General features: G+C 37.0%; 2 protein-coding genes and 1 pseudogene across 5 annotated transcripts; 2 read left to right on the top strand and 1 right to left on the bottom strand.

Moving 5' to 3' along the window:
* The first annotated feature begins 26,196 nt into the window (after window positions 1-26,196).
* On the top strand, window positions 26,197-43,622 carry RIMOC1 (RAB7A interacting MON1-CCZ1 complex subunit 1). Its single transcript, XM_517785.8, has 6 exons — window positions 26,197-26,505; window positions 29,776-29,882; window positions 31,790-31,936; window positions 33,091-33,222; window positions 34,106-34,220; window positions 39,026-43,622. The coding sequence occupies exons 1-6, from the start codon at window positions 26,406-26,408 to the stop codon at window positions 39,307-39,309; spliced, it is 885 nt and encodes a 294-aa protein (XP_517785.2). The 5' UTR covers window positions 26,197-26,405; the 3' UTR covers window positions 39,310-43,622.
* A 3,320-nt stretch (window positions 43,623-46,942) lies between these two features.
* On the top strand, window positions 46,943-175,146 carry FBXO4 (F-box protein 4). Of its 4 annotated transcripts, none has more exons than XM_016953352.4 (7): window positions 46,943-47,506; window positions 49,023-49,258; window positions 51,702-51,922; window positions 55,946-56,021; window positions 56,133-56,308; window positions 61,526-61,701; window positions 63,265-63,643. In XM_016953352.4, the coding sequence occupies exons 1-7, from the start codon at window positions 47,318-47,320 to the stop codon at window positions 63,352-63,354; spliced, it is 1,164 nt and encodes a 387-aa protein (XP_016808841.1). In that variant the 5' UTR covers window positions 46,943-47,317; the 3' UTR covers window positions 63,355-63,643. The 4 variants fall into 4 exon arrangements, with proteins under 4 accessions (XP_016808841.1, XP_016808842.1, XP_016808843.1 ...); XM_016953353.3 differs by having other exon boundaries at window positions 47,104-47,506; window positions 63,271-63,643; XM_016953354.4 differs by lacking the exons at window positions 61,526-61,701; window positions 63,265-63,643 and adding an exon at window positions 174,669-175,146 and having other exon boundaries at window positions 47,104-47,506.
* On the bottom strand, window positions 101,463-102,688 carry LOC737258 (bifunctional methylenetetrahydrofolate dehydrogenase/cyclohydrolase, mitochondrial-like; annotated as a pseudogene).
* Window positions 175,147-269,768: the final 94,622 nt, after the last annotated feature.

Here is a 269,768-nt window from a genome sequence, read left to right as displayed (position 1 = left end):
TTAGTGTTCTTACCACAATAATATATATATTATTTGGTTGCCAACTTTTGCCTTCTCTAGTCTGAACCTGTGAACCCAGGGGAATGTTTCAGGATAATAGATGCTGTGTTTCACATCACATACTAATATTTCCTTTGGCTGCCAATTCAGAAAATGGAATAACAGGATAATCTTTCAATATGCACTTCTCTGTAGGCGAATGAGGGTGGTAGCCTTCAGTGAAATAAAGCCATTAAGTTGGAAAACCAAAGAATCAACGATATAGAAATCCCTCCTCACTTGTAAATCATTAATGAACATTAATCAGTTACTAGTGGCTTTGAGCTGTGACTTGAAACACCGCTACTCTCTAGCCAGATCTATATCTGTGGGTTTTCTATCTATCTCAGATTTACTCTACAGTCATTTGTTGATGTCTAGGAAAAACCTCCTGAGTGTTAAAATGATAAAACTGATTATTTCACTGGCTACTCCTAAAACATAATCAGTACAAAAGTATTGAACTGCTATTCACTGGAATGCAGCCAGGAAAGTACTGGGAGAAAAGTAAGTGCTATGGTCTGAATGTTTATGTTTCCCTTTCAAAATTCACATGTTAAAATCCTCACCCCTAAAGCAATGGTGTTAGGAAATGGGGCCTTTGAAAGGTGATTAGATCATGGGAGTGGAGTTCTCATGAATGGGATCAGTGCCTTTATCTGTGTCTTTATCACCAAATCTGCTGGTGCCTTGATCTTGGGCTCCCCAGCCTCCAGAATTGTGAGAAATAAAATTGCTGCTCTTCATAACAGCACACTGCTGAGTTTATGGTATTTTATTACAGTAACCAAAACAGACTAAGGTAACAAGGGTCACAGAATTTGTAATGAGCTTTTAATGACCAGATGTGGAAAAAAGGCAAAGCAAATTTTAACAGCACTCAGACTTCATTCCCCATTTTCAATAATAAACTTGGATGAAAAATTGGTTTTATATCAATATCTTATGACAATTATGAATCTTCACTATTTTTATTCTCTGCACGTTTTAGAGCAGTGATGTAAAAACTTTTGTTTGTGTCATCAATGTAAATGTATGTGGAAGTTGTATCCTACACGTACATATATATGTGTAAAGTATGTATATGTTTATTTTTTATAAATTAAATACATTTACTACAGTACATTTTAAACACAATTTTGAAAGATTAGTTAAAAACAAATATAAACAGACCTTGTTTTATTTTTTTCCAGTGTGCCCATGGGTTTTCCTGAGTACTTCCTACAGGGTATGCAGTCCACTCTGAAGATCACAGCCTAGGACCATAAGTATGCGGTGAATATCTTAAAGACAATAAAGCTCTATCCACAGAATTCTGAGGATGGAGCTGATGCTGGAAAATCAGTATTCTCTTAGGCAATGTTACATCGTCTCCTTATAACTATGCTACATGCTCTCAGTATTATTTATATCATCTTTCCTTCCCTTCCACCTAGCAGTCTCATTTCAAGAGATTTAACCTAAAAAGATACAAGAACAGGTGCACATATATATATGGACAAGGTTATGCATCACAGCAATTTTTAAAACAGCAACAAAAATAATAGCAATATGGTTAAATGTGTCAATCATGTATTGGTCTATAAAAGTATACTATATCATTAGTCTATAGACTAATTGGGCTACAGACTAACCATTAAATGCTTTCCTTCATGTGGCACTATACTAAGTGTTAGGAATTCAACTGTGAATAAGACAACAGACATGGTCCCAGGTCTCCAGGAGTTTATGTCTTATGAGGAGATGAAGACTGAACAAGGATACACGCATTCTTATGCAGGGTATTGTCAATGAGAAATACAGAGTGTTAACAATCTGTGTGACAGGCTGACCCAAGTTGAGGAGGGGTGGTCAAGGAAGACTTACTGTAGGAATCATCTTTAAATTAGAATCTTAAGAATCAGAAGAAATACTAGGTGAAGGGAGAGTGGGAAACATTGCAGTTATGACAATATATACAAATCATTGACATTGAAAAAAAGTATGGTGGGTATAAGAAATAAAATCCAGAATGAGTAATGGTGGACAGGGTACAGGTTTTGTAGGACTTTGTAAAGTATGTTAAGGATCTGTTGACAAAAGGAGTCAAACTCTAAAATATTTGAAGATAATAATTTTGAGCCAAATATGAGTGACCAATGGCCCATGACACAGTGCTCAGGAGATCCTGAGAACATGTGCCCAAGGAGGTCAGGTTACAGCTGGACTTTATACAGTTTAGGGAGACATTAGATATTAGTCAATACATAAAAGATGTACATAGGTTTGGTCCAGAAAGACCAAAAGTGGGGGTTTCCAGATCATCAGTAAATTCAAAGATCTGATTGGCACTTGGTTATTGTCTAAAAACTTTGAACCAATAGAAAGGAATGTCTGGGTCTTCAAGATTAGGGGCTGTGGAGACCAAGGTTTTATCATGCAGATAAAGTCTCCAGGTAGCAGGCCTCTGAGATAATAGATTGTAAATATTTCTTACCAGACTTAAAGAATCTGTTCTATGAGTAATTCCAAAAGGGTAGACGATATAATGATGCATGTCTGGCTCTCCCTTCACATCATGGCCTGAACTAGTTTTTTCAGGTTAACTTTGGAATGCCCTTGGCTGAGAGGAAGGATCCATTCAGATGATTGCATGGCTTAGAATTTTATTTTTGGTTTACATTCTCTCCCTTCTGGCCAATATTTGCCAGAGGCAACATCAGTGGCCACCAAACTTTTATTTTGTCCCATAGCATTGCCAGGGTGGCATGGCTGCCTGCCCCAGGTCCATCCTGCCCCTCAGTTGAACCCCAGTGGCCAAGAGATTTAGTGCCAAAAGACTTATAGCTAGATTAAATGTTCTAGACTAGACAGGAATGGACGTAGACAGGCATTTATTAACTCTTACATTTTTTTAAGTAATATAACAGCCAACAAACAAAAAGCCTAAAGCAAGGATACAAAATTGACTTACCTTTAACTTCTATGCATTGAACTATTGTAATCTCAGCTTTAGTTACAGACTTGTAGCAATTAGCATAAAAACATAGCATAATAAAACATAAGCATTGGTAAAACCTTTTAAGCTAAGGAATTTAGGGATTTTGTTATGTCACAATGCTTTTTGCAGTCTTTTAGTAATTTGTTCTAAGATGGCTAATAAAATTTTTTAAATAAATATATACATATATATATGCATGAATCACACAACTGGGAGTATTATACCCAGGAGACTTTGTCATGAGGTATCTTTATAGCCTTTCAGTAATAATTTTATTTTAATTCTATAGGAAGCAGTAAATTGTTTATAGTTGGGATGGATGAAAAGGTGCCACATAGTAGCTCAGAAAGCAAAGTTCCTTATTTTCCAGCTGTTTAGGCATTTGTGTACCCATCCTTGATTTGCAGGGTCTGAACAAATTCTATTCCTCAAAACCGGCCCTTAAAATCTCACATGCCCACCACTTTTGCAGTAGTTTCTGGACCTGGAGGGAGAGTGCTTGTATAGTTTTAGCAGCAGGAGATTTGTAGTGAAAAACAGATTGGGCCCAGTGGGATTCCAAATGAGGGTAATTCAAAGGCTTTGTCAAATCATCTCTGGTCTTCAGAATACCACAATTCTGGTTTTCTTGGAAGGAGTAAGGCTGTGAGAGATAAATAACATTAATAATTTGACAATTAAAAAGAGAATGTATGTGTCAGAACAGAAAAAGTGACCTATTCAATTAGGGTGCTAACAAAAAACATGGAGAAAAATTATAACCTGGTTCATCTTTAGAGGATTATTATAGCTAAAGAATAACTCATGATTTAATCTGCAATCAAAAGAAAAGTCAGGGCTACAATCTAGTAACAGGGGTTATAGTTTTCCTTTAAAATAATTTTTCTTTCCAGCCTTCCTTTTCTACTAAGGAAAAGTTATAGTAAGACCAATTTGTGTGTAAAATAAGTTTTAAGATTATTACACTTGGCCTGACTTTTCACATAAAGTGCAGGAGGAATTGATTGGTCATATAGGCTCTTTTCAAGTTGGCTTTGCTGGAACCTTACCTAAAAATACTTATTCTAGCCAAAACCTTGGTAAAATAACTAGTGTCTCCAATTGTCTTATTTTAAAAGAAAATACTCTTACTAAATTTATGCAAATAACTATTGTCATAAAATCATAAGCAGTTTTTAAATTTTGGAGAACTCATAGAGAGAAAGGTACATTTGTTCACAGAAACATACTTTACCCAATTGCTTTAAACTATAACTAACTCACTAAATACCACATGTTCTCACTTATAAGTGGGAGCTGAATAATGATAATATTAGTAACAATGAGCCATACGGGTCTAGAGCAACCTCAATTCTTGCCTTCTCAGAAGAAAGAATTCTACCGAGGAGGCATAAGGCAGAAGGAGAGATCAAGGCAAGTTTTAGAGCACGAATGAAAGTTGACTAAAAAGCTTTAGAGCAGGGACAAAAGAAAGTACACTTGGGAGAGGGCCAAGCCAGCAACATGAAGAACAGGTGCGTGGTTTGATCTTTTGACTTGGGGTTTTATATGATGGCATGCTTCCGGGGTCTTGCATCCCTTCTCCCCTGATTCTTCCCTTGGGGTGGGCTGTCTGCATGCTCAGTGGCCTGCCAAAACTTGGGAGGTGAGCATGCAGAGTGTATTTACCGGAATTGTTTGCATGTTCTCTTGAGGCATTATTCCCTTACCAGTGAAATGTCCCTAGAAATTCATATAGAATGTCATATACCAGTTAAGCTCCACAATTTTTGCCTCTTACTGTGCATGCTTGAGCTCACTAGCCCAACTACTGAGATCTTATCAGGAAGCTGCTGATGGCCAGTTTCAGGCGTTTTTATCTATTGGGAGACTGCCTTTCCCTGGCCCTGGCTGTGACCAATTACTATTGTTGAGACACAGTTTAATAACCTCCTGACCATCACCTGATAGTTGCCAGACAATCCTGGTGGTGGGGGGAGCTCGCCTAGCCTGCTCATGTCAGACTAGCTACTTACTATAACAAGAACACACGGACACATAGAGGGAAGCAACACACACTGGGGCCTATCAAAGGGTGGAGAGTGGGAGGAGGGAGATGATCAGGAAAAATAACTAATGGGTACTAGTCTGGGTGATGAAATAATCTGTATGACAAACCCCCGTGACACAAATTTCCCTATATAACAAACCTGCACATGTACCCCTGAACTTAAAATGAAAGTTAAAAAAAAAAAATTTACTCATGTCTGTAATCCCAGCACTTTGGGAGGCCGAGGCAGGCAGATCACTTGAGCTCAGGAGTTCAAGACCACCCTGGAAAACATGGCAAAACCCTTTCTTTACAAAAAAATATAAAAATTCGCCTGATGCAGTGGTGTGGGCCTGTAGTCCTGGCTACTTGGGAGGCTGAGGTGGGAGAATTGCTTGAGCCTGGGAGGCAGAGGTTGCAGTGAGCCAGGATTGTGCCACTGCACTCCAGCCTGAAGTGCCAGAACCTGTCTCAAAAAATTTATAAGTAAATAAAAATACATGACTCAGAAGGAAAAGATTTCCTTGATTCTTATTTAACCAGAGCTGCAGCCTTCCAAAGAAAAGATCTCTTTGGTCACCTGGGCACTGCCATTCACAAGCCAAGCAGCTTTACATGTCTTTAGTTTTATAGTACTAGATGGGGAAACATCCCCCAGTCAGATACAATACCCATTTTCATAAGATGTTTAGGCAAAGGAGTCACAACCAGTTTACATAAAGGCTGTTTAAACATCTCAAATTTCATAATTTCATAATCCTTTCAACCTTTACATTTTTATGTTCTGGTCCCAGGAAATTTTCTTCTCTACTGCCAGATCATTTTACTTTTTCTGGTGAAAAACATTTGGGCTCCTAGCAGGGAGTTGAGCCAAGGAACTCAGGCCCTTTTTTGCAGTCTATAGCTATCTTAATTTGCCTCAACATTGCCCCAGGCAATGTCAGCTTTCTCATTATAACCTTCGCCTTTTGATTTTTTTTAAATTTCTTCAATCCAGGGCAAATGCAGACAACTAGTTTGAGGTCCCATAAATGTTGGAGAACCAGCAGGGGTTCCCCATTGGTCCACCCAACCTTTGATTGTTATTAACCCCATCCATTTTTATTTTATTAATTTCATTTCTTAATAATCATCTAAATCTTTAGATGATTATTAAGTCAAAGGATTCATCCCTTCTGGGACGTCCCCTTCTGGGACTAGTCCTTTGACTCCCTTTCTCCTGTCTCCTTTTTTGTTTTGTTTTGTTAATTATCCTAATGTTTTATTAGCATCTGTAAGAATTTGATAAGGCTTCTCAAACAGTTGTTTGATTCAGTAGTAGTAATGTCACCCACGGTGCCCATGTAGAAGGGGCCCTCTTAACCCCAGCATTTATCATGACCTGGGTAATAGGCATATGAAGTGGGAGAATATCCCACTCATCATAAAGCCAGTCCCACACGGCTTGCATTTGAAGCATATAAGCTGCTTCATCTGGGGTGTTCCACTTGGCAATTTATAGGGATAGTTAGGAATTCCCCTTCTCAGGGTAAACAGAAATTAAGGTGGTGTTTATTCTGTCCAATAGGCTGGTCATTCTCTCAGGAATAATCTCCTGTGCACCTGGATCATATGTACTCATCAGCAATTGTTTAATAGTGAGCTGTGGGTAATGCATCAACCCAAACATGCTCTTTTATTCTGTTGCAGTTAAAACTAAAGATACTGTCCATAAAGTAGTATTTTTACAGTCCATTATAGTAAAGGTTTCTCAGGAAGCTGAGGATACCAATCTACAAAAATGCTCATCATCACTGGCCATCAGAGAAATGCAAATCAAAACCACTATGAGATATCATCTCACCCCAGTTAGAATGGCAATCATTAAAAAGTCAGGAAACAACAGGTGCTGGAGAGGATGTGGAGAAATAGGAACACTTTTACACTGTTGGTGGGACTGTAAACTAGTTCAACCATTGTGGAAGTCAGTGTGGCGATTCCTCAGGGATCTAGAACTAGAAATACCATTTGACCCAGCCATCCCATTACTGGGTATATACCCAAATGACTATAAATCATGCTGCTGTAAAGACACATGCACACGTATGTTTATTGCAGCATTATTCACAATAGCAAAGACTTGGAACCAACCCAAATGTCCAACAATGATAGACTGGATTAAGAAAATGTGGCACATATACACCATGGAATACTATGCAGCCATAAAAAATGATGAGTTCATATCCTTTGTAGGGACATGGATGAAATTGGAAACCATCATTCTCAGTAAACTATCGCAAGGACAAAAAACCAAACACCGCATATTCTCACTCATAGGTGGGAATTGAACAATGAGATCACATGGACACAGGAAGGGGAATATCATACTCTGGGGACTGTGGTGGGGAGGGGGGAGGGGGGAGGGATAGCATTGGGAGATATACCTAATGCTAGATGACGAGTTAGTGGGTGCAGCGCACCAGCATGGCACATGTATACATATGTAACTAACCTGCACAATGTGCACATGTACCCTAAAACTTAAAGTATAATAAAAAATAAAAATAAAATAAAATAATAAAAAATAAAAAAAATAAATAAATTAAAAAAAAAAAATGAAACAATTCCTTTGCATTATACACTGTGGTTTTAATAGTTACTTGGTTTTTGCCCTTTTCACACATTGATTATCTTTTTAGTAACTACAGGTCTCAGAGGTAACTTTTGTTACCCTGGCTTAATTTTTCCTTATGTGGGTAGCTTTGAGGCTGGTGGCCTGAGCTGAGACAGACTCTCATCTGAGCTTCCTCCAGCCTTAGGGCCCAACTCAGCACTCTCTTACTTTCATTTTAGCTATTACAGATAACAATAAATAAGAGATTGAATGTTTTGCTTTTTTTAAATTAGTTTTCATTTCCTTACGCATTCAGTAAACTAACTCCCTGGGAGTATGAGTATAATCCATCTCTAAATTCCACTGGGAACTTTTACTCTTTTGTAATTGAATGCAGCCCAGCTGCAGCTCCTTAAGATGTGTGACCATGTGGCTACCCAAGGGTCAGGGTTTCTTATTCCCCACCTTTCAATTTTTCTCTTTATCCATTTAGTTTTATTTATATAATTTTTTTCTTTATTTTAAAATGACAGCCTCTAAACAAGAAAAAATACATTTCTTTTAGCAAAAATCACATCCTTGTGTTTTTATGAACTTCATCAAAAACACTTTTAACTCATCTGCTATTTTAACTCTTAGTATAACTCAAATTCCCAGTGGAAAAAAATTGAGGTAACTTAATTTAACATGACTCTAAGATTTCAAACCACTGGAGAGAATTTTGAGATTAAATGTATCAAATTAATCTTTTCAAGTATAACTATAGTCATACAAACTAAAAGTCATCAGAGGTAGATTGCTTTTATTAGTCTGATAAGCATTTACTTTTCTTCAAGCCAGTTGATTAGGGCTCTCATAGAATTTGATAGTGAAGTATCACTTCCACATGACACATATAAACATGTAGACATAAGGCAGATCCTATGAGATTTTTCATTTTCCTGTTTTTAAAAATTCTTGCCCTTACTTTAGACTATTAATTTTTTTAAAAAATTAAAAACAAACATTGAAGAAGAGAATTACCACCACAGGCCTCCTCAAAAGGGAGCTGAAGCAGCAGTATACAGCAGAAGTTAAACTGAAATATCAATATGAAGAATTTCAAAAAGAAACAGATTATATAGTTTAAAACTTAAAAACTTCTTGTATTATGAGTAAGTCAATTTTAATAAAATATTGTTCTAACCAATCCTTTAGTTTTGTATTAGTGTATTTTTAATATCAAAGTTGAGTTTCTAGAAAGACTCAAAATTTCCCTTTATTATAGCCAACTTAATTATATAACTTTTTTAAATAAATTTTTTAACTAACCTATTAAAATGTACACAGACCATTTACAACATGTTTGGACTTTCCAGTTTATCCTAAAAACCCCTCTTTCTTTAACAACTAGTCATTTTATTTTAGGATAAAAATTTATCATACAAGATTCTTTCTCATAGACTTTTCTACCAAAAATACTTCTTTATATTTATAAGTTTCTTTACATCCATCTCCTAGTTCCTTCTACCTTGTTTTATATATAACCTTTAAATAGTTTTTGAATTAGATAAAAAGTATTTACCTTTTAATAAGAACACTGTTTTAGAAAAATATTTTTCTATAATTTTTAATTGAAAATTACCCAAACATTTAATGAATATTTATTATTTAAAATAACTTTAGATTCTAAATTTGTATGACAAGTTTGTTTGCAAGTATTTATTCCATTACATTTACCCAATTATTTATTTTTAATAGCTTACCTAGGTTATTCATGAAAACTGTGATAGTCATCATTTAGTGTTATTTCCCTGTTAACCATTTTTATAGCCTATGAATTTCAGGTGTTTACCTATGTGAGAAACTTAAGGTTAAATATATGGGTATTTTACCAATAACTTAGGATTTAGCTATTTTCATTAAACCAACAATATTAAAAGTCTCCTATATCAAAAAATACACAAGCAAAGATCATTCTGTTTTGAGCTGGGTTTATACTTTTTTAATTCATTTGGCAAGTTTTGACACCTTATAGTATCTGTCAGGGTACATATGAAACTGCTTAATCAATAAATGCAAACAAAAATGCTGACAATTCTTAAGACATCTCTAATATTACTTTACCAATAATTTTAAAGCCAGGTTATTTATTAAAGATTTTAGTTAAGTCACATGAACTTAAAAAACATTTGGGCTTATTATTCACTTAATTTATGACTACTCCTTAACTTTAAGCCAATTTGGTACCTTGTGGTAACAACACATAAAATACAGTATGTAAACATAAATACATACATAGGCACTCATAAAAAGATCATATAGCTTTTACTTCAGAACTCCAGCCATGAGATGCTAATACAAACTCATCAGTTTAAAAAAAAAAAAAAGTGATTGGATCCAAACAGTCGTTTTTATCTCAATAGAAGAGTAACAGCAGAAAAGAAAATAGAGAACTTAGGAACTCTATAGTTAGCTGAGGGTCAGCCTCTGGACTCCAGATTTTCCCTTGATGTAATTTGTCCATGAGTTTAAAGTGTGCACAACAGACCATGATATGCACAGAGCTAGAAAAACTGGCATGCCCTGGAGCCTTTCCATTTTACACAAACACTTGCAAGTAGAGGTGCCATAGAACCAATGAGGTGCCTGAAAGGGGGTCGTTCTCATTATCTTTCTTCATTCTTAGATTTTCTCTTTCCTACCTTTTTTTCCCTAAAAGAAGTATCTGAGTTGTGGCTTAGGGTTTAGTGTGGCGGATCAATGTGTGCTGATTGTGGGCAGGATTCCCGTGTTTCACCACTGAATCATTTTTGCCCTCTTACATATTTCAGTTTCTCTCTCTTGAGGTCTAGCACCTTTGAGATGGTCCAAAACACATAGTGATCAGGTCTTACATGTGTTTCCTAGATAAGGCTTTTTGAACTAAGTTTTTGGGGAGGTTCTCTGTAGGGCCACCATATGTCATGGGGGTCAATCCCCCAGATACTCCCATTCAGCCTGTGGTCACCCAGGGGTGCCTTTCCGCTGAGAGGAACAAAATGCTCCTTTTCTTCAGAGCTGAGGAGCTCAGTGTCTTATTTATCTGTGAAAATAACACTTCAGTTTCTCATGCCAATGCACAGACAGGTCAACTGAGTTTAATTTGGGGAGAAAAAACAATGGAGAAGACCCTTTAGAATGCACCTTCAAACTGGAAACCAAGTAGGGGTTCTCAAAAGGGGGTCATTCTCCTTATCTTTAGAAAAGGGCAATTAAGAAATCCCTTTAGAATGTACCTCTAAACTAGAAATTAGGATCTTACACAACAACTTCCTTGGGGAAAATAAAACCCAGCTCAGAATAAACCAAGGACCATCAACCAGAGAGAGGTCCAGGGCTCAGGAGGACGTACCTGTTCCACTGGAGAAGATTAAAGTCAGGACTTCGAATGAAATTTGCTTTCTTCTTTGCACATTTCTGAATGATTTTATTCTGTGTACAAATCATTTTACAGGGGCAAAATATATTTTCTATAAATGTTTACCTCTATTTAAATACTTTTAAAATGGCAGGAATATGTCTTTTTGTGCCTTTCTAATGCCCTCTGACCTCTTATCTAGTATTTAGGCTTACTTAAGCAGGCCAACTTTTCAGGTAAGAAAGTAGAATCAATTTGACAAAAAAAAAGTGCTTCTGAAGACGTTTGTGCTAAGACAGTAGTCTAATAGTTTAGGTCATGCTTAACTTTACATCCTCTAAACTAAAGTTTGGGAAGACAAACATTCTTTCTTGCCAGATCACTCATAAGTAAATGCGTGTACCCATCAAATCATTGAGGTATAAAGAAACAAGATACACTCCGTCTATTACCCTGCTGGATATTATCATCTAATCCAGAGGTCAAAAAGATTTTTCTGCAAAGGACCAGATAGCAAATATTTGTACTATTATGTGCCATACAGTCTCTGTCTCAAGTATTCAACTCTGCCTTTGTAGGACAAAAATAACCATAAATTATATGTTACAAATTATGCAAGGTTGTGTTCTTAGAAAATTTTATTTACAAAAACAGTTTGGCTGGACTTTGTCAGCAGGCCATAGTTTACCACACTTAAATTATAATCCATCAAAATAAACTTTTTTAGAATGTGGAATATTAAGGTTCAGTCTCTGCATAAAAATCAACAACCAGAGAAGAGACTTGTGCACAACAGTATGAGGATCTCATGGACCCACTCCCTAGGGAAATGGGTTAAAATTATTTTTTGAAAGAGTCAACTGTATAGAGTTTCTGAAAATGGCCTAAAAGACATGTGGCAAATAAGAAATGTTTATTCCAGAAAATCTGTAAAAATCTGGCAGAGCAAAACCAAACACTGACATTGGCATTTGCAGCCAGAGAAAGTGAGGCATTTATTTCAGGACTCCAAGCAAGGAGAATCAGGTAGGATGCTTAAGATCAGAACTCCTCAGTGGCCTACATGTAGGGGTTTTAAAGGCAAGGAGGCAGAGTTACAGGCAAAGCCATAACTCAATACATGGAGGCTATACATTGATTTGGTCTAAAGAGGTGGGGCATCTTGCAGCAAGGGGTCACACGTTATTGGGAGATTTAAAGATTCTCAGATTTGTGATTGGTTAAACAAGCGAAGGTTTGTCTAAAAACTTGAGGTCAGCAGAAAGGAATGTTATGCTCTGGACTTTGGGCATGACTGTCCAGGCTCTGCAAGAAGAAATTTAGAACAAAGAACAGTGCTCTAAGTTCAGTCTTCAGTTCTCACTTATCTGAAGTCTGTATGCCAACAGATAGCATTTTCCATTTTGTGGAGGTCTAGGTTTCTGAAAAACAATTCAGGAACATATGTTAAGGTGTTATCTTTGGTTTCTATAGGGAAGCAAACATTTTGTGACTCTAATTTCCTTCACTGTTGTTTTAAGCTACCTTCTTGTTTATCAAGTTGCTCATTTACTACTCAAGGCTAGCTAGGTCCTTGGAATTTTCCTTGAAGGAACTCAAGATTTTCCTTTATTACCATGCTTGTGGGGGTGTGGAAGGCCCCTAAAAAGGGTCTTTGCTCCATTTCAGGTTCATTGATGATAAAAGCTGTAAACCAAAAATAAAATTTTAAGTCCCACAACTAACTTAATGGACCTCCCTTTCAACTAAGGGGATTCCAAAGAAACATGAAAAACTATTAATAGTTGAGGCCAAGATGGCAAGAGAGGGAGTCAGACATGCTTCATTATACCCTCTCCCTTTTGGAGTTTAGACACAACTGAACAGCGTTAGCATTAAAAATAGAGATCCTAAGACTGACAGAGCAGACTCTTTGTAGCAATGTGTTACCAACTCAAACCTGATTGTGGTATAACATCATATGATAGATAAGAGGCCCTAAAAGAAATAAAAGTATTTTACTCCAAAATGTATTTCTTTTTTTGTTTTTTTCTTTTTCTTTTGCTCTGCCACCCAGGCTGGAGTGCAGTGGCACGATCTTGGCTCACTCTAACCTCTCCCTCCCAGGTTCAAGCAATTCTCATGCCTCAGCTTCCCAAGTAGCTGGAATTACAGGCCAAACCACCACGCCTGGCTAATTTTTGTATTTTTAGTAGAGATGGGGTTTCACCATGTTGGTCAGGCTGCTCTCAAACTCCTGACCTCAAGTGATCTGCCCACCTCAGCCTCCCAAAGTGCTGGGATTACAGGCATGCCACCACACCTAGCCCCAAAATACGTTTCTTTAACATATTTTGGAATAGTCCTGCAAGTCTGCCTCATGTGGGGAAAACATACATTCTATAGAAAATCCCCTTCCCTTTCCAGGTATTTTCCTGATCTACAAGTGATTTAACAAGGAGTCTGAAAACTTTTAAGGCCCAATTAGAGACATTTACCATCTATTCCCTCTGAAGCCCAGTACCCGGAAGCTTTATCTACATAACAGGAACCTCGGCTTCTATAACCTCCTTTATCTTAACCACAAGCATTTCTTTCTGCTGACTTCAACTCTATAGGCAAAGCTTAACTCTTTCAACCAATTGTCAGTCAAGAAACCTTCAAATCTACCTACCACCTGGAAGCCACCCCCATCCCTTGGAGATATCCTGCCTTTATGGGCTGAACCAATGTATTCTTTACATATATTAGTTTATGTCTTTGCCTGTAACTTCTGTCTCCCTAAAATGTATAAAATCAAACTGTAACTCAGTCACCTTGGGCACATGTTCTCAGGACCAGAGGTAGTGTTATGACTCAGAATAAACCTCATCAAATATTTTTCAGAGTTTGACCTTCTCTGTCAACAAAGCAAAAGGCAACTGGAAGGTGATTAGTAGTTTCATTGGAGATATAAGGTAAACTGTAGGTCTGCTAGTTTGTTGGAGAGAACCAGAGGAAGAGGCAGCTGTGGGGAGATCACAAGGGGTCAGAATAAATCTCAATAACTGACGACAGGAACTATTCCTTCAAAGGAGCCCTTGATTTGGTCTGTGGAGCTATTTATGCCCTCAAGGCATTGCTGAAAACAACAGAACTCTAACTAGAAGTTACTAGTGCTTGATAGTTAAGATGTGGTCAGGGAAAGACATAATCAAAAAGTGACCTAACCACAGCAACTGTCATCTAAAAGTGACTCTGAGAGTATCACAAAGGCTGGGCCCTGATGGGCATCAGAGGCTTCACACTGGGGCTTGGGGTTGTGGGGATGGATATAAATTCTGTTAAAACAATGCAGCTGGTCACTAAGCAAATAGCAATAACAAGTATGGGCAGGGGGTGAGAACAGCACTCAGAGTTGCTACAGTTTATTACCTAAAATGTTGAGTTTTCAACAAAAAAATTATGAGACATGCAAAGACACAGAAAATTATGACGCTTATAGCAGGAAAAAAAAATCAGGCAACAAAACTGCCTGTGAGAGTAACCACATGTGAGATTTCAATAGTAGCTATTATAAATATGTTCAAACAACTAAAGGAAATCATGATTTAAAAAGTAACATGAGATGACCATGTCACATCAAACAGAGGTTACAAATAAATAGAAACAGGCCAAGTGCGGTGGCCCATGACTATAATCTCCCAGCACTTGGAGAGGCCAAGGCAGGAGGATTGCTTGAGCCCAGTTGTTCAAAACCAGCCTGGAGGGCCCAACAAAGTGAGACTGTATCTCTACAAAAATTTTAAAAATTAGCCAGACATGGTGGCATGCATCTGTAGTCCCAGCTACTCAGGAGGCTGAGGCAGGAGGATCACTTGAGCCAGGGTGGTTGAGGCTGCAGTGTGCTATGATCTCACCACTGCTTTCTCGCCTGGGTGACAGAGCAAGACCTTGCCTCTAGGGAAAAAAAAATAGAAATAGAAATAATAAAAGAGAACCCAATGAAAATAATGGAATTTTCAATAAAGTATAATTTACATGAAAAATTCATATAGGGGCTCAACAGTAGATTTCAACTGACAGAAGAAAGAATTTACAAACTCAAGCATAGATCAATAGATTCTACAATCCAAAAAATAGAAAGAAAAATAAACCAGGAAGAATGAACAGAGCCTCAGAGAAATGTGAAAAACATAGGGCAATGACGTATGTATAGTGGAGGTACTAGAAAGAGAAGAGAGAGAAAAAGGAGCAAAAAATATTCAAAGAAACAAGGGCTGAAGCTGGGCGTGGTGGCTCACACCTGTAATCCAAGCACGCTGGGAGCCCAAGGTGGGCAGATCACTTGAGGCCAGGAGTTCAAGACCAGCCTGGCCAACCTGGTGAAACCCAATCTCTACTAAAAATACAAAAACTAATTGTGCATGGTGGCATGTGCCTGTAATTCCAGCTACTTGGGAGGCTGAGGCACGAGAGTCGCTTGAGCCTGGGAGGCTGAGATTGCAGTGAGCCAAGATCACACCCATTGTACTCCAGCCTGGAGGACAGAGTGAAAATGTCTCAAAAAAAAAAAAAAAGGAAAGGAAAGGAAATGAAGGGGAGGGGAAGGGAGGGGAAGGAAGAAGGGAAGGGAAGGGAGGTGAAAGAGAGAGAGAGAAAGAAAAGGAAAAGAAAAGAAAACAAAAGAAAGAAAAGGTTGAACACTGAAGAAATTTATTTATTGAAAGGCAATCTGGACAACCAGGAAGCTCAATAACTCTAAGCAGGAATAATGTAAAGAAATCCACACAAAGACACATTGTGATAAAAATAATGAAAGTCAAAGATCAAGAGACAATCTTCAAAATATCAAGAGAAAAATGACTTGTCACTTACAAGGGAAGCTTAATGATATTAAGAGCTTACTTGTCAGCAGAAATAGTGGAAAACATAAGATAGTGATATAACATATTCAAAGTATTCAAAAAACAAGGTCAATCACGAATCCTACACCCAACAAAGCTGTCTTTCAAAAATGAAAGCAAAATAAAGACAGACCTTCCCCAAGAAACAAAACTGAAAATGTTTACTGTTGTCAGACTTGCTATATAAGAAATAATAAAGGGAGTTCTTCAGGCTGGAACTAAATTACCCAGACAGTAATTGTCAGAAAATATTTGTAAAACATACCTCTCATAAGGTACTTGTATCTAGAATATATAAAGAACTATTATAAGTTGGTTATTAAAATATTAATAACCTAATTTAAAGTGGGCAAAAGATCTGAATGGACATTTTTCCGAAGAAGATATGTAAATGACCAATGAGCGCATACAAAGATATTCAACATAATTATTCATCAGGGAAATTCACATCAAAACCAATGAGATACCACTTCATGTGGACAAGAATGGCTTGTGAGAATGGCCACTAATCAAAAAGTGACATAATAACAAATGTTGGCAAGGATGTGGAGAAATTAGAACCTTCATATACTGCTGGTGGGGATGCAGAATGACGTAGCCACTTTGAAAAACAGTCTGTCAGTACCTCAAAAATTAAACATAGAGTTGCCATATGGCATGCAATTCAACTGGTATGTATATATCCAACAAAAGTGAAAACATGTGTCTTCACAAAAATGTGTATGGGAATGTTTCTAGCAGCATTATTCATAATAACTAAAGGTGAAAGCAACTCAAATGCCCATCAGCTGGTGACTAGATGAACAAAACATGGTATATCCAAACAATGGAATCTAATTCAGCCACAAAAAGAAATGCAGTACCAATATGAGGTACAAAATAGATGAACTTCAAAAACATTATACTAAATGAAAAAAGCCTGCCACAAATGGCCATTTATTATATGATTCCATTTACATGAAATGCAGCGCAAATACAGACCATTTCCTTTATTGTGGAAAGTTGTATTGGACAGAGCTGTTCTGCCTGATAGTAAGGGAAAAGGTGGTTATCTTTTAGGCTTAAATAGTTTCTAAAATTAAATCTTGTAAGAGCTGGCATCAAACCAGTACACATTAAATTCTTAGGCAAGAAGCTAGGATATAGATTTTTTGGTACAGATTAGAGACAGATCTGCATAACTGAAAAGTCAACTGAGGAGATGGGTATGTTAGTTTTCTATTGCTTCAGTGACATACTACCACACCTTTAATAGCTTAAAACAACACAGATTTATTATCTTATTAGTTCTATAGGTTGGAAGTCCAGCCTAGGGCTCATTGGGCTACAATTTAAATATTGGGCTTCTTTGAGAAAATACCAAATGACAGATGTTCCTAGTGCTGCCAGAGGGTCCCCCCACACCTGGATGTCCTGGAAAAAGAAGCCTTGGTTTCCACAGAGGTTTCTGCGGCAGCATTTGGTCCAAGTCTCAGAGCTTGTGAAGGAATTAAAGACAAGGGATGCCTTCCTATCACCAAGCTGTGCCACCTGGATCAAGTCCACAAAGGAGATCTTTCTGTTTTCCCTACCCATTCAGTAGTCTGAGATCATCTACTATTTCCTGGGAATATTCCTCAAAGACAAGGTTTTAAAGATTACACCCCTGCAAAAGCAGATTCATGCTGTCCAGCTGACCAGGAACAATGCATTTTTCACTATCTTGGACTATAAGCAACATATCATCTGTGTGTGAAGTGCTCCAAGGAAGTAGCCACTGCCATCAATGAGACCGTCATCCTCGAAAAGCTCTCTGTAAGTCCCATGCAGTGAAGCTACTGGAGGAACAAGACTGGCAAACTCCACATTGTCCCTTGAAAGGTAATAGGCAGCTGTAGCTCTGTGCTGGTACTCCTCACCCCTGCCACCAAAGAAGCTGCTAATAATGGCCGGTATCCTCAACTACTACATTTTAGCCACGGGATTGCACTACCACCCTGGGCAACTTCACCAAAGCCACCTTTGATGCCATCTACAAGACCTATAGTTATCTCACTCCAATCTCTGGAAAGCCTCTGTCTGCTTAACAAGAATTCACTGACCCACACCAGAGTGTCCATGCAGAGGATTCAGTCTCTGGCTGTGACCACCACACTAATGTCTTTATACAAGAAAAATAAGGTGATTTACTTAAGCCATTAAAAATTGCTGGTAGTGCTTTATTTTTTCTGGAGTATATAGGTTAAGATATCCAGATCCTAATACTGAAGACCCTTGAATGTTACTTTGTATGACGAAAGGAACTTTGCAAATGTTATTAAGTTAAGGATCTTGAGATGGGAATATTATCAATAATAATCAGAGACAGGAGACAGTGTAGACTGTACTTCTGTAGTGTTTGGATGTTGGGACTTACATAGAGAATAGAAAGGAGCCAGAGAGAAATTCAGGGACAAGAGATTGGAGAGATTTGAAGATTTTTAAGGTGGACTCACTCATTTAATATAAATGTTAATGAATTAACTCATTAGGATTTAATAATTTGACAAATATTTAAGTGTTCACTTAAGGCAAGTCAGTGGTATGTGCAAGAGATGCAACCATGCATGAGGTATTCACTCTGCCCTCAAGGAGTTTACTATCTGAGGAGAATGCACCAGAAGAAACTGACTAGGGACAAGTAAGAGAACTGTTAGGCAGCATTAATGATCCATCTCAATTTATAGTGGCAGCAATCTGTGTGCAAATGAGGCTGTTGTGCTGCAGAGTTCACCACCTGAATGGCAGGGCAAAGAAACATTGATTGAAGATTTGTTGGATTTTACGGGTTAAAAGGATATGGAACTGAGAGTGCTGAAAAGATAAGGAACTGAGGGTTTTGGCTTAAGTGATCAATCATGTGACTCAAGCTACAAAAAGAGGGAACAGAGGCCAGAAGGGAGTTAAAAAGATTGGGAGAAAATGTTGCCAAAAGGTTTTCTAGATGAAAGATCTCTTATGGTATGAGATCATGAGAGAAGATGCAGTCAGAGATTGGGCTTTAGAGTTTAAGATTTCTGAGATCCACAGCATGGCTTGCTGGCTACAAGGACATTGGACTGTCTTAGGATTATGGCAGGATTTAGGGTAAAGATAAATAATTTAACCCCAGATTCACTGGCTTTACTGGATATGAGCAAGGAATCCAGAAGTATAGTCAGGGAGGTTGACCTCATAGCAGATGAAGCATGGATTAATAGGTGTTCGCTGGACCAAATTTCCATCTAATTTTGAAAATATGGAGGCATCTTTTAATGTTGGAGCAAAAGTTACAGGAAGTAGAGTGAAAGGTGGGAGGAGGGTGGTTGTTGGAAAGAATCTTGGGAGAGGGAATTCAGGATAGTAAGGAGATGACGGCATGAAAGCAGGTTGGAGACTGTAAAGCTTCCATTGTATGAAGACTGTAGGGCTAAGAAATATGCTTAGAATTGACAGACTTCAAAGGATTTAACCTGGGCATAAGTTGTGTTTTTTGTTGCTGTTGTTGTTTTTGAGACAAGGTGTCACTCTGTGTGTAGGCTAAGGTGCAGTGGTACCATCTTAGCTCACTGCAGCCTCAAACTTCTGGGATCAAGCAATCCTACCACCTTAGCTTCCCAGGTAGCTAGGTCTACAGGCATGCGCCACCACACTGGCTAATTTTTTAATTTTCTATTTTGACAAATTCTTGCTATGTTGCCCAGGCTGGTCTAGAACTCTAGGGCTCAAGCAATTATCTCACCTCGTCCTGCCAAAATGCTGGGATTACAGGCAGGAGCCACCATGCCCATTCATAAATGTTTTAAGCCAGAGACAATTATATTATTAAAGCCAATAAAGTAAAAGGAGGAAACTTTCTAGTTTGAATACAAGAAAAAGTATTTAATTCAGGCAGTTCTCTGATATTGTATTATATGACCTCTTTATTTTTATCAATTAATTGAAGATACAAACTAAAATTTATAAATGTTGTGCATGGCCAAACTACATTAATGCTGTCTTTAAATCTCCAAAGTTAATATGATCAACATTGTGCAATGGAATGGAGAGAACTTTGACTTCAACAGATTAAGAATTTAGAAGGTAGGTGATGGATTTTTCTTGTTAATAGGCACAAAGCAGTGTTCTTGGGCTTTAACTTTGTGCTAAATTAATGGCCAATTCCTACTGATTTTACCTCTTAATAATATTTATTATATCATGTCCCTCTTGCCCTCCTATGCTGATACTATCCTTGTTTAGGCCATCATCCTCTCTCTCCCGGATTACTTTAAAAGCCTCCCCACTGGTCTCCCTCTCTTTAGACTTAAACCTACTAGTTCATCTTCCTTACCACCAGTGTATCTTTCAGACATCTAACTTTGTCATTATCCTACTGAAAGCCATTCCAGTCTCTCCACTGTCTACAGCTGAGAGTACAAACTCTTTATCATGGCATCACATCGGCTCTATAATGGGTCCCCTATCAACTTTTTCAATTTAATTTTTTTTCCTTGCTGCCAGTAGGTTCCCATCTAATCAAATGCAGTATATCCTAGTTTTTAAAACAGGAATCCTCCATTAAAAAAATTACTAGATATCCGTCTAAAGTATATGCCTGTTCTGTGCCTGACAAATTAGTTTCAGAGTAATTAATCTTAAATGGGTTGGTATTTAGACATGGTTATTCCACTATTGACAACTGGATTATTTTAGGAATTACATACAACTATATTGGAGCTACAACCTTTGAATTTGTGCATAAGAATTGCTATGGATGAAGTTTCAGATGCTCAGTATGGGACACATTTTTTAACAGCTTTATTGAGATATAATTCACATACCATATAACTCATTCATTTAAAGTATACATTTCAATGGTTTTAGGATATTCACATATATTGCAACAATCACCACAATTTTGTTTTATTTTTTATTATTTTTTAATTTTTCACATCCTCATGAGGCATCTGACATCACCACAAGGTTTCAGAATATCTTAACCCTCTCCTCAAAAAAACCCTGTGTCCTTTAGCTATCATCTTCGTATACCCCATCTACCTTAACTCTGGGCAAGCATTAATCTACTCTCTGTCTCTATGGAATTTGCATATCATGGGCATCTAATATAAATGGAATCATATGACATGGTCTCTTGTGTATGGCTTTTTCACATACCATAATGTATTTAATATTTAGATTCTAGCATGTGTCAGTACTTCATTTGTATAACAATAATATTTTATTGTATGGTTATATCACATTTTGCTTCTCAGTTCATTGACATTGAGGTTGTTTCCAACTTTTGGCTATTATGAATAATACTGCCATGAACATTTGTGTTAAAATTTTTGTGTGGCTATATATTTGAATATCTCTTCAGTATATAGCTAGGAATGGAATTGCTGCATGTCTGAGTCTGGGTTGCTATAACAAAATACAATAAACTGGGTGGTTTACAAAAAGCCCAGAAATTTGTTTCTCACAGTTTTGGAGGCTGGAAAGCCTAAGATCAAGGCATTGGCAGATTCCGTGTCTGGTTAGGGCCCTCTTATTAGACTTATTAGTCTTTTATCTGTGTCCTCACATAGTGGAGAGTTTGAGAGATCTCTCTGAGGCCTCTTTTATAATCCTATTCATGGGGGCTCCACCCTGGTGACCTAGTCACCTCCAAATGCCACGCTTCTTAACACTATCATCTTGGGGATTAGGATTTCAACATATGAATCTGCTTCAGGGCCAGTGGGGGCACATAAACATTCAACCCATTGCACTGGGTCATATGATTTCTCTATAATTAACGTTTTGAGGAACTTCCAGCTGTTTATCAAAGTGGCTGCACCATTTTACCCCACCAGCAGTGTATTAGAGTTCCAATTTCTCCACATTGTTGTCAACATGTTTTTTTACCTGAGTTTTTTATTATAGCCATCCTAGTGGATATGAAGTGGTATCTCATTGTGGTCTTGATTTCCATTTCCCTAACGCCTAATGATGTTAAACGTCGTTCCATGTGCAAATTGGCTATTTTATTTTTTTCTATGGAGAACTACTTATTCAAGTCCTCTGCATATTTTTAATTGGATTATTAATATTTCTACTATTTCATTGTAAGAATTCCTTGCATATTCTGGATCCTAGTCTCTTATCATGTATATGTTTTTCAAATATTTTCTCCTATTCTGCAAGTTGTCTTTTTACTTTCTCAATAGTGTCCTTTGAAGCACTGAAGTTCTTAATTTTTAGTAAGTTTAATTTATCTATGTTTTCTTTTGTTGCTGCTTTTTTTTCTTGGTGTCATATCTAGGAAACCATTTATGCTATTATTTCTTCAAATATTCTTTTGACTTAGCTGCCACTTTGATTTCAGATTTCTTACTGCCAGAGCTGTGAGCAAATAAATTTCTGTTGTTTTTAAGCAACATAGTTTGTGGTATTTTTTTTTCTTACAGCAGCCACAAGAAACTACCTCTGTTGGCCTCATCACCTTCTCTTTCTCATTTTTCCCCAAGGAAGAAATAGGTCATCTGATTGAGTGTGGCTCTAGGGAGTATCCCTTCATTCCCCTCCCCTAGCTGCCAGTGGCTGTCATCAATCTGTGGTATTCCTTGGTGCATCACTCTAATCATTGCCTCCATCTTATATCTGTGTCTTCTCTTCTGTCCCTTCTAAAGATATTTGCCATTGGATTTAGGACTCACCTAGATAATCCAGGATGATCTTATTTCAAGATAATTAAATTAGTTACATCTGCAAAGACCCTTTTCCTATATAAGGCCACATCCACAGGTTCTGGGGTTTAGGACACGGACATATCATTTTGGAGGCCACCATTCAACTACCGCAATTACTCTCATGGTGGTCTCTCCATATGGAAACATGGGGGAAGGGAGAAAAGTTCTACTTTAACTTATGCTCAGTGTAGCATTTGTAAAAAATAAAAGAAAATTAAAAAATTAAAAGTCATCTATATGTGCACCCATTGTATGAGTTTATTATTCATAATTGATATTCTCTCAAATTTTGGATTCATAAACCCAGATTAAAACAAGCTTGTCCGGCACCGTGGCTCACACCTGTAATCCCAACACTTTTGTAGGCTGAGGCAGGTGGAACTCTTGAGCTCAGGAGTTTGAGACCAGCCTGGGCAACGTGTCGAAACCCCATATCTACAAAAAAAAATACAAAAATTAGCCAGGCATTGTGGCATGCACCTGTAGTCCCAACAACTTAGGAGCTGAGTTGGGGGGATCACTTGAACCTGGGAGGCAGAGCCAAGATCACACCAGTGCACTCCATCTTGGGTGACAGAGTGAGACTCTGTCTCAACAAAAACAAAAACAAAAATAAAAACCAAAACTAAAGCTCTACTCTGTGTACTGTTATACTTATTTTTATTTAATAAGAAATTATGATAATCTTAATCTGTCAATATAGAGATAAAACATAATTTTTAATGCCTACAGCATATCCTGTTGCATAAATATACCAAAACTTATTGAATCAATCTCCTATGAAAGATATATGTGTTATTTCCAAATGTTCACAATTATGAACAAAATTGTGGTGAACCTCCTTGTTTTATTGAACTTTACACACTTCTCCAGTTGTTGTCTTAGGATAAAAAACTGGATCAGTTATTTTTAAAGGCTTTAATACACAATTCATCCTTCAGTAGTTTGTATAAAAGTATATTCCTAACAACAGTGTATGAGACTGAGTGCTTAAGATTTTGGGTATTACCCATCTTTTAAATTGAGTATATTCTAATTAGGATTTTTGCAAATATATTCATGATATTTGTTAGTTGTGTCTCCTTTTGTACCATTTTTGTCACAAAGCTTGGTGTTTACCATAGAGGCCTAAAAATTAGAATCACACTCATAGCTAGAGAGAAATACTTTATTAGGAGCCTGGTAAATATGAAAGAGTCTTAACGTCAGGACTCAATGCTCCTTGGTAGTTTAACCAGACAAGACTGGCTCAGCCTGATAGAGCCAGAAGAAATGTAGCAGAGTCTGGAGAGATTGAGCAAAGATGGCAAGGAAGAAGTTATGGGGGTAAGGGTGATTTTATTATGTTTCAATATTTTACAGTTTACTTAAACTTTGAACTAAATAAAATGCATTAACAAACATGAAGTTTCTACATTTGACCACGACATTAACTAGGGAAAGAGAACATAAAGGAAAACAAGAAAAGACTTCGAAGTATTGGAAACACACTCCACTAAAATGTTTTTATTTTTTATTTTTATTTATTTATTTTTTGTGACAGAGTCTCTCTCTGTAACCCAGACAGGAGTGCAGTGGTGCGATCTTGGTTCACTGAAACGGCCACCTCCTGGGTTCAAGCAATTCTCCTGCCTCAGCCTCCTGAGCAGCTGTCACCGCAGTCATGTGCCACCATGCCTGGCTAATTTTTTTGTATTTTTAGTAGGGAAGGGGTTTCACTATGTTGGCCAGGCTGGTTTTGAACCCCTGACCTCAGGTGATCTGCCTGCCTACATCTCCCAAAATGCTGGGATTACAGGCATGAGCCATTATACCTGGCCTAAAATGTTTTCAATAGCCACATTTATGGAGAGGGAACAGATAAGCTGTGGTTGTAATGAAAGAGCCTTTTGAATATTTGATTCTAAATGTTTATTTTAAAAAGGAACCCTTGATTCAAATGGCGATCCAAGATCACTTCGAAATAATGAGCAAGATCTCCCAGACCCAAATCTCATGGCTAGAAAATGGATGACCTGATTACACAGACCCTAAGATGTCTTTTATAAAAACCTGAGAAGAACAGTGGACCTGAGAGTAAAACACTTCTGCAGAGATAATTTGTAGATCTACAGTCAAAATATTTCAGCTGTGCCTTTGTCTGTTGCCCACATGTCCAGGTAATTCTTTTAAGTAGTTTAAGAATGGTAAATTACACATTTTCTAGGAGACTGAAAATTCCTAATCAAAGGTTAATTATTTTTTGAAAATTATTTTTTGCAAAGTTTAGTAAAATCTTCTGAAGGCTTCATTTAGTTCTACATCTTGTAGAAGATTCAGAAGGCATCAGGTGTAACCTTCTGCTCTTTTCTCTATCCATTGCTGGCTCCCTACTTTCATTTTGAATTTATCCCTATTTCCCTATTTTTCCCCCTTTGCGTACAGATACGATCATTCTCCACCCTACCTTCCAGCACTTGCCCCTCTTCAACTACCACCTTCTCCACCCCTTATTGAGAAAGCCTTCTCTCAACTTCTTGTTTATACTTAGATTCTTTTTTTCCTCACCTACAATTCCCAAACTATTGAATAATTGTCTACTCCCACAGACCACATCATATCTCCTTGCCATCTTGCTTGTTGACAAGAGTGCATATGTGCCAGGCACTGTATGAGGCACCAAGGACACAAAATACATGATTCCTGTCCTCTATATTTAGGGTGAATTGTCAGAAGAAACTGGTATTACAAAGGTCAGTTAGAGAGTCATTGTGGTCAATCACTTATAAATCACAATACACTTTTTCTCTATTTTTAGTATTTTTCTATTACATATAAAAAAACTACCTTCCATAAGAAACAATAGGATGGAGATTATTCAAGATATAGTGTGTCAAACTGAGAAATGAATACACAGAGTTAACAATTTGTTTGACCAGAGGCAAGAAAGCAGTCACAGAATGCAAAGTGAAGTTAGACTTGCTGACTGAGTGCTTTGAAACTCCCGGTTGGGAGGATGAACCTCATGCACAATTAGCGCCTTAAGGGAAGGTCTTGAGATGAAAGAAAAATGAAAATAGTTTTGTGGCCGCAGAATTTAGTACCACTGGACGCAAGATGTCTAAAGTACTTTAAATGTGAACTCCAAGGGCGGTCAGAGATAAATTCGACTGCTAAAAATCAGATTTAGAAAAGCAATATTCAACCATGTAGACTGGCAACTCCACTAGTGTTTGGAGCTCCCCATCCAGATGTACAACAAACTCTTGGAGACTTGGATGTGTTACACAGGGGGCCGGTCGGGTTTCCATTTCGGACCAGGAGATTATAATCACTTTATTTTAGCAACCTCCTTACTACAAGGCCAAAACTGACAGTCCTCTCTCCAGACCCTCGCGTCCGCCCTCCAGACTGTGGTTCCCGCGCTGGACAGGGAAGTGGGAGTGCGGACGACAATCCGCATCCTGCTAGCCAGACGTCACCAAGCTGTCTTCCAAGAGGCAGGCGGAGAGAGCTGACTTCCGATTGGGTCAGCCGAGGGGCACGGCTGGCTCTCTATTGGCTTACAGGAGGGGGCTAGAGAGAGGCGTGTCTCAACGTCACACCCGCCCCTAGTCTCCTTGCTGCTCAGGATTATGGGAGGGAAGGGAAGTCCAGGAGGGAAAAATGACCCGGAAAGACCTTTGCCGGCCTGGGCCAGCCCTCTTCCGGAGCTGATGTCTCCTCCCACCAACCAGGAGAGGTCCGCCCTAGGCCCCGCCCGTGCCGGGGGATCAGGTGATTGCGGGCCAACACGGTCACGTGACCGGGGCGCACCCGCCGATTGTGGCCATGGCGGCCGCAGTCTCTAGTGTGGTGAGACGAGTGGAAGAGCTCGGGGATCTGGCTCAGGCCCACATACAGCAACTTAGCGAAGCTGCCGGTGAAGATGGTGAGGGAGCGGAGGAGAGGGAGGCGGGCGGGGCAGACGGCGCTAAGGTACTGGCGCTCGATGGCTGTGAGGGCTAGAGGCTGAGGCCTGTGTTCCTTTGGGTCCCAGGCCGCAGGTGGTTACCCGAGGTCTGTCGCTTCTGATCCCCGCTGCGCCATCGATTGCCCACTTCCCAGAACTCACATTGCCAAGGCGTTGTCTTCGAAAACCGCATTATTCAGAACCCATGGAAAATCTGTCTAGATCCGTGCTGGTGTAAACTGTCTCGGTAGCGATTGGAAGAAGGGCAGAATCTAAATAAAATACAGAAGTTTAAATAAATGGCTAAGATGAATGATAACACTCAAATTAGTAATGGTGGTTTGCATCCTGTAAAGATAAAAAGGCATGGTATAACAGTTTCACTTTTTCATTGCTGCGTTGTAATTTGCGTTTTACGTTTTGGATTCAAAACAACATTCTATAGAAGACCTTTACATTGGTGTGTAGACTATTCTGCCCCATACATCATGCCAGTTCTCAAAAGGGCTCTGTTAAGTATTGGCATACTTGTTTTGGAAAGGTCTAAGCTGTTAGGAAAAACTGGGCTAGGGAATTGCCTCAACCTTCTGAATTTAAGTCCAATTCTTTTCATTACGTCTCAGCTACCTTTAGGTTCTACATTATTCCTTTTTGAGTTTGAGCAGTTACTACAGATAGTTTTTAAAATTCTGTGGACTGACTCATATCATCGGACTCATAGGAAAACAGTGGTGGAACATTTTCTTAAGCGATTGAATAGTTGGTGAATTTGTTATTAAATAGGGTCTATGATGAAATGCCTTAGTTTCAGTGAATATTTTTTGCCGGATTATCATTTATCAGGAGTGTTTTGTTTTGTTTTGTTTTTAGAGGCAGAGTATCATTCTGTCGCTCAGGCTGGAGCCCCTCTAGTAGTGGGACAACAGGCGCACACCATCACGCCCGGCTAACTTTGGCATATTTTGTAGAAACGGGGTTCACCATGTCGTCCAGGTTGGTCCTGAACTCCTGGGCTCAGGCATTCCATCCGCTTTGGCTTCCCAAAGTGCTGGGATTACAGGCGTGAGCCACTGTGCCAGGCCAGGAGTGTGTTCTTTAAAGACCTACAGACCACCCTGAAGCCGACTTATATTTTGGTCTGTGGATTCACATGAATAATTCTTGGGTAGTAGGAGCTATTAACTTGAAAGTGTATCTGTGTTACCTCTAATTCCAGATTCACTTGAACCAGTCCAAAGAGACCAAAGAATGTTTTTTATTCACTTATCACTGAACTAAAAAGCCATTCTCATTTCCCTTGGAAGAGTTCTTTAATCTGGAATGAATCAGAGCTGGAAATAAAAGTCATGTGCTATATATGGAATTCTTGTTTGAAGGCTTTATACTTCTGAAAATTTACTAAAATAAAATGACAGTGTTAGTGGTCCACATTATGAGCCGTTGATCTCCATGGAAATCAGTTCAATCTTAAAAATATTACAAGATTTATGAACTTTAATTAAAACAAGATTTCATGTACTTGAATTGAATTTGGCATTATTTTTCCACGCAACAAGAATAATATACATTCAAACTTTGTTATTTAATGTAATGAGTATATATTTATACTAGGATATAGGGGTTTGATGATTTCCATTGTCTTCTTCAGATTAGATGAGATACAGCCAGACATTATTTCATCTAAGAATGCGTTTTTAAATTTCTAGCCAATTTTTGTTAATTTATTTCTCATCATACAAGCACAATCTGTTTACTCTATGGAAGTACGTCATGAGGGAGTTTTTCCAGAGATTATATAAGAATCAGTTTCATCTTTTGCTTTGCCAGTCATTACTTTGACTAAATAGTTCTAGTCAAAATACTGCATTTTATGGGCTTTTCCAAAATGTGAGCTATGCCACCACCACACCCCTGCCACAGTAATTATGTCATCAATTTATGTGACATACTCTTTCAGCAATGGTTTAGTGAGTTCAATGCAAATCTTTACATTGAAAATAATCCTGCAAGTTAAACAAAATATCAACACACTCTCTAAAGAAGCACCTAAGGCGTGTCATATTCCATGTAATTTCAGTTTATAGTAGAATCTTTTTCTACATTGTGTGGATGTCACTTCTGGGCTAATGAGAGGTGGAAGGACAGTGCTAAGAAGTAGATTTCAACTCAAGTGAAAGTGGATCTTACAGCAGTCAAAATGCAATCTCAGGCTTTACCTGAGAAGACTTAAGGCAGCAGTCACATGATTGCCAACAGACATAACTTGATGGTGCTTTTGCTCCAACAATGAACAGCTTATCTGTGTAACTCCTGAGGCTGGATCAGGTAGGCCTACACCAAATGCTACACTATCTGTTCATTGGCCCGTGAAGAAGAAAGGGATATATTTTAGAATATCAGACTATGTTTCAGAAGGGAAGCACAGAGAGGTAAACTCAGAGAGTTTAGTGTCTTGATTATGGGTGTATCTAAATTTGACTTCATGAAGTGCTGCAGAAGGGTGGATAGTACCTTGAAGTGGACACATAAGAAAAGGTGAAATCACAGAAGCAACAAAGGGATTATGACATTAGAGAAAGGGAAAAAAAATCAGGAGATGGTGAAGGCGGAGGGAGGGTGAATTGTGATTAGAGGACTTATTAGAAGTATTTAGTTCCTTTTCTTCCAGGTTTTGAGGAAATGAGGTAATTTGTTTCTAAGTTTTTAAAGGAATTAAATACACAGATGTATTAGGTAATTTTAATTGTAGTAGATATAAACAATTATAAAATTGCTCATAATGTTGGCATTTTATAAGGAATTTGATTTGGTCAATCATGGTCTTTTGAATAACATTTGCAACTACATTTATGAAATCTTAAGTTTTCGGTGGAAGCCCTTTCTGTATATTTATGTATATTATTTGTATATTCCAGTAAGTTTTAAATTTGTTTAACTATTTTGAGTGCATTGTCATAAAAGAAGCATAATGAGAATACAGACTGCATTTAAGAAATGGCAAGAGTGACTCTAGAAAGTTTTCAGTATTTTGCTTTGTAGAAAAAATTTTCATGATAAATTTACTTAATTAGGATTAGGCATTATGAGATATTTCATGTTTTAGATAAGATATTATTACTATAATGCTGTTTCTCCATATGTCATAATATTATTTCATCTTGTCATTTCATCTTCATACATAATGTGTTTTTTGTTTAAATAACACTCTGACACTAGGTGAAGTAATCCTCATGTTTTTATTTCTTATAGATCACTTTTTAATTCGGGCCTCTGCAGCGTTAGAAAAATTGAAACTCCTGTGTGGAGAAGAGAAAGAATGTTCAAATCCATCAAATCTTCTAGAACTTTACACACAGGTACTGAAAGAGTGGTGGACTCTGGCATTTTATGAGGGCAGGTTGTTTATTTAGATGATTGACTCCAACTTTAGGTAAAATGAAATCAGTTTATTCCATATTTCAAGTGTTTAATTTTGTCCAAAAAACTATGAATAAAACACAAAAACTTAAAACTTTGAGGTAGTATGAAAAGAAGTAAGATTTATTAGATGTGTTAATAAGAAAAGTCAGGAAGAAAATCTTACAGATAACGGAATTGTTTTCCTTTAGAGATAATTGAACAGGACACTAGTGTGTGCAATGTCCAATCTCTTGAAAGTTTCAGAGGGAACAGGGGAGTATATAAGGGCCCTGACTTTTTTTTTCCCCTGAAATTTACCTTCCCTAGGATTCTCAATATTATTCTCCCTGCTAGTGTCATGCATATCTATGTGATTTTTCTGTTCACCCACTTTTTTTTTAACTTTCCTTTCCAAATCAGGCTGCTGTGTGGACAATACCTTTTTTTCTTGGTTTTCTGAAACACTGCTGAGGCATGCTAACATCAAGAAATGTAATTTTATTATAGTAGCTAACATTTATATAGCACTTTGTAGTTGATTGAGTGTTTTCATGTGCCCTTTTTGGATTGCTAAGGGATAATAAAACTGAAGTGGTTACAGAAAGTACAGTACACTTAATTAGGCTTCCAAAGTGCCCATTTATAGCATTTAAATGCTTGGTGCTGTTCTTCCTGTTAGGAAATTTCTAAAGATAGCTTCTGCCTTCAAACACCATGGCTGAGTAAGCCTAACAGCTACTCACAAACCACAGAGAACTGTTTTAAGTTTGGCAGGTATTTTGCTTGGCTTTCTTTCTGTTCAGAAGACTCTGTGCTTGTCTGTATGTGTTTTATGTCATCTCATTTTTTTCACATGAGAGTGTTCCAAACATTTTAACGTACTTACTGGAATAAGGCAAAAGACCTAGAGATACAGATTTCAATTTTAAGATCCTCTTAAACCCTATTTATGGTTCTGAATCAACAGATCACCTTTCATATGATGATGAAATCATATATGATGATCTCTCCTTACTGGCTTAGGCTTTCGGACGATAACATTTACTCCTCATGTTCACAGAAAGTAAAAGCACTAACTGGGTGCTAGGTAACGTTTCTAGTACCTTACATATGTTAATTAATTTTATACTCCAACAAGGAACTTTGAAAGGTATTTTAGTCCAATTTATCATTTAGCCAATTAAGAAACTGAGGCTCAAAAAAGGTACAATTGACTTGTCTTTGGTTAGTTAAGTGATTAGTGGTAGAAATGACACTAGAACCCAGTTTCCTTAGTCTTAGTTCAATAGATTAAAAAAGGAAAAAGGATTGGGGAGTTTTAATATGCTTTAACAGCATCTATAATAATTAGGAATACTGGGGGCTTAGTGTTTGAGTTACATATGTTGATGGTATGCTTCCTCTATTGGGTGGCAGGATACATACGCCCTTCATGCTGGCTCTGTATTTGGGAAAACAAATCCTTTGAAGGTTCAAAACTGGAAGTAGTGACCTTAACTTGATACAGCAGGCATTTGGAAAATTTTCAGGGGTTATATAAATAGTAGAATATAATAATTACCTTTTTCATAATTATATATGATTAAATTCTGTAAATTAAAACAAAGCTCTATTTTCTTTTTTGAGGGAAAGAAAGATTATCATTAATTCAGCACTTTAGTAAAATACCTATGAAGTTTTCTTTAAAATCTTTCTCAAATTATATTTACATCTAGACATTTTGCCTACTTCTCAAATTTACATACTGAGCTAGAAGATTTAAATGTGTAATAAAGCACTTATATGTGCAAGGTTAAACTGTAAGAATTGTTTTTTTTCAATTTTAAATCATTGATAGATACCTTTCTTTTTTTTTTTTTTTTAGGCTATTTTGGACATGACATATTTTGAGGAGAACAAGCTAGTAGATGAAGATTTTCCTGAAGACTCTTCTTCACAGAAAGTAAAAGAGCTGATTAGTTTTCTTTCAGAACCAGAAATTTTAGTAAAGGAAAATAATACGCATCCAAAAGTAAGTTTTACATTCCTGTTAATTATGATGGAATATTGCTGGTACTTGCTGTCCTTTTTGGAGTCTATATTTTTTTTCTTCTTGATTGTATCTTTGTTTCTTAAATTAAGATTGGAAGAGGGAGATAAAAGAGCTTAACACTTCAGACCAATGTTGCAACAAAAGTATCATATTTTACTAAATGTATTTCAGAATATTTGCATAATAGAATTGTAATAGCTGTGCCTAATCATTTTTTTTTAATATAGATATTCCCATTTGGACCCCCTTTACTTTTGCAGATGCTGTTTTCTTGAAGGTCACTATTAATCTAATTACCACGTCTGTTCTTACAGTCCTTATTCTCTCGAACATTTGCTCCCCTTCTTAATGTTGATCACCCCCTCCCTCTGAGACCCTGCATGCTTCTTTTCCACTTCTTCATCTCTGAAATGTCTTCTCTTGCTAGCAACTGTCCTGCCTTCCATTCTAGAAACACAGGTACTAGCCAGGGATGTCTCTTTCATCACCAATAGTCTCTATTCTGTCTTTGCTTGATAACCTGTTCACAGGCTTTGTACTGTCATCTCTATTTGGATAATCCTATGATTTGTATATCTAGTCCTGGATACTCTTTCAAGCAAATAATTTCTCATCTTTAACTGCCTGCTGACTGTTTACTTAGATATATTTTTTTTCTCTATTTATTTATCAGGGGAGGCTGTGGAAACATCTCCAAATTTCAATGACAAGCCACTTTAAAAATTTTGATTTATTAAAATTATTTTTGGGTGTAAATTTTCATTATTTTATTCCAGCGGTAGTAGAAATAGATATGATCTCACTTCAAGTAATGTATTTGTGAAAAGTTACCTTTTTAATGAGATGATGACTGCTTATATTGCAAACCTGTTAGGGGAATTTGCTAGTAAAAATATTTTTTAAATTATTTTGTAAAACTACTAGTAAATTGAAGTTATTTTAATTTTCATGTATTAATAGAATTGCATATTTATAATTGATTGAAAGTAAGGCCTCCCTGTGTAAGCAGCTAAACAAAGGGAACATTTTGTGACTTGAGAATGTTTTTAATTGATGAGTTTTTGAAATTTAACTTCAACTTTTATAGACATCCAGTTTCCGTTTTTAGCTATGTCTTTTTTTGTGTGTTTCAGCACTGCAATTTGCTTGGGGATGAGCTACTGGAATGTCTCTCTTGGAGACGAGGAGCCCTGCTGTATATGTATTGTCATTCTCTTACCAAAAGAAGAGAGTGGCTCTTAAGAAAATCCAGTTTGCTTAAAAAGGTAAGAAGACATTCCTTACACATTTTTCATTGTTGACATTTAGAGGTTTCAAAAAGCTGTCTTTGTTGTACTACTAAGAGTAGTGGATCAAAGGGTCTGAGTCTGTGTCTTTTATTTACTAGCTGGGTAATCATAAATAAATTGGGCTTGTTGTGAAGACTAAATCAGATAACATGTGAAAGCACTTTGTAATCTGCAAAGTTCTTTTTTTTAAGGATTTGTATTGTTTTAAATATAAGATAAACTATATTAATTTCTAAACTTTTAAAAAATTTTTGTCCTGAAAGAAACACTTGACTGTGAGCCTGTCAGCAGATCACTTCTAAGGAACTCACATGACCCTGCTTCTAGAAAATTGTGGCCCTCTGATTCACTTGACCATTATGACTGAATCATTAAATCCAAAATATGAGTCTTGGTATTGTATCACTAAGGATTCTAACTTGGGTTAAATGTACACACAATTTAGGTGGGCTTGAAATGGGAGGCCACACTTGCAGATATAAAAGTTTGATCATAATATTTCTAAATTATAAGCACATACATGTTTTTAATACATTGTTGTTGAGCACATCTTTATTATCTTTATTCTTTTCTTCCTCTGATAACATCTTTAACAAGTATATTACTGAAATGTGTTTCTGGTTAATGTGTTCTTTTTTTTTAGTACTCTTTTTTGCTACTAGAGCATTTCAAGGGGTATATTTATATTAGCAGAGTCTTGGGATGGTGGGTCTTTATACCATTGAAATAGAATAGCTGTAAGCTATGCCTATATATTAACCAATTTTCTCTTTAGTAAAGAATGGAAAATATTAGTATTTGAAGTTTATATATCTCTGCATATAATACTTTCAATTCTTTGGCTCTGACTTTTATTTAGTACCTTCTTGATGGAATCAGTTACTTGCTACAGATGCTAAATTATCGATGTCCTATCCAGTTAAATGAAGGAGTTTCTTTCCAAGACCTAGACACAGCTAAATTACTGAGTGCAGGTAATGTGATCTCTCATTAAATTTTCTAAGTGATTTAAAGCTTCTTAAGATTTTAGGAAGTTTGTTAGATTTCACTCTGATTTAAATAAATGACAAGGTAGATTATAGACAAAAAAGTAATAAGTAATAAAGGGTTTATATAAAATTCAAAGATAAAATCTTTTGATGTAATACAGAAAAATATTTCTAATCCCTTGTGTTTAGTAATTTTGGAAGTTATGTCTTGTGTTCCTTCTGCTCATTTTGCATCCTCACACAGCCCTGTAATTAGTTTGTTTTCACACTGCTATAAAGATACACCTGAGACTGGGTAATTTATAAACAAAAGAGGTTTAATTGACTCTCAGTTCCACATGGCTGGGAAGGTGTCAGGAAACTTACAATCATGGTGGAAGGGGAAGCAGGCATGTCTTAAATGGCAGCAGGTGAGACAGAGCATGTGTGAGTGCAAGAAAAACTATCATTTATAAAACCATCAGATCTCATGAGAATTCACTCACTATCACGAGAACAGAATGAGGGAAACCACCCACATGATCCCGTCACCTCCCACCAGCTTCCTCCCTCAACACCTGGGGATTATGATTCAAGATGAGATTTGGGTGGGGACACAGAGCCAAACATATCAAGCCTGTCAGCATATTATCAGTACTAGATTTGGCTACTTGTAACCGAATGGAAGTAACTTTTCAACAAGGTAGACATTTAGTGATCTTTCGCACAGTAAAGGTCCAGAGCTGGTACAGTGGCTCCATCTCATCATGTTCTTACCTTTTTCCTCCATTCTTCTTTAAAACAGACTTCCTCTTCATGGGGAGGCACTTTATATGGAACATAATATAAATGATATTTTCCAGACTGTGCAGCATGCATCTCTGTTTAGGACATTGCTTTTATTCTCAGTATCCCAAGATGTTCCTGGAGCTCCTTCAATCTCACCTGTGTTTCAGGCTACAGGAATGGCAAAAGGGAATTTCAGCCAAGTCTGTTCCTTTAGACCTTCATTCTCAGAAGTTTCTTACAACCTCCATTTCACTGGCCAGAATTTAATCAGATTACTTTACTTAGCTATAAGGAAACCTGGGAAGTATAGTCCTTAACCTGATACATTGCCATCCCAAATAAAATTAAGATTCTTTACTAAGAAGGGGGTATTGGGGAGAATGAATACTGGTTGGCAACTATAAATTTCTGCCACAAGCGTCTGTGTACTTGAAAATTCTAGGAACTGAATATAGAGCATCATCTGGGTTTTAGACTTGTGTGTGAGGAGAGAAGAACCACTTACTTTTACCATCTCCTTATAAATGGAAGAACTGAGATCCACGTAAATGCAAGTGAATTGTTCAAGGTCATATAGCTGCAAGTAACATTAGATCACATGTGTAAACCTTTTTATACTTCATCTGAAGTTTTGATGGGAAAAAAATGAAATGTGAAGAATAATTAGAGTACCTCTTTGGAAATATTCTAGTATATTAAATATGTTTTAATTCTTCCTGTTTCTTTGTTAGCCTCTCCTGGATTGTTCTATTTGAAAGCATTTCATAGAAAAAAAATAGTGATTTAAGTGACCTGATGGCCAAAAATTATTACTTTCTGCTCATTTAGAGAAATATTTTATTCTAAAACAACTTATTGTGAATACAAAAAGCTCCCTCAGTGGGCATGACATTTTGACAAACATAGGATATTTGATGTAATTATGGCAAGTATATACTAGTTATTAGTTATTTCAGATAACTAGGAACCAATTAGAGGCATTGAAAATGGCTTTTAAAAAATTTCTATTTATACACATGGACTGATTACATTGAATTCTTAATGTGGGACACTTTAAAAGAAAAAGGTGGGGGTAGGCACTACAGCTCATTTAGAACCAAAGGGAGTGGCACAAATCACCTGTTTTCCTAATTCTCCCATTTCCAGTTATAAAGTAAGACATTCTCATAACCTGGAGTTTTTTCTTCAGGAAGCACGTAATATTGGTGGCGTCTCTTTGTCGTACTTTGAATTTACTAGCTCCTAGTTTCAGTTGGTTCTTCAACAAGGGAATTAAAAGGGTCAGATAGGGTAGCATTTTCCAGGCAAAAAGACACAGTATAGGCACCATAGCAGTTTGCTACATACTGTCCTAAGTCCTCTTAGGGTGTCGGCCTTTTGTTCTCATCTAAAGAAGTTTGCGCTTGAACCTAGGAGGCGGAGGTTGCAGTGAACCAGGATCTCACCACTGCATTCCAGCCTGGGGGATAGAGCCAGACTCTGTCTCAAACAAAACAAAACAAAACAAAACAAACATAAGTTTGCCTCCTTTAGGAGGCCAAGGCAGGATGATCACTTGAGAAAACTGGCGCCAGGAGTTCAAGACATAGTGAGACATCATCTCTGCAAAAACTAAAAAAAAAAAAAAAATTAGCCAGGCATGGTGGCGCATGACTGTAGTTCCAGCTACGTGGCAGGCTGAGGTTGGAGGATCAGTTGAGCCCAGGAGTTTGAGGCTGCAGTGAGCCCTGATCGCACAGCTGCACTCTAGCCTGGGTAACAGAGTGAGACCCTGTCTGAGAAAAAAGAAAAAAAGGCTGCTTTGCCCAAATGTATCTATCTGAACATGATTAGATTAGAAGCCAGGAAACCTACTTTTCATAGGCTGAATTACTCCTAAGTCCTAATTTGAGAGGCTCAAATTATTTTTTGTTAGTCCATATAAAATACAATTCTGAGTAATTCTTAGCATTTAGGGAGAAAAGTTCTATATGAGACATCAAATTTTCTGTGGCTAGATCTTGGTGATAATTTACCTAATTTTAGATAAAACTCAAAACTGTGTATGGTTTTTGTTACTTTTTCTAAGGTAAGATAATCATATTGTTGTTTAGACATTATCTGTATATCATTAAATTTTATGCAGTAAGCCCTTGTATCTCACCTCTGAGTCTCATTCTTCTGTGAAATGGGGCCAGATAATTTTAATCTTTGGACATGGCCTTATCAGATAAAAGGGTTATAAAAATTGCATTGTCAGAATAAACCTGGAATCACATGGGGGTAAATAAAAAACTGTCCAACTTTTACACCCTTTGTTTATGCCCTTAATACCACTGAGGAGCCTCCCACCCCTATAAATCAGAGCTGGTATCACAAAAGGTTGTATGAGTGGGAGGAGGGTGATGAAGAGAGGTTGGGTTAATGGGTACAAACATACAGTTAGAAAGAAGGAATAAGTTCTGAAGGCAAAAGTTTGAGAACCACTATTTATCATATAGCCATTTGTATTAGTCCGTTTTCACGCTGCCAATAAAGACATACCCAAGACTGGGAAGAAAAAATAGGTTTAATGGACTCACAGTTCCACATTGCTGGGAGGCCTCATAATCATGGCAGAAGGCAGAAGGCACTTCTTACATGGCGGTGGCAAGAGAGAAGGAGAGAGAAGTGAAAGCGGAAACCCCTTATAAAACTATTAGATCTCTTGAGACTTATTCATTACCACAAGAACGGTATGGGGGAAACCGCCTCCGTGATTCAGTTATCTCCCACTGGGTCCCTCCCACAACACATGGGAATTATGAGGGTACAATTCAAGATGAGATTTGGATGGGGACACAGAGCCAAACCATATCACCATTCATTCAGCTATTCTGCTGAGCCTGTTGTTTCTCTTGCTACTCTTTATAAGCAGAAATTGAGGTGAAGTGAAGGTGAAAACTGTAGGAACAAATTTTGATACTTTAAAAAGCTTGCAATAGATTCAAACAGAAACTACCACTATTTTGAAAGTTGAATTTTTCATATCCAGTGCCATCATAGTCACTTTTGTTGAATCATATTAGGTGAACAACAGACATTGTGATGCTCATTTATTTGAAGTAATCTTTTCTAATCACAGAAGCACATTAGAATCCATCATTTATTTTTTCTTCAATGGCTTTAAGAAGTTACATTTTTATTTCTTATGTTCTTTAGGAAAATTCAGGAATTAAGTAGGGGATGCAAACTCCTTATTTTTCAGATTTAAAACCTGAGATTCAAAGAGCTTTGGTGACTTGCCCAAAGACACAAAGCCAGTAATTTATACCCAGATCTTTTTTATTCTAGGTTTATTTGTCTTTCTGCCAAATTAATATACTTTATGCACCATAAATGTTTAATTATATAATTGCCTACTGGAAAAACTACCCATAAGAAGAAAGAGTTCAACTTTTGATGAAAATTCTGCAGCATACTCTCTTTTTTTCTGGTAATACAAAGCATCTTGGAAATAACACCTTTAATAATTTAAAATTGTATGGACTCTCAGGCATGATTATGCATGATAATTTCTTAGACTTTTAGAGAATATAGGAGGTCTAGGATACTTGACTTTAGCTATATGAATGATCCTAGAGCATACCCCAAAATAAAGGGTGTGTCCATGGATGTAATTCAGGGAGTTTATAAGTACTCTGAAATTGACTGCAGAATTTGGGGTGTATATTCTGGGAGAAGTTCTATTCCTTAAATTAGATTCTCAAAGAAATTATAGAGTGGACCCCAAAAAGGTCAAAAACACCTAAATGGTTCTCTAAAAAAATTCTCTGGTACTCTGTTTTTCTTTTTGTAATGGGCCTCCTTTATCAGTAAAATCGATATTAAAAAATGCTAATTAAATGAAGATTGTATTAGTCATATTTGGCTTTTGTGTTACTGTTAAAGTGAGAATAGAAAATGCTTAATGACAAAAGGAACTTTAATTAGAGTTTAGTTAATAACTACGGTTTCTTTTTAAGCTTTTAATTCTAATCTGTCAACCTAAATTACTTTCCCAGGAATATTTAGTGACATTCATCTGCTGGCTATGATGTACAGTGGAGAAATGTGTTACTGGGGATCGAAGTATTGTGCTGATCAGCAACCAGAAAATCATGAAGTGGATACTAGTGTTTCTGGAGCAGGCTGCACTACATACAAGGAACCCTTGGATTTCCGAGAAGTAGGAGAAAAAATCTTGAAAAAGTATGTATCTGTGTGTGAAGGACCCCTGAAAGAACAAGAATGGAATACAACGAATGCAAAACAAATTTTAAACTTCTTTCATCATCGCTGTAACTAGTAAGTTCATCTAGTCCTTTTCAAATAGAAAAACAACAAAACCCATGAAATGGAAAAGAGAGTTCCAAAAAAGAAGACCTGTTGATACTGAATATGAGAACATTACACTGCATAAAGATATCCAGCTTGGGTACCCTACTAAAACAACATCACCATCTTTTTCATTATATATTAGTAAACCTATGAAGGGATGATTCTTTAATTTCTAAAGTGTTGTTCAAACTCACCTTAAAATACAGATGTTATGTCACTAATAATGAGTAGTAACCCAATTTAGCTTTACAAAGATTTTTTCTTTATTTTTTTTATTGTGGTATATGTAACACAAGTTTACCATTTTTATCATCTTTAGATTATTTTTTAATCTCACTACCTTGAAGTTTGCCATGCTTCAGAAATTAAAGTCAAGTTACTTCACTGCTTTGAATACATACTATGGATATAAATATAGGCAAAATGAAAAATTATGACTAATATTCAGATTCCATTTTCAATAAGGTAAATAATGAAAGATCTCACAAAGGAATCATTGTGTTTAATTATTTTGCCATGTATTACTAATTGTATTTAAAATTTCTACTTCCCTTAGGCATTTTATAAAAATTTAAAAATTATTTTTCTATTTTGTTTAAAAGAAAATGCATGGCTTTTCAAGTGAGTAATGAAGATAAAAACCAAGCTAGGTTAGTCTACCATTAGTTCATATGTTTTTGTAGCACATCTTTTCATAACATACTGAAATTTTAATGTTTTTTGCCTTTAATAATAGGGGTGAGTGTTAAAGGCCAGAGAGCCTAACTTGATATCTTGCTCATGGTCTTTCTGTCTACCTCAACTCCTGTTATCATCTTTGGATGATCTTTCTGATACCTTGCTGATACCTTGGACTTCTGCCCAGTGACTTTATTACATTCCAGCAGCTTACTCCCGTGGCCGCACTTTGAATGTCACCATCTTGAGTTTCTCTTTCTGGTAAAATTTCAGTAACTGATAACTTCCCTCTTTTCAGTTTTTTCACTTCCTTATTTTATTGACTTTTCTCTCCTTTATGTTCATTCCACATTCTTCAGTTCCTTCTTACCCCCTTTTCTTGACTGCTCCCCTTCCTCCTAAACTGTCAGCCCCTTTCAGGCTTTCTTCCCTATCCACCCTCAGCTTTGTGGGACACTATATGAACTAATCTCACCAGTTATTCTTCTTTCCCTGGTCTTTTAGTCTAGTCCTTCGGCAAGCCCTCAACCTCAGATTAATCCTATTTATTATCTACCTTTTCTGGGATGCTGAGTTCTTTGTGATGGGTAGTCCTTCAAAGTAGAATCACTACAAGTGTCTCACTTCAGCCTTAGAAAAGCCCTCAATGTAAACCTATGTTTGTTACTAGGGTGGCCTGTCTCCCATTTCCCGCTGTGGCTGAGCCAAACTTCATTACTTTCCTTAGGCCCTCTGCCCCTCCCCTAGCATATGGCTCTTTCTCCTATTGAACAGAAAATTGAGACTATGAAGAGGTCAACTTGTATTTACCAAATTTACTCATTTTCCCGTTTTAGAGGAAAAGAGGTTGCCTGCTTCCTATCAAAGGCGACTCTGTGCTACATGTTGGTTTCATCTTCGCTGTCTCCCTCATTTCCCCACGAAGTGTTGTCTCACTTTCTGCCTACCTTTTAGGTATTGATCTTCACTATATTTTTCTCTCTCTCTCTCTCTTTTTTTTTACTTTACATATTTTATACAATGTCATTCATAACTATGGCTTCTTTTACCACCTGTAATAACAGACTGAGTCTCAAACCTGTAACTTGTATCCTGACTTATCTCTTGCTTTCTAAACCTTGTTTCTAACTGTCTTATCAAATATCTTCATTAGACATCCCACAGTAATTTTAAACTCAGTGTTTCCAAACATCAAGTCCTCATCTGTTATATAAAATCCTTTCTGCTTTGTAAGTTTTCTCTTTTTGGGATTTTCCGCAGATCAGGGCAACACAGAATGGCTACCTTCCCAGCCATGTCTCTGCAGTCATCCTGTGTAATCATGTTCTATTCCAGTGTTGCTCAAACAGTTAAAATCCAGGCTGCTTTTGGTAAACATACAAATTCTGATATAGAGCCTCTGTGGCAAAGGGAATCTCTCAGTTCCTGTCCCAGCCCCCTTGTTTATCGTTACACAGCTAAGATTTTTATTTAACTTAGCATTTTAGCAAGTTTTCTTATGAAAATACCTTTGTGCTTTCTAAGTATAAAGATTTAAATTATTTTTAATAGGTTTTTAGAACCACAGACTATCCCTCTTTTTAGAGCATCCTGATCAATTGCAAGTACTTCCACTTCTTCCCTAAATGTGCTTTGTGTGTTTTCCACCTCAGTAGCCTTGCACACATCATTACTTCTACATCCTTCTTTGTGACCAAGTGAATACCTACCTACCTCTCTTAGGACTCAGCTTCAGTGATTCTGTTTTCATAGGCTTTTTAAAGCCCTTTTCAGTCAAATTAGATGCTCCTTTGTTCTGGTCATTTACTCTTCCCCTCCCATGTTGTCGCACTGATCACACTGCTTTGTAATTATTTTCTTTATTGTTGGTAAACTCCATATTTTAAAAATTTACCTGTATACACAGTGCTTAATGCATGGTAGGCCCTTAGTAATGTTTTTGAATTAATGAGGCATGATTCTAAATGCCAAACTTTGCACAAAAAGTTGTTGCTATTGGATTCCAAACTGCTATGCCCTCTATACCAGTGGCTGACAAGGCATATAGGGATATATGCCATCCTGAGAGGAGTAAAGTGTTTAGATTCTGAACCTGAGAAAAGAGAACTTTCTCTTAAGAAGTTGGAAACTTCATTTTACCTTCATGACCCTGGTAGACCACTTGGTCTCACTGGTTGGTACAATTATGAGGGTAGTACTGGGTGCTTTTTATACAACTTTCCATCCCCCACACAGTTGGAGAATAATTTGTAGACCATAGCAGTTAAAATGCTTTTTACTCTGGTGTATTATAGAATAATGAACACATTTTTATATATGTTAAAGCCTGCTAAATCATTCACTTAGAATGAAGTAACCTCAAGGTACCAAATACCCCACATAAGGAAAGTTCTACACTAAATTCACTCAACTATTGTATGCCTACCATATGCCAGATTTTATCCTAGACCCTGAGGATATAGCTTTTTAAAACCCCCTCCTGTTTCAGAGCTTATATTCTAGTGGAGGAAGTTAGACAAAGCATTTTAAGTAATAAATGTATAGAGAGTGTCAAGTGATGAGTACCATGAAGAAGAATAAATGAGGGTAAGGGGCTAGTGTGATAGGGAGAGGGGTGAGATGCCATCATATTTAGGGGTGGTTGGGAACTGACTACTGCTTTAGCATTTGTGTCTTCAAATTTCTCTCCTTTGGTTATATACCTTGCATATTCCGCACATTCATAAAGTTTCTTTCTTACAGAAGTTCTGATATTGAATTAAGGAATGGGTCACTACTTAAGACTTTATCATTTCAGCTACACATAAAAGGTTTCTCTCCCCTATGGATTTTGCTAATGGTTGAGTGATACCTAAAGGCCTTGTTGCATTTTTTACACTTGGGGTTTCTCTTCGGTTTGAATTCTCTCATGGTTATCAAAACTCTGTTAAAGGACTTTTCACAGTTGTTAAATGTGTATGGCTCTTTATGTTAACTAGGCTTTTAGACTTAGTTAAAGACCTGTGTGCTCTGCTGCATTTATAGGGTTTTGGGCTACTGAGAATAATTGATGCTGATTAAGGTGCAAATCATGACTAAAGACTTTTCTTTCTTCTTTTGCATATAGTAGAGTGAGGTGAGGGTCGTGGCTAAAACCCCACAATAACTTTACATTCCTAGCTTTACAGTCTTGCTGTGAATTCTCTGGTGTTCATTAAAGTGTGAGCTGTGTTAAAAGGCATTCTTAGATTCATTTTAACCACATTTTTAAAAACTCACAGTAGGTTAACATGATGGTTTCAGATTGCTTGCCTCTTTTCTCTTTCTACCTTACAGGGCTCCTTTTCTAGCTTAAATAAGGGTACTCCATCTGCCACAGAATCCAGGATTCTATAGTTTTTTAGTTTCACTTCCCTATGTTCTTTTTTTTTTTTAATTTTTAACAATGAGATGATACCATGTTACAGCGGTATTACATTAAGATACATTTAATATAGCCACAATTAAAGTATGTATTATGTATTTATGCTGGTGTTCTTTCATGTTATTTCTTCTAGTGAAAATTTCCAAGTAAACTGTTATTGAGCATATACATTTTTAAAAAAATAAAACCATACACCCCTACTTGTTGCTTGTTTTCTTTTATATTTGGCTGTTGCATCAGAATTAAAACTTTTATCTCAGTTTACTATTTTAACTTCTGAATGTTATTTCTTCTGGTCCTAATAACTTTTAAAGATGGGGTAATATAGTGGTTAGGATTCTGAGCTCTGGAGCCAGAAGGCCTGAGTTTAATCATAGCCCTGCCATTTATAATACTAACTGTGACTCTCTTTAAGTTATTTAATCTTCCTGTGCTGCCTTATCTTATTTTTAAGGCAGTAATAGTACCTACCTCAAGGATATTGAAGATAAATAAGTTAATATTCAGAGTGCTTTAGTTCAGTGTGTAGTATATAAGAGCACAAGAGAATTAGCTATTTCTAGACTGTTTCCCTTAATGTCTAGTTCTGTATATAGGCATACCTCATTTAGCATGCTGACTCATTAGCCAGACAATTGAATGACAAACTTGTTGGCCAGGAAAGCACTGCCTTTTCCTTAGTTCAAGTCATGCCGGTCTTTCTAGGTGGGAAGCAGATTTCAGAGAAGAAATCAGGACTTGGATAGGCATCTCAAATGTTTTTTGTGGATATGACTGGAAGAAAACATCCAATTAATTTTCAAAACATTTTCAGCCCTCCCTCAAAATATATATAAAACCCACTGTATTGAGATGTACTAGTCATCTAAATATGTTATACATATCCTATTTAAAACTGGATTTTTTAATCAGCCTGATCGCCTTGGCTTCTGATACCTTTTGGTCTAATTCTTAACTCACAAATCAGAAGCATTCAATGAAATACTGGTTATTTAAATTTAAATACTATACTTAAAAATAGATTATTCTAAATCCTTGTATAGCCACATGATTGAGTAGTATGTAGCTGTAAAAATCCATGAGGTATATTTCTGTATAACGCTACAGAGTGGTCTTATTAAGTAAAAACAAAATGGAGAAGGTATATATATATATGTGTGTGTGTGTGTGTGTGTGTGTACATATATATGTATCATATTTAAGAAAGGGAATATAAAAGTGCGTGTGTGTGTGTAGTTAAAAAAAAGAAACAATGGACCCATAACCAAAACTTTAAAAAATGGTTACTTATGGTGGAGGCAGGAGGAGAGGAACCAGATGGAAAGGACCAGGATGGAAGCTAGATTTCTCAGAATATATCTTGAATTTTCAACATTTGACTTTGGTACATACGTTATTCTAAAACGAAATTTAAGCAAAGTTAAGAAAAGCCCTACAAGTACAAAGCAAAATGAAACAGACGACCTGCATTGCATATCAAGTTGATGGCTTGAATACACAGGTATGTTTCAGTTATCTTTAAAGCATAGTAATTTGTATGTCCATTCTTAATGGGATATATCCAAGGGCAAAAAGAAATGTGAAGAAATCTTAAACTCTTCAGTAATTAAATTGTTAATCATAACTGTTAATATAATTAGAAATGAGGATTTTTAGTGTATGAGAAAAGATACATACAAAATCAAAGAGTAAAAAAAATCTGTAATCCTAAATTTGGGAAATAACACGAAGTTATGTTTTCTCTATATAAAAGACACTAGAAAGGCCTGGAAACCATGTTCAAATACCATTCCCGTCAAAATGAGCCAGGGTTTTCTGGAAATATAGCTAATTCTGGCTTGAGCAGGACAATCAAATGACTGACGGAAAATTTTTCTTTAATTCAGCTAATAAAAGGAATTATAGAACTAGAATACTAACATTTTATAACTTGTAAGCAAATAATATTCATTGATAAATGCTGTATCTTTGAGGTGAAAAACTTACAGGAAATTTGAATGGATCAGCCCAGTGAAACCACTGATCACTCCGAACATTAGAAAATGAGAATGACTTGTAGCTTTCAGTCTCAGTATATAATACCATTTACGAATGTGTTAAAGACACTATTGAGATGCCATCAATAGTGTGCAGGCCGGGTTCAGTGGGTCACACTTGTAATCCTAGCACTTTGGAAGGCCACAGCAGGAGGATCACTTGAGCCTGGGAGGTCGAGACCAGCCTGGAAAACATGGTGAAACTCCATCTCTACCAACAAAAGAAGAAGAAGAAGAATATAGAAAAAAGAAAGTCCAGAGTGGTCCAGAAAGACCAACCTGCTTTCTTTAACAAATATCAAGGGAAAATAAAGGAGGGGCAGCTATACAATGAAACTTAAGCTTTAAGAGTATCCGTAATGTGTGACCCTTGTTGGGCTATGATTCAAACAAATCAAATGTGAAAAATTATTTTCAAAGCAGATGGGGAAGTTAAACACTGACTCGGTATTTGGTGATTTTAATGAATTAAAATTGCTTAGGTACAGTGGTCTGTTTCTTAAAATCTGTTTTTTTTTAGGGACGGATACTGAGATATTTACAGATGATAGGTCTGGGATTTGTTTCAAAAGAATCCAGAATTGGGGGTGTAGTATTAGGTGAATATAGCAACAGCACAAGATTAACCAGGTGTTGGTAATGGAATCTTGGATACTGGGCACACAGGAGCATATTATTCACTCTCCGTTTATAAATGTTCGAAATTTTCCGTAATAAAAATAAAGTTTTTCTCATTCATTTAACAGATATCATTTTAATACTTTATACTTGAACTGGTTTTTTTTCTTGCTCTAGTTCCAGTTTTTTGCTCTCAAAGTAAATCGTGTCCTAGAAAGTGATGAGAAATGCCATATGGTTAATCCGTGGTCCTTGTCCAGATTGCCTCCCAAAAACGAGGCTGCAATTTTATTGGTTATTGGCCCCTACCAACAACATGCAAATAATAAAATGTAATGAAACTTAAACTTGTATGTTACAGAGCCTTGCAGAACCTTAGTTATCAGGCTTTCTTGGATTCTGTTGACATTTGATCCTCAGAGATTTACTTTTTGAATGTATACATACCCAGTTCTATGTAACAGATTCACTTGTAATACGTTCTCTTAAAGCACTTTTAAAGTAAGCCCAAAGTAGAATGGGCATCTGTTTTGAGAATTAAAAAACTCACTAGTGGGATTTCAACACCACCACATCTGGGTTCTTCTAGCCGTTTTTTGCCGCCCTTTTATGAGATACATAGGTTAAGCAAATTTTAAACGTACTTATATTTTTGCATAGTGGGTCCAGACTTCTCATTTTGGCAAAAGGTTCTTTGTAATTGGCCCGCGGACTGCCTCTCTAGTCTGTTTTTGCTGATACTCAAGAAAATAAATGGTAACTTGGTGATTGAGGAAACAACACACACAAAAAACACCCCATACGTAGTATGGTAGTGCTGAAAAGGAAGCATGTGGTTATTAAGCCCAAGACAGTGGCAGAGGGCTATCGAACAAGCGGAGTCGCCTAGGACCAGGCATAGTGGAAATGATCCCGGAGAGAACATCTTGAATGAAGCCAGGAAGTCAGCGGGCCAGTGATTGTACCGGGGCTCTGCGGTTGGCGTGGCTGAGGTTGAGGCCACAAGTTACTGAGGAAGTTAATTGTTGACAGGAGCTTCGTACTCGGCTCACAACCACGCACAGTGGGCTTCCTCCCAGTACCCCCCCCTTGCCCCTGGGCCTAACCCTGCCCTGGAGGCGGACTCGCGGGAGAGGCGGGAGGCGGAACGCCCGAGGGCGCCCTCGGCTGGCGCGGAGCTGCGCAGGAGGCTGACGCGCTAGCGTGGCTCTGAGACGCGTCACCCACGCTGCGGGCAAGCCATGGCGGGAAGCGAGCCGCGCCGCGGAACTAACTCGCCGCCGCCGCCCTTCAGCGACTGGGGCCGCCTGGAGGCGGCCATCCTCAGCGGCTGGAAGACCTTCTGGCAGTCAGTGAGCAAGGAGAGAGTGGCGCGTACGACCTCGCGGGAGGAGGTGGATGAGGCGGCCAGCACCCTGACGCGGCTGCCGGTGAGCGTCGGCCGCAGGCCGCGGAGGACAGTGGGGCCGGCCGGGGCCGGAGGGACCTCCCCTGGAGCCCCCCGGGGCCTGGGGAACTCTCGCGCCCCGGCCTGGGTCTGGCTCCGTCCATGCAGCCATTCCTGGCAGTGTAGTCACCGAGAAGCTACAGTTGATCAGAAGCGTCTTGGCGTGGACCCTGGTGCTCCGCAGGGGGCCGGAACATCTCAGGGAAGCACCTTCACGGGGCCCCTGGGGACCCTCCCTATCGCCCTCAGGTTTTCCACCCCCCAAAACAGGCACATATGACTAGGACACCCTGAATGTCCGGTTACGGAAATGAGACAGTTCCCAACTTGCTGATTAGCTTGGGAAAGCATTCCAGCGTCCGTGTTCCCAGCGTCTTTGATTCCGGATCATTGTACCAAAACACTTGGAGGGCCAAGGTTTTTACCCTCTCAAGAGGACATTGTGCCTGTGGCTGTTATTATATATTTGAAGAAACAAAACGGCCCCTCAGTTGAAAATAAATGACTTAAGTTACAAGTGCCTCAAGTTACATCAAGGCCACGAGAATGACACACATAATTTATTGTTAAACTTTGGGGTAGATAGGTAAATGAAGAGAACAAAAATTATTGAAAATTATTACAATTCTTTGTCTCATTTGGACTATTGACACCTCCCTCCAATGTGTATATCAACGTGAAAACTGCAGGTTTAGAATGCCTCCAAGTTTCTCCTCCTTGCAGAGGTTTTTCATAACATTTTAATAGATTCTGTAGAGGAACTAAGATGACAAATTTACGGCCGGGCGCGGTGGCTCACGCCTGTAATCCCAGCACTTTGGGAGACCCAGGTGGGCGGATCACGAGGTCAGGAGATCAAGACCATCCTGGCTAACACGGTGAAACCCCGTCTCTACTAAAAATATAAAAAATTAGCCGGGCTTGGTGGCAGGCGCCTGTAGTCCCAGCTACTTGGGAGGCTGAGGCAGGAGCATGGCGTTAACCTGGGAGACGGAGCTTGCAGTGAGCCGAGATCTTGCCACTGCACTCCAGCCTGGGCGACAGAGCGAGACTGTGTCTCAAAAAAGAAAAAGACAAATGTACACTCTTTGATTTGGTCTGATGATAAAATCAGATAAAGGTTGATATAGGTTTTATTTTGAAGGACAAATTATTTCCTTAACTAATTTATGTAACTAACTGGTATATCCAAATATCTCTGAGGAAAAATTAAAGGAACTGGTGATTTTGCTGGAAAAATAGCAAGACAGTGGTTGCTTTTTCAGGAATGTTTCAGTGTTTCAGAAATTAAATGTTTAACAACTACGAAACTAAAATGTTCAGTTATGATCCTTTGCTGATGGCAGGAAAATAATAGATTTAATTATTAATGGTAGATTTAATTATTAAAAATACTAGTCAGTTGACCTTTTGTTATTTATTTGTTGATTATGTGATTTATCACTCAAAAACTATTTTCTTCATTCCTTTTTCCTACCTGCTGCTTTCTTCTGTTTCAGATTGATGTGCAGCTATATATTTTGTCCTTTCTTTCACCTCATGATCTGTGTCAGTTGGGAAGTACAAATCATTATTGGAATGAAACTGTAAGAGATCCAATTCTGTGGAGATACTTTCTGTTGAGGGATCTTCCTTCTTGGTCTTCTGTTGACTGGAAGTCTCTTCCAGATCTAGAAATCTTAAAAAAGCCTATATCTGAGGTCACTGATGGTGCATTTTTTGATTACATGGCAGTGTAAGTATCTAGTTTTATGAATTAAAAAGAAGATATTAAATTTTCCTGTATTACTAGTCAATATCCAAGTTAGTCCTGACCCTGCTACTGATTTGTTGCGTGGATTTGGGGTCTAATTGTTCTCGTCAAAACTGGGAGTTAAATGACTTCCTTCATAGGACCCTTTCAGCTTTAATATTTTATTATTTCCCTGTGGTGCCTAACCAGTATTTGAATAATTATAAGTAGTATAGATGGCAAGAAGTAAAAGACTTCTTAAAAGTCTCATGATCTTTAGAACAATCGTCATTTTGTTAAATAAGTAAATACTTTTACGTATTCAGAAAAAGGATGATCAGAGACCCCTGTCGTTTGGCAGGGAAGAAGAAAACCATTCTAAAGGCTCTGAGAAATAAGATTATATTAGCACCCAAAAGCACTGACATTTTTTAATATCGCGTAGGTGAGATAATTAATGTTACTGAGCAACTGCAGTGTACTGGATTCTACGAGGGATGCTTTATGTATGTTTTACTCATTTAATCCTCATGCAACAAGGTGTTATCTTTGTATCCCAGATGTGGAATTAAGGTTCATGGAGGTTATGTGATTTGCCTAAAGTCATATAGCTTGTAAGGGACTATTCAGACTGGAACCCCATTATGCTACCTCAAAGATATATAATGACATTGGATCTGGATATAGCCTGTTTTTCTGAGAAACTCAAATTTAACGCATTATTTTAAAAATTTCAAAATATTCTTTAAAAATTGTTGTGCTTGACTCAGTAGCAAAATACAGAATTTTTTTTTCAAATTTTGAGTTATTCAGAGCCTTTCCTTATTCTAATACAGATGCCATTATGTCAAGTGTTGTGATACTATTGGATTCAAAGGTGTATTGTCTGTTATAGATAATCTCAGCAAGTGCTGCTGTATCTCACTTGCTAGGCAATACCTGTACAATAGCTAACCATTGCATCAAGTGTATATGAGGCTGTGGAATTAGATTTTGCCCAGGGAATAGTAATAATAGTAACTACCATTTATGGTCATATAAATTACTTATCATTTTTACAACCCTGAGTTATTTCTTTCTTTCTTTTCTTTTTTTTTTTTTTGAGACGGAGTCTCGCTCTGTCGCCCAGGCTGGAGTGCAGTGGAGCGATCTCGGCTCACTGCAAGCTCCGTCTCCTGGGTTCACGCCATTCTCCTGCCTTATCCTCCCGAGTAGCTGGGACTACAGGCGCCCGCCACCATGCCCGGCTAATTTTTTGTATTTTTAGTAGAGACAGGGTTTCACCGTGTTAGCCAGGATGGTCTTGATCTCCTGACCTCGTGATCCACCCACCTTGGCCTCCCAAAGTGCTGGGATTACAGGCGTGAGCCACTGCGCCCGGCCAACCCTGAGTTATTTCTGTTGCTCACATAATACAGATGAAGAAACTGAAATTCAGACTGTAAGTGGCTCATATAACTAAAAGTAGTGAGGCTTGGTCAGGTCTATCTAGCTTCAAAGTTGTTTTTTGTTTGTTTTTTCCCCTTCATGAGTTACAAGGTTTCTAATAAAAGGATTTTGTTAGGTTAGTGATTTTGTTAACCAGCTTGACTTATTTGAAGGACTTTAGGTTTTATTTTGATTTGGGCAACTTTTAATTTTTGATAAAATGCATAATTGGTACTTTAGAGATTTATAGCTATTGCAAGAAACGGAATTGTTTTACGTCATTCTTAGTTTGCTAGGTTTGCTGCAAGGATCATTTGAGCCTCCCTCATTTAACTCTTACTAAACTGTTATATTTGAGGCTATTAATAGAAGTACCCAAGACATTTGAAATTTGGTTATATTGGTAGTGTTAGCAATTTTTTTGGTTTGTTTGTTTTTTACCTGTAGGGATATTGTGCTAACTGTCTGTGTGTAGCTTATCTTTAGTGCTGAGTTTCTGAATCTTGGCACTATTGACATTTTGAGACAAAGAATTATTTGTTCTGGGGCCTGCCCTATGCATTGTAGGATTAATGTTTAACAGCATCCTTGGCCTCTGCTAACTCCTTCTCCCCTCCCCAGTTGTGACAATAAACATGTTGTTCAGACATTGCCAAATGTTCCAGGGGGGCAGGGATAAACCTCCTAGGGTTGAGAACCTTTATGTAGTAAAATTTCACCATTCAAATGTTCCATGAGAGAATCTAAATTAAAGATTAGAAAGTAAGTAACCACTTCATGGGGGAAGAGTTCCTTAGCTTCTGGGCCACTCCCACCCCCATGGCACCTTGTGCTTTTCCCTGTCAGAGCACTCCACATACATATTATAAAGGTGTCTGTCTATTGTCCTCCTGGAGGACTGGGAGTATATAATCATTGTATCCCTTGTGTCTAGCAAGTACTCAATAAATTATATATTTTTGAATGAATAACTGGCTGTTTTCTGTGTTAATGTTCTAATTGTGACAATTTTTTACAGCTATAGAATGTGCTGTCCATATACAAGAAGAGCTTCAAAATCCAGCCGTCCTATGTATGGAGCTGTCACTTCTTTTTTACACTCGCTGATCATTCAGAATGAACCACGATTTGCTATGTTTGGACCAGGTTTGGAAGAATTGAATACCTCTTTGGTGTTGAGCTTGATGTCTTCAGAGGAACTTTGCCCAACAGCTGGTTTGCCTCAGAGGCAGATTGATGGTAATTTTCATGTTAATCTACAGTTAATTCAAACACTTTGAGCTTGACATTCTTGTTAAAAAGAAAGAAATTCATTTTAAATTAATTATTTGCTATAATGAAGTATAGTACTTTGGTTGTTGGGAGCCCTACCAGGTTCCACTGAACTGACAGAATTAATTTACTTACTGTAAGAAAGCTTCCTCTTAATTCCTCAAATTTGTACAATCCAGCCTTTAAGATTATGTGAAAATAAATTATTTGTTGTCAAGATGTTGCATTTGTACAGTGGGATATCATATTTATCATGTTTGAAAAAGCAGAAAAAATTGAGCATCTGTGTGGAGAGTATTTTGATATGTATTGGAATTCAAAAGATTTAAATCATCACCTTCCCCTCTTTCTATTAAAAAATGCATAAATATTTGGCAAGGCAGGATAAATAGTAAATGTAAGTAATAATAAAATTTAGCCTTTGCTTTACTTATTTATTGAGAGCCAGCCCCTATAAGTGAGATGATAGGGATGCAGATTTAGAACAATGTCTCTGTCTGCCTTCAAGATAGGTGTAGGTGAGGACATAGACAAGTGTATACAGATAACTAGAATATGATGTATTTAGTTCCTGGGTAGAAAGGTAACGGTCAAAGAAGGCTCCATATTGATGATGTCTCATATGAGTCACTAGGGTGAATAGTTGTAGGCCATCACAAAAAGACAGTAAAGGTGTTCCAGGCAGCGAGAACTACATTTCTTTTTTTCTTTCTTTCTTTTTTTTTTTTTTTTTGAGATGGAGTCTTGCTCAGTTGCCCAGGCTGGAGTGCAGTGGCGCGATCTCGGCTCACTGCCAGCTCCACCTCCCGGGTTCACACCATTCTCCCAAGTAGCTGGGACTACAGGTGCCCACCACTATGCCTGGCTAATTTTTTTGGTATTTTTAGTAGAGACGGGGTTTCACTGTGTTAGCTAGGATGGTCTCGATCTCATGACCTCATGATCCGCCCACCTGGGTCTCCCAAAGTGCTGGGATTACAGGCGTGAGCCACCGCGCCCGGCGGAGAACTACATTTCTAAAAGCACAAAGCTCTGGATGTAGAGGACACATTTGAAGTATCACTGTGTATCTAGAAAGAGTGGAGCTATGTGAAAAGACACATATGTACCGTGCTTAAGCATTTGGGAGCTGCTGGAGGATTTTAAGTAGAGGATTGAGATGATCAAGGTTGCATGTTAGAAAGGTTACTCAGGCTCTTGAGTGAAGAATTGATTAGAAGGGGCTAAAGATATGGAGACCCATTAAGAAGCCACTGTAATGTTATGATTAAAATATGAAGAGGATCTGAACTCTAAGTCAACTGTTAGTGAAGATGAGAGAAGAGAATCAATAGTAAGGATATAAAATTGACAGAATAAATGTATTAGCAGTAATAAGGATGGCTCCAGGTTTCTGACTTGAGTTTTGTGTTGGATGATAGAGGATTCACTAGGGTAATAAATCACTGGAGAAGTAAGAAAAATTTGGAAGGGGCAGGTAACAGTAAGATCTGTATAGGGAGAATGGCAGCTATTCTTTGGAATATGTTGACTTTGATAACTCCATGGAAGATCCAAGTAGAGATACCTACTATAAGCAAATCTGCTAGAATGGAAGCTCCATGAAGGTAAGAGTCTTGTCCACTTTATTTTTAGCTATATCTATGGTGCCAGGCACATAACAGGCACTCTCTGTATATTTGGTGAATGAGTGAATGACTTTATGGATTACTGTATGCATCCAGCTCTCAAGAGCAAGATCTGGGCTAGAAAATCGAGATTTGGGAGTCATATGGAGTCCACATGGACTTGGAAGTTTTTGAGGATGGAGAGGAAGATTGGAGACAGGTGCTGAAATGTTCAGTTTATGTTTGGGGGAAGTGACTATTAAATGGAGATTCATAAGTAATAACGACAAAGAAGGAAAGAGTGCTACAGCTGAATGATGTGTTTCTCAAGTAGAAGGATTTTTTTCAGAGGGTTGGTGAGTAATTGTTTAGCTATGGCATTGGGAGTTAAGAGAACATGAATCCCACCTCTTTACCTTGAGTTTTGAGAAAATAAGCATCTTTGCTACTTGAGAGTTCACTGCAGGAGAAGCCTCACCTAGGGGTAGGCCAATTTCAAGTGTGGCTATTAGGTCAAAGGAACACCTCAAGAAGAGGTTGAGGAAATGGGGAAGTTTGATGGTTATAAAATGTCAATTCCATTTTCCAGAGAGCAGCTGAAGTGATTGTTTTAAAATTTCAATTTATGCCTCACACTCAGCAAGACGAGAGAATATGGGGTTACATAATTGGCAGAGAAGGGCAGAACAGCATGGCGACTATATTGGACTCAAGTTAGACGTGTTGAGAGGATAATCTCTGGGAGTGCAGCTGATGAAAACAAAGATCAGAAACATGGTAAAGTTTGATTCTGTGGTCTCTGTGAAACATGCACCAGACCTGGTGGCTGGAGGACTAGGATCACGTGGCCTGGCATGGTTGCAGTCCTAGTACTTAAGAGCCCTGTGTGTGTGTTGCCTAGAATGATGACATGAGATGGTATGGCATAGCTTATTTAAACAAATAAATTAGTTATAATGCAGGAATTAAGAGTATGAACGGCTGGAGTTGTCTCTAATGAGGTTAGTAGGGACCAGATATTATGGTTTTATTTCTTCATCTGAAGGGCAATGGCTTTGTAGAGAAGACACTTAATTAGATACCATTATTAAAAAATTCTTCCAACTGATGTCAGAGGAAAGGATAATAGGAGGCAAGAAGATATAGGAGACTGGTTAGAAGTGATTGCAGAGGCCCGGGTGAGTGATGATGACAATGTGAACTAAAGTGTGGTCATGGGGATACAGAGAACTGAACAGATCTAGAAGAACATTTATATAACAGGATGAAGTAGAGCCATGGAAGCCCAGAAGGGTCTTTTGAGGAGGCAAAAGGAGAACCAGCCACTTAGTGTTAACACAGTCCAAGGAGGGAAGAGGTTAAGAAAGAAGGACAAATAACAGTGGCTAATGATTCAGATACAAAGCAGTAAGAAGCTAATATTTAGCACTTGTGGTTTACTAGTCACCCTACTAGGAGTTTTACATGTATGATCTCACTTAATCTTCCCAGTAAACCTAAGAAGAATATATTAGTTCAACTTCTTTTTGGTGTCAAACTGAGGGATACAAATACATGGCTATAAGTGAGAAATTCAGAATTATAATCCAACTCTGACAAATTCTAAATTTCAGTATCTTCAGTACTTTCTCAATTTACTAATGTTCTCTTGGCAACTCCTCATTAATTTATTATTATTTTTTGAGACAAGGTCTCTGTTACCCAGGCTGGAGTACAGTGGCATGATCATGGCTCACTACAGCTTTGAACTCCCTGGCTCAAGTGATCCTCCTACCTCAGCCTCCCAAGTACCTGGGAAACAGGCATGGACCACCATGCCTGGCTAATTGTTTTGTATTTTTTGTAGAGATGAGGTTCTCACTATGTTGTCTAGGTTGGTCTTGAACTCTTAGCCTCAAGTGATTTTTCCACCTCAGCCTCCCAAATTGTTGGGATTACAGATGTGAGCCACTGTGCCTGCCCCCCCATCAATTTAAAAACAGCTTTTCAGAGGGGGAGAAAGACACTTAATTGAATGTATACATTGATTATTAGACTAATGAAAAACATAAAAATATGAAAATGAGTCTTACTCTTGAGGATACATAGTAGTAGCTGTGATTATGCAGCTGCTACTGATAAGATGATAAAGTTGATGATAGTGATGATGATATAAGGACTGTTGCAGTTTTTTTCTTTCTCTGTATTTTTGTTGTCATGTGAATGAAAGTTACATACGGTATCTTTTCTTCAACGTATACATTTTATTTTATTTCAACTCTATGTATAAGTTGTTATAGAATTTTTTTCTTTGCTCTTTTTGCTTTCACTGGGTAATTTTCAGTGTGATCTTTTGCTATTTTTATTAATGATTTGTTTTGGTAACTGTGATTTTCTTTCTTAGGTATTGGATCAGGAGTCAATTTTCAGTTGAACAACCAACATAAATTCAACATTCTAATCTTATATTCAACTACCAGGTAAGGCTACATACTTGGTGGCTTAACTGAAACATCAGAACTAAAACATTTCAGGTGAGTGGAGCCTGTTCAGTGTCTTTTTATATTCTGTCTTTACAATTTTTTTTCTAGAAAGGAAAGAGATAGAGCAAGGGAAGAGCATACAAGTGCAGTTAACAAGATGTTCAGTCGACACAAGGAAGGTGATGATCAACAAGGAAGCCGGTACAGTGTGATTCCACAGATTCAAAAAGTGTGTGAAGTTGTAGATGGGTTCATCTATGTTGCAAATGCTGAAGCTCATAAAAGTAAGTACTCATATGTACATTTTTAAGCACATTGTTCTTTTCAAAGCAAATGGAAAATACCCTTTTAGACTTTACTGTGGCTTCTTCAGAATATGATGGCTTATTTTATCAATGTGATTTTCTGACCCTTACTATTAATAGTGTGTTCTCACACTTTGGTGTGTATTAGGATCACCTGGGGAGCTTGTTAAACATGTTAACAAGCTGATTCCTACCCTGGTGGATTTTATTCCTAGATTTGGGTTGTGTGAATCAGATTTGGGCATCTGTTTTTTCCAAGCACCCAGGGAATTCTGATGCATTCCAAAGTTTGGTACTAGAGCTATACAATATTTTTTTGCTTTATGCTTCTGCATTTTTTTGATACTGACATTTTGTCTGCTTCTGGCTTTATTCAAATAATCTATGCAAATAACTATGAAAAATTTTACCTTTGTTTTATCCAAATAGTAGAGAGATGTGATGGTAGGGTGTTAAGTAGATTAGTTGAGAACACTATTCATATATTCTGAATAATTGCCATTCAGAATGCTATTTTTGTGTGAAATCAAAATATCATTGGGCCATGAGCTAGTATTATAATATCTTTCCCAAATCCTTTGTGAACAAGGTAGAATATAAATACATAATATTTTGTATATATATTATAGTTCTCTAATACACTGGTTTGAATTTCTATTCAATTTATTTTCCCTATGATCTGTTAGGCATGAAAGCAGTTGCAATTACTTTCTGTTATTACAGGGCTATCTATAAAAAGAAAACTTAGAAGCAAAATAAAAGATAAGTTCATGTAACAAATAGTTTTTTAGTTCCTACAGGCATGTTGCAGTTACAATTGGGAACTAAAACAGATATAGCCCCTACTTTTATCTAGTTTTCCAATCTGCTTCTATAAAACAGGCACACAAAAAATAAATTAAAAAAAATTACAAGACACAAAGAGACTATACTCACTTATCAGCTTTTTCCCACTGGCCTCTACTAGGTGCTCATGTAAAAGGTTAGTGGTAAGGCAGGAGACCTATGAGTGCCCTCCTTGGTGGTACAGGCATGCATGTGATGACCAGCTGGTGCTTGAAGACAGGTATATCCTCCTGCTTTCTATATCCTCTTCTCAATGAAGCCAAAGCTGTTTTCCACAGACAAAAGTTGACTGCTGCTGTCTCAAGGGAGATAGAAACAAAAGCTGTCTTAGGGGAGGAGCAGGAATTCCACTTGTACCAAGGATCTTGCACTGATACAAATTAAATGTTTGCTGACTCTGGAGGAGAGGCAGGAAATTTGCAGTGGAGACCTTTCTACCAATACAGGGCAGAATTCAGCAGTCATGCTGGAACACTGAGAAAGCCTGCAGCACTGAGGCTCTGGTGCACAGGGCCTACCTAAGGCCTGAGGCTGGGATGAGAAAACTGAGAAATCTCCATGTCCCTACCAATTAAGGAGCAACAGCAGACTACTGCAGGGATGGGGGAAGGGTGTGGAGAGGCTCTCCTTGCCTCTTCCCCATAACCCCCATGGCACAGTTAAAAAGATAGGCTGAAAGCTGAGAACAAGTAGAAACTCTGAGAAAGAAACTCTGGTACTCCAGTGCTGTTACTGAGAACAAGATAGGCAGCAGCATGCTGCTGGAAGAATTTAAAGTCTGTGTGTTACAAAGTTAACTATAGCAATAAAAGCCAAATCCGGCTCAACTACAGACTAGTTTGATTCAGCCTACTGCATTAATACCCTGACCGAAGTATGATGCCTGTTTTTAGGAGTAAATCCTTTTTACCTTAGTCTTTACTGCTCTTCTACATAAAACACCTAACATTAAATCTAAAAATTATGAGACACTCACAAAATCAAAGTGAAATGATACATTGTCATGAGATAAGGCAGTCAGTTGAACTGGACCAGAGATGGTCAGCATGTTGGTATTCTTAGAAAGGCGACAGAGCGAGACTCCGTCTCAAAAAAAAAAAAAAATAAAATAAATAAATAAATAAATAAATAAAAAGAAAGGGACATTAAAATAACTGATTAAGAGATCTAGGTCAGGTGCAGTGGCTCTGGGAGGCCAAGGCGGGCAGATTGCTTGAGCCCAGGAGTTTGAGACCAGCCTGGGCAACATGGCGAAATTTTGCCTCTACCAAGAATACAAAAAATTAGCCAGGCATGGTGGCACGTGCCTGTAGTCCCAACTACTTGGGAGGCTGAGGCGGGAGAATCGCTTGAGCCTGGGAGGCAGAGGTTACGTGAGCTGAAATCACACCACTGTACTCCAGCCTGGGTGACAGAGCCAGACCCTGTCCCCAACCCACAAAAAAATGAGAGATTGAGAGAGACCTAGTGGAAAAGGTGGACAATATGTGTGAACAGATAGATCTTTCAGCAGAGAAAAGGAAGCTGTTTTGAAAAAGTAAAACAAGCATGCTAGATATGAAAATATGACAACAGATGAATAGTTCCTTCAGTGGGCATATTAGCAAAGGAAAGAATCATTGAAAGTGAAGTTAAGTCATTCAGAATTATCCAAATTAAAACACAAAGAGAAAAAAAAGTAAGAGCAAGGAACAGAGTGAGAGTTGGGGGAATCTATCCAGTGATCTAACTCAGGGGTCAGGAAACTTTCTTAAAGGGACAAATAGTAAATATTGTAGGCTTATGAACCATACAGTTTTGTTTTTTTTTTTTTTTTTTTACAATCACTTAGCTCTGCTATTGCAGTGCAAAAGCAGCAGAGACAATACATAAATGAATGGACAGACTGTTTTCCAATAAAAATTTATTTAGAAAAATTGACCCACAGAATGTAGTAGGCTGACCCCTGATTTAACTTATCTGTAATTGGAGTCCCAAAACATGAAGGGAGAGAGAAAAGGGGAAAAGGAATTTTTGAACAGATAATGGCCAGAATTATCTCAAAATTATGGAAAGACAACAAATCACAGATTGAAGATGCTCAGAGAATGCCAAGCATAAATACAAAGAAAAATGCATCTAGGCACATCATAGTCAAACTGATAAAAATCAGAGATAAAGAGAACATCTTTAACGCAGCCAGAAAAAATGAAAACATACATATAGAAGGCCAAGATAATAGTGACGGCAAATTTCCTGTCAGAATTGCCGCGGGATAGAAACCAATGAAGAGAAATCTTTATAGTACTGCAAGGGGGAAAGAACATCCTATATCTAGCAAAAATATTTTTTTGAAAATAAAGGCAATGTTAAGACTTTTTCAGACAAACAAAAGTTCAATGTCTTAGTTCATTTCTGCCACTGTAACAGAATACCCCAGACCTGTATATCAGTCCATTTCTGTTTTTAGATTATGGAGACATCTGAATGGTACTGTGATTTTTTTCCCTCTGGCTTCACCTAAATTCCTATTCTCCCAAGACTACTTAGTCTAATTTTATTACAGATCAATACATGAATTTTTAAAGAACAGAAATTTATTTCTCACAGTTTTGGACACTAGGGAGTCCAAGATTAAGGCACCAGCATCTGGTGTCTGGTGAGTGCCTTCCTTGCTGATTTCTTACTTGGCAGAAGGCAGAAAGGGAAGCGGGAGACAAACATTGCATTCTCACATGACAGAAGAGGGAAAGACAGGGCTGCAAGCCGTTTTTAATGGCAATATTAATCTACTTATAAAAGTAAAGCCCTTATGACCTAAACAACTCCCAAAGACACCCCTTCCTGCAACACTGTTGCATTGGGGTTTAAATGTCCAACACATGAATTTTGAGAAACACATTTGAACATAGCACTGAGAAAATTGATTGTTAACAGATCTTCACTATAAGAAATCTTAAAGGAAGCTCTTTAGGCAGAAGACTATGATAACAGATGGAAATTTGCATCTACTGAAAAAGATGAAGACTCCTGGGATGGAAACAATGGAGCTATATATAAAAGGTTTTTTTCTAATTTTAATAAAAAAACTAATAGTGTATTATACATGTATGACATTTTAAAGAAAAATATGTGATAATAGAACACATCATGGAAGAGAGAACATTTAAGTATATTATACTGTAAGTTTCTTCTATATGTGAAATGGCATAATATTTAAAGGTAGACTTATAAATTAAAAATGTGTATTACATATACTTGAACAACTACTAAAAAATGTATAATGAAGTTGTAACTAAGCCAGTAGTGGATATAAAATGGAACCATTAAAAAACTCAGTCCAAAAGAAGGAAGGCAAAGAGAGAAGAAGGAACAAAGAACAGATGGACAAGTCAAAATCTGAGACGTATAGGATACATTTAAATGCACCTTGTTGATAAGTACATTAAATGTTTATTAATTTTCAATTTCTATTAACAAATTACCTCAAATTTAATAGTTTAAAACAACTGTTTTTTTAGCTCACAGTTCTCTATGTCAGAAGTCTGGAAATGGTAGTACTGAGTTCTCTGGATAGGGCCTCTTGGGCTGAAATTTGTGTATCATATGGTTGCATCCTTCTCTGGAGGCTCTGGGAAAGAATTTGCTTCCGAGATCATTCAAGTTATTAGCTGAATTCAGTTCCTTATTGTTGTAGGACTGACCTTCCTGTTTTCTTGCTAGCTGTCAGCTGGGGGCTGTTATCAGCTTCTAGAGGTCACCTATATTCCTTCCCATGTGACTCCCTCCATCTTCCAATCCAGCAATGGAGAATCTCCCCTGCATTGAATCTTTCAAAAAGAAGAGCCGCTTTTAAGGTCTCACCTGATTAGGTCAGGCTCAATGAAGATTACCTGTCTTTCTTAAAGTCAACTGTGTCTTAAAGCCTAATCATGGGAGTGATGCCCCATCTTATTTGTAGGTTCTTCAGACACTAAAGGGGAAAGGGATTATGCAAGGGTTTGGAACATTGAGGCTATCTTAAAATTCTGCCTACCACAAAATGCAGATGGTCCAAACACTCCAATAGAAGGTTGAGATTGTTGGTATTCATTAAAAAAGCTAAACTCTACTATATGCCTACATTTTGAAAGTAAGCCCTTTGAATGAAAGGGTAGTGACATCTACAGAATTTGTGAAAGGAACTACCTGTATCAAGCATTTTTGCTTTTAAACTGTGGAGACATCTGAAGAGTACTGTGATTTTTTTCCCTCAGTTTATGTTTGGATCCTGGTAAATTTTTGTTCCCTCGCTTTGTTAGTTTTTTATTTTATTATTTTCAAAACTATTAAAAGTAATGCAAATTAAGGGTTTTGACTTACATTCCTTAGGACATGAATGGCAAGATGAATTTTCTCATATTATGGCAATGACAGATCCAGCCTTTGGGTCTTCGGGAAGACCATTGTTGGTTTTATCTTGTATTTCTCAAGGGGATGTAAAAAGAATGCCCTGTTTTTATTTGGCTCATGAGCTGCATCTGAATCTTCTAAATCACCCATGGCTGGTAAGATCACTTATACTCTAGTGACAAAAATTTTATTTTGCACTCTATTTTCTATTTGATTTTATTTTTTAAATTCATCTTCTTTAATGAAATGGCATTCTAAAGTCAATTTTAATAGCTTAATCTATGGAAGCTATTTGATTGGTGATAATAAATGTTAGCTGATCAATTGTTTCTTACTTGCCTCTTCTCTCATACAGTGAGATAACAATTGGGGATTTTTTTTTTTTTTTTTTTTTTGTTGAGACAGGGTCTCACTTTGTTGCTCAGGCTGGAGTGCAGTGGCACGATCACAGCTTGCTGCAACCTCAACCTCTTGGGCTCAGGTGATCCCTCCACCTCAGCCTCCCAGGTACCTGGGACTACAGGTGTGTGCCAGCACACCCAGATAATTTTTTGTATTTTTTGTAGAGATGGGGTTTCTCCATGTTGCCCAGGCTGATCTTGAACTCCTAGGCTCAAACCATCTGCCTGCCTCGGCCTCCCAAAGTGCTGGGATTACAGGTGTGAGCCATCATCCTCAGCCAGGTTGTTTTTTTTAGATGCCACTATTATGTTTTTTATAACATCAATGTATTATGCTTTATGGACCATCAAAGTTATATGTTCCATCTTATAGTTTATTGCTTTCTAAAATATATTTTATTTATTTTTTTGTGACAGGGTCTCGCTCTCACCCAGGCTGTAGTGCAGTGGTGCAATTTTGGCTCACTCCAACCTCTGCCTCCTGGGTTCAAGTGATTCTCGTGCCTCAGCCTCCCAAGTAGCTGGGATTACAGGCATGTGCCACCACACCTGGCTAATTTTTGTATTTTTAGTAGAGACAGGGTTTCACCATGTTGGCCAAGCTGGTCCCGGATTCCTGGCTTCAAGTGATCCACCCGCCTTGGCTTCCCAAAGTGCTGGGATTACAGGCATGAGCCACCGTGCCCAGCCCTAAAATACATTTTAATTATGGCATTCTTTCTTCAAACAAAACCTGACATAATAACCCCTGAGTAAAACAGATAAAGAAAAATTAAAGTTGGAAACCTTTTGTGGAGAAAGTAAGAGAATTTTCTTTGTTCCCCTTCCATCTCTTCCCTGGAGCTCCAAAGACTCTTTGGAATGAAGTTTGAAAACCACTAATAAAGTTTCCCCTTCTGAATGGTGGCAATTTTAGCTTTACTATTAGGAGGAGTGGCAGTCTTCAAGACACATTTTTGCAACAGGATGTCACACATATGACTAACTGGGTCACTAAAAAATGTTTTAGTTTTCAAAGTGGATCCTTTGGAGGATTTTCCCCTCATACCTGGAAGCAAGTCATGGAAATGGTAGTTCTTTCCATTTCCAAAGCTGAATTCCAAGGCAAATAAACTTTATATTGATAATAGTTACAAGAGAGATGATCATATTTTTATCTAAGTGCCCTACAAAACAAAACTTGAGCAACTTATCCAAAGTTTGTTGGGATTTTTAAAAGTTCTGTTATCTTTTTAGTGTCTAGAAAAATGTCCCTCCTACTCATAAGATTTTGGACTTAGTTTCTTACTAACAACATTCTCTCTTATGTATTCCGAGGTCCAGGATACAGAGGCTGAAACTCTGACTGGTTTTTTGAATGGCATTGAGTGGATTCTTGAAGAAGTGGAATCTAAGCGTGCAAGATGATTCTCTTTTCAGATCTTGGGAACTGAAACCATTTGAAATTTATTACTAAGGTCGTGATGTGAATATTTGCTCAGTCAGCCCACCTTGTCCTGCCTTTTTGCAGATGGGCTTTCATTTGGACAGCTGTAACTGCTGTGTTTTTTATATTATTTTTACTCTTTACCATAAATCAATTACAAGAAAAGAGTTTCAGTCCTAGTATTTAGCCCCAAAATGAACCTTTAAACATTTTTTTGGTAATTTTTATATTTTCTGTCTTTTTAAAAATATTAAATTCTGGAAAAAACAAGTTTGTGCCTCTCATTCCCTGAGTTTCTATTCTTTTGTGTATAAAGATTGCCTTAGTGAGAAATAGCAAATTTGCTAAACTTTCCATTCAGTCTTTTCAAGGGTTCATCAGTGGTTATCAGAAAAGAAATTTTTATCTATTCTTAATAAATACACTGCTTAAAGACTGAAAAATGTACTGGAATTGCATTTAATATTATGGCCATACAATCCGTCTTTTATTATGAAACAGTACAAAGCAAGCTTATATCATATTTAATACTGCTTTAGTGAAAAATAACTTTTCCTGATAGTTCTTACTATTTTCAGATAACTTCGCAAGTTCATAAGATACTAAAGCCAAATTCTATTCTATACTCAGAGTGAAAACTTCCCAGAGACTTGTATGTATCATATTACTTCCTTCCACAAATGGCTTATACTCGGCAGAAGAAACACCCTAATATCTCACTGGAACTCAGCAATTTTAAGATTATAGTAAAAGCCATAAATATCTATATATAGTTTATATAAGTTCCATATTTAAATCTATTTCTGTTTTGGACTGAAAGTTTGTAACATATACATATAATTGTATTTAGTCTCTTTTAGGTCAGTGCTATTACTATTTTAACCTTTTTGTTGAGGGGGCAGAATTTTGCCTAATGGACTATTGGGTTTAGGAGACCTTCGAGAAAGACCTACGAACATATGGTTTCGCATTTGTCAGAATGTTTACTTAGATATTTGTAGTTTTACTATGGTGAGGCATTATTAATATTTCTAATAATAATCCAAAGTTATGATAGAAGAGTGGTTTAATTTATTAAGTACCAATGGAAGCAGAACAATGCTTTTATATCAGCTATCTTTTTTTAAAATGGCATTTTAGTTCTATAATTAAGATATTATATCTGATGAATGGAGAAAATGAAATAGTGTAGTATCAAATTCTAGGTCACTCACCAGATTTAAACTAGTACCTTATGCTCTTTTTTACTTATAGCACACTCCAGTATTTATAATCTAGATTTTTGTTAAAGCAAGATACATTTATGTTTCTAGTTTTAATTTAATTTTCCAGAGTCCCAATCAAATCTTTTTTTCCTCCTCTATACACTATGAAATTTGTCTCTCTTATATTAACTCATTTTTATATGATCTTTTCCTAGTCCTAATTATCTTTGGATAGGACTTGCTGCATGTCTTGGGGTTCTCCCCACTCTATTTGCAGCATGAGATATAATTTATTATATTTGATCCTTGATGATTTCGACAAGTACATGAGCCATTTGCATTTTAGATGTTTTTCTCCATATAATTATGGGTAACAAAAGAGATTTTTAAAATTACTAATTATGAGGATACTGTAAAATTTACAAAATCTTCAAATGTTGGAGCTAAGACTAAATGCTAGCCTTTATGACAGCTGTGTCAGGCAATGTGTATAATACTTTGTATACATAAACTTTAAATCTTAGAAAAACCTTATAAAGCCACTAGTATTATCCTCATTTTTTAGGTAAAGAAATTGAGACCCAGAGAAAAGAATTCTATTATAATTCAAGTCCATATCATGGTATAGGTAGCAAAGAAGACATTAGACTTGGAGTCCAAAAATCCTCTTATCCAAGTTAAAAAGAGCTACAAGCTATTTTGATGTTTAATTAAAAAATCAATTTCCTGGACTCTACTGTGGTTCACTAAATTCTCATCAGTGCTATATTAGCATTATCCAGGGATGAACAAACCAAAATTGTTGTGCATGCAACCTCTGGAGTTGAGAATGACCTAACGCAAATTTCCACTCTGCCAATTTTTATTGACATGGCCACAAGTAAGTCCCTTAAATTCTGAATCTCAGTTTTCTCATGTACAAAATGAGAACAATAATACCTACCTTGGACATAAGTTTTGCTTTATCAAAAACCGATGTAAGCATCTGCATAAGTACTTCTCTGTGGGAAGGCCTCAACTTCAGTACTAACGTTCTAAGAGTTTTTATGGGTTTTTCAATGTCACTCTCTGAAATGATTATCCTGACATAAAACAACTATTTTATAGGTATGTTTAGATGGTCATATAAAAAGTGTCAGTGTTTAATCATATAAACTCTATCGCCACTATTGAAAATTACTTGAAAATTGTGCCTCTATATAGTTTGTGAACTGCATGTGCATATTAATAACTGTTAATGGACTGAATTTTGTTTCCCCAAATTCATATATTGCAGTCCTAACTCCCAGTACACCTCACAATGTGACTGTATTTGGAGACAGGGCCTTCAAAGAGAGAATTAAGGTTAAATGAGGTCATATAGGTGGCCCTAATCCAACAGAAGAGGAAAAGACACAAGGGATGTTTATAGACAAACAAAAGACCACATGAGGACATAGTGAGAAGGTGGCCATCTGCAAGCCAAGGAGAAAAGCCTCAGGAGAAACCAAACCTGTTGACACTTTCATCTTAAACTTCTAGAGTCCAGAATTGTGAGAAAATAAATTTCTGTTGTTTAAGACACTCGGTCTATGGTATTTCATCATGGCAGCCCTAGCACACTAAAATGGTAACCCAATGCTATTTTGCACTAAAATGGTAACCGAATGCTATTTTGTAACGATCTCAGGCTGTCATTTTGTAGAAATCAAATGGAAGTTCTTATTTAACATATTGAAGCATCCAGTTCTACAATTGCAATTAAAATAAGCATATACTAAAAGAATATTTGTTTTACTTATACCTAGAGAAAGTACAATTCTCCATATTGTCAAAATAATTTTTCTAAATCATGACAGATGTGTAGTTCCTCTGTTGAGAAACGTTCAATGGTTCACTATTACCTCTAGGATAAGGCCTAAAATTTCTAGCCTGATAGCACTATAGAAGAGAGAAACTTTCTCAGCCCGTTTGTTATTTTTAGTGACACAGGAAAACCTAGTGTTTGTGAAATTATGATTCTTTGCCATCATGATGAATTACAATATCAAACATTACTCATAAATTATTCCTAAATAAGTCAGATAAAAAATGAGACTACATAAATGTTAGAAGTCTTTTCCTTTTACCAAATATTCCATATTTAGCAGTCATAGGAAATGTGAAAATAATAAAGTTCAATTTTTAGTGCATTCCCACTATATATATGCCAGGTCTTGTGCAGTTTCAGGATAACCAAAACAAATAACAGCAATTTAGAGCCATTAGCACAAATTGCTTCTTCAGCAATTTGCTCTTTTAGCTAAGGTTAAGATTGTACTCATGCAGTATTTTGCAATGGTACATAAGTTGATGAAATGTAGTCCACAACCAAGTAGATACTTCACTGGACAGGAAACGAAAGAAGCAAGGGTCTTAACTCCAATTAGCAAAGTTTCTATCTGAAACATTTAAAATGATAGCAGAAGTGATGAGAGTCTGGGGGAGATCTAAGCTTTCTAGGAAGGACTTGACAATTTGTGTCAAGAGCCTTAGAGCTATTAAATGTTCTAGCCTAATAATTTTATTTCTAAGATCTTATCTTCAGGAAACTGTCATTAACATGCACAAAGCTACAGCTAAAAAGATAGTCAATGAAGCACAATTTCTAATTTATGGTAGCAACATTTTTTTTAAAAAAGTGTAAGAGACCAATCTAATTAAGAAACTTTCAATACAACTATGTAAAGGAATACTATGTGAGCTTTATGAAAGTGATTGTTTATTCTATTTTGTTCCTTGCTTAGTATATATCATTAAGAACAGTGGTTGGAACATAGTAGATGCTTGGTAAATATTTTTATAATGAATAATGAATAAATGGCTAAATGTGGACATTAAAAATAATGCTTTTAATTACTTAAATACATAAAATATTCACAATCTATTTTTGTAGGGAGACCCCCTGAAACTATTGCTATGGAATAAAGATGAAATGCTCCTGATTATTGTAAATACAAAATTGCATGCAGGGTTGGGTAAAGACAATGCCAGGTTGGACTGCCAGAATGAGACAACAGCACGTGATGTGCTTCCCCCTGCAGAGAGCCTATGAATGGACGTGCAGTCAGGGAGGTTTCACATCACCAAGATTCCTATCCCAGAAAAGCCGACGTTCATAGCTCTGGGAATGGAATGTGACCCTTGTGGAGAGCCTATAAATGGATATGTGGGGGACGCCTGTCCATATGGATAAGATAGGGCTATATCTCATCTTGCCACGGCTCTTCTAGGCCTCTTTAGGGTTAAGGCATACTCCCTTCTGAGAATTTCTGGTCTAACCAGTTGTCTAGCTTCACAACCTATGGATTTTTTGTAACCAGCTTTTGCTGCAGCTGTTACCGCTGATTAATATCTTGCTAATCATAGGTTATGGAAAGACTGTGTTTCTGTTTTAAGGCTGTGTTAGAAATTACTGATGTACACACTATATTGTAAATTTTTATCCCTGTATACTGTGCTTCTGCATACAGATGTTATGTTACAGAATTACTTCATCCCCATGTGACCATCTCACCTCATAATCAAATGACCTTAAATCCCTCACTAACCTACCCTGCCCTCACTAAGCTTAATAATAAATGCTGGCATATCCAGTGCACTGTTGGCACCGTGGGACCAAAAGGTGGTGACACCCCTGGACCCAGCTTTCACTGTCTTGTGTGTGTCTATTATTTCCCGACCTGCCGATCTGCCTGGGAACAAAGAGAGAGCCCCGTTGCATTGCAGGCTGCTGGCCAGATCCCGCAATATATTTTTAAGTAAAAAGCAGATTATAGAATTGTGTTTATAATGTGGCCACTGTCATGTCTATTCACCTGTTATTGTGTTCTCCAGATAAAAGGGCATAAATCACAATTGAAAAATGCATTTGCCTGTTGAGAATCAACATATTAAAACTTTTGTAGCTGGTCGAATAATATGCATCAGCAGAAATCCTTCAAATATGTCAATAGAAAAAGTAGGGCACTCTGCTTGCTGAAAAGCACTTGCCTTGAGTAATTTTCCATTGCAGAAACGATCTATCTCAAGACTTTTCAAGACTCCTAGTCAATTAGAAACAAGTAAGCAAGCTTAAACAATTTTACATGCCAAGTGATACCTAAAAATACTCCCCTTGGATCAACTACCATTATGACAAATAACTTCACATAGTTTTTGACTAGCTTTCTTTTACCAAAAAAACAAAAACAAGAAGTCAAGCCTTCCCCCAAACATCCCCACCAAGAATTTCTATCCATAGCATTAAAATTCAAAAATATTTGTTTTGATCAGAAGGTTCAATAGAAGACCCCACACTGTCTCTTCTGCTTTCTTCATTTACTGTCAAACATTGAAATGCAATGGTACAAAAGCATATGGCTTCTTCAAGATTTCAAGTATAGCCACAATGCACCCATAATTTCAATCCCTAAATAAGTCAGAATCAAAAGTTAATAGACATCATTGCTCACAAGTTTCCAAATAAAGGACCATTTATATTCTGATTTCATCAGGAGACCTTGGATTCACTGTCTAAGCTAATACTATTGTATTGAATAAATAGGTGATACATAATATATTCCAACAGAACACAAAGAGCCCTAGAAAAAAATTGAAATCTTATTGTGTAAGACAGGGATATTTCCTCCTTAGAGACAATAACAAATGAGACTAGGGCAAATGAAAGTACCTGGAATATTTGAGGTACAAAGGAAATGAAAAAAGATCATGATGTATGTTCTTAACTACCTTCATCAATTAAGAGATAAAATCACCTACCTGTCAAAGATGAGAAGGCAGGATTGGGTTTAGGCTGACAGAGGAAGGATTAAAATGAGGCATAGAACAGCTGTTGTGAGAAATATACCAGTATCCAAAGGAGATGAATAGATTGTTAGGAATGAAGAACCATTTGAATTTGAATAGCAGGAAGCTGAGCAGGTTAGCATGGTTTAGAAATTTCTCAACTAATATTCAGGAGTCCAGAAGTGGAAGCCAAGAGTGTATTTTGTGGAAGTTAATCAGGCTTAAGCTTTCACAAGAGGAGCCCAGAGGATTGTCCAGAAGGGAAAGACTGGGGAGTAGTGGGAAAATATCATCAGCCTAGTATAGGCTAGAAGTACATTCAAGCATTAATGGGAGGAGGCAGGAAATTGGGAGAACATGGATAGTAACTAAGCTGCCACTTCTGTAAGATAAAATGAGAGAGGTAGTCATATGTAGGTTGTGGTCAAAGTGAAAAAGCTTATAGTTTAAGGTATTGGAGGATGAGAGTTTTGAGTGATGATAGTTTCTACAGTGTAACCATGGGAGGCTGACATCAATATGATCAGTGCTTTCTTTGAGGCTCAAGAAGTAGGGATCAGGTATCACAAGGGACCCTAACATAAGTGTTGACTCACCCAAGACGGTGATGGGGCAGAGAGAGGCGAGCTACTCAATTAAGTTAATGTTATTCAATAGAACTCTCTACAGCAATAAAAAAGTTCTGTAGCTGCAATGTCCGATCTGATTAGTCTCTAGCTATTAAGATTTTAAAAGTACTTAGTGCAACTGAGGAACTAAATTTTACATTTTATTTAATTTTAAATGACCTTATTGTTAGCCACATGTGGCTAGTGGCTACGATCTTTTTTTTTTTTTTTTTTTTTGAGATGGAGTCTCGCTCATCGCCCAGGCTGGAGTGCAGTGGCGCAAACTCAGCTCACTGCAAGCTCTGCCTCCCAGGTTCACACCATTCTTCTGCCTCAGCCTCCCAAGTAGCTGAGACTACAGGCGGCTGCCACCACGCCCGGCTAATTTTTTGTATTTTTAGTAGAGACGGGGTTTCACCCTGTTAGCCAGGATGGTGTTGAGCTCCTGACCTCGTGATCTGCCCATCTCGGCCTCCCAAAGTACCGGGATTACAGGCATGACCCACCGCGCCTGGCTGCTAGTGGCTACTATCTTAAACAGTGCAGCATCCAGGGAATGTAATATATTTTCTTTGTTTATCATAGTCTATCTTTTAATATTATACTACTTTACATATAACGAATGAACGTTACAGCAGTAGAATTTCCCCTCTCCTCCCTTTGGTGATACCATTGTCATACAGTTTAATTCTTCATGTATTATAAACACTATGATATATTATTTTGCTTTTATCAGTCAATAATCTTTAAAAGAAATTAAGATAGTCTTTCATATATACTCGTATTTTTGCCATTTTTAGCATTCTCTATTTTCTAAGTAGATACAATTTTTTTCTGCTATAATTTCCCTTCAGTGAGAAGAATGCTTCATTTGTATTCCTTTTAGTGCAGTTCTGCTGGTAACAAAATCTCGCTGTTTCTGTATGCCTCCAAAAAGCTTATCCACCACTATCAGGTCGGCTTCATCCTGGGGTTGCAAGGCTGGTTCAACATAGGCAAATCAATAAACGTAATCCATCACATAAACAGAACCAATGACAAAAACGACATGATTATCTCAATAGAGGCAGAAAAATCCTTTGACAAAATTCAACAACTCTTCATGCTAAAACCTCTCGATAAACTAGGTATTGATGGAACATATCTCAAAATAATAAGAGCTATTTATGACAAATGCACAGCCTATATCATACTGAATGGGCAAAAACTGGAAGCATTCCCTTTGCAAACTGGCACAAGACAAGGATGCCCTCTCTCACCACTCCTATTCAACATAGTAATGGAAGTTCTGGCCAGGGCAATCAGGCAAGAGAAAGAAATAAAGGGTATTCATTTAGAAAAGAGGAAGTCAAATTGTCTCTATTTGCAGATGACATGATTGTATGTATGAGTTAGAAAACTTCATCGTCTCAGCCCAAAATCTCCTTAAGCTGATAAGCAAATTCAGCAAAGTCTCAGGATACAAAATCAATGCGCAAAAATCACAAGCATTCTTATACACCAATAACAGACAAACAGAGAGCCAAATCATGAGTGAACTCCCATTCACAATTGCTTCAAAGAGAATAAAATACCTAGGAATCCAACTTACAAGGGATGTGAAGGACCTCTTCAAGGAGAACTACAAACCACGGCTCAAGGAAATAAGAGAGGACACAAACAAATGGAAAAATATTCCATGCTCATGGATAGGAAGAATCAATATCATGAAAATGGCCACACTACCCAAAGTAATTTATAGATTCAATGCTATCCCAATCAAGCTACCATCGACTTTCTTCACAGATTTGGAAAAAACTACTTTAAAGTTCATATGGAACCAAAAAAGAGCTCACATAGCTAAGACAATCCCAAGCAAAAAGAACAAACCTGGAAGCATCATGCTACCTGACTTCAAACTATACTACAAGGCTACAGTAACCAAAACAGCATGGTACTGGTACCAAAACAGATAAATAGACCAATGGAACAGAACAGAGCCCTCAGAAATAATGCCACATATCTACAACCATCTGATCTTTGACAAACCTGACAAAAACAAGCAATAGGGAAAGGATTCCCTATTTAATAAATGGTGTCGGGAAAACTGGCTAGCTGTAGGTAGAAAGCTGAAACTGGATCCCTTCCTTACACCTTATACAAAAATTAACTCAAGATGGATTAAAAACTTAAATGTAAGACCTAAAACCATAAAAACCCTAGAAGAAAACCTAGGCAATACCATTCAGGACATAGGCATGGGTAAAGACTTCATGACGAAAACACCAAAAGCAATGGCAACAAAAGCCAAAATAGACAAATGGGATCTAGTTAAACTAAAGAGCTTCTGCACAGGAAAAGAAACTATCATCAGAGCGAACAGGCCACCTACAGAATGGGACAAAAATTTTGCAATCTATTCATCTGACAAGGGCTAATACCCAGAATCTACAAAGACCTTAGACAAATTTATGAGAAAAAAACAAACAACCCCATCAAAAAGTGGGCAAAGGATAAGATCAGACACTTCTCAAAAGAAGACATTTATGCAGCCAACAAACATGAAAAAAAGCTCATCATCACTGGTCATTAGAGAAATGCAAATCAAAACCACAATGAGATACCATCTCACGCCAGTTAGAACAGCAATCATTACAGAGTCAGGAAACAACAGATTCTAGAGAGGATGTGGAGAAATAGGAATGCATTTACACTGTTGGTGGGAGTGTAAATTAGTTCAACCATTGTGGAAGACAGTGTGGTGATTTCTCAAGGATCTAGAACTAGAAATACTATTTGACCCAGCAATCCCATTACTGAGTATATACCCAAAGGATTATAAATCATTCTACTATAAAGACACATGCACACATATGTTTATTGCAGCACTGTTCACAATAGCAAATGCTTGGAACCAACCCAAATGCCCATCAATGATAGAATGGATAAAGAAAATGTGCCACATATACACCATGGAATACTCTGCAGCCATAAAAAAGGAAGAGTTCATGTCCTTTGCAGGGGCATGGATGAAGCTGGAAACCATCATTCTCAGCAAACTAACACAAGAACAGAAAACCAAACACCACATGCTCTCACTCATAAGTGGGAGTTGAGCAATGAGAACACATGGACACAGGGAGGTGAACATCACACACTGGGGCCTGTTGGGGGGTAGGGGGCTAAGGGAGGGATAGCATTAGGAGAAATACCTAATGTAGATGACTGGTTGACGGGTGCAGCAAATCACCATGGCAAGTGTATACCTATGTAAGAAACCTGCACGTTCTGCACTTGTACCCCAGAACTTAAAGTATAATGATAAAAATAAAAATGCTGTAAAAAAGGAGAAACTGATGATTTTTTTTTTCATCAACCCTATTTCCATCTTGCTTAAATGCATGTGGAAGAACGGCTTTAACACTATTCAGCGGTTCTTCCTACCCATTCAGTGGCCTGAGCAGTGGGAGGGCAAACCAGCCTTCGGTGGCAGGCTGAGTGCTCCAGTGTTCAGTAGGTAACTGCTGAATAGGCACAAAGCACACATGCAACCTGCACACCTTCAGGCCATTCTGAAACCTCACACTAAGTAGCAGTGAACTCAGGTGCTGAAGAAGTCTGTTCACCCTGAAATTCCTCCTTGGTCACAGCTTTTTCAGCAGCAACCTGCTGTTTCTTTTCAATCTTTTCAGGATGTTTGTAGAAGTAGAGATAAGTCATAATCTCCCATGGGTGTTCACAGGAGATGGCGCCAAGCACGTGCATAACTTCTTGGACACCATCCACCACATCAGGCCCACTGAGTGAGCTGCTGTTGCATGGGATGGCAATGTCCACATAGCATGGAGGAAAACCTGTGTGACCTAGAGCAATGGTAGACAGGTTAGCATAACATGCCTCTATGAGAGGCTTGTGGTCAGCCCTGGAATCAGTAACCACCAGCAATGTAACTCCTGTAAGGCTGCCTGGATCTGGTTAATGAAGTTTCCAGGAGGAAATGTTCATCAACAGGAGTAGCTCTAATGGCAGCAGTAAACTTCAGCACAGCCTGGTGGTCAGTATTCCTGGAGGATATGACACTGACATCAGCAGGGTTTCCAATCACAGCAATGACACGAGCTGCCAGCAGAAGCCTCTAGGTCCTCTTCAGATTTATGATGCAGATGCTATCACTTTTTCTTTTGTAGAGGTACTGTTCCATTTGGAAGTCAAGGATGGTGCCACCTGAGTGGGTTCAAACTACAAGAAATTTGAGGACATTTTCTGTCCTCCTTCATTTTCAGGACATCAAGGGCTCTGAACATTGTGAAAATTTCCCTTTAAGTTATGCCACAAATCTAGAAAAACTCCATATGGATCTCTCCACAGTGCAAAGCTGTGGGAAGGTTTTAAACTTTAAATTTAGTATATTTAATAAAGATAGGAGAATTCAGATGATATATTGATCTATTTCCTCTTGAGTAGGAATTTGTTGTTCGTGCCTTTCAAATAATGTGTCCATTTATAAAAATTGACTAATTTATATAATATATTGGCATGAAGTTGTTTGTAATACCCTTATTACCTTTTTAACAATAGTATAACCCAGTGATTAATATATTTACAATTCAGTAGTTAGTACCATTCAGTTTTTATATATGGGTAACCATCAACACAGTCAATTTGAGAACACTTACATCACCTCAAAAAGGAACTCTGTGCCTTTTAGCTGTAAATACCCTATCTTCCCATGTCCTGTCCACTCTCCTAGCCCGAGGCAACCACTAATATAGTTTCTGTCTCTATAGACTTACCCATTGTGGACATTTACTGTAAATGAAATCATAAAATATGTAATATTTTATCTGTGTTTTAGTTTAAGTATTTTCTGTTGGTCTCTCTTTGAGTTTACTATTCTTTTCTTCTTTGTCTAGTCTCCTATTATACCTGTCAATTTTAAACAATTTTAGGTGTATTTTTGAGTTCTAAAATTTTCATTTTGTTATTTTTAGTTTCCCTTTCTCTGCTAAAGTTTTTCCTCTCATTAATCATTCTATCTTTCAACTCTATTCTATCAGTTTTTTTCTTTTTTTGTGTAATTTGTGTGAATGCTTTCATTGATTATTTTTTCTTTTTCTTCTTATTATACTTTAAGTTTTAGGGTACATGTGCACAATGTGCCGGTTAGTTACATATGTATACATGTGCCATGCTGGTGTGCTGCACCCATTAACTCGTCACTTAGCATTAGGTATATCTCCTAATGCTATCCCTCCCCCCTCCCCCCACCCCACAACAGTCCCCAGAGTGTGATATTCCCCTTCCTGCATCCATGTGTTCTCATTGTTCAGTTCCCATCTATGAGTGAGAACATGTGGTGTTTGGTTTTTTGTCCTTGCGATAGTTTACTGAGAATGATGATTTCCAATTTCATCCATGTCCCTACAAAGGACATGAACTCATCATTTTTTATGGCTGCATAGTATTCCATGGTGTATATGTGCCACATTTTCTTAATCCAGTCTATCATTGTTGGACATTTGGGTTGGTTCCAAGTCTTTGCTATTGTGAATAGTGCCACAATAAACATATGTGTGCACCTGTCTTTATAGCAGCATGATTTATAGTCCTTTGGGTGTATACCCAGTAATGGGATGGCTGGGTCAAATGGTATTTCCAGTTCTAGATCCCTGAGGAATCGCCACACTGACTTCCACAATGGTTGAACTAGTTTACAGTCCCACCAACAGTGTAAAAGTGTTACTATTTCTCCACATCCTCTCCAGCACCTGTTGTTTCCTGACTTTTTAATGATTGCCATTCTAACTGGTGTGAGATGGTATCTCCTTGTGGTTTTGATTTGCATTTCTCTGATGGCCAGTGATGATGAGCATTTTTTCATGTGTCTTTTGGCTGCATAAATGTCTTCTTTTGAGAAGTGTCTGTTCATATCCTTTGCCCACTTTTTGATGGGGTTGTTTGTTTTTGTCTTGTAAATTTGTTTGAGTTCATTGTAGATTCTGGATATTAGCCCTTTGTCAGATGAGTAGGTTGTGAAAATTTTCTCCCATTTTGTAGGTTGCCTGTTCACTCTGATGGTAGTTTCTTTTGCTGTGCAGAAGCTCTTGAGTTTAATTAGATCCCATTTGTCAATTTTGTCTTTTGTTGCCATTGCTTTTGGTGTTTTAGACATGAAGTCCTTGCCCATGCCTATGTCCTGAATGGTAATGCCTAGGTTTTCTTCTAGGGTTTTTATGGTTTTAGGTCTAACGTTTAAGTCTTTAATCCACCTTGAATTAATTTTTGTATAAGGTGTAAGGAAGGGATCCAGTTTCAGCTTTCTACATATGGCTAGCCAGTGTTCCCAGCACCATTTATGAAATAGGGAATCCTTTCCCCATTTCTTGTTTTTGTCAGGTTTGTCAAAGATCGGATAGTTGTAGATATGCAGCATTATTTCTGAGGGCTCCGTTCAGTTCCATTGGTCTATATATCTGTTTTTGTACCAGTACCATGCTGTTTTGGTTACTGTAGCCTAGTAGTATAGTTTGAAGTCAGGTAGCGTGATGCCTCCAGCTTTGTTCTTTTGGCTTAGGATTGACTTGGCGATGCAGGCTATTTTTTGGTTCCATATGAACTTTAAAGTAGTTTGTTCCAATTCTGTGAAGAAAGTCATTGGTAGCTTGATGGGGATGGCATTGAATCTATAAATTACCTTGGGCAGTATGGCCATTTTCACGGGATTGATTCTTCCTACCCATGAGGATGGAATGTTCTTCCATTTGTTTGTATCCTCTTTTATTTCCTTGAGCAGTGGTTTGTAGTTCTCCTTGAAGAGGTCCTTCACGTCCCTTGTAAGTTGGATTCCTAAGTATTTTATTCTCTTTGAAGCAATTGTGAATGGGAGTTCACTCATGATTTGGCTCTCTGTTTGTCTGTTATTGGTGTATAAGAATGCTTGTGATTTTTGCACATTGATTTTGTATCCTGAGACTTTGCTGAAGTTGCTTATCAGCTTAAGGAGATTTTGGGCTGAGACAATGGGGTTTTCTAGATATAAAATCATGTCGTCTGCAAACAGGGACAATTTGACTTCCTCTTTTCCTAATTGAATACCCTTTATTTTCTTCTCCTGCCTAATTGCCCTGGCCAGAACTTCCATTACTATGTTGAATAGGAGTGGTGAGAGAGGGCATCCCTGTCTTGTGCCAGTTTGCAAAGGGAATGCTTCCAGTTTTTGCCCATCCAGTATGATATTGGCTGTGGGTTTGTCATAGATAGCTCTTATTATTTTGAGATATGTCCCATCAATACCTAATTTATTAAGAGTTTTTAACATGAAGGATTGTTGAATTTTGTCAAAGGCCTTTTCTGCGTCTATTGAGATAATCATGCGGTTTTTGTCTTTGGTTCTGTTTATATGCTGCATTACATTTATTGATTTGCATATATTGAACCAGCCTTGCATCCCAGGGATGAAGCCCACTTGATCATGATGGATAAGCTTTTTGATGTGCTGCTGGATTCGGTTTGCCAGTATTTTATTGAGGATTTTTGCCAACGAGAACAAAGACACAACATACCAGAATCTCTGGGATACATTCAAAGCAGTGTGTAGAGGGAAATTTATAGCACTAAATGCCCACAAGAGAAAGCAGGAAAGATACAAAATTGACACCCTAGCATCACAACTAAAAGAACTAGAAAAGCAAGAGCAAATACGTTCAAAAGCTAGCAGAAGGCAAGAAATAACTAAAATCAGAGCAGAACTGTAGGAGATAGAGACACAAAAAACCCTTCAAAAAATTAATGAGTCCAGGAGCTGGTTTTTTGAAAGGATCAACAAAATTGATTGACCACTAGCAAGACTAATAAAGAAAAAAAGAGAGAAGAATCAAATAGATGCAATGAAAAATGATAAAGGGGATATCACCACCGATCCCACAGAAATACAAACTACCATCAGAGAATACTACAAACACCTCTACGCAAATAAACTAGAAAATCTAGAAGAAGTGGATAAATTCCTTGACACATACACTCTCCCAAGACTAAACCAGGGAGAAGTTGAATCTCTGAATAGACCAATAACAAGATCTGAAATTGTGGCAATAATCAATAGCTTACTAATGAAAAAGAGTCCAGGACCAGATGGATTCACAGCCGAATTCTACCAGAGATACAAGGAGGAACTGGTACCATTCCTTCTGAAACTATTCCAATCAATAGAAGAGGAGGGAATCCTCCCTAACTCATTTTATGAGGCCAGCATCATCCTGATACCAAAGCTGGGCAGAGACACAACCAAAAAAGAAAATTTTAGACCAATATCCTTGATGATCATTGATTATTTTTTCAATTCATTTGGGGCTGTATTTTTCCTGTTTCTTTACATGTGCCCAATTGTTTAAATGATATATATGAAATTTTTAAAAAAGAATGATATATTCTGAACTAGAAAATACATGTTTTATAATATTCTCCTTTTTTTGTCAGTTGCGTAAGAGGCTGATTATTCAGATTCTACCATGCATCCAGCTCACTTGGAGCTGGACCACATCTTTATTTCTAGTTAAAATCAGACTATAGCTCTAATTTCCTTTTATGCTTATCCAAAATAAGCTGTGCTGCTACCAAGTAGTTGACCTTTTTGATCTTATTGGTTCAAAAGGCATTTGGTTGCTTATGTAGTCAGTTTCAGATCATATGCAATTCTAGCAGGGCCCTGAAACCCAAGCATAGAATGAAACAGATATTTTCCTGCTTTTCAGGTTTGTCCTTTCTGTTTCTTACCAGAATTCCTGTGTGGGAGAATTGTTGGGCTAAATTTTTTTTTCACTGGAGTTCTTCCATTTGTAATCCACTGCAGCAGCCATATTATCAATAAAAGCTTCAGTAGTACATTTTTTTAATTCTAGCAGAGTCTCCCTGCTTATTCCGAAGATGTGCTATTCCACCCATCAATACCCAGAACAGGCAATTTGTCCCAAGAAAGCAGTATAGGACTTTGATCACCAAGAAAAGTGTTTTTCTAGTTAGAATTTAGTTTTATTTAGATCTCTTTGCATCTACTGCTATTTGGTGGTTTAAAGTCTATCCTATGGTTTACCTACTACCCTTTGGTGGATTAAAGAAAAGTGTAAACTTCAGTTTATCCTGTGTTTTCTAGTTGCAGGAACAATCTTTTGTGACCTTCTACATTCTATCTGAAAGTAAACTCTTGGTGGCTTTTACACTGTTTCTTAAATACCTTATAATCTCCCAGATTTGCTGATGTATTAAAACACTTCCTAGCATTATGTCTGTACATGGTGGCTGTACTAAACTTATTTAATTATTGATCATAATTATATATTGTGAAAAATTATGTAGTGTCATATTCTCCATGATTACCATCATCGTTTCATTTTAATATATAGTATGATGACATTTTGCTGTTTTTATTTTTGTGATGGAGCTTCTTGACTTTTGGAATAAGCAAGTTTATATAACATATGAGATCTGATTCTTGCTACAGCCTCAACAAATTAAATTTCCTATATTTTAATTTTCACATCCTAGCAGGTATTTTTTTCTACGCATTTGTAAAAGAAGTTTGTAGCATATACTCTATTCATAGAGTATACAAATACAAATTGTAAGAATTATACAAATTTAACCCAACAATTCTCCCCTACAGGAATTCTGGTAAGAAGCAGAATGGACAAAACTGAAAATCAGGAAAACATCTCAGTTTTGTTCTATGCTTGGGTTTCAGGGCCCTGTTAGACTTTAAAACCAAAGTAGTTGGAGTTCAAATCTTAACTTTATCACTGGGTGATCTTAGGCAAGTTTCTTATTTTCCATGGGCCTAAGTTTCTTGAATTGTAAAATGAAGATAAACAGTAATTATACCTTATAGGGTTCTTAAGAGGTTTAAATAAATAAATATTTTAAAGTACTCAGGATAGTGGCTGATATAAAAAAAAAGTACTCTAAGCCTAGGCAACATAATGATACCCTGTCTCTGTAAAAAAATAAAAATTATCCAGGTGTAGTGGTATTTGCCTGTGGTCCCCGCTACTTGGGAGGCTGAGGTGGAAGGGTCTCTTGAGGCCAGGAGTTCAAGTTCATCCTGGGCAACATAGTGATACCCTGTCTCTGCCCACCCACCCCCAAACTAATTAATTAATTTAATTAAAATTTTTGAGAAATACTCTGAGTCTGTTCAATAAATGAGATGTTTTTGATCTTTAGAGCAATATCATTATCAAAATGAGTTTTTATTCTTAGTCTCATAAAAACCTCACAAGACAAGGATGCCCTCTCTCACCACTCCTATTCAACATAGTATTGGACGTCCTGGCCAGGGCAATCAGGCAATACAGAAGTAAAAGGTATTCAAATAGGAAGAGAGGAAGTCAAATTATCTTTGTTTGCAGATGGCATGATTGCATATCTAGAAAACCCCCTCATCTCAGCCCAAAAGCTTCTTAAGCTGATAGGCAACTTCAGCAAAGTCTCAGGATACAAAATCAATGTGCAAAAATTGCTAGCATTCTTATACACCGACAACAGGCAAGCAGAGAACCAAATCATGAGTGAGCTCCCATTCACAATTGCCACAAAAAGAATAAAATACCTAAGAATACACCTAACAAGGGAAGTGAAGGACCTCTTCAAGAAGAACTACAAACCACTACTGAGAGAAGTCAAAAAGGATACAAACAAATGGAGAAACATTCTATACTCATGGATAGGAAGAATCAATATCATGAAAATGGCCACACTACCCAAAGTAATTTATAGATTCAATGCTATTCTCATTAAACCACCATTGACATTCTTCACAGAATTAGAAAAAACTATTTTAAAATTCAGATGGAACCAAAACAAGAGCCCAAATACTAAGTCAATCCTAAGCAAAAAGAACAAAGCTGGAGGCATCATACTACCTGACTTCTAACTATACTACAGGGCTACAGTAACCAAAACAGCATGACTTCAAACTATACTACAAGGCTACAGTAACCAAAACAGCATTGGTACATGAACAGACACATAGACCAATGGAACAGAGTAGAGAACTCAGAAATATGACTGAATGCACACAGCCATCTGATCTTTGACAAACCTGACAAAAACAAGCATGGGGAAAGGATTCCCTAATTAATAAATGGTGCTGGAAAAACTGGCAAGCCATATGCAGGAAATTGAAACTGGACCCCTTCCTTATACCATATACCAAAATGAACTCACGATGGATTAAAGACTTAAATGTAAACCCCAAAACTATAAAAACCATAGAAGAAAATCTAGGCAATACCATTCAGGACATAGGCATGGGCAAAGATTTCATAATGAAGATGTCAGAAGCAATTGCAACAAAAATGAAAATTGTCAAATGGGATCGAATTAAACTAAAGAGCTTCTGCACAGCCAAAGAAACAATCATCAGAGTAAACAGACAACCTACAGAATGGGAGAAAATTTTTGCAATCTATCCATCTGACAGAGGTCTGATATCCAAAATCTATGAGGAACTTAAATAAATTTATGAGAAAAAAACAAGCAGCTCCATTAAAAAGTGAGCAAAAATATATGAACAGACACTTCTCAAAAGAAGACATGCAAGTGACCAACAAACATGAAAAAAATCTCAATATCACTGATCATTAGAGAAATGCAAATGAAAACCACAATGAGATACCATCTCATGCCAATCAGAATTGCTATTATTAAAAAGTCAAAAAGCAAAAGATACTGCCGAAGTTGTGGAGAAAAGGGAACACTTTTACACTGTTGGTGAGAGTGTAATGTTCAACCATTGCAGAAGACAGTGTAGCAATATCTCAAAGATCTAGAAACAGAAATAGCATTTGACCCAGCAAGTCCATTACTGGGTATATACCCAAAGGAATATAAATCATTCTGTTATCAAGATACATGCACGGGTTTGTTAGTGTAGCACTATTTACAATAGCAAAGTCATGGAATCAACCTACATTCTCTTTAATGATAGACTGGTTAAAGAAAATATGGTACATATCCACCATGGAATACTATGTAGCCATAAAAAGAATTAGATCATGTCCTTCATGGATGTAGTCGGAAGCCATTATCCTCAGCAAACTAAGGCAGGAACAGAAAACCAAACACCACATGTTCTCACTTATTATTTTTTTATTTTGAGATGGAGTCTTGCTCTGTTGCCAGGCTAGAGTGCAGTGGTACAATCTCGGCTCACTGCAACCTCTGCCTCCTGGGTTCAAGTGATTCCCCTGCCTCAGCCTCCTGAGTAGCTGGGACTACAGGCATACACCACCACGCCCGGCTATTTTTTGTATTTTAGTAGAGACGGGGTTTCACCATGTTGGCCAGGATGGTCTCGATCTCCTGACCTCGTGATCCGCCCGCCTCGGCCTCCCAAAGTGCTGGGATTACAGGCATGAGCCACCGTGCCCGGCCTTGTTCTCACTTTTAAGTGGGAGCTGATTGATGAAAACACATGGACACAGGTCAGGGGAACAACACACATTGGGCATCTGTTGGGGACGGGAGAGCATCAGAAAGAATAGCTAATGGATGCTGGGCTTGATACCTAGGTGATGGGATTATCTGTGCAGTAAACCACCATGGCACACATTCACCTATGTAGCAAACCTGCATATCCCACACATGTACCCCTGAACTTAAAATCAACGTTGAAAAAAAAAAAGAAAAAGAAAATCTCTAAGAGATATGAAGGTGGCGGTGCCAGGGAACTGGTGGTGGGAACTGCCTGACCAAACCAAGCAGCATGTAGGCCATGGTGGGACACCCGAGGGAGAATGCTACACAGATGAGGTTTATTAGAACCAGATCTTGTGGAACTACACTTCAAAGTGCTAGGAACCCACGAACTCTACACAGTATCACATGAATGCCCTCTGCAAGGGTGAGGGGCCTGGTCGGATGGAAGGATGGAGACAAGGCCAGAGGGGAGAGATTCCTCTCTGGGAAAAAGGAGAGAGCCCTGGGGGCTGTGGAATGAGGGTTGTGTGAAGCAGAAGATGCCTTCTCACACCCCACCTCCTTTCATAGACTTCAGGAGCAATGTCTTTGGAGAGGGCCTTGCCACACCACATCAGATATATTAAATATATTAAAATGCATCCACATCACTATGAAACATTTTCATTATAGAAATAAGAGGTTGAATAGCTTTTTCTAATTTTGCTTCTGAAATATAACTGTATTTTGCAGGAAAAAATAGAAAAACACGATGTATTTATTTAAGAAGGGATATAAAAATCTAACAGTAGGTAAGTCTGATAAAGTCATTCAGGGGGACTATCAGGGTTCTTACTGTTCACAAAGCTATAGTAAATTTTAATTAAAAATAGAAATTTGCCAGAATATTATTTAAGTTTTCTCCTTGCCATGAGTAGCTCTGTCAGTTTTACACAAAAGTACATTGTAGGTCATCTTCTAAACTCTATCCTCTTCATACTGCTTTTCTGTATCTTATTTAAGGACAATGCAAGAGTGAGAGATAAAATAAGTTGTCTATCTGACTAATTTATCAAGGGCAGTCCCATGATTTTGTTCTCTAAAATATTTTTAATAGAAAAAAAATTTTATGCCAATCCATTTGCCAATAGTTACATTGTTCCTATGCTATTTGTTTCTAGAAAATATATATTAATGATGGCAAAAGGTCAGGGCTTTTTATGTGTTTTGTCTTGTTTTGATGTAAGAGAATGTAAAAACACAAAGTCTTAGCTCATTTGTTAAATGATGCCATAATTAATGAAGACTATTCTTAAATTCTGAAAAATATGGTAGTGCTATCTTTAGACTTCCAGAAGGTGGTACTATTGCTACATACAAGAAGACAGAATGTATGACCTGAAAAACAGTTATTTTAACTTTTATATATATATTTTAATCAAATTTGACTTTCAGTAGCATTTTCTAAAGTGTATTCTAAAGTATAGGGACTTCCTTGAATACTAAATCAAAACATTAATCCTTAGTGACTTAAAGTTAAGACAGGTTACACAGGACTTCTTAGAACCTTTAATATCCTGATATAAAATATAAATCAAAGAAGATTTAGTGTGAGGCATTTCTCATAATTATTTTACCCTGAAATTCCCTTTTCACAGAATATATTTAAGGATTTGTTTTTAATGGAATGAACTTAGGGAAATCTTTTTAGAGGAATTCAAACCCAGTAGAATACGTCATGACAATCCACAGAAGGGGAGAATTTTTTTTGCAAATGATATCAGTAATAAGATAATTGTATCTAACTATATCAAGAACTACTATATACCAAAAATAAAACACAAATAATCCAATTAAAAATGGACAAATAATCTGAACAGACATTTCTTCAAAGAAGATATACAAATGGCCAGTAAGCACATAGAAAGATTCAACATCATAGTCATTAAACAAAGCAAATCAAAACCACAACAAGATACCATTTTACACCCACTGGAATGACTATAATAAACAGAAGATAATAACACATGTTAGCGAAGATGTGCTGCTGGAAGTGTAATTGACGCAGTCACTTTGAAGAACAATTTAGCAGTTCCTCAAAATGTTAAACATAGGGTTACCATATGACCCAGCAATTCCACTCCTAGCTATATACCTAAGAGAAATGAAAACATATATGCATATAAAAATTTGTATATGAATGTTCATAGCAGCATTATTCATAATAGCTAAAAAAGAAACAACCCAAATGTCCATCATCTGATAAATGTATAAATACAACTATTGTATATTTATTCACTGGAATATTATTTGGCAAGAAAAAAGACTACTGACATATGCTACAACATGGACGAGTCTTGAAAACATTATGCTAAGAAGCCAGTCACAAAGGACCACATACTGTTTAGTTTTACATAGGAAATGTCCAGTATAGGCAAGTTTATAGAAACAGGAAGTAGATCATTGGCTGCCTAGGGTGTGGATGGGTGGTAATAAGATATTCTATATATGTACATATATATATATATATATAATTATACTTTAAATTCTGGGATACATGTAGAGAACATGCAGGTTTGTTACATAGGTATACATGTGCCATGGTGTTTTGCTGAACCTATCAACCCATCATCTACATCAGATATTTCTTCTAATGCTATCCCTCCCCTACCTCCGACCCCCTTACAGGCCCCAGTGTGTCATGTTCCCCTCCCTGTGTCCATACGTTCTCATTGTTCAACTCCCATTGATAAGTGAGAACATGTGGTGTCTGGTTTTCTGTTCCTGTGTTAGTTTACTGAGAATGATGGTTTCCAGCTTCATCCATGTCCCTCAAAGGACATGACCTCATCCTTTTTTATGGCTGCATAGTATTCCATGGTATATATGTGCCTCATTTTCTTTATCCAGTCTATCATTAGTAAGCATTTGGGTTGGTTCCAAGTCTTTGCTATTGTGAATAGTGCCACAATAAACATACGTGTGCAAGTGTCTTTATAGTAGAATGACTCATATATTATTAAATTAGAAATCAATCTAATTATTTACTAAAAAAGGTGGAAAGTAGTCATTAGTAATAAGTTGATAGATTGTAACTGTGTAGACTAGTATTTTTCTTTGTTTTCTTGATCTTTGAATTAGAGTGAAGTATTAAGTACCTAATTGTTAGTGATATTTCTATTTCTTATTGTGCTTTCTGTAGCTTATGCTTTATAAAGATACTGTACTATTTGGTGAATATGTATTTAAAATTATCTTCCTCTTTCAAGTTGCAAGTTCCTTCCTTATGATTTCTACATAGCAATACTAATTGTGTCTTTTGAGACAACATAGAGTAAATCACATTTCTCTTCTATGTTCTAACAAAAGCTGATTCCAAGCCATATAATCTTTTCTTTGGAAGAATTATCCGTAAATCCTTTAACCATTACTCATATGATGAAGCTTTGGGTTGCATCTTTCTCCACGTGATCACTGTTTTTATCAAAGATGCTAACTCATCAGGTACATTGTTTTCCATAATGTATTTACCTGCATAATCTAAGGACATTATTGCCGTTGGAATAGGTTAACAATAGCAATTAAAAAGTTCACTCTTAGAACAATTACTTTTCTTTGTCTCAATATAATGGCTTACATAAAAACATAAGAAAAATTGAAGATGGAACAAAACATATTTTTATATTTTGCTTTCAACAAAGGATAATCATCTGTTGGCTTATCCACAAACAGTGAGTATTTTTTCCGACTGGAAAAACAGCTAATGTAGCTAAATGTTTCTAATCAAATGTAATAAATAATTGTAGAATAGCTTGAATGAATATGAGTACTTATAACTCTCTTAATTTGAAGTCTAGTGCTGCAAAATAAATGCTAATAGAGCAAAATAGTACTTCTTTGCTTGTCCTCATTTATGTGGCAATAACAGGGTTATGCCATTTTATGTAATGAAAGCAAACCCTAAGGTGGCTAAAAACCTTCAACACTGGGCACAATATACTAAGGGGGTTTAAGTGGGAAGATGATAGGAGAATGTGGGGAAATTGGGCAAGGCAATAGAAGTTGAGAAGATAAAGTGAATATAAGGTTGATAAGAATTTTTCTTCTAACTTTGGTGGTGGCTATTGGTATAAAACAAAAGTGGGACTTAATGAAGCTAAATGATGCATTTTTCCTTATGTGACTTTCCCCACCCTCACTTCCATATGATCTCATATTTTTATTGAAGAGCAAATAAACCAACCTGTAGCTTTGGGTACAGAAAGATATATAAACTTAAGCCCAGACAATAAAGTGAAAAGTTTAAAAGTCTATTAATTTACTAGTTTGAAGCCATGGGAACATTCAGTGACAAAAGTATATAAGTATCACTACTGCTTCCTTCACAAATGGGGTAATAATATAGAAACTCCTTTATATTTGTGCATAATTTTCTAGTTTACCCATTCCTCATATTATCTTATTAAATCTTCAGAGCAACTGTATACACAACATGTGACTTGTCCATAGACACACAAGTAGTGGCAGAGCCAGTGCTCAAACTCATGTATTCTATTGCCACTGGAACACAACACGTTAGAAAAATACAATTTAATACATCATTAGCTTCAATACTGAAATACTTCTAGACCTCAGACTTGTGGTTTTGTAGTAGCAAGGCAAGGCTAATTAAATATTTAAGTATGTGCAACACACACACTCTTACATATACGCCATTCACACATACACATATGTGTATATATATGCACATGTCCATACCTATGCACACACAAACTGAATAAGTATTTCTTAACTATGTTGCTCTTACTAAAATGTAAGCTTCGAGAGGGTAAGGGTGTTAGTTTTTTTATTCATTGCCGTATCTCCAACACCTGAAGGAATTACTGGTACATAATAGGTGGTCAAGAAACATTTTTGAAATAAAAGTACCAGTGAGGTGTTAATAATTATGGTTATTTTGCAAATGATGTTTATGTATATTTTCTGTATTATTTAAGAATAATCTTTCTTAGACAAAACTAAACAGAGAGAATAAGCACATAGTTAGACAGACAGGCATAGATAAAGCCAGTGGTACATATGTGTGCTGAACAAATATAGGAATGGATGAAAGAAGCAAGTAGGCACTCAACATTCATGAGGCATAAAATATTCAAGACAGTTATGATATTCTTAAATAGGTTATTCATTGTTGACATTCATTCTGACCCCATGTGTCTTTGGCTGAAGCTGTTTGGGAGGTTATTAGCAAGCTACTGGCTCATAATACTTGCTCCTACATGGAACACAGTCTGCATGTGTTGGCTCCAGGTATCTTCCATCTGCTTAGTCCTCTTTCTCACCTTCAACCCTAGTCTTTGTAACCACACTGTAAGCAGGAAGGGTTGATGTGTCAGAGAGTGAAATCAAGCGAGAGTAAGAGAACAAATGAACATTATGTAACACAGAACATGTATCATGGTACCCTTATCCTGCTTGAACTCTAGACTAGGTATATTAAACTCCCTCGTTTCTTTCCTCTTGTTTCTTGCAGTATTTTATTTTTTAATTGATTTAACGAACTGCAATTATCTTCTGTTCTAATGACCTCTGGGAGAGCCTACTTTGTATACGGAATACTTACAGACTACCATATATCAAGTTATTTCCTACCACTGTGATGATTTATTTTAAATAAGTTGGAGAATGATTAAGTTTAATTTTATAATAAAGTCACTTTATTTTACTGGCCTGTCAATTGGAATTATATCTGGCAAGCCTAGATAATGCAGATGCCTTGTCTTACATGTCACATTTCAGGTGTCAAAGCTGAAGAAAAGTTTAAAATCTCTGAATAAGTAAACTAGCATTCTGGATTCAAGGTTATTAAATTCTAATCTGAAACATTTACTGACAGACCAGTTGGCCCTTCAAAGTGTTGAGGTTAATTACAGAATATGGCTAAAAAGAAAATAAAGCATAGAATTTCAGAGTTGTAACATTCTATCAGGTTCTTCAATATAAAAGTCAAATATTTTTCAGTTCCTACAATTTTTTTTTCGAATACTACAGAGGAAGAAATGCCTAAATTTACCCAAATAGTCTTCTCATTTGAATAAAAAATATTTAAGGAAATATTTAAATCTTACGTTATTATTTTTACTTTGAAAGTAAATGGCAAACTTGAAATATTTTAAAGAGTAAAAACTTTATGAGATGCTACTATTAACATTTGTTGTTTAATGTAAGTGATAGAAACAATAACAATTCTATTAGGAATGTTATGCAATTCTCCTTTTTCTACTTCATTGTTATGCAATTTGAAATATGAATTTTCAATTAAGTTGCTTTGCCATCAGACCTGTATAACCATTCTCCTCAAAGCAGCACCCCTGACTGTAGCACTGAATCATATAATCATAATGCATCATCTACAGCTGGCCAATCCCTCCATTCTGAATTTATAGTAAAATAACTTACAGCTATTTGAACACCAGCTAGTGGTCTGGCTTCAAATTTGCAATCAGAAATGTTTGTAAATTACTCGTGTTGCATTTTGTTACATATTTTTTCAGTGTGCTTTTCAGGAAAACAGGATATTACTTTTTATTTAAATCTCTTCATAATTATTGATTGTGACGTATAGGTTTGGCTGAAGTGAAGGGGGTATATCAAAAAGGGAGATGTCAGAAATTAATTACAGTTGTTAACTAAGTTGCTAACATTTTCTGCTGAAAGATAAAACATAGACACTAACTTAATATGAAACTGATAGATAATGTGTGTGTCTGTTTCTTCACTTCTAGAGGAATTCTAGAGAAAGTAGGTAAAGCTACGGTACTTAGAAAAACTATAATTCAAAAATTTCCAAAATATTTGGCATCTAAAAGAGTTTTTAGTTGCTCTATGACACTCCCTCTCCAGAGTAGAAGGTGATCACAGGGAATGCAGGAATGTCTGGTCCTAAAGGAAAGTAGTGTCAGAGAAGAATTTTACAAAGGGCTAAAGAAAGTAGGTGAATGGATAAGTACATGTGTACAGTCAATGTTCTTTCACACATCTCTAAGCTTCTGCTTATAGTTTTGCCTATTCACAAAATTCATACCTTTTATTTATATTATATTCTAAATTCAATATATCATATAGAATCTGGAAAGATATTGGAACTGGCCTAAAGGGAAACATCAGGATTTCAATCATTATGTACAGGTTACATAGATTTAGTATATTTAAAAAAGAATGATACAAAGATTTCTGTTTCCAGTGAAGATGAAGGGTAAATTTGGAGGGAGCAGATTTACCTTACACATAAACAACAAAAAAATGAACAATATTTATGAAACGATTTTCAAGACTTCAAACATCAAGTAATAAAAGGTAGTGATTCCTTAAGAGATGTGAAACATGTGATGAGACCTATGAATACCCTAGAGTTTCTAGGTCATAGCAAAAGGAGATAAAACACAGACAAAGCCTGGCAGTCACTCTAAAGTTGAGAAGATAAAACTGGGGATCTGACGAGGCCACAGGAGTTAAAGTTCATAGGGCAGAGTAGACAGAGTATTACAAAAGAGAGTGCTGCCTAGCGAGTGAGCCAGTTCCAGAAATCTTCAGAGTCTCCCTTGCATTCTCAGCTGACTGCTGATCAGTGCATGAGTAGGAGAAAACTACCCAAGGATGAAGAAAGAACCACCAGAAAGAATGAAAGGAAATAATACCTGGGGCTTACACACGGCGCCAACCAGCATGGGAAATTTCATAATTCATGTTGAAAGTTCTCAGAAGTGGTTGGCCTCGGTAATAGAAAAATCAACTCTAGACTCAATACTGCTCTGCTTCTTCCTAGTGACACCTACAAGGAAGACCAGAATGGATTAAAGTTTTTCTAATTAACTTAGCATCCCAGATCAAAGTTTAAGAATATTTATAGGATTACAAAAATATTAAGATCTAACAAGATAAAATTCATAGTGTCATCCATTCAGTTAAAAATCACTGTCATACAAAGAAAGATTATAATCTATAAGCAGGAGAAAACCTATCAATAATAAAAACCAATCCAGATGTAATACAGAAGATATAATTATTAGACAAGGACTATAACTATACACCCTATGTTCAAGAAGCTGGAGTAAGGATTGGACACATTAAATAGAAACATAGAAGACAGCAAAAAGGCCCAAATTGGGCTTCTGGACATATAAATTACAATGCTTGAAATGAAAAACACACTGGATGTGATTAATGACAGATTAGAGGTTGTAGAAATAAATGATAGTTGAACTTGAAGATGCAACAAATATATTTTATATCCAAATGAAACACAGAGAGAAATTGACTGAAAACATTAAAGAGCATTAGTGAGTTTGAAATTTCTTATAATGCAGGTCTGCTGGAGATGAAGTAAATTCTTTCAGTTTTCATCTGCTTCCAAAATGCCTTTATTTTGACTTCATTTTTATAGATTTTTTTTTGGTTGGATATAGATTTACAGACTAACAGTTTTTCCCCCAGCAATTTAAAGATGATATTTCATTGTTCTGTTTCTTACAATTTTTTTTCTGATAAGAAGTCAGCTGTCATTATTTTTCCTTGTATGGAATATTTTTTTTTCTTTCTTCTTCTTCTTCTTTTTTTTTTTTTTAAAGATGGTATTTTGCTCTGTCACCCAGGCTGGAGTGCAGTGGCGAGATCTCAGCCCATTGCAACTTCCACCTCTCTGGTCCAAGTGATTCTCCTGCCTCAGCCTCCCAAGTAGCTGGGATTACAGGCACACACCACTGCAAATGGCTAATTTTTGTATTTTAGTAGAGACTGGGTTTCACCATGTTGGCCAGGCTGGTCTCGAACTCCTGACCTTAGGTGATCCACCTGCCTCAGCCTCCCAAAGTGCTGGGATTACAGGCTTAAGCCCCTGCGCCTGGCCTTTTTTTCTTTGATTTCAATATTTTCTAATGATTTCTATATTGTAGGGCTCTCACCATGATGGAGTGAGGTGTGGTTTTCTTTGTATTTACTATTACTAGATTTCATTCAACTTCTAAGATCTGTGGTTGATGTCTTTCATCAGTTTTGGAAAATTGCCATCCATTATTTCTTTCAATATTTATTCTGGTCTATTCTATCTTCTTGTTCTGGGACTCCAACTATACATATGATAACTTATTTGATAATCTATAACAGTTTGGATGTCCTTATTCTTTTCCTTTATAGTTTTTTCTCTTTGTGTTTTAGTCTGAATAATTTATGTTTTCTACAAATTCACTGATTCCTTCCTCTGATTATTAGCATGCTGAATAATTATAATTATTTAATTATGATTATATTATACTTATATAATACGATTTCTATAATTATATAATTATATTATATTATAATTATATTAACTATATTAATAACAATAATTATAATAATCCTTGCTCTGATTATTAGTACGCTGAATATTTAGCATAATGAATCCATCAACATAATTATGTATCTATTATTTCATCTTTCATTTCTAGGATCTTCATCTGGTTCTTTTTCATAGGTTTCAATTCTATGATAAAATTCCCTATGTGTACACCTTTTCCACGAGATCCTTTAATATATTTATCATATTTTAAAGTCTCTCTTTGATAATTTTAACACTTGGGCCATCTTTGGATTGAGATTTGTTGACTTTTTCCTCTCTTGACAATGTATCACATTTTCTTCTTTCTTCCATACCTCATATTTTATATTGGAAATTTGATATTGTATATAATAGAACAATACACTGAAGCAAATACATTTACACTCAGAAAAAGGCACATCATTTCTTTTTCAGACAACTAATGTGGAGATATGAGTTAATCTAGTCCATAATTTAGTTGGGTCTGGGCTTGTTTCTTTTTAAAATTTTATGTACTTTTAAATCGATGAGTAAAATTATATATGCTTATGGGGCACAATAAGATGTTTTAATATATATATGCATTGTAGAATGGCTAAATCAAGCTATTTAACATATACGTTATCTCACATACTTATTTTTTATGTTAAGAATTCTCAAATCTAGTCTGTTAACAAATTTTTTTTTTTTTTTTTTTTTTTTTTTTGAGACGGAGTCTCGCTCTGTCACCCAGGCTGGAGTGCAGTGGCGCAATCTCAGCTCACTGCAAGCTCCGCCTCCCGGGTTCACGCCATTCTCCTGCCTCAGCCTCCTGAGTAGCTGGGACTACAGGCGCCCGCCACCACACCTGGCTAATTTTTTTGTACTTTTAGTAGAGACAGGGTTTCACCGTGTTAGCCAGGATGGTCTCGATCTCCTGACCTCGTGATCGCCCACCTTGTCCTCCCAAAGTGCTGGGATTATAGGCGTGAGCCGCCCTGCCAGCCAGCAATTTTTAGGTATACAATAAGTTGTTATTAATTGTAGTAAACATGAGTACAATAGAGCTCTTGAATTCATTCCTCTTGTCTAACCGAAATTTTGTGTCCTATGACCAACATCTCCCCAATCTCACCATCCCCCTTCTTCTGGTAACCACCATTTAACTCTGTTTTTATAAATTTGGCTTTTTTACATTCCACATGTAAGTGAGATCATGCAGTATTTGTCTTTCTGCATTTGGCTTATTTCACTTAATATAATGTACTCCAGGTTCATCCATGTTATCACAAATAACAAGATTTCCTTCTTTTCAAAGAATGGAACAGTATTCCATTGTATATACACATAGAATTTTTTTAAATTCGTTTATCTGTTGATGGACTTAGGATGATTTCACATTTTGGCTGTTGTAAATAATGCTGCGACAAATAAGGGAGTGCAAATATCTCTTTGACATACTGATTTCATATCCTTTGGATACAGATCCAGTAGCAGGATTGCTGGATCATATGGTAGTTCTATTTTTATATTTTTAAGGAAATGCCATACCGGTTTTCATAATGACTGTACTAATTTACATTCCAACCAACAACATACAAAAGTTCTTTTCTCTGCATCCTCACCTACATTTGTTATCTTTTTTCTTCTTGATAGTAGCCATTCTAACAGATGTGAGGTGATCTCTCACTGTAGTTCTATTTGCATTTCTCTGATTAGTGGTGTTGAGCGTTTTTTATACACCCATTAGCCATCTGTATATCTTCTTTTGAGAAATGTCAGTTCAAGTTTTTTGCTCAGTTTCAAGTCAGGTTATTTGTTTTCTTACTATTGAATTGTTTGAGTTTCTTATATCTTTTGGGTATTAACTCCTTATGAGATCTATGGTGTTCAGATATTTTCTCCCATCCCATAGGTTGTCTCTTTACTCTGTTGACTTTTTTTCTTTGTTTTGTGAAAGTTTTTCACTTTGGTAGAATTCTATTTATCTTCTTGTTGCCTGTGCTTTTAGGGCCGTATTTTAAAAAGTCCTTGCCTAGATAAATGCCATGGAGCTTTCCCTCCATTTTTTTCTAGTAGTGTTATAGTTTTTGGTATTATATTTGTCTTTAATCCATTTTAGATCAATTTTTGCATGTGCTTTGAGATGATGGTCTATTTTCATTTTTCTGCATGTGAAAATTCAGTCTTTATTGAAGAAACTCTTCCCTATTGTGAGTTCTTGACATCTTTGCCAAAAATTGACAATAAATTTGCGGATTTATTCCTGGACTCTCTATTCTGCTTCATTGGTCAAGGTGTCTATTTTTATGCCAGTACCATGCTGTTTTAATTACTATAATTCTCTAGTAGATTTTGAAATAAGGTAGTGTGATGCCTCCTGCTTTGTTCTTTTTGCTCAATATTGCTTTGGCTATTCAGTCTTTTGTGGTTTCATATAAATTTTAGGATTTTTTTTTCTATTTCTATGAAAAATGTCATTGGAATTTGTATAGGGATTTTTTTGAATGTGTAGATCTCTTTGGGTAGAATGGGCATTTTAAAAACATTAATTCTTCCAATCCATTAACATGGGATATCTTTTTATTTATTTGTGCATTGTTCAATTTTCTTCATTAGCGTATTATAGTTTTCTGTGTACAGATCTTTCACCTTCTTAGGTGAATATATCCCTAAGTATTTTATTTATTTGGTGGCTATAATTAATGGAATTGTTTTCTTGATTTTTTTATTTACAGCTTTTTGTTAACGTATAGAAATACTACTGATTTCTGTATGTTGATTTTGTATTCTGCAACTTTATTGAATTTATTAGTTTTAACAGTTTTTTTTTGGCAGAGTCCTTAGGGTTTTCTATATATAATGTAATCTATGAACAGAAATAATTTAACTTTTTTCTTTCTGATTTGGATGCCTTTATTTTTCTTTTGTCTAGCTTGCTCTGTCTATAAATTCCAGTACTATATTGAACAGAAATGTCAATAATGAACATTCTTGTCTTACTTCTGATCTTAGAGGAAAAACTTTCAACTTTTCACCATTGAGTACGATATTAGCTGTGGGCTTCTCATATATGGTCTTTATTGTGTTGAGGTACATTTCTTCTATATATCTCATTTGTTGGGAGTTTTATGATGAAAGGATGTTGAATTTTGTTTGTGCCTTTTCTGCACTAATTGAGATGATTATATGGTTTTTGTCCTTTATTCTGTTAATGTATTATATCACATTTATTGTTTGATCATGGTGAATTATTCTGGTGTTGATGTTCTCTATTGCATTTTTCATTTCATTCATTGTGATATTCAGCTCCAGAATTTCTGTTTGTTTTTGTTTACAATTTTAATCTCTTTGATAAATTTTTTATTTTGGTCTTTTTTTAAATTTTATTGTATTATTTCTCTGTATTTTCTTGAAGTTTATGGAATTTCCTTAAAATAATAATTTTGAATTATTTATTAGGCAAATTTGAATATTTACATTTGGAGTTCATATATCTTCATTGGGGTAGTTACTGAAAAATTGTGTTCTTTTGATGGTGTTATGTCTCCTTGGTTGTTTTGTTTCTTCTTGCCTTCTATTGATGTCTGCAGATTTGGTGGAGTATTCTCCTCTTCCTTACTTTACATGCTAATTTTTCTGTGGAAAGATCTCTCCCTATAGGGAGGTCAGAGGCCGTTTCTGCGTGGGGTGCAGTGATTTGTCACCAATGGGGTCAAAGCTGTGTATTCACCTCAACATCCCTGTCTGCTGAGGTCAATGTTGATGAAGGTTACAGGCATCTTCAGTGGCCAATGGTGTGGATATCCATAGTGGCAGTGAAAGTCATTGCAGTGTTTGATGGTGATGGCTGCTAAGGTCCTCCCAATCTTTTTTTCTCTCACTGGGGAAGTTGTGGCTGAAGAGATTCCTCTTCACACTGGGTCTACTTTGCAGTCCCACTCAAGTTGGCAGTGGCACTGGTGTCTGATCATGGTGCTCATGGAGTAGTCACGAAGTTGAGGCCTAACGCATGAGCATGCCTGGAGGGACTATGGTTCTGGAATCCAGAATGATAATGGCACAGGTGTCTAGGGCTCAGGGACCCCTGCTCCCCTGTCAGTAACAGCATGTGACGTGCAGGTGCTTGTGCAGAAGCCACAGAGTTAAGCATGGGAGCACAGGCTTATGCAGAGTTAAAGTGGCTCTGAAGTCAAGGTAGAGACAAGATCTCTATGGTATCTAAGTCAGTACCTGGAATGAAACTATGTGCAGAAAGAGTTTGGCTCTGGGTCCCAGAGTGCTAACTAGTTCAATATGGCTTATGGGCAGGGCACTTGTATGGTTGGGAGAGGTGTCAGCTTCTTGGGTGGTGGAGAAGTGTGCAGACACATCTCCTTTTCTGGCGTTCCTGGACAAGAACAGCTGTTTGTTGCCTTGGTGGCAAAAGTAGCCAGTGTCCCCTATGGAGCGGACTGCTAGGAAACTCAATGGTTCCTGCCATGCAACTGATAGCAACAGCCTTTGTCTTTCTTCTTTGTTCCTTGCTCTCTCCTGGCATCTCAAGTATGCTAATTTCACCAGCAATCTTTTCTATGTGCATATTCCCAGTATTTTTGCTCCACTCTGTTGCCACAGACTCTTTAGTGGGCCTTTCAGACTTCTCTGGGATATTTTGGTTTGTGGCTAGCTGTCTGTATTTGTTTATTTGTAGGTGAATGAAGGCTGGTACCTCCTACTCTGCCATTTTGATTATGTTTTGATATATGCATATGAAAGTTTCTTTAGACTTATTTTACCACAGGCTGCAAATAATTTGGGAATGGGATCTGTGCCTTCGTTTTAGCTAGATTTGGGACCTGAGCATCTGAAGAATTTGTTTCCATTTTTTTGTTTTGCTTTCAGTCTTTCTCAGTCCCTGCTTGTCTGCATCTCAGAGGGATTCTTATTAGCTATCCTGCCTTAGCTTCCACCAAAATCAACCAATGCATCAGTGGGGTCCCTGAGTGCCTAGAGAATTTTGTTCAGGTTTTTGTGTTGCCTGAAGACTCCAGCAATCCCCCTACACTTGCATGTCAGAGGAGAGTTTATCTTAGCTTTCCTGCTCTTCTCTTAGCCACAGGTCATCACTGTCTTTTACTCAGTGTAAAGCCCAGAGGGTTTATCTTCGTTCTTATGCCTTGCCCTTAGATTTCATGAGGTCCTGCACACTGTGTGTCAGTGCGGCAAGTCTCTTCCAGTATTCCTGACCCTCTTCCACCAAAGGTAAGTGCCTCCTACCTTGTACTCGGTGTGAAGTTCAAACACTTGAAAGTTTCTCTTAGCATTCCTACCCCGGCCCAATATTTCTCATGAGTACTCTGTGAATGCCTCTGAAAAGTGTTGGCAAGTGGCATACTCTCTGTTCTGGGGACTCCAAATCATCATGCCATCCCACACTTGGTCAATAAAAATTCCTTAAACGTTCATCAGTTTTCTCATTTCCCATTTATCTGACAGCTTTCTCCCTTTTCCACGGATTCACCAAAAATGACAGAAACTGTTAGATTTCTTCACTCCAAAGAGAGGTGTGTAACTTTTTGGATTTTAAGTCATTAGGTTTTATCCCTCATTCTTAGCACTCTGATAAATTTTTTTCAAACCATGACTTTACGTATTATCTGGCTGGTTACTGTTGTTAGGTTGGGAATGACATTTTCTTGTGACTTTTTACATTCTAAGCAGAAGGTAATACCTGATAGTTTACATATAAATGATCATTTTTCTCTTTCAACATATATACACACACATATATAATATATATACTATATATACACACACTACACATAATATATATGCTATATATGTTGATTAAAAATGTTTTTGAAATTATTCTTTTAGAATATATTGGCGGTATTAATCTTTTTTTAAATATCTTCGGTGGTAGGAAATCTTTCACTAATTCCAAAATTACATCTGCTCTAAAATAAGAGTGACATTCAAAACCGTTTGTAAATAATGGTGGTGATTAATTATGTTTTTTGTACAGTTGACTCTTGAACAACGTGAGGGTTAGGGCTGATCCCCCACATTGTCAAACATCTTTCCGAAAACTTAGCTACTAATAACCTACTTTGACCAGAAGTCTTACTGATAATGTAAACAGTCAATTAACATATATTTTGTATATGTATTTTGTCTTGTATTCTTACAATTAAAAAACTAGAGAAAATAAAATGTTATCAAGAAAATCACAAGAAAGGGAAAATATATTTACTATCCATTAAGTGGAAGTGAATCATCATAAAATTCTTCATCTTCATTGTCTTCATATTGAGTAGGCCAAGGAGGAGCAGGAAGAGGAAGGGTTGGTCTTGATGTCTTGGGGTAGCAGAGATGGAATAAAATCCATGTATAAGTGGACCTGTGCAGTTTAAACCTACATGGTTCACAGGTCAACTGTAATGAAATAATTGGAATTTTTTTTTTAAAGGCTAGTCAACTGAAGCAGTGGGTGTGGAAAAAGAACAAATAAATCTGCAACTGGTTGTGATCGGTTAGTTATACACACCATTGCACTCAGACCAGTCAGGATGATTTTTTATGCTTCTTCTAGGTACCTTTTGAAGGCAATATTACACAAGCAATTCAAAATTGATTTTGAGTGATGGCAGCATCATTGAAATAAGGAAATTCCTCTGATGTTGACTCTTTAATTATGAGTAGTAAACAAAAGCAAATATCTAGAAAGATGTAATTTTCAAATATATTTTCATTGCTCATGTATCCAGCCTTGAACATTTGTTGTTAAAATTACTTTAAAATATTTCAGATTTTAGTCTTTCTTGTACTCTGAATAATCCAATGCCAATTGATAATATATGGTTTGCCATTTTATTGCTTTCTTTGTAAATGCAAAAAGAGATTGATTTTTTTTACTTTACTTGAAAGTATATCATAGGCATCTTCACCTTATTAACAACTTAGAGTGATTTCTCTTTTTTTCATACCACAGCAGACAGATGTGTTTTAATAAAAAAAAAACCTTTAATCAGAAAGTCTGATTAAATTCAATATTAACTCAAACTCTTAAAAATATTTTGGAAAAGTCAACAGGATACATCACAGAAAAGCAGGCAGCTGCTGAAAATTCTTTGGTGGAAAAGTAACTTGCATACTTATCCAAGCCACAAAATGATTTTCAAGCCAAGTGTTTTTTTTTTTTCAAAAATAGATTTTAAGATACATCAAAGATGATGAGCATTTTTTCATGTGTCTGTTGGCTGCATAAATGTCTTCTTTTGAGAAGTGTCTGTTCATATCCTTTGCCCACTTGTTGATGGGGTTGTTTTTTTTTTCTTGTAAATTTGTTGGAGTTCATTGTAGGTTCTGGATATTAGCCCTTTGTCAGATGAGTAGATTGCAAAAATTTTCTCCCATTCTGTAGGTTGCCTGTGCACTCTGATGGTAGTTTCTTTTGCTGTGCAGAAGCTCTTTAGTTTAACTAGATCCCATTTGTCAATTTTGGCTTTTGTTGCCATTGCTTTTGGTGTTTTAGACATGAAGTCCTTGCCCATGCCTATGTCCTGAATGGTATTGCCTAGGTTTTCTTCTAGGGTTTTTATGGTTTTAGGTCTAACATTTAAGTCTTTTATCCATCCTGAATTAATTTTTGTATAAGGTGTAAGGAAGGGATCCAGTTTCAGCTTTCTACATATGGCTAGCCAGTTTTCCCAGCACCATTTATGAAATAGGGAATCCTTTCCCCATTTCTTGTTTTTCTCAGGTTTGTCAAAGATCAGATGGTTGTAGACATGCAGCATTATTTCTGAGGGCTCTGTTCTGTTCCATTGATCTATATCTCTGTTTTGGTACCAGTACCATGCTGTTTTTGTTACTGTAGCCTTGCAGTATAGTTTGAAGTCAGGTAGCATGATGCCTCCAGCTTTGTTCTTTTGGCTTAGGATTTACTTGGCAATGTGGGCTCTTTTTTGGTTCCATATGAACTTTAAAGTATTTTTTTCCAGTTCTGTGAAGAAAGTCATTGGTAGCTTGATGGGGATGGCATTGAATCTATAAATTACCTCGGGCAGTATGGCCACTTTAACTATATTGATTCTTCCTACCCATGAGCACGGAATGTTCTTCCATTTGTTTGTATCTTCTTTTATTTCATGAAAAAATGCTCATCATCACTGGACATCAGAGAAATGCAAATCAAAACCACAATGAGATACCATCTCACACCAGTTAGACTGGCGATCATTAAAAAGTCAGTAAACAACAGATACTGGAGAGGATGTGGAGAAATAGGAATAATTTTACACTGTTGGTGGGACTGTAAACTAGTTCAACCATTGTGGAAGTCAGTGTGGCGATTCCTCAGGGATCTAGAATTAGAAATACCATTACTGGGTATACACCCAAAGGATTATAAATCGTGCTGCTATAAAGACACATGAACACGTATGTTTATTGTGGCACTATTCACAATAGCAAAGACTTGGAACCAACCCAAATGTCCAACCATGATAGACTGGACTAAGAAAATGTGGGACACACACCATGGAATACTATGCAGCCATTAAAAATGATGAGTTCGTGTCCTTTGTAGGGACATGGATGAAGCTGGAAACCATCACTCTCAGCAAACTATCACAAGGACAAAAAACCAAACACTGCATATTCTCGCTCATAGGTGGGAATTGAACAATGAGAACACATGGACACAGGAAGGGGAACATCACACACCAGGGCCTGTTGTGGGGTGGGGGCAGGGGGGAGGATAGCATTTGGAGATATACCTAATGTTAAATGATGAGTTACTGGGTGCAGCACACCAACATGGCACATATATACATATGTAACTAACCTGCACGTTGTGCACACGTACCCTAAAACTTAAAGTATAATAAAAAATAAAAATAATCCTACTTATAATTAAAAAAAGTTACACCAAAGAAACTATACAGATATTCCCTAACAATACAAAACTTTAACAATGAAGTTAAACTGTATAGCAAAAGCCAAGTATGACAATACACATGAATAATTTATAAAATAAGCCTTTAAATCCTAGAAAACTAAAGTGGGCAGATCTTACTAAGGGGTAACATACATAAAATGAGGACTAAAAGCAAGGAACAATCCTTAACACTTTCCCAATGACTGACTAAACCTCAAAAAGACAACTTAGGAAAATGATTAACATGTAGTTTTTATTTTTTTCCTAGCCGGTTCAGTTCTACTTAGACAGACCTGGTTACCAATCGATACGTATATAGATTATTTTTTTCTTTCTACTCAGTTACTACCATTTTTTTCTTTTTCATCTTTTCCCTAATTTTTCCTCTGGTTTGACGAGTTGAACTCAAAAGGTTTGGTACCTAAAATGATTATCAATGCTTATAGGAATAGCACTAGAGAAGTGCAATCCTAGAAAAGGCAAATTTTTAACAGAGGTGGCTTGACAAAGTTAAGCATTCATTCTCAATATGACAATGTCTCCCACGTTAGTCACAAGGTTAATGGCTGCTCTTGGGTAGATCCCTTGACCCTGCATGATACTGTAATGCTTCCTGGTGAGGTACTGCAGAGCTATGTCACACACACCCATGAAAGCTTTCAATAAATGCAAAGCATCGTTTTAAACCATTTCAGTGGAAAAAATAAAAAAAAATCACATTTCTCTCGGCTTGCTTTGTTTCTTGAGCTGGCTTGAAGTGCTTTTGGTGATATAGAAGACACAAGAGTTAGTTAGTGGCTACTCCAAGCTCTTTAGACTTCAGCACTTTCCGTTCTTCAAGCCTTAGCACTTTTTTTTGCAGCAATTATGGTATTCTTCATTAGCATTGCCACTGTCATAGGGCCAACACCTCCAGAAACTGGAGTGATATAACTGGCTTTTTGCCTAACTCCTTTAAAATCCACATTTCCAACCAACTTAGGTTTAGCAGTTACAGGATCTTGAACTGTATCTATTCCCACATCAATGCTATTGCTTCTTCCTTGGTCATATTTGCTGTGATCAGATTTGGAACACCTGCAACAGATATTACAATATCTGCAAGAATTGTATTTCCTCAACTGCTCTTTGGGGGTATATCAATGAGATATTATAACAGTGGCATCACCTCCGTGACGTTCATGCACCCCATCTGTGTGCAGTGACATTGCAATAGGCATTACAACATTTTTTGACCTTCCAGCCACAACCACATTCTTCCCTAGGGTTGGAATGCCAGTTTGCTTAATTATTTCCCACACACTGCATGGAGTAGCTGGTATACGGAATACTGGTCCAGATACATTCGCCCTACATTAATTACATGAAAGCCATCAACATCCTTATCTGGAAAAACAGAATTGCAGATCTTTCTCTCATCAATGTGCTCTGGAAGAGGCAGGTGGAGAAGGAGGCCATCTACATTACCATCATTATTCAATTTATTGATTAAATTCAACAATTCTTCCTCTGAAATTGAAGCTGGTTTCACAATTATCTCACTGTTGATTCCCACATCTGCAGCTGCCCTGGTTTTGTTGAGGATATGGCAGTGACTTGCAGGAGTTTTGCTGACCAGAGCCACGCTCAGGCATGGCCCTTTGTTGCCAGAGGCCACCTACTCCTCCACCTCCTGCCGCACTTCCTGCTTGATCCACTGGGCCAGTTTCCTGACAACAGCTTCATTTAGTTGGCAATGGGTTCTTCCCAAGAACCCCACTGCTTCATCCAAAGCTGACAGACCAAGAGTGAGTATCTGACTGCAAAGGCAACAATTTTTAGGTTGGCCAGCTGTTCAGTTGGTGCAAAAGCTTAGCTCATAAGAGCAGTGAGAGTTGTCGGAACCAGTAAGAGCTCGTCCGAGGGAGTTCAAAGGAACTGCCGCGAGGTGGAAAGGGCGAGGACAGAGGCGGCAGCTCTGAGCGGGCTGGATCAGCCGGCGGCCAACGCTGTCATGAGGGAAGTCGCAGCCATAGCCCGCGCCGGTGCCCGCGCTGGGCTGACAGTGATTTTAAATAAAGTTTTGTTGAAGGAAGATAGATACGTTTCATTTATGGAAATGAAGGTGGAATTTTTTACAAAAATTAAGTTCCGCAGAAAAGTAGTATTAATGGGATTAGCTGTGACACAGTCTCCCAGCAGGGGGCAACACGTTGGGAATCAGAAGTAGCTGGGCAAATGCTTTTCAACTTTTTTGCCTTTGTGTCCCAGCCTTGTTAAAGTTCTGAAAAACATTCATTTTAAACTAAATTTCAACTAGTTATGAAATGATTAAACACCTTTTTTAAAAATATTCTGTCTTGGTGCCTAAGTATTCGATTTTTTTTCTGTTACATACCGAAATTTAAGAATACGTAATAATAATACATTACTGCAAAGTTATTACCCTCTATGTAAATTTTTTTTTAATTGTTGAAAATGATTTCTTTTGAATTTCATTGACATCCTCATGTTTTGAAAATTGCAGGCTTTGTTGCACAAACCCTCAGTTCATGGTATTCTTACATTTTATGATTTTATGAATGCCCATTCTGTTCCCATGGAAACTTTCAGTTTTTATCTTCTAGATATTTTTAAAGCGTGTTATTTACATTGAAGGTTTTCTTATCTATAAAGTTCCAATCCAACAAATGTATTGTTTTTCTAAGTGCAAGATCTTCTGCAAATGGTTTTGTCCCTGTCTTATTTTGGGTAACCTTCTTTTTATACTCTACAGTTGTCATATATTTGTTGACATACGGTCAGATAGAGCAGCCAAGGGTTGGTGCCCCTTAGCAGCATCCTGCAATCCTATCTCCTTTATTAATACCTAAGCATACTTTTTCCACTCACTTTTTCCTTTTCTTACTCTGAAACATATACATTTCCAGAACAGTTCATGAAAATATATTGTAGTTTAATGAGTGCTTATAAAACAAACACTTGTGTAACCTAAGTCAAAAAGTAAAACTGGCAGCATTCCAAAACACATATCCAGTCTATTCATGCCGTTCTCCCTAATTACAGTTCTATCCCTCCACCCTGGAGGTATCCCTATGTCTTAATCAATTTTGTGCTGATAGAACATCTCAGACTAGATAATTTAAAACGAACAGGAATGTATTGGTTCATGTTTCTGGAGGTAATCCATACTATAATATTTGGCTATATCATTTTCTTTTTAATATACTCTCCCATTATATGAATATTTCATAATTCATGCATGCTACTATAAGTGAACATTGAGGATGTTGACAGTTTTTCATTACTGTAAACAATGCTGCTACAAATGCATGTGTGTGGATGTATTTAGGATAAATGGTGAGTTGCACACCTTAACATTTTCCTGGTGAAACACCTCTTGGATTTTAAAATCCAAACTTCAGAATGTAGGTGTCTTTGCAATATATTACTTGCTGATGTCTTACACACACACAAAAATGTGCATTCATGCCTCCAAAGCTCAACACTACATTTTAAACAAAACAATGTGTGTGTGTTGTGAAAAAAAGGTGGGGATAAGAGTGAAATCTTGAGTTCTATTTTAAATAGCATTAAGTGTAAATGCTGTGAAAGGTATAGCTGAGAATCAATAAAGGCCATAGTACTGTGGTTACTGTATACAAAGCAACCATTTAATGAACATTTAAATCTTTTTACATCCAAACATGATTGGTTGTTATATATAGGCATTTTACTGTGAATTAGTTCTGTTTTAGAAAATTGGTTGAAGTTTTGAGTTGATATATAAAACATTATCATTTTTCTCATTTAAAATATTGAGAATTTGGTTCTCAATTAGCACTTATAGATGCCTAATTTACAGCAGTAGATATCTGGTTTTAAGTGGAGTATCCTGAAATTGAAAAATGCTAAACCTAAAATGGAAATGCTGGGTCATAGATTGTATATATCTTTACCTTGGCTAGATAATGGCAGATTGTTTTCCAAAGAGGTGGTACAAATATTCCCATCAGGTGTGTATGAGAATTCCATTTATTATATCTTCACCTGTTAACCAATTTTCCTAATATTTGAGAAAAAGTTCTGTATAACAGAAGAAAACCAGTTATAAAATATGCAAGAAATTATAGAAAATGTAATTTTACAGGCCCAAATGATATTATTAGATTAAGGGGAAAATATTAATTGGTGTCAAAACCATTAAGTAAATGATTGATGATAAACTGGTCATTGGTTAATTGTTAAAAAAAACCCTAATAGATTAGTTTTTAATCACAAGGAAAAAAGCTTATCTGTATAGTGGATGGGAAAAACAAAATAACTTAGTGTAAGAATTTATCAGTCATAGTGCCACCAATGATGGTTAACCAGATATTATGTGACATTGGGTATGATGCTACATGAAGTATACACCATCACTTTAATTGTTATTGGCAAAAATAATTTAAATTTATTAAGCTTCTAACATAATATACAATACAGAATATAGACTATAGACAGGAAATATAGGATATGGGCTAACAAGTTCAATAATAGTACGGCAAAGCAACTAGACAAATTCAGGAATATTCTACAGAATGTAATTGGCTTGGGATTTTTAAAAAGTTAGTATTATGAAAAAGAGATTGTAATCAATTATAAGAAATTTAACAAATATAAAACCAAATGCAAGATTGGATCCTACATTTGATATTTGAATGGACAAATAAACTGTATGTAATATTTTTTGGGTCAACTGGGGGAATTTTGAACATAGTCTCAGCAGTAGATGAGATAAAATGTACTGAAAGAGAAAGTTACTAAAAAAACAAAATCAGATTGAGGAATGGTATGTACAATAAAATTTTATATTGATGTAAAACTAGAGGTGTGTGTGTGTGTGTGTGTGTGTGTGTGTGTGTGTATGTGTATAAAGACCTGGAAAGGTAAACATTAAGGTGATGAGCATTGGTGGACACTGATGGTAATTAAATTGATTCAATTAAATTCAAAAATTTCCTATAGTGCACATGTGCTGCTTCTGTAACTATACTTTTTAAAAGTACAAACAAGATAATAAAAAATTAACCAATTTAACAGATTACTTTTTGTCAACTGATTACTTTTTAATGGAGTGTATTTCCTGCTAAGAATTAAGATATAAAAGAAAAATATTTTTGGCCTAATAATAATTCTATGCATGACTAGCATTTCATATGCTAGATAATCTTCCTGGAAATAATGATTGCCTTGATTGTTATTATAAAGACCACTCCATAGGGTCATAAATCATCTAGTGTCCTCATCTTCTTTCCTGATTATGTGCATTTTAGTATGAATCTTAAAATAGGTAAAATGTTTCTTTCTCTATTCTAGCATTTTATAGTTTTGGTTCTATCATTTTCTTCTCTGTTACATTATGTTTAGTTTATTAAAGGAAGAAATAGATTGATTAAAATAAATTACAAAGAATTTATGTACAGATGGCTGTCAATAATTGTGAATAGGTTCTTTACACTCTTACTTATTTCATTTTATAAATATGTATTTTCAAAAACATGCACATCTTCTTTCTACTCTCTTTTCAAAGCCTGGATCACAATTTCTCAGTTCTATACCCCAAAGTGATAAGAGCCTTTTATGACAAACCCACAGCTAACATCATACTAAACAGGCAAAATCTGGAAGCATTTCCCTTGAGAACATATACAAGACAAGGATGCCCACTCTCATCACTTCTATTCAACATAGTATGGAAGTCCTAGCCAGAGCAATCAGTCAAGAGAAAGAAATGAAAGGCATCCAAATAGGAAGAGAGGAGGTAAAATTATTTCCCTTTACAGAAGATATATAATTCTATACCTAAAAAACCCTATCCCATAGTCTCTGCCCAAAGGCTCTTAGAACTGACAAATAACATCAGTAATGTTTCAGGGTACAAAAATCAATGTATAAAAATTAGTAGCATTGCTATACACCAGTAGTGTCCAAACTGAGAGCCAAATCAAGAACATAATGCCATTCACAGTAGCCACGAAATAGATAAAGTACCTAGGAATATAGCTAACAAGAGAGGTGAAAGATTTCCACAATGCAAATTAAGAAACACTGCTGAAAGAAACCAGAGATAATACAAACAAATGGAAAATCAATATTGTTAAAATGACCATACTGTCCAAAGCAATGTACAAGTTCAATGTTATTCTTATCAAACCACCCATGACATTTTTCACAGAATTAAAGAAAAAACTATTCTAAAATTCATATGGAACCAAAAAAATAAGCCTGAATAGCCAAAGCAATCCTAAGCAGAAAGAACAAAGCCAGAGGCATCACATTACCCAACTTCAAACTATACTACAAGACTACAGTAACCAAAACAGCATGGTACTGGTAAGAAAATAGACACATAAAACCAATGGAACGGGCTAGAAAACCCAGAAATAAAGCCACACACACACAACCATCTGATCCTCAACAAAACTGACAACAAGCAATGGGAAAAGGACTCCTTATTCAATAAATAGTGCTGGATAACTGGCTAGCCATAAATAGAAGATGAAACTGGACCCCTTTCTTTCACCATATACAAAAATCAACTCAAAATGCATTAAAGACTTAAATGTAAGACCCAAAACTATAAAAACCCCAAGAAGAAAACCTAGGAAATCTCATTCTGGTCATATGCCTTGGCAAAGATTTCATGATGAAGACTCCAAAAGCAGTTTCAACAAAACCAAAAGTTGACAAGTGGGACTTAATTAATCTAAAGAGTTACTGCACAGCAAAAGAAACTATCAGCAAAGTAAACAGACAACCTACAAAGTGGGAAAAAATATTTTTGAAATATACATCTTACAAAGATCTAATATCTCATATTTATTAGGAACTTAAACAATAAGCAAAAATCAAACCAAACTCTTTGAAAAATGGGCAAAGGACATGAACAGACACTTCTCAAAAGACAGCATACAAGCACCCAACACGCATATTTAAAATGTTCCTCCTTACTAATCATTACAGAAATGCAAATCAAAACCACAATGAGATATTATCTCACAACAATCAGAATGGCTATTATTAAAATAGGCTCATGCCTATAATCCCAATACTTTGGAATGGTGAGGCGAGAGGATTACTTGAGCCCAGGGGTTTGAGACCAGTCTGGGCAACATGGTGAGATCCTGTTTCTACAAAAAATAATAAAAAAAACTAGCCAGATATCATGGTGCATGTCTGAGGTCCCAGCTACTCAGGAGGCTGAGTGAGGAAGATTGCTTGAACCCATGAGGTTGAGGCTGCAGTGAGTTGTGTTCATGCCGCTGCACTCCAGCCTGGGTGAGACAGTGAGATGCTGTCAAAAAAAAAAAAAGAAAAGAAAAAGAAAAGAAAAAAGTAAAAATAACAGATGTTGTCAAGATTTCAGAGAAAAGAAAGAGAACCCTTATACACTGTTGGTGGGAATGTAAATTAGTTCAACCACTGTGGAAAGCAGTTTGGCAATTTCTCAAGGAACTTAAAACAGGACTATCATTTGATCCAGCAATCCCATTACTTTTTACACATTCAATCTTTTGTTGCTATTGTCATTCTTTTTACTTTTACATATGCTATTAATACATAATGGGTTGATAATGGGTTAAAGCTAATATTTTTGCTTTAAATAGCTGATTATCTTTTAGACCCATTAAAATTCTGCCTGAAAAATTTTCTTTAACATTTATGTAGTATATAAACCTGGTGGCAATGAATTCTCCTAGTTTTTGTTTGTTTTAGAAAGTCTTTATTTTTCTATTTGAAAGATATTATTGCTAGGGATAGAATTCTGGGTTGAGAATTTTTCTTTTTCAGCACTGTAAAGCTAGACTAGTGTCTTCTGGCTTGCATCATCCCTCTAATTGTTATCTTTCTTTCTCTGTATGTATGTATCCTCCTTTTTCTTTTGTTGTCTCAACACTTCTTCTTTGTCTTTTGCTTTCAGCAGTTTGAAGATGGTATCTTTGGTCTGGGGTGTGTACGTTTGTGTAATTATCTTTCCTGGTGTTCTCTGAGCTTCTTGAAACTGTGGTTTGGTGTCTGTCATCAATTTTGGAGAATTCTTGGCCTTTTTCCTTCAAGTATTTCTGTTGCCTTTTTCTCTACTTCTGTTTCTAGAATTTCAATTACATGTATGTTAGATGGTTTGATATTGTTCCACAGCTCTTGGATGCTCTCTTCTTGTTTTTTGTTTGTTTATTTGTTTGTTTGTTTTTTTGGGATGTTTTTTTCCCAAGTATGTTTTTCTCTTTGTGTTTCAGTCGAGTAATATCTGTCAATCTATTTTTAAGTTTACTAATTCTTTTGCTAGATTCTTGTAAGTCTACTAATGACTCAGTTGAAGGCATGCTTTGTCACTGTTATTGTGCTATTTGTTTCTAACATTTCCATTTGATTCATTCTTGTTGTTTCCATCCTTCTGCTGAAATTAGCTGCCTGATCCTGCATGTTGTTCACCTTCTCTCTTAGAACTTTAAAACATATTAATCAAATTTATTTTAAATTTCCTGTCATTTAGTTTCAACATCTGCATCATATCTGAATCTGGTTCTGGTGATTGCTTTTTTGCTTGGTAGTGTGTGTATGCATGTGTGTTTTATTTTCCTTACTTTTCGTATTCCTCATCATTTTTTGTTAAATACTAGTCATGTTACGTAGGAAAGAATGGTTTTTATTTCTGGAAGTGGGTGTATCCTTTTTTACTGTTAGGCCTTTAGTGTCAGGGATTGAGTTAATCTATTTAGGAGGCAGGCTGAGTTTGAAGTGTGTTTCTGCTATGGCCCCAGTGCCATTCTGCAGTAGCTGCAGTTCCTACCTTCAGGCCAGTGCCATAAAAGTTGATTCTTAGGACTCTTGCCAGGCTTTTTCATGAGTGCTGGTGGGGTCTATGGAGAAAAGGTGAGAACTTTACTTTCATCTGCAATCCCTAGCACTCTATGGTCTCTCACTAACCCACACTTAGCTTCTATTAATTTATTAACAATTCTAGCTGAATTATTCTTAATGACATCTGGCTGTGTCTGCCCCAGGGAAGCAAGTGCTTACATCTCATCTCTTCCTGCTAGAATTGTCTTTCTATAGAGTTAAGACTAATTAATTGATGTATGAGCTCAGCTCTCTGATTTAAGAATTTGCCCAGCATATGTTGTTAGAATGAGATCTCTCTAATCTACAGTAGAAGCCAGAATTTATTAGACTCCATTGTTGCTTTGTTATACTGAAGCAAGAGATCTAAAGTAAGTTTGCTCAATAGAAAGAATATTGTGTGTATTAATGAGAGACTGGTTAACTATATTAGAGTATATATGGTATATAGTTCTATTACTAATCTTATCTTACAGAGGAGAAAATAAGGCTCTGAAGGGCTAAAAATTGTACAGAACCATTCAATAGTAAGTGATAAGCTGGTACCTCACTATACTAAACTACTTTTCTTATTATTAGCTTTTAAAAACTTGTGGCAAAATATTCATAATATAAAATTTAACATCTTAACCATTGTTAAGTATATAGTTTAGTAGTGTTACCTACATTCACATTTTATAAACTTTTTTGATCTGGACACTACAATTAAACTTAGTGTGTTAGGCTGTTTTTGCATTGTTATAAAAAAATACCTGAATCTGGGTAATTTATAAAGAAAGGAGATTTAAATGGATCATGGTTCTGCAGGCTGTATGAGAAGCATGGTGCCAGCATCTGCTTGGCTTCTAGTGAGGCCTCAAGAAGCTTACAATCGTGGTGGAAGGAGACAAAGACACAGCATGTCACATGGTGAGAGTGGGAGCAAGAAAGAGTGAGGGGAGAGGTTCCATGCTCTTTGAAATAACCAGATCTCACATGAACTACCAGAATGAGAACTCACTCATCACCAAGGGGACAGTGCTAAGCCATTCATGAAGGATTTGTTTCTATGATCGAAACATCTCCCACCAGGCCCCACGTCCAACTTTGGGGATTACTTTTCAACTTGAGATTTGGAGGGGAAAAATGTCCAAACTATATCATTCATCCCCTGACCCACCAAATCTCATGTCCTGCTCACATTTCAAAATAGAATCATGCCTTTGCAATAGTTTCCCAAAGTCTTAACTTGTTCCAGACTTAACTTAAAAGTTCCAAAGTTCAAATCCAAAGTTTCATCTGAGACTCAAGGCCAAGTTCCTTCCACTGATGAACCTATAAAATCAAATACAAATCAAAGAAATCACTTTCTTCTAAGATAAGATGGTATTATAGGCATTGCGTAAACATTTCCATTCCAAAAGGGAGAAATTGGCAAAAAAGAAAGGGGTAATAGGCCCCATGCAAGTCTGGAACCCAGCAGGGCAGGTGTTAAATCTTAAAGCTCCAAAATAATCTGCTTTGATCCCATGTCCTGCATCCAGAGCACACTGGTGCAAGGGGTGGGTTCCCAAGGCCTTGGGCAGCTCTGCTTCTGTGGCTTTGCAGGGTGAAGCCCCTGTGGATGCTGTCATGAATTGGAGGTGTGTACCTGCAGGTTCTCCAGGCTCAGGATGCAAGCTGCCCATGACTAACATTCTGGAGTCTAAAGGGCAGTGGCCTCCTTTCCACAGCTCCAGTAGGCCATGTCTGTGTGGGGGCTCCAGCTCCACATTTCCTCTTCACACTGCCCTAGTAGAAATTCTCAGTGAGGGATACAGCCCTGTTAACAGGATTCACATCCTGTGAAATCTAGGAGAAAGCTGTCAAGCCTCCTTCATGCCTGCATTCTGTGTGCCTGCCACTTAACACTATATGGAAGCTAGTAAATCTTGTGGCTTGTGACCTTCAAAGCTGTGGCTCAAGCTGTACCTGGGTCCTGTTGAGCTAGAGCTGCTGGGATGTGGGGAGCAGTGTTCTGAGACTGAGCAGGGCAATGGGGCCCTGGATCTGGCCCCCCAAACCATTCTTTCCTCCTAGGCCTATAAACCTGTGATGTGAGGGGCTGCCTTGAAGACTTCTGCAATGCCTTTGAAGTCTTTTTCCCATTGGTCTTAGATATGAGCACTTGGCTCCCTTTTAGTCATACTAATATCTCTAGCAAGTGGTTCCTCCACAGCCTGCTTGTATTCCTCTCCTGAAAATGCTTTTTTTTCTCTGCCACATGGCTAGCTTGCAAATTTTCCAGAGTTTTACACTCTGCTTCCCTTTTAAATATAAGTTTCAACTTTAAGTCATTTATTTGTTCCCATATCTGATTGCAGGCTGTTAGAAGCAGCCAGACTAACTCTTGAACATTTTGCTGCTTAAAAATTTATTCTGCCAGTTACTCTGTCATCACTGTTAAGTTCAAACTGCCACAGATCCCTAGACTCTGGACACAAGGCAACCAAGATCTTTGCTAATGCATAACAAGTGTGACCTTTGCTCAAATTCCTAATAAATTTCTCTTTTCCATCTGAGACCTCCTTAGCCTGGCCTTCACTGTCCATATTTCTCAAAAAACTCCTGACCTCAGGTGATCTGCCTACCTCAGCCTCCCAAAGTGCTGGGATTACAGGCATGAACCACCACGCCTGGTCGCTGTCCATATTTCTATCAGAATTTTGGTTACAATGATTTAATCATTCTCTAAAATATTCCAAACTTTTCCTCATCTTCTTTTCTTCTTCAGTGCCCTCCAAACTCTTCCAACCTCTGCCCATTGCTCAGCTCCAAAGCTGCTTCCACATTTTCTGGTATCTTTATAGTAATGCCCCACTTCTGGCACTAAGTTTCTATATTAGTCCATTCTTGTGTCTCTATAAAGGAATAGTTAAAACTGGGTCATTTATAAAGAAAACAGGCTTAATTAGCACACAGTTCTGCAGTCTGAATGGGAAACATTGTGCCAACATCTGCTTGGCTTCTGGTGAGGGCCTCAGGAAGCTTACTATCATGGCCTAAGTTGATGGGAAGCCAGCATGTCACATGGTGAGAGTGGAAGCAAGATACAGATGGGGAGATGCCATGCTCTTTTAAACAACCACATCTCTTTTGAACTATAAGAGCAAGAGCTCACTCATCACCACTTTGTAAAGGGGATGGCGTAAAACCATTTATGAGGGATCTACCCCTGTGAAAAAAACATCTTGCACCAGGTCACACCTCCAACATTGGAGATTATATTTCAACATGAGGTTTGGAGGGAACAAACATTCAAACTCTATTACTTAGAAAATTATAAAAGTACTAAAAACACAATAACAAACACATTGTTTAAAAAAGTGTGAAATGAAGAAAATATAGAAAGAAGAAAACAGAAAAGCATTTATAATATCTAAACCCAGATAGAACCACTTTAAACATTTTGGTAAGTGGTTTTTTTAGGGTTCTTTCTAAATATTTAAGTTTGTATGTATTTCTTAAGTAGTATTCTGAAAATAACTTTTGAATGACACTTTGTTTAACCTACTAAACTTCAACTGATACTGTGTTAGATGGTGTTGGCTTTATTTAGTGGCCAAGATTTTCTCATATATAATCTGTAGACACCTAACTTTCCCCAATTTTTTCTTTCAAAATGAAATAAACATATATTTTTATTCATTAAAAAAACTTAAGCTCAAGTCTTTTACATTTATTTTTATTTGATTTAAATTTGTGGACTTTGACCAAGATTCCAAACTCCTGAGTTTACTTTTAATCTTCACTCCATCATACATCATGCTTCTATTCTTGGAACTTGGTGTTGAGGGCAAAGCCCTCTTGACACATTCCATGAGAGCCTTAATTCTATTGGGATAAAGGTATTGATCCTCTTAAGCAGGCATCAGCAATTTTTGTTTTTTTTGTAAAACGCTAGATGGTAAATTTTTTCAGCCTTGTAGACTGTGTAGTCTTTTTACAGGCAATGCATAAATGAGCATTAATGTTTTGCAATAAAGCTTTATTTCAAAAAGTTTAAGCAGTGCCTGGATTTTGCCTCTATGTCTTAGTTTGTGGCCCACTACTCTCAAGGTAAGATTGGTTAATTGGTGTGAATCTGCATAATACTGTTGCCATCCAGACAACCATAAGTCATAGAACTCTCTCAAGTTGTTGGATTAAAGTCTTCAGTTAGGATTGTGTTCTTCAGTACTCCAGAGGTCTTGTTGCCTCTCATTATTAAAAGGTGACAAGCTATCCACATTTCTTATGTCTCTGCCTTTATCACTTATTTCTACCCAGTGTTAATTATGTTGCTTGAAGTAGTACAGCTATAGTGCACAATCATATCTACCACTAATTATGTTATTAAAATTCTCAAAACTATACCCCCTCATTAACTGTGTGTTAGCAAATGTTTAACAATCACCTCTCAGGAAAAGACAAACAAACCTTAATTTGTGGTGTTTGATGATATCTGTGGTTCAACCACTCCCAACATGGCCAGTTTCAAACTACCAACATGACATCACTCAATGTGGAGGTAGGAAGGGATGAACACAATGGCTTTCCTGAGCCAGTGCAAGTTGGTGCCAGCATACCACTGTTAAGCTCAGCAAGTCCCCTGGCATGGCTAGAACGTGTCCTTGGTTTTTGGTTACTATTTATATTTCCAGAAACTACAACCTTAAATTCTGAGGCTTTCTATTATCCAGGAAGTCTGCAACAACAACATGCTTCACCCTTCTGCTAAAGTGTATCCTATCTTATTGCTAAAGACTTCAGGTACATTTAAAATGATCCTATGCCCTTCACAGACTTTCTTTCTGCTTTCAAAAATACCACCAGAGGCTTAATTATAACAATTTGTGATAAGCCTACATGAATCAATCTAAAGACAAAACAAAACAAAGAGATGCATCAATCTATTTTGCAGTTAAAACTTGTTTGTAATAGCCAGGAGGTCAGTCTGTCCTAACCTGGGGGCTTAGTGCAAACTTAATATAGGCATAGTCTTAAGAGTCTTAAGAGTTATTAATTCCAGTCTTTTTAGGGAACGAAGAGACTGAGCCACTCATGGTAACGTTAAAGTAAAAAGCTTTGGGGGGTATGTGTTAAATAAAAAAATTACAGAATCTATTCATCAAGACTTTTGACTGAGAACTAAAATACTAAGAGACAAGGAAGTTTCATAGAAAGTCTCCAGTATATATTCAGGATAACATTTGGAATAATGAATTTTAGTGAGCAAACGTATAGGTTAATACTTTCTTGTGTTATCATTTCTCCATATTCCAGGATGAAATGAATAAAAAAGGATAGAAAGAATCTTGAAGTTAATTAATTTCTCATTCCTTACTCCGTTTTCTTTAATCTCCATATAGCACACTATCACCAATTTATCAACATTCTTCTAAAGGAGGAAATTGGAACATAAAACACATCCTTATGATAAATAAAAGCATACAGGCAGGAGTTGTAAATTATTTAAACTTTCTTAGGGATTGTGATTCCAAAACATTCCTAAGTGAACTGTTATTGCTATTAATCACCTTTATAGCCAATAAATTACGTTTTATGTTTTTTTTGTGCCAAATGTATGCATCCCTTTCTCTGTGAATTAAAGAGCATTTACTTAGATTTATCCAATAGCATCTTAAATATATGAGAACCATTTTAGGTTACACTTTAGCTACCTGTGTATTTTTTTTTGTTTCTTTTAACCCAAGTATTTTTTTCTGAGATAAAAAGAATATATGCTCATTATTAAACAATTGGAAAATATAGACAAGATTTATAAATAAAACTGAACAATCAGCTGTAACCCTAACACTTGTAGAGAACTACTGCTAACATTCATAGTATGTCATTTAGACATTTTCTATACACATAAATATTATTAAAAATTGGAAATACGCTCTCTATACAGTTTCAAATACTAACATCCTCACTAGATATATATAAGAGCCTTTCCCTGTACTGTAAAATATTTCAATTCTGTAATTTTTATCTGCTGAGTCATAGTCTATCATATGGATATCATTACAATTCCTTAATCCTGTATATATAATTTAAAATCCAAATAGCTATGAAAAGTATCTTTGTAACTCATTTGGTGGCACCTGAGCTGGTTTGATTTAATTTGGTGGCAAGATTCAACTGAACTGATTTGTGGCTATTAATTAATTTATCCCAGTTAGAGTGAGATATTTCACAACCAAAATATTAACAAGATTGATTATGAAGTATTGCCTGAAACCTTCAGGGGTTCAGTATATGCATTCTAAAATTTTTTTTTTTAATGGTAAATTTAAAAAAAAACCTTCCAACAGTCCAAAATAGAAGATTATGGATTTTTTGTGTTTGGATTTTTTTCTTTTTATTGCTAATATTTCAAGGAACATTTATATGGAGAAATCTTTTGCACACTTTGTATTATTTCTATAACGTATACTCTACTGAATAAAAAGAAAATATGTGAACATTGTTAAGGCTATAGTTTTTCAATTATTTGCCAGAAATCTTTTCTACCAGCGGTGTTTGAAACTGCTCAGCCTATGACATCCTCTCTTGGTTTAATAATTAAAAAATTTATTTGGTAGGTGTCCTCTAATTTCTTTTTTTTGTTTTTTTGGGTTTTTTTTTTTTGCTTTTTTAATATATATATTTTTATTGTACTTTAAGTTCTAGGGTACATGTGCACAATGTGCAGGTTTGTTACTTATGTATACATGTGCCATGTTGGTGTGCTGCACCCATTAACTCGTCATTTAGCATTAGGCATATCTCCTAATGCTATCCCTCCCCCCTCCCCTCACCCCACAACAGTCCCTGGTGTGTGATGTTCCCCTTCCTGTGCCCAAGTGTTCTCATTGTTCAATTCCCACCTATGAGTGAGAACATGCGGTGTTTGGTTTTTTGTCCTTGCAATAATTTGCTGAGAATGATGGTTTCCAGCTTCATCTACGTCCCTACAAAGGACATGAACTCATCATTTTTTATGGCTGCATAGTATTCCATGGTGTATATATGCCACATTTTCTTAATCCAGTCTATCATTGTTGGACATTTGGGTTGGTTCCAAGTCTTTGCTATTGGGAATAGTGCTGCAATAAACATACGTGTTCATGTGTCTTTATAGCAGCATGATTTATAATCCTTTGGGTATATACCCAGTAATGGGATGGCTGGGTCAAATGGTATTTCTAGTTCTAGATCCCTGAGGAATCGCCACACTGTCTTCCACAATGGTTGAACTAGTTTACAGTCCCACCAACAGTGTAAAAGTATTCCTATTTCTCCACATCCTTTCCAGCACCTGTTGTTTCCTGACTTTTTAATGATAGCCATTCTAATTTCATTGCTGTTTTAATTTGCATATATTTGATGAATAATGAGCTTAAAATTTATTTATTTTTTGTTATATATCTGTATCACTTCTGTTGGTAGTCAGTCCTTTGCTCATTTTTCTATTGGGTTGCTAACATTGAAAAAAATTATTTATATAAATATTTATTTACAAAATCATATCTATCTGTATTGTTGATGCCAAATAGTCTAATTTGCCTACTAATTCTGTTTGTGATAATTGATGTAGTCGAATTTATTGATTTTGCAATTATGTATTTTTTTATTATTATTATACTTTAAATTCTGGAGTACCTGTGCAGTATGCACTGTTTTGTTACATAGGTATACACGTGCCATGGTGTTTTGCTGCACCCATCAACCCATTATCTACATTAGGTAATTCTCCTAACGCTATCCTTCCCCTAGTCCCCCACCCCCTCAACAAGCCCTGGTGTGTGATGTTCCCCTCTCTGTGTCCATCTGTTCTCATTGTTCAACTCCCATTTATGAGTGAGAACATGTGGTGTTTGGTTTTCTGTTCTTGTGTTAGTTTGCTGAGAATGATGGTTTCCAGCTTCATCCATTTCCCTGCAAAGGACGTGAACTCATCCTTTTTTATGGCTGCATAGTACTCCATGGTGTATATGTGCCTAATTTTCTTTCTCCAGTCTATCATTGATGGGCATTTGGGTTGGTTCCAAGTCTTTGCTATTGTGAATAGTACCACAATAAACATACGTGTGCATGTGTCTTTATAGTAAAATGATATATAATCCTGTATTTTATTTTTAAAGGAGTGATACCTATATTGTATAACATACTCTGTATCGTCTATATGATACAAATTAAATGAGTGTATAATTAATATCCTTTATATGCTAATTTTTGCCTACCAAATTTGCTAAAATATGAAGGAGGGGTTATTATGCACTTCTAATACTGTCAACTTTATTTCTGTCAACTTTAGCATTTTCTGTCAACTTTATCATTTCTGTCAACTTTAGCATTTTCTAATTTTCATATTTGCTATTGTGAGAGCATTATTCAGTAAACAAGTTTTGTGATAGTCATCATTTTATTATGAATTGAAATGTTTTTCAACATAAAATGATTTTCCTTATATAACTTAATTATTTACCTGAATTTTTTCTTGGTCTTTTCCTAAATGTCTTGGCCCATCACTTTTCTTTTAACTTATCTGTGCTATTTTGTTTAATTTTTTTTAGGCAAACTGATTTTGTGTTGAATTTAAGCCATTGCAATTGCTATGTCTGCTCATTATATTTCTCTTTGATTCTTTTGTTAATAATTATGTGATACTTCTCCTTTTCAGTTTTTAAAAATATGTCATATGTTGCTCCAGTATTTGTGATAGTAAATGACCTATTTGAAAATTTTACTAGTGTTATATTTAAATTATATATTTTTTAGTTTTTAATTGTCAGACTCAATACTTAAATATTATCATTTGAGTCCCCATGGTGTAAATCTCATTATTTGGCCACACTTTATTTCCCTTCTGTTTATCATACCTCTGCCTATCATCATTGCTAATATAATTTCATATGTTCTTCTCATAATACAGCCTATCAGGACAGAGATAGTGAATAAAACTATCTAGTATATAAAAAATAGTAAATCAAATAGTAAATAAATATAGTAACCCCCATTAGATAATATGAGGTTACTATTCATTTTAATTAGCAAATTTTATCCATGGCATTTGTAATAGTTTCTAACAATCAGCTTCCTGTCAATTTTAGTTTTTAGTGTTGCTATTATTTTATATTTTGTGTTTTTATAAGTATTTTACTTGGAAAATGAAAAAAGAGAACTTAGTCAATCTGATAATGTTAGCTAGATGCAAAGTAAAATCTTTCAAATTTACTTTATGCAGACTAAATAATTCACCTCCACTTCTTTAAATTAACTCTCTAGAGCTCAAAAAGTGATGTTAAATGTGGCAAGAGTTAGAGGGGTAGCTCAGCTAGGGTTGTAGTTATTTGTGGTAGTTGGTCATGTGTTATATTACAGGGACATAAGGGCTCACTCTCTGACATCTCACTTATACTCTTGGGCTTTGGATCATCTTTCTTTCTGAGGAGGTGTCAGGAAATTTTCCTTTATGTCAGAAACAATTAGCTCCATACTTTTCTTCCCTTGTTTTCTCTGCTCTACAGAGCAACAGATCTCATTCCTCATTTGGCCAGGAGTGTATGAAGATAAGCCCCGCAAATTTTTGTATTTTTGGCAGAGATGGGGTTTTACCATCTTGGCCAGGCTGTTCTCAAAATCCTGACCTCGAGTGATTCGCCCACCTCGGCCTCCCAAAGTGCTGGGGTTACAGGTGTGAGCCACCCTGCCCAGCCCAGCTTTCCTTCTATGCATGAAAACTCCAGGGTTGATGTGTTTCTGTCTCTGTTGACACCCTGAGCTGCATGGAGGGACTTTTTATTCTCAAATGTATTCGGTATTTTTCCTTCTTGCTGTCAGTACACAACTTCAGTCTGATTCTCTCCAAGTTGGGTTCTCTGCAATAGAGAGCTTCTATCTACCCTACTTCTCAATTTCTCATATTGTGATAGATCCAACCTTCATTATTTCTTGCCTAGATTGGACAACAAAATCCTCTTTACAAATATCCCTGCATTCAGTCTCACACACTTTTTTCCAAGCTCTTCTCCAAACATCCAGCCTTGTGATTTTTCTATCGTCAAATCAGAGTATACCATTATCCTACTAAATATTCTAAATGTTTCCCATTGCCTTCAAGGGGATGGTTTAGCCAAATGCATAATTCCCTTCACATTCTCATACTAAACCATCTCTTTATTAACTTATTCAACAGAGCCTAGAACATTATATTTGCTAAATGAATATTTTCAGGCAATATGAGTAAATATTTGTGGATTTGCTGATGGTAAATATTCTGTTCAGGTGCAACATTGAAAGAAATAGGATTACAAGGCACAGGTAAACAAAGCTAGTAATAGAAAAGCAGCAATGTCAGAAAGTAGTTTCCAATTTACTTCCTGGAATCTTTATAATTACTAAGGGATGGTTCCTATTTAAAATAAAGTTTAAAGAATGAAAAGAAAATTTTCAGGTTTGGTGAGGTAGTAGAAAGGAAGAATATAGGCTTAGTGTTAGAGTCTGTGCAGGAGAGAGGTGAAGTGTGCTTTTAAGGAAGTCAGCCTGCGTTATAATTTTGACTTTTTCACTTACTAACTTGGGAGAATTACCTAACTTCCTTGAGATTTGGTTTTCTTGGCTAAATGGTTATTACTAGAATCTACCTTATAAGCTGAAAACTAACCCAGCTCATTTAAGAGCTTAACATCATAAGCTTTCAGTAAAATATAAACTGTTAGCTTTTTGCTAACTTTGTAAAAGACAGTTGAATGACATAAGCCATTAGCTGTTCCTTAGTCTACAGGAAAAGTCGAACTGTTAAAATAAAAATAGAGAAAATAAGCCATTTTATACTCATTGATTTCAAATTTTCTATTTAAAATTTCCGACTCTTGTCTTTTTTCCCTTAGAGTGAAAGATTAGAAATTTGACTCATAAAATACACTTCAAACTCAGAATTCACTTGTGGTAGTAATAATCATTGAAACTGTAACTTAAAAAATAAATTTAGAAAGTATTGCATAAGGCTAGATAAGAGCAGTCCCCATCCTTGAGGTAGTTCAAAGATAATTTAAAGGCAGGTTCCACCTCCATTGTGATATAAAAGCCCTCATTTCACTTAAAATTTTTTTCTGGTCCTACTCTCTATTTTCCTTGCCTCTAGGCTCCACTGTTTGGCCCCATTCAAAGCAAGATTTACCATCTTTTTGACTGAGAGAGAGAGGAAAAAAAACAAATCCAAGCCCCACAACAACTATTGACTGTAAAATTGCTTTCACTTGGAGGCACAGGTGGAGCAGGTGGAGAAAAGATATAAAAACAAAGAAGGATTGAGTTATTTTCAGAGAATTTATTGGTTTAAGGACACATCTAGCCTACTATTCACTTTCTTCCGTTCTGAAACATAATTGAATTTCAATGAGCTTTAGGACAAAGAACAAAATGTGATGCTACCGTTTGTATTTATGTACTAAACACAGAGGGCACTTCAAAGGAGTGTTCCCTTTCTCCAAATCATTTGTTTGGGATGTTTATGTGAACTTTTGAACTTTGTTCTTTCACTCAAGTGCTAACCTGAGGCAAGATAGCACAAAGACCCCAAATTATGATATTATTACCTCTCAGAATGCATAACACCACAAAAATGCAAACATGTTCTAAATACAAGGAGAAGGTTTGTGAATTCTCAAAAAACTTCTGTTATTCCTTTTCTCATGCAAAAAAATAAGACAGGTTTTAGGTGGATAAAACAACAGAATTCTAGAATTTATATAAATTGTTGTGATTTGTTTTTATTTTCATTGTTGTTGCCTTAATGTGGAAATGTTACAGTCATCCTGCTGTTTATAGAGAACAAAATGTCCTCTAGTTTAAATCCATTTAGCTTTAATGCCTGAGTTCAGATTCATGCAAGTAAATGCTACATTCTGACTAACTAGAAAATGATGAAACAAATAACACACAGGAGTTTGTTTATGAATATGCTATTATCTAAGAATAAACAGTGTTTTTACAGAAAAATCAGACCTTTAAGATTGCAATCTTAATGAGAGGCAATTAGACTTGGTTTTCTTAGAGATTATAACATTATGTTCATTTAGAAAGCTTTATCTTAAGTAAAATGGAAATAATAAATATTAATTTCATTGTAATATAATGCAACCATCTCTCTTCTGAACTTGACTTCTCAGTTTCTGGCCCTTCACAAATTTCTTTAACCACCAATGTTGAACTGACCTCCCCTAACCTGGGAAGTTAAATAATTTTTCAAAGGATATGATCAAATCTCTGTTCCTGCATGCCTACATATATCTATTTTCAGTTGGGGTGTTCTCAAATTTCTAAGTTTAGTTTAGGCACTGAAATACCTTAGAAATGAAAAACCATAGAGAAGGGTAATTGTAATAAGCTCCTTGTGAGGAATATTACTGTAGAGAAATGATCTTAACATTTTCCTGAAATTTACACAAGCCTGCGTGGCATCTCATTACAATGCCTTTTTGCAGCATGAATGTATTGAAAACTAGGGTATATGCTAAGAATATTCAAGTTTCAAATTAACTAATGAAACATTTGCTTGTGTGCATTTTTCCATCTTCCTGTAATTGAAAGTAATGGCAAAATTCACAATTACTTTTTTACCAACCTGATAATAAGCTCATCAAAGGCATTCTTCATTTCTATTACAGTATTTTTAATCTTCAGCATTTCATTTTGGTTCTTTCTTAGGATTTCCATCTCTCTCCATACATTACTTGTCTGTTCTTGTATGCTGTCCACTTTATCCACTAGAGCTTTACCATATTAATCATAGTGGTTTTAAATTCCTGGTTTGATAATGCCAATGGCCCTGCCATATCTGATTCTGGCTTTGATGCTTACTCTGGCTCTTCAACTTGTGTTTTTTGCTTCTAGTATGTCTTGTAATTTTTTCTTGACAGTGAGAAAAGATGTAATAGGTAAAATGAACTGTAACACACGGCTTTTAGTAATATGGTGGTAACGTGGGGGGATAGAAAATGTTGTATAGACCTATGTTTAGGTCTTAGTCTTTAGTGAGCCAGTATCTCTGGATTGTGAACTTCACATGTCCTTCTCATTCCCCAACCACCTTGTGTGGCACAGGATAGCTAAAGTGGGCTAGAGTTGGGTATTTTCCTTTCCCTAGGTCAGTTAGATTGTGGGAAATAGCAGGTTAGGCTCTGGTTAAATAGTTTCTACTGAGGCCATATCTTTTTAGGAAGAAGGGAATGCTCTTCATCTTTCTTGAAGGGTATACTTAAAAATGATTCATTTTTCCTTTCCCCTGCTCAAAGTATGAGGATGTTTTTCTATGATATTCACTGTGAGAACATGGTAGAGCTCCAGGAAGTAGAACTCACAAAAGTGTTGGGGCCTTGATGACTGGGACCCATGGATGTTTTAAATTCTCAGGCTTGTCTGCATTGAGACTCCAGCAATTATTCATCAACTACAGTTTAGGTTTTCCTACCCTGGCACTGGGTTTCATGGAGGTTGCGGCTCCTGAGTTTCTGGTTTGATGAGCTCTGTGATTCTCTTTATTCACCTGTCAGTCTTTCCAGTTGGGGTGTAGCAGTTTGCTCTATGATCTCACTTCTCTTAGGATCTAATAAGAGTTGTTGACATTTTGGTTTATTCAGCTTTTACCTGTGTTCAGGACAGAGTGATGACTTTCAAGCTTCTTACACTGCTTCACCAAAACTCAGAAATAATTTTGATTTTAAAATATATTTATCCAAAAGACCAAAAAAGATATAGAAGATCTGAAAACAAAATTATCAAGCTGACTTAACAAAGCTGTGGAAAGCACTTAACCACAAATGACAGAATTCACTTTCCTTCTAAGGCACATAAATGCTTAGCAAAATTTAGATCATAATGTAAGCTGAACAAATTTCAAATAATTGAAGTCATTTGGGGCATGGTTTCTGATCACAGTTGAATAAGTTCAATATTTAAGAAAAAAACGGCCACAATGATGTTAATATTGAACACAATACCAGTGAACCTGATATATCCCTTTTACCCTAAAGAATTTCCAGTTTGCCTTAGCAGGGTAGCTTGTAAATTAATTAGATATTATCATTGATATACTTAATAAGAAATGCTTATGAAAAAGTAGATTCAAATGTCAGCAGTCAAGGGGTGACTAATTTCTGTGTAAGTAAACATATATGTATAATTAATGTAATTAAGTTTACAGTGGCATTTTAAAGCCAAAATAACTATTAATTCAGAACTTAGCATAGAACTTGGCAATCTAAATTATTTTATGATAAAAATAATAAATATATTCCTTTACGATCTTAGCAAGTTACTGTAGAGAAAGATGAGAAAAAGCATTCAGTTGCAAAAGTTATTACTGTAATTTAGGTAATTTACTTTAAAGCTCCCTTTGTATACATTAAAATATATTTGCCTTGGAATATTATTGCAGATCCAGTTAAACAGTTTGAAGATCAGAGTGTGCACCCAATTAAAAGATCAGCAGTAGTCAGTTGCTCTATATGCTTACTGCTATTTCTTTATTATATTTATCGAATTGCTCCAGTCAAAGATGTCTACCCTGTAATGATTTGCTAATTCAAGAAGTATCATCCCAAAATAGCTCCCCATTGCTTCCCCTATCATCTGCTCCTTATTCATCCTAGTTCAAACATTCCACCTTAGATTCAGACCAAAGATTACTAATAAAATGCTTATAATTATGAAGCATATTATTGGCTACATGACTGCTGGGTCTATTTAGCAGTTTAAGATTTTGCATAAATTTCACCAAAACTAGGGCAGGGGAAATACGGCAGGGACCGAATATATGCCTGGTGGATGCACATTGATTTTAGAGGGACCTAGTGGATTCTGACAGTTATCTATGAAGTAGGATTTAGACCTGGGGTGCATCTTGAGTCCTTCCTTTAATTCGTACAATAATACCATCATCATAAAGCTACATTCATAATTTTAATATATTACTAAATAATTTACATCTCACACAGATAAGTTTCCAATTTCAATGAATCTCTTTTGATCTTTTGACTCATTCAATGATTGCATTTTTGAGATCCTATGTATCCCATGCACTAAAACTGAATGTTAAAATTTTGGAATACTGCCTGGTTTAGAATCCCAAGGAAATTTAGACACATGCAATTCATTAATTCACTCAAAAAATAGTTCAGTGTGGTGGGCAATCTATCAGACATTCAGCCTATATAGAATAAAGGATTCATAGTCATTGCTTTATGGAATTTACAGTCTATTGTGTATTCATGTGGATGGGGAGACACATTCATCAAAGTTCAAACAATGTAATAGAACAACAGTGATGACTGCTATGAAAATATATTGGTAGTGGGAATTTCAGAAAAGACTTCTCTGAGAAAATAATGTTTGAGCTAAGATCTAAAAAGTAGGAGTTAACCAGGGAACTTTCTCAATGTCTGACTAATGCTCCAGGAATAATACCAATTCCCTAAAACTCTTAAAATTACAAATTTTAGTTATTATCATTTTGGACAGCATTGTAGATAGTTTTCTATTTTTTATCTAAGTTGGGAAATAACATTAATAGCATTTTTATTAGACCATGGAAAGAGAAGCAGAGGGGAAAAGTAAAGCAAAAATAAAAAAATGTATTAATGGCCACTATTTATTTTCTTGGCTTTGGACTTACTAATTTTAATATTAGGCCAGGCAACTTCTTTGACATTTTATGGAAGAAGTTCTTGCTCCTCACTACCAAAGAATATGCATTTTCTGCCCCCACCGCTGAATAAAACTCCTTCCCTTTTGTAGTCTACATTTATATTGCCTTTTCTCATCTTCATTGTCATGAACTTTATTCCACCACATCTTAAGGACAAAAGCCAAAGTCTAGATGAATTAAATATGATGGGTTGCTTAGAATGTCAGGGTCTGCCTCATCACCATCCTGGGTGAGTCAACATTCACATTAACGTCCCTTTCTATATCTCACTCTTATATCCATATCCCCAGCCTCTACTAACCTGCTGACCATTTTATCAAAATAAGCCTCCCGTGATGATACCCTGGGGCTTAGCATCACTAAAACTCTTCTTCAGAATTTTAAACCATAACCTTTGTAATGTCAACCACAAACTATTTACTGTCCACCAACTTTCTTATTCCTACCAAAGTGGCAGTTTATTATCCAATTATGTTCTCCCAATTTCCTGGCTGTCTTCTGTTAAATCTTGAATCTACTCCTAACCTAAAACTAGGCTGATGATATCGTCCTCAGAAATTCCTGCTCTTTTCTCTGCTTAATCCTGTGAGGTCTTTTTGTGAAAGCATAAGCCTGATTAACTTACCCCACATACATTCCTGGGTTTCCTTTCTGGGCTCCTAAACATTGGTTGAGAAATAACCAAGCCATGCTGATTTGTCTCTTCAGAGTCCTGCTATCAAACTCAAATGGGTCTTCAATGCTACTCAATAATTCTGGTGTAAATTTCTGTTGGATTCTGGTATATTTCCACTATTGTAAAATTTTTTGCTCTCTCCTAAAATCCTTAACTGTAACTCCAGCTCTGCCTTTTAACTCACAGAAGGTGATTTTATCTCCTAATCTGTAGAGGCATTTAAGAACTTACATGCTTGATCTTCCTCAATTTTTTGTATCTTAAGTATTTATATACCTTCCGGCCGGGCACAGTGGCTCACGCCTGTAATGCCAGCACTTTGGGAGGCCGAGGAGGGCGGATCACCCCAGGTCGGGATTTCGAGACCAGACTGACCAACATGGAGAAACCCCGTCTCTACTAAAAATACAAAATTAGCCAGGCGTGGTGGGGCATGCCTGTAATCCCAGCTACTCGGGAGGCTGAGGCAGGAGAATCGCTTGAACCCGGGAGGCAGAGGTTGCGGTGAGCCGAGATGGCACCATTGCACTCCAGCCTCAGCAACAGGAGCAAAAATCGGTCTCATAAAAAAAAAAAAAATACATATACCTTCATCTTCTATTTCCTCTTAGGAAGAAACATCTGTCCTCCTATATAATAAATAACACACTGGTTTATTTAGATTTTCTCTAGCTCTTTATATACTATTGGAATATAGTACACATTACTAGTTGGTTTATTAAAACTAATAATGGTGTAAGCAGTCAATCCAAATGCTACATATGAAATTAAGTATAAAGTCTTTGTTTATTTGAGGTACATGAACATGATGGTTTACAAACATTTAGTGGATCAGAGGACTTTGGTGCTAAAATCAAGGGTCTGGTGTGGCTTATAAAAATATGTTTTTTCTATTGGGAATCTTCATGGACCCATACAATTTTTTACCCTTACCTTCCATTGCTAAAAGGAAAAATGGAGAAGCACAGAAGAAGAAGAGTGGGGTCCCTTATCCAAACCTATAATCCCAGAGCTAACATTTCTGAGTTCTATTGTGGAAGGCAAATGGTAGACTGCTTGGGGACAGCAGTGGTCTCTAGGAAACTATTTTCTTGATAAGACAGTCAATCAAAAAGTTTACACGAAGAAATTAATTACAATGGCCGGTTATTTCACTGGGGAGATATTTTTAGATTTGAATTGTTATGTAAAAGTGTTTTGGAATTTTTCTTTTTTTAAAATTTGCTTGCAATTGATTGGAAATCTTGAAGAGCCTTCATCAAATAAGTGATTTCTAGAATAAAAACAAATTTTGAGTTAAAATATTTTCAGCAAGTATGCTGCCTTATTCTTTCTACTGCCAGATTTGAAGACTTCTAGTTATAGCATTCTATTAGCTTCTAAATGTTTTGTATGCTGATTTTTAAGAACTAAATGCATTCTTCAACTGTAAGTCATGCTCTTTTAAGTGGAGAATGATAAAATTGAGAAGAGAAAATTGTGATCACATTATAAACACACTATTTTTTAATTTGCTTTTAAATGTAAAAACATATTGTAAACCCTTTTTAATAGACTGAAGTATTACTTAGTAGCATTAGTTTTCGTGACCACAGTACCTTCTATCCTTCATAAATTCATTTAACAAATATTTGTTGAGCATCTGCTATTTATCAGGTGACAAGGATAAAGCAATGAACAAAATATACAAAACTCTTCTTCATGAAGCTTGATAATATTTTCTTACAGAGCTGTGTTGCAACTTTTAATTCCCTTTTTATATTTCTGCATGAAGTACTTAAAATTTTTCCCAGATTTATTGATATATATTTGACAAATAAGAGTTACATGTATTTAAAGTGTAGAAGATAGTGTTTTGATATACAAAAACTTTGTGGAATGATTACTGAAATCAAGCTATTAAGCATATGCATCATCTCACGTAGTTACAATTTTTTTTGTGGTAAGAAAACTTATGATCAACTTTCTTAGCAAATTTCAACTATATAATTCAGTGTTAATTATAGTTACCTTGCTTACATCAGATCTTCAGGACTATTCATCCCATATAACTGAAACTTTTTACCCATATTAGTCAGGGTTCTCAAGAGAGACAGAACTAATAGGAGATATATATATATATATATATATATATATATATATATATATATCGTTTTATGTATGTGTATATGCATATAAAGGGATGTTTATTAAGTATTAATTCACATGATCACAAGGTTCCACAATAGGCCATGTGCAAGCTGAGGAGCAAGGAGAGCCAGTTCGAGTTCCAAAACTGAGGAACTTGGAGTCTGATGTTCAAGGGCAAGAAGCATCTAGCATGGGAGAAAGGTGTAGGCTAGGAGGCTAAGCCAGTCTAGTGTTTTTGCATTTCTCTGGCTGCTTTATATTTGCTGGCAGCTGATAAGATGGTGCCCACACAGATTAAGGGTGGGTCTGACTTCCCCAGCCCATTGACTCAAATGTTAATGTCCTTTGGCAACATCCTCACAGACATACCCAGGATCAGTATTTTGTATCCTTCAATCCAATCAAGTTGACGCTCAGAATTAACCATCACAAGTCCACTCCTAGACAACTTGAACCCATACGCATCTCCTGAGTTCATACATAGTCTTCAAGTAAGGACAATAATAAGGTCATAATTATGCCTAACATAATACAACTATCCTTCGTACAACCAGAAATGCACCAATCCCCAAACAAAATGCTATTACAAAAAGTTAACAATACTTAAATGCTAATAGGAACTCAAAAAGTCTTATGTCACATGATAAAGAAGAAAATGAAATAAAATGAAGATATTTCCTTAGTACAAGTGTATACATGCACAAACATGTTTTTAACAAAAGAAGGAGGAAATACTCATGACAATTACAGTCCTTGTGTTCTGCAGTTGGTACATGGTGGTAGCTTGTATTGATGACTACCTTCTTCTACTACCCATTCTGTATTCCCTTTGCCTTCAGCAAGCACCTCAGCAGGTCGTGGTTTTTTTCCTGATGGAGTGACCCCAACTTTCATTCCTGAAGGGTCTGGGCCATTTCTAGCCCTGCCGGATTGGACTGTTGTAGTTTCCCTTTGACCTTAATCATAGGGCATGGTAATACTAAGAGACATTATAACACCCTTACCTGTGTTGTGGAGTAGTAGACTGATTTCATCTGGATAGTCCAGATCAATCACCCCAGCCAACACTGTAACTCCCTTCTTATCCTGTTGACTTAAAGGTGGGAGGAGCCCAAAATGTCCAGGTGGCAATCTTAACTTCCAGTTCAGAATCATTGTTGTGTTTCCTGGTGGCAGCATTCCTCCCTCTGGAACTAAGACCTCTAGGCCGTGAGAATGTAATGTCGTGGGAACAGGAAGCAAAAATTTTGCACCATCACTAGGGGTGATGGTGAGTGTTGTCACTTCCACTTCCAACCCTTGATTCCTGGGCCCATGAATCCTGGCCATGGAAGAAACACTACCATATACTGGGTGCTGATTCAGAGCATACATGGCCTCCTGGAGAACTTTTCCCAAGCCCTGCAAAGTACTATCACCTAGTCGGCGTTGTAATTGTAACTTCAAAAGGGAATTTCACCATTCTATTAGTCTAGCTGCTTCAGGATGATGGGGAACATGGTAAGACCAGTGAATTCCATGAGCATAAGCCCACTGCCACACTTCTTTAGCTGTAAAGTGAGTGCCTTAGTCAGAGGCAATGCTGTGTGGAATACTGTGACAGTGAATAAGGCATTCCGTGAGTCCATTGGTGGTAGTCTTGGCAGAAGCACTGCATGCAGGATAGGCAAACCCATCCCTGGAGTAAGTGTTCATTCCAATGAGGATAAACCTCTGCCCTTTCTATGATGGAAGAGGTCCAATATAATCAAGCTGCCACTAGGTAGTTGGCTGATCACCCTGAGAAGTGGTGCAATATCAAGGACTAAGTGTTCTTCTCTGCTGCTGGCAAATCGGGCACTCAGCAGTGGCCATAGCCAGGTCAGCCTTGGTGAGTGGAAATCCTTGTTGCTGAGCCCATGCGCAACCTCTATCCCTGTCACCATGGCCACTTTGTTCATGGGCCCATTGGGTGATGACAGGGATGTCTGGGGAAAGAGGCTGAGTGGTGTCCACAGAACTAGTCATCCCATCCACTTGATTATTAAAATCCTCCTCTGCTGAGGTCACCCATTGATGAGTACTCACATGGGATACAAATATCTTCACAGTTTTTGACCACTCAGAGAGGTCTATCTACATACCTCTTCCCCAAATTTCTTTGTCACCAATTTTCCAATCATGCTTCTTCCAATTCCCTCACCATCCAGCCAAACCATTCTCTACAGCCCATGAATCAGCATATAATCGCATATTTGCCCATTTCTCTTTCTATGCAAAGTGCACAACCAGTTGCACTGCTTGAAGCTCTGCCCACAGGGAAGATTTCCCTTCACTACTGTCCTTCAGGGATGTCCTAGAAAGGTGCTGTAGTGCTGCAGCTGTTCACTTTTGGGTGGTGCCTGCATATCATGCAGAACCATCTGTGAACCAGGCCCTAGTCTTCTCTTCCCCTGTCAGCTGATCACAGGGAACTCCCCATGAGGCCATCAGTGCAGGCTGGGGGAGAGAAGGCAGGGTGGCAGGAGTGGAGACCATGGGCATTTGAGCCACTTCCTCATGTAACTTACTTGTGCCTTCAGGACCTGCTCGAGCCTGATCACATATATACCACTTCCATTTGATGATGGAATGCTGCTGTGCACGACCCACTTTATGGCTAGATGGGTCAGAAAGCACCCAGTTCATGACAGGCAGTTCAGGTCACATGGTGACTTGATGATCCATAGTCAAACATTCAGTTTCCACCAAAGCCCAGTAACAGGCCAAGAGCTGTCATTCAAAAGGAGAGTAGTTATCTGCAAAAGATGGCAGGGCCTTGCTTCAAAATCCTAGAGGCCTCCACTATGATTCACCTATGGGGTCCTGCAAAGGCTCCAAACAGCATCTCTATTTGCCACTGAGACCTCAAGCACCATTGGATCTGCTGGGTCAGATGGCCCAAGTGCCAGAGCAGCTTGCACAGCAGCCTGGACCTATTGCAGAGCCTTCTCCTGTTTTGGACCCCACTCAAAACTGGCAGCCTTTTGGGTCACTTGATAAATGCGACAGAATAACACACACCACATGAGGAATGTGTTGCCTCCAAAATCCAAATAGACCCACTAGGCATTGTGCATCTTTCTTGGTTTTCTCTTGGTTGTAGGGGAGGCCACATGCAGCAACTTATCCTTCACCCTAGAAAGAATACCTCAGCAGGCCCCACACCACTGGACCCCTAGATATTTTACTGAGGTAGAAGGCCCCTGAATTTTAGTCAGATTTATTTCCCATCCTCTGGCAAACAAATGTCTCAGCAATAAGTCCAGTGTGTTTGCTACTTCTTGCTCACTGGATCCAATCAGCATAACGTCATCAATGTAATGGACCAGTGTGACATCTTGTGGAAACGAAAAGTGATCAAATTCTCTCTGAATAAGATTATGACACAAAGCTGGAGAGTTGATAAACACCTGAGATAGGACAGTAAATGTGTATTGCTGGCCTTGCCAGTGGGAGGCAAATTGCTTCTGGTGGGCCTTACAGACAAGAATGGAGAAAAAGTCATTTGCCAAGTTAATGGCTGCATACCAGCTACCAGGAGATGTGTTAATTAGCTCAAGCAATGAAACCATATCAGGTACAGCAGCTGCAATTGGAGTCACCACTTGATTAAGCTTATGATAATCCATTGTCATTCTCCATGATCCATCTCTTTTCTGCACAGGCCAAATGAGAGAATTGAATGAGATGTGGTGAGAATCACTATCCCTGTGCCTTTCAAGTTCTTGATGGTGGCACTAATCTCCACAATCCCTCCAGGGATGGGATATTGTTTCTGAGTTACTATTTTTCTAGGTAGAGGCAGCTGTAATAGCTTCCATTCATCCTTTCCACGATAATAGCCCTCACCCTACCAGTCAGGGAGCCAGTGTGGGGGTTCTGTCAACTGCTAAGTATGTTTATGCCAATTATGCATTCTGGCACTGGGGTAAAAACCACAGGATGAGTCCAGGGACACACTGGACCCACTGTAAGTTGGACCTGAGCTAAAACTTCATTAATTACCTGACCTCCATAAGCACCTACTTTAACTGGAGGACCACAATGACTTTTAGGGTCTCCTGGAATGAATGTCAGCTCAGAGCCAGTGTCCAGTACTCCCCAAAATGTTGGATCATTTCCCTTTCCCCAGTGTGCAATTACTCTGGTAAAAGGCTGGGAGGTCTACTTGGGGAAGAATGGGAAAAAGATTAACAACATAAATTGTTGGTAGTGTAGTGGGGTCCTTCCTCAAGGGTACCCAGCCTCCCCTTCATTCAAAGGGTTCTAGGCCTATAAACTGGCTCAAGTCTAGAAATTAATTGAGGGGCCATGATTCTTTGTTTTTATAATTCGAATTTGACTTTCATCCATTTGACCTGTAAATTTTCTGCTTATACGACTTAGGTAGGGATGCAGCAGGCTCCCTATCAATTTCACTTCTAGGAACACTGTAATTAATTAGCTAATGCCAAAGCGCTACATGAGTCAGACTATTCTGATTGCCACTTTGCCTCTGGTGTCCATTATGATAGCTATGTCTACCTTTCCTTTGACGATTGAGTGCCACCACTTGGTCCCTGACATCTCAGGATCCAGTTATTCCCATTATATTTAAATTTTGTAGTTGAGTGACTGTGGTTCCCACCATTAGATCTGATATACAGAGAAGAGCAATTACAGGCGCCTTCAAAGATGCAGGTGCTGCCCTCACAAATCTATTTCAAAAGGCATTGGTTAAGGGTGTATCTCCTGAACCCTCCCAGCGGGGATGAGTAGGTCTAAAGTCACTAATCCACTCCACCATCCAATCTCCCTAAGCCTTAGGATCCCTTCCTCTACATTAAACCAAGGGAGATCAGGCATTTCGAGCTAGCTCACAGTGGGCCATATTTTAATCCATCTTTCAGTTAACCCAGCAAATAAATTATTAGAACCTTTTGTAACTCCATGAGTTGAAACATTAAATGCAGAGTCCCTACTTAGTGGGCCCAAATCAGTAAATTCAGCCTGATCCAACAATATGTTCCTCCACAATTATCCCATACCCTTAATATGAGAGGGGATGTTGTCACTACTGGGGATGGAGAAGCTATTTCTTCTGCCAAAAATGTTCATCACAGTTTACAAACTCAGTGACACCTGGTGAAACTATGCATGCACCTTTGGTTGCAGGTCAGCCACTCACATGATAAGAGCTTGTGTCTATTTTCCCACTATTTCAGCTCTTTCTCTACAGGAGATAAGACTCTCACTCAGGTAAATCTTAGCACATTTGAGGCTCGGTATCTGCTTCTGAAGCCGGGAGTTAGAATCCGTGAGTTCATAGTTTTCTTTCATCACTTTCTCCACTGAACTTAGGAGCAGCCAACCAGCTTCATTACGTTCCTTGGTTCACATATGGTCCATATATGGACCACATATGGTTCACATATGGTCAAAGGTATTATATATAGAGTTGCTAAACTCCTTGCCTCTCACAGGTGGTGAATCAAGAGTGTCAAATGCATTTATTTTGCATAACTCTGTAAACAGTTAATACCAAGGACTCTCAGTGTTCTCCATACTATTAGAAGTAGAGACCTTAGCATTTTGGGGTCTAATCACATTAAGCAGCCAACTCCAGAAACCCCACAACCAAGGAAAGAACTCCATCCTTAATATTCTGTTCCTCTAGAACCACTCCTGGTACCAAAATATGTATTAGTTAGGGTTCTCTAGAGGGACAGAACTAATGGGTGATATATATATATATTTATATATATATGTATATATAAATATATATATATAATATATATGTGAGTGTGTGTGTGTGTGTGTATATATATATTTATATATATAGTAGTTTATTAAATATTAGGCCACATGCTCACAAGGTCCCACAATAGGCTGTCTGCAAGCTTGAGGAGCAAAGGGAGCCAGTCTGAGTTCCAAAACTGAAGAACTCAGAGTCCAATGTTAGAGGGCAGGAAGCATCCAGCATGGAAGAAAGATGTAGGCTGGGAGGCTAAGCCAGTCTCATCTTTTCACGTTTTTCTGCCTGCTTTATATTCACTGGCAGCTGATTAGATGCTGCCCACACAGATTAAGAGTGTGTCTGCCTTCCCCATCCCACTGACTCAAATGTTAATCTCCTTTGGCAACACCCTCACAGACATACCCAGGATCAATACTTTGCAACCTTCAAGTCAATCAAGTTGGCACTCACTATAACCATCATAGTACCCAACATTTCCCCATTTCCCTCATCTCCCCAGGCCCTAGCAACCATCATTATACTCTCTGCTTTTACGAATTTGACTATTTTAGATTATATATATAAGTGATATCATGCAGCATTTATCTTTCTGTTTCTGGCTTATTTCATTTAGCAAAATGTCTCTAGGTTCATACATGTTGTCACAAATGGCAGAATTTATTTCTTTTTTAAGGCTGAATAACATTTCATTAAATAATAATAGTTTACACTTGCTTTATCCATTTATTTGTTGATGGGCACCTATGTTGATTCCATATCTTGGCTATTGTTAATTATGCTCCAATGAACATGGGGAAGGGATAAGGCACAGACATCTCTTTAAGATACTGATTGCATTTCATTTGGATATAAACCTGCACATGTACCCCTTGTATCTAACATAAAAGTTGAAATTTTAAAAAAGAAAAATATCTTTTCAGTTCCTGAGTTCAGTTTTCATTGTGTCACTTGTTTTTGAGATATTGAAATATTTGTTTTATATATTTTGAATATCCCTTGTTGAATATATGGTTTGCAAATATTTTCTCTCATTCCATAGGTTGCCTTTCATTTTATTGATTGTTTTCCTTGCTCTGCATAAGATTTTTAGTTTGATGCAATCTAATTTTCCTGTTTTGCTTTTGTTGCTTGTGTTTTTGTGTCATATCCAAAAAATCATTGCCAAGACCAACGACAAAAAATGACAAAAAGCTTTTCCCTTATGTGTTCTTCTACTTGTTTTATCATTAAGTATTTACTCTATTTCAAGTTAATTTTTGTACATAGTGTCATAAAGATTTGGTTTCATTCTTCTGCATGTGGATATTGAGTTTTCCCATAACAATTTATTGAAGAGACCATCTTCCCCCCATTGTGTGTTCTTGGCATCTTTGTCAATAATCAATTGACTGTAAATGTGTGTTCTTATTTCTGGGGTCTCCGTTCTGTTTCAGTGATTTATGTCTGATTTTATGCCATAGCATATATTGTTTTGGTTACCATAGGTTTGCAACACATTTAGAAATCAGAAAGTGTGATGATTTCAGCTTTGCTCTTCCTATTAAAAATTGTTTTGGTTATTAAGGCTCTTTTGTGTTTCCATATTGGTTTTAGGATTATTTTTGTGTTTCTGTAAACAACGTCATTGGAATTTTTGGTAGGAACTGCATTGGCTCTCTAGATCAATTTGGGTAGTATGAAAATTTTAACAATATAAATTCTTCAAATCCATGAAAACATTGTCATTCATTCATTCATTCATTCATTTATTGAGATGGAGTCTTGCTCTGTCACCCAGAGTGGAGTGCAGTGGTATGATCTCGGCTCACTGCAAGCTCCACCTCCCAGGTTCAAGTGATTCTCCTCTCTCACCTTCCTGAGTAGCTAGGGATACAGGCATACGCCACCATGCGCAGCTCATTTTGTTGTACTTTTAGTAGAGACGGGGTTTCGCCATGTTGGCCAGGCTGGTCTTGAACTCTTGACCTCAAGTGATCCACCCCTTTCGGCCTCCCAAAGTGCTGGGATTACAGGTGAGGGCCACCATGCCTGGCCAATGTCTTTCATTTATGTCTGTCTTATTTCTTTCACAGTGTTTTATAATTTTCAAAGTACAAGTCTTTCACCTCTTTGGTTAAGTTTATTCCTAAGTATTTTATTGTTTTTGTTGCTATTGTGAATGGGATTGTTACCTTATTTTTTATTTTATAAATTTTCTATGTATATACTTTTGAGACGGAGTCTCACTCTGTCACCTAGGCTGGAGTGCAGTGGTATGAGATCAGCTCACTACAAACTCTGCCTCCTGGGTTCAAGCGATTCTCCTGCTCAGCCTCCCTAGTAGTTGGGACTACAGCGCCACCTTGGCTGGCTAATTTTTTTTTTGTATTTTTATTAGAGGTGAAGTTTCACTATGTTGGCCAGGCTGCTCTCGAACTTGACCTCCTGACCTTGGGCGATCTGCTCGCTTCAGTCTCCCAAAGTGCTGATAACAGGCGTGAGCCACTGTGTCCAGCCACCTTAATTTTTTAAAAAATAGTTTGTTGTTTATGTTTAGAAACATGACTAAATGTGTATGTTGATTTTGTATCCTGCAATTTTACTGAATTTATTTATTCATCAAAATAGGTTCCTTTTTTGTCTAGTATGTAGGGTTTTCTACATAAATGATCATGTCATCTGTAAACAGGCCACCCAAAGTACTGGTTAAAAACAAGAATGCTATGGAATGACGATGTCTATGGTTACTCAAAGTATGAAGAATAATCATAGTACCTCTTTCCCAGAGGGTCGTTGTGTACACAAAAAGAGTTATAGTAGTGCAAGGCTTAAATAAGTGCCTGCCGCACAATGAGCACCATTACAGAGTGGCTCTCACTATGATGATCCTAACCTAACCTTGCTATATCTTCAAATTCTTTAAAATATTTTGATCAACAAAGAGATGTCTCTTGAAGACTCAATCATATACCAGTAAAAACCATCAATAGGAACTTTGAAATTAAGACATTTCCTTTTATGATTGCCCAACTAAGATTTTTATTGAAGGATTTCTTTCCCTAATATAATTTTCTGTGGAAGGTAGAAGTAGCTATAGCCTTTTAGATCCTGTTTACTTTTGCATATGTGTGATAAGAGAGATGTGTCTGTGTTAAATAACGTTTTTCCCTTTTTGCTGCTCTGTATCTATGTCATCTATCTATACCATCTGTCTCTATATCTATCTATATTATCTATATCTATCTATATTATCTACGTCTTCAATGTTGCCTTCACTTGTACCCCAATAAGTGCATGAGACATAGTGGTGTTCAACAAATCCTTGAAAAACTAAATAAATGAATAGGCTCAGATAATATAAATTTTTCTTCAATTTCAGTATACTCATGCCCTGGTGCTTAGAAGCAAACTTGCTGAGATGTTATCACCATCACCTTTTGTTTATATTTTGCATTTTGGCTTATAAATCACATTTAGATTGTATTTCTATAATGGCACAATATATGTTGGGCATGTATTTTGTGATTCCAGTTTTACATATTATAATTGGATATGTTTTTGTAACGTAACCTGCTTAGAAACATTTTCATAAGTTGTGTATTTACCCATTTTATCATCAGAACGATTTAACGAGATAGATTATACAATCATAAAGTCTTTTCAAAGGAGAAAAAATGAACTAAGTAACTTTAAGCAACTCAGACAATAATAGAATTAGATAAGTTGTGGAGTTGAGGCAAAAATAGAGATTTAACACTTCACTGTCTTGAGTTACATGCTTATCTTGGGATCACCTCTTCTGTGATGAAGGATGCAGTGTTGTAATTGGCCAGACCTGACACATAAGACTTACCATGGAATTTTTTAACTACAGACACTAAGAATGAAGGAGGGAAGAGCTATTCAAATGAAAATGTGGTACTGTTTTCAGAAGAGGAATTGAATGTTGGCTTGGTAAAAATGATAGATGAACATCGTACCATCTAGCTAGCTTATTACCACAGATGCCTGTAATTTGGCGTTCTGTATCTATTTATTTATTTATTTTTTAAATTACACTTTAAGTTCTAGGGTACCTGTGCACAACATGCAGGTATGTTACATATGTATACATGTGCCATGTTGGTGTGCTGCACCCATTAATTCTTCATTTACATTAGGTATTTCTCCTAATGCTATCCCTCCCCCTCCCCCCACCCCACAACAGGCCCCAGTGTGTGATGTTCCCCACCCTGTGTCCAAGTGTTCTCATTGTTCAATTCCCACTTATGAGTGAGAACATGTTGTGTTTGGTTTTCTGTCCTTGCTAGTTCAACCATTGTGGAAGACAGTGTGGTGATTCCTCAAGGATCTAGAACTAGAAATACCATTTGACCCAGCAATCCCATTACTGGGTATATACCCAAAGAATTATAAATCATGCTGTTATAAAGACACATGTGCACGTATATTTATTGCGGCAATATTCACAATAGGAAAGACTTGGAACTAACCCAAATGTCCATCAATGATAGACTGGATTAAGAAAATGTGGCACATATACACCATGGAATATTATGCAGCCATGAAAAAGGATGAGTTCATGTCCTTTGTAGGGACATGGATGAAGCTGAAAACCATCATTCTGAGCAAACTATCACAAGGTTTTCTGTATTTCTGTAGACACCTCCTTGTAAAATCATTTATTCCAAGTTATTTTATCACCCATTTCCTTCCTCCAATGTCCCATACACATACTTCTGCATTTGGAAACAGTCTTACCTATTGAAACTTTTTTCAACTTAAGAATTATATTGTAATATCTTTGGCAAATTTAACTTTCACAACCATTAAATTTGTTGATTTTAAATTAAGAAACAAAAGATCAAAATAATATGTGTGAGAGAAAGTGGGTAATTTTCTTAAGGTGAAGAGTAGAAGTACAAAGGTGGGTATATTTGAGAGGTAAAAAAAGTCTATTTAAGAGATCTAGAATCCTAAAATAATGTATGTAATACTCAATCGATTAATGAACAAAAATAGCAGAAATGTTTAAATACATAGGACCATAGAATAATACATGTAAGTTTAAAAATCATTAGGACTGGAAAAAAATTATTTGGTTTTGAAAAGTTGGTCACTTGTGCAGATTCAAAGCTCTTGCCTCTCTGACATATAGGCTGTCTTTTCTATTTCAGATAAAAATGAATTAGAATTGAGTAGGAATAACCATAAGCACACAGTCTTGATTCCAGTTCAATTTCTGCTACAAGGATAAAAAAAACAAACCACAAGAAGTTTCTACGCTTCAAATTCTTCTTCTGTAGAATGGGTGGTGGTGAGGTAGGGTGGTGAGTTAGGGTCAACTTACATTCGACTCTACAATTCTTAGTGATGCTTTTGAATTTACAGTTGGAATGGACACTAAAACCATGTTTTTCATCCTCTTTATCTTATAGATGTGGAAACTGAGGGACGGAGGCATTGATTGATTGATTGATCTAAATGAACACATAGCTGGTTATTTTCAACACTGGTTAGCAAATTGCCTAAAACAATTGATGAAAACTTGCTGCAGGGGGGTGGGTAATATAATGCTTCTCTCTTACCTCATCATCGCCAAACTTTCAGCCATTCCTGTTCCATGTCATTTTATTCTAAATAAAACATCTTGGAAGAGGAAGGCAAAGTAGAGAAGAGAAGATACAGCCGGAGAACCTGAGGGTTGCTGGAGAGGATTCATCTTCTGATGTAATATAACAGTGAAGCTCTTTCTAAGAAATTGAAACAGAGTTTTACCTTGTTCTCCCTTGTTCAAAGTTCAAATTATAAACTTTATTTGCTTCATAAGTATACTTTGTGATGGCTATACGTGCACAGTTCTTAGGAGGGATTTTGAACTGCACTCTAATGCAGTGCTTCCAACTTGGCTTATCTTGAAAGCTAATTGAAGTGAAAGACTATAAAAACATTTACAAACCATTTTCAGATTTCTGAAGGTGTTTAAAATGAAGATTTATATTTTTCCTTTCTCCACAAGTTCCTAACTCAGCTGATATTCTCTAATCACTGAAGAAATCTCTCTTCTCATTCTGAGTCCTCCATCTGAACTTTTATTGCATATTGGCTACTTTTCAGAGAATAATGCTCTTAACTGTTGGGATAATTTTGCTTGAATATATTTTTGGCATTATTTCATTCTGAGGAAGAGGGTTTCCTCCATGCTTTATTCCAGCTGCACAGGAGTTGATCAAATCTGTGTTGTATCACCCCTTCCTTACCAGTAGGGGGCAACTGAGAATTTTTAACCAAGTCTTTTAAACTCATTTCTATTTAAAAGAAGCCACAATGGTCAAGTTCTATTTGTTTTTGACCTCCTCTTCTATCACCCAAGCAAACTTTTTAGATTTCCTCTTTAAAAAAACCAGTGACCCGCTATTGCCTATCAGTAACTTTTCAACCCCTTAGCCTGGATCCTAAGGCCCCCTGTGACCTAACATTTACTGATGAAGCCCTGCCTCTCTTCCCCTCTTTCCATATTGAGTGCTATCATGTAACTAGTGTTCCCAAATGTTTGGCTCTTTTGTATTTATGCACCTCAAAAACATATTGACATATGTTGACATATTTTTGAGGTGCACAGATACAAAAGCTTAGCTTAGCCTAAGCTGAAAGCACTGCCTGAGTTTTCATAAAATCAGTTTCACGAAATTACAGTTCAATTACTACATTTCTATCATCTCACTAGTCAAGAAATACTGACATTTCCTCTTAATATCAGTAAACAATTTTTAAAAACCAGAAGTTCTTCATGGAAATGCTAACCAAAAGTTTATTTTCTATTATCTTAAAGGAGAAAAACTGTAATGTGTTTTATATCATGCCAAGGACCCCTAATTAATTTCTAAAATGCTGCTACAATATATCAAAGTACCTACCTATAAGCAAGAATTATGTTAGGCTACAAATAGTTAAACCAAACAGCAGTTACTTTACATAAAATAATATATGTAACATACTATGATCTAAACACCTTGGCAACATGGAGTGGGAAATAGTATATAGCAATAAGTAAATTTCCTTTAATAGTACAGCGAAAAATTACATTTAAAAAGTCAATTTTTTGTCTAAACTGTTACTCATCAAGTAATGTGTAAATATGAAGTTTGAAGAAAGTTGAGAAGGAAGAAAGGAAGAAGGGTCTTAATAGCCTTTGTTTGACACTGGTTGTGGAAAGTATTGCTGGGGGCAAATTGGGTAGTAATAGAGAAATTTTAGGCAAACCATCAGTTTCAGAGTAATTAATTGTGATTCTCCTTCACTTTGGTTCTGTTGAAGATACACAAAGAAATGCTTTGCAGAATATAGCCAAGGCTTTAAGATAAAACATTTGCAAAATGGAGCTTTGCCTACATTCCTAAGGTTCATGCTGATATATATATATATGTATATACACACACACATACATACATATATATACATGACATGTATACATAAACATGATATATATCAATATTATATATATTATATCTATATATTTTTTGGGAGGGATACAATACTTATTATGTGTTGAACTGCCTCCCTTCACCCAAATTCTTATGTTGAAGTCCTAAGCCTCACTACTACCTCAGGATGTGATCTTATTTGGAAATTTACTTGTAGATCTTTACAGAAGTAATCAAGTTAAAGTGAGGTCATTAGGGTGGGCCCTAATCTGATGTTACTGATGTCTTTATAAAAAAAGGACATTTGGACACAGAGTGAGGCCCTGTCTCTAAAAAAATAGTATGAAACAATGTATATTGTACTTTTTATGAATGATTTATGATATTTTCATTTTTATCATATTTTTACTGCCTATGAATTGACTTTAGATTCTTAACCTCTTTTGAGATGTAAAGATCTGCAAATAATTTGTATTAAAAGTAATTTAAAAAGTATTAGCCATTTTCTAAGACGTGTAAATTTGCAAACTACTTAGGGGCAGAAATACATACTCTTTCTATTTCTCAGACACAGTATTTAATAACTGCTAACTACGTATTATCCGTAGATAAGTGTTACTCCTGAGGGAGAAAACTTTTCTATTGCAAACACTCCTTGATTAATCTGAGTACCCAGTCCCTTGCTTAATCTCTGTAGCTTTCACAGGTGGACAATTCCAATAGTTCTAATGCAACATTCACTTTCACCTAGAGCTAATAAACGTTTGATTCTTAGGTGATCCAACTCATTGGGCATCAATAGTTTTTTAAATATATTCAGGCATTATTGCAAAACTATAAAATATTATGTCTTTTTGTACTTGAACAGTAAGAGTATCCTACTGGTGGAGTGGCGCCAACATATAGTAGACTAATCCCAATTATTTCTAGAATTGGGTGGTAGTAGGGGCTGCTCCCTAGTTAGTATTCGCATAGGAAAAGATCTACTCAAGCAAAACTTTTTTTCTAGTCATTTGTTTTCATTTGGGATCATGAGACAGTTAATAATTTGGAGTAGGTACAGAGAAGGGAAAGAACAGCCACAAGAAAAGAAAAAGAATTAATAATGGACTCAGGAAGAATCACATGAAGATGACTCTCATTAAAAATCAATGAGACATCGTGATGTTACCATTAAGTTATTGCTAAGAGAGTTGGAATCCAGAGAAAGTTGAGTCTACTGGGTAACATGCCAATAATAGGAAATACATTGGACACATATTTGCCCAGGGATAATTTCAGTTAATGATGCAACAAAATCAATAGGTGAAGGGTGTTCCATTATCTTACATTAAGCTAACCTGTTTTAATGAGGAGCAAAGTATTGAGGTACCAAGGCTGCATGACTCTGACCCTTGTTTTGAGTTTTAGGGAGCTAGACATACCAGCCTGATTGCTTTCTGTTTTTCCTCCTGATTCCAGAAAAGGAAATTCTGTGACCAGAGCTCCTAAGGGTAAATTTGGGCAGGCTGGTTGAAAATGTTTCAGGGGATTTGTTTTGATATGCACCGTGGATACTTGTCCGGATTTCTGTACTGATTTCTTCCAACTGACTATGGTCCTAACTGTGACCCCTGCTCCTCTGTGCCCTAAGACTTTGTGCCTACAGACATGTCTGACTAAGTAAGAGTCATAGGAATCACACCCATGATCTTGGTTATATTGCCTCTTTGTGTGTGGGGGAATCTCTTTTAATCCTCCTGTCCAGAAGTGCCTTAACATGGATTTAATTATTTAATCATTAATATTATCATATTTTTCTAAACTCCATAAAATTTTGGCTTGAATTTTTAATGTGTGATTCTTGGATTTTTAGTATTTGACACTTTAGATTTCTAATTACATTTTATTGACTGTAAAAGTAAGCTGATCTCTGTTCCAACACTGTCCCAGGTTGATGGGAGAGCATGAGCTGGATCCACCTATTGTGTCTTAGGCCAGGCAAGGGTTTTCATTCCTTTCTAGATCACCATCTATTGCCCAGAGGTCTGCCATTTTCTCTTTTCTAGAGAGATACAAGTGTTCTGGACCATTGAAAGGGAGATTATTCTATGTATGGTAGATAGGATGGAGGTTAAGTAAGTTTTTAAAGCACATAGGCATCATTCCCGCTAGACTTTCAATAGGTAATCTCCTATCTACTGTCAATGAGAAGGGCAACAGAGGCAGTGCTTCAGGGCAGGTGCTGTGCAGTTATCATTTAATGAAGACTGCAGTATTTCTAAGCACTAACACCTGATCTGGCCACTGACTTAGCTCTTATTTGCTCCCTGTTTCTCCCTAACCTGTTTAACTATCCATGTCTGACAAAGTCAGGCCAGTTCTTCAGTGTCTAGACTTTAACTCTTGCGTTCCTTTGGCTTCCCTTCTCTTCATCCCCTACTCTGTGAAAGCTTTACCTACTCTGGGAATTGGAGTGTGTGTGTGTGTGTGTGTGTGTGTGTGTGTGTGTGTGTGTTGCAGAGGGGACTTCAATCTTCTAAATATTTTCTGTCCTTTTAGACTGTGGCTTTGGAAAATTTTTCTACTTTTGTTATCTGATTTTGAACTGCTAGGGCTCAGGGGTACAAGTGACTGAATCACAATGGGCTAAGTGGAGCTTATTTCAAAATGATTTTTTAATTTTCTGACTTTAAATAAAATGACTACTTGTGGAACATGTTTAGCACAGGCAGTCTGTGGATGTGGGGTGCAGCAATGATGCTGCACATCTCTGTCTCATCAGTCACTGGACTGTTACATAATTGCTTGTTCATAAGTCTTTCTCCCATAGAAGACTAAATGTTCCTTTTAGTTTAAATTTTTAAATTAAATAACATCAATTTATCATTTCAACCATTTCTAAGTGTGCAGATTAGTGGCACTAAGAACATATATGTTGTTATGCAATTATTACCACCATGTATGTATCTCCACAACTTTTAAATCTTCCCAAACTAAAACTCTATACATATTAAATGACAACTCCCACTTCCCTCTCCTTTCATTATCTGGCAACCACTGTTGTACTTCATGTCTCTATAAATTTGATTACTCTAGGTACCTTAGGTAAGTAGAATCATACAGTATTTGTTATTTTGTGACTGTTTTATTTCACTTAGCATAATGTCACTTAGCATAATCATAAGGTACCTTGATTACTCTAGGTACATTAGGTAAATAGAATCATACAGTATTTGTTCTTTTTTGAATCTTTTATTTCACTTAGCATAATGTCCTCAAGGTTCATCTATGCTGTACCATGTCAGAATTTTCTTCTTTTCTGGCCAGGTGCGGTGGCTCATGCCTGTAATCCCAGCACTTTGGGAGGCCAAGGTGGGTGGATCACTAGGTCAGGAGTACAAGACCAGCCTGGTCAAGATGGTGAAACCCCATCTCTACTAAAGCTACAAAAGAAAAAAAAAATTAGCCGGGCATGGTAGCACGTGCCTGTAATCCTAGCTACTTGGGAGGCTGAGGCAGGAGAATAACTTGAACCTGGGCAGCAGAGGTTGTAGTGAGCTGAGATTGCGCCACTGGACTCCAGCCTGGGTGACAGTGTGAGCCTCCGTCTCAAAAAAAAAAAAGAATTTACTTCTTTTCTGAGACTGAAAAATATTTCACTTTAGGTATATATCACATTTGTTTACCCATTCTTCCATTGATGGACACTTGCACTTCTTCTACCTTTTGGTTATTGTAAATAATGGTGCTATGAACAATGGGGTTATGAAATATTTGTTTGAGTTCTTTTCAATTATCTTAGGTATATACCCTGAAGTAAAAGTGCTGCACTTTATGATAATTCTGTTTAATATTTTGAGGAACTACCATACTGTTTTTCATAGGGGTTGCATCATTATACATTTCTACCAGCAATCCATGAGTTTTAATTTTCCCATTTCCTGGCTCAAGATTTGTTATTTTCTGCTCTTTCTTTTTCTTTTTTTTAAATTATACTTTAAGTTCTGGGATACATGTGCAGAACCTGCAGGTTTGTAACATAGGTATACACGTGCCATGGTGGTTTGCTGCACCCATCAACCCGTTATCTACATTAGGTATTTCTCCTAATGCCATCCCTCCCCTAGCCCCCCACCCAGTGACAGGCCTCAGTGTGTGATGTTCCCTTTCCTGTGTCCATGTGTTCTATCCTGATGGGTATGAATACATTTTTCCTGATGGGCTAGAATAATGTCTTCATCTGCAAACTTGCTGTGATTGGGATGCAATTTGTCCCTGTTAAAATTCATGTTGAAATTTGATCTCTAATGTGGCAGTGTTGAGAGGCGGGGCCTAGTGGGAGGTGTTTTGGTAATGGAGACAGATTCCTCAAGAATGGATTAATGCCATATCATGGGAGTGAGTTCTAGCTCTCTCGGGACTGCATTGGTTATTGTGAGAGTGGGCTGTTCCTTCTCATGTTTGGTCTCTTCTCTTGGCACATGCCCACTACCAGAAAGCAGTGAGGCCCTCACCAGATGTGGCTGCTCATCCGGGACTTTCCAACCACCAGAATTGGGAGCCAAATAAATGTCTTTTCTTTATAAAATACCCAGCTTCAGGTATTCTGTTATAGCAACACCAAACAGACTAAGACAATACTCCCATCATTGCATGCATGTGCCTGGCTCTTACGGATATTTTATATATATTTACTGAACTGTTATTAGATGGCTCTAGCTGAGGCTCTATTGTTTCTCATTATTATAAGAAACTATATTATTCATAGGTTTAGGATAACTCTAAGGAAGGGTTTCCTAATAAACTGTGGTGGCATAATCTCATACCTTGTTTAAGTTCCATTCCTATGTAGAGTGAGTGCAGTAAGAGAAAGTTTAAGAATTATTTGCTAATTGTACAAATAACCATGCCAAATTTGCCAATGGCTTCTATCATTTATAGATGGACATTCCTTGTTTTGGGAAGGATTTCTTGAATGTGTTTTGTTGTTGTTGTTTTTGTGGGTTTTATTTTTTCTTATGTGGATGTGAAGCAATTAGATACCTTTTTGTTCTGGGAAACAAATACCATCTTCAAATTCCTTAATTAACTAAGCTCCAAATACGTTGGTGGGAAGGTCAGCAAGGTGAGAACATTTATATAGGAATTGAGTAGGTTTCAGAAGAAAAGTTATGGAGATGTTAGATTGTATTTTCCTTGAGGTTCAATATTAGTAGGAACTCTGATGGGTTCAGGAAACCCTAACTAAGAGCAATTGTCAGTAATTAGACATGAGCGTCCTCAAGGATTATTCATCATGGTGGCGTGCTTACCAGGTGGTCTGCACAACACCAGGGCCTCTATAGAATGCCCTGAGAGGGCTAGAAACCCTAGTTCTGTAGATGTACCTTGAGAAAATCTCCAAACCTATACATGTGAGCATGTGTGTGTGTGTGTGTCTGTGTGTGTGTACACTGAAAGATCTATGTTGCTAAAGATCTGTAACATTGGGTGATTGGGTGCCCAGTCCTCCTGATGCAGAAACACACTCTGAGAAACCTGTGCTGTTCTACTGAATCTGGAGAGTGGGGTCTTTTACTGGGCACTGTCTCCCGTAAATTGGAGCTCCTAGATTTTGTTGGCAATAATAGCCACAATCATTATAAAGTTTTTGATAGCAAATTAGGACTGTGTTTGGCTTCTAGAATGCTAAGTTGGGGGTCAAGCAAGCCTTATGTCACCACTGAACTTCCAGCAGGGAACAAGAATTGTCTTGGGTGGCTGGGCTGCTTGTTCCTGACAACATCTCCAGAAGTCAGTGCTGTCTGTGAAGGCAAAGGCAGTATGTGCAAGGGTTAAGAACAAGGTCTCTAGATCCAAATGGCCTGCATATAACTTCTGGCTCTGGGCTTCAGTTTTTTCCCAAGAAAAACAGGTATGATTATTGCTCCTGTATTAGATGTTTGTTGTAAGATTTACAATGATGTCTGTTACAAAGCAGCACTCAGTAACGTTAGGTAGCAGAAGAGAAGAACAGCAATCCTATAAAGAATTGCCTAAAATTTCCACTTGTTCTCTATTAGTACCTACAATCACACCTATTACTGAGTGGCTTATCATGGGATTCAAGACTGTGGGGGAAGGCTGGGCACAGTGGCTCACACATAATTCCAACACTTTGAAAGGCCAAGGAAGGAGGATCACTTGAGGCCAGGAGTTTGAGACCAGGCTGGGCAACATGGGGAGACTCTATCTCTACAAAAAATAAAAAATTAGCCAGGCATGGTGGTGCGCACCTCTGGTCCCAGCTACTAGGGAGGCTGGGAGGTCAAGGCTGCAGTGAGCCACAATTGCACTACTGCACTCCAGCCTGGGCAACAGAGTGAGGCCCCATCTCAAAAAGAAAGATTGCTAGGAAAGAAAGGTTTCTATAGCCATTCAAATTAAAAAGAGGATAAATGCCACCTTCCACTCTAATTGGCAAAGTTGAACATATTTCTTTTCATATTTCCATGTAGGCATCCTTGTCAGATTAAAGTACCACTCAAATGGTCTTATTGGCTAATATTTTTATCAAGTTATAACCATTCCCAAACCACTCAGGAGAAAACCTGGATTCTATTTTGAACCTTGTTTCTTCCTTGAATTCCACATTTAGTCAGTCGCTACATACTCTGTTTTTCCTTCATTATGACCCTTGCATCCCTTTCTCCCTCTCCATTCTCACTTCTATTTCTCCAATCCAATCATCCAATCCAGACAGATTCTTAATAAATTACACACGCTTAAGTGCTGCAGGACAGAAATAGGTTTTATGAGCTTGTGTTCATTTGGAAGCAAACAGAGCTGTACCCTGGCAACACTTGAAGTAGGCAAAGTTAGACTTTGGTGTCTCATTCTTTGCCAGCTTTTTCTCAGAGGTGAGAAAAGCTTGCTGTGGCTTCTGGCCAGTAGTGTACATCAGCAAGTACGTTCTCCATGAATTGAGTATTAATTAATGATTTCCCACTCAGCTGCCGAGAGGAGACAAGATCTGAGAATGGTCTCTTAGCTTCCCTGAAAGATCATATGCTCCATGAAGATAGAGCTATCTTTTTATTGCTGTAGCATAACCATATGATAGGACAACCACATGCAATTGCAAGAAAGGCAGAAATACCAAGACTGCCAACATTTTAGAAAGACAGACGCTTGACTTGCTTGGCTGAGGCAGGTGTGGTTTCTCTCTGAGGAAAGACATTCAATGAGGAGTCTTCCCCATATCACTCCTACCTTGCTTCTGCACTCTCACTTCTTCGTACTCAGGGCTAGAAAATTTTGGTCTATTCATTGTGATTTTTAAAAATCTGCAGAAAATTAAACATCCCCTACCCCCATCTTCTGATTTTTTTAATAATTAATTAATTAATTTATTTATTTATTTTAATTATACTTTAAGTTTTAGGGTAGTCTTCTGATTTTATTTAGATTGATTATCTCCTTTCGTGTGAATATTAACAATGAGAACCGTTTTAAGGAATTTATACTATAAGAACAAATATATGTGGGAAATGTGAGTAAACATTAATTTAATAACATTGAATATGCTTTAGGAAAACTCCGCTCTTTCACTGTGCATATTCTGACATGCATCCCTAATTGAGAACAATTGCTTCAAACTATATAAGCATTTTAGGTTAAATATGTGTCAGAAAATGTGGCACATATACACCATGGAATACTAGGCAGCCATAAAAAAGGATGAGTTCATATCCTTTGTAGGGACATGGATGAAATTGGAAATCATCATTCTCAGTAAACTATCGCAAGAAGAAAAAACCAAACACCGCATATTCTCACTCATAGGTGGGAATTGAACAATGAGATCACATGGACACAGGAAGGGGAATATCACACTCTGGGGACTGTGGTGGGGAGGGGGGAGGGGGGAGGGATAGCATTGGGAGATATACCTAATGCTAGATGACGAGTTAGTGGGTGCAGCGCACCAGCATGGCACATGTATACATATGTAACTAACCTGCACAATGTGCACATGTACCCTAAAACTTAAAGTATAATTTAAAAAAAAAATGTGTCCTCATGAGTCAGACAGGTTTGACTTTAAATCCCAGTCCTGCCATTTGCCAATACTAGAGTTTCTTCTGCATGTTATTTACCCTCTTATTATCTTAGTTTCCTCACCTACTTCACTAGTTTTTTTTAACACAGAAAATATAAGGCAAATTACTTAGCTCAATGTCTGGCCCTTAGAGAGCACACAATACAAGAAAGCTCAATTGTTTAGCTAAGAAGTCCTTTAGGTATCAATTCACTCTAGCCTGCCCTTTTTGAGATCAGGTATATAAGCTTTGAGACTGGAATCCAAGTCTCTTTACATCCTCCTATAAGCTAGATGGCATCCACCAGAAAGCATGGGTTTTGGAACCTGATGGATCTAAATTTAATTATATTTGTTTTTCCAATTACCTCACAAGCTTTGTTTCATTACCCTCAGCCCAAGTTTTTCATCATAATGAAAAATACAAAAATATTATTAGAATATAATCTATATTAATAAAGCACTGAGGCAATTCTTGGCACAAGGTGAATGTACCAAAAATATTTGTTTTTCCCAGTGGCATTCCAAGAGTAAAGCAGTAGGTATGATCTGCTCCAAGTACAGGCAATAAGCAGAGGGGGCATTATTTGCAGAGAATTTAGAAATGAGAATAAAAGCAACTCTTTCTTTAATTATTGCTATGCACAACAATTATAAACAATTTCACAAATTCAGCAATAAATACTATTCTTTGAAAAAGTGTTTTGTTGGTCTAAGTTCCTAATTATTATTGGGCATACTGTTGAGATTTTGTGTGTGTGTGAGTGTGTGTGTGCACACGCACATGCGCTTCAAACTGACACATTTCTATTACTTTTCCTTTAGGAGACGTTGTATTCTACATGGAAGTTAATTCAGGGAGGAGTTGGCCCCTGGCACATACAGACTGTTATAATCGTTCATTTTGAGTGTGATTTTGTAATAGAGGGGACTTTGCCTTCTTCCCCATCCTCAGATCACATGCCTTCAGGCTAGTGCTATTACCAGTTCATCAGATACACCCACCTATGTCTAAATCCAAATTTAGTTTCAATCAGAATCTCTTTTATGTAAGAATAAATGTGCTAATATGACACCCTCCAAATGTCAACTCTACCACAGTCAGAGGCTGAGAAGAAGATTTAACCCTTGACTCTTTCTTTCTGCTCTGGTGGGGGAATGGTCAAAGGGGATTTGATTAATCTGATATTGCCAGGATTGAAAAAAAAAAGTATCCATAGAAAAATGAGGATTTAAGTGTGTTTTTAGAAAGAAAATGAGAATAGAGAGTCTGATCTCAAGTGATACTATTTTTAACTAAGTGATTCAAGATATCTATGTAATAAACCATTTGGAATGTAGTGGTCATCTGTGGTTAATACTAGAAATAGAGACTGAGATTTTCCCTCAAAGTAATGGCACAAAATAAAGCCAAGCAAGCTAAAAGGGAATGGCTGGGATGTGCTTAGGGAGTCAGGGATGTCCTCAGTAGGAAAACATTAAAAGTGCATTTAGGTAGAAATGTTAAGTCTTGTGAAGGGAGAACGGACATTAACATTGGGAATCACAAAGAAAAGATGGAAAAGATACATATATTAATTGATTAAAAGAAAAATAGAGTAGCGAGCTAGAAAACTGTTAATTTTCAATCATTAGCCATTCCCAATTCCCTTTTCCATGCTCATCTCCAAGTATAGAGGCTGAAAAAGTTACTTTCTTTACTTGTCCTGCAGACAGAGGTGGCATGTTGCTCTGTTCTGAGTAATGAGATACAAACAGAAAACTGTTGGGGATGCTGCAAAGGATTATTCTCTCTTGTAAAAGGAGAAAGATGCAGAAGGAAAGCTTTATTCCCCCTCCCTCTTTTTTTTTTCCTTAGGATGTTATTATATGATGACATGATGATTGGAACTTCAATAACCATTCTGCCACCATGGTAAGAGGCATAGCTAAAGCACAAAGGATAGCAGACTAGAAAAACAAAAAAAGCCTGGGTCCTTCTCGGCATAATTCAACCACAAAGCAACCTTGCAACCTCCTGTAAACAGATTCCTTTTTTATGATTTTAAATAAACAATTTTTTTTATTTATTAGTGGTATAAAAACTATGTTCTCACCAACTTGTTAAAATGTTACTAATATATAATATTTTAAGTGAGAAAAATTGAATATAGGTCCTTTTTTGAAATTTAAAAAAAACTTTATAACTAAGAATGTAGTGATCTGGTTGTAAAATTGGATTATTTTAATAGTCTGTTGTAATTACTGTTGAATTTGAAAAAGATAATAAAAGAAAGATATGATTGGCTGTGGTTACTCAATTATGATACTTAGTTTTCAATTTTATCCACCAGTGGGCAAACTTTGTTTTTTAACCTAACTCTTTTTGTTGAAATAAAAGACTTTATATTTCAGTAGTGTTAGCCAGATAATCTATTACTTGTAGCCAAAAGTATTCTAACTGTTAAAGCAGGATATCGATTAATTAGCAATATTTAGACAGTGTTTTAGATGATATTAGTCTTTTCCTAGACATTCTAGGCAATTGCAAGAAAAAAAGAAAATGTTTCTTTTATTATAGTATATCGTATGTAGTATAGATATAACATATGTATCTGAGGAAAACTGAGGCAATCGATTGAGAAGAACACAGCTTGTCATCATACTAAGAATAAATAAATAGTAACAACAAAATGTATCTATAAAAGCTGTTTATGAGACAAATCTAAAACAAATGCAAGACAGAAAAAACTTAAAAAGATTTGGCAAATTCTAAGAAAAAAGTCATGAAAATATTGATATCAAACGGAAGAGAAATATAACCAAAAATCATTACATGGAAAATGAACAGTATCTTGAAGAAAGGTACAATTCTCCAGGAAGACTTTTTTAAGGTAGTTTATTTTATTTTATTTTATTTTCAAAAAATTTCTTTTTTTTTCTCTTTTTCAACCTTTATTTTAGCTTTGGAGGTACATGTGCAGGTTTGTTACTTGGGTATATTGCATAATACTAAGGTTTGGGACATGAATTATCCTGTTACTTAGGAATCAAGCATAATATCCAACACTTTTTCAACCCTTGTCCCCCTCTTTTCTGCCCCCCTCTAGTAGTCCCCAGTGTCATTGTTGCCATCTTTATGTCCATAAGTACCTGATGTTTAACTCCCACTTATAAGTGAGAACATGTGATAATTTCGTTTTCTGTTCCTGCATCAATTCACTTAGGGTAATGGCCTCCAGGGCCATCCATGTTGCTGCAAAGAACATGATTTCCTGCCTTTTTTTTTATTGCTGCATGGTATTCCATGCTATGCACCGCATTTTCTTTATCTAATCTACCGTCTCTGGGCACCTATATTGATTCCATCATGTTGCTATTGTGAATAGTGCTGCAGTGAACATGTGAGTGCATGTGTCTTTTTGGTAGATGATTTGTTTTCTTTTGGATATATACTCAGTAATTAGATTTCTGGTTCAAATAGTAGTTTTAAAAAGATTTAGAATCTAAGAATTGATGGCAAAAATTGTTAAAACCAGAACCTCAATGGGAGACTCTAAGGTATTTATCTCTGAAATGATTGATTAAAATGATAAAAAGGAACATAAACAATGAATAATTTCATTATTATTATAATTAACAAACTATATATATAAAATTATATATATCGAATAAACTAAAATATATATGTAATATTATATGTATTACATTTTTCTCCCATGATAAACTCTAGGTTGAGAAAAAATCAGAGCAAATGTTTCAGATTAGCAGTGAAAAATAATGAGAACACCAAACATAAAAATTGATTATTGAAAGCCTAGCATAATCCTAATGTCAAAACCAGTCATGAATGGCACAGAAAAATAAAACTACAAACAAGTGCAAAAATGCTGATAAAATATTTCCAAATTAAATTCAGCATTGTACTTAGGGAATAACATGAAGAAATAAAAGTAAAACATAAGTGAAACTCTTGACACAATTAATTAGGTTAACAGTTAAATGAAAGAAGATTATGTGATTATCTCAATAGATGCCAAAAAATTGCTTATTGTTTCAAGTTTCTGTTTTTTATAAAGTGTAGAAAGTACTTAAAGAAATTTACCAAGCAAAAGTACAGATTATTTCATATTTTTACATGCTTTCTCAAATATTTACAATAATCTTGTTTGTCCCTAAGTCAATAGAATTTTTCTTTTGGTGATTTACCTTTTTCCCCCAAAAGCACTGAGTTTAACAGAGAAAGAAGTTTTTCTCTTTATTCTCATCTTTCATCAATATTTTGTACTGTTGATCGATGGCACAATTATAATGACAATAACAAAGAGATCAAGCAGATTTTGTAATAAATGTAACTTCATCTTTGTCAATGCAAAACTCAACTAGGGAGAGAAATGCTGCTAGGGCTACTAATGGGTAGCAGCCTCCTAGCAGCAAATGTCAGCATCTTGTCATTCAGTGTGGTGAACAGAGCGAAGGGAACACTGGTTAATTTATAATTATACTGTCCAATACTATAGCCATATGTGGCTATAGAGCACTTAAAATGAGATTAGTTTAACTGAAGAATTGAATTTTTAATTTAATTTAATTTCAGTACATTTGAAGTTAAGTTTAATAACCTAAGTATATTTGGGGCAACTTATATGCAATCTAAATTTTATAAAATTTAAGTATAATCAAGCATTTCCAACAAAAATATGGCTTTGCAATTAAAATGTGCTGTAAATATAAAATACATACTGAATTTGGCTGACTTGGTATGAAAGGAGGAATGTAAAATATCTTAATAATTTTTATATAGATTACATGATGAAATAATAATGAGTTAAATAAGTTAGATGCTCAAATTAATTTTACTTGTTTCTTTTACTTTTTAAATGTGTCTACTAGAAAATGTAAAATTAGGCCAGGTGCAGTGGCTCACGCCTGTAATCCCAGCACTTTGGGAGTCCGAGGCGGGTGGATCACCTCAGGTCAAGAGTTCGAGACCAGCCTGGCCAACATGGTGAAACCCCATCTCTACTAAAAATACAAAATTAGTTGGGTGTGGTGGCACATGCCTGTAGTCCTAGCTACTCAGGAAGTTGAGACAGCAGAATTGCTTGAACCCAAGAGGCAAAGGCTGCAGTGCAATGATTCAAGATCACACCATGGCACTCCAGCCTGGGTGAGACAGAGCAAGACTCCGTCTCAAAAAAAAAAAAAAAAAAAAAAAAAACAAGAAAGAAAGAAAAAAGAAAATGTAAAGTTACATATTTGGATTACATTTCCATTAATTAAAACCTTATTAAAATAATATGTAATTTTTTTCTACCTAGTGTTCTATATTCTTTCATGTTTTTGAAAAGTATATGTTACACTTATTTTAAATAATTGAGTGACAAGGTTAGAGATATACAAAATTTGTTTGCCACATTTTGATTTACGCAACTCTGTTTTAGAATGAAAAATAGCTATAAAATAATAATTTTCAAAATTATTGCTGATTTTTAAATTTGTAAATCAATCCATAGGCAAAGCATGAACGACTTAATTTTAGATACAGAAAAGATTATGAATATTCTAAATCCTGCCAAAATAAAAATTGTGGAATTAGGAAATAGTGGAAAGAGAATGCACAATTGTTGATTCTCTCATCTCAGATAATGGAATCAAGAAATAGTGCCCCCAATATTTCAGTTTAAATACTATTTAAGGTCAAAAGGTAGCCACAAGAAATTAAATATAACAGCAAAATTATTTACGGGATAGTAATCTAAACTTTCATCCTTCCTATTAAGGAGTAAAATGAAATGATCTAATATCAATCAAGTAACAATTATTGATATTCCTGTATTTAACATTTATTCAACAATTATTTGTTGACTGGGATAAACATAACAAACTAGTAAAATTAGAAAACAAAATAATTTCTGATCTAGATAAATACAGAGTGAATCAAGAGGGTAACATGATAGAAACTGCTGTGAGTGTTGTATCACTTAGGATTATGTTTATCTGTGATTACCAGAAAACTTAATAAATAGTGGTTTAAACAATTTTTATTTGTCTCATGAAATAAGAAGTTTGATTTTTCAGTTCACAGTCAGTGTGGTGTTATTAATAACGCCAGCAAGGAACGAGGCTCTTTTCTCTCTGTTCTGCCCTGCTTATCAGGAATTGCTGTACATCCAGCTTTCTGTTTGCATTCCGGGGAGGAAGAATGAAATAGAAGAAACCACAGCCAACTTCAGCTTATGTCTCATGGGCCAGAACCGGCAGTATGGCCTCCACTAGCCATAAGGAGGCTGAGAAATGAAGCCTTTATCTTTCCAATACCCACTTGAAAAAGCAAAGGGAAAGGGGGTTAGAATGGGTTACACACAGGTTGCTCCTTTAGGAAGCGATATTTAAACTAAGACCTTAAAGATGAGAAGGAATCCAGGTAAACACTAGGAAATTAGCATTCCAGGCATGCTCAAAGGACAGGAATGGAGCCTAATGCAACTGGAGTATAGGGTGCAAATAGAAGCATGACATGAAGTGAGGTAAGAGAGGAAGGCAAGAATCAGATCACACAGGGTCCTGTAGGTCACAACTAGGCATTATGATTTTTATTCTAAGTGGAGTATAAGAGTTTTTAAACAGAAAACGATTAGGATCTGATAACATTTTAAAGACTTCTCTGGCTGCTATATAGAAAATAGATTAAAATGGGATAAGAGTTGAAGGAAGGAAATCAGTTAACTGTTCCAGTTGTTCAGGTAGCAACCAGTAGTGGCTTGGATTAAGTGGAACAGACATGGATACAAGGGAAAGATTCAAGATATATTTTGGTTAGAGAGCATTCCTGTGGCTTGGTGATTAATTGACTAGAGAGGGAGAAGGAAATGGAAGAATCAGAGATGACTCCTAGGTCTTGATTTGAGCGCCCTTTTAGATCATATTGTCATTGAAATTGGAGAGACTCATGGTGAACTAAATTTGGGACAGATAATGGTATGGAATCTACAATTCTGTTTTAGGGGTGTTAAGTTTGCAATGCTCATTGAACATACAAGCTGGCGGCTGCCTCTACGAGACTGGTGTTCAGTCAAGAAGTCATGGTTACGATTAAAAAATTTACAGTCATCAACCTAACAGCCATTTTTCCAATCTATAGGTTAAACATATCACTTAGAATTTAGGTGATGATTACCAGAAGAGTAAGAGCAGAATTAGTTAAAAGTTATTTTTCCCTTTACAAAGGGACTGGAATTTGTGGGATTGGGTAGGAGACTTTCGCTTCTCATTTGGTATTGTGTAATTTTTTAAAGTGTGCATTTTAATTCATGTACATATTTTTAAAGAGACAGAATGTTGAAGAACAGCAACAGAGAAAGAATAAAAGCATGAATCAAATAGCAGGAAAAATATATGCTTTAGTATGTTTACTTCACACTTTTCTTACATTGATCTAATTACTCCTGTTGATGGTGAGAGCAAGGACAAACTAGATTAAGTTTTAAGAAAAGCTAACAAAAACTCAGATTTGGTTTCTTTCATGGTCTGGGTTAATTTTGGAAACACTTTGGGTACGTCATTCTGAACGAGAACATTTGGTTTAGCCTTCAGATGATCTCATTCATAAGAAGGGCTTAAATGAGTTGTGTGGGACTCTAGGTCCACTGTGTGCAGCAGACTGTGTTCATTCACTCTTCTGACATGTCCTTCCTTTACCTTCTTAAAGTGGCTTCCCCACAAACCCACTGGAATTTCTAAGCAAATAGATGCAGACATTGGAGAAAAAGAGAAAAGCCCTGAAGGAACATGCCAATTCATATGCACTGAATAAGCCAATTTTATTATTGGGCAAAGCAAATACCCTAAATGAATTGTAAGTACCCAGCCAGTGGCTGCAAAGCTGTAGTGAATTTTCAGCTTTATTTATATGAAAGTAAAGCTACAGTTGTTATACATCATTCTGCTTGTATTAAATAGCCAGAAAATATTCAATTTGCAACAATAGTTACACTGAGTTTATTCTGATGTCCTGTTTTTCTTAATTCTTTACCACTTTTACTCTGATGCTATTTTACCACAATTCTTTTTCAGGCTCATCATTGAAGTTCTGATTTTAGTAATTCTTTATGACTACCTCCTAAAGGTGTCTCTGACAGACGGCATTATCTTATAGACATAATTAGTTACATGCTTCAGTATTCCAAAGTGAGGTTGGATATTTTTGTTTACTCACACAGTAGAAGTGTATAGTGGGTGGAGAAGGTGGGAAATAAAATCACATGGTCTTTTGACACTCTCCAGACTGTTTTGGTTTGTAGATATATGACAGCTGACGTGTGCAGGGTATGAGAGTGTGGAGATGAGGGAGAAAAGAGAAGCTCAGATTATGTGGATACTCTTGTCTTAGTTTTCTCCATGAGAACATAAGCAAGCAAGAAAGGCTCAGATTATTTTGTGAATAGATAATTTGAACAAATACAGGATTTTAAAAAAATGAAATACAAATGTCAATTTCTACAATGATGTCTAGGTAACAATGCCAATATCAAATATAAACATAATAAAGAACAATGGTCTTATCTAACACTTGATGCACTCCATTGTCTGACTACGATAATGATTTGGGACTGTGGTGAAAAGAGAAGTGAACCCACTTTCTAGGACCGAATACGTGGGCAACCTGGGGAATGTTTTGTAAATTCCAGACATTATTTAAAAAACTGTTATAATAGAATTGAGATTCATAGTTCATAGATAGCACATAGTATGAAGATATATTATACATCTCTAACATATTGCTTGGAGAAACCTACCAAGAGGGTTGAGATCTGTTGTTATTGTGGAATCTGCTAATTTTTTCCTGTTTAGCATCTCTGTTACCTTTGGGGAATGCACCTCCTTCAATGCCTGTGCACCTGATGATTCCTCACAACCATCACAGGGTTTGGGCAAACGATGAACTCTGAGACAATCCTAGTAGCTTTATTCCTCTCTAGCTACAATAGGTATTCTATTTGGGTACATGGTCTATAATAAGCCAGTCATTCTTTCCTAAATTGTTATACAGTTGCTGTGAGAAAGTTATTTTTTTCCCATCCAGTTTCTAAGCTAAGTGGATATGAAAGCAGAAATATCCATGGCCATTTTCCCCATCATGTGCAGACACCAATTTGCAAATTGAAGTCACATCACAAACAAGGGCAAAGCAGAGAGATGGAGAATCATAGCACACCCTGAAATAATAATATGAGCCCCCATCTGCTTGTATTAAATAGCCAGAAAATATTCAATTTGCAACAATAGTTACATTGAGCTTACTCTGATGTCCTGTTTTTCTTAATTCTGAAGGAAGTTCTGCACTGAGGTTTTAAGTTACAAGAATTTATCAGTTCCCATTTGAGCCAACTATCTGCACCTTGCAACAAAGAAAATTGTGGGCAACATTGCTGTTCTCCACACCCAAACCTTCCCCTTTGATCAGGTTTGCTGGCTGTTGGCTGTATATATACATGCACCCTTTGCTCTGAACTTTGGCTTAGGTTGTGACCTTACTGGTCCCTCACATTTATTGTAAAACTATTTATCTAAATTCTATTTATCCTTTATGTCCCAGGTAAAATTCTTTCTTCATCAGCCTTCACTAATAGCCTTCATAGCCTTCTGAGCTCATTGTATTTATTTTCTGTACTGCTAAATGAAAATTTAATCTAATATTGCCTCAAGCTACTTCTTGAATTATTGTTATTTAATTTACATGTGTGTGTCACCAATTAATTTATAAGCTCATTCAAGACAAAGAATATGTACTATACTGCCTATATCTTTCTAAAAGGTAATCATAATGATAAACACATTATAAGAACTTGAAAAAATATTTGTTGTCTGTGTAACAGAATGAACTGAAAACAATGCCATACTCTTTTTTAAAATTTTATGTGTTCTTTTTAATTTTTGTGGGTACCTAATAGAGGTATATGTTTATATAGGGGTACATGAGATATTTTGATACAGGCATGCAATGTATAATAATCACATCATGGAAAATGGGGTATTCATCCCCACAAGCATTTATCCTTTGTGTTACAAACAATCCGGTTAATTCTTTTAGTTATTTTACAATGTACAATTAAGTTAGTGACTACAGTCACCCTGTTGTGCTAATAGGAGATTTTATTCATTCTTTATAAATATTTTGGACCCACCAACAATCTCTGCCTCTCCACCACCCACTCACTCCTGTTCCTAGCCTCTGGTAACCATCCTTCTACTCTCTATGTCCATGAGTTCAATTGTTTTGATTTTTAGATCCCACAAATGAGTGAGAACAAATGATGTCTTTCTGTTCCTGGCTTATTTCACTTAACATAATGACCTCCAGTTCCATCCATATTGTTGCAAATGACAGGATCTCATTCTTTTTTATGGCTGAATAGTACTCCATTGTGTATATGTACCACATTTTCTTTATCCATCCATCTGCTGATAGACACTTATGTTGCTTCCAAATCTTAGCTATTGTGAACAGTGCCGCAACAAATATGGGAGTGCAGATATCTCTTCAATATATTGATTTTCTTTATTTTGGGTATATACTCAGCAATGGGATTGCTGGATCATATGGTAGCTCTATTTTTTGTTTTTTTTTTTAGAAGCCTCCAAACTGTTCTCCATAGTGGTTGTAGTAATTTATATTCCTGCTAATAGTGGATAGGGTTCCCTTTTCTTCACATCATTACCAACATTTATTATTGCCTGTCTTTTGGATATAAGCCATTTTAACTGGGGTGAGATGATATCTCATTGTAGTTTTGATTTGCATTCCTCCGATGATCAATAATGTTGAGCACCTTTTCATATGCCTGTTTGCCATTTATATGTCTTTTTTTGAGAAATGCCTATTCAGATCTTTTGCCCATTTTGATTTTTTTCCTGTAGAGTTGTCTGAGCTCATTATATATTCTGGTTATTAAGCCCTTGTCGGATGGGTAATTTGCAAATACTTTTTCCATTGTTTGGGTTGTCTCTTCACTTTATTGATTGTTTCCTTTGCTGTGCAGAAGCTTTTTAACTTGATGCGATCCCATTTACTCATTTTTGCTTTGGTTGCCTGTGCTCATGGGGTATTAATCAAGAATTTTTTTCCCAGACGAATGTCCTGGAGATTTTCCCCAGCATTTTATTGTAGTAGTTTCATAGTGTGAGGTGTTAGATTTAAGTCTTTAATTCATTTTGATTTGATTTTTGTGAATGGAGAGAGAGAGGAGTCTAGTTACATTCTTCTGAATATGGACATCCAGTTTTCTGTGAACTATTTATTGAAGAGACTGTCTTTTTCCCCAGTATTTGTTCTTGGCACCTGGGTTGAAAGTGAGTTACTGTAGGTGTGCAGGGGGTTGAAAGTGAGTTACTGTAGGTGTGCAGGTTTATTTCTGGCTTCTCTTTTCTATTCCATTGGCCTCTGTGTTTGTTTTTATGCCAGTATCAAACTGTTTTAGCTACTATACTTCTGTAGTATAATTTGAAGTCAGGTAATGTGATTCCTTCAGTTTTGTTTTTTGCTTATGATAGCTTTGGCTATTCTGGGTCTTTTGTGGTTCCATATAAATCTTAGTATTGTTTTGTCTATTTCTGAGAAGAATGTCACTGATATTTTGATAGGAATTGCATTGATTCTGTAGATTGATTTGGGTTTTATGGGCATTTTAAGATTATTGATTCTTTAATCCATAATCATGGAATATTTTTCCATTTTTTGGTGTCCTCTTCAATTTCTTTTATCAATGTTTTATAGTTTGCATTATAGAGATCTTTCACTTCTCTGGTTAATTCCTAGGTGATTAACTTCACTTGTGGCTATTGTAAATGACATTACTTTTTTATTTCATTTTCACATTTTTCACTGTTGGCATATAGAAATGCCACACTGATTTTTATATATAGAAATCAGCATACTGATTTTTGTATGCTGATTTTGCATCCTGCAACTTTCCTGAATTTATTTACCAGTTCTAGGTTTGTTTGTGTAGTATTTAGGTTTTTACAAATAGAAGATTATATCATCTGCAAGGAAGGATAATTTGACTTCTGCCTTGCCAATTTGGATGCCCTTTATTTCTTCCTCTTTTCTGACTCCTTTAGCTAGGACTTCCTGTACTATGTTGAATAACAGTGGTGACAATGAGCCTTCTTGTTGTGCTCTGGATCTTAGATGAAAGGATTTCCATTTTTCCCCATTCAGCATGATACTAGCTGAGGGTTTGTCACATATGGCTTCAATATGATGAGGTATATTCCTTCTACACCCAGTTTTTTATAAAAGGATGTTGAATTGTATCAAATGCTTTTTCACCATCACTTGAAATAATCATATGGTTTTTATCCTTCATTCCGTTGATATGATATATTACACCGATTGACTTGCATATATTGAACCATTCTTGAATCTCAGGAATTAATTCCACTTGGTCATGATGAAAAATCTTTCTAATATATTTTCCAATTCAGCTTGCTAGCATTTTGTTGAGGACTTTTGCATCAATATTCCTCAGAGATATTGGCCTGTAGTTTTCTTTGTCTGATGTGTCTTTGACTGGTTTTGGGATCGGGGTAATGCTGGCCTCATAGGATGAGTTTGAAAGCACTCCCTCCTCCTATGTTTTTTGGAACAGATTGAGTAGGATTGGTATTAGTTATTCTTAAAATGTTTGGTAGAATTCAACAGTGAAACCATTAGGTTCTGGGCTTTTCTTTACTGGAAGACTTTTTATTACAGCTTTGATCTCATTACTTGTTATTGCTCTGTTCAGGTTTTGGATTTCTTCCTAGTTCAATTGGTAGGTTGTATGTATCTAAGAATTTGTCCATTTCTTCTAGATTTCCCAATTAATTGGCATATAGTTGCTCATAGTAGTCTCTACTGATCCTTTGAATTTCTGCAGTATCAGTTGTAATGTCTCCTATTTTGTTTCTGATTTTATTTAGATCTTCTCTTTTTTCTTCTTAGTCTGGCTAAGGGTTTGTCAATTTTGTTTAACTTTTTTGAAAAACAGCTTTTTGTTTCATTGATCTTTTGTATTTTTTTTCATTTCAATTTCATTTATTTCTGCTCTGCTCTTTATTCTTTATTATTTTCTTCTACCAATTTTGGGTTTGATTTGCTCTTGCTTTTCTAGTTCTTTAACATGCATCCTTAGGTTCTTTATTTGAAGTTTTTCCTGTTTTTTGATGTAGGCACTGATAAGCTACAAACTTCCCCCATAGTACTGGTTTTGCTGTATCCCATAAGTTTTGGTATGTTGTGTTTCCATTATCATTTGTTTCAAAGCATTTTCTAATTTATTCGTTGACCCACTGGTCATTCAGGAGCCTATTCTTTAATTTCCATGTGTTTGTATAGTTTCCAAAATTCCTCTTGTTATTGACGTTTGGTTACATTCCATTGTGGCCAGAGAAGATGCTTGGCATTATTTCAATATGTTCAGTGTTTTAAGACTTGCTTTGTGAACTAACATATGGTCTATCATTGAGAATGACCCATGTGCTAAAGAAAAGAATGTGTATTCTATAGTCACTGGGTGAAATATTCTGTAAATACTTATTAGATCCATTTGGTATACAGAGCACATTGAGTCTAATATTTCTTTTTTGATGTTCTGTCTGGAAGATCTGTCTGGAAGAAATGCTGAAATGGGGTGTTGAAGTCTCCAGCTATTATTGTATTGGAGTAGCTCTAATAATATTTGCTTTATACATCTCGGTGCTCAAGTGTGGGTGCATATATATTTAAAATTGTTATATTCTTTTGCTGAACTGACGTCTTCATCATTATATATTGACCTTCTTTGTTTCTTCTTATGGTTTTTGTCTTGAAATCTGTTTTGTCTGAAAGAAGTATAGCAACTTCTGCTCTTTTTTGGTTTCCATTGGCATAGAATATCTTTTTCCATCCCTTTATTTTCAGTTTTTGTGTGTTTTTATAGGTGAAGTGTGTTTCTTACAGACAACAGATCAATCGGTCTTTTTTTTTTTCATCCATTCAGCTGCTCTATGACCTCTTATTGGAGAGTTTAGTCCATTTATAGTCAATGTTACTATTGAGAAGTAAAGACTTCCTCCTGCCATTTTGCTATGTGTTTTCTGGTTGTCCTGTGCTCATCTCTTCCTTTTTTCTTTCATTTCCTTTCTTCCTTTAGTGAGCATGATTTTCTCTGGTGATATGATTTATATTCTTGCTTTTAATTTTTTGTGTATCCAATGTATCTTTTTTGGCTTGAGGTTACCATGAAGGTTGCAAATACTATCTTATAACCCATTATTTTAACCTGATAACAACTTAACATAGTTTGCATGAACAAACAAACAAAAAGAAAACTAAAAAAAAATCAACTCTATGCCTTAACTTTGTCTCCCGCTTTTTACCTTTTTTTGTTTTAATTTTTATCTTATTGTACTTTACTATCTATGTCTTGAAAAGTTGTTGTAGTCATTTATTTATTTGGTTCAATGTTTAGTCTTTATATAGAGGATGAGTAGTTTACACATCACAGTTAGTGTTATAACAGTTTGTGTTTTTCTGCATGGTTACTATTACCAGTGGGTTTTATATCTTCAGATATTTCTTTTTGCTCATTACATTCCTGTTCTTTCTTATTGAAGTACTCCCTTTGGCTTTTCCTGTAAGACAGGTCTGGTATTGACGAAATCCCTCAGCTTATGTTTGCCTCAGAAAGTCTTTATTTCTCCTTCACATTTGAAGAATATTTTCGCTGGATATACTATTCTAGGATAAAACTTTTTCTCATTCAGCACTTTATATACGTCATGCCACTCTCTCCTGGCCTGTAATGTTTTTACTGAAAAATCTGCTGCCAGACGTATTGCAGCTCCATTGTATATTATCTGTTTCCTTTCTTTTGCTACTTTAGGATCCTTCCTTTATCCTTGATCTTTGGAAATTTTATTATTAAATTCGTTGAGGTGGTATTCTTTGAGTTAAATCTGCTTGGTGTTTCATAACCTTCTTGTAATTGGATGTTGCTATCTTTCCCTAGGTTTGGGAAATTCTGTTATTATCCCTTTAAATACATTTCCTACTCCTATCTCTTTTCCTACCAGGTATTTGAGGCCAATAACTCAGATTTGCCATCTTGAGGCTATTTTATAGATTCTGTAGGTGTGTTTTATTGTTTTTATTTATTTTTTTATTTTTTCTTTTATCTCCTCTCACCATGTATTTTCAAATATCCTGTCTCCAAGCTCACTAATTCTTTCTTCTGTTTGATTCATTCTGCTATTAAATGACTCTGATACATTCTTCAGTATGCCAATTGCATTTTTTTCCACTCCAGAATTTCTGCTTGATTCTTTTAAATTATTTTAATCTCTTTGTTAAATTTATCCAATAGAATTCTGAATTCCTTCTCTGTGTTATCTTGAATTTTTTGGAGTTTCCTCAACACAGATATTTCTAATTCTCTGAAAGGAGAACTACAAACCACTGCTCAAGGAAATAAAAGAGGATACAAACAAATGGAAGAACATTCCTGGCTCATGGGTGGGACGAATCAATATCGTGAAAATGGCCATATTGCCCAAGGTAATTTATAGATTCAATGCCATCCCCATCAAGCTGCCAATGACTTTCTTCACAGAATTGGAAAAAACTACTTTAAAGTTCATATGGAACCAAAAAAGACCCCACATCGCCAAGTCAATCCTAAGCCAAAAGAACAAAACTGGAGGCATCATGCTACCTGACTTCAAACTATACTACTAGGCTACAGTAACCAAAACAGCATGGTACTGGTACCAAAACAGAGATATAGACCAATGGAACAGAACAGAGCCCTCAGAAATAATGCTGCACATCTACAACCATCTGATCTTTGACAAACCTGACAAAAACAAGAAATGGGGAAATGATTCCCTATTTAATAAATGGTGCTGGGAAAACTGGCTAGCCATATGTAGAAAGTTGAAACTGGATCCCTTCCTTACACCTTACACAAAAATTAATTCAAGATGGATTAAAGACTTAAATGTTAGACCTAAAACCATAAAAACCCTAGAAGAAAACCTAGGCAATACCATTCAGGACATAGGCATGGGCAAGGACTTCATGTCTAAAACACCAAAAGCAGTGGCAACAAAAGCCAAAATTGACAAATGGGATCTAATTAAACTAAAGAGCTTCTGCACAGCAAAAGAAACTACCATGAGAGTGAACAGGCAACCAACAAAATGGGAGAACATTTTCGCAACCTACTCATCTGACAAAGGGCTAATATCCAGAATCTACAATGAACTCCAACAAATTTACAAGAAAAAAACAAACAACCCCATCAAAAAGTGGGTGAGGGATATGAACAGACACTTCTCAAAAGAAGACATTTATGCAGCCAAAAAATACATGAAAAAATCCTCATCGTCACTGGCCATCAGAGAAATGCAAATCAAAACCACAATGAGATACCATCTCACACCAGTTAGAATGGCAATCATTAAAAAGTCAGGAAACAACAGGTGCTGGAGAGGATGTGGAGAAATAGGAACACTTTTGCACTGTTGGTGGGACTGTAAACTAGTTCAACCATTGCAGAAGTCAGTGTGGCAATTCCTCAGGGATCTAGAACTAGAAATACCATTTGACCCAGCCATCCCATTACTGGGTAGATACCGAAAGGATTATAAATCATGCTGCTATAAAGACACATGCACACGTATGTTTATTGTGGCACTATTCACAATAGCAAAGACTTGGAACCAACCTAAATTTCCAACAACAATAGAATGGATTAAGAAAATGTGGCACATATACACCATGGAATACTATGCAGCCATAAAACGTGATGAGTTCATGTCCTTTGTAGGGACATGGATGAAACTGGAAATCATCATTCTCAGCAAACTATCACAAGGACAAAAAACCAAACACCACATGTTCTCACTCATAGGTGGGAATTGAACAATGAGAACACATGGACACAGGAAGGGGAACATCACACACCGGGGACTGTTGTGGGGTGGGGGGAAGGGGGAGGGATAGCATTAGGAGATATACCTAATGCTAAATGACGAGTTAATGGGTGCAGCACACCAACATGGCACATGTATACATATGTAACAAACCTGCACATTGTGCACATGTACCCTAAAACTTAAAGTATAATAATAATAAAATTTAAAAAACAAACAAAAAAAGAAAGGTCACATATCTGTGTTTCTCCAGGATTTGTCGTGAATGCCTTATTTAGTTCATTGGTGAGGTTATGTTTACCTGGATGGTCTTGATGCTAGTAGATGTTCTTCAGTGTCTGGCATTGAAGAGGTAGATATTTATTGTAGTCTTCATCGTCTGGGCTTATTTGCACATGTCCTTATTGGGAGAGCATTCTAGATATTCGGTAAGACTTGAGTGCTGTGATTTAACCTGTATCTGCATTAGGAAGCATCGTAAGTTCAGTAACACTGTGGTTCTTGCAGACTTGTAGAGGTACCACCTTGGAAAAGATTCAGGAGAATTCTCTGGATTACTAGGCAGAGACTCTTGTTCTCTTCCCTTACTTTCTCCCAAACAGCTGTAGTCTCTCTCTCACTCTCTCTGTCTTTCTTTCTGTGTGTGTGTGTGTGTGTTCTGGGTCATGTAAAGCTGGGGGTGGAGTGACACAATCACCCCTGTGCCCACTACCACTGTGTCTGTGCTGGATCAGACCTGAAGCCAGCACAGCACTATTTCTCACCCAAGGCCTGCAGTGACGGCCCTCTGGCTACTGCCTATGTTTTTCAAGGCCCTGGGGCTCTACAATAAGCAGATCACAAAGCCAGGAAGGCCTATGTCCTCCCCTGCAGTCTAGGGAGTTCCCCCAGGTCTTGGGTGGGTCCAGAGATGCCATATGGGAGTCAGGCACTAGAATAAAAACCTCAGAAGTCTACTTGGTGTTCTATTGCACTGCAGCTGAGCTGGCACTCAATTCACAAGGCATAGTCCTTCCCACTCTTCCCTCCCACTTCCCAAGGCAGAGAAGCCTTACCTCTTAGCCCCCACCACTATAGACAATGGGAACTACTGCCAGACTACTGCCAACATTCCCTTAAGGCTAAGGTCTCTTAAGTCAGCTTATGGTGAATGCTGCCTGATGTGAGACTCACCCTTCAGGACAGTGGGCTCCCCTCTGGCCCAGGGCAGGTCTAGAAATGCCATCCAACGTTCAATTCCTGGAATCAAGAATCCCAAGGGCCCACTTGGTGCTCTACCCCCCTGTGGCTGTGCTAGTACCTAAGGTGCAAGAAAAAGTCCCCTTTTACTTTTCCCTCTGATTGTTTCAAGCAACAGGAGTTTTACACCATAGCCACTACAGCTGGCACTGTGCTGAGTCTCACCTGAAGACAGCAGGTCTCAGAGGCTCACCCAAAGCCCTCAACATAGTGCCTGGGTATCGCTGCTGGTTATTCAGGGTCCAAGGGCTCTTCAGTTAGCAAATGATGAATGCTCTCAGACCTAGGTCCTTCCCTTCAAGGCAGCCAGTTCCCTTCTGGCCTAGGTTGTGCTAGAAATGCCTGGAATGGGGCCTGATGACTTTGACTGGTGCCATATCATGCTGTGGCTGAGCTGGTATCCAAAATTCAAAACAAATTCCTCCCCACTGTTCCCTCTCCTCTACTTAAGTGGAAGGAAGAAGTCTGTTTTGAAGTTGTGAGCTGTGCAGCCTGGGGTTGGGGGAGGGGTGATGTCAGCACTCCTTTAGCTTCCCCAGCTGGCATCCTAGCAGGTTGCATCTTCCCACAACTCCAGTCCACTGTCTCTTCTCCCAGTTCAACACTAGGAGTCACCTAGGAGTTGCAGTCTTTATGGCCTAGACTGCTTTTCATGTCCACTTAGACACACAGAACACTGTAGCCCTCAGTGGTGATGTTTTTTTTAAATTTTACTTTAAGCTCTGGGATACAAGTGCAGAACGTGTAGGTTTGTTACACAGATATACGTGTGTCATGGTGGTTTTCTGCACCTATCAACCTGTCATCTGGGTTTTAAGCCCCGTATGCATTAGCTATTTGTCCTAATGCTCTTCCTCCCCTCGCCTCCCACCCCTCAACTGGCCCTGGTTTGTGTTGTTCCCCTTCCTGTGTTCATATGTCCTCACTTATGACTGAGAACATGCAGTGTTTTGTTTTCTGTTCCTATGTTAGTTTGCTGAGGATGATGGCTTACAGCTTCATCCATGTGCCCGCAAAGGATATTATCTCATTCTTTTTATGGCTGCATAGCATTCCGTGGTGTATATGTATGACATTTTCTTCATCCAGTCTATCATTGATGGGCATTTGGATTGGTCATGTCTTTGCTATTGTAAATACTGCTGCATGTGTCTTTATAGTAGAATGATTTATATTCCTTTGGGTATATACCCAGTAATGGGATTGCTGAGTAAAATGGTGTTTCTGATTCTAGATCCTTGAGGAATCACCACACTGTATTCAGCAATGGTTGAATTAATTTACATTCATTACCACCAATAGTGTAAAAGCATTCCTAGTTATCCACAGCTTCATCAGCATCTATTGTTTTTGACTTTTTAATAATTGCCATTCTGACTGGTATAAGATGGTATCTCATTGTGGTTTTGATTTGCATTTCTCTAATGATCAGTGATGTTGAGCTTTTTTTTTCATGTTTGTTGGCTGCATAAATGTCTTCTTTTGAGAAGTGTCTGTTCATATCCTTTGCCTGCTTTGTGATGGGTTTGTTTGTTTTTACTTGTAAATTTGTTTAAGTTCCTTATAGATTCTGGATATTAGACCTTTGTCAGATGAGTGGATTGCAAAAATTTTCTCCCATTCTGTAGGCTGCCTGTTCATTCTGATGATAGCTTCTTTTGCTGTGCAAAAGCTCTTTAGTTTAATTAGGTCCCATTTCTCAATTTAGGCTTTTGTTGCAATTGCTTTTGACATTTTCGTCATGAAGTCTCTGTCCATGCCTGTGTCCTGAATGGTATTACTTAGGTTTTCTTCTAGGGTTTTTATGGTTTTGGGTTTTACATTTAAGTCTTTTATCCATCTTGAGTTCATTTTTGTATAAGGTGTAAGGAAGGGGTCCTGTTTCAGTTTTCTGCATATGGCTAGATTGTTTTCCCAGCACCATTTATTAAATAGGGAATCCTTTCCCCATTGATTGTTTTTGTCAGGTTTGTCGAAAATCAGATGGTTGTAGATGTATGGTGTTATTTCTGACATCTCTGTTCTGTTCTATTGGTCTATGTATCTATTTTGGTACCAGCACCATGCTGTTTTGGTTACTATATCCTTGTAGTATAGTTTGAAGTCAGGTAACACAATGCCTCTTAGCTTTGTTCCTCTTGGTTAGGATTGTGTTGTCTATACAGGCTCTTTTTTTTCCATGTGAAATTTAAAATAGTTTTTTTCTAATGCTGTGAAGAATGTCAATCGTAGTTTAATGGGAATAGCATGGAATCTATAAATTACTTTGGGCAGAATGGCCATTTTCTTGATATTTATTCTAAAGATGGTATGTTTTTCCATTTGTTTGTGTCCTCTCTTATTCCTCCTTCCCATCCCTTTTTAGCTGTATTCCTAGGTATTTTATTCTCTTTGTAACAATTGTGACTGGGAGTTTATTCATGGTTTGGGTCTCTGCTTGTCTGTTGTTGGTTTATAGGAATGCTTGTGATTTTTGCACATTGATTTTGTATCCTGAGACTTTGCTGAAGTTGCTTATCAGCTTAAAGAGTTTTGGGGTTGAGATGATGGGGTTTTCTAAATGTAGAAGGGGAATTTGACTGCAAACAGAGGCAATTTGACTTTTTCTCTTCCTATTTGAATACGCTTTATTTCTTTCTCTAGCCTGATTGCCCTAGCCAGAACTTCCAATAGTATGTTGCATAGGAGTGGTGAGAGAGGGCAACCTTGTCTTGTGCCAGTTTTCAAAGGGAATGCTTCCAGCATTGGTTAATATTATGACCAATCTTATCAGAAGCATTTTTAAATATTGTGAAACTGTTAATCTCATAGTTGCAGGTACAAGCTTTCTATAATTCTGATTTTCTCTCTAAAGGTCATATATTGTCATTGGCATTGGATTACTATATATGTTTTCCTTTAAATGACAGGCTTATTTCATTTTTGAGAAAATGCCTGCCAGATACTCAAGTTTGAAGAACCATGGTTTGTCTGCCAGCATTCCTACAAATAAAAATCGTGTTCCATGAGAAAAGAGGCTTGTTCAGCTTGCAGCTCAAACTGTCATGCAAGAGCTTTTTCCAGAGGCAATTTTTGTACTTTGGTATGCAGTGAAAGTCCTTTATGTGCACTTTCCATTTTTTCACACAGGCTATTAAAGAGAGAAGTACTGAATGGTTAAGATTTAATAAAATTAATATTTTTTATTGGCTCATTAAGGACATTTTTAACTGAAACTTGCCTTTAAAAAAATACAAACTGAGTTTAAACTGACCCTGCCTTGATTTGTGGTAAGGTGACAGCAGTTCTACCCACTATTAATTTTGTGCCATCAGTGCAAATGTCAACACAGTGAAAAAGGCAAGTAATATCCTAGTATAATTATCAAAATAGTTTTGACATTGCAGACTGCTTAAAACAGTCTCATATACTCCTAGTGTTTTTCAGATATTACTTTGAGAACCACTGGGGTAGAAATTAGAATTTTGGAAGATAAAAACCATAAATTTAAATGGTGGTTTGGGATGGGAGCCTAATCTGTAAAATAATCAAATTCTTCTCTTCATTTTTTTTTGCATGTTTAGTGGATGGGTATGTGAGGAAAATGGACAAAAGTAAAGTTATGTCTACAGAAGAAGTAGCATATTAGAATATGAGATTAGTCTTGTTACTAAGAAAAAAAAATGGCTTACATAGGTATCACCAAACTAGTACCCTCCTGCCACCTGTTTTGATAAAACGTTTGATTGGAAAACAGCACATAGACCACATGACCTGCAAGGCAAAAATGTTTACTCTATGGCCCTTTAAAATAAAACGGGTCGTTAGCTCTTGTCTTAGATAAATGTATTTACCTCTTAATTAAAACAGAGAGAAAATCAGCCGTTAGTGAAATTCAAACATTTACCAAAAGGCTTTGAGTAGCGTTGTTTGCATCCAGCCTTATCTTGGGGAATTAAAGTTTATAATATACACAAAGGGCCTGAGGGGGCAGAGTCACCTTTGATGGGGAAAGTTGGAATTTCCAGAGGATAAGTGGCGAGATGCTGGACTGGATTGGAAGGGTTAGAGAAGAGACAGAGATAGGAGCAAAATATATGATACAAACTTGTAAATGACTTCCTTTCTACCACAGGTAGACAGTTACAAGCTTTTTTTTTCTTCACATACCATATGCATTTTGAAAGCTAACTAATCCTTGAGTAAAGAACTTTATCATCTTAATATGATGGTCTGAGATGTCTAGGGAATACTTGGTGGGGAGGGTACTAAAGAAAGGCTAATCCCACTCCTCAGTCATCAGTTGTTTCTTGGGTGTATTGAGAAGCTCCACCCAAATTTCCCTTTCCTCACAGAAAAGGGAGTGCTCTCCAGCACTTGGTTCAGAGATTTGTTTTTTTAAAAGGAAAACCTAAAGACTTTATTTTTGCATGGCTTCTATGAATTGGAGATATTATTTATCCTCACTACAGTTGGAGTTCACTAATCAGTTTATTTAAGCTCATAGTATCTGTGTCAACAGAAGTATGCAAAAACAGAGCTCTTTATTTTGTAGGAGTTACCTTGGCAACATTATTTGAGGGGATTATTTGAGTACTCACTTGCAGGATGAGAGGCAAGGTTATGAGCAGGTATATTTCTAGCTAAGCACTCCCCGTCCCCCACCTTCTTTTTAGCCCTGATAGAAAGAATCCTAAAATTGGAATGCGCTTCATAAAATCTAAGCATATTACACTGCCAAATTAGAGGAACTGAAACCATCCCTACAAATTTTATAAAGTTAATCAGGGAAGAAGGGAGGGGAAAAACAAAAATAAATTAAGTTTGCAGTGCATTCAGCATTAATCATTAGGTCAGCTTGTTCTCTGACCCACGTCCTCATAGTTGTTTGCCTATTGCCTCAGAATCACGTAGACTCTGTTAGAAGATTATAATTCCTCTTAACTGCTCTATAGAAAACAACTTGAACATTTTAAAATGTTAAGTTTTCCCTTTGAGACATTCTTTCATGTCCTGCATAACAGTGGAACTACTGACATCCACTGGTCTGAAGGGCCACAGGGGAAGCTGACTCAGCAAAGAATGTAGTTTTCAAGACCCGATGCTTTCATCCTCCTAACCCCAACTAATCAATGACCTCAATTTTTCATCCCCTTAAAAATCCACAATCCCCTTAGAAATATCAGCCCAGAACTCCTTGGGGAGATTTATTTGACGGTCTCCTCTCATTTTCTTGCTCAGTACCCTGCCATCATTAAACTCCTCTTCTGCTGTAAACCCTGCAGTCTTGGTGTGTTGGTATGTTACTGCACAGCAGGCAAACAAAGCAGTTGGTCCTATGACAGAAGCATGGGCAGCCCTTTCAGAATTCAAACAGTAAGGAAATGAGGTGGTATCTCCTTGACGGCGTGCCCGTTAAAAGAGAGTGTTGTGACCTTTCCAGGAGCATTTTGCTGCCTTACCTTCTCAGGTAGAGCATGCCATCAATTCCCCTCTCCCAGTGGAGAAAATAGATGGGTGGGATTTGGGACATGTGCCTTATCTGGTGAGGGATAACTCATATTCTGTTCACCATGAAGCAAGACGACACCTTTTAATTAAAAATATTAAAGTGGAAAAGCAGTTATGGATAGATTTGCAAGTGCCAATCTGTACTATAGTCATTGCTTAATCTTGTTTTCATTAAACGATTGTTTCCAATAAAGGGGAAAGGACAGTTGAAGCAGAGAACTTGACAGAGAACGATATTCTACTACCAGCCATTCCAGGAACTGGTTTTATTTTCTATTTTGTTTTTAAAATTTTTATGTTAATTATTATGGGTACATGATAGTTGTATATGTTTATGGTGTACATGTGATGTTGTCATACAAGCATACAATGTGTAATGATCAAATCAGAGTAATTGTGGTATCTATCACCTGAAGCATTTATCATTTCTTTGTATTAAAAACATTCCAATTCTACACTTTTAGTTATTTTAAAGCATACAATAAATTACTGTTAACTATAGTCACCCTGTTGTGTTACTAAGTACTAGGTCTTATTCATTCTGATTGTTATTTTTGCACCCATTAACTAACCCATTTTTATGCTCTCCTCCCCACTACCCTTCCCAGCCTCTGGCAATCATCATTGCACTCTCTACTTCCATGAATTCATTTTTTAAAGCTCCCACATTATAAGTGAGAACATGCAATATTTGTTTTTCTGTACCTGGATTATTTCACTTAACGTGATGTCTTCTGGAACTGGTTTATTTTTGCCTCTACTTTGTTTACTTCAGCTATACATCTTCCTTTTCATTTTCTATAAGATGTAGAACCCAATGCTTTGCCTCTTCCCTTGAATTAAATGATTATCCATAGTTACATATTATTCCCATGGCTTTATTCAAGAGAGAGTTTCATTTTATTCTAACTGTAATGACAAAGTTGAGAGCCCCGGTATAGTAAAGTGACCTTGTTCTTTGCAAAAAAGTAACATGCAGCTATGTTAAAATTGAGCTCAAATTCTCTAAGGTGAGAACAAATAATCACAACTTGTGCTTTTTTGTGACACCTGATAGTGTCACAAAATACATAAGTACCTTTCATTTCTTGTTATTTGTCCTCTAGATTTGCTGAAAGAGTGAGACTTCATGAAAATGTTAAAAATGTAATATGTAGAATATCTTGACAATATTCCTCACAGCTCTGTAAAATCGGGCAACCTGTTCCCACTCTGGACCACCTCCCCACTATCCTTGTGCATTGCTGCTCCAATCACACTGGACTCCTTGCTTGATGTTAAACTTCCCAGACATGTTCCTACCTGTGGAACTATGCACTTCTTTCTCCTCTGTCAGTAATGTTCTTCCCTTAAATATCCACTTGCTCTCTCTCCTTATTTTGCTGAAGACTCCTATAACCTCTGGTGACAGATGTACTCTGGGCTGGCCTCAAATGAATCACAGCCTTTTGTAAAACCCTCCTATTGAGTGTGGGCACACCTGTGACTTGCATCTAACTGAAAGAATATGGCAAAAGAGATGGGATAGTACTTCCGTGATAATGTTACCTTATATGGCAAAGGTGAAAAGAATTTTTCAGATATAATTAAGTGCCCAAATCAATTTGACTTTAAATTAATAAAAATGGAGATTATACTAGTGGGGCTAATCTAATCAGGTGACTCATTTAAAAGAATGCCTAGATTTTTCCGGAGCTCAGAGACTGTAAACTACAGAGAATCTTTTCTTCTGGCTGTGTAGAAGCATCCTGCCCTGAGTTCCACAGTTGGGAGGAAATGCATTCTGCTAACAACTACATGAGCTTGGAAGAGAAAACTGAGCCTCAGATGAAACCAGCTCTGGCTGACTCCTTGACTGCAGCTTTGTAAGATCCTGAGCACAGCACACATTGAAGCTGAGGCTGGACAGTGGGTGTTGTTTTAAGCCACTAAGTTTGTGAATAATTTGATACCTAGCAGCAGAAAACTAATACACCTCCCTTTTGCAAGATGTATCCCATCTACCCTCTCTGTCCCTTTTCGCCACTTTGTTTTTCTTCATAGCCCATATGCCTTTCATATTTCAAATAATTTAATATGTGTGTGTGTTTTTATTTTCTTTCCCCACTATGGTATAAGCTTCATAAGTGCAACTATTTTGGTTTCGTTTGTTTACTGTTCTGTCCGCACTGTTTAGAAGAGAACCTGGAACGTAATAAACACTTAATATGTATTTGTTCAACAAATGAATAATAGTATTCTTCTGACTTCTTTGTTTTCTCTGTCACTCAACTGACTTCTGTGTTTCCAAGTTTCCCACAAAAGGATTTTTTTTATTTCTTCAATTTTTATCTTAAGAGGAACTTACCTCTCAGCAAAAGAGAAAATTATGTCAGTCAATACCTTAACAATGGAGGTTTACAAGCAATCTCACTTCCCAAAGGGCAGAAAATAAGAAACAGGTTGTCAGATTAATTACAACCGATGGCACAGAATGCTTATTAGAGAAAAATCACCGTAAATAAATTCTACAGTTTTAATATTTTTTAGGCTTTTCCAAAATCAACTGAAGATATATAAAGTTTCTTTACACATACAATCCCCAACACACTATGATCATTGATCTAGAAATATCTAGAGTTTTAGATTGGAAAGCAACTTTTGAGAGTTGTTTGGAACTCCCTTAGCTACTTTTATTTGCTTCTAATAAACACTCATGTTCGTAGCCGGACTCAGGTCAGTTTGGTGGAGTATTCTCACCTGGTTCCTCTGCCTGGGACACTGCTGGCACAGAGACTCAAGGCTGTTAATACAAACTGTTCGATTTTAATCACTGAATTTAATTGGCTTCTATCTTTGAACTTGGAGGAGGAAATAGACAAACTCATGAGAAGCCCTCTTGTGTCCTTCTCAGAGCTGTGTCTCAGAGAGATTTGCTAAATATCTATCGTGTCTCACAATTGTCTCGACTCCTTGAATGTGGAAAAGAGTACATGCAAATTAGAGGACCCTGGGCAGCCCTTTCAGAAATCAAGTCTTCAGGACTAAGAAGCTTTTGTTTTTCCCTGAAAGCATACCTTTGAAAAAGAATGTTTTAACCATACTTTGAGCATGTGGCTTCTGTATGTTCAGAATACCTCCATGACATTGGGAATGAGTGTGAGTAATATATGAGACACACACAAAAGCATTTCACAGATGTGAAGATCCATCTCTAATTTTCCTTTAAATTGATTGATTCCTCTACAGGCCTTTCATTCATTTTTGCCTTTTTCTGTTTGCAATTACTCTCAGATTTCACTGAGGGTAGAACAATTACATATTCCTGGACCTGTGCTTGTGGCTAGGAGTAGGAACCCTACAAGACAGTAGGGCTTTTGACACGATCCCTGAATACAAGTCTACCCAAGTAAGCAAAGACTGACCCCAATTTGGGGTGAGAATTGGTCTTGCTAATCTTTAAAAACTTTCTATTTTAAAATTTCTATTTTAAAATTTAAAAATAGCATGCCTTCAAATCATTCCAACTATAACTATGGCAATATATTAATTTGTGAGAGGAATGATTCTTCTGCTTATTTTAAATAAGAAAATTACGCCTAAGCGATTTATTTTATTTAGCAAGACAATGACAGTTACAAAATTATAATTAAAAACTCTTGTGTGGAGATGCCAGTCTTAGATTTTCTCAAAGAAATGTGTAAAAGAAACTGATTACTTCTTTTGTGTTGCTAAAAATATATTTGTTGATAAATCAAATATTGTTTTAAAATGTTAATATCCATTTTGTTCCTTATTAATTTGATTTTCTTTTTGTATATCAAGCCCTTTGAATAATAAAGCAATATTAATAAATTATATTTTTTTGTTAGGGACCATAATGCAATACTTAGATTTATAAAATGTAGAAACAAAAAATATAAAAAACAGAAGAAAAACTTTTTTAAAGCTCCATAATTATTTTTATTATAATGTGTGTGGAGAGACTATTGTCTGCTCAGCTTTATCATGGTTACAAAGATAGTTTTCCTCTAATCCTTGCTGTTTAAGAAAACAGTTAACTGCTTTACCAGACCCTCTGAAGAACTGAATTCTAGGTTTCTCTTCTTTAGACGCAGTCTGAATGGTTTATGAATTTCTTTTAAAAAATAAAATTATCAGAAATTTAAAAATTTGCTTTTGCATCTAATTTGATAAATCATTAGATATATCTTATAGAAGAAAAGTAAAAGCTAAATATTATTTAATGTTTCCACCAATATGGGTTATAACTCAGTGGGTTATAAAATCAATTTAGTGAATGGATAATATTTAAAAAACACTAGATTGGACTAGACTAGAATAATATCAAAACTATCAGAGTTCATTGTATACCCTAAGACAGTAAGGTTGACATTGGTTTGTGAAACTTTTGTTTTAGTTTTGTGTATAATATGTGTTTCTTATATTGCAAGTCACTACACTATCATATTAATTTTAAATATTGATGTTAGTAATATAATTGATGCAATCAATGAACAAGTTCTAATAAAATGATTTTAGTACACCAGATAATCATAGTGAAGGGTACAGGTTTTTAGTTAGACTGACAGTATTCACATACAGCCTTGTCACTTACTGGCAGTGTAGCCATGCTCAAGGAACTGGGTCATACTTTCCTAACAAATAAGATGGGTAAAAATTGTATCTATACCAGAGAATTGTTATATTTATATGAGAAAATACACATAAAAGGCTCAGTATATGCCTCACACAAAGCTCATAGCAACCAGCTACTATAACCATCAAACTTTTAGTTTTCAGTTACTATTTCCTAATGAGAAGAACAGAAAAGATACTCTCTTTGTTTCAAGCAACAGATGACTTAGGTAAGAAAAACCTACGAAAAAAGAAAAAACAAGCCAAAGAGAAAGAGAGAGTTGGGATACCAGGATGGTAATGACAAAAATTTTGCAGTTATTCTCAGATCAATATTCAAAAATATTGTCCAATTGTTTATCAAATAATAAATTGTAGGCAACCAACAACTTTACTGTTGTCCAATGTCAACAGAAAATTTTATATATGAAATGTGGAATTAATTTCTTACACTTTTAGCAATTTTCACACATGAAGTAGTTTTGCCCAGATATCATAAATGGCATACCTGAACAACATCATGAGTAAGGATAAGAGCATCAATTATTCAAGAAGATATAGCAATCCTTTATGTGTATGTACCTAACATAGCATAAGAATATGTGAGGCAAAAACTGAACTGCAAGGGGGAATATCCACTATTATAATTGCACTTCAACACTCTCTCTATCAGAAATGGATAGATCTAGCCAGCAGAAAACCTGAAAGGACATAGTTGAATTCAAAAACACAAATCAACCAACTGAATATAATTAACATCTAAGACTGCTTCATCCAACAACAGCAGAATACACATTCTTCTGAAGCTCACATGACATATTCACCAAGATAGACCACATTATGGGCCATAAAGCACACATTTACATATTCAAAAGAACAGAAATCTTACAATGTCTGGTCTCAGACCACAATAGAATTAAACTAAAATTCAATAACAGAAAGATAGCTAGAAAATCCTCAAACATTTGGAGATTAGACAACGCATTTCTACACAGCACATCAATCAAAGAAGAAATCTTAGAAATTTTAAAATATTTTGAGCTAAATAAAGATGAAACCACAATTTATCAAAGTTTTGAGGATGCAGTGAAAGCAATGCTTAGAGGAATATTTAGACACAATGCATACATTAGAAAAGAAAGATCTAAATCAATCATCTAAGCTTCCACCTTCGTAAACTTAAAAAACAGCAAATAATAAATTCAAAGAAAGCAGAAGAAAAAATAGTGAGAATTAGAGCAGAAATCAGTGAAATTGAAAATGAGAAAATAATAGAGAAAAATTAACAAAGTCAAAACCAAGGCTAATAAAAATAAAGGACATAAAGAAAGAAATGAACATCATTACAACAGAAGACATTAGGTAGATAATAAAAAATAATATAGACAACTCTATGCTCACACATTCGATAACCTAGATAAAACAGAATGGACAAGTTTCTTGAAGAGCACAATATGCCAAAACTCAGGTAAGAAAAATAATCTGGATACACTTAAGTCTTTTAAAGAAATTGAATCAATTATTAATAACCTTCTAAAATAGAAAGCATTGGCACAGATGGGTTCACAAGTGAATTTTACCAAACATTTAAGGAAGAAATCATATCAAATCTCCATAATCTCTTTCAGAGATAGAAGTAGGACTACTTTCCAACTCATTCTATGAGACCATAGCTGCCCAAATACAAAAACCTCAAGAAGACATTACAAGAAAGAAAACTACAGACCAATATCCTTATGAACATATATATGAACATCTTCAACAAAATATGAGTAAATAGAATTCAACCACATATAAAAAATATGCTTCAAAATCAAATGGGATTTATCCCAGGTATCCAAGGCTGTTTCAACATTTGAAAACCAATTAATATAATCCATCATATCAACAAGCTCAAGAAGAAAAATCACATGATTATATCAACAGATGCAGAAACAGCCTTTGAGAAAATCAAATATCCATGCATGATAAAACTCTCAGTAAATTACGAATAGAGGGAAGCTTCTTCAACTTTATAAAGAATATCTACCAAATAACCCCACAGCTAACATCATACTTAATAGTAAGAAACTTAGATTTTCCACTAAGATCAGGAACAAGGCAAGGATGGTCCCTCTCCCTACTGCTTTTCAATATTATATTGGAAGTCCTAGCTGCTGTGAAAGACAAGAAAAGAAAATGTATATAGATTGAGATGGAAGAAATAAAACTGTGTGCAGATGGCATAATTGTCTATTTGGAAATTGGAAAGAATCAACAAAAAAATGTTGGAACTGATAAGTCATTATAGCAAGGTTGCAAGACGCAAGGCTATCATAAAAGGTCAATTGCTTTTCTTTGTACCAACAATGAACAGGTGGAATTTGAGATTAAAAAGAATACAATTTCATTAGTATCTTCCAAAAATAAAATACTTAGATATAATTCTAATAAATATGTATAAGATCTATATGAGGAAAACTATAAAACTCTAATAAGAGAATCAAAGAACTAAGTAAATAGATACTCTATGTTCATGAATAATAAGACTCAATATTGTCAAAATGTCAGTTCTTGCCAACTTGATCTATAAATTTAATGCAATACTAGTCAAAATCCCCCAAATTTTCTAGTGACTATCAATGAACTGATTATAAAGGTTATAATGGAGAGGCATACATTCCAGAATAGCTAACACATTATTAAAGGAGAAGAGAAAGATAGACAGACATTACCTGATGTCAAGATTCACTATAAAGCCACTGTAATTAAGACAGTGTGGTATTGGTGAAAGAGTAGACAAATGCATCAATGTAATAGAATAGAGAGTCCAGAAATAGACTCACATAAATATAGTCAAATGATCTTTGACAAGAAAACAAACACAACACAATGGAGAAAAGAGGAAACTTTTTAACAAATGGTGCTGGAACAACTTGATATCAACATGCAAAAAAAATGAGACTAGACAAAGAACTCACACTCTTCACAATAATGAATCAAATGGATCAAAAACGTAAATGTAAATCAAACAACTATAAAACTCCTAGAATATAACACAGGAAAAAAAATCTAGATGAACTGAGTTTGGTGATGACTTCTTAGACCCAATACCAAAGGCATAATCGATGAAAAAAAAAACAAATTGAACATCATTAAAATTTAAAATTTCTGCTTGTAAAAATCACTGTCAAGACAATGAAAAAGCAAGGCACAGACTGGAAGAAAATATTCACAAAAGATATATTTGGTAAAGAAAAACAAACAACCTCTCAGGTATTATACTTATTAGTAAAAGTGCCACTAAGTACTGGAGTAATCAGTTCTTCAGATTTTATGAAACAGCAGGAATGCTTTGGCCATTCAGAAATATCACCAGCAAAAAAAACACCTGAATTCAACGTGGATCTAGAATGACAGTTGAACTTGTGAGCTTCCTAGTCCAGGTTGAGGATATGAGACAGCACTATAGAAATTCTCATTCACATACTAGAAGGAAAAAGAAACGTGATTGTGGTTTTAATATTTTAATAGCTACCTTAGATCTAGCATGTTGTATAATGATGTTCTTATCTGAAAAAATTGGTCAACTCTGTACCCTAAATCACAGAATCTATGCCTGTTAAATTCTGATTGAGTTGAAAAAATCCAGCATTTAAAAGCCATGCATTCTAGAATGTCAAATTCAAATGATTTCATTTTCTGTGAGTCTTAGAACCTGTGTGGCTATACATCACATGCATAATCTTTCATTCCTAGATGACAACATCGTATGTTGTAATACACACGCACCCTCATTTTAAAGCTCCTTTACATATTCATTCAACAATACAGTTAAGTCTGGGCAAATCGGGTATATAGTTTTGCTGATCTCAGTTAAATTCAGAGAATATTTCCTGAATTTTCTGCACACATAGTAATGAGAACAAAGGTCCAGAGATATTAATTTAAGGAAAAGAGATTCAAATAGGTCTTTCACTTCTATGTTACTCCACTTTGCAACAGTTCACTGAGTATAAGCCAAGGTGCAGCAGAAGACCACCAGGCACTTGACAAGGGAAGAGAAGAAAGGAGAAGGGAGGAGAAGTAACTAAACAAGAAAAGGAGTTAATGCATGGAGGAAAAGAAAACAGTGCAGTGTGGAGGGCAATAAGATAGAGTTTTTTTTTCATATGCTAAAGTTTCATTCATACTTGTATACACAAGTTTACATCTACTGGGAGTTTAGAAATGGGTTTGTTATTGGCATACATTCATTCAATAAATAACTACATTCAGTAACTACTATGTGCCAGGCAGTGTACTGGGTGCTGGAGATATACCATGAACTAAAGAGAAAAAGATGGTGCCCTTAAGAAACGTATATCCTGGGGAGTGGGGATGGGAGATGCGATACAAAATAAATAGGGAAATCAAATAGTAGGTTATAAAAGTGCTGTGGGCAAAAAAGGTAGAGCAGGAACAGTAAGGAGGATTAGGGTGTCTAGGTGCCTACGGTTAGAGAGAGAAGCAGGTAACAGTATAAATAGAGCAGTCAAGGCAGGATTCATTGAAATGGTAATATTTGAGCAAAGACTGTAGGAGATGAATTTAGCCAATCAGTTTTCTGGGGGAGTGTTGCAGCAGAGGGAAGAGACAGAGCAAAGGCTCTGTGGGGGAGGGGTAGGAGTTTAGTTTGGACATGCTGAGTTGGCATACTATTGGACATCCAAGTGCAGAAGGCAAGTCAGCAGTTGGATGTATGAGTCTGGAGTTTGGGAGCAAGGTCAGGACTAGAGATAAGTATTTGGGAGCATTAGCAGAGAGATGGAGGATCAAAGCTCAAGCCTGGGCGAAATCACCGAGAAGTGAGGATACCAAAAGAAGAGGACCAAGTCTGTTATGAGATGCTCAAAAATTGAAAGGTTGGGGAGAATTTGAAAAAAAAAGTGAAGGAAATTGAGGGGAGGTTTACTGAAGGATGGAAGAAGAGCACAATTACTCCCTCCATTTTCAAAACTGGTTAATGTTGGTAAGTTTCAAAGAGTGTTTGCTCTACCTAATGAAAGTCATCTCCTCCCCTGTAGGAGGCAATAGAAATTATGCAACACTGGCAAAAAAAAATAGTAATAACCTTGGTCTCAAAACATGTACCAAAGGTGGGGGGTGCCAAGATGGCTAAATAGAAGCAGCTAGTGCATGCTGCTCTCATGGAGAGAATAAGTGGGGCATAAACACTATCTCTTCAACTGGATCATCCAGGTAGACACACTGAGATTAACTGAGGAAGAAAATGACCTATGGAGAACAGAGAACAGCTAGACAGGATAGCCACCCACACGGGATTGACACAGAGCCAGGGCAGGATTCCCACCCTGGAAAACAGTGAGTGAGTGAGAGCCCCCGTGGACTCATATTTCTGCCACAGACCTTAGCAACCCTGGGCTCAGGAGATCCCCACTGACACCCCCCAACCCAGGGCCTCCAGACTGGCAAGAGAGCTGCATGGGGTCTGGGCAGACCCATAGCTCAGATACATGCAGAGACCCAGGGACCTTGGATCTCCGGCAACAGTGGCTGTAGCTCCAGCAACTGGGGAGGCCAGGCAACCTACAGAGTAGGAGAAAATATTTGCAAACTATACACCTGACAAAGGTGTAATATTCAGAACCTATAAGGAACTCAAACAGATCGACAGGCAGAAAACAAATAACACAATGAAAAATGGGCAAAGGACATAAACAGACACTTCTCAAAAGAAGACATACACACAGCAAACAAACATGAAAAAATGCTCAATATCACTAATCATTAGGGAAATGCAAATCAAAATGATAAGATACCAGTCAGAATGACTATTATTAAAAAGTCAAAACATAATAGATGCTGGAGAGGTTGCAGAGAAAAGAGAATGCTTATACACTGCTGGTGGGAATGTAAATTAATTCAGCCAGTGTAGAGAACAGTTTAGGGATTTCTCAAAGAATGTAAAATAGAACTACCATTTGACCCAGAAATTCTATGATTGGTTATATACCAAAATGGATATAAATTTTTCTACCTTAAGACACATGCATGTGTATATTCACTGCAGCACTATCCACAATAGCAAAGACATGGAATCCACCTAGATATTCATCAATAGTGGACTGGAGAAAGAAAATGTGGTGACCAAGCATGGTGGCTCATGGCTGTAATCCCAACATCTTGGGAGGCCAAGGCAGGCCTATTGCTTAAACCCAGGAGTTTGAGATCAGCCTGGGCAACATGATGAAACCCTGTCTCGAGAAAAAAAAAATTAGCCAGGCAAGATGGCATGTACCTGTAGACGCTGAGGCAGGAGAGTGGCTTGAGCCCAAGAGGTTAAGGCTGACATGAGCTGTGATTGTACCTCTGTACTCCAGCCTGTGTGCCAGAGTAAGACCCTGTCTCAAGAAAAAAAAAAAGGGAGAGAAATGTGATACATACCCACCTTGGAATACTATGCAGCTATTTAAAAATGACATCATGGCCTTTGCAGCAATATGGATAGAACTGGAGGTCATAATCCCAAGCAAATTAATGCAGGAACAGAAAACCAAATATCACATGTTCTCATTTATAAGTGAGAGCTAATCACTGAGTATGTATGGACGCAAAAAGGGAACAATAGACACAGGGGCCTGGTTGAGGTTGGAGGGTTGGAGGAGGATTAACAACCTTCCTATTGAGTATTATTTTGATTACTTGGGTGACCAAATTATCTGTACACCAAACTCCCATGACACACAACTTACCCAATTAACAAACCTGCATATGTACCCCTTGATCCTAAAAGAAAAGTTGGAAAGTGGAAAAAAATGTACCAAAGAGAAGACATGTTTTAAGCATATGTAGAAATTAAAGAAAAAAAATCTTTTAGTTTAATGCTAGGAAAACTACTATAATGAGAGCTTTTTACCTGAAAAGCCCATTAAAAATTTTCACTAGGCAGTAATCCAATTCCTAACACTTTTAGTAACAGCAGTACTCTGGCAGCAGATCTTCTCCACCTCCTCAACTCAAATTTACACACTAATCTCCTCTAGAAACACCCTGCCAGATACACCCAAAATAATGCTGTACCAGCTTTTTAGGTATTCCTTAATCAGTCCACAAGTCCAACCCTTCTCATCTTGGCACTCATATGTACCTCCTCAAATCATACTTAATTTCCAAATAAAGATAATAGCAAGGAAATATTCCCACCTAACATGATGCAACTAATATGAACCATCCTGCCTATAACCGAAAACACGTTAATCCATTACCCAGAATCTGGTTTTCAGGATTTCAATATTTGGGACTTTAATCTTTTGGAATTTCAATTTTTGGAATTTTAGACTTTAGAAATTTTAGATTTTAGTCATTTTAGACTTTAGGGATTTTGATCTTTAGAGATGTTGATCTTTCTGTATTTCAACATTCAGGATTGTGGCATTCAAGACTGTGTCTTTTGGAATTATGATCAGCACCAGACTCTGGCACCTAATTTTTCTTGAATTCTCTGACTCTGGGATGATAAAAGGCATCTGTCATCAAAAGACTGCCTTAGATTAACTAGAAATGAAGGTTAACAACTTTTCTTATGCCTGATAGAAATGTGCACATAAAATTAGTAGTAACTTGATTTCATCTAATGGTTAAAAGTGGCTAATAATTCATAAATACATGTACTTTAAATTAAAAAGACTGAGATGTGCATAAGTGCAAATCCAGTTATTTTATTACTCTAAGTATAAAAACTTAGATTAAAGATATAACTAGAATAAACTAGAAAATGAAAATTACCTAGATTTACCATTATCCAAAAAAAGTATCTCCGTTTTCTTGATTTATTCCCAAACTTTAAGAAGTCTACAGATTTATTCGATAAACAGCTTTTTATGGTTATAAAACTAAAGGAGGTGGGAGCAATTCCTGTACATAGTTTTAGAAATTTATAGCAAATATATCAACATACTGAAGGCCTGTCCTTTGATCTCAGTCAAAATAAGCATATTTACTCTTTGCTGTGAAGAATTCGTGACCTAACGTTCCTAGCTGGTTGAGTGTAATTTGGAAGAAGGCTTAACATAGATCAGGGAAGCTGACCTCATAAAACACAGTAATGTCTTGTGGAATTTAACTTAGGTTTAACAGTTACTCTATGTATAAATGTTATAGGAACTCATAGAACTTTGCAATAAGCAATTTCTAGAGGAAAATGTAAAATAAATTATAAAAAGATGTTCTTCACTTTATATTACTACTAAAAAATTACTTGACCTGTCGGTCAATACAGTCAAACAGTCATGAATGACCAACACTTTCCGAGAGGTTCCCAGTGACTGTCAGTGAATGATATCCTTGGTTGATTTGAATAGTTCTTCATGTTTATGAACATTGAGAAGCTAATATTCATAGCCAAAAGCACTGGGAATGTTTTTTCAAAGTGTTTTCTGGCTTGCACTGTAGATGGCTTTGCCTAGGATGATATTTCCCTTGTTATTTGTCAAAATGCAAAGATAACTCTTTCATAGATAATTGCCCTATGTTTATTTATATTGTATGTTTCCATGTTTGATCACTATTGAAGTGTTTGCTTGCTGTGAGTTGATTTTCATTCAGATTTTTAATGCTAAATAAAATACCAAAAATAAAATAAGTAAAATAAGGGATGGTTTAAATTTTGGACCTTAAATAAACCAATTTAAGGACAAAAAGTTTTGTTCTGTTTTTATCTATACATATGAACAAGACCAGGACAAGGGCAAGGTGAGTAAGACACTCGCTCAGGTGCAAATTCAAGGTGGCCTGGACCAGGTAATGAAGGATCTTCTGTGCAGTTTGAATACTATTCTCTAGATAAGGAATTCGCTGGGCTATCTGAAGCAAAGGAGTGATGTGATTAAGTCTTTCTTTCAGAACTGTTCTTTTCCCCAATCCTGATTGAAATCATAAGTGAACAGTAGGGAGTAGTAGCAGTGGCATAGTATGAATACAACATCAATGGATTTCTAGTAGATATAGCACAGAGGGTACCAGATAAATGCAGTCATCAAAGATTCCATTATCTTCTAAGAAGGTAATGAAGTGCTGCAGACTTTGTAGGAAACAAGGTAGTCCTGGCCTTTAATACCTTCTAATTTGGAGGAGTTTGAGTTAGTAGTGAAGATGAGTATGACAAGATAGGAACCATTTTTCTTGGAGTCCCTAACAATAAGCATTACTTGAAGGCATAGTCAGTTATATGAAAGTTACCTCAGAATAAAAACTCATAATCTATGTCATGATAGGAAAGCACTGATGTTGAGCACTGAAATCATTCAAAGAAAGTATGAACAACTATTGTGTGTTGAAAAAAACACAATTTTTGAAAGTGATAATATACTTAAAATGATCTCAGATTATAATTGAAACAGAATTAAACATAACAGATCATAATTGAAACACAAAACAACATCAAAAAAAGGTTATGGGTGTTGAGGAAGGCACAGATATACTAATTATTTCAGCACTGAAAAAGCAAACACTTGCTGTTTCGTTCTTGACATTGATAATTAGAGGCTAATGGCTTGATTTTAAGACTTACAAGTAAAACAGCACACGTACCTTCCAAACTTCTAGAGGTAAAAGATATCAATGAATATATGCACCATATAGCAGAAGACTAAAAACAAAAGAAACAGCAAGGAGGCAAAGCAAAAAATGATATCTCTTATGATATTACATGTAAGTGGGCCCCATCAATGCGGTAGGATGGGAAAGATGCAGTGATCAGCGAATTCTGCTTCAGGCTTGCCCCAGATCTCAGGTACCATGCTCGGTGAAATGTCACAGCTTCCTTTAGTTTCTCTGTGGCTGCTTACCCATTTATGCAGGTAATGTGAAGGATGCTCTGAAAAATACTTTTCTTCTCATCATTTGGTTTCTCAAGCCCCAAATCCCACCAATAGAATACACTCCCTTTTTCTTCTAGGTGAAAAATTCTAGCATCCCTAGACATTTTCCAGTTTTATCTTGAATCAATCACACAACTTCTTCTTTAGCATTCAAATATATTTTAATGCTTTTATCCAGTTATTAGCTACTGATGTCTTAGCAGAGGCAGATTTTCAGATCGTTTCTCAAGGATAAGTGAGAATAAGTTAGCATTGTGGTGTGGCCCAGATAAGGGTTGACAGCCAATGTATCTGGAGCAGTGATTTCCTTGCTGAAATATTTACTAGCATGAAAGAAAATACGAAAAATACATTGAATTTCTGGAACAGCTAAATATATGTATTTGTTTCTGATATAATAGATTCTTGATGGTTTTTAGTGTTAAAGATTTCTTTGATTTAGAAAATCAGTCATTATTAGTTAGCAATTTTTAAAATGCTCATACTTGGCAAAATAGGTTATGATTAATCCTGTGCTTGTTTGCATCTTTTTTTCCCTGTAATATATGACTGTTAATTGAGGTCAGAAAGACTCTCATTCATTCATTTACTTATGTATCAAATATCTATTGAGATCCTGTTCTTTGCACTGGTTTGGATCTTGGGGATACAATAGGAAACAACAAAATATTTGCTCTCATGGATCTTAAATGCTGGTGAGAGTAGAGTCAAGCTATAAGGAAATAAATAAACATCAGGTGAACATAATGCGAACAAGGCACAGTAAAAAAGACAGTGAACAGTGTGTTGCTATATTTGATTAGGTGATAACTGAGTAGAAGTCTTTATGAAATGAGGGATTATTTCCTGATAGGGTAGAAGGTGCCTGCTTGGTAAGGAACAGTGAAGAGACCTATCACACTACAACAGAGTGAGCTAGGAGAAGGTCAATCAATTGAGAGACAAGGAATAGCTTAGCACAATGTCTTGCCAATAATATTGTCTCAAATTTTTGTTTTTCTCCCATACTCCATAGCTATATTTGTTCACCAAAGAGGATACAGGTTGACAGAAAATCCAAAGTATAGAAATTTTTAGCAGTCAAAGAAGGAAGCAGTATGGTGACTGCTAATTAGGCTACATGACAGACATTTTCCATAATTTGAAAGAGTTAAATCTATAGTGCCATGTTTTTGCAAAAATATATTTAAAACACATGATAAAATAAAAATGTATGATCAAAAATTATATCGGCTAAAGTGTATTGAAATTAGCATTTAAAAATTTTTTTCCAACTCTTTTTGAGTGTGTCAATTCAAATAATTTGCTTCTACGTAAAAAAGTAAAAGTACAATTAAGAGTCATTTTATAGTCTTGATAAGTCCATCTGAGCATACTTTACAGAATTGGAAAATGTATATTGCTGTCATGGTGTGTAACTATTTCATTTGCAACTCAAGTGGCTTCTAATTCTTCTTTTTTAATGATACTGTTAAAAATAATTTTTGTTGATAGATCAGTGTGATAGTTAACTAATACAATTAGTATGTGACTTTTACCATGTAACTTGAAAGCAGTTCAAATAATTGAGTGACATTGGTACACAAAATTCCTTTCATTTCCATCTATATAATTTCTCAGCACTTATGTCTATAAAAATGAATAATAGAAATGAAATGTCTGTTCAACTCTAGCTCATTCTAGAAATGGCTAATATTTAACTATAATGAACCAATTGTAAAAAACAGCCACATCCACAGACTTACGTTTTTAAATAAAATTTTACTTTTCTATGTTTAAAATTATCAGTATTTATAATTTTGTTATATAACTAATTTTTTACTAATAATTAAAATGGTAATTGAATCTAGAGGAAATATTTTAACACAGCCTTATAGTCTAAAATTAAAAAAATATTTTGATATATATAATATGTGTGTGTGTGTGTATGTCTGTGTGTAGATTTTTGTGCCAAAGAAGATAGATTAACAAAAGAATTTCAAATATGAAAGTAGATTTGATTTGGGTAAAATTCTACAGGCAAAGTTAATAGAAATACAAGGTACAAGCAGAAAAGGGAGCATTGTAAAATTTTTGACTCTTATAAAAGAGCTAATTCAAATATTAAAACTGACAATGATATTTATATCTTTTTTGGATATATTTAAAAGAAAGATTTAACAGTTTTATTTACATGTCAATATTTGAACATACCAGAAATTATACTGTTTGCAATTATTTAAGCTTATGATAAAACATCTTAGTTGGTAAGTTAAAAATGTGCAGAGGTACAGTTTGCCAAAATTCTTTGTGCTAGTATAGGAGTAAGAAAAATACTGGAGACCATTCTCCTGTGATATTTCTTAGTATAGCCTTTATATGTAAATACATGCTAAACTCCCTTAACTTCACTGCAGTAAGAAAACTGAAATAAAATAAAATCTTAAGAAAACCTCACTGGTTACAATAAACCTGAAAAGGATTTCCATTTCTTATCATTGACCATGAAACCAAGCAAGAGCAGTCTGGTATTCTGTAATTTGAAACAAAATGTTCTGAGGCTAAAATTGAATGATACGAATTTTCTCATTGTTTCATAAATAATATGATAATCAACAGAGTTAAAACTTAAAAGTAGCAAAAGAGTAAATACAGAAAAACTTGAAAATGATTCAACACATTAATTTGATAATTCATTTTTCTTTTCAAAGGGTGTGTGTACTAATGATTATGACTATCTATTACATATATAATAGAATTTTAGTGTTTGTTTTTGTTTCTTTTGCTAAGAAAGTAGTTCCTGGTTTGTGTTAAGGAATTAAATATAAAAATTTCAAAGTGCTGTACAAAGATTATAATATTTTTAAGAGTCTCATGATGTCGCTGCCATTTGAACACATTTGAGAACCATTAAGATGGATCATTGTTTGTAAACTACTAAATAATCTGAAGAAACCAGCTAGTTTTATTTGGCACATAAAAATGACTGGGCTATTTTTTATATGCGCAATACATTTAATTTCTAACGTAACGCACATTTCTTTATAAAAATTATTATATAATATATGCTACTTCTCCAGAAGGACTTAATCTCCAAATATGGTTCTTATTTTCTTAAGTAATTACAAAGACCACGCAGGATGAAAGGTTGGATTTTCAAGGACCTCAATAAACAGTGGTATATGGAATAAAGATTTCATAATAAGGAAGAATTATTAAGAATATTTCCCACTTATTAATAAAATAACAGAACTTTATGTCCCCTTAACATGTGCATTTTAGTCCTGCATATGAATCAATAATTTTGTTTAAAACTTTATGTCTATTGACAAGGGTTCCTGACAAGCTGGCTTTTTCTATTAGCCTATTCCAGGAAGCATCTCTTTTCAACTACATTAGAGTATCTTTAGAGTTGATTAAATGTATTGGCTGGATATAGCTTTCTATTGAAGATGACAGTGATTTGAAATCACTTAAGAAAAAGATTGCTTATAGAATTTATGGAAACATCCCAAGTACACCAATTTTTACTTTCTTATATTAATTCTTGTTGAAGAGTTTTCTTCTTTGAGCTACCAATTCAGTGTTTTTTTTTTCCTTAACAATATGTTAGACAAGAGATGGATTCACATGGATCTCTTATTTCTTCTCAGTCCAAGTTCTACACATGAGAAAATTTTGAAACCCCCTTTTTATTTTGAAACGGAGTCTTGCTGTCACCCAGGCTGGAGTGCAGTGGCGCTAATTCAGCTCACTGCAACCTCCTCCTCCCAGATTCAAGTTATTCTCCTGCGTCAGCCTCTCAAGTAGCTGTAAATGCCTTTATTTTAAGGAAGAACATGTTTAAAGGTCCAATCTTACAGGGGTGGTTCAATTTTTATGTATGTATATACCCATGTAACTACCACTAAGATCAAGAGACAGGACTTTCTTAGCTCCTCACGAGGTGTTCTTCCCAGTCAGCCCTGCGCCCGAGCTGCCCACCTCTCTGTGTTCTATGACCATCCATGAGGTTTACATCTTGCTCAACTTCATAAATGTTATCATGCAGAATGTCATCCTTGTGTCTGTCTTCTTTCACTTTACATATTGGCTGTATGCAGAGGCTATTTCATCTCTTTAAGGCAAATACAGGCTATTTAACACGAGAAATTAAAAAGAAGGTTTTTGTTTTTTTATTTCGTCTCTAATAAAAAAAAATGATCTCCTATTTCTCACCCCCCTTGCCTCTGGCAACAACCATTCTACTCCCTGCTTCTATGAGTTTGACTATTTTAGATACTTCATATAAGAGGAATCATGCAGTATTTGTCTCTATGACTGGCTTACTTTACACAGTGTAATGTCCTCAAAGTTCATTCATGCTGCTGTGTATTATAGAATTTCCTTCTTTTTAAAGGCTGAAGATTATTTCACTGCGTATATATACCACATTTTCTTTATTCATTCATCTGTTGATGGACATGTAGGTTGTTTTCACATCTTGATTATTGCGAATAATGGTGCTGCAATGAACAAAGGACAGGCATAAAATTTTAGTTATGCAAGATGAATAAGCTCAAGACATTTACTGTGAAACATTGTACCTATAGTCAACAATAATGTACACTTAAATATTTGCTAAGAGAGTATATCTCATGTTAAGTGTTCTTACTAAGAAATTAATCAATGTGATAATCCCCTTGACAAGATTCTGGTGATTCCTTTAAGGCCTACCTCCCAGAGGAGTTTACCTGCAGTGTGGGAGTTTGTGCCAAATTCAACCCCTTCTGGGCACAGGGTAGCATGTCCATGTCTGCCACCTTGTGGTTAGGTGGGGCCACTGACAGCGGAAATTAACCTGTCATTTTTGAGCTGGAGCATTTAGTTGATGGTGGGTGACCATCCAGAGCTCTCTTGCTCTCTGCCAGGGTGACAAGCATGTTCTAGAAAGGCGCTGCTGCATTAGCCTGAGGGCGGAATAAATGGATGGTACATAGCAAAACTACCAGTTGACAGATGTTCATGTGAAAAGAAAGAAACCATTGTTGTTTTAAGCTGCTAGGATTTGGTGGTCCTTTGTTATCAAAGCATAACAGTGTATGCTGATAGATTCTGAGGGTGAGATGTAAAATTTGAGTAGGAATCACAGGAAGTGATGAACTCATTATTTTTAACTGTGGTGGTGTGGATGTCAGGAAAAGCTTCACAGAGTTTCTGGTTTTTAAGCTAAATCTTGAGGTTGTGAGCAGTTTTGTACTTTTTTTTTAAGGAAAACAAGCGTTAAGTTTGACATGTGCTTTAATATTAGCAATATAACACATTTAAGTTTCCAAAAATTTTCCTATATTGAGTAAGATAATAGACTCTTTTTCAAAGAAAACATCCATGAGAACTCCTAGCTTTGACTTAAATTATTTTTATTGTAATAATGCTAAAATATATATTAATTTTTTATATCTATTATGGCTATAGCTCACATATTGCTTTAAATTTGAAGCAAATTTAACATGTCATACTTTAATAAAAAGTTTTCAAAAATTTCTAACAAACTTGGGGGGTTCGAATGAGAGTTCCTTAAGATATAATAAATAATAATTTTTTTTTTGAGACAGAGTCTCACACGGTCACCCAGGCTGTAGTGCAGTGGCACGATCTCTGCTCACTGCAACCTCCACCTCCTGGGTTCAAGCAATTCTCCTGCCTCAGCCTCCCGAGTAGCTGAGATTAGTAGCCACCATGCCTGGCTAATTTTTTGTATTTTTATTAGAGACGGGGTTTCACCATGTTGACCAGGCTGATCTCGAACTCCTGACTTCGTGATCTGCCTGCCTCAGCCTCCCAAAGTGCTGGAATTATAGGCGTGAGCCACCATGCCCAGCCATAAATAATAATATTCTATATTCTGGTTAAATTTAAAGTTATTTTTACTAAAAGTCTTTAACAAAGTACTTTGGTAAATTGATACCAATGGAAACTCCAAAATTAACAACATTCAAATTAATTTGGCATGACAAATGATGTTTTAACTAATTGCTAAAATTTAGTTTAATGTTATAAAAATATGCTTGGATAGTTTCTATTTTACTTGTGGTTAACTTGAATCCTTAAATTTGATTATTATGGACCATCATCTGAGTCACTGTCATTAACACCGTTGATATTTTTTTCTTTTAAACACTACACCATTTTAAAATGACTCTAGCATCATTTCAATGAGCCAGTCAATTCAATGCTGTACTCCATATTATAATGTCAAAATAATTTAACAATCTATAACAAAATATTCTTCATATTCTCATTACTACACTTGCTGCTACTGAATGCTTCAAGTTCGTACCTGCAGAGCTAGAATCAGTGTGGTATATCTGTTCTCAATGAGTATATGGATTGATTACCATAATGTCAGTCTTTCTGAGTAGAGCTTGCTTATGCTACTGTGTGCCCTCTCATCACTCAATTCCCCTTTGCTCAGTTCTACTCATGTCTCCTTGAAGTACTCTGAAAACATTGTTTTCACATTTGTCAAATATTTATTAACACATGAAGGTTGCCTCTGTTTTTTACCCATTAACTCAAGATAATTAAAATAAAAACAACACATGATCCTGATACATTTTATTGTTTTAAAATGGAAAATTAAAGCCTAAATTTATTCAATAATAAGCAAAAATTTTATTTTATGAAAATACCTTCCAAATAACTTAATACTGCGAAAGCGTAGTGTAGCCTTTATATGTAGGAACATATTTCAATATGAGTGCAAAGTCAAATTTGGAATGTTTATTACCATTTTCACAATTAGGACAATGTCTACTATTGAAAAACTTCTAAGGTCTGAAATTCCAATCATATGAATTACGTATTTAGTCACACTGGTAGCTTTGTTTTTTTGTCCTTCATTGCTAAGCAACCAAAAAAAGTGGTTAGATAACCTGAAGAGTATAGTATAAACCTGTTTGGGTTTGTTTTGTTGAAATCATGCCTAGAAAATTGCATTTGTGAACAAAATAATTATATTTGCAACTTAATTAGTACTTCACATATGTCAGGAACTTTATGTGTATTATTTTATTTAACCCTCACAACAGTTCAGACAACCTCACTTTAATATATTAAAGTCAGATTATAGATCAACTACTTAAAGTCAGATTATAGATCAACTACTTATAAGATAATTTATATTTAGAAGTATTTAACAAGTCTTTGAAAAATTGGTTGAGCAATCAAGAGGTTGCTTATATTGTGCTACCATGCTTTCTTTCTAAACTCAGGCACTCATTTTGATATGAGAGCAGGCCAGGGAAGTGCTGGATACAGAAGGGCCGAATCCCTGGAGAGGGCTCCACCCTTGGGCCTGTGCCCAGAGACCTAAGTGAGAACAGGCACTTCTCTTTTCACACCCGAATGTTGCATTTTCCAAGACCACTCTGGCCTGTGACACCCCCCATCCAGTGGCCATGTAAACCTGAGACCTTATCAGGCACACACACAAGCAGTTGAACATCGAGACCAGTAGAGCAGCATACCAGAGGCAGCAGAACGATTTGGCAGAGAAAGAGGGAAAAGGAGGGATGTTGGGACACTGAGGGGAGTTTGGCCAGGGGTGGTCGGGGCCGTTGGGCGATTCGACTCCAGGGGGAGACCACCTTCCCACTCCATCCTCCGTTCTGGCTCCCACCCGTCTCGCAGAGCTCTACCTCCACCATTCAGCAAAACCTTGCACTCATCCTTCAAGCCTGTGTTTTCCAATTCTTTTGGGACACTGGGCAAGAGATCGGGATACAGAAGCCTGTCACACTGGCCCTCTGCCCTCGCGATAAGGCGGAGGGTCAATTGAGCTGATTAATACACAAGCCGTCAGCAGATGGCAAAACTGAAAGATCTTGGTAACACATACCCACTTGAGCTGTGGGAGTTGCAGACACCCATCCCTAGACTCTGCTATGGGGCTGCAGCCCAAAAGCATTCGCCCTGGCCTCTGTACCTGCCCATCTGCATGCTTCCCCTAGGGGTTTGAGCTGTGGGGTGACCAAGCAGGCGAGTCACACCCCTGTTGCACATCCTGCAGTGGAAATCAGGGAACTCTTCCATTTCAATTTTCCCTGCTGCTGGGGCTGTAAAGCTCCTGAGAGCTCGCTGTTGAGCCCATAAAAAAGAATGAGTTCACATCTTTTGTTGGAACGTAGGTGGAGTTGGAGGCCATTATCCTTAGCAAACTAATGCAGGAATGGAAAAGCAAATACTGCATGTTCTCACTTATAAGTGGGAGCTAAATGATGAGAACTCATGAACACAAAGAAGGGAACAGCAGACACTGGGATCTACTTGAGCGTAGAGGGTGGAAGGAAGGAGAGGAGCAGAAAAATAGCCATCAGGTACTAGGCTTAGCAGTGGTGATTAAATAATCTGCACAACAAACCCCCATGACACAAGTGTACCCATGTAATAAATCTGCACATATACCCCGAACCTAAAATACAAGCTTTAAAAATTATAAATAAGTTATAACATCTTATATTTGTAAAAAATACTTAGCCTTACAAAATGCATTTACAAATACTTCATTATTGCATACTCATAACTAACCCTGCAAGATAGAACACATTTTGTTGTTTTTATCTTATAATGAGGAAATGAAAGCTTCCATAGAAGAACCCATGATCACTTTCACAGCTGTCGGAAACCAAGTCCAACATTCTTTCCACTAATTCTTTCATCTTTACTGATACCATAATGATGCAGACATGCTTTTCCACATGTTCTGGTTGATATCCCAGATGTGGAGACGCAAGACAAATAAATTTGAACACTGGTAGTTGTGGCAGAAATAAGCCTTGTGTAATTTGGAGCAAAACAAAGTCACTGAGCCACAGAAGGCATGTTGAGGCAGCAAAGTGCTTGCGAATCTGTTCCTGAGGTGGTGTAAAACTGAAAACAGAGGGGTAAAAAACACCAAAGGTATAATTCACTGATTTGACATGAATCAAGCTAAACAGCATCAGCAATTTTATTTTGGCAACTTGAAATGTGCCTTGACTTTTGTAAATGTATACTTCTCAAGTGAATGACCCTGGAAATAACTATTTAAGTGAGCTAGAAAAGTCACTTATAACCATAGTAAAATATAAATAATATTGAGATTCCTTGTCAAAAAGCCCTTAGTATTTTAATAAATTAATCTCTATTTGTCACATTTAAAAGCCACTTCTTTGTCTCTCAACAGTTTCATTCATATAATTTTTTATTTATATTGATGTCAGGCAAAATATTGATCATAACAAAGAAAATTTCTACTTACGTTATACAAATGTCTTGGTGTGGCAAACTAGGAAGTAAATACTTTCACTTTTGAAATTTTAGAGACTATTTATAAAGGTGCTTGAAGGCATAACAAATTTTCAAAGGATATTATTTAAAACATTGGTAAGAGAGATTAGAGAAGACACAAACAAAATGACACCCTGTGCTACTGGATTGTAAAACATTGTTGTCAAAATCTCCATAATACCCCAAGTTGTCTAAGATTCTATGCAATCCCTATAAAAATACCAATGGCAGGCTGGGTGCAGTGGCTCACGCCTGTAATCCTAGCATTTCGGGAGGCCAAGGCAGGTGGATCATGAGGTCAGGAGTTCAAGACCAGCCTGGCCAACATAGTGAAACCCCACCTGTATTAAAAAAAAACAAAAATTAGCTGGGTATGGTGGCATGCACCTGTAGTACCAGCTACTCAGGAGGCTGAGGCGGGAGAATCACTTGACCCTGGGAGGCGGAGGTTGCAGTGAGCTGAGACCACGTCATTGCACTCCAGCCTGGGTGACAGAGTGAGACTCCATCTCAAAAAAAGAAAAAAAATACCAATGGCACTTTTAAATAGAAATAAAAAAATCTTAAACTTCATATGAAAGCACACAAGACCCCAATTAGCCAAAACAATCTTGAAAAAGAACAAAGCTGAAGGCATCATACTTCCTGATTTTAATATATCTTGCAAAGTTACAGTAATTAAAACAGTATGGTGCTGGCATAAAGAGACACATATAGACCAATGGAACAGAATAAAATCCACACCCATATGGTCAACTGGTCTTTGACAAGGGTGCCAAGAATATACAACAGGGAAAAGATGGCCTTTTCAAGAAATGGTGCTGGGAAAATTGTATATACACGTGCAAAATAATAAAATTGGGCTCTTATACTGTATGCTATATACACATCACACACAAAAGTAAACCCAAAATGGATTAAAGACTTAAATGTCATGACTTGAAACTAAAACTCTTAGAAGAAAATAGGAAAAGCTTCCTGACGGTTTTGGCAATGATTTCATAAATATGACACCAAAAGCACAGGCAACAAAAACAAAAATAGACAAATGTGATTGTGTTATACTAAAATGCTGCTGCACAGTAAGGGAAACAATCAACAGAATGAAAAGGCAACTTACAGGCTCTCTCTTCAAAATAAGGGGTTAAAAAAGGGCAGAGGACTCGAACAGACATTTCTCCAACAAAAAACATAAATGGCCAATAGGTATATAAAAAGATGTCCAATGTGACTCATCAGCAGGGAAATACAAATGAAAACCACAATGAGGTATCATCTCAAACCTATTAGGGAGGCTATTATCAAAAAGTCGAAAGATAACAAGTGTTGAGGTTGTGGAAAACTCGAACCCTTGCACACTGTTCATGGGCAACAGTTATGGTGCAATCACTATGGGAAATAGTATGGAAGTTTATCAGAAAACGAATAATAGGACTACCATATAATCCACTGATTCCATTTCTGGGTATTTATCTGAAAGAAATGAAATCATGATCTGAAAGAGATATTAGCACTTACATGTCTATTGAGGCACCCTTTACAATAGCCAAAATGTAAAAGCAACAAAAATGTCCATCCAATAAATAGATTTTAAAAATGTGATATATATATATTCACACACACAGACACAATGCAATGTTATCTAGCCTTTAAAAGAAAGAAATCCTGCAATATGTGACCACAAGGATGAACCTGGAAGACGTTATGCTAAGTAAATTAAGTCAGTTTCAGAAGACAAATGCTACATGATTCCACTTACATGAAGTATATTTGTTTAATTATCTGTTTTCTATACATATATATGTCTATGTGTTTGTATGTACAACCATACAAATAATGTACATATAACAATATTGAAAATATTCCCCTGAGATTTTTGAATCCTGCTTTTCATTTAACATTCTATCATGAGAATTGTCTTATGTCTACATAATCTTTATAACCATGCTTCTTAATGGTAGAATAGTATTCCAATATTGGGTTATAGTCTTTTAAATCCATGATTACCCCTTTTTTGGCCATTTATGGTCCTTCTTTTTCTACTGTTTTGATGAGGGAAGATAGCAAAGCCCAACAGTTAGTAGTACCACATATTGACAGAGCACTTACTTCATGCCAGACACAGATTAAGCACTCTCTCTATATATATATTAACTTTTTAATACTCCAAAAATTATATGATAGAAGTACTATTATTATACCTATTTATAGAGGGATAAACTAAGGTACAGTGTTTTCAAGAAAAAGCGAAGTGAACAAGCTGTCAAGTACATGGTGAATAGTTTGCATTCTTAGCTACTATAGCTAAATGAATAATTGCTTATGTTCATACAGGACCAGACAGTGCTGTAGGCATTTTGTGTCTAATAATTCTATTAATCTTGTTAAAAACAAACACAAAAACAAACCTTAAGTGGTGATGAGGCTCGATTTAGAGGTATACAGCTCTCATTTCAAACTGCAACAAACATCTAGTTGGTTCTGTGGCCTTCCCACATGGCCTTCCTATAGAGATGCTAATTCTTGCTGCCACATGTAATTTGGTATTATAATATCTGTAAATTGCTTTGCATAATACTTTGGCACATGGTAATCATTCAATAGATGACAGTTGTGGATACAATAATTATTACTACTATCATCTTAAAAATTAGGTTAAAGGTCACCAATACAGTCTTCTAATTATTTTTTTAATGATTTTGATATTTTTGTTTAGCTCTTCAATCCATTTGGAATGTACTTTCATCTATCATGTGGAGTAAATATCTAGCATAATTTTTCACCATGTAGCCAATTTTTAAGCATTATATATTAAATAATCTATATGTTACTTTGCTACTTTCCACTTTCCAACCAGAGTAACTTCTGTGTGCATAGGTATATGTACACAAACACATATAGTAGTCATTCCTTATCTACTGTTTCATTTTCCACAATTTCAGTTACCTGTGGTCAACTGTGGTCCAAAAATATTAAATGGAAAATTCCAGAAATAAACTATTCATAAGCTTTAAACTGCTTGCTGGTCTGAGTAACATGATAAAATATTGTGCCATCCCACTCAGGACCTGAATCATTCATTTGTCCAGCAGTATCCATGCTGTATACACCACCTGCAGATTAGTCACTTAGTCATCTCAGTTGTCAGGGTATCACAGTGCTTGTATTCAAATAAACCTTATTTTACTCACTAATGCTGCCAACATGCAAGAGTACTGATGTTGCCATATTGTCCTATTTTATTATTAGTTATTGTTGTTAGTCTCTTACTGTGGATAATTTATTTAAGTTAAACTTTATCCTAAGTATCTATGTTTAAGAAAAAACATAGTACATATAGGGTTTGGATAATCTATGGTTTCAGGCATCTACTGGGAGTCTTGGAAGGGGAATACTCTGTGTGTGTGTGTGTGTGTGTGTGTGTGTGTGTGTGTGTGTGTATACATATGACTGTTGGACTGTTTTCAGGGCTGGATATTGGATATTCTGGTCCATTTATTTGACTATTAATTATTGTGCCAAGTTATAACTTTCCAATTATTTTATTTTTTAAAACAATTTAATTTTAAATTGATAAATAATTTTGCATATTCATAGGGTATACAGTGATGTTGCAATACATATATAGTGATCAGATCAGAGTAGCTGTCATATCCATCATCTCAAACATTTATCATTTTTTGTGTGCTGGGGACATTTGCTATCCTCTTTATAGCTATTTGAAACAATATAATTTATTATTAACTATAGTCATCCTACAGTGATATAGAACACTATAATTTTATATTTTGGCTTTTACTGAGGAAACTCTTCACATATTTCTTTTCTTCTTGAAACTATGCTTAGCTATTCTTACGAATTTTTATTCCAAATATCTTTAGAATCATTTTGTAAAGGCCTATAGGCCTTGATAGGACTATGGAAAGGCTAGAAATTTATTTAGAGAAGGTCTGATATATTATAATATTTAGTCTTCCTATGAGGAAGTATACCTGCCACGTATTAAAACAATTTACAACCGTTAGAAAGCTTTTCTTTAATAAAGTCCTACATATGTCTTGATAGATGTATTCCTATATTATTTGTATTTTTGTTACTATTGTGAAGGAAATATTATCCTGCCTGTCATTTATTATAACTAGTTATTATTGGGAAAGAAGGAAATGATCGACTTTTAAACTTTTATCTTGATAGTAGACACTTCACTAAACTTTTAAATAAATTTCAACAGTTTTGTAGTTGACTATTTTGAGTTCTGGGCATGTAATACTAAGTTAAATAGTAATGATGGCTGCAAGCTCCTTCTTTTATAAACGATATTAATAGGACTGGCTCCAGTATTCTACTAGTAGGCATGATGCAGCTGCTGCATTTAAATTGATGTTCTTAGCTTTCTAAGCACTTTAATTAGGTGTCAAATGCTGTAGAACATCTTTTGTCTTCTTATCATCATACGATTTTTTTGGTGGATATATTTTCAGTAGCAACATAACGAATAGGAGGCAGGGCTTAATATCCTAGCTTTCATTCTCATTAGCTACATTTTCCCCCATTCTTTGATATAAACAATTGAGATATTCTGAATCTTTGGTAAAAAATTTAGATCTCTATCTCACTTTTGTTTTTTCATAATGTCATGCTCTATATTTCCTATGTAGTTTCTTTCTGTAGCCACTTTTGAACCAAGTAATGTATTTGTAATCTATATTTTAATATTTCTTTTAATTCATAAAAAAATCCATTTTCAAAGTTGGAATAAGAACTTAAAAGGTACATTCGAAACAAACTATCCTCTTTTAAGTCATGATAAAATGGATGTAAACAAATACTATCCTGGAAAAATGGGACATAAAATCACTTAATCTAGAAAGATCCAGAAATGCCATTGAGCCTTGTTTTTTCTTATGACTCATTAAATTTATACTGATTTTAGGGGAAATTGAAATCTAGAAAATTAGTCTTGAATGCTTAATTAAGGAGTATATTATTGAATACGTCTTGAGAGGCTGGCTTGGAATAGAGTTGATTAATAAGGCCCAGTAGCTCATAGCAAAGAATTTATTCTTTATGCTGAGAATAAAGGGTAGCATAATTAGATTAAAATTCTTTTTATGTTTATGGGTATACAGTTGGTGTATATACTTATAGGATATATGAGATATTTTGACACAGGCATATAATACATGATAATTACCTCAGGATACATGGGATATCCATCACATCACAAATTTATTTCTTTATGCTGGAAGCATATCAATTATATTCTTTTAGATTTTTTAACATGTAAAAAGTTATTATTAACTGTAATCACCCTGTTGCAGTATCAAATATTAAATGTTATTCCTTCTATTTAATTACATTTTTGTACCCATTAACTATCTCACTTTTCCCTATCCCCCACTCACTACCCTTCTCAGACTCTGGTAACCATCATTGTACTCTCTATCTCCATGAAATCAATTGCTATAATTTTTAGCTCACACAAATAAATGAGAACATGTAAAATTTATCTTTATGTGCCTGGCTTATTTCACTCAACATAATGTCCTCCAATTCCATTCGTGTTGTTGCAAATGATTGAATCTCATTCTTTTTTATGGCTAAATAGTACTCCACTGGGTATATATACATTTTCTTTATCCATTTGTCTGTCGATGGACACTTAACGTTGCTTCCAAATTTTGGCTATTGTGAATAGTGCTACAATAAACAAGGGAGTACAGATATCTTTTCAATATACTGATTTCCTTTCTTAGGGGTGTGCAGCTGGCAGTGGAATGGCTGGATCATAAGATAGTTCAATTTTTAGTTTTTTTAAGGAAACTCCATACTGTTCTCTATTATGACTGTACTAATTTACATCCCCAGCAACAGTGTACACGGTTGCCTTTTCTCCACATCATGACCAGCATTTGGTATTACCTATCTTGTGGCTAACAGCTATTTTAACAGGTGTGAGATGATATCTCATTGTAGTTTAGACTTGCATTTGTCTGATGATCAAGGATGTTGAGAACTTTTTAATATACCTGTTTGCCATTTGTATGTCTTTTTTTTTCAGAAATGCCTATTCAGATCTTTTGTCCATTTTTAATCAGATTATTAGATTTTTTTTCCTATAGAGTTTTTGAGCTCCTTTTATATCATTATTAGATGGTTTGCAAATATTTTATCCCATTTTGTGGGTTGTCTCTCCACTTTGCTCACTGCTTGTTTTGCTGTGCAGAGACTTTCTAACTTGATGTGATCCCATTTGTCCATTTTTGCTTTGGTTGCCTGTGGTCTTGGGGTATTACTGAAGAAATATTTGCCCAGACATGTTTCCTGGAGAGCTTCCTCAATATTTTATTTTAGAAGTTTCATAGTTTCAGGTCTCAGACTTAAGTATTTAATCCATTTTAATTTGATTTTTGTCTATGGTGAGAAAGAGATAGGGATATAGTTTCAATCTTCTGCTTATGGATATCCATTTTCCTCAGCATCATTTAGTGAAGAGACTGTCCCTTCCCCAGTGTATGTTCTTTGCACCTTTGTCAAAAATGAGTTTGCTGTAGATGTATGGATGTATTTCTGGGTTCTCTATTCTGTTTCATTGGTCTATGTGTCTGCTTTTATGACAGCATCATGCTATTTTGTTATTTGGGTTATAATAGCTCTGCAGTATAATTTGAAATCTGGTAATGTGATTCCTCCAGTTTTGCTCTTTTTGATTAGGATGGCTTTGGCTATTCTGGATCTTTTCTGGGTCCATATCAATTTTAGGAGATTTTTTTTCTATTTCTATTTCTATAAAGAATGTCATTGGTATTTTGATGAGAATTGCACTGAATATGTAGATTTCTTTGGGTAGTATGGATATTTAATGATATTAATTCTTCCAACCCATGGATATAAAATATCTGTCAACTTTTTGTGTCCTCTTCAATTTCTTGCATCAATGTTTAATAGTTTTCATTGTAAAGGTCTTTCACTTCTTTTGTTAAGTTTATTTCTAGGTATTTTATTTGTTGCTGTTGTAAATGGGATTACTTTCTTGATTTCTTTTTCAGATTGTTGATTTTTGGCATATAGAAATCCTACTGATTTTTGTATGTTGATTTTGTGTTCTGCAAATTTACTGAATTTGTTTACCAATTTTAGTAAGTTTTGGAGGAGTCTTTAGGTTTTCCCAAACATAAGATCATACCTTTTCCACACAGGGACAATTTGACTTCTTCCTTTCCAATTTTTATGCCCTTTCTTTCTCTCTTTCTTTCTTCTTTCTTTCTTTCTCTTTCTCTTTCTTTCTTTCTTTCATCTTTCTTTCTTCTTTCTTTTTTCTTTCTTTCTTTTGTCTGATTGCTCTTGTTAGGACTTCTAGTACTATGTTGAATAACAATGGTGAAAGTGGGCATCCTTCTCTTCTTCCAGATTTTAGCTGAAAGGCTTTCAGTTTTTCCCTGTTCATTATGATACCAGCTGTGTTGTATATGGTTATTGTATTTAGGTATGCTTCTTCTATACTCCGTTTTTTTGAGTATTTTATCATGAAGGAATGTTAAATTTTATCAAACCCAGAAATACACCCAATAATTTTCAGCAGCAATCAAAATAATTATATAGTTTTTGTCCTTCCTTCTGTTAATATGATGTGTCATGTTGGTTTGCATATGTTAAATCATCCTTGCATCCCTAGGATAGATCCCACTTGATCATGATGGATGATCTTTTTAATGGATTGTTGAATTCAGTTTGCCAGTATTTTGTTGAGGATTTTTGCATCAATGTTTAGCAGGGATATTGGTCTGTAGTTTTCTTTTCTGAATGTGTCTCTGTCTAGTTTTGGTATCAGGGTAATTCCAGCCTTATAAATTGTGTTTGGAAGTATTCTCTGATCCTCTATTTTTGGAAATGTTTGAGTATTATTAGTTCTTCTTTAAATGCTTGATAAAATTCATCAGTGAAGCCATTGGGTCCTGGGCTTTCCTTTGCTGGAAGAATTTTTTTTTATTACTTCTTTAATCTTATTATTTGTTATTGCTCTATTCATGTTTTGGATTTCTTCATAGTTCGATCTTGGTAAGTTGGATGTGTCTAGGGGTTTATTTATTTCTTCTAGGTTTTCCAATTTATTGACATATCATTGCTCTTAGTAGTGTCTATTGACTCTTTGAATTTTGATGGTATCAATTGTAATGTCTCCCTTTTGATTTATCATTTTATTTATTTGGATCTTCTCTTATTTTTAGCCCATTAGTCTGATGAAATAATTGTGGGTTTTGTTTCTCTCCAAGAAGGCAAATTTTTGTTTTGTTGACTTTTTGTATTTTTTTGTTTCAGTTCCACTTATTTCTGTTCTCATCTTTATGATTTCTTTTCTTCTACTAATTTTGGGTCTGCTTTGCTCTCGCTTTTCTGATTCTTTCAGATACATCATTAGGTTGTTTATTTTACATTTTCCTACTTTTTGATGTAGGTGCTGATTGCTATACACGTTCCTCTTAGCATGGCTTTTGCCATATCTCATAAGTTTTGGTATGTTATATTTCCATTTTTGTTTTCATTTATTTCAAGAAATTTTTAAATTGATTTGAAAAGTGTTATTGGCTTCTAGTTTTATTCCAATGTGGTCAGAAAGGATACTTAATATGATTTCAATTTTCTTGAAATTTTTAAGCCTTTTATTGTGGCTCAACGTATGGTCTATCCCTGAGAATGATTCCTGTGCTGAGGAGAATAATGTGTATTCTGCAGCTGTTGGATGAAACGTTTTGTAAATGTCTGTTAGGCACCTTTGGTCTATAGTGCAAATTGAGTCCAATGATTTTTTATAGGTTACCTGAGGCAAGATCATAAAGGCTCTTGAATGCTTTCTGTGGGTCTTATTCTAAAGGCATTAGGTATCATGAAAGTTTTTAAGAGGAGTGTGATATAATTGGGTTTTCACTTTGGAAAGATTACCCTTACTTAGTGGAGAAAATAAATCAGGGATAGAGATGACCTCAAGACCAGAGACGGAATAAACCTTTCAGAGTCCATAGCAATCATTTCTGCTAGAAATGTCGGTAGCCTGAACTAAGGTAGTAGATGTAAAACTAGACAGAAGTGGATTGAATGGAGAGTTATTAGGGAAATTACATCAATAACAATTATTGACATGAGAAGGGAGAGTTGGGAATTACACAAGAGAAGAATAGGCTTAGAAGCAAGATGTTATACCAACTGTGAACAGATTGAGTTTGAGTTAACTCTAGGGCATCCATGTGGTGATGTTCAAGATAAAGTTATGTATATGAGTCTGGAACTCAGGAAAGGAGTCTGGATTAAAGAGATAAATTCATGAGTCTAGCATTTAGTTGGTAACTGATGCCTGGATATAAATATGGATGAGCTTGCCCAGGGAGTTAGTGATTATCACAAAACTCTGTGGAACACCAAAAGGTAAAGCATGGTCAAGAAACAAACATGTATTTTCAAAGAATATTGAAAATAGCTATAAGTAGGAGGAAAACCAGAAGAGTGTGATTTCAGGGAATCCAAATAAAGAAGAGAGGAGAGGTTGAGAGTCACATGGTGCACACTGGTAAAATAAGGTAAATACTGGAAATTAAAACAAGGAGGTAATTGGTGACTTTGGAATGTATTCATTCCTCTAAATGCTAAATGACACTGAGAGCGTCAGTCAGTAGCATCAAGATTCCAGTAGAATAAGAAATGTTCAAGAAGTAAGAAAATGACATGGTTCCTGTTTGCAAAAGGGCAATTATCCTGTGTAGGTGGATGCTATGAATTAGCATAAGACAAAACTCACAAGATCTAGAGGAAGAGCACATTGGTCAGGCAAGGGTGTCAATAGCATTCACCTTGGTTATGAAAGGCAAAAGAGGAATACATCAGTAGTTTAAGAGAGATTTGGGCTAATTTTTGTTTGTTTGCTATTGTTGTCACTTTTGTTGATAATAGTGGTGTGGGGGTGTGTGTGTGTGTGTAAAGAGTAATTCTTCAGTAATTATTCTAGACCCTAGATGTATATTATAATCACTTGAGGAGCTTTTTAAACAATCTCAGATATTCTATTTAAACTGTCCTGGATATGGCTGAACATGTGGTGATTTGGGTGTATAACCAAATGTTAACAATTACTGCTCTGAGCATATGTAAACACTGATGGGAAACAGCCAGAATGCGGGGGGCAGGGAAGTGTTGCAGATAATTGAGAGGGGTAATTAATTGATAGCTATCCCTGGGAGTGAACTGAAATCCACATTACAAGTGGGGAGATTGTACATACACAAGAAGAGGTAAGGCAAGGAACAATGGAGAGCAGAAAGGACAGATGACTATTCTGGTAACTGAAAGTTTGGTATCGAAAGATACACTGAATTCCTTTCTTATGTGATCCGTTTTCTCTATGAAGTAGCAAGGGTAAGTTATGAGGTAGAGATTTTGAAAAGAATCCTTAAAAAATAAAAAACAAAACCCCCAAACAAACAGATGAATAAATTTAAGGGTGGTAAGTGACAACTTATGTTTGCTTTGAGACCATCCACTTTCTTCTACAAAAACACTTGTTCAAAGATGACTGACAGGAGAATGGCTGTGAAAAAAGTGACCATAAATAACATAAGACCTCCAACTTCAAAGCATTAACCCATATAAGAACCTTTCTGAACAAATTTTCTGAACTAGAAAGCCACAGCCATTTTTTCTCTGAATTTTATTAGAATTGATAGTTGTCTATAACTCCCATAGATATGTAAGAAACAAAACATTTTTCACATTGCACTATAATAATTTGGGAACAAATTTATAATGAATTATCTCTTCGGCAGTTAAGGAAGAAAAGTGAATTAAGTTAAGGCACAAAAGTGAATTACAAAGAATGGAGCTTCTGAAATGGTAAAATAAGGCGGTTGGCTGACCCTCTAATCAGCAAAACAATTTAACTGGCGAAAATTACAAAATATGATTATTTAAAGTCTCTGAAAGTCATTCGAAGGACATATAGCAAATGGAAAAATATTCATTCAAGAAAACTTATTAACCCTTGGTAAGAATAGCAAGATTTTATGGAACTTGAGCCATGACCCACTCCTTTATAACCTTCCCCCCAGCTCTTTGTTAGCTCTACTTCGATGAGGTACTCCAGCTGTGGCCAAGAAGATGGGGGCTCTTCTCTCCCAGATCCTAGTCTTGGATTATGGTTTCACCCTAGGAGGAGGAGTCTTCCAAATGTTTTTCACCCCTGCAGCTCTGTGTTGCAGAAACCCTATTTCAAGTCAGCATGATGAAAAAGATCCCACCTCCCTCCAACGCAGCCCCTATTTATAGGGTGAAAGCTCTACCCCAGGCATGACAGGCCAAAAATACTGGGGTCCCAATTATCCCAATTTACTCATAGGGTAGGGGTTCCATGCCAGGACAGTCAATCCAGGAAGACTAGGGACACCACCCCCAATACCTTCTTGTAGAGAAGGGCTCTCACTTTGGGAATAGTGGGTCTTTCCCCCAGCTCTGGTACATAGGAGTTCTGCCCAGAGGAAAGGCAGGTGTAAGTACAGATGAAGAAGTTTCGTAACTCTGCCTGAGAAGAATGACTTTATTAGGAACAGAGCTCAGAGAACTTAATACCTAAAAGTGTTGTCAAAAGCAATAAAGAGGTTGGTGAAGACCAGTTAAGAGGAGGTTAGCAGCACCATGATAAGAGCAAAATGGCTCAGCAGCCAGAAGTTTAATAGAATCAGAGAAAGATACAGCCCCCTACTATCACTACTATATTAGTCTGCCATTACAAAATACACAGACTGGGCAGCTTAAACAACGAAAACTATTTTCTCACAGTTTAGGAAGCTAAAAGTCCAAGATCAAGGTGTTGGTGGGATTGGTTCCTTATTAGGGTTGAGTTTCAGATAGACAACTTTTTGCTGTGTCTTCAAAGGATCATCCCTTTGTCTGTGTTGTCTGCTTACTAATTTCCTGTTCTTATAAAGGCACCAGTCATATTGTATTAAGGCCAACCCTAATGATCTCATTTAAACTTAATTACCTCTTTAAAGGTCATATCTACAAATATAGTCACATTCTGAGGTACTTGGGATTAGGACCTCAAATATTAATTTGTCGGGGACATAATTGCCCATGACAGCTGCTAACCTTGGGGATTTGAGAGGCTATGTACTGTGTCCCGGGCTTCACCCACTGGGGAGAAATTACAGCATGATGTGGGGCAGCCAAGACAGCATTTCCAAAGCCACATGTAGATTCGTCCACAAAGGGGAAAAACCTCACTGACAAAAGGGGTTAAACACAACCTCTGACAAAACATTGAATAACAATAAGATACTCAAATGCAGGGACAACTCCTAAGAAGCCAGGCCTAAAATTAAAATTTCATGCATCCCTGGGAGTCTGGAAGACTGTTTGCATGTCTGAGACTGTTTCCTCTCTGGAGCAATCAGAGAGGGGACATCCAAACTAATAGTCCCTGGATGACATTGGGCAAACAAAGTAAACTCAACTGCAATAGCAGCCTCAAAGGAACACACATATCCAATGTTAAAAGGGTAAAAATACAATTAGGTAATGAGGCCTAAACACAACCTTTAACCTAGAAATAACTCTTAGATACCCAAGATAAAGGATAAAACAAGGGGGAAAATATCTGAGTAAGGACAACAGAGACTCCACATGACAGAGAAAATAGACTTTGCAGAAGGAGTTCAAGAGTTCAGCGCAGTCACTAAGCAAATAAACAAATGACCAAACCATCAACAACAGTATCCTTCCCCTTTACTGAAGAGAGACATTGTATTCAGAGTTGCTAAATTTTATCTAAATACCCAGTCTTAAACAAAAAATTAAAACACATATAGAAATAGAAAAACGTGATCCATATACAATTCAACAATAATAGTTGAAGACTTCATTATCTTCTTTTACTTAAAAATAAAACTAGGCATAAATCAACAAGCAAACAGAAGACACGAACATTATAAACCAACTAGACCTAACAGACATCTATAGAATACTTCATCCAACAGCAGCAAAGTAGACATTCTTCTCACATTCTCCAGGATAGATCATATGCGAGGCTGTAAAAGAACCCTCAACAAATATAAAAGGATTAAAATTATACAAAATTTGTTCTCAGAGCATGGTAACAATTAAAATAGACAAAAATAACAGAATAAAATTCAGAAAATCTATAAATATGTGAGAATTAAACAAGACATTCTAAACAACTAAAGGGTCAAGAAAAAATCACAGTGGAAGTCCCTTCAGAAGAATAAAAACACAATCCATAAAAACCTATGGGATGCAGACAATCACTGCTTAGAAAGAAATTTGTATTTGGAAATGTCTATATCAAAAAAGAGGGCAAATCTCAAATCAATAAGCCAATCTTTTACCATAAGAAATTAGAAAAAGAAGAGCAAACCAAACCCAATGCAGATAAAGAGAAAGAAGATAATAAAAATTAGAGCAGAGATAAGTAAAAATATAAAATAGAAAAACAATAGAAAAAAATAATAAAATTTAAAGTGTTTTGGGAAAACTTCAAAACTGATAAACTTTTTGCATAACAGACCAAGAAAATTAGAAAAAAATACTTATGATGTAAAATGTGTTATAGGAAAATACTGTTAACAATTATATGCCAGCAAATTTGATAACCCAGATGAAATTGAGACATTACTAGAAAGACACAAACTACTAAACTGACTCAAAAAGAATAGAAATCTGATAAAATAAGAAATACAAAACGTGATATTTAGTTAGTAATTTTAAACAAATTTTCTCTTCCCAACACACACACACAAAACCCAGGACCAGAGAGATTTAATAGTGAATTCTATCAGACATTTACAGAAGAGTTAATATCAATTACTCACAAACTATTAAAAAAGAAGAAGAAGAGAACACTGTTTGACTCATTCTACAAGGCCATTAGTACCCTTAGGCCAAAATTCAACAAAGAATACTATGGACTGATATTCTTATAAACATAGAAGCAAAAATCTGCAACAAAACATAAGCAAATTGAATCCAGCAACATATAAAAATGATTTACACAATGACAAAGGAGATTTATCCCCAGAATTCAAAGTTGGTTTAAAATCTGAAAATTAATTAGTGTGATCCATCATATTAATAAAAGAAAAATGTTTCATGATGATCTCAATAGATTTGGAAAAGTACAGTCAGTCCTCATTAATATAATTGATAAGTTCTTGGAAGCTGTAAGTTTAAGTGAAATGACATATAACAAAATCAATTTTACCATAGGCCAATTGATGTACACAAGATTTAAGTTCTTACATCATATTTTTGGTAAAAAAAAATCATCACCAAACTTCTAAATAAAGACCCAAAACACTTCTAATGTTAAACATTGAAATAGGAGGGGAGTCAAGATGGCCGATAAGAAGCAGCTGCAGTCCATGGTACTCATGGAGAGGAAAGAAATGGGCAAGAGGATACAGTACCTTCAACTGAAATATCGAGGTTCTCGCATTGCGACTGATTAGCCAAACAACTTGACCCATGACCTATGAAGAAGGAAGAAAAGCAGGGTGGGGCTGTGGCACACCCAGGAGCAACACAGAGCCAAGGCAACCGGCACCCCCAGCCAAGGGAAATGGTGAGTGATTGTGCAACCCCACCTGGGAAACCACACTCCTTCCACGAATCTTTGCAACCCATGGATCAGGAGATCCCCTCATGATCCTGTGCCACCAGGGCCTTGGGTCTTACACACAGAGTTGTGTGGAGTCTCGGCAGAGCAGCTGACTAGGCACACACAGAGACACAGGAGCTTTACACACTCCATCCCCAGGATCCCCAACAATGGTGTCTGCAACTCAGGCAAGGCAGGAGGTCCGTGCATACCCCTAGGAAGGGGGCTGAATTCAGGGAGCCAAGCAACATCATCCTGTGGTTCCCACTTCCATGTCACCTCACAAGATAAGACTCACTCACTGGCTTGAAATTCTAGCCAGCCAATGGCAACAGGGTGGAATTTGCCTGAGGCTGGTAGGAGCTCCCAATGGGAGGTGTGGCCGTCATCTCTGTGGTTTGGTCCATTCAGCCGTTCCAGCGTGCAGGCTTTGAAGAGTCCAAATGGCCCAGATGAGGAAGGGTCTCCCCCAACACAGCACAGTTGCTTTTCCATATCGTGGCCAGACTGCTTCTTTAAGTGAGACACTGATTCACTCCTCATCACTGGACAAGACCTCCCAGCCAGGGCTTCAGCCATTCCAGCCAGTTTTCCATGAACAGAGCTCTAATTTCCCCCTGGGAAAAAGTGCCTGGGGGTGGGGCAGGCCACCACTTTGGCTGTTCAGGTTTCCCAGTCAGTTCAGCCTGTGGGCCCATAGAAATACAAACCACCACCAGAGAATACTATAAACTACCTCTATGCACATAAACTAGAAAATCTAGAAGAAATGCACAAATTCCTGGACACATACAGCATCCCAAGACTGAACTAGGAGAAGCTGAAGTCTTGAATAGACCAATAATGAGTTCTAAAATTGAGGCAGAAATAAATAGAATACCAACCAAAAAAAAAAAAAAAAAAAAAAAAAGCCCAGGACCAGATGGATTCACAAGCTGATTTCTGCCAGAGTTACAAAGAAGAGCTGGTATCATTTCTACTGAAATTATTTCAAAAAATTGAAAATTGAATGATGCTGGCCTCATTCTATACCAAAACCTGGCAGAGATACAACAAAAAAACAAAACTTCAGGCCAATATCCTTGATAAGCATCAATGCAAAAATCTTCAGTAAAATATTGGCAAACTGAATCCAGCAGCACATCAAACTGCTTATGCATCACTATCAAGTAGGTATCATCCCCAGGATGCAAGGTTGTTTCAAAATACACAAATCAATAAATATGATTCATCACATAAACAGAACTAAAGACAAAAACACATGATTATCTCAATAGATGCAGAAAAGGCCTTTGATAAAATTCAACATCCCTTCATGTTAAAAACTCTTAATAAACTAGGTATTAAAGGAACATACCTCAAATAATAAGAGTCATATATGACAAACCCAAAGCCAATATTATACTGAATGGGAAAAAGCTAGAAGCTTCCCCCTTGAAAACCAGCACAAGAGAAGGATACCCTGTCTCACCACTCCTATTCAACACAGTATTGGAAGTTCTGGCCAGGGCAATCAGGCAAGAGAAACAAATAAATAGTTTTCAGATAAGAAGAGAGGAAGTCAAACTCTTTGTTTCAGATGACATAATCTTATATCTAGAATATTCCATCATCCCAACCCAAAAGGTACTTAAGCAGATAAGCAACTTCAGTAAAGTCTCAGGATAAAAAATCAAAGTGGGAAAATGATCTGAAGATGGAGGAATAGGAACAGCTCGGGTCTACAGCTCCCAGCGTGAGCAACGCAGAAGACGGGTGATTTCCGCATTTCCATCTGAGGTACCGGGTTCATCTCACTAGGGAGTGCCAGATAGTGGGCGCAGGTCAGTGGGTGTGCGCACGGTGCATGAGCTGAAAGAGGGCAAGGCATTGCCTCACTCGGGAAGCGCAAGGAGTCAGGGAGTTCCCTCTCCTAGTCAAAGAAAGTGGTGACAGACAGCACCTGGAAAATCTGGTCACTCCCACACCAATACTGCGCTTTTCCCACAGGCTTAAAAAAACGGCGCACCAGGAGATTATATCCTGCACATGGCTCAGAGGGTCCCACACCCACGGAGTCTCGCTGATTGCTAGCACAGCAGTCTGAGATCAAACTGCAAGGCGGCAGCGAGGCTAGGGGAGGGGCGCCTGCAATTGCCCAGGCTTGCTTAGGTAAACAAAGCAGCCCAGAAGCTCAAACTGGGTGGAGCCCACCACAGCTCAAAGAGGCCTGCCTGCCTCTGTAGGCTCCACCTCTGGGGGCAGGGCACAGACAAACAAAAAGACAGCAGCAACCTCTGTAGACTTAAATGTCCCTGTCTGACAGATTTGAAGAGAGCAGTGGTTCTCCCAGCAGGCAGCTGGAGATCTGAGAATGGGCAGACTGCCTCCTCAAGTGGGTCCCTGACCCCTGACCCCCGAGCAGCCTAACTGGGAGGCACCCCCCAGCAGGGGCAGACTGACATCTCACACGGCCAGGTACTCCAACAGACTTGCAGCTGAGGGTCCTGTCTGTTAGAAGGAAAACTAACAGACAGAAAGGACATCCACAACAAAAACCCATCTGTACATCACCATCATCAAAGACCAAAAGTAGATAAAACCACAAAGATGGGGAAAAAACAGCAGAAAAACTGGAAACTCTAAAAAGCAGAGCGCCTCTCCTCCTCCAAAGGAACGCAGTTCCTCACCAGCAATGGAACAAAGCTGGATGGAGAATGACTTTGACAAGCTGAGAGAAGAAGGCTTCAGACAATCAAATTACTCCGAGCTATGGGAGGACATTCAAACCAAAGGCAAAGAAGTTGAAAACTTTGAAAAAAGTTTAGAAGAATGTATAACTAGAATAACCAATATAGAGAAGTGCTTAAAGGAGCTGATGGAGCTGAAAACCAAGGCTCGAGAACTACGTGAAGAATGCAGAAGCCTCAGGAGATGATGCAATCAACTGGAAGAAAGGGTATCAGCGATGGAAGATGAAATGAATGAAATGAAGCAAGAAGGGAAGTTTAGAGAAAAAAGAATAATAAGAAATGAACAAAGCCTCCAAGAAATATGGGACTATGTGAAAAGACCAAATCTACGACGGATTGGTGTACCTGAAAGTGAAGGGGAGAATGGAACCAAGTTGGAAAACACTGCAGGATATTATCCAGGAGAACTTCCCCAATCTAGCAAGGCAAGCCAACATTCAGATTCAGGAAATACAGAGAACGCCACAAAGATACTCCTTGAGAAGAGCAACACCAAGACACATAATTGTCAGATTCACCAAAGTTGAAATGAAGGAAAAAATGTTAAGGGCAGCCAGAGAGAAAGGTCAGGTTACCCTCAAAGGGAAGCCCATCAGACTAACAGCTGATCTCTCGGCAGAAACTCTACAAGCCAGAAGAGAGTGGGGGCCAATATTCAACATTCTTAAAGAAAAGAATTTTCAACCCAGAATTTCATATCCAGCCAAACTAAGCTTCATAAGTGAAGGAGAAATAAAACACTTTACAGACAAGCAAATGCTGAGAGATTTTGTCAGCACCAGGCCTGCCCTAAAAGAGCTCCTGAAGGAAGCACTAAACATGGAAAGGAACAACCAGTACCAGCCGCTGCAAAATCATGCCAAAATGTAAAGACCATCGAGACTAGGAAGAAACTGCATCAACTAACGAGCAAAATAACCAGCTAACATCATAATGATGGGATCAAATTCACACATAACAATATTAACTTTAAATGTAAATGGACTAAATGCTCCAATTAAAAGACACAGACTGGCAAATTGGATAAAGACTCAAGACCCATCAGTGTGCTGTATTCAGGAAACCCACCTCACGTGCACAGACACACATAGGCTCAAAATAAAAGGATGGAGGAAGATCTACCAAGCAAATGGAAAACAAAAAAAGGCAGGGGTTGCAATCCTAGTCTCTGATAAAACAGACTTTAAACCAACAAAGATCAAAAGAGACAAAGAAGGCCATTACATAATGGTAAAGGGATCAATTCAACAAGAAGAGCTAACTATCCTAAATATATATGCACCCAATACAGGAGCACCCACATTCATAAAGCAAGTCCTGAGTGACCTACAAAGAGACTTAGACTCCCACACATTAATAATGGGAGACTTTAACACCCCACTGTCAACATTAGACAGATCAACGAGACAGAAAGTCAACAAGGATACCCAGGAATTGAACTCAGCTCTGCACCAAGCGGACCTAATAGACATCTACAGAACTCTCCACCCCAAATCAACAGAATATACTTTTTTTCAGCACCACACCACACCTATTCCAAAATTGACCACATAGTTGGAAGTAAAGCTCTCCTCAGCAAATGTAAAAGAACAGAAATTATAACAAACTATCTCTCAGACCACAGTGCAATCAAACTAGAACTCAGGATTAAGAATCTCACTCAAAACCGCTCAACTACATGGAAACTGAACAACCTGCTCCTGAATGACTACTGGGTACATAACGTAATGAAGGCAGAAATAAAGATGTTCTTTGAAACCAACGAGAACAAAGACACAACCTACCAGAATCTCTGGGACACATTCAAAGCAGTGTGTAGAGGGAAATTTATAGCACAAAATGCCCACAAGAGAAAGCAGAAAAGATCTAAAATTGACACCCTAACATCACAATTAAAAGAACTAGAAAAACAAGAGCAAACACATTCAAAAGCTAGCAGAAGGCAAGAAATAACTAAAATCAGAGTAGAACTGAAGGAAATAGAGACACAAAAATCCCTTCAAAAAATTAACGAATCCAGGAGCTGGTTTTTTGAAAGGATCAACAAAATTGGTAGACTGCTAGCAAGACTAATAAAGAAGAAAAGAGATAAGAATCAAATAGACGTAATAAAAAATGATAAAGGGGATATCACCACCAATCCCACAGAAATACAAACTACCATCAGAGAATACTACAAACAGCTCTACGCAAATAAACTAGAAAATCTAGAAGAAATGGATAAATTCCTCGACACATACACTCTCCCAAGACTAAACCAGGAAGAAGTTGAATCTCTGAATAGACCAATAACAGGAGCAGAAATTGTGGCAATAATCAATAGCTTACCAACGAAAAAGAGTCCAGGACCAGATGGATTCACAGCCGAATTCTACCAGAGGTACAAGGAGGAACTGGTACCATTCCTTCTGAAACTATTCCAATCAATAGAAAAAGAAGGAATCCTCCCTAACTCATTTTATGAGGCCAGCATCATCCTGATACCAAAGCCTGGCAGAGACACAACCAAAAAAGAGAATTTTAGACCAATATCCTTGATGAACATTGACGCAAAAATCCTCAATAAAATACTGGCAAACCGAATCCAGCAGCACATCAAAAAGCTTATCCACCATGATCAAGTTGGCTTCATCCCTGGGATGCAAGGCTGGTTCAATATACACAAATCAATAAATGTAATCCAGCATATAAACAGAACCAAGGACCACATGATTATCTCAATAGATGCAGAAAAGGCCTTTGACAAAATTCAACAGCCCTTCATGCTAAAAACTCTCAATAAATTAGGTATTGATGGGACGTATCTCAAAATAATAAGAGCTATCTATGACAAACCCACAGCCAATATCATACTGAATGGGCAAAAACTGGAAGCATTCCCTTTGCAAACTGGCACAAGACAGGGATGCCCTCTCTCACCAATCCTATTCAACATAGTGTTGGAAGTTCTGGCCAGGGCAATTAGGCAGGAGAAGGAAATAAAGGGTATTCAATTAGGAAAAGAGGAAGTCAAATTGTCCCTGTTTGCAGACAACATGATTGTATATCTAGAAAACCCCATCGTCTCAGCCCCAAATCTCCTTAAGCTGATAAGCAACTTCAGCAAAGTCTCAGGATACAAAATCAATGTACAAAAATCACAAGCATTCTTATACACCAACAACAGACAAACAGAGGGCCAAATCATGAGTGAACTCCCATTCACAATTGCTTCAAAGAGAATAAAATACCCAGGAATCCAACTTACAAGGGACGTGAAGGACCTCTTCAAGGAGAACTACAAACCACTGCTCAAGGAAATAAAAGAGGATACAAACAAATGGAAGAACATTCCATGCTCATAGGTAGGAAGAATCAATATCATGAAAATGGCCATACTGCCCAAGGTAATTAACAGATTCAATGTCATCCCCATCAAGCTACCAATGACTTTCTTCACAGAATTGGAAAAAACTACTTTAAAGTTCATATGGAACCAAAAAAGAGTCCACATCGCCAAGTCAATCCTCAGCCAAAAGAACAAAGCTGGAGGCATCACACTACCTGACTTCAAACTATACTACAAGGCTACAGTAACCAAAACAGCATGGTACTGGTACCAAAACAGATATATAGATCAGTGGAACAGAACAGAGCCCTCAGAAGTAATGCTGCATGTCTATAACTATCTGATCTTTGACAAACCTGAGAAAAACAAGCAATGGGGAAAGGATTCCCTATTTAATAAATGGTGCTGGGAAAACTGGCTAGCCATATGTAGAAAGCTGAAACTGGATCCCTTCCTTACATCGTATACAAAAATCAATTCAAGATGGATTAAAGACTTAAACGTTAGACCTAAAACCATAAAAACCCTAGAAGAAAACCTAGGCAACACCATTCAGGACATAGGCATGGGCAAGGACTTCATGTCTAAAACACCAAAAGCAATGGCAACAAAAGCCAAAATTGACAAATGGGATCTAATTAAACTCAAGAGCTTCTGCACAGCAAAAGAAACTACCATCAGAGTGAACAGGCAACCTACAAAATGGGCGAAAATTTTTGCAACCTACTCATCTGACAAAGGGCTAATATCCAGAATCGACAATGAACTCCAACAAATATACAAGAAAAAAATAAACAACCCCATCAAAAAGTGGGCAAAGGACATGAACAGACACTTCTCAAAAGAAGACATTTATGCAGCCAAAAAACACATGAAAAAATGCTCACCATCACTGGCCATCAGAGAAATGCAAATCAAAACCACAATGAGATACCATTTCACACCAGTTAGAATGGCAAGCATTAAAAAGTCAGGAAACAACAGGTGCTGGAGAGGATGTGGAGAAATAGGAACACTTTTACACTGTTGGTGGGACTGTAAACTAGTTCAACCATTGTGGAAGTCAGTCTGGCGATTCCTCAGGGATCTAGAACTAGAAATACCATTTGACCCAGCCATCCCATTACTGGGTATATACCCAAAGGACTATAAATCATGCTGCTATAAAGACACATGCACACGTATGTTTATTGTGGCATTATTCACAATAGCAAAGACTTGGAACCAACCCAAATGTCCAACAATGATAGACTGGATTAAGAAAATGTGGCACATATACACCATGGAATACTATGCAGCCATTAAAAATAATGAGTTCATATCCTTTGTAGGGACATGGATGAAATTGGAAATCATCATTCTCAGTCAACTATCACAAGAACAAAAAAACCAAACACCGCATATTGTCACTCACAGGTGGGAATTGAACAATGAGAACACATGGACACAGGAAGGGGAATATCACACTCTGGGGACTGTTGTGGGGTGGGGGGAGGGGGGAGGGATAGCATTGGGAGATATACCTAATGCTAGATGACGAGTTAGTGGGTGCAGCGCACCAGCATGTCACATGTATACATTTGTAACTAACCTGCACATTGTGCACATGTACCCTATAACTTAAAGTATAATAATAATAATAAATAAAAATCAACGTGCAAAAATTGCTAACATTCCCATACTCCAATAACAGGGAAGCAGAGGGCCAAAGCATGAATGAACTCCCATTTACAATTGCCACAAAGATAATAAAATACCTAGAAATACAGCTAACAAGGGAAGTGAAGGACCTCTTCAAGGGGAACTAGAGACCACTGCTCAAAGAAATCAGAGATAACACAAACAAATGGAAAAACATTCCATATAGTTTGTGTTCATGGATTAGGAGTCTTGATATTGAATTCTTAGCTATGACATGAGAAGCACAAGCAAAAAAAAGAAAAGTTGGTAAATTGGACTGCATCAAAATTAAAAATCTTTGTGCATCAAAGGACACTCTCAAGAAAATAAAAAAAATAGAATGGGAGAAAATATTACACATCATATATTTGATAAAGGCCTTGTATCCAGAATATATAGAGAACGCTTAAAATTCAACAACAAAAAGAAAAACAGCTCAGTTAGACAAATGATCAAAGAACTTGAATAGACACTCATTCTAAGAAGATACACAAATGGCTAATAAGTACATGAAAAGATAATATGCTTAGTCATTAGGAAAATGCAAAACAAAAATTCATTGTGGTAATACTTCATAACTACTGAAATGCCTATAATTTAAAAGATACATAATAATATGTGTTGGTAAAAATGTGGAGAAACTGGAATTATCTTATAATGCAGTGAGAATGTAAAATGGCACAGCCACATTGGAAAACTGCCAGTTCCCCAAAATGTTAAGAATATAGAGATACCTTATTACCCAGTCATTACACACCTAGGTACATAACCAGGAGATTTGAAAACAAATATCCACACAAAAAAATTTACAAACTTTTACAGCTATTCTTAGTGGTATTATTCAGGATAGCCAGAACGTAAAAATAATGCAAGTTTCCATCAACTAATGAATGGGTAAACAAAATGTATTCGATCTTTACAATGGAATACTATTTAGCAATAAAGAGAATTGAATTAATGCTTCATGCTGCAGCATAGATGGACCTTGAAAACATGCTAAATGAAAGCCAGTTACAAAACACCACATATTGTGTGATTTAATTTACATGAATTATCCAGAATAGGCAGAATTTGTGGAGATGGAAAGAGGATTAGTGGTTGCTAGGGACTGAGGGAAGGGGGAAATGGGGAGTGATTGCTAATGAGTATGAGTTTTCTTTCGTGGGGGAGATGGAATGTTCTAAATTTACATCGTGTTGATGTTTGCACAACCTTGTGTATATATACAATACATTGAATTGTATATTTTAAATGAATAAATTTTACGTTATATGAATTATGTCTTGATAACACTATCAAATGCTAATTACAAAATAGCCTGCCAAATATTTTAGTATTAGAAGTCATCTCAAGACCTTAACTCCTTTTAAATCTTCCTTATGCATTTTAATTTTGTTTTGAATATAAGAATACCTTAGCTGTATTTTAAATATTATACTAAATGCTCTCAACTTAAGTAAATTTGTTTCTTATTTGAAAATCTTGCCATTTTCACTCTCTCAATGGGTAGAAATAATTCTGTGAGTTGACTATTTTAACGTCATAAACAGAATGCTAATTATTATTGAATTCATCCTTAAGCAAGCTATTCCAGTATGGTAACACTATTGAAGCTTATCCACATCACAATTCTATTGCTTATGTAGTTTTAGTCAAATAATGGCAAAGACGCTCTAAACCTGTGTCCTAGTCACAGTAAGCCAGGTTATCTTCAGAGTAGGCTCAACATTATGGTTTCCTTGTGTATTAGGTCACATGGGCACCTCTTTTCTTACCATGTTCATTTTAAAAGCCCACCATTCTATACAAATTTACTTCCAGCATTTCCGTGACTGAAGGTTTAAAACAAATCCAACCTTGAAAACAGCCATTAGTGTTAAGTGGTCTCTCAGTTCAACAAACAAGATGTACCAACCCATAAATGTCTAAAATCGGAGTGATGTTGACCAGTCATTTGTTCTGTTTCCTGGTAAGTTAACTACCAATGTTCTGTGTTTTAAAATCTAGGACAAATAATAATGATCTTAATTTTGAGTTCTACCCGGGATCATTTTGCACAAATAAAATTTAGCTTTCTTAGCTATTAGCATAAAACTCTTCTACCACATTGTATTCATCTTAATAAATAAAGTTGGTCAGAATCTAAGCAACTAAAAAAATTACATAAAAAGCAAAGGTTTAGTTTGCTACCAAAACCAATGAAAGATATAGATGTTACAGTCTTTCTGTGGGAAATGGATAAAATACAAAAGCAAAACAAATGGAACCAGGAACTGGTAATGACCTTGCTAGAATGGAAAGTCATGTCAGTATTATCTAAATTGATACACAAGCACAGAAAAGGAATAAAAATTTATTCAGAAAATAAAGTGCTGATGCTGAGGGAAGTGATGTGAACAAACGATAAATTAAAAGGAATATTTGTTCCCGTTTTTACTCAGATGTAATTTGTGAATCCCATAAAAAGCATAGGGTGCTTGTTTGATGTTCTTGCCTTATGAATCTTAAATTTCTCTGCAACAAAGTGATCTTCTTTGAGGGTCTACACAAATCAAGTTGATAAAAGATTTGTGTGGCCAAACCTTGGCCACCCTATGAAGAACTTGTGATTTGTCTTTCCTCTCCCCCTTCCTTCTTATTCTTGTCTTCTGGTGAAACCTTTTCATTGCCCTAAAGATCTGTCCTAGAGACTCTCTAATGTGCTCTTATCACAGTCAGAAGTATTGCTTTACCTTCATCAAGATGCACATCGCTTTAGAGCCTAACAGTATCTGGAAGTTGGAAGTAATTTTTTGATACAATGCTTCAGAGTATACCTAAGAGAGCCTACATTTGAAAAGGATAAATTGTCAATAGGAAATGATGACTATCTAGTGATTTTCACATCAAAAATTGAAACAGGGTAAAGGACTGATGACTACCTTGGAAGACAAAAGCCCACTTTTACCTCAAGTCAGCACACTAGAAGTGAATGTGGGCATCAACTCTCTTGAAGTTTAGCTTTTGCATCTCTCTCTGCCTAGACATTATTACATCAAATTAAAGGAAGTACTTTAGAGATCATCTAGTCTCATGTATTTTCATACTTTTCTGTATGGACAGAGGCATAGAATTTCAGAATTGTTTCTTAGGATTTCACTTTGGATAGTGAGAAACAGAGAGGCCCAGTAAGTGAGGTGAGGGTTTTAAAGGTTTACCTGTGCTTCAGGAAATTTGATCAATTAAAAATGTATTTAATATACTCACAACTTGAATAAGATTTTATTTGAGCAATTTCTGATTTAAAACAAAAGTTAAAACCCAATGTTTCAGCCTCTCTGTTGTCTGCTGAGGGTCACACATGAATGTGGTAGCAGGGCTGGAATCCAAGTCCACTGGTTTTCAACCCAGTGCACATACATACCATCATGCCTCCATATTGGCATCTCTGCATTCCATCTTCATTTTTGCCCAGATTATTAACTGAAAACCAATTTTGATAGGTACCTCATCATATATGGATTCTACATTATCTCTTCAATAATGTGGGCAAAACAAAATGAGGCAATGTAGTGGCAATTGCATGTTATTTAGTTAACATCCTAATGTTGGACAAAATAAAACGAGGCAATGCAACAATAATTGCAAGTTATTTAGTTAACATCCCAATCACTCTTCCAAGCATCCCTCCTTACATTGCCATTGAAACAAAATTAATGTATTCTAAATCTCCTAACATAACCGTAAACATAATAAATAAAATCCTCTTTATCTTCTGATTTTAAGCCCATAAGCAACCTACATATATCCTATGATAGCAGATGTTTACTGAATATGGTTCTACACCCCAGCACTACCTGAATAAATCTGTGTATAACATCCAGGGTTTTCCTTTCTGCATAATGTTGCTCCCTGTTGGTGTTGCGCCAAAATTATTTCCAAAATGAGCTGATTTGTGGAAAAGGGAGCTATGATGTTGGAGGCTATTGGGGTCTTGAAGTTCTGTCTTCTGGTTCTAAACTTGGCAGAACATTTCTACTTCTTGAGAACCACTCTATCGTTTTTAGCTGAAAATAAATATACCAGGAATGCTTTCTCCTCCAAAATTACACTCCATATTTTATAGAAAGAAGATTTAAAGAAAGAGTTTTTATTCTGTCTATGAAACAGGCCCCACCTTGAACATAGAAGACAAAATCTTATGCCTGATAGGAATAGTGATTAAATGACCATTCAGATAATGCCTTCTATGAATAATGCAGAGCACACCTGGTACTGTGTGGACACAAAGCAGAGTCTAGCAGTTGAGAGGTTTGGACCTAGCAATGATCAACATATGTTCACTTTCCATATTGAGTAGTTATTAGCTATTTCACTTTGGCAAGTTCAGCTTTTTATGTCCCAGTTTCCTTATGTGTGAAATACAAATAATACTAGTTCCAGCTTCAGAAGGATTTTTTAAAAAATCGTATGTAAATGATTTAAAATAGCAATTTAAATAATTTACTTTATAAATAATACATATAGCACTTTGGGAGGCCGAGGCGGGCAGTTGCCTGAGTTCAGGAGATCGAGACAAGCCTGGGCAACACGGTGAAACCCCGTCTCTACTGAAAAATACGAAAGAAATTAGCTGGGCGTGGTGGCCTGCACCTGTAGTCCCAGCTCCTCAGGAGGCTAAGGCAGGAGAATTGCTTGAACCTGGGAGGCGAAGGTTGCAGTTAGCTGAGATCATGTGACTGCACTCCAGCCTGGGCAACAGAGTGAGACTCCGTCTCTAAAAAATAATAAAAATAACACAAAAAGAATTATTATTGACTTTATTAGGTTGTAATAATGGCATTGTGGCTTTGTTTAAAAATAAATCTTTGTTAAATATCCATTCTAAAGCATTAGTTAAATAATATGATACTTAGGTTGTGCTTTAAAATACTTCAGCAAAATTCCCCAGGGAAATAGATGAAATGTGAATAGTATAGTAGTGACAATCCTTGAAGTTGAGTGGTGGTACATGACTGTTAATTATGCTATCATATTGACCTTGTGTACGTTTGAAAGTTTCCGTAATAAAAAGTCACTGAAGGCCAGGCGCGGTGGCTCATGCCTGTAATCCCAGCACTTTGGGAGGCCGAGGTGGGGGGATCAAGGTTGGTCAGGAGTTTGAGACCAGGCTGGCCAACACGGTGAAATCCTGTCTCTGCTAAAGATACAAAAAAAAAAAAAAAAACACAAACAAACAAAAAAACAAATTAGCTGGGTGTGGTGGCACGTGCCTGTAATTCCAGCTATTAGAGAGGCTGAGGCAGGAGAATCACTTGAATCCGGGAGGCAGAGGTTGCAGTGAGCCGAGATGGCACCATTGCACTCAGACTGGGTGAAAGGGCAAGACTTTGTCTCAAAAAAAAAAAAAAAGTTACTGAAAGAAAAGGTACTATTGTGCAAGGAACAGGTCTGAGGATTATTTGTCCTAGTTGACAGAAAAAAAATGTATGTTGGCTTTGTTACTCCAGTACTTTGGTTTTAAGCATCTATTTAAAAAATTATAGAAGTTAAATAAATATTTGGAAGGATCTTGCTTTTTTCTTATTATTTTAATTGTTTATAACTATAAACTTAGAAGCATTTTAATCACAGTGTTTCTACATGTACTATTTGTAATATTTGTAGTACTGCTTACTATTTCAATTTATTTCAGATTGTGAGACTAACTTGGCAGTATGTAAAATAAAAATCACTCTTTTACTGAAACTTAAACCTACCAATTGAATTTGTTGTTGTCGTTTTTTTTAAAGAATAAAAAGGGGGTAACAATGTCGAACTTTATCTGAGCCCTGTGCTTCCACTATATTCTGTTCTAAGAAATGGCAAACCTAAAAAGGCCACTCTATTGCCCTTACATAATCCAAGATAAGAGTCACCTGTACCCTTCCTCAATGACTCAGATGAAACAACCCTACACTTCCTCAGGGACTCATAGGGCATATTTCCATCCTTTGTCAGTGACTCAGATGGTACCCATCTCCATCATTTGCAGGAGCTCAGATAGAACTCATCTCTACCCTTTATCAACCACTCAGATGGGACCTATTTCCATCCTTCCTCAGCGACAGATGGAACACAACTCCATCTTTTTTAAATGACTCAGATAGGACACATTTCCAACCTTCCTCAACGTCTAAGCTAGGACCCATCTCCATGTTTCCTCAGTGATTCAAATAGGACCCATTTCTATTGTTCCTCAATGACTGAGATAGTATTCATTTCCGCCCTTCCCCTAGGACCCGATAGGACTCATCTTCACCCTTACTCAATGACATAGAGAGAGCCCATCTCCACAGTTCCTCAGTGACTAAGATAGAACCTATCTCCATCCTTCTTCAATGAATCAGAAGTTACAGACTCAATCCTTCCTCAGTGATTCAATTGGGACCTATCTTCATCATTTCTCAGTGACTAAGATATTACCCATCTCTATTCTTTTGCAGTGTCATAGATAGAAGCCAACTCCACCCTTTCTTGAAGACTCAGATAGGACCCATTTTCACTCGTTCTCAGTGACTCAGATAGAACTTATCTTCACATTTCTTTCATGACTCAGATACAATCTATCTTCATTTTTTCCTTAGTGGCTCAGATATAACCCATCTTTATTATTTTTCAAAGACTCATATGGCACAAATCTTCACCCTTCCTCAGTGACTCAGATGGAACCTATCTCCATTCTTCCTCAGTCACTCCAGTAGGACTCATCTCCATTCTTTCTCAATAAAACTGATAGGATCCATCTCTACCTTTCCTCTATGGCTCACATAAGACCTATTTCCATTTTTCCTCAGTAACTCAGATAGGACCCATATCTATTCTTCCTCAATGACTCAGGTAGGAATCATCTTCACCCTACCTGAATGACTGAGATGAGATCCATTTCCATCCTTCCTCAGTGACTCAGATAGAAACAATTTCACTCTTCCTCATTGACTCAGATGGGACCCTTCTGTCTTTCCTCAGTGACTCAGATTGGACCTATTTCCATCCTTCCTCAGTGACACATAAGACACTACTCCAGTCTTCTTCAGTGACCCAGATAGGACATGGTCCTATTTTTCCTTAGGGGCTTATATAGAACCAATATGGGCTCAAGAAATCCTCCCACCTCAGCCTCTCAAGTAGCTGGGACTACAGGTGTGTGCCACCACACCTGGCTATTTTTTAATTTTTATTTTTAGTAGAGATGAGGTCTCGCTATGTTACCCAGGCTGGTCTCAAACTCCTGGGCTCAAGAAATCCTCCTGCTTTGACCTCCCAAAGTGCTGGGATTACAGGCATAAGCCATCTCACCCAGCCTGAGACCCACCTTTGTCCTTCCTCAATATCTTGGAGAGGACCCATCTTCATTCTTCCTCAGTAGCTCCAACAATAGGACAAATCTCCAACCTTAATCACGACTCACAGAGAACCCATTTTCATCCTTCTTTACTCAGATAGGACCAATAACTTTTCTTTCTCATGTATAAGATAGGACCCATGTAAACCCTTCCTCAGTGACTCAGATAGGACCCATCTCCATCCCTTTTTAATGACTGATATATAACCTATCTCCATTCTTTCTCAGTTGACTGAGGTCAGACTCATCTCCATCCTTCTTCATGACCCTCATTAACTAACTGATGACTTCCTTGTTTATCTGCCTTCATAAAATCCCTGCCACCCATCACCACCACCTTTTTAGATATTTCTCATTATGGAACATTCTTACTATTGCAACAGCCTAAACAAACATTTATTTAATTGTCCTGTGCATTTTGTCTCTTTCAGGGGCCATCATCTCTTTGATACACCTTTATTATTCTGGAGGATTGCAGGATATTTACACCTCCATTCTGATTATTATCAAATGTATGAAAGGATGCAAAACAAATTCTGTTTGTGACTTCAACAGCAGCAGCATTAGTATAAAAAATATTCAGATCCTTCCCCTCTTCCCCAGTCTCATACCCTGCTAGTAAGTTATAATGGATTAGAATTATTCGAGCAAACCAAGATAACAATGCAGAACAGTTTTCTATTTATAGAATAAGGACCACTTTCTTTTATTTAAAGCAAATCAATTGGGACATAATGCAAGTTTCAGAAACCTTTTCTTTCAGTGTATCTGAAGTGTAGTTTTAAGGCAATTCTTTTGATGGGCTATGTTTGAACAACAGACAGGATTTCTTAAAGCCAAACTAATCCCTTTAATTCTTTTGGTTGACTAAGGGAGCTTGTGAAAGTTTTTCCAAGAAGGAAAATTTAGAAGTATCTACATGGTCTGTATTTACTTGATCCTTTTTCCATGTCAATTTAATTCTGTTCCTTCTTCTAGGAGCTCCCAAAAGCCCAAAATTGCATTTGTTGAGTGATTTCTTTTTTGAGAAAGGTTTTTCTTGATATGATAGGATCAACTTCACTGGGATTATTTCCAATTCTAATTGCTTTTCTGCATTATTAGAATAATATAAACTTATATGAATCTGTTTCCATTTTAAGCAATAGATGATAGATAGATAAATAGATAAGAATATGGTTAATAGTAAAATATTTTACTTTTATTAATACTGGTCTGCGTATACCATGTTGAAATCTTGTATTTCTGAGAGACAAAGTGCTATGCATTTATTCTAGGTTTTTGTTATGAATTTCTGTTCATTTACAATTGCCATACAGATCAACTTCAGCCTTCAAAGGGTAATTTTTTGGGACCAATCTTTTAAATTTGTGATAATGAGTAAGAGAGAAACATTTTTCAGGAACCTAAATCTAGAACTGTTTAGCATCTTACCCCCTGAGGTCCTCATTTACTGTTTTCAGCTGAAGCTGAACTGATCTAATACATTTATTTTATAAAGTATCAATGTCATTTCTGTCCTCAGAAAAGTTCTTAAGTAGCATTGTCTTAGATGTGACATTCTCCTTCTTGGAGAGACTCTCCCTGAAAACTTGAGACCTTCAGAAAAAGGCTTCATCTCTTACATCCATAGAAATTTACATTATTTTGATCAGAACTATGTCAAGTTCTATTTTGTTCCAATTTAGACTTTGGAACTCTCACATAAGAATTGTCAGTCCTTGCTGAGAGTCCCCTCCGTCTGTGAGTTCGTGGTAACCACTCATTGCTAACCACATTCAATAACAGACTTTTTATTTGTAGCCCAGGTTTATTACCACCCAGCTGTTTATTTTTCAGTCTAATTTGATCCCAGTGGCACACCCTCACTGGAAGCCTTGTCCGCCACTATTGAACCCTTGTTAAATGACAAAGATGTACATACAATGGATCTAAGTGACCTGAAGTATCTTCCACTTGGAACTTTCTGTGCTTCTTTTTGACTTTCTTCAGTGTCTCTATACCTTGAAGCTTTGCACTACTGATGTTTGTGTCTTACTTCTGAGTTTTTAGGAGGCATCTTAGTATGTTAACTATTCTATACAACACGCATTTGTATTTCCTTGATTTTTACATTTATAATCTCTAACTGAGATGAAAACTTTACCAATTAGGGATGTGCTGATGGGTTCCTGAACATGACATACTCAAGTTCTGCTGTAATAATATTTCTTAGAAACGTATCAGGAGGAAACTTCAGTTACCATCAGCTATAAATTAATGTGAAACAAGTTTCTCATGCAGTGGAGTCCTCAACAATTGTGTGTTCTCATCTGTGAACTATTAAAGAATAATAATAGCAGCTAACGATTACTGAGCACTTACAAAGGCACTATGTACTACATTGTCATGTTTGAATTCTGCTACAGCCCTATGAACCAGACATTATTATCCTCATTTGACACATAAGGAAACTAAGGATCAGTTCATTACATAACATGCCCATGGCTACCCAGAAGCTGTGGGACTCAAATATGGAATCTGGCTGATACCAAGTCCATTCTCTTAATGCCATATTCTTCAAAAGAATATAGCAAAGATGAATATTTCAGCGTGTGCATATACAAATAAATCCCCAGTCAGTGTTTACCGTGATGCCTGGTACAAGCAGTTACCAAAGGACTGAGAATTAATTGAAATACAACTGGACTAGATTATAAAACCCTCTAAGCTGTGGGAGGTTCATTCTCACAATAAACATTGAAACTGTAGTCTGTTACTCTAATCACTACCTTAGAATATGCTCAGGTCTTTAGATTGCAACTGTTGTCATCTAAATGTTCCTAATAGAATTTGCTGCAATTAAGTTTTTTGTTACCTGGAATTGGAAACTAGGGTATGCCTTCCCCTTGTACCATTGACCGGCCCCTGAGCTTACACATTCTATCTACCCAAAAAGTGTTGGCCATTTTCTCCAGAATCAGTATAATTGAAGCACTACTTTAAGCTTTTTCAGCATCAAGTCCTGTTTCTCTGCGTCAGGCAAGTCTACTGTCTAATTGGATCTGTGCAATTCTATAGTGTTACCTTTATACCTTAAGCTCTGCCTGTTTTAGGTCAGCAACCCTCAATTATTAATTAGAGCTTCAGACCTAAAAAAACTCCCGTAGAATCTCTCAAACCACTTGATTAGCTTATAACTCCCAGCTCTGACCTGGACTGCCTCAAGTTTCCAACAATCTGAAGTTCTTGCCACCACCCCCACACCACTGCACCTCCTGCCCCAATAACCTAATGTCTTAGTTCATTCTGGCTGCTATAACAGAATACCATAAACTGGGTGGCTCATAAACAAGAGAAATTTATATCTCACAGTTCTAGAGGCTGGGAAGTTCAAGATCAAGATGATAACAGATTTGCTGTCTAGTGAAGGCCTGTTTCCTGGTTCGTAGATGGTGACTTCCTGCTGTGTCCTCACACAATGAAAGAGACTAGTTAGCTCTCTGCAGTCTGTCTTTATAAGACCACCAGTCTCAATCATACAAGTCCACCCTCATCATTTAATCACCTCTCAAAAAGCCTCGGCTCCTAATAACATCACCTGGAGGGGTAGGATTTCAATATATAAATTTTGGGGGATATACAAACATTCAGACCATAGCACCTAATAACTCTTTCTGTGGGTTTTTGTTTTATGTATTTGCTTTCTTTTCTGCCCTCCTGAGCTTTGTATCCATACTAAAAGCCTTTAGTTCTTTTAAGGATGACCCAAGGCAAAAATACACAAGTAAATGAAATATATCACTTCCATGGATGGGTTATGTATTTCACAAATAGTTTCATTATAGCCTAAGTACCTAGCAGAGTTCCTGACATATACTAAACATTTGAAAAATGTTTGAAAAGTAAATGAATAAATACCAGGTTTCTATCCAATAATAATCCTATCTATTTTAAATGCAGAGGAATGGAGCACAGTTTGATACAGTCAGCAATGGTCAACTTTGGTGTTATTTCAATGTATTACCGAGATTTTTCTTCCCCTTTCTTTCTATTGGTGTTGACAAAATTTTTGAAAACTTAAAATACACATCTTCTCTTTTACTTGTTAATGTCTGAAATGTCCTTATATCAGATATGGCTACAAATAATATTCCATTATTGTATAGGTACCACATTTTCTTTATTCATCTGTTGATGGAAACCTAGGTTGATTCAATATTTTGGTATTGTGAACAGTGCTGCAATAAACATGGGTGTGCAGATATCTCTTCCATATACTGATTTCATTTCTTTTGGCTATATATCCAGCAGTGGGATTGTTGAATCATATCTGTGGTTTTTTGATGAACCTCAACAACTATTTTTCTTAATGGCTGTACTAGTTTACATTCCCATCAACAATGTATGAGAATTCCCCATTCTCTGCATCCTTACCAGCATTTATTATTTTTTGTATTTTTGATAACAGCCATTCCAGTGAAGGTAGGATGATGTCTAATTGTGGTTTTGATTTTCTCTTCCCTGATGATTTGTGGTGTTGAGCATTTTTTTTCCCTATGCTTATTGGCCATTTATATGTCTTCTTTGGAGAAACGTCTATTCAAATATTTTGCCTAATTTTAAATCAGATTATTTATATATTTGCTATTGAGTTGTTTGAGTTATATATTCTGGTTATTAATCCCTTCTCAGATGGAGAAATTCAACTATGTTCTACAATTACATAGGCTGTATCTTCATTTCATAGTTTGTTTCCTTGCTGTGCAGAAGAGTTTTATTTTTATATAATCCCGTTTATTTATTTTTGCTTTTGTTGCTTATGCATTTGAGGTCTTACCTAAAACCCTTTGCCCAGACCAATGTCCTGAAGAATTTCACCAATGCTTTTTAAAGTATTAGTTTCACAGTTTCAGGTCTTATATTTAAGTCTTTAATCTATTTAAAATTGATTTTTATATACATCGAATGACGAGAATCTAGTTTCATTCTTCTGTATGTGGATATCCATTTTTCCCAGCACCATTTATTGAAGAGACTGTCCTTTACACAATGTATGTTCTTAGTGCCTTTGTTGAAGATCAGTTGGCTGTAGATATGAAACAGCATAGAAAACCCATTAATGAATGGGTTCACTGGTCTCATTGGTCTATGTGTCTGTTTTTATGCCAATACTACACTCTTTTGGTTACTATAGCTTTGTAGTGTATTTTAAAATCAGGTAGTGTGCTGCCTTCAGCTTTGTTCTTTATGCTCAGGAATGCTTTGACTCTTTGGGCTCTTTTGTGGTTCCATACGAAAGTTAGAATTGTCTTTCTGTTTCTGTGAAGTTATTGACATTTTGATAGGAATTGCATTGAATCTTTAGACTGCTTTGAGTAGTATAGACATTTTAACAATAATATTTTTTCTGATCCTTGAGCAGGAGATATTTTTTCATTTTTTGTGTTCCCTTAAATTTCTTACATCAGTGTGTTAATAGTTTACCTTGTAGAACTCTTTACTACCTTGGTTAAATTTATTTCTAGGTATTTTGGGGGGTAGCTATGGTAAACAAGATTGCCTTCCTGATTCCTTTTTCAGCGATTGCTGTTAATGTGTATAAAGGGTAGTAAGTTTTGCATGTTTATTTTGTACCTTGCCACTTAAATAAATTGGTTTATCTGTTCTAAGAGTTTTTTTTGTGAAGTCTTTCAGTTTTTCTAAATATAGGACCATGTCACCTGCAAGCAATGATAATTTGCCGTCTTTCTTTTCCATTTGGACACCTTTCATTTCTCTTTTGTCTAATTCCTCTGCCTAGAACTTTCAGTACTATGTTGAAAAAAAAGTGGTAAAAGTGGATATCTGTGTTTTCTTCCAGTCTTAGCAGAAAGGCTTTTAATTTTTCCTCATTCAGTATATTAACTGTGGGTTTGTCATACATGGCCTTTATCATGTTGAAATATCTATCCCCAGTTTGTTGAAAGTTTTATCATGAAGGGATGTTAAATTTTTTCAAATGCTTTTTCAGCATCTATTTAAATAATTCTCTTGTTTTTGTTTTTGATTCTGTTGATTTGATGTGTCACGTTTATTGATTTACATATATTGAACCATCCTTCCATCACTGGGATGAATCTCACTTGATCATGGTGAATCATCTATTTAATGTGTTGTTAAATTTGATTTGTTAGTATTTTATTGTAAATTTTTGCATCTCTGTTCATTGGGGATATTAAGCTGTAGTTTTCTTTTTTTGTTGTGTCCTTGTCTAGTTTTGGCCTCAGCATAATACTGGCTGCATAGAATGAGTTAGGGAAAATTCCTTCATTTTCAATTTTTGAACTAGTTGAAGAGGATTGGCATCAGTTGTTTTTTAAACGTTTGGCAGACTTCAGGAGCTAATTTATCAGGTCCTGGGCTTTTCTTTGATGGGAGACTTTTGTTTACTGCTTTGATCTCATTACTTCTTATTGGTTTGTTCAGGTTTTTCTATTTCTTCATGGTTCAATCTTGAGTAGGTTGTATGTACCCAGGAATTTATTTGCTTTTTCTGGTTATTCCAATTAGTTATTGTATAATTGTTCACAGTAGTCGCTAATGATTCCTTGTATTTCTGTAGTATGAGTTGTATTTTTTTCATCTTTTATTCTATTTATTTGGTTTTTCTCTCTTTTTTCTTAGTTAATTTAGCCAAAAGTTTGCTAATTTTTTTACATTTTTAAAGAATCAACTGTTTGTTTTATTGATCTTGGTACTTTTTTTAAGTCTCAAGTTTATTTATTCTGCTCTGATCTTTATTATTTATTTTCTTCTAATAATTTGGGTTTGGTTTGTTCTTCCTTCTCTAGTTCCTTGAGATACATTGTTTGGTTGTTTATCTGAAGTCTTTCTATTTTTAAAGTAGGTATTTATTGCTATAAACTTTCCTTTTTTTTCTTTTTTTTTGAGACAGAGTCTCACTCTGTTGCCCAGACTGGAGTGCAGTGGCTGGATCTCAGCTCACTGCAACCTCCATCTCCTGGGCTCAAGCGATTCTCATGCCTTAGCCTCCAGGGTAGCTAGGATTACAGACTTTCACCACCCAAACCAGCTAATCTTTTTCTTTTTCTTTTTTTTCTTTTTTTTTTGTATTTTTAGTAGAAACAGAATTTCCCCATGTTGGCCAAGCTGGTCTTGAACTTGTGGCCTCAAGTGATCCACCTGCCTTGGCTTCCCAAAGTGCTGGGATTGCAGATGTGAGCCACTGTGCCCAGCCAACTTCCTTCTTTTTACTGCTTTTGCTATATTCTGTAGGTTCTTGTATGTTGTATTTTCATTTTAATTTGTTTCAAGAAATTTTGAAAATTTCTTTTTAATTTCTTCATTGACTCGTTGGTTATTCTGAAGCATATTGTTCAATTTCCATGTATTTGTAGTTTCCAAAATTTGTCTTCTTATTGATTTCTAGTTTTTTTTTTTTTTCCGTTGGAGTCACTAAAGATACTGGATATAATTTCAACTTTTAAAAATTTGTTGAGATTTGTTTTGTGGCCTAACATATGGTCTATTCTGAAAAACATTCTATGTGTTGATGAGCAAATTTGCATTCTGCAGCTGTTGGATGGAATATTCTGTAATAGTTTGTTAGGTCCATTTGGTCTAGGCTAGTTTAACTTTAACTCCAGTGTTTGCTGATTTTCTGAAAGTGAGGTATTGATATCCTCTATTATTATTATTATCTCACAGTCTTTCTCCTTAGATCTATTAATATTTGCTTCATATATTTTGGTGCTTTGGTGTTGGATGTATATATTATAATATCTTCTCGATGAGTGAACCCCTTTGTCATTATATAATGGCCTTCTTCATCTCCTGCTAAAATTTTTGACTTAACATGTATTTTATCTGATATGAGTAAGTGACCCTTACTCTTTTTTGGTTTCCATTTTCATGAAATATCTTTTTCCATCTATTCAGTTTCAGTCCATCTATAGCTTCATAGGCAAAGTGAGTTTCTTGTAGGGAGCATTTAATTTGGTCTTGTTTCTTAATCCATTCATCCACTGCATCTTTTTTAATTGAAGAATTTAGTCTATTTACATACATATTATTATTGATAGGTAAGAACTTACTATTGCCATTTTGTTGCCTTCTTTTTTAGTTGTTTTGTAACTGTTCTCTTTCGTTTTTTCCGTTTCTTACTGTCTCCCTTTCTGGTTAAGTGATTTTATTGATAGGTAAGAACTTACTATTGCCATTTTGTTACCTTCTTTTTTAGTTGTTTTGTAACTGTTGTCTTTCATTTTTTCCATTTCTTACTGTCTCCCTTTCTGGTTAAGTGATTTTCTTTGTTACCGTGTTTTGATGCATTGCTTTCCGTTTTTAGCATATCTATTATAGGTTTTTGTATTGTGGTTACCATGAGGCTTACAAAAATATATCCTATAGTTAAAACAAGTTATTTAAAACAGATGCAAACTTAACTTTGATTGTGAAAAAAAGGAGAAAATAAATAACCAAAAATAACCTGTACAAATTAACTCCCTTCTCCACCTACATTTTGAATTTGTAATATCACAGTTTGATTTTTTTTCTTTCTAAGTTTTAGGTTCAAGGGGTACATGTGCAGGATTGTTGGGTAAACTTCATTTTGTGGGGGTTTGGAATACATATAATGTTGTCACCTAGGTAATCAGAATAATAGCCGATAGGGAGATTTTTCAGTCCTTACCTTCCTCCCACCCTCCACCATCAAGCAGGCCCCAGTGTCCATTGCCCCACTCTTCCTGTCTATGTGTACTCAGTGTTTAGCTCCCAGTTATAAGTGAGAACATGAAGTATTTGGTTTTCTGTTCCTGTGTTAATTCACTTAGAATAATGGCCTCCAGCTCTATCCATGTTGCTGCAAAGGACATTATCTCATTATTTGTTACGGCTGCCTAGTATTCCACAGTGTATATATATGTACAACAGTTTCTTTATCCAATATACCATTGATCAGCATCTGGGTTGATTCCATGCCTTTGCTTTTGTGACTAGTGCTGCAATGAACATATGCATGTGTCTTTATGGAAGAATGGTTTATATTCCTTTGGGTATATACTTAGTAATGGGATTCCTGTGTAAAAATGTAGTTCTGTTTTTAAGTTCTTTAAGAAATCTCCAAATTTCTTTCCACAGGGGCTGAACTAATTTATATTCACAATAGCAGTCCATAAATGTTCCCTATTTTCTGCAACCTTGCCAACATCTGTTATTTTTAAACTTTTTACTAATAGTCACTCTGACTGGCGTAAGATGGTATCTCATTGTGGTTTTGAAGCATTTACCTAAATGATTCGTGATATTGAGCATTTTTTTTCATATGTTTCTTGGACCCATTTTTTTTTTTTTTTTTTTTTTAGTGAACTGTCTGTACATATCCTTTGCTCAGCTTTTCAATAGGATTGTTTGTTTGGGGCTTGTTGATTTGTTTAAGTTCCTTATTTGTACTCAATATTAGACCTTTGGTGGATGCATAGTTTGGAAATTTTTTCTCACATTTTGTAGGTTGTCTGTTTATTCTGTTGATAGTTTCTTTTGCTCTGCAGAAGCTCTTAAGTTTAATTAGGTACCACTTATCAGTTTTGTTTTTATTGTAATTGCTTTGGGAGTCTTCATCACAAAGTTTTTGCCAGGGCCGATGTCCAGAATAAAATTTCCTAGGTTTATTCTGTCGGGGAAAAGCTGAGTGTTGGGAAAAAAGCTGAGGCAGGGCTTGCATGTCTGACATAATGTAAAAGAGTCTTGGAACATGTCCGGGGTCCAGGGTCAAAACCCCTCATGGGTTTAGACCCATGGCAAGCTCTGTGCCAAAGGGTGGAAGGTTGCCCTGCCACACCACAATCTAAGCCCAAGGCATAAAATCCCTCGTGGCTTGGATGGAATCCAGGGCTCAGGGCATAAAACCCCTCATGGCCTCTGGAATGTGTATAGACTTGCTGGCTCCTTGCTTCTAGCACTCCCAGGTTCATAAAACGATTGTATCTTAAACTAGAAGAACATGTTTCCCATTATCTCAAGTAGCAGAACGTGCTCCCTATGCTCCAAAGAAAATGGTGAAATGACACTGCTGTAGATCATGCGCTTGATACACTGCTTTCTTTCAACCCCCACATCCTCACCACCTGCTTCTTTATTTGATCACCAATAAATAGTGTGGCTTCCAGAGCTTGGGGTCTTTACAGCCTCCATACTAGTGTTAGCCCCCTGGTCCCACTTTTACTCTTACCTTGTCTTTTCTCATTCCTTTGACTCCGCTGGACTTCATAGCCCCCTTGGCCTGGTGTTGGGTCTGATCACCCCAACATTCTTCTAGGGTTTTTATAGTTTTAGACTTTACATTTAAATCTTTAATTCATCTTGAGTTTTTTTTTTTTTTTTTTTTGCACACAGTGAAAGGAAGGGGTCAAGTTTCAATCTTCTGCTTATGGCTAGCCAGTAATCCCAGTATTTTTTAAATAGAGTCCTTTAATCTTTTTGTCAGCATTATCAAAGATCATATGGTTGTAGGTATGTGGCTTTAGTTCTGAGTTCTAATCTTTACCACTGGTCTATGTGTCTATTTTTTCACCAGTTCCATGCTGTTGTAGTTACTGTAGCCTTGTAGTAGTGGGTAATGTGATGCCTCCATCTTTGTTCCTTCTTCTTAGAATTGCTTTGGCTATTCAGGCTTTTTTTTTGTTTCCAAATGAATTTTAGAATAGTTTTTCTAATTTGGTTTAAAAAACTGTTGGTAGTTTGATACGTAATATGATTTGGCTCTGTCCCCACCCAAATCTCATCTTGAACTGTAGTTCCCATAATCCCCACATGTGGTGGGAGGGACCTGGTGGGAGGTAATTGAATCATGGGGGCAGTTTCCCCAGTGCTATTCTCGTGATAGTGAGTAAGTTCTCACAAGACCTTATGGTTTTATAAGGGGCTTCCCACTTCGCTTGACTCTCATTCTTCCTGCTGTCATGTAAAGAAGTACATGTTTATTTCCCTTTCCCCCATGATTGTAAGCTTTCTGAGGCCTGTCCAGCCCTGCAGAACTGTGAGTCAATTAAACCTGTTTCCTTTATAAATTACCCAGTCTCAGGCAGTTCTTTATAACAGTGTGAGAATGGACTAACCCAGTAAATTAGTACTGCACAGAGTGGGGCACTGCTGTAAAGATACCCCAAAATGTGAAAGCGGTTTTGGAACTGTGTAACAGGCAGAGGTTAGAACAGTTTGGAGGGCTCAGAAGGCAGGAAAATATGGGAAAGTTTGGAATTTCCTAGAGACTTGGAGGGCTTAGAAGACAAGAAGATGTGGGAAAGTTTGGAACCTCCTAGAGACTTGTTGAATGGCTTTGACCAAAATGCTGATAGTGATACAGACAATAAAGTCCAGGCTGAGGTGGTCTCAGATGGAGATGAGCAACTTGTTATGAAATGGAGTAGAGGTCACTTTTGCTATGCAAACAGACTGGTGGCATTTTTCCCCTGCCCTAGAGATCTGTGGATCTTTGAATATGAGAGAGATGATTTAGGGTATCTGGCAGAAGAAATATGTAAGCAGCAAAGTGTTCAAGGAGAAGCAGAGCATAAGTTTGGAAAATTTGCAGCCTGATTATGAAATAGAAAAGAAAAACCCATCTTTCTGGGGAGAAATTCAAGCTGGCTGCAGAAATTTCTATAAGTAACAAGGAGCCAAATGTTAATTACCAAGACAGTGAGGAAAATGTCACCAGGGCATGTCAGAGACCTTCATGCCAGTCCCTCCCATCACAGGCTTAGAGCCCTAGGAGGGAAAAAATGGTTTCATTGTCTGGGCCCAGGGCACCCCTGCCCTATGCAGCCCCAGGACGTGGTGCCCTGTGTCCCAGCTGCTTCAGCTCCAGCCATGGCTAAAAGGAGCCAAATTACAGCTCAGGCCATTGCTTCATAGGGTACAAGCCCAAAGCCTTGGCAGCTTACATGTGGTGTTGGGCCTGTGGGTGCACAGAAGTCAATAATTGAGGTTGGGTAACCTCCACCTAGTTTCAGAGGATGTGTGCAAATGCCTGGATATCCAGGCAGAAGTGTGCTGCAGGGGCAGAGCTCTCATGGAGAACCTCTGTCAGGGCAGTGCAGAAAGTAAATGTGGGGTCAAAGCCCCCACACAGAGTCCCCACTGTGGCACTGCCTAGTAGAGCTGTGAGAAGAGATCCACTGTCTTTCAGATCCAAGAATGGTAGATCCACCTACAGCTTTTACTATGCACCTGAAAAAGCTGCAGCTACTCAATGCCTGTCCATGAAAGCAGCCAGGATGGGGGCTGTGCCCTACAAAGCCACAAGAGCAGAGCTGCCCAAGGCCATGGAGCCCACCTCTTGCTTCAGTGTGACCTGGAAGTGACACATGGAATTAAAGGAGATTATTTTGAGCTTTAAGATTTAATTACTGCCTCGTTAGATTTTGGACTTGCGTGGGGCCTGTAGCCCCTTCATTTTGGCCAATTTCCCCCATTTGGAATGGGTGTATTTATCAAACGCCTGTACCTCCATTGTATCTAGGAAGTAACTAACTTGCTTTTGGCTTTAAAGGCTCATAGGCTGAAGGGACTTGCCTTGTTTCAGATGAGACTTTGGACTTTGGGTTAATGCTGCAATGAGCTAAGACTTTGGGGAACTGCTGGGAAGGCATGATTGTGTTTTGAAATGTAAAGACATGAGGTTTGGGAGGGGCCAGGAGTGGAATGATATGGTTTGGATACGTCCCCACCCAAATCTCATTCTGAATTGTAGTTCCCATAATCTCCAGGTGTCATGGGAGGTAATTGAATCATGGGGGTGCTTTCCCCCATGGTGTTCTCATGATAGTGAGTAAGTTCTCATGTGATCTGATGGTTTTAAAAAGCGTTTTCCCTTTTGCTAGCTCACTCTTCTCCTTCCTCCCATCATGTAAATTAGGATGTTTGCTACTCCTTCTGCCATGATTGTAGGTTTCCTGAGGCCTCCACAGCCCTGTGGAACTGTGAGTCAATTAAACCTCTTTCTTATAGAAATTACCCACTCATCGGCAATAAGGACGGACTAATACAATCAGAATCACATTGAATCTGTAAATTACTTCAGGCAGTATGGCCATTTTAACATTATTGATTCTTCCTATTCATGAGCATGGAAGATTTTTTCATTTGTGTTGTCTCTGATTTCTCTCAGCAGTGATCTGTAAGATCGCTGTGTAGAGATCTTCCACCTCCTTGGTTTGTTGTATTCTTAGAGATTTCATTTTCTTTGTTGCTATTGTTAATGAGATTGTGTTCTTGATTTGACTGTCAGCCTGAACATTATTAGTATGGAAACACTAACAATTTTTATACATTAATTTTGTAGCCCGAAACTGTGCCGAGGTTGCTTATCAGCTCTAGGAGCCTTTGAGCAGAGGCTATGGCATTTTCTAAGTACAGAATCACATCATCTGAGAACAGAGATAATTTGACTTCCTTGGTTTCTCTTTGGATGCTCTTTAAGTTCTTTTTATTGCCAGATTGCTCTGGCTAGGATTTCCAGTACTATGTTGAATAGAAGTAATGGGAGTGGGTATCCATCTCTTGTTACAGTTCTCAAAGGGAATGCTTCCAGCTTTTGCTCATTCAATCTGATATTGGCTGTGGGTTTGTCATATATGGCTCTTATTATTTTGAGTAATGTTCCTTCAATATCTAGTTTTTTGAAGGTTTTTGACATGAAGGGATGTTGAATTTTATGAAAGGACTTTCTGCATCTATTGAGATGATCATGTAGCTTTTGTTTTTAGTTTTGTTTAACTGATGAGTCATATTTATTGATTTATGTATGTTGAACCAACTTTGCTTCCCAGGAATAAAGCCACTTGGTTGTGGTGGATTATCTTTTTGATATGCTGCTGGATTCAGTTTGCTAGTATTTTGTGGAGTACTTTTGCATCTATAGTCATCAGGGATATTGGCTTGACATGTTCTTCCTTTGTTGTGTCTCTGCCAGGTTTTGGTATCAGAATGATGCTTTCCTTGTAGAATGACTCATGGAGGAGTTCCTCTCCTTCAATTTTTTGAAACAGTTTTACTAGATTTGGTTCTTTTTCTTCTTCATATGTCTGGTACAATTTGGCTGTGAATCCATTTGGTCCAGGGATTTTTCTGGTTGGTAAGTTTTCAAAATTGCTGATTCAACTTCAGACCACATTGTGTTCCATATTTCAATTTCTTTCTGGTTCAACACTGAGCGGTTGTATATTTCCAGGAATTTATCTGTTTCTTCTGGGTTTTCTAGTTTATGTGCTTAGAAGTGTTCCTAATAGTCTACGTTCATCTGAGTGTTTTTTGTATTTCTGTAGGGTTAATGGTAATGACCCCTTTGTCATTTATGATTGTGTTTATTTTTATCTTCTTTTTTTCCCTTTGTTAGTCTAGTTAGTAAGCTATCAATCTTATTCATTCTTTTGGAGAACCACTTTTCAGTTTGGTTGATCTTTTGTAGATTCTTTTCTCATCTTCATTTCAGTCAGCTCAGCTTTGATTTTGGTTATTTATTTTCTTCTGCTAGCATTGGAGTTGGTTTGCTCTTATTCTTCATATCTCTCTAGGTGTGAGGTTTGGTTGTTAATTTGAGATGTTTCTCACTTCTTGATGTGACCATTTAGCACTATAAACTTCCCTTTGAACACTTCTCTGTGTTCCAGGGATTCTGGTATATTGCATATTTGTTTCCATTAGTTTCAAATAATTTCTTGATTTCTGCCTTAATTTCATTGTTTAGCTAAAAGTCATTCAGGAATAGGTTGTTTAATTTTCATGTAATTTTATGGTTTTGCGAGAGTTTCTTTGTATTGATTTTTATTTTTATTATACTGTGGTTTGAGAATGTGGTTGGTATAATTTTAAGTTTTTTTGTATTTTCTGAAAATTGCTTTATGACCACATATATGGTCACTTTTAGAGTACGTGCCATGTGGAGATGAGAAAAATGTATATTCTATTGTTGTTGGGTGGAATGTTTTGTAGATATATGTTAGGTCCATTTGGTCAGATGTCAAGTTTAGGTCCCAAATATCTTCATTAGATGATCTGTCTGATACTGTAGTGGGATGTTGAAGTCTCCCACTATTATTGTGTGGGTGATCCAGTATTAGGTGCATAATTTTTTTTTTTTTTTTTGGAGACGGAGTCTCATTCTGTTGCTCAGGCTGGAGTGCAATGGTGCAATCTAGGCTCACCACAACCTCCGCCTCCCAGGTTCAAGCGATTCTCCTGTCTCAGCCTCCTGAGTAGCTGGAATTACAGGCATGGGCCGCCACGCCTGGCTAATTTTTTTTTTTAGTAGAGGTGGAGTTTCACCATGTTGGCCAGGCTGGTCTCGAACTCCTGACCTCATGATCCACCCACGGCCTCCCAAAGTGCTGGGATTACAGCCATGAGCCACCGCACCTGGCCAAAAATATTTAGGACAGTTAATTCTTCTCGTTGAATTGGATGCTTTTTCAAGTAATGTCATTATCAAATAATGACATTCTTTGTTCTTTTAGATCATTGTTGGTTTAAGTTTTGTTTTGTCTGAAATGAGAATAGCAACCCCTGCTCTTTTTTGTTTTCCATTTGTTTGATAGATCTTTTTCCATCCCTTTACCTTTAACCTGTAAGAATCATTGCACGTGAGATGAGTACCTTGAAGACAACATGCAATTGGGTCTTACAATGTGATTTTTTATATTGCCTATCTGTTAATAAATTGTTGCAGTTATTTTTATTCTTAATCGTTTTGCCTTTTAGTTTTCTTAGGAAAGATACAAGTGGTTAACACATCACAATTACAATATTAGTGTCACCCTCATTTTAGTGTCCTTTCCTTTTAATTAAAAAAACTGCCTTTAGCATTTCCTGCAGAACAGGTCTGGTAGAGATAAATTCCCTCAGATTTTGTTTGTCTGGGAGTTTTAATTTCTCCTCCATTTTCTAAGTATAGTATTCTTTATTGGTAATTTTTTACTTTAGCACTCAATATATTTTCCCACTGCCCCCAGGCCATAACATTTCTGCTGAGATGTCTGCTGCTAGGTGTATCAGATTTCCTTTATATATTATTTGCTTCTTTTTCTACTTTCAGGATTATCTCCTTGTCTTTGATCTTTGAGAGTTTGATTATAAAATATCTTGGGAAATTTTTATTTGGGTTGCATCTGATTGTAACTTTTGACCTTCCTGAATGTGGATGCTTACATCTTTCTGTATGGTTTAAAAGTTTTCTGTTATTTTTTTTAAATAAACTTTCTACTACATTGTCTTTCTCAGTTCTGTATTTCACTCCAATAACACAAATGTTTGTTCTTTTAATGTTGTCCCATAGATCTTGTAAGCTTTGTTTACTCCTTTGTGTTATTTTTCTGTTCTCTCCTCTGACTGCATTTTCAAATAGTCTGCCTTTGAGCTCACTAATTCTTTTTTCTGTCTGATAAATTTTGCTGCTGATTCTCTGTTTCATTTTCTATTTTATTAATTGTCTTTTGCAGTTCAGGGATTTCTGCCTGTTGTTTTGAAATTATTTCAATCTCTCTCCTAAATTTCTTAATTGGTTATTTGTATTTTCTTGAACTTTGTTGAACTTTCTTAAAACAGCTGTTTAGAATTCTTTCTTTCAGAGATCACACATCTCCATTACTTTAGGTTCAGTCTCTTATACTTTATTGGTCCATTTGAAGTCATATTTCCCTGAATGTTCTTGATGCTTCTGGACATGTGACATTGTTTATGTATTGAAGGATTAAATATTTATTTTAGTCTTCACAGTCTGGCTTTGTTTGTGACTATCCTTCTTCAGACATCCTTCCAGTGATCCTAAGCAGACTGACTGTTGAGTTCTCTTAACCTATGAACACTGCAGCTATCTCAGCACTGAAGGACCCTCTAAGTCCACGCTTACCATGTGTCTTATGAGAAGCCTGAGGTTGACATGGCTTTCCAGCCAGATGAACCTGGGAAAGATCCAAGGCTGTGAGCAAACACTGGACAAATACCTGAGTCCAGAAGACTGCCTCAGTGGCTCCTACTGGCATACCTCCCAGCAGGTATCTGCATGGGTGGGATAGATTCCTGACTGCAATGAGACGGGTTGGGGTTGAGACTGAGACCCCTCAGAATATGCTGTGGAAATGAGGTTGGTGGGACTGTTTTATTGGCCCAGATTGTTAGGTACCACCCAGCAGGTTCCTGCAAAAGCTGGATAGGTAGATTCTTGATTGCAACAGGGGAGGCCAGAGCTGGGACAGGTGCCTCTTGGAATCTGCTGTGAGATGGAGATTGGTGAGCCTATCAGGGTGGCTCAGATTCCCGGGCTGCAAGATATAGGTGAGACTCCCTTTGGATGCTTGTGCAAGTAGCTATGAGCAGGGAGCTCAGCTGAGGGCACACTGGAGCTGAGTCACAAGGCAACTTTCAAGTTTTTTCCTGTGACTGCTACCAATGGACAAAGAAGCCTTTCTGCCAAGGCACTAGTGTGTGTGATTCTTTCTGGACTCTTTGGCAGATGGTTTTGGTTGCAGGTTCAAGGCAAACAGGCTTCTAGCCATTCCCCTTAGAGAACTAGGCTGCTTCTGAGCTTCAGCCTGGGAGCAAGTTTGGAGGATTAGTGACTCAAGTATTGGTCTACATTCTCAAAATGACCCTTCAAGGACTTGGATTCCAGTAGGATTTCACAAACTTCTATCTGAATCCTGATAGAGAGACTTTTGTCTGTGGATGTATACAGAATTTTTTTTCTTATGGGGGTATATGAGCAGGTTACCTTCCATCATCTTGGTAACCTATGTGCAGTATTGTATATATGATCACAAATATTTTCCTCTGCCCAAACAAGGACCAAAAAAGACAAGTTACCTTTTTATCTCCCTAAGAAGGAAGCTTTTTTTTTTTTTTTAATCTTTCACTGAGGTATGGTCTTTCAATGTGTGCAGCTTTAGGTTGAGAACTCAGTTCCAACTGTACAATCTTTATGGGAATTTTTTCCTCCAGCCAACAAAACCAAGTCTCTAGGTTCCTCTTATCAGATAATGTCCTCGAGGCATAGATTCAGGTATAGAACTTCTTTTTTTTAATCTCTGAAGAGTTCCTTAACTTTTAAAAACTCAGTTATAGAAATAAAAAGAAATCTTCTGACATTTTATTCAGCATTCCTAGGTATTTTTTCTTGGGAGTTTTTTCAGGAAATCTAGTTTGCTATTTTTTCTCCCAGTTTCTTATGTAATTCTCTCTCATTCTTTAAGTTATAGATTAAAATTCACCTCCTCAGTGAGGCTTTTGTAAATAGCTCAAGCAACCAACCTCCTCTATCCCATATACTTCATTTTCTGTCACTTGCTGAATTTAAATTATTTACATATTAATTCATTAATTTCTTAAATTTAATATAAAATATATATGCATAAATATGGAAATTTGTTTAATTTATTTATTTACTAACATGGCCATTTTTTGGTTGCCATATGCTAGTCAGAATGGTGAAAAGTACTGGGACTTTGACTCATTCATAGCAGTATCCTTAGGACTTATAAAACTGTCTGATATATGTTGCTATCCATTAAGTACTTGTTTAATGAATGACTCATCCAATAAGTAAGTGAGCACACAGATGGTTGTTTACCAAAGGGCTTTTTTATTTGATATCTCTTAAATAAACAGATCCTTATCTGTTTGACAAACATTAGGGTTAAAGCAAGGGTTAGGATTAAAGCCAAATTCTTAGGAATAGCTTTATTTATAATTTAGAAATAAATGTGCTAATTAGCTTTAAGGAGCCAAGCTGAAAATCATGTGAAAGAATTACCATGCAAACCACTTACCAATAAATTTATATTCAAATTTAGAAGAATTTTGTAAAAAAAAAATGTTAAATCACTATGGAATTAGGTAACAGGAAGAGTTTGGAGGGCTCAGAAGAAGACAAAATGATGGGGAAACTTTGGAACTTCTTAGAGATTAGTTAAGTGGTTGTGACTAAAATGCTGATAGAAATATAGACCATAATGGTCATACTGAGGTCTCAGATAGTGTGGGCGTTCAGTCAGGCTGGTGGGAAAAATTTTAGTTATAATAGCCACAAACCCTCTTGGAAGGCCTGAGAGTTTGTATAACTTCTGTAATACATCTGGCTGAAGGCAGCCTGATCCCCTTACCTTTAGTTAAATAAATTAGAGTAGAAACAAAGGAATGTGGGGAATTTATCTAACTTGTTTACACATGTGGTCTTAAGACTAACGTTTGTTCTACAGTGGGTGCTTAATTGCTTTCTACTCGGGAAGTCTATAATGTCAATTACCCTCTAGCAGTGTTGGCTCAAGCCTTTGTCAATTAATCTTTACTGAATAAATGCAAGTCTCACTGGCTGGTCAGGGCCCTGTCACAACTGTTTACAGCACTCTGTGTGGAGTCTGTAAGTGGCCCAGAAACTCAACTGGACTGGCAAAGCAGAATATCTGTGTGTCAGTGTACTTTATTCATCCATCGTTGGGTCAGGTTCTACAGGACAGACCCCCACAAAATAGAAATGAACTGACTGGGACTTGGAGCAAAGGTCACCCTTGTTATGCTGTAGCAAAGAACTTAGCTCCATTGTGTCCATGCCCTAGGGCTTTGTGGAAGGCCAAACTTAAGAGTAATAACCTATAGTACCTGGTGGAAGAAATTTCCAAGCAGCAAAGTCTTCAAGAAGTGCAATGGCTACTTTTAACAGCTTACAATTAGATACTGCAGCAAAAAAAAAAAAAAAAAAAAAAAAAAAAAAAAAAAAAAAAGACCTAAAGGTGGAATTTTTAATTAAGAGGGGAGCAGAGTGTAAACATTTGGAAAATGCACAGACTGGTAGAGAATGAAAGAGGATTTCAGGAGAAAAATCCAAGGATGCAGCTGAGACATTTTGCTAGAGATTGGCATGGCTAAAATAGAGCCACGTGCTAATAGTCAAGACAATGGAGTAAAAAAAGCCCTGAAAGCTTTTCAGAAATCTTTGAGGCAGCCCCTCCCATCACAGGTACAGAGGCCTAGGAAGACAGAATGGTTTCAGGGGACAGGCCCAGGGCGTCACTTCCCTGTACCACCTCAGAATGCTGTGTACCACCTTGGGATGCTGCTCCTTGCATCCTAGCTGATACAGCTCCAGCCACAGCTCAAAAGGCCCCAACTATTGCTTGGGCCACCACACTGGAGAGCTCAAGTAGTAAGTCTTAGTGATGTTAAGTGGTGTTAAGTCTATAGGCTTGCAAAATGCAAGAATGGTGAAAATGTGGCAGTTTCCACCTAGATTTCAGAGGATATATCAGAAAGTCTGTGTGCCTAGGCAGAAACGTGACATGGGTGCTTTGCATGTAGCCTGTAGAACCATGAGCCAAATAAACCTCTTTGTTTAAAAAATAAAAGCTTGATTAAGTTTGTGTACTATTTCTGACACCAGTATTAAATTTTTACTTTTACTTTTTAAAGCCCAAAATCGTATCCAACTTGGTAGATTAAAAAAAATTCTAAAAAAGTGATGCAGTCTATTTTTAATTCATTATTTTTAAGCTGTAGTATTATTTTCAGGTGAACCTTTCTCTGCTCTGATTAAAGAATGCTCCATTTGCTACCATTTCATTTCTCCCAATTTGAAATTTAGAGCATGATGTTCAAGACGCATGGTGCTGTCTGTAATTTTGTAAGCTCTTCTTCCCCCTTTCAGTGCTTTTGTGCTTGCAACTCTCTCTGCCTGCTTTATTTCATAACAGCTACTCATCTCTAAGAATCCAGATTACAAGACACCCTGTTTAAGATTCTTTACCTCTCTGTTCAAGTGTCTTCTTTGTGTGCTTCACAACTCCCTTTTACTCATCTCTATCACAACATTTATGACAATGTATTGTAATGTCTATGTGCTTACCTGTGTCCTTCACTGTGACCTCTTACAAAACTCCAGAAGGGTCTCTGATTTCTGGATGCCCAGCACCTAGTAAAAGGCCCTGCACAGACCAGATATTCAACAAATATTTGTTGAATCAATAATGGCCAATCTACGTTCTTAAGAATAATTTCACTAATAAGAAATAGAGAACTCTCCAAATTTCATATATTAATGAGATGTGAAGCCAGCTGGGCTTCTGGGCCAGATGGGGACTTGGAGAACTTTTCTGTCTAGCCAAAGGATTGTAAATGCACCAATCAGCACTCTGTGTCTAGCTAAAGGTTTGTAAATGCACCAATCAACACTCTGTCAAAATGGACCAATTAGCACTCCGTAAAATGGACCAATCAGCACTCTGTAAAATGAGCCAATCAGCTCTCTGTAAAATGGACCAATGAGCAGGATGTGGGTGGGGCCAAATAAGGGAATAAAAGCAGGCCACCCAAGCCAGCAGCAGCAACCCACTCATGTCCCCTTCCACGCTATGGAAGCTTTGTTCTTTCGCTTTTTGCAATAAATCTTGCTGCACCACCCAATAAATCTTGGGTCTGCACCACCTTTATGAGCTGTAACACTCACTGTGAAGGTCTGCAGCTTCACTCCTGAAGCCAGTGAGACCATGAACCCACCGGGAGGAACGAACAACTCTGGACGTGCCACCTTTAAGAGCTGTAAAACACTCACTGTGAAAGTCTGCAGCTTCACTCCTGAAGTCAGGGAGACCATGAACCCACCAGAAAGAAGAAACTCCAGACATGTCCGAACATCAGAAAGAACACACTCCGGACACACCATCTTTAAGAACTGTACCACTCACCACGAGGGTCCGTGGCTTCATTCTTGAAGTCAGTGAGGCCGAGAACCCACCAATTCTGGACACATTTTCGTGACCCCAAAGGGACCATCACCTATCGCCAAGTGGTAAGACTATTGCCTATCACCAAGCGGTGAGTACCGTGGGACCCCTTTCGCTTGCTATTCTGTCCTATTTTTCCTTAGAATTCAGGGGCTAAATACCGGGCACCTGTCAGCCAGTTAAAAGTGACTAGCACGGCAGCCGGATAAAGACATGGGTGTCAGGCTTTCTGGGAAAGGGCTCTCTAACAACCCCTGACTCTTCGGAGTTGGGAGCATTGGTTTGCCTGGAACCAGCTTCCACTTTTCCTGTACTTCTGGGCTGGGCCAAGGGTCAACAGAGAGTAAAGCCATTCAGCTCCAGGTTCCCAACAACAAGTTGGTCGACCTTGTGGCCATGAGCAGAACTCTCAAAGGCATGTCGCCCAAGTGAGACTCACGCATCTATTCTACCTACTCTGACCCTTGCCTCCTGGGTCCTGATGCCTGCCAGACAAACTTCCTCTAGCCTCTCTTCTCCGAGGCTAGTCCCACTTCTAAGGATCACTCCCTGTCTCTGGTGCCTTTCTAGTTTCTCCTATAAGAATGATTTCTATTATAAACTTCAGGTCTCTGTTACCTTCTTTTGGCACATGGGTTCACCAATCAGAAATAAATAATTTTTGCCCAAAGCCCCATCATAGTGGGGACTATCTGGAATTTTAGGATACCTCCTCAGACTAGCAGGCCTAGCAAAAGCTATTCCTGAAGCTGGGATATGAGGAGCCTCAGAAATTGTATCCTTCCTATTCATATAAGTGAGGACAAAAGGTGTCACTCTTCCAACCCTGGAGATCCCCTCCCTCCCTCAAGGTATGGCCCTCCACTTTTTTGGGGCATAACATCTTTATAAGACACAGGTAAGGTCCCAATACTAACAGGAGAATGCTTAGGATTCTAACATGTTTTGAGAATGCGTTGGTAAGGGGCACTAAATCCAATTTTTCTCGGTCCTCTTTGTGGTCTAGGAGGACAGGCAAGGGTATAGGTTTTTGAGAATGCATTGGTAAGGGCCACTAAATCTGACCTTCCTTGGTCCTCCTTGTGGTCTGGGAGGAAAACTAGTGTTTCTGCTGCTGCGTCAGTGAGCACAATTATTCCAATCAGCAGGGTCCTGGAACCATTGCAGGTTCTTGGGTGGGGGAGAAACAAAACAAAAAAAACCACAGGTGATTTTGTCTTTCAGATGAGAAACACTCAGGCATCAACAGGCTCACCCTTGAAATGCATCCTAAACCATTGGGACCAATTTGACCCACAAACCCTGAAAAAGAGACAGCTCATTTTTTTCTGCACTATGGCCTGGCCCCAATATTCTCTCTCTGATAGGGAAAAATGGCCAACTGAGGAAGAATAAATTACAATACTATCCTGCCGCTTGACACAAATAATGCAAAGCTTGCAATTTACATCCCACAGGAGGACCTCTCAGCTTACCCCCATATCCTAGCCTCCCTATAGCTCCCCTTCCTATTAATGATAAGCCTCCTCTAATCTCCCCTGCCCAGAAGGAAGTAAGCAAAGAAATCTCCAAAGGCCCACAAAAACACCTGGGCTATCGGTTATGTCCCCTTCAAGCTGTAGGGGGAGAGGAATTTGGCCCAATCTGGGTACATATCCCTTTCTCTCTGTCTGATTTAAAGCAGATCAAGGCAGACCTGGGGAAATTTTCAGATGATCCTGATAGGTACATAGATGTCCTAAAGGGTCTAGGGCAAACCTTCAACCTCACTTGGAGAGATGTCATGCTACTGTTAGATCAAACCATGGCCTTTAATGAAAAGAATGCGGCTTTAGCTGCAGCCCAAGAGTTTGGAGATACCTGGCATCTTAGTCAAGTAAATGATAGAATGACAGCCAAAGAAAGGGACAAATTCCTTACCAGTCAGCAAGCCATCCCCAGTATGGATCCCCACTGGGACCTTGACTCAGATCATGGGGACTGGAGTTGCAAACATCTGTTGATTTGCATTCTAGAAGGACTAAGGAGAATTAGGGAAACGCCCATGAATTATTCAATGATGTCCACCATAACTCAGGCAAAGGAAGAGAATCCTTCTGCCTTCCTCGAGCGGCTATGGGAGGCCTTAAGGAAATATACTTCCCTGTGACCCAACTCCCTCAAGGGGCAAGTGCCAGCTCATGTCATCACCCTCACTGAGTCCTGGGTTTGCTTAACCATTGAGGGCCAGGAAATTGACTTCCTCCTGGACAATGGCGTGGCCTTCTCAGTGTTAATCTCCTGTCCTGGACTACTGTCCTCAAGATCCGTTACCATCCAAGGAATCCTGGGACAGCCTGTAACCAGGTATTTCTCCCACCTCCTCAGTTGTAATTGGGAGACTTTTCTCTTTTCACATGCCTTTCTTGTTATGCCTGAAAGTCCCACACCCTTATTAGGTAAGGATATATTGGCCAAAGCTGAAGCTATTATCTACATGAATATGGGGAACAAGTTACCCATTTGTTGTCCCCTACTTGAAGAGGGAATCAACCCTGAAGTCTGGGCATTGGAAGGACAATTTGGAAGGGCAAAAAATGCCTGCCCAGTCCAAATCAGGCTAAAAGACACCATCGCTTTTCCTTATCAAAGGCAATATCCCTTAAGGCCTAAAGCTCATAAAGGATTGCAGGATACTTTAAACATTTAAAAGCTCAAGGCTTAGTAAGGAAATGCAGCAGTCCCTGCAACACCCCAATTCTAGGAGTACAAAAACCTAACGGTCAGGGGAGACTAGTGCAAGATCTTAGACTCATCAATGAGGCAGTAATTCCTCTAAATCCAGTTGTACCCAACCCCTATACCCTGCTCTGTCAAATACCGGAGAAAGTAGAATGGTTCATGGTTCTGGACCTCAAGGATGCCTTCTTCTGTATTCCCCTGCACTCTGACTCCCAGTTTCTCTTTGCCTTTGAGGATCCCACAGACCGCATGCCCCAACTTATATGGATGGTCTTACCCCAAGGGTTTAGGGATAGCCCTCACCTGTTTGGTCAGGCACTGGCCCAGGATCTAGGCCACTTCTCAAGTCCAGGCACTCTGGTCCTTCAGTATGTGGATGATTTACTTTTGGCTACCAGTTCAGAAGCCTCATGCCAGCAGGCTACTCTAGATTTCTTGAACTTTCTAGCTAATCAAGGGTACAAGGCGTCTAGGTTGAAGGCCCAGCTTGGCCTATAGCAGGTCAAATATATAGGCCTAATATTAGCCAGAGGGACCAGGGCCCTCAGCAAGGAACGAATACAGCCTATACTGGCTTATCCTCACCCTAAGACATTAAAACAGTTGCAGGGGTTCCTTGGAATCACCGGCTTTTGCCGACTATGGATCCCCGGATACAGCAAGAGAGTCAGGCCCCTCTATATTTGAATCAAGGAAACCAAGAGGGCAAATACTCATCTAGTAGAATGGGAACCAGAGGCGGAAACAGCCTTCAAAACATTAAAGCAGGCCCTAGTACAAGCTCCAGCTTTAAGCCTTCCGACAGGACAAAACTTCTCTGTATACATCACAGAGAGAGCAGGGATAGCTCTTGGAGTCCTTATACAGACTCGTGGGACAACCCCACAATCAGTGGCATACCTAAGTAAGTAAATTGATGTAGTAGCAAAAGGCTGGCCTCACTGTTTAAGGGTAGTTGCAGCAGTGGCCATCTTAGTGTCAGAGGCTATCAAAATAATACAAGAAAAGGATCTCACTGTCTGGACTACTCTATAAATGGCTTACTAGCTGCCAAAGGAAGTTTATGGCTATCAGACAACCACCTGCTTGGATACCAGGTGCTACTCCTTGAGGGACTGGTGCTTCAAATACACACATGTGTGGCCCTCAGCCCTGCCACTTTTCTCCCAGAGGATGGGGAACCAATCGAGCATGACTGCCAATAAATTATAGTCCAGACTTATGCCGCCCAAGATGATCTCTTAGAAGTCCCCTTAGCTAATCCTGACCTTAATCCTGACCTTTCACCAATGGAAATTCATTTGTGAAACATGGGATACAAAGGGCAGCTTATGCCATAGTTAGTGATGTAACCGTACTTGAAAGTAAGCTTCTTCCTCCAGGGACCAGTGCCCAGTTAGCAGAACTAGTGGCACTTAGCCGAGCCTTAGAACTGAGAAATGGAAGAAGAATAAATGTGTATACAGATAGCAAGTATGCTTATCTAATCCTACATGCCCATGCTGCAATATGGAAAGAAAGGGAGTTCCTAACCTCTGGGGGAACCCCCACTGAGTATCACAAGGAAACCATGGAGTTATTGCATGCAATGCAAAAACCCAAGGAGGTGGCAGTCTTACACTGCTGAAGCCATCAAAAGGAGAGCGAGAGGGGAGAACAGCAGCATAAGTGGCTGGCAGAGGCAGGGAAAGATCAGCAGAAAGGAAAGAGAGAAAGAGACAGAAAGAGAAAGAGAGAGAGAGGAAGAAACGGAGACAAAGAGAAGGAGACAGAGGAAGAGACAGAGAGACAGAAAGTCAGAAGGAAAGAGAGGAAGAGAAAAAAGGGGAGTCAGAGAGAAAGTCAGAGAGAAAGAGAGAGACGGACAAACAAGGAGTCAAAGAAAGAGAGAAAGAGAAGCAGTAAAGAAAAAAGTGTACCCTATTCCTTTAAAAGTCAGGGTAAATTTCTGTCTACCTCGCCAAGGCATATTCTTCTTACATGGAATCTCAACCGATATCTGTCTCTCAGACAGTTTACAAGAAATAACGAGATCTATCCTTACTCTACAATCCCAAATAGATTCTTTGGCAGCAGCAACTATCCAAAACCGCCTAGGCCTAGACTTCCTCACAGCTGAGAAAGGAGGACTCTGCACCTTCTTAGGGGAAGAGTGTTGTTTTTACACTGACCAGTCAGGGATACTATGAGACGCTGCCTGGCATTTACAGGAAAAGGCTTCTGAAATCAGACAACGCCTTTCAAACTCTTATACCAACCTCTGGAGTTGGGCAACATGGCTTCTCCCCTTTCTAGGTCCCGTGGCAGCCATCTTGCTGTTACTCACCTTTGGGCCTTGTATCTTTAACCTTCTTGTTAAATTCATTTCCTCTAGAATCAAGGCCATCAAGCTACAGATGGTCTTACAAATGGAACCCCAAATGAGTTCAACTAACAACTTACACCGAGGACCCCTGGACCAACCCATGTGCCCTTCCACTGGCTTAAAGAGTTGCTCTCTGGAGGACATTACTACTGCAGGGCCCCTTCTTTGCCCTTATCCAGCAGGACGTAGTTAAGTAGTCATTGGCCAAATTCCCAACAGCAGTTGGGGTGTCCTGTTTAGAGGGGTGATTGAGACGTGAAGCTGGCTGAGCTTCTGGGTCAGGTGGGGACTTGGAGAACTTTTCTGTCTAGCTAAAGAATTGTAAATGCACCAATCAGCACTCTGTGTCTAGCTAAAGGTTTGTAAACACACCAATCAGCACCCTGTCAAAATGAACCAATCAGCACTCTGTAAAACGGACCTATCAACTCTCTGTAAAATGTACCAATCAGCAGGATGTGGGTGGGGCTAAATAAGGGAATAAAAGCAAGCCACCCAAGCCAGCAGCAGCAACCCGCTGGGGTCCCCTTCCATGCTGTGGAAGCGTTGTTCTTTCACTCTTCACAATAACTCTTGCTGCTGCTCACTCTTTGGGTCCGTTCACCTTTATGAGCTGTAACACTCACTGCAAAGGTCTGCAGCTTCACTCCTGAAGCCAGTGAGACCATGAACCCACCAGGAGGAATGAACAACTCCAGACGTGCCACCTTGAAGAGTTGTAACACTCACTGCAAAGGTCTGCAGCTTCACTCCTGAAGTCAGCCCGAGACCACAAACCCACCAGAAGGAATAAACTCCAGACACGTCCAAACATCAGAAGGAACAAACTCCACACACGCCATCTTTAAGAACTGTACCACTCATCACGAGGGTCCGCGGCTTCATTCTTGAAGTCAGTGAGACTAAGAACCCACCAATTCCTGACACATTAATAGGACAAATAACTTTGAAATATGAAATAGAGATTTATAAGCCTAGAGGTTGAATGGATTAGCTTGAAATTTATTTTTTTCTGTCATTGACATGGAACCATTTCTATGAAAAATAGATACTTGAAGCTTATGGATAGGACAGGAATATAAAAATTTATATTTTTAGCTTCTGGAGTATGTATTAGATTTTAAAGCTGAGAGGCTTAGTGCAACGGGAAGAGTGCCACACTCTTCAGGTAAATGTAGCTTGAAGATGTGGCCCCTGGGGCATAGTCCTTGCAAAAAAAGATGCCTCTTTCACATCTTGAAAAGACGTTCTAAATATTCAGAGAGGCCAAAGATGTGAAAAGAACAGAAACAAAATAGATTATCTGTGCCACCATCATATCTACTGCTCTTAGTAACTTGAAACACAAATTTTGTCTAACTGCAAAACACATAGCTGAGCAAGTCTTGCTTTTCTTTTTCTGACTTTCTTTAAAATTGTGTTAGAAGAGAACATCTCTTACTATGTAACAGAATGTCCTCTAATGGAGCCTGGTGGAAAAACGAAACCTGGTGGAAAGATGCTGAAGAATATAAATAGTATTTATTTGACTTAGAAAAATTAATATATGGTCCCCAATAAGTTTAAAAGTAATAGAGCATAAATAGAAGAAGAAAATGTCAGTGCCTTCTTTATTTTGCAAGTGAGGATACATATTAAGTATGTATTGAGATCTCAAAAAACTTGATTTCCTGAGAACATCAGAAGTGTAAACAAATAATGTAAAGCATGATGAAAATACATGATGTAATTGATTGAAAATAAATCAGTGTTGTAATTTGCTAACATTGCACTTGTATTTTATAGGGAAAATATCTCTTTATCCATGATGGCAATCATCAAATGTCCTTACTCATTAATGATAAAGTATATATTGGCGTATGTATACATGGAAAGCAGGCTCTTGATGAATTGCATGTTCAATATATTGAAAGTAGATAAATACAGTGATTTTAAAAAATGAAAAAATTTTCTAGATTACCAAACTGTAAGTTCTAAGGAACACTGAGAAGTCATTATATAACCCCTGCCTTTGGATTGGATGATACTTAAAATAGTCTTAGAGAGTGACAATCCTGTTATAGTTCCACAATTACTGAAGCAGATATCATAATTCCCATCAATCAGAAAATCCTCCATGTTCTAATGAGTTATGAACAGGACATGTGCATAAAGCCATTTCTTCTTAAAGATAATCATATAATTTCTGTCCCAAAGTAAAATAATATTAATGAATAATGATAATAAAATTTTATTTCTTATAAAATTCTTCCATATACTTGTTAGGTTTATTTTATCCTCATAAAAGCCCAGCATGGCAATTACACTTTCCTTGTTTTACATTTGGAATGCCCAACAGTTGGTGAGGGCTTAAGTCATTGGCTTTGGAGACAAAGGGAGGATAGGTTAATCACATACTTGCCCATGAGAAATAATAAGGAGTCTTCTATTCCAGTTGTGGAATGGTGTTTGGCAACACTGGTTCCTAATTCTCCTAGGATGAATTATTTTAAGATAGAAAATATAATTTTTGTTTTTAAGTAGGTAGCCCGTTATGTAACTGACATTATCCTAGGTATTTTACATGTTACGCTATTCCTTTACGCAGTGATCCTTCCCTGTGATTAAAGCAAGTTGATATAATTTCAATAATACTTGTGCCCCTGAAATCGCAAATGAGAGGTTAGATACAGCCAATGCCTAAAACACATAGGTTTGAGGCATAGATAATTTGATGAACAAAAGCTTTTAAAGAGATTGCAAATCCAGTGGCTTGCAGCTGTGCACAAGTTTACTATGAGACTATGTAAAAACACCAAAATAATTCATTTCCACAATGTTCTCTTTATCTGAATTTGCTTTCATGTTTCAGAGAAGGCAATTAACACAGAGATACAGAAATTGCCTGTGAGTTGGCAGCTATCCTATCCTTTGAGCCAATTAATTGTTGCTGTTTTCTTTAAGGCATTTGATTAAGATTCATCCTTCACAAACATCAAGTTGGAACAGCCACTTTATTTGTATCCAAGTCATCCATTCAAAGAGGCGCTTGAGATGGAGAGGATTTATTCTTTATTTTTTTATTGTTAGTTAACATGAATTGGTGTCATTGATGTTTAGCTCAAAAGAGATATTTTTTCTTAAATAAAGAAATGTTATTTTATCACTTTAAATCATGAGTAGGTTTCATTCATAAAATTTTACTACTTAAAAAAAAAAGAAAACCTTAAAGTCCAATGGATAATAAGCCTCCTAAAGTAGGGGCTGAACTATGAGAGAAAACCAGTAATTGTTTTAATTTGCTGATTAAGCAAAGGCAGTGTATTCCAGTGGGAAAAAGTTAATTGTTGAGCAATTTTTAAAAAATTTTTGAGATAAACCACCACAACTATGGCAATCTCTGAAACTGACAAAATGTATATAATTTTACAATAGAAATAATTTCAGAATCCTTTTAGTGCAACTCCTCCCAAATATAGTATATAAACTGAGGGAGCTAGTGTGTTTAGTATAACATCATAGGGTATATGAATTTTCCAAAAGAAATTTAAAACTATTTTCATTTTGTTGATCACATCTAGTGTAATATAAGCATATTGGGGACTATGAGAGGGCCTTCTATAAAGATCCCTAGTTTCAGTGGTCATATTTGCATTTCTGTTTTTGATAGTATGCTCAGCCAAGAAATCTTAAATGATATCACAGTGCATGCCATTAATAAATGTACCATGGAAGATTAAACTGATAAAATTAGTAGGAGCACTGAATCTTCATGAGGCACACAAAACAGATATACCACACTAAGCCCATATTTCCAGTGCAAACAGGTACCTTGCATGAATTTGGTTTTGCACGTTATTAACTTGCAACAATTAATTAGCAGTTAAGTATGGAGATGGAAGATACCTCTGACGAAAAATACTTCTGTTCTGAGTTCAGTAAAATATCAGCTAGATACCATTTAATACATATTTCAATAAATCTACAATGCTTATTACCAAGTAACAGAGAAAAATATTATCAAGTGAAAACTTACTATTACTGCCATTAGAGAATTGTTTGCTAGCTGAGTTTTAGTTAAGAATGAGAGCTGATAGTCCTATACTAGCCAAAAAAAGCCTTGAAGTTGTTAATGACATTTTGTATATAACACTTAAACAATTCCAACAGTGTGCTCTGAATTTGTATAGTTGAAGATAAAATACAGTAACAGACTAAATACAGAAACAAGCCTTGGGCTGTATCTTTTTGTTTTTGAATTCAACATCAGTCATCTAGCTCCAGAAATAAAACAAATGTATCACATTAATGTTGTAAATTTAAATTTTATTTTGGCATTGGTTAATTTAGTTGATAAGTTTGCTTTGCTTTTATAGTTTTATTAGAGCTAATCACATAACGAATCTACAAACAATTTTAAATGGAGTATCTTTCATTAATATTAAAATACAAGTGATTTTGGTCAACAGCAAGAGTCTGGAAGAAATGTTTTCCTTTTAAAGGCATCTGTAGCTGAGAAAGGCTTGTCTACCAACGATTCATTTGCTCCCTGTTGTAGAAGGGCTTTCCTACAAACAGAAACATAAAACTGGATTCTTGTGCAGATGATTTAGTGAGGGAGTGATTTCAGGAGAGGGGGAGTGAAAAGAGAATGATGGAGCGGGGAGGGGAGAGGTAAGCAAGGATGTGGTCTCAGCTGGAGACCAGCTGGAACCAATCTGGTCCACCAGAAGCTATGGAACGTGAATTCCACCATAGTTTTCCCAATGTCAGCAGGGGTTGCAGGCTGGGGTGATTATAGAGGTTCCCATTAAAAGAAGGGAAATGACTGTGAGCCTCTTACAGCTGCTAAGGCATGGGAACTGGGGATAGGTGTTCCCGTTTAGTATGGTGAATCTGGGCAGAGCAACAATTAGGCCTCTTGTAGTATCCACCTTACAATTCTCAGATCCACTTGCCTCTCAAATTGTTAACTCCATCTAGGCACAGATTTTCCAGGTTTATGAAAGGTAAATTTTCTGGGAAAACTTACAAGGAGATTATTTAGATAAACTACATCTCTTGCTGCAGCAATTGACTGGTTCTCAGAGAGTCATCATCTATCTCCTCTACCTCCCGTTCTCGACTGCCCTCTTCCTTGGCTAGCACCGCTGCTGGACTAATTGGCTTCCCCTATGGCATCTGAGGCTCTGGTTATCATGCCTTTACCAGTTTATGGTTACTAGAGCTGCTCATTATAGTAAAATTGGTCATGGAACTACAAAGAATAGTCCAGCGAATTACCTTGCTTGCATTAGATGGCAGTAGCTCTACCTCTTCCTACTGAGCAGGGTCAATTGAGACCCCGTGCCAGTTGAGAAACTATTTTTTGTCTGATGGCCTACTGTTTTGAGGAGCCCAAAGTAATAAGGAATCAGCCAGAGCTTTATTGGGATTTTCCATGTCTCCTGATAGAATAATCCACTCTTAGAAAACCAGGACAAGCAGAGCCTGAAAGCAGGAGCAAGGAAACAAAAATTTCCTGAGTGGGTGTCTGGGAGGAATGATGAGTGGAACCACTCTTACTTTCACCCTTTGGATTTCTTGCATTCTACTTACTGTAGATAGCACTACTTAGTGTCTTTGGTTTAGGGTAAATACTTCATCCTGAAGGATAAGGCATATACTGCATCCTTGCAAAGTGACTTCTTTGAGATGGAGCTTCAATTAAGCACTAAAGACTTCCCACTACCCTATCAAGGCATAAGCTGCTGAGTGATTTAATATATGGTGGGATCAATAAATAGATCCCATGGCTATATGCTGCCACTGAACATCTTTTGCCATCAATTTTATCTTTATGGCAATGCTATTTGTGTGAAATCATAGATCAGAAACTCTGAGCCCTTGGAGTGGTGATAGTTGGGCAGTGTGGTCAGGGACTGGCAGTTGATTGACAGTCTGGATGAAGTATTGCTCCTTGCAATGAAGAAGAGGTTCTGGGTAATCAACTTGCCACCAAATGACTTATGGGTCTCTTTGAAGAATGATACTGTGTTCTCACTGTTGCTATCTGTTGCTAGCATATTGGACATTCAATGATGACAGCAGTTGGTCAGCTGTCATGAGAGGGAACCCATGCTGTTTGGGTCCTTACATGGCTCTTACCTCAACTAGAATTGCTTCTCTGTTCTAGAGCCCATTGCACAAGCAGAGTTGGCAAGAACAGATGCTGGCTGCCATCTACTGGCCAAGTCATTTTGTCAACTTTATAATTTAGTTTCTCTTCCATGATGAATTCCCTCTTGTGAGCAATGACTTATGACACAAAGATCATTATGTATTGTATTCACTTTCACAGTTCCATCCCAATGCTTCTTTCTCAGACGTCCTTGTCCCTAACCTAATATTTTTCCTTTCAGGTCTCTAACCAACCATACAAACTATTTATAATGTTCATGAGTCAATTTTTACCCTTACTATAAAATACTTTGTCTTCTCAAAGTAAATGACAAGATGCACTACTTAAGTTCCTTCCAGTGGAAGATTTTTCACTCATCACTGTCTTCAGCACCATCCCTGAGTGGAATGTGGCATAATAGCAGTTCATTTTCAGCTTGTACCCACATACCAAGACAACTCACCTTTGAACCAACCTCAGGCTTTTTTTCTGTACTACCAGATCTAAATAAAATCTGTTTGGGATCTTTTTTCTTTTATTCTGGTAGGTATGGAAAAGAATGCTTTCTCAGATCAGCGGGCATATACTACATAATAAGAATTTGTGTTAATGTGGTCTGGTAAATATATCACAACTGGCATAGCAACTGCAGTTGGGGCTACAGTTGGTTAAACTCCAGTAGTCCTTTGTTACGTTTTGATCTATAGAATTTTTGCAGGAACTACACTGGTGAAGTAAGTGACGGAAATGATGGGGATCATCACCCCTGCATGTTGGCCTTTCCCACTGTATAAGTTCACTCTCACATTGTTTTAAAGAAATATCTGAGACTGAGTAATTTATAAAGAAATGAATTTTAATTGGCTCAAGGTTATGAAGGATGTACAGGAAGCATGAGGCTGGCATCTGCTCAGCTTCTAGGGAGGCCTCAGGAAACTTGCAATTATGTTGGAAGGTAAAGAGTGACGAGGCATGTCACATGGCCAGAGCAGGAAAAAAAGCCGGGGGAGGTGCTAAAAGTGAAGGTGAAGGTAGACCAGCTGAGACTGGATCCATGATTAGCTTTTTCCCCTCCCCACCACCCTTTTTGCTTCACTTTTAAACAACCAGATCTCATGAGACCTCTCTCACCATCACAAGGACAACACCAATGAGATAGTGCTAAACCATTCATGAGAAATCTGTCCCCATTATCAAATCACCTCCCACCAGGCCCCCCTCCAACATTGGGAATTACATTTCAACATGAGATTTAGGTAGGGATACACATCAAAACTATGTCACCCATGATAAATGCGATTACTCTATAGGTTATGGCACCAGTACGGGAATTCTGCCAATGGTTAAGGGTATTTATTCTGATTATATGTTCAGAAACCAGAAAAATAACAGCTGGGTAGAAATATGAAATGGACCTGAACAAGGGCTCTATTGATTATCAGAGAATTACCTGAGACTGGGTAATTTATAAAGAAAAGAAGTTGAATTGATGTTACAGTTCCACAGGCTATATGGAAAGCATGGCTGGGAGGCCTCAGAAAAATTACAATCGTGGCAGAAGGCAAAGGGGAAACAAGCACATCTTACCATGGCAGAGCAGGAGAGAGAGAACCAAGAGGGAAGTGCTACACACTTTTAAACAACCATATCTCATGAGAACTCACTCACTATCATGGGAACAGCAAGGGGAAAATCCACCTCCATCATCCAATCACCTCCCACAAAGTCCCTCCCCCAATATTGGGAATTACAATTCAACATGAAATTTGGGTACAGAGCCAAACCATATCACAGAGTAACACATGTTCTTACCACAGTGGGGGCCATAGTAGTTCCTTGGGCCTTCTGGTTTCAATGTCAAAGTAAATGCTGTATTCAACAGATTTCTAAAGATCTTAGTATTTGCCTTTCCTAGTACAACTATTCAAGTAAATGATCTTAGGTACCTTTAAATCTCTGCCTTGTCACATAATGTGGAAATTTCATCCTACTTATGGGTCTTGTGGTCACTAGGAAAGGTGGGAGCAGATGTTGAGAAGGGCAAGCATTGTCTTATGAGGCACATACCTCAGGTAAAGTCTCTGGAATGTCTTCAAACAAGATGAAGGCTTGTATTTTCTAGCAAAAAATTAGTGCACACATTCTACGAGCCTAGAGGTTTCAAAAAATCTGAAGGTTCAAGATTTTGGTGCGTCTATCCAGGTATTCCTACCTCAGGTTTCAACTTCTTCCTTATCAGAGCCCAGAATGCTGCATAGGAGACTTGCATAGCCTGAGAATTCAGCCATCTTTGATATTCTGACATTCTTATGAGAAGTATTGTGCCTAGTGTTTAGCTCTGTCTTCCCTTGGCTGAAAGAGATGGAATTATCTTTAAATGCTGCCAAAGAGGCCTCCAATTCTCACATTTTATTTTATATAAATAATTAATTAATAGATCTGAGCTGGCCATTTCCTCTCTTTAATCTGTCAGTGGCACTTAGCAGCATTGAAATGTTTCCAAAAGTCTTTATAGCTACTATTTCCTCAGTATATCTCAAAAGCCAGATACACCCATAGGTGAATGCTATTGTACCTGCATTCCACTCCAATTCACCACAGGTGGAAGCCTTAGTGATTGGATCACTGCAGATGCCAGGGTCTGGCAATTCTCCACCTGCCATTGAGGCTAGGGTGTTAATTACTATACAGCTGTCAATGATCTTATCCCCTGATATGGTTTGGCTGTGTCCCCACCCAAATCTCATCTTGAATTACAGCTCTTACAATTCTCACATGTTGTGGTGGAGGGTTGTGGGGAGGGTGGTGGCGAACCCCAGTGGGAGGTAATTGCATCATGGGGGTGAGTTTTTCCTGTGCTGTTCTCTTGACAGTAAATAAGTCTCAAGAGATCTGATGGTTTCATGAGGGGGAGTTTCCCTGCACAAGCTGTCTCTTTGCCTGCTGTCATCCATGTAAGATGTGACTTGCTCTTCCTTGCATTCTGCCATGATTGTGAGGCCTCCCCAGCCATGTGGAACTGTGAGTCCGTTAAACCTCTTTCCTGTATAATTACCCAGTCTCAGGTATGTCTTTATTAGCAGCGTGAGAACAGACTAATACACCCCCAGAAGCGCATCCTTAAAGTAAGCTTCCTAGGACCAATTATGGTACACACTCTTTTAGGTTGGGTTCTCCAGATTGAGTTTCCTAGAAGCAGAGCCTGAGGTAAAGATTTGTGTGCAAGTGATTTACTGATGGAGTACTTCCAGGAAAAACTGGAACGAGAAAAGGGTAGGTGGGGAAAGGTAATCAGGGATCCAGTCTCAGCTGGAGTCTACCTTCAGCTTGATTCCACGGGGAACTTGAGCATGACTTTCACCATAGAGTTGGTCTCACTTTGAATCAAAGGGCCTGACTTCTGTATGCCAATGTCAGTCAGTCATTGTGTGTTGTCCCTGGGCAATGGGGAAAACCTGCCAGGCAAATCATTTCCATTTAGCTGCAGGCAATTCTGAAAAAAGGGGGACAGCTATGAGCTCTTGCAACCAACATCTACAGCAGCCAAGGGATGAGCTCACCAGCCTCATAGTGAAATTTAGGACAGCAACAGATTCCACCACTTATCCTTATTTTTTTTCTCCCTTTAGTTAGGCTGAGATATGTGACTATTTCTAGCCTATGAAATGCACATATTTCCAATCTTTCTATTTCTGCTGCAATAATTAGGAATGTACAGGTTACAGTTTTATCTATGAGGTGACGGAACCTCCATCATCCTGGGTCCTTAAGTGACTATATGGAGCTCAGACCCATAGAAATCACTGATGGACATGAAACATAAATGAGAAACAAAATCTTGTGTTAATGTTCTAAAGTTTGTAAATAAATTTACTATTGCATTATAACTCAGCCTATAATGTCTAACACATGGTTTATCTATTAATTAGATTCAAGAAAGATTACCCTGGAACCACCTCTACTTTGCAGATGAGGAAACTGAGGCCCAAGGATGTCGTGTGATTAGCCTGAGAATGAACTAATGGAAGAACCAAGATTCAAATTCAGGCTTCCTAAATCTTCCTTACACCAGATCATAGGCACCAGGATTCCTCCATTACAATTTTTTAACCACTGTGTGGATGGCAGAAGGAGTTTCAGCATAATTAAAACTTATTAATTCACTTACTCAACAGATACATATCAAGCACTTACTGCTTGTTAAATATAGTTGTAAGTGCTGGGGATATGGCCACCAACGAGACCAAGTCTCTAATCTCATGGAGCATACCTTTTAATAGATGCTGAATCAGAACCCATTGATAGGTGTTTTCCAAAATGAGTGGTAAACTTTACTTTTAACACACTGTAAAGTGTTGTTCATATAAAATAAATTACCATTGTTGTTTTAAAGCAAAATCTCATGGATATGACTCAAACTCTCAAATCTATTTTAGATGCTATCACACTTAAAAATTGTGTTTCTATTTACTTTTCATTTATGCTTTCATCCCCAGTGAGGGCAAATTTTAAAGAAGATTTACCTTGATAAGTCATTGATATAAATTTAACCTAGAGCTTTACAGTATTTAATACATTTATCTGGTTTATGAATTTTTCTATCTCAAATTTACTTAAAATTTTTTTACCATTACAGATTATCAGTGGCTTTATTGGATATAACCTTGGCATTCTAGAGAATACATGTCACAAATTGACTGAAGGAAAAGATCTACCTGCTAAAGTCTCATTTAAAAATTACCCAGGCTGCTCTTATATATGTGGCTGGGACTTCTTACACCTCATCATCATTATCATTCCCTTATCACTTCCATCAATAGGCAATTAACATTTACAGAACTCTAACTCAGCTACAAGCTGAGGAAAATGATATGAAAAGCAGATATAGTTACCGTTCTTATGGAGCTTACAGTCAAGTTATATAGATGGACATTAGTTGAATAGCCACACACCTAATGGAAAATGTAACTGGAGTGATCGTTTTGGTGATGATTTTGAATATAATCATCACCATTGTTAGGAGAAGCTGTAAATATGAGAGGTGTTAAACACAATCTCTCATTTTCTGTAGAGTCTAAAGGTACATCTTTTCCAGATTTTAGCATTTCTGAAATAAAGATGCACCTTCCAGTTTATGTCATCTGGATGTTAAGATGTTTTAGAAATCATTTAGCCAACTTCATCTGATACGAGCAATGAATGAAAAATCTAAGTCTCATGCAGCCCTTATACTAGGATGAAATCATTTGTTTAATTGGTAGTATGTTTTTTCTTTCTTAGTGGTATATAAGAGTACATTTTTAAACAATGGTATCTTAGACTATATACAGTAGATGGAGGCCACTGATATGTGCTCAGAATACATAGGTACATCTCACAGCCTCTGTTCTAAAAAAAGACCTCAAACTTTAACTAAATTTAAAGACTATGTTGTAGGCATCATTGAGTGATCTTAGCTTAGAGCTCCAAAATAGAAAATGGATAATAGCACTGTTTCATGGGCTGAACATCGGGATTATTTGCACTTACATTTTCAGCCCATGTTCACTTGCTAAAAGTGTTCATCTCCATCTCCCTTCTGCTCAGTTTTCCTAACAATTTGCCTCTGTAACCAATAATGCTTTGAAACAGCAAATGCCACAGGCTGATTGACTTTATAATAGTGTCACAGTAGTTTCATATAATTAAGGGACACTGTTGGATTTTAAAAACCAAATGGGGGATGAGGGAAAGAAAGGACACTAGGTGAAAATATTGCTGTAAGAACATGAATCAATTTGGTCAGAAGCACATTTAGCCAAATATTTGATAATACCACATTCAGGAAGAACAGGTGAAGGCTTGATTCAGACTGGAAATGATACTGATCAAGAGGGGAAGAGTGTTTAGCCTGGTGGACAAGTTTACTTGTCAGATGTGAGGATGAGGAAAAATTGTGTGTGTGTGTGTGTGTGTGTGTGTGTGTGTAGAGAGGGAGCATGTTTGAATGTTACATTTCAAGACTTTAAATTAGCTTTTATAACATAATAGATCTTCCATATAGTTTTTATTTAGTGTGTGAATGTTTAGAAAAGTCTGTGGCATCCTTCTGAAATCCAGATTATCCCTTACTGTTTACCAGTCTAGAAAGGATACCTGGTAATAGTTGCAAGCACAGCTAAGTTTTAGGGTCAGAGAAATCCTAAATGATTTCATTTTTCTCACTTTCATGGAAGGTTTTACCCTATTACTTCATTATATCTTTTTAAAATCCTTTTGAATTCACATTATGAGAAAGCTTAATAGCTAAAGCTAGTTAGTGATAAGGTACTTCTGGCATATCAACAAACTTGAAACCAAGCCAAAATGGAATTTTCTATTGCTGTCTTTAACATTTGAATAATGTTTGAGAATATGTTCATGTATTTCTGTTAGGTTAATGTGGTGGTCTTCTGAACACACAGTTCCTGGTAGTAAGGTTTGTCTAACCCACCCACATTTGTTTAAAAAGTGCTAATTTAATGAATTTGATAAGCAATTGATTTCTGGGTGTCCTCCTATTTTGTCACAATTTAGGAAGCTTGAATGTATTTCTTAGCTTTTTAGAGAAGATTCTCCTTATGAAATAAGCATCTTTCTTTGAGCTAAAAACAAAACAAAACCCATAGGTTATTAAAGGGAAGTAAAAAGTATTTGGTGTTTAAGAATTTCACTATGGTAAGAGAGAAACATTGTGATGTTAGCAATGCTTCCTCTGAGACTGAAAATTGTTCCTGAACTAGCATCACACTCTTCAACACAAATAAACAAAAATATAATGCAAACATATTAAGCCCAAATTCTTAAGGTCCAATCTGCCATTTCTCTAAGGCAAAGAAAAATTTCAGTGAAAAAGGGCAGCGGAACTACTAGAAGAACACGGTAAAAACTCAATTATTTTTCTTAATAATATGTTGTGTAACCTAATACATCTAAAGTATTTCAAGTTGTAATCAATATAAAAATTAGATATTATAAATAAAAATATATACACATACACATATTTAGTAATTCTTTTTTAAATTAAGTTTAGGCGCAAAGTTGTATAGCCAATCTCTAAATGGATTAAAGATGTAAACATAAAACCTGAAATTGTAAAACTCTTGAAATAAAACATAGGGGTAAAGTTTTATGACATTGGCCTTGACAATGATTTCTTGGATATGACACCAAAAGTGCAGAAAACCATAGCAAAAATAGACAAGAGGGGACACATGAAACTATAAAGCCTCTGCATTACAAAGGAAACAGTCGATAGGTGAAAAGGCAATCTACAGAATAGGAGAAAATATTTCCAGCACTTTGGGAGGCTGAGGGGAGCGAATCACGAGGTCAGGAGTTCGAGACCAGCCTGGCCAACATGGTGAAACCCTGTCTCTACTACAAATACAAAACATTAGCTGGGCATGGTGGCAGGCACCTGTAATCCCAGCTGCTTGGGAGGCTGAGGCAGGAGAATCACTTGAACCTGGGAGGCGAAGGTTGCAGTAAGCCGAGATTGCGCCACTGCACTCTAGCCCAGGTGACAGTGTGAGGCTCCATCTAAAAAAAAAAAAACAAAAAAAACTACATATTGTATTAGGAGTTAGGAGTTAGTATCCAAAATATATGAGGAACTACTATATCTCAATAGCAAAATATAAATAATCTGATTTAAAAATGGTCAAAACAAGTAAATAGACATTTCTTTGAAGGAGATGTCAGGTGTATGAAAAGATGTTCAACATCACTAATCATCAGAGGAAAGTAAATCACAACCACAATAAGATATCACCTCACACGTGTTAGGCTGGCAATGATCTAAAAACAAAAGATAACAAGTATTGACAAGGACATGGAAAAATTGGAATTCTTGTGTTCTATTGGTAGGAATGTAAATTGATAAAGTCATTATGGAAACAATATGAGGGTTCTTCAAAAAACTAAAAATGCATTGTGGTCAGTGCTGCCACAGGGAGAGAAGCATGCATTCCCCTGAGCCTGAGAGCTGCCTGCCTGAGACTGCTTATAGCAACCCCACCTCCACCATCAGCATGGCCTCAGTGCTCTAGCATGCATCCTGAGTTCAGGCTCTCCCTGCACACTGTGGCTGCTGCTACTGATGCTGTCACTGAGGGCTGAAACACTTAATCCCCTGAGCCTGAGAACTTCCTGCCTGCCTGGGAGAGTTGACAGCAACCCTACTTCCACCAGCAGTAGGGCCACTTTTCCCCTGTGTTAGCGCAAGCCCTGAAGACAGGCTGTAATCTAAAGGAACACCTGAGACAGGGTAATTTCTAAAGAAATGGAGTTTATTTGGCTCATGGTTCTACAGGCTTAACAAGAAGCATGGTGCTGACATCTGCATCTGGTAAGAGCTTCAGACTGCTTCCAGGGGAGCAGGCAAAATAAGAGGGACAAAGAAAAGAGAGGAGGAAGCACCAGACTCCTTTCAACAACCAGTTCTTGCAGGAACTAAATGTAAGAATTTACTCACTTCCTCAAGAATGGCACCAAGCCCTTCATGAGTTCAACCCTATGACCCAAGCACCTCCCAGTAGGCCCCACCTCCAACATTGGGATGAAATTTCAACAGGCGCTTTTGGGGGCAAATATCCAAGCCATAGCACCGGCTCTTCTCAAATATCACCAGGGATCACCCTGCCCCGCCTACTACAGCTTGCACTTGTGTGGATCACTGGGAGGTCTGACGCCAGGCATGCAAAGCCTGACACTACCTCTCCCCTCCCCAGGCCTGAGCACACTGCTTGTGAAACTGGGAATCACTCTGCTTAGTCTACTGCCTCTGGCATTTGTGCACTCCTCTGAAAGACCTGAAGATGTGTCAATCCAGCCTGCCTCCAACAGCACCACTGGAACTCCCTGCACATGCCACCCAGGTGCCTGAAGCCTGGCTCGCCTAGCCCATTTTGGCCACTGTTAACATTAAGCAGTGCTACCTGGGAGCCCAAGGATTGTCCTGCCACCACTATTCCCATTGTCTCTACCACATGTACTGCCAGGGCTCTGAGGAGCTGCTCAATCATCTGGTCAACCACTGCCACTACTGGCACCTGAGCAAGCCATGTAGGGGACCATGAATCAGCCCACCTGGACCTGCTATCATGGGTGCCCACATATACTGCTTGGGGGTCCAAGGACAACACTTAGCCCATCTACTACTGTCACCACCAGGGCCCAGAACTGGCTGATGAGGCATCCCTGTCTATGCCAAAGCCTCATCTCAGCCTCCACTTACAACTATAGTCAAGCCACTGAGGAAATCAGGCACCACTGATGCTGTTCACAGCTGAAGAAATCATATGGAGCCTACACTATTGCATGCACCCAGAATCAAAGTGAAAGTATCCTTCTCAATCATTGCCATAGACACATCTTCAGGAAAAAGTCTTCCCCTACAAAAGTTAGTCCAAAAATTGGAAGAGGCAACTGTTACACCAGATGTACAGATACCAATGTAAGGACACCAGAAACACAAAGCAAGGACAGCTCCATAGCATCACAACAATTCTTCAATAACAGATTCCAATTGGAAAAAAAAGTTATAAAATGCTGCAAAAATTTTGAAATAATGATAGTGAAGTTCAGTAAGATATAAGACAACAAAGATAAGCAATACAAAGAAATTAGAAAGGTAATTCAGGATATGAATGAGAAATTCACCAAAATGATGGGATATAATGAAAAAGAACCAAACATAAATCCTGGAACTGAAGAATTCAATATGTAAAGTAAAAATATATTTGAGGGCTTCTACAATAGACTAGATCAAGAAGAAGAAAGAATTTCATAACTTGAAGAGAAGTCTTTTGAAACAAGCCAGGCAGACAAAGAAAAAAGAAAAAAAAAGAACAAATTCTACATGACATATAAGACACCAGAAAGCAATCAAATATTTGAATTTTGGGTGTTCTAGTAAATGAAGAGAAGGCCAACAACATAGAAAACTTATTTAACAAAATAATAGCTGAAGTCTTCCCAAGTCAAGTGAGATTTACACATTTAATACAGGAAGCTCAGAGATCCCCAAATAGATACAACCCAAAAAGATCTTCTTGGCATATCACGGTCAAACTATCAAAAATCAAAGTCATAGAATTCTAAAAACGGAATGAGGAGAACATTTAGTTACATATAAGAAAACTCCTATCAGAATAAGAATAGATTTCTCAGTAGAAACTTTACAGACCAGAAGAGAGTGGGAAGATGTATTCAAAGTACTAAAAAACAAACAAACAAACAAACAAACAAACAAACTGGAAGGCAAGAATTCTATAGCCAGCAAAGTTATTCTACATAAGTTGAGAGAAATAAAGTATTTCCCA

Source organism: Pan troglodytes, chromosome 4 (genome assembly GCF_028858775.2).
Source record: "Pan troglodytes isolate AG18354 chromosome 4, NHGRI_mPanTro3-v2.0_pri, whole genome shotgun sequence".
Lineage (NCBI taxonomy): Eukaryota > Metazoa > Chordata > Mammalia > Primates > Hominidae > Pan > Pan troglodytes.
Note: the sequence above shows the minus strand (reverse complement) of the source record. Positions and strands in the feature narration are given on the sequence as shown.

Bases quoted from the DNA above. Each gene is read 5' to 3' on its own strand.
- FBXO4 (XM_016953352.4), top strand. From the start codon at position 47,318: ATGGCGGGAAGCGAGCCGCGCCGCGGAACTAACTCGCCGCCGCCGCCC. The intron at 49,259-51,701 runs GTAAGTATCTAG...AATTTTTTACAG, and splicing joins TTTTTTGATTACATGGCAGT to CTATAGAATGTGCTGTCCAT. The intron at 61,702-63,264 runs GTAAGATCACTT...ATGTATTCCGAG, and splicing joins TTCTAAATCACCCATGGCTG to GTCCAGGATACAGAGGCTGA.
- RIMOC1 (XM_517785.8), top strand. From the start codon at position 26,406: ATGGCGGCCGCAGTCTCTAGTGTGGTGAGACGAGTGGAAGAGCTCGGG. The intron at 26,506-29,775 runs GTGAGGGAGCGG...TATTTCTTATAG, and splicing joins CGAAGCTGCCGGTGAAGATG to ATCACTTTTTAATTCGGGCC. The intron at 31,937-33,090 runs GTAAGTTTTACA...TGTGTGTTTCAG, and splicing joins AAAATAATACGCATCCAAAA to CACTGCAATTTGCTTGGGGA.